The sequence below is a fragment of the Falco rusticolus genome, chromosome 13 (genome assembly GCF_015220075.1).
Source record: "Falco rusticolus isolate bFalRus1 chromosome 13, bFalRus1.pri, whole genome shotgun sequence".
Lineage (NCBI taxonomy): Eukaryota > Metazoa > Chordata > Aves > Falconiformes > Falconidae > Falco > Falco rusticolus.
In genome coordinates, this window is record NC_051199.1 from 8075379 (window position 1) to 8363736 (window position 288358).

At 37.0% G+C, this 288358-nt stretch overlaps 1 protein-coding gene across 1 annotated transcript; it reads left to right on the forward strand.

Annotated features, from left to right (window-relative positions):
* The first annotated feature begins 652 nt into the window (after positions 1-652).
* On the forward strand, positions 653-234156 carry CLSTN2 (calsyntenin 2). Its single transcript, XM_037407422.1, has 16 exons — positions 653-771; positions 134566-134761; positions 136503-136711; positions 143795-143944; positions 156479-156664; positions 162148-162396; positions 162993-163114; positions 197028-197190; positions 211429-211595; positions 215071-215219; positions 216630-216853; positions 219578-219748; positions 220391-220536; positions 221960-222083; positions 223636-223820; positions 224457-234156. The coding sequence occupies exons 2-16, from the start codon at positions 134601-134603 to the stop codon at positions 224667-224669; spliced, it is 2619 nt and encodes an 872-aa protein (XP_037263319.1). The 5' UTR covers positions 653-771; positions 134566-134600; the 3' UTR covers positions 224670-234156.
* The last annotated feature ends 54202 nt before the right edge of the window (positions 234157-288358 follow it).

Genomic DNA, 288358 nt, shown 5'->3' on the forward strand with positions numbered 1-288358 from the left:
TCAACACCAGACATCCTAATGTTCAACAGCTGTATTTGACGGACAGATTTTTCAGAAAATATTAAGATCCTATATAAGCATAACTAAAGCTGGTTAAATGGGAAAGAGGTGGTGGCTTTTATCAGAGTGATTAAAATGTAGAAGTTTATTTTTTGTCTACAATGTACAGAACACAAAAGTAATTTCAGGTATTTTTCAAAAAAAATAAAATGAGAAGTTGACTGAGAGTCCGATGTTCTCACCTGCTTTTCTGCTTGCCTTTGTATCTTGAAAAGAGTTGTTTCTCTGGAAGTCATTTCTCTTGCATCAGTTTTGCAGCTGAAAGCAATTCCTTCAAAAGTGTCTAATTATGTCTGACAGTTGGGAAGACATTAAAAATATTTTGAAAATCGGCTTTTTATTTTGGTGTCTTAATTGGACAGATGTCTTTAAGTGTTTGGTTTCTTATCAACGACTTGCAGTACAATACATATATCATTTTGGTTCAGTGTTTGACTGTTTATAAAGTACTTCAGGATCTTGTCAGTGGCTTTTGAGTAATAACATTAATGTTGGTTGTATGTCAAATAATTGCTTTTTAAAGATAAAATGAGCTAAATGGATGTAAACCACAAATCAAATTAATTAGGCATACTGTTTCTTTTCTAGTGAACAAACACAAGCCCTGGATTGAGACTTCGTACCATGGGATCATAACTGAAAACAATGACACTGTAATTTTGGATCCTCCCCTTGTTGCTTTGGATAAAGATGCACCTGTTCCCTTTGCAGGTAGGAACATGCGTTAACAGCAGCATTTGAGCTTATGGATTGCATTATGAAGTTACTAGCATTTGTAAGGCATGAATTTGCAGTGCAGAGATAACGTAATCTGAAGGACTGTTTAGTATCTGAGGACTTAGGACTTAGGACTTGACCGCTGGCCCGTAGACCTTGAAATGAGGTCTCTTTTGCAATGAATGTGCTGCTCATTTGCTGTGAAGCAGAAGTGATAATAGAGAGCATAATACAGCAGGCTTCCGCTATTAACATTTTTAATGAAAACACGAGAATTGGATAATTCAATTTTGATTTGCTTTTATAGAAATGAATCATTATAGTTGCCTAAAGTAAGAATACATAGTTAATTTTGTTTAAAAAATAACAGCCCTTCCTTTTTCTCTTCCTATTCTGTTCCCTGGCTATGGACAAAATATGTGACAAATATTTGAAGTTGCTCAAATCTTATGTTACTCTGTTAGTACTCTCTAACTGTCAAGACTTGGACAGAAAATATAGTGGAGGTGTTGAAGATTTTTGCTTAGATTGCTGTATGATAGATGTATGTCATATAGAAGTTTTTACTTGTATTAAGTCTATTTTTCCTGATACTTATTCTGTCATGAGTTCCGTAAGCAGAAAAGAGTACTTTTGCATGTGAAGCAAGTTTTCGCTTAAATTCCCTGTTCCATTAAAAATATTTTTTGAAGAAAAGGGATAATATTAAGGCTTGATAGCTGTTCTGAAGATCCTAAAAAGATGCAGTTGTTAAAAAAGATTATATTGCTTTATGTTACATTATTGTGGAATACAGTCATGTTCGGTAAGCAGTAAGTCAAAATATTTGGTCCAAATAGCAATTTACAGCATCGTATAAGAATTGTTATTAGCCTTTTTCACCAAACACATATACTGGCATAAACTCATGCCCTGCAAAACAGGGATTCACAAATGTTTTTTATGTATTGAGCACCATTTCAGTATCAAGATTGGCTTGTCACTCCTGGTGCCCCATGGTTCTTGGTTGCACAGAACAATTCTTTCTCAACCATATATGCACCAGAGATGTTCAGTGTGAGGGGGACTCAACTAAATTTAGTCAGAGGTAAAAGCCTCAAATAGCATATATGTATGGATACAGCAACCTCAGCATGAAACATTTCTGTCTGCTGATCAGTTCCTATGGCACTGACTTGCTTGTTAATAGAGGCATAATCAACGTCCATTCAGAGGTAAGTAGACAGCCTCTAACTGCGAGGTGCTAATTATAATCAGAGTAGGTTCATACTTCATACAAAGATGCTCAGCATAAGGTGTCCTTATCTCTGTTACTAGTTTTTGAAAGGAAAGCTTATTTCCAAATTATTTTTTTAATGCATTCATCAAGAGACAAATATATGTTAAAACAAAGAAAAAGTGCAGAATGAGAGTTTGAATGGTAAGCTGTTATTCATAATGTATTTTAGTACCCTTTTTTCTTATAATGGTAACTTTCACATAGGCATGCAATTCATTCTTTCAAAAGTTTGTACAAAACAGTAATGTAAACTTAGATGAAATCCTTGCTAAAGTAAACCTCTCTGTGAGATCTTCAGGTGCAGTTATTTAGGTACGAAGATTGATTCCTAGTGAAAAAAATGCCCTTTTCATTTTGGGGGGATTTTTCAGTTCCTATGAATGTTTCATCTCATATTTGCTTCTTTCACTTGCATTCCCTTGGGATGCTTGCTGGGATGTTAATCACATGTGCTGTTTCCACTGATAGTTTTACAAACACTTTACTGACTGGACATTTGCTAGCCTGATTATTTTCCTCAGTTTTTACGCTGGGACAATCAACATGTTTTCCATGAATTAGTAATTTGCTTGTGTAGAGAATCATCCTTTGAAATACTGAACTTGCACAGAGGCTTTGGCTTTTGTGATAAAGATTATATTAGATGGTAGTTTTAATTTAGTTTCTTCATTTATTGATTTGAATTATTTATATCTTAAGAAGTGTTATGGATTTTAGGAGGGGAAATACTTGGTGTGTATTCCCTGATATTAGTAGTTCATTTCCAGGTAATATTGTACATTTATCCTCATGGTCTGCAGTCCAGACGTGATATTATGATACTGATTGAACCCTTAATTCCCTTGAAGGGCCTGGGTTCCCTGCCTGTTTGGAAAAAAACCTATATTTTTTTTTAAGACTTGCCTTTTTAAATTGTTGGAGTAAGTTCTTATTTCTGTTTTAAATTTCTGCTTTAATATCATGTAGTTTTATTTCACTTCATAAATTCATTAATTTTATTATAGAGCTTTAGGGAAAATTCAATTTGTGTAATGCATTTAGTAGGAGAAAACTGAAAATAGATACAGCTAAAAATTAAAAATATTTAGTAGCTGTACATTTAATTGCATTGTGATGTGGATTTTCCTCTATGGCCGTATTTTGTTTTAGTGGGGAAAACTTATTCTACATTATAATATATCAGTCTTCAATTGTACCAGATAATCAGAGCTCCAACAGTTCCTTTCTCATCACCCTATTAATATTTTTGGTTATTTGTCCAACTATTGTTGAAAAAAATATTAAAACGTAGCCTTTCAAAACATTTTCCATTGTTTTGCTTTTTTTTTTTTTTTAAATGTACCTAGATTTAAGAATATATTGGGGCAGTTTCTGACATGTGCTTAGATATCTACTTATATCTCCTTGAATGAACTATATTAAGACTAAAGGTACATGGTTTCTTCCTGTGGAACTACAGCTGTTGCAACAGCTTACCAGCAGATTGTTGGCTGTTCCATCAGTATTTATGTTAGCTTATGTCTATTTTTTTTAATTCAAAAAAATGACATCAGTGTGTATTTGACTTTAAAGAAAACAAACCACAAAACCAAACAAAAGAACTCCTCAAACAAACCAAACCCAAACACAAAACCCCAGCCCAGCTGCTATATATCCTTTCAGTTTTCATACGGGTGTAAGTCCTGTAGAAACAAAACTGAACTAACGGCAAGAAAACTCTCAAGTTAACTACCAGGTTGATGTTCCTGGAGAATGCCTGTATAGCTGCGTAGCTAGATGTTATGTGGACAGTGTAATCTTCAAGCTTTTTAAAATTTCTTCCTTTTTCAGTGGTCGTCTTCCATCAGTGACAGGCTGAGAAAAATTTACAGGGTTTATCATTGAAAGGGGGGACAGGTTACAGTAGGTGAAATGCATCCCGATTTCATACAGATATTTACTAATTTATATCTATATATTCCATGTTTATATCTGTATCTTGCTATTGAGGGTCTAGTTCTTCTGGAAACATGCATAACTTCTGGAAGTAAGGGTAGGTATCCTTATATTCATGGCCAAGGCAAGGAGAGCTTCAGAAAGGAGGTGCATCAGTGTCAAGCTAGAACGTATGTCATGTCAAACCAAGCGTGCTGGGGCCATGCATTGGAGACTATAGACCTCGCTGAGGTTTTGCTTCCAAATTGTCTGTTATGCTTTATAAAACAAAGTTGGTGTTGAGGTCTGGGCTATCTGTAGATAGGCTGGCACTGCAGTCTCTAGGGTTATGATGACAAGACGTGCTCCGCTAATTGCAGATACCAGCGGTTAATGAGGTTGCACTGTTCTTTCTGTGCAGGGAGGCACAGCAGCACTGGCCTGAAGGAACCAGGAAGGGCTTTTGGTGCCACTCACTATAAAAGCTCCCAGTTCAGTACGAAGAGCCTGGAAGTGGGGCAGGTTTTCCCACTCAGAGCTGTGTATTATCAGGGATGCTTTGAGCAATGTATGCATCACCTTGCTTCTGTTAATTGCCATAGTGCACAGGTAGTTTATGCATTTTATATTTTTCACCTGAGCAAATAATCTTTCACCTAATAACTACTTCATTAGGAAGCACAAAGGCAGAACTAAGCTATTAAGGTGCATTTGGTATTCAATGGCTTTTATCTGCCCTCAGTACTTGGGTTTTTTTTCAATACCCATTCTCATGTTCTCATATTTTTTAGTTTAAATGTGAGTTGTAGCATAGATCTACTCCAAACTATAAGCAGTATTTTTGTTTTCTCTTCTGGAAACTTTAACATTGTTCCTAATACCTGTGCCTTTTTTCCTCTCCGTGGCTACTAAGGTAAGTCTTTTATTAACTGTCTTGTCAACCCCTTCTAGTAGTACACACATTATGGTGCATGTCAAACCCCTATTCCTGGAGCGGTCACCAGAGAAAATTACTATAATCTGCACTTTTCCCCCCTCACCTGTATCCAATGTCTAAACACAAGAGTGATGACAGGAGAAAAAAGAATCTGTGCAGTTATGCTCTCAACAGGTCTGCGTTTCCAGGAAGGACTAATGAGAGACTAACAAGACTAAATGTGCCTGTGAAAGTGCTGGCTGTCAAATGTGATCAGCCTATTTCATAACTGGAGCATGAAGACTTTCACAAGATTGTAATGAATGGTCTTTGCTATCTCTTTATCGTATGAGTTTACTGCGAATTGGTGCAATAATTGGAGAATATGTAAAATCATGGTTCTTAAAATTGCCATGGTATGAAGATAGTTCACTTTCTTTTTTTCATGCAAGTACATTATTCAGACCCATAGCTTTGACGGAAAGCTTGGAAATACCATTGCAAATGGTTAAGTGCAGGAAGTCATACAAATAGTTTTCCAATACTGTTGATCTTTAAAATAAAACTCACCATAGTAGTCTGGAGCAAACAAAAATCCCCCAAAAACATGAAGAAACTGCAAGGTTATGCCTTCCATCCTTCTCTCAAACAGTGTTGTGTAGGTGCAGTGTGGGCTTATTTATTATCTAATTTAGGGAAATCCATTGGAGAAATGTCTCTGTAAAAATAAATATAGTAAAATCCACCCAAAAGAAGGAATTTAACTTTAATTAGACTTGCACCAACCTGCAGGGTCTGCTGTACAAGTCGGCTCTCACATGCTTTTACAGACTGGAAGTTGCTTCAGTGCTTTGACTTTCAGGCTTAGGAGTGGCTTGGCTTAGAAACAAGGTGAGATCAACTGAATCAATTTGACAGTGTTCTGTTTCTGTGGTAGTAAGAAGCCCTCACAAAATGCTGTAGGAGTTTGGAAGGGTATTTGGAAGGGACATCTGTCTGCGTTTCAGTAACAGCAGCTCCGTTTCATCAGCAATGTTGTGCTACAATAGATCTGAAAGGAACTTTAGGATGTCTCCAGTCCATCCTCCTGCCTAAGGCAGGACCCATTATACCTGTGTCATTCCTGATAAATAGTTTTCTGTCCTAATCTTAAAGATCTGTAGTGACAGAGATGCAACAGCTTCCCTGGGCTATCTATTCTATGCTTCACCATACTCACTGTTTCTTACGATGCTTCACCTGAACTTTCTGTACCGCAATTTTAGCCCATTAGTTTTTGTTCTATCTACCGTGGCTAGGCAGAGCAGATGATTCCCATTCTTTTTTGCAGCAACAGCCTTTTATGTTACTCCCTAAAAGCACGGTGAGCATCTTAAACAGCACAGGGGTGGGGGGGCAGCGCGGCAGCTTCAGCTGTCCATTGCATTATTGATACAGACCTGGAGCAGAGAAACGGGAGGCAACGGTGAGAGGACATATGCCCTTTTCACCTTGAAAGTGAAAAGCCCAACTCTTCACCGTGTCACCAGTATTAGCCTGTTAAGCTTGCATTTGAGTGCAACGTGTGGCACCAAGGTTAAGCTGGATAATTTCACCACAGTGAGTTGGGCCCATTAAATCTTAAGTTGCTTTTATGCTCTTGATAGATTTACAGATAGCCTTTTTAAAAAAGGTCAGATGTGTGTCTTCCTGGCTCCACACAGACAGGTACTCTGTATCTCAGAAGCAGTTGCAACCTTTGTAAATGAAATCCCAGTCTGACTTCATTTTGGCTGTGCTAAAACCACTGTGAAGGATAAAGAGATAATAAAACCAGCCAAGAAGAATGTCTGAATATTCACTAAACTACAAGCTGCATCCACAAATTCTCCCAAATCATCTTTGTTATTTTAGTAGTTCAGAGGAGCGTGTACTCTCAGCCGTACAGCAGCAAATCCAGTAGTTGTCAGTCGACTTACACCCAGGGGCTGCACGCAAAATCCTATTTCACTGCTTCAAACTGTGAAGCTGTCTAGCCGTGTTTGTTTGTTGTTATTGATAAGCAGTGGCATTAATAACAGAAACAATCTTTTTGGTAGAACATTAAAAATATGGAAATTATTTTTCAACTTGTGACTCTGAATGTTAACCTTTTTAACTCACTGTCAGCCAGACTTAAAACACGCTGTCAGTTTGTGATGCCCAGCATTCATTGGTGTTAAATACTTCACTGTGAAAATGATGCAGAACCAAAAAATCTGAACTGTAAGTGAAGCCATGCAGTATTGCAGTTCTTTATAATAAATCACCTTCTGATTTTTTGAACTTCTGCTTTTGAAGTTTACATTCATTAATGTAGCTTAATTAATTAAGACTGTAGCCTCTAAAGGCAAAAGAAAGAATCTCTTAATTGTGATCATAACCTCAGGTAGAATAAAAGATTGGCAATAGCACAGTCAATCCCGGAGATGCTGGCTTTGACCTAAGCACTGCTGCTCGTCATCCAGCAAAATAGAGTTATAAATGCTCAGGCTTCAGATTAAGAATGGACCAAAAAAATCACTCTGACAGTGACCTCTGTTGGTTGATCCCTGAAGTTTAGGGATGAAGGGTTTGTGGGTTTTGTGTTGGTTTTTTTGTTTTGTTTTTTGTTCTTGAAGTTTTTGCCAATTAAGTTCAATTGCTTTTCTTAGTCATTTTGACAGTAGTGAAATAAAAGTAGGCAACGTTAATGTCTCGGAAGAAGACGAAAGGTTCAAGAATTCAGACTGTTCTAATAGAGCTTTTAGCAGCTGCAGAGTGGTCTGTCATTGCAGGAAGTGGTTAGGAAGAAAATTAGACTTTAATGCGTGGACAGTGAATGTAAGATGCTTCTGGCAGACAAAAGCAGTAATGAATGAGAATGCTGAGATAAACTTTATTGCACCTAAATATGCTAAATTACCCGAAGCCAGAAAAAAAGCAAGTAAAGTAACCAGCTAATTATGGTTTGATGATATTCACTTGGGCTTTTAGACTATTTATGGAAAATAGTGATGTGAAATAAATTGGAACAGTTTTGGATAGTTTTCTTTATAAATAAGGCTTGATCTTTGGAAAATTAGGGCAGAATATTACTGTGGATATGCAAACATACACATGCGGACAGGGACAGAATCTGGCATTTTATTGTGCTGAAGTAAATTACTACCTAATTAAAAAACTGTTTAATTAAAACAGTTTGTAACTGAAGTTGTCACGAAAATAGTCAGTTGTTAAAGTTTTGGAATGTTTGGAACACTATAGATAAACCTAAATGGGAAGTACTGGATTTGCTAACCTATAGGTCCCAAAACTGGTAGCTGCTAGTATGCTCTGACTATGGATGTAGATTTTGTGCCACATGCCTTTGAAACTAATGAAGGCTTGCCATATGAGTAGCATTACATTTAATTAAGAATACAAACTCTAACAACTTATTGATGTTGAGCTTTCAAAAAAAAAAAAAAAAAGAAAAGAAGAAGACGCTACCAATGCATAGAATTGTTCCATTCAAAGTAGCAAAGTTCTGTGCCAAATTCAGATTTATTGTAGGAATTATTGTTATTCAGCAGCCCTGTCCATGGCAGGGGAAACGGAGACGTGTGCTTTCTTAGACTTTCCTGCTAGTTTGTTAAAAACCTTCAGCTTCACCTTTAAGATCCTGATTGTTGTGACAGATAGAAATGCAATAGAGAGTCATTGACAATTCTGGAAGACAATTGTTTTATTTGAACTGAATCCAGAATCAAATAAAAAAACTCCAATAAACTAAAATTCAATATTGTAGGAATGATAAACTCTTCCTTAACCAGATCTATTTATATCAGACAAATTTTATAGGGAATTTAAAAAGAATAAAAGTCTATGCTTATCCATTTTATTCTTTGATATTATACTGTTAGTTATAAGAATATTTGTGGGTTTGACCCAAAAACTATTTTACTTTTTGCAAAAATTGGTCAGGCTTTTTTCTTCCACAATCATTGAAGGCGAATAATGAATTTTGCTTTTACTTGCAAAGCTAAATATTCACTCAATATTTTTTTCTAAACAATAAAAACAATAAATTTTTTTCTAAATGCTTCTGCTAATGCTTTATTAATGGGATTTCAAAGCTTGTTCTAAATATTACTTTATTTACAAAAAAATACTTATGTGACTGTTAGAAAGTGAAGTGAAAGCATCAATAGATGTTTTTGATTTATCGGCAATTCTTGGTTGATTAAAATATTGGCACTGTATCTCAACAGACTTGTGAAGGTGATACAGGCTACATAAAACGTTGCTAATAAACACCTTTTTAGAGACATTTCTAAGATATAGTAAATCTTGAATTGGTAGAACTAAACTCAGTGATACTGTAGTAATTTGTCCCATGTGCTGATGGTCCATCATGTAAGGATATAGCTGCATGGAGTGACACCAAGCAATGTGATTATCCGGTTGTATTTGTGTATTTTTTTATAGTGTGAACAACGTACCTGATTCTGCAATTATGATATAAAGTAATTTATTTCCATGACCTATGTCAGTTAATTTTCAATAAAACATTTTCAGAGCTGCAGGAACTAATTTATGTTGTTGAGGTAGTACTTAAATAATTCTTTTCTGCAATGGAATGTTTTGGAGTAAATCAAGACATTAACTTGATTTTGAGATGTAAGTTTTGCTATGTAGGTAAGGACAGATTCTACATACTTCAGCAGTTCTCTAAAATCAGTACTGTTTCCTCAGCTATGAGTTTTGAATTCTGACTTAGAGGAAGGACAGCGTCGTAGAAGTACACACTATTTTCCCTTCTGTGATGTTAAGTGACTTCAGGCACTTTAAAATGGGACTTCTGTGATCCAACTACACTCCCAAATTGACAGAACAGATTTGCCAGCTAACTTACAATTTTTATTTAAGGAATTACTATTATTATTAGAATTACAATTTGGTAGTTTCAGTCTGATGCTGATTTGCAGCACGTGTGTAGTTTAGGTAAAGAAAAGCGTTGCCTCTGAATCTTCTGTGATAAAAAGAACGAGGAGTAATTCTCTTATGATGCTGAGGAGTAATTCTCTTATGATGGTGTGAGTGGTATGTTGAGGGCTGCCCTAGGTTTAAACAGTCTCGTATCTTCTTAAAATCAGTGCTTGCCAAAGATGTGTAAGCAGGTGAAAAGTGTGACAAAACTCTGCTGTAGTTAGACCTCTTTGTCATTATGCTTGCAGTAATAATTGCTTAGGTTTTTACAATTTCAAGTACAAATAAATATTTTAAAACATCTATTGATATAAATATCATCTTTTGAAAAATGGTGACAGCAGGCATAACTCAACGGCATGAAGCTGGACAGTGAAGAAGTTGAAACAAGCAGGAATGATACCCGTGTTACAGTTTTTTTTCTTGTTGCATAGTTTGTTTCTCTTCATTATTTTTTATCCAAAAAGTAGAAAACTTGACCTGTCCATGTTTGCTTGCAAAGGGTATGTCAACCTGGGAATTCAAAATCTGTGGCCATCTTTATTTCTGGTACTACAATAGCATAAAGGACTCTCAGAGGGAGGCTGAAAGAAGTAGTGTGAAGATGCAGGGGAAAGAATAAACAATTATTCTGAGTCAAATAGTACAACTTCCACTCTAGTATCTCTCTTCACGCTTTCATTCCTTCCATGGTCTGTCCATTAATTCAATTACATCTACCTCCTTCACATAACTATTTCCTTCATTGTGTGTGTTCCTATGTTGTCATATTCTTAGGTGGATGATAGATTTTTTAAAAAAATCATTTGTGAAGGCATGAAGTGTTATTTATGCAGACCTAGAAAAATAATTTGTAATATTGTGAAGTGTTAATGACATAACAAGTGGACTTGGAATTTTCACCACTTAGAAGTTTACTGCAACAAAATGGGCACTGCAGAATTCCAGTTTTCTTTAAAAATAAAATTAATAGGCTAAACTGGTTGGGAAAATACCATGTTAAAATATATTCCTCAAAATGGAACTCTTTCAGTTAGTGTAAGGCAGCAGACTTTTGCAGTTTACTTGAAATGGTTTTTAAATATTAAAAAATATCAAAAGAACAGCCTAAATAGGTAATTATTTAATCTTTAGAGTTTCTTTTGCTTATTAGTCAGCAATTCTCTTATGGAAAGAACAGTTGAAAACCCCTACTTTATATCTGCTGCTTTCCTCTCACAGGTGAAAAAGTTATTTTTCTGGACTAGAATAAACTCTCTCAATAGCCTGTAAGTGCTGTTGCTCCCTTCGCTTGCTGGGGTAGCCTAAAAAAATGCATGTGATACTGCTTTTATGAAGCAAGATGGGGAAGGAGAATACAAAGAATTCAAACTCTGGAGAGGTGTTTTAGGATATTGATTTTCTACTCAATTCTCCTGCTTCTGGCTGTGTGAAGTGGATCGAACCAATTTTTTCTCTTGGCCTAGGGTTTCCTCCACTGTCCTTTTTTTTTCCTGTTTAGAATATTAAAAAAAAAAACCCCAAACCTAAGTGCTTTTATCTTAGTGACTGTGCAGCACTGAATAGTCTCCTTGTGCAACATCAAGCACAAGGAGGATTTGCTGGTCTCAGCTGTCCCTATTTTCTGTTCCATAATCTTTTATGGTATAGGTATGTAGTATGTTTATAGTAGGTGCAACAGCTGGATTAGTGTGGGTGTTGAACCTGAGCTAACAATCCTGCTAGAGCCATACATCAGTGTGGTTACAGAGCTCTGTCTCTATGGCTGTCACAGCAGCAGTTAAGGTGGATGCATTGCTGAGACAGACATTGTGGAGTTAGATATAAGACATGAAGGGAAAGTACTGGCAAATACTTTCTCCAGTTTGGAGTGGGGAAAAGAAGGGGAGAAAATGTGTTCTTCCAAAAAGGTTGAAGAGTGTCAATACAGGATGTGTCGAGTAGACATGTTGACAGTTGATATTTCTCAAAATTAAAAATAAATTTTTGACTGTTTAGTCTTGAGTTTCTGTTTTGTGAAGACGAAATTTACTAAAGAAAGTTGGAATAAGCTAGATGTGCTTGTCATTTAATAGATCTGTATTTGTTCTTGGCCATTATAGATTTTAATATCAAGAGAAAAAATATCTGATTATTTATGATGAAAACGTAACACATGATGTAAAGGACCAGGTATTTTCTTAATTGTGTTACATGCATGGAGAAGTGTCACTGAGATGTTGTGAACAGTACTGATCCCACTGAGGTACAGTGAGGCAGGAAGAAGTTGTGAGAAATATAGTTAAGAATTTGCAGGATTTTCTAAGGAGTCATATTGAGAACAACAGGGCTATGTAACATCTAGGATTTGCTGGGCTTTCGTTCTGCTGGAATTTTGTTATATTAGGTTTCAAGGGACTTAAAAAGATTAATTGCCTGCGTTTTCAGATATCTGCTAATCCAGAGAGGCTGGATGACTTTGATGTAGCTGCAACATGTGGAAATGCAAAACACGGTCAAGTACATCTGATGTGTTCAGTTGTCAGGATCCTTATGTCAGCTGTAACACAGTCAATTCAAGCACTGGGCACAAGAAGGAGCTTGGCACAAAGGAGGTGTAGGTTGCCTTTTTTTCCTAAGTGATAGGCCTCTACTATTTTTTGTGGTGTTGCATCTTGCATTTACTGCCTGTATAAAAGGTATGTCAGGTTGGTTTAATAAACTAAATTCTTCTCTCATTAGGTATTCTGCTACACAAAATACGTACCCATTTCATTCAGGTAATTGGCCTTTATGGGTAAAATATAGTAGATAACTAGACTCTTGAAGTGAGATTTTTTTTTTCTCTTTTACTATTTTTATATTTTGAAGCTTTGTTTATTTGTATGCTGTTCTGTTTATTCCACCTTTCCTGAATGAAATCAGTTCTTTAGCTGCACTGTGGAAATTTAGTACAACATGAAATTCCAGGGAGAGAGACAAAATGGAAGTCAACTCATGGCCATAGTGATCACAATTTATTTGTATTTGTAAAATTGAACCTAAATGTTAAACCACAGAAAGAAATGGGCCTGCTTTTAAATAAAAGTCATCCTAGTGAGACTGCTGAGGGGACTGGGGCACTTGCCCTTGAGGAGAAGCTGAGGGAATGGCTTTGTTCAGCCTGGATAACAGACAGTTTGTGGGGAATGAACAGTATAGCCCCCTGACACCTTTGAGGAGGGGACTGAGAAGATGGAGCCAGGCTCTTCATGGTGGGAGGAGGAGAGGCAACAGATAGGAATTGAAACAGGGGTTCAGACTGCACATAAGGCAGAACTTTTTCACCAGGACAGTCAAAGGTTGGATCAGGATGCTTAGACAGACTAAGCCACCTTAAGAGGTTTTCAGGACCCAACTGGGTAGAGCCCTGGGTAACCTGAGTTCATAGCTGCCCCTGCTTTGAGCAGGACATTGGCCCAGAGAACTGAAGTCCCCTCCACCCTGAACTGTCTATGAATCCTGTGATTTTTATGATGTTGGAACGTTTCTTTCAGAAATTAAATTGCAAAAGATGTGGTGGGTGGGAGGACACATGAGCTGCTTGTAATGCTATATCGGAAAGATGCTCCACTCGCTTTCTATGGGTTTGAAGTGGGTGACTGTGCTGACAATGACAAGGCCATTCGATAAGGGAAAGGAGACAGGACCTCTGGAGCAGTGACGTGGTTGAAGTCAGCTAGCAACGTTCTTTATCTGCGTATTTATTCCCAACAGAGTCAGAGGAGGAGAATGGGCTTCACTGTTTAGTGTAAGCCTTGTTTTTTGTATTGAAGCAATGCTTTTATTTCACAATAAATTACTTTTTAAAAGGATCCTTAGCTTTTTTTATATAAACTGTTCTTTTAACTACTATAGCTACGTAGAATACACACAAAAACTGAGGCCTACAAAATATTAGTTATAAATAAAGATTCCTGACACCAGTTGTTTAACTTTATATGGCTGCTGAGCCATAAATGTTCTTTATGTGTCTTGTGCATATAAAATTCAAAAAAAAAAAGTACACTGAAGACAGTTGACAGCAGACTGACTCTTACAGTTAACTCTTACGGCAAAATGACCAGATTGTATTGAGTGAACACCTCGGCAACGGTTCATGTCCAGACTGTATTATCTTTTGTAACAGTTGTGTTGACTATAAGCACATAATAGTCACGAAAGGCCACATGTTCCTTGTGATCCTTGACAGCATACATCATGTAAGTACTTTTTTATATGTCATTCTCTCAGATTTTTAGAGAGCGTATCAAAAATAAGCAGATACTAATATCAGACATCTCTTACTATTTTTCAAGATGACAGTTTATGATAAATGTAATTAGTAGTTAGACATACTAAAATACTTAAAATGCAGTCCTTAAATAGTTGAATATCACTTTAAGAAGAAGCTGTATTGTCTGCCCTTGATTCATTTGGGGACTTTGTCTCCCAGTGGGACTTAATTTTCTGGTTAATTGTTGTTGTGAATAAATTTTTGGAGAGACTGTGAAACAGACTGGTAGGGATTCAAACTTGTCGTGCTGTTGGACATCTGTCTTTGTTTCAGGTTAATTGCAATATATTAACTTAGTTTTAATTTTAAACAGCTTTTTAAAAGAAAGATTTTATTACCAGATATAATGGACTTTTTACTGCACGTACTGTCCCTTCTGGCTTTTTTATATGCCTTTGATATTGTCATGGTTTAACCCAGCAGGCTGGTCTAACTTCTGGTTAACCGTGTAGGTTTAACACTACACGGCTGGTCCTTCACTCCCCTCCCTGCCCTGCAGTGGGATGGGGGAGAGAATTGGGGAAAAAAATAAACTTTGTGAGCTGAGATAAAGGCAGTTTAATAGGACAAAAAAAAAAAAAGGTAAAACAATAATAATTATGAAAGAATATGCAAAACAAGTGATGCTCACCACTCACTGACCAATGCCCAGACGTTTCCCGAGCAGTGGTCCCTGGTGATGGCGAGCTTTCCTCCAGTTTATGTGTATATATATACATATGTATATATAATATATAGAGAGAGCATGACATCATATGGTATGGAATATCCCTTGGGCCAGTTTGGGTCAGCTGTGTCCCCTCCCAACTCCTTGTGTCCCCACCCCCCCCCCACCCCCCCCTGCTGGCAGGGCAGTCTAAGAAGCTGGAGTCCCTGACTTGGTGTAAACATGGCTTATCAAACCATCGGTGTGAAACATCAACGTTATTCTCATCGTAAATCCAAAACACAGCACTATGCCAGCTACTAGGAGGGAAATTAACTCTATCACAGCTGAAACCAGGGCAGATCTTCAGATATGACAGAAGATTCAGTGACAGAAGATAAGTTGTTCAAAAAACCAAAACCAAACTCAAGCCCCTAAAACACCCCCAAAACAAACAAAAAGCCTCCAAACAACCTTGATAATCTTACTGCTTGGAGTGTAACTTGATTTGTTACATTTTATCTTTTGCAGTTAAAAGCAGAAGGAAAAAAATCAAGCTTTTCACTTCAGTCAGAAAATTTTAGTTCCCCGAGTTGTTCAGACTCGCTTCATACCTGAATTTTCTTTAGGGAAGTGAGTCTTGAGTATGTGGGTTGAAGAAAACATTTTATTTGAATTAATTACCCTCAGCGTGTTATGCTGAAATATCCTCCTTACTAATTGACTTGTATAGCTTTTTTTATTTACTTTCATTTAAAGTTTAAGCCATAAACAAACTAAAGGTGTAGAACCTTCTAGTCCAAAATAACTTACTGGGTTTGAAAAACCACGTGAACAGTGTTGACTAATATAAAATGGCATTTTTCACAGAATGCATTATTTATTGTCCCCTACACATTTCTCAACTATTCATGGTAGGGAATTTTAAGTTAAATATCTTCAAAAGTTGCTGAAAATTTCCTTTAATTTTTCTTTGACCTACTATAAGCCTCTTTCATTATAAGACCAGTCCATATTTTTGTGGTATTTTTTTTGTATCACTGTGTTTACAAATACACGGATGTTTAAAGAAAAGAAGTTGCACAGATCTGGGTAGATTTTGCTGACTTGTTGTGAGTGATAGTCTTATACCAAGATGTCTCTACTACTCATTTTTTATTATGTGTTTAATCTGAAAAAATAGGGAGAGGAATGAATGAACTTCAATAATAATGCTGTGGTACTAATGGAGACACAGGCAGAAAAAAACCCTCATTAATTACTGCTGTGCAATTATTGTATAAAATGCATGACTTTAAATGCATAGGTTTATATGCATGGTGATGCACTACTCTGAAGAAAGATGAGATACTCCTTTGTTCTTGTTAAATAGTACAAACCTTTTTTTGAAGGGTGTCATACTTGTAGCAACACCCAAATGTCATCTAAGTGCCCATTGATCTGGGTTACTGGGTGAAAATGCCATCAAAAATTGTACAGGTAAAATGACACCATAACACTTAAGATACCTTCTGGAGTGAATTGTGTCAAAATTCCAAAAGGATATGAAAGTGGATGCTGGGTAGGAATATTAATTTAGTACCAAATATATTGTATCTTTAGCTGAAAAAGTCAATCCCAAACCAAAAGAATGGTACAATTAGGAATACCTAACCTTGGTCTGGGTATCTGGAGAATCCCTTAGTGTCTTCACTGATTGGGTTCTTTGCCAGTCACACTAGACTAGTACATAGGAATTTTGTTCAGTGATTTGGAAACAACTGCTCCATGTAAAAGTGAAGCCTGATGCGTCTGTATTAAATGGATCAAGTCTTTATATTATTTGAAATGTTCTCTGGTGTCAGGATGACTCTTGTTTCTCAGACTGAAAGGCAATGTAGAGAAGACTGTTCATGGGTTAGAACTTCACCAGTCTTCGGGCAGTGGGGTGTGGGAAACTGCTCCAGGGACTGGGTGGCAAAGGCAGGCTCTGGACAGCTTCTGTGATAAGCCACCTAAAACTGAATGTTCTGAATACTCACCGCTGTTTTCAGAAGCAAGTGTACTGGATTGAGGAAAGATATGCTTTGGTTATGGAGGCATTGGGGATTTTGTTTGAGTGAAGATTACATTTTCATGAACTAGCTATACCTATCTAACTACACAAAATTGGTAAGGTAATTTGCGTGGAGAAATAAGATTATTTTGGTAAAATTGTCTGAACTATTTGTAAAATTAGAAAAGTAATGTATTTAAAATTAAATTGCTTTCAGAATCCTTTAAGCTACAAGAGAAAAATTGTTCATTGTTCACAATTGACATTGATGTGGCAATTCTCTTGTACTTGACAGATTATTGCCATACTATCAAGTCGTTAAATGTTCCTGTGACTTTCTAAGTTCCTTGCTTAAATCTGTAGCTTTTAAGTACATTATTGCAAGAAGAATTTATTCTGTTTTATTCTATTTAAAGGTAGTTCCCTGCTGATCATAATCCTCAGCCTGCTTCTGTGTGGTTCTTGTTTGGTCTTCAAGGAAACTAGATGGAGATTTTTCTTTACAGTTTATTTTGTGCCAATAATTGGCTTATTGTAACATGCAAATATCTCTATTTGACCTGTAGTGGATAGAAATCTAGAACAAATCTGCTTATCTCGTTAGTCACCTGTGTGTTTTTGTATTGTGTATCTTTGTTGCTCTCCTGAGCAAGTAAAACACATAGAAAGAAATGAAGGACAGTAGGGTTAGAGCAAGCCTTCTTATGCTGTCAGAGATCTGTACTGCCAGGCTGTCCTTGGCAATGGATCAGATTATTCTGAGTAACAATATGTGGTTAGATGTAGCTCTTAAAAGTTGTTGTTTGTTGGCTTTTTTGCCTTGCAGTTCTATCTATATTTGATGTAGTTAATGTGCATGGAACATATAATTAGATTTTAACAAAAACTTATAAAAGTCAAACATGGTTTTAGAAGTGCCTTGGAAATGCTTAATTAAGCAGGGAAAGACACAAACTTCCAGCAGAAATATGTATTTTTTCAGCTTCGAGTCAGTAGCTATTTGCATTAAAAGTATTCTGTTGATTTACCTTAAAAGCTCTTCTGCAAGACAATTAGAGACAAAAATCTTTTGTGTAAAGACTGCAGAAGTTAGAAGGAAACATCTATGCAAGTTTTCTGTACATCACAATTCTTATTATGAAGTCATTTTATACTGTTAAGGATAATTATGCATTCAAAGTAAATATGGTAACCTTTCCTCTGCAGTGAGGATATGCATGAGCATAACCTAACCTAAAGCTTTGTTAAACCAGAAGGTTTTATTATAAACAGGTAAAATAAAGAAGTAGGAGGCTGACTGAGAACCGACACCCTGCACTCATGTCACAGACACCTTTCAGGTAGAAAATTGCTTACTGTCTACAAGCCAGGAGGCTTTTGTGAAGTGCTCGATGTTGTCCCAATACTGCTCCCAGTGGAGAGAGATTTTCTCTTTTGGGGGTTTTGTTGCCACCTCCATCACGAGGGGAGGGCCAAACAGAAACATAGGGGGCTTCAGAACTTTTTGCGAAAACTGGATAGGTAATTTGTGTTAGTCTTTCACAGTATTACATGCTCTACCACCTCACCAGCATGGCAGAGCCCTCATTATCATCTGCACCTGCTGTGATGTGGAACACGAGAGCTGCCCAGCTAATTGGCTCAGCAGTTTAATTTAGGAGGACATGGTAGTGTGTTTCAACGATGTGAAATCTCCAACCAATGCCATCTATGCAGCTTCAGTCATCTTTTTGATGCCATAATCCGTTTCTGTGGGTAGTGGCGCTCTTACTCTCTTTGGTTCTCACTGTCTCTCCACCCTCTCTAGTATTAGTTTCAGTCTAATAGGTTTTAAATTGGCTTGGTTTTTTATGCCCTTCCATGACACTGAACTTGTAACATTCTGTTCTTACTAGAAAACCATAAAGGCATCAATAGATAAAATATGGGTACGTATGTAAGAGACATTTATGATGCACATTATAAAACTTCTGTTGTGTAATAACATATTTTGGACAAAACTAACCTGTGTATGCATTTTGTATACAAACACACACTTGTATTACACTATTTTTGTTATAAAGTAATTCACATCATAGGTCAGTTTTCCTCAGTTTTAGCATTGTCTTGTATGTTAGGATTAGAAAGTAATATAAAGATTGACAGCAAAATAACTAGTTATGCAAAGTGATTGATTTTTAGTTATCTGATTAAATAGTATGGTGATAAAACTGCTGCAAACCAGACTTATATTGCCTTTGAAAATGTGAAGGAGTTGGATTTTAATTTTTTTTATTTCTCCTCGATTTAAAAATCGTGATGTACTATAATTTACTTGCCTTTTCATATTAGTTTTAAAACAGGAAAAATATTTTGGAATAATGAATGAGCACAATTACCAGCCTATTATAGAGATTTGCCTCCATAAGAAAAATACATTTCAATTAAAATTTAATTAATTTCTTTTAAAATTATTTAATTAATAATTTAATAAAAACAAGAATTTTAAATTAATGTATTCCTGTTACATTACAAAGACATTTAAGGGACTGTTATTCTGCACAGTAGATACAACTAGTAACCACAGTACTTCACTTCTAGTGTGTTGTGGTGGTGGTGGTGTTGTAAGGTCGGGTGGATCCCTTTTTAACCAGCTGCTAAAAATAACTTTTTTGAAAGGCATGTTGGTATTTGATTGATTTGTTAGTACATGTGACAAATTTAATGGATATTTCTGACATGACCAGTTCCTTACTGAGATGCTTGCCTTGGAGAGGTTCCAGGTGTGCTAATGAAAAAAATTACGAATGAAGACAGGAACAACTAATGTATTTGATATGGAATCCATAGAACAGGCATTAAATGAAAAATGTAACACTATAATTGATAAGCATGCTAGAACTGAAAGGGTGACAGTAATTTATCATCATATTCTTGATGCTTTTGGACTGGGACTCTTTATTTAGGACTGCAAAGCTCCTACATCTCCAGTGGCAACTTCACTGGAGCTGGGGGGCTGTGTTTCAATACAGCCTCTTCTCCCAACACTTCGCTCCTGCAGTGTTTCCCTAAAAGTGTGGGGAGGCCAAAGGGGAAAATTATGTAGCTGTGTTGACTTCCATGGATGTTTGCCCATTTATGCTAGCCTGGTGCTGTCCTTATTCATGGAAACTAGCTGGTGTATGGGAACTGCATACTAGGAGCAGCGTCATGAAAGGCAAAGGAAAAGAACTGTGCGATGGAAAGCCCCATAAACTTCATATAAATTTTTTGATTAAAAAGTGCCTCTCTGAATCAAATTTGGCCTAGCTGTTGCCATCTGTCAGCTTTTCAGTGCCCTTTACAAAATACATTTTTGATCTTGGTCCAGCCTCTCTAGGGGTGTGCTGCTGTAGGCTGTCACATATGGCAGAGTATCAGTGTCACTGGAGAAGCCACAGGTTGTTGGGTATGGGGCTGAACACAACACTCAATGAAACAGTCTTCTATATATGCTTCAATCTTCAAGATTTAAGTAGAAGATGCTGCCTGTTGTTCTACTGGAAAATGTGCTTTTATACTGTTTGTGAAAGCAGAGAACAAAAATCATAACTCTTCTAGAGTCTCTGTAATCTGTTTGCTTTTTTTGGTCTGACATACTGTGAGTTAGACTTGTCAGAACTTTTCTTGGCTATGACTGTGGCTTTGAGCAGAATTAGATATAGAAATAAATCCCCTCATGCTGATGTATTCTTAAGTTTTTATTTCAATATCATGGTATCTTCATTAGAAGAAAGGGAACAAACTGCCCAGGGGTGAGTGCTGCCATGTGTGTCTGCCCTAATGCTGTAACTGTGCAGGTGTAGAGGTGGCAGCCTGACTTCCTAAGAATTGAAAATTGAATTGAAAATTGAATTGAAAAATTAAAGAAGACTTGATTTCTCAAAACAGCAAGGTATTTTTTAGAGTAAGAAAACTAGTTAATACCTCTGAAAATATATTTAAAGATTGTGGAAAAAACTCTTAATAAACCAGAAAGCTATATACTATCTTAAAATATGGGTTTTTTTAATTCTTTTGATGTATTTTGGACTGACCAACCATATGAAGGTTTGCTAAGGTTTGAAATAACACTAGGTCGAAGGCACTAGATAACTAGGTGAAGCATTGGGAACCATAGGCTTTGTACATTTTGGCATTTTTCACAACCATCTTCTAGAAGGAAAACACTGACTGCCATTGTGAAGTAAAGGCTGTAGTAGTTAAACATTCTTTATAATTTAACTTAATCTGAACTATCTCTGATATTTTACCCACAGTGCAATTTCTGTATGAATTAGCCTGTGATCCAGAATAAGAGACTGAAGTACAGCCACTTTGTTAAAAATAACACTTCATAAGCCATTTTTTGAAATTGCTATACTGATGATTAAATTAGTTCTCATGCTCAGCTTTAAGAGGGACTCTTATTCATAGAGGTTACTAACTTCTCTTAAGATTACAAGTCTAAACCATAAATAAATATCAACAGCTTCTTATTAAATAATTTTTGGATACTTTTATTATGAAAATGTAAGTTTTTTGAACTCTTCCTATATAAAAGATGCAAAAATTCAAAGATCAGAAGAGAAGTGAAAGCAGATTTAAGAATGAAGATTCAGCTTTGAATAAAAAAAAGTGAAAACAGAGTCATTGTTATTCCCAAAACTAACGGGAAATAATTTAAGATGCTGAGAAAATCTGTACTGATCTTAGCTTATAATTAATTTTTGAGATTGGTAAGTCAGTAAGTAAATTCTGTGAAACAGGAGGCTGAACACACAACAGGAAATAGGTGCTGCATGTTTCAGGTAATTTAGTGAATGCTATAATCATAACATTTATTCAGAGTTTGTCTGTGAAATTTTCAGACTTAATACTCTTTTGCATTGAAAGAATGAACTGCTATCATTCAGTATAATTTATTGAAAACTTGGTTTCATCTGTGATATTGCACTGTGCTTTTCTGCTTTTTGAATGCACTGAAGCTGTTTTGTTGTGCTGGCTTTTAAGTTTACACTTGAGTAAAACCACGCTTTTTAAGAGGTTTGCACTGATCAGAATTGATCAATTTTTTATCAGGCAACCAAAATAAGTAACTTATCACACTTCAGGAGGGTGCACAGAGCAAAAACTAGGGCATAGAAATTAATATTTCAGTATTCTGCACTTAAGCCATTACATGGTGTTTTGCTGACGACAATGGAAACAACTTAGAAAAGGAGTGAAAGAGAGAAGCCTTCCCTCTCTTCCATTAGATGTCAAGAAAAACTTGAATTGACTAAGAAGGGCTGTGATCTGCTGGTGTGTATTTCCACCTCACACCTCAGCTGCCAGCCAGTTCTCTCTTACATTCATTTTTTCATGTTATCTAAGAATTGTAAATTCCTGTATTTTCCTCTTTTATCCAGGGTATGTATGTATAATTGTTCTTTAAAGGAAATAGATCCCACAGGACCTGGGAAATAAAAATTTAGTTCTTTCCTCTGACACAGATTTTGGGCAATCACTTAAGTGTCCAGTTTGATTACCATTCATTATTTGATGACCATCAATGGACACTTAAGAATCTATTGAAATTACTGTTATTAATATAATTACTGCCTTTCATGTTCCTTGTACAAACCTATTGACTTTTAGTATGAAGTCCTTCCCTTTTCATATTCCATCCTTCATTTGAAGTTTTTCTCTCTTGCATACTTCTTTTTGGTTTGCAATATGGCTTCTGTCATTTCCGAAAGTATGGTTGCTTCAGTTTCAGGATGCTATCTAAACTGCTCAAAGTACAAGCATACACATTGACTTCCTGTAAGTATGTATCCAAAGGACATGTGTCTGTGTATATTCATCTCCTTAAACATAAAGAAAAAACATTCTTAGCAATATAAAACCATCTGAATATTTAATTTTTTTTACTGGGGAAACTTAAGAGACAGATAATCCTAAAATGTAGCTGTTTACCTCTCATGTCTTATTGCAAATTTTTCAATTACCTCAATGTTATAAGCATTTCATTTTAGCGTTCTTATTTTATGTTAGTCTACACTGGAAACAGAGCTTACAGACACAATTTTAATGCTCTGTTGTCTATCAAATTATCCCAGATATAATCAGTCCATTAGTACGAGAAGGAATGACTTTTCCTAAGTGAGACAAGCCATTTCTGTTCTGCACTGTGTTGAGCAGCACAGGTTAGCAGAGCAAAGCTGGAAAATATAAGCTGCAGCACTCCATATAATTGGTGTATTTCCGAACATACAAATGCAAGAGGCTAACAACGAAACATCTACAGAATGGCAATTTTATGAGTGTGTATGTGGTGAGGGAAAATAACATTGCTGCCTATGGCTCTTAATACTGCTTCTTAAATGTCTTCCTATTGTGTTGGTTTTACCCCAGCCTTGTGCTTCTCTCAGAATTTGTGATTGAGACAGAGAAATTAAGTTACTTTCAATACTTTGATTACTGGTTTTCTTCACAAACAGTCCATAGCATCTGGTCAGCACTTACAGAAGTTTTTTTTTAAGTTTAGACAATACAGTAATTCTGACTTCAGTGTTATTAAATGATGACAGAAAGACCACTAGCTCAGAAAGGTGACTTGACTCTAAATTCACTTGCTATGCTTGCTTGATGCTCAAACTTTTCACTTAGATTTGAAAGTTTTAGAAGTCAGCAAGCATATAAAATATCCAGAACCTCGTGCTGTGTGTTACCCTACCCAGTTCCTGTTTCCCGCGCTTGGAAATGTGGTATACCATAATCCTGGAAAAACCTTGAAAGCCTGAACGTTACTTCTGTTGCTACAATAGAATAACATCTTGCTGGGTGCTGAGACCCTCATGCAAGGGGCAGAGTATTCTCAGCTAGTAATTTTCACTTCAACGTAAATGTGTAGGTTTAAGAGGTATATATACAAAGGCTTTTTACGTTTTTGCTTCTTTCTAGGTATAGTGGTCTTCATCATAGGTGATGGAAATTTTTCATTTAATTTAGTAGGCTGTTAAAATTAAATGAGGATTGCTTTTTCTGTTACACCACAAATATATGTGTGTGAGTGTTATTTATGGTCTGTTTTCCCATCTTTTTTGTCTTGTCACACAATACTGTAATAATCACAGAATTTCTGATCGAATAGTGATCTCATCAGTAACATTAGAACCTCATGGCAGTACAACCAGGACCTTTTGACTTGCACTGACATACAGCTAAAGAGGATTACTCATATCACTGTTGCAAGTATCGGCAGTTGCTGACACTGGAATACTTTGCTGTTTGCTTCAGGAATGTTTTTCAGAACAGAAAAATAAAATGCTTTTCACAAAGACAGACTGACATTCCTGTTCAGATAAAAGGAAACAACCTCTTTAGTCATTCTTGGCGTTCACTTTTGCATAATCTACAGGCCATTTGTGCACTTAATAGATTAACTCCAGTTTATTCAGAAAACGGACAAGATCCATTTGAAACTATAACAAGTCAGATTTTCATCTGGCATTGAGTTAATGCTGTGCTACTGAAAAAAGTGAGAACAATATGGACCTGGCCCAATAATTTTTTCTAGTTTATTCTCCCTTCTAATCAGGAAAATATCTTTGTTTCAAGAAGTCCCTTTTCAGGAATTTCTAAGTATCAGAAAACCAAAAATATTTAATGGTGTCATATTTACTATATAATTGACAAGAACAAAAAGGCACACACTATGACTTCAGTGAATCCTTTTCTTTCAGAAATAACAGTAGGACATGCGTATGGCTTTTTTGTTAATGGATCTAATTGTTTGAAAGAGTGGACAGCTACAAAAGCTCAGTTCTGTGGCTAATTTAAGTGATGTGTCTGTTCGTTTCCAAGGCGAAGTAATTGCTTCATTGGTAAATAAAGCAGCTTCAATGTTTTAGAGCACTAATGAGTAAAAAACCTACTACTAATAAAATATGTCAGTGTTCACTTTTGGTCTGTCTGAAGTGCGTGAAGAAAAAATAGTGCTGTCTGAGGAAAACTGACTATCCAAACTGCTCTTGAGAAATAAAAGCAACTAAAAATTTACTGAGCCAGAAATCCTAACCACCTTCCCTGCCTCCCCTCTTTTGCTGGAATAGCACTGCATCTTCTATTTTATGGTTGTGGCCATGTTATTGCAGCAAATAAATGATTGTTATAGCTGCAAATATCAAAAGTGTAATGGCTTTAAAATTATACATACAAAATTAAATATTAAAGAGCTGTTTAAACCCACTGCTCTGTTAATGATTACTCAAGCCCGGGATCCAGTTGTCATTTCTTCTAGTGAAATGCAGTCAGCAGTTCCTTGGCTTTTTTCCCAGTCTCGATAAAAATGGTATAGTTCTAGCATGCAACTTTCTTCCAATGCTCAGCAAATATATGGGGCTAACTTTCCTGATGGACCTTGTCTTCCAAATTGTAGTACTTAACTGAAAAATTGAATATCAAACAAAATCCAATTACCTATAAAGGAAAATTAATCAACTGCTGCAGCAAAACAGCTAATCTTTATCACTAATATGAGAATAATATCTCCGATGTGGCTGAGAATGAGCAACAGTAGTAGTAAAAGAGAAATAAACATGGTTTTGGCCAACTCTGCATTATTTTCATCTCTGTTAGCACCATGACTAATTCTTCTGAATGTGTAACTGTCTGTCGAAACCAGCAGTAATATCCAAGAAAATCTGGGTTGGGATTTGCATCAGCATGTGTGGCAACTACATGGCATAGAAATATTGGACACTATTAATTCAAGTAGGTATCCTGGATTTGCAGTTCATTGTTCACTGGGTACCAGCAGAGTTAAGTGTTTTACCTTAGCACACTCATCTGCAGGCTAGTTGGGGTGAGACAGTGACCCAGACCCAAAGACTCAATCTGTAGAAATAGTTTGCTTGGACATCAGAGACCTTACAAAATACCTAGGCCAGAAAGTGAAAGAAGAAAGGATAGATGTCTTTCCCTGCTGCTAAAAGACTTACCCTGTCTGTCGAGGAATGGCTTTGGGTAAAAGTTGAAGACTCCAGTACAAAACTGTCTAAGGAACTGAGAAAAAATATTTCTGCCATGTTATGAGGATTGGGGAGAAAGGGAAGAAGAAAGAGTACATTTATACGGTAAGTCTAATAGATGTGTCTTTTAATAAGCCCTTTTTATGTACTAGCATTGTGTTGCCATGCGGGCATTTTCACAGTGTTTTGAAGGGGTTGAGGTGTTGAAACTGCTTTTTTTGCAAACAGCTTCTGCTAGACCTGTTGAGCCGATCTAAACAGCAATTTATTATGTGGGGTTACTCATGAATCAAATAGTCCGTGATATATATCCTAGGATGTTCTGTGGTGGTTTGACTAATGTCACAGAATCAGAATAAATAACCATAAATTTAAGAAGGGCATTGTTATTACAGTTCTAAAGAAATATGCTGTGTTTTCACAGTGTGAATGGAATGCCAGTCTTGATTCTTTCTGCTGTTATTTTTCTTGGTGCAGACACTAACTGTTAACGTTTTTTGTTTGATTGCTTTGCTGTTGCTGTCTGTCCTTCTACAAATCCTGAGGGCAGTGGCTTTGGAAGTATTGTCCCTTATAGCTCTCGGACTGAGAATCCCCTCTCCCTTGGTGGCTATGAAAGAAAAAACAGTATTTTAGTAGAGACCAGCAATTTGTGAAAAAGGAGGCACTCTAAGAGGCAGTCATAAGCAATCTGAAACGAGAGATATAGTCATAAGGTAGTTCAGTGGAGAAGCAAAGTAGGAAAACGCAGCAAAATCTACTAATGGGTGGCTGCTGCTCTCAGCTCTTCCTCTGTTTAAAGGCTTAAAGGTGTTCATTCTTCCTTTTTATGATGAAAAGTTTCCCGAAGCGCTCATACCATATTTTTTAATTTCCTTGAACAGTCCTGTAAACGTGGATGTGAATTTGTAATGATGTCCAGGGTGCTGCCTATTTCTATCACTGATTCAAAGAACTGATTTCTATTAGCAATTGTATCGTTTCTGACTGAACATAAAAGCTATGATTTGGTTTGTAATGTTCTTCATCTCCCTTAGTTTTCATAAGCATAAAATATTTCCCTAAGTGTTATAAAAAGATTAAAATTCAATTTGAGTGCTGAATTATGCATGGCTTTCAGTTTGGTAATATTCTAAGAATTTTTTGTTTCCCGGCTTTTTCGTGTTAGGAGACAGTATCTACTATCAAATGTATTTTTAATAGATATATCCTTGCATTAGATGACAGTTAAAATCCGATCCATTCTACTAAGATGTCTAAATATTTAATCTTACAATTTATAGTTCCAAATCTTTTTGATAAGTGGGAACTTTCCATTTATGGTTAAGATCTGGGGGGAGTAAGTATATAAACAAAATTACTTCCAGAAGGGAGAAAAATCAGTTTAGCTAATTGTTTTCCTTGAATGTGCAAGCTAATATTTATCAAGCTGCCAAAATATGAAAATAAAAATCAGCAGAGTAAATCCTGAAAAGCATTAATCAAAGTTTAGTATGATTAAGCATTCTTAGTGTAAATAAGTAGTAGGATGTGAATATCCATAAGATATTCAACGCTGCTAGAAATAAATGAATAATGTATAAAAATAATGAAAGCCTTAAGGCAGAGCAGAAGCTTTAAACAGCCAGGGTTTTGCTCTAACATATTTTTTTTGTTTAGTATCTGAGTTGAAAAGTAGACATTTTGACTTTGTTGTAGGCTGATCTATTTTTTTTTTATATTGATATATATATATGTATGCATTAATGTTCAGATTAGAATCAGTTTGCTGGAATTAAAAAGTATCAAAGGCTAAGATGCCTATTTCTTCATTTTTCACTTATAACTCCCTACTTGAGACCTTTCATGGGTTTGCCAAGATGGCGTTACCTATTTCTTCCAATTGTACTGAAGAAAGGAGTCATTAAACATAGGCGGTGCAGTTTTTATGCATGCTTGTGTTTTAAGATTGTATATATTTATTTATTTTTAGATGGCATATTCACACAGACAACAAACTTTGTACATTTTTATAATCTTACCTTGACCTTCTGGGGCATGCAGAGAACTAAATAAAAGTTCCACTTATTTGAACTTTATTCTATAATTGCTCTCAGAATTAGCTCTTCATGTGTTTATTTGCTTAAAGTTTGCATAAATTATTAGTGTTTAAATATGTCTATTCATTCTAGTTATAAATTTGACATAGCAAATTTTATTGGTTTGTAATTTTAGATTACATTATTGAATATGCAAAGCGTTTCAGCTGGATTTACAAAAACATATTTATCCTCATGAATTATAGTTGAGGTCTTTAAGTCTTTAGAATATATTTCTGAACTTATAAATGCTTCCATTAAGTAATCAATATCATTAAGTATTTGTACAAGAAGCATATAGATGAGATATGTGAAAAAGTAACAAGCGTTATAAATCCATTTTGTCAGTACTCAGTACTAAGTGCCTCTTGGTATGAAATAAAGGCGTTTAACTGTCTATCCTTTTAAGAAATAATAGCTGTAATATTAATACACTCTAGACATATTTTAGTAATGCAAAAATATTTTTTTGGTTACTACATTTAGCTGCAAACCTGCAGGTTTTGACCTACAATTGATGACTTTATATTATATCTAATAAAAATATTTTGTCAAGGAACTTTTCTACACCAATACCAAAATAATTTTGCCCTTTCATTTTAGATAAAGGTTTAGCTTTTGTAATTGTTTCATTGTGCAAATATCTAGAACCTTTGAATTAAAATAAGTTTTAGGGTTGTAGTTCTATCAAAAATACTCTTGATTGTGCACAGCTGGGTACAAATGCATGGATTAAGAAAATAATGTTACATTAATCTGTAAAAAATGGTACATTGTTGTTATTAGAAAATAAAATCCAATTCCTTCACATTTTTATACAGTTGTTTCAGAGTAAATGCTGTTTCAACAGCTACATAAATTAAGAATTGGTCAGCTGCTTGAGTTATGGGCAAACAACAATACATAATATTCCTTCTTTAGATTTGTCTCTGAAATGAATTTATGGGAGTGGAGAAGTAGTGAAGACAAAAACAGGTGAGAGAATTGCCACCACTCTAGGGTGTTATTCTCATTGATGAATACATCTTTTTAAGTGTAACGAATCGTTCACAGAATAAAATGCTCCCTAGAAATGGCAAAGATTCTACATAGTCTTGCATCTCTTTCATAGCACTAGCTGGAAATACCAACACGTCTACAGAAAAAAAAAAAATATATCAGTGCCTTACCTGTAATCAGGGAAATCTCTTATGTTTTTAAAGAAGAAATTATATGGCCAACGAAGCATACTTGATTCTATCGATCTTTTTTAATTGCCAGTAGTCTCATTGAGAGGAGTGTACAGAACGTGATCTGAAAGTGCTAGCATTCTGTTGAAATTCACACTGGACTTGGATCATGGAGATAATATTGTGTGTTCTTGCCATTCAATTGTTGTCTAACTTATATATGATTGAAAATCAACTCTTAAATCATATATTATCAAATGCCTATACTGTCTGTCATGTAAGCCAGTGATTCCACTGGCTGAACTTTCCCTCCTCGCAGCCTTACCCATTATTAGATGATCTTAGGCTGTCCATTTGCTGCTGTTCAAAAGGTCTTTAAAAGCATTAAATGTGGTTTGGCTTGTAGGATCAAGTCTTCTCACTTTTGACTTTATTCAGATAATTTTCCCAAAGGAAATAAAAAACATAAAGACTGATTTTAATAGTTGAGTTTTGCAGCTATTATTCCTTACCTTATGTGTGTAAACACAAGGATTCCTGACTTGTTGATTTCTGTTTTTTATGAGCAGCTATTTATATATATGTATACACTATTATATACTATACCACATATAGTATGTATACTGTACGATATATATATATATACACACACACATGCTATATATACTATTACACTATTTGGTATTTTATCAAATATTAGGATATATTGTATGAATTTTAGCTACCTAAGGCTATGAAAAAACTATGTTAAAGCAGGAATACTTTGAGACATTAACCTGTATTTTTCAAGTCACATAGCAAAGATGTTTGAATTTATATTTAAAATAAAGGTGGTGGGGGTTTTGTGGTGTGTGTTTTTGTTTTTGTTTTTCTTGGGAATTTTTCATAGTCACATTTATCTAAATTAACTTCAAAACGTAGTTTGTTTTTTTGCTTTTTATTTTTTTTAGTAAACTTCCTTTACTCCTCATGGACTGGTTACTACAGGATGGAGAAGAGTACGTAAATGTGTAATAAAAGGACTTGGCTTTTGAGTGGTCTCTGTTAGAGGGATTAGGAGAAGAGAGCCTACTTAACCAGGCTCACAGAGAGGTTTTGTTTTGGTTTTTGGTTGTGGCTTTTTTTTTTATTATTTAATGAATATAAAGCTTCTGAAATAAAGATAAAGTATGATGGTAGCAAAAGAAGGAGCAAAAGTATGCTAAATATGTGCAAGTGAATTTATTTTGGATAATTTTCTTTTTCAGAGACAGATCCTAACTGTACACTGTCTGCCAACCTCCTCATATTTTACATAACCCCTATGATTTGCCTGCCTTCCCTAGGATTCAGATCCCACTGAAGCCAGCAACATCCCAAGCCACCGTGTTGTTCTTATTAGGAATTCAGACTTTAAATAGGTTTATGCTTCTTGTACTTGAGATCCCAAAAATATATCTAATCAGAAGCTATATGTGATCACTAACTAATCAGAAAATTAGATTTATAAGGCAAATGACACTCACAAAAACCAGCACACAGCCTTATAATTGCTGTCCAAATAACAAAACCAAAGGTTCCTTAATTAAAGTGAAGCAGTCTATTTAACCTGTCTGTTCCCTGCCACATTCTTCCCACAAAAAGTGTCAACGTAATCATTTAGCCCGTTAAACCACGTATGATTTCATAGGACGTGTGGATGGTTGTTAAGGTAGTGTAAATTCAAAATTTAATAAGATACTGCCAGTCGTTGTTACCACTAGGTGAGACGTAGTCCAGTGTTGGTAGCATTGGCAGTATCTCCATGGGGATAAGTGCGGTGACCTAGACTAGTGGATTCTGCTTCATCTTCAAGGCATTTTTTGGAGTGCCGTATCACAGAATGGTTTGTGTTGGAAGGGACCTTAAAGATCATCTAGTTCCAGCCCCCTGCCATGGGCAGGGACACCTTCCACTAGCACAGGTTGCTCAAGGTGCCATCCAACTTGGCCTTGAATACTGCCAGGGATGGGACATCCACAGCATTCCTTAAGTCTTTTTAATTTAGAGTGTATATTTTAGTATATTCAGTTAATTGGATTATTTCTAGAATAACTATACTTTCTATATTTTCAGTGACAGGTAATTCTTCCCTGTATCTAGTTGGGCTAAGGAATCGTGCTGACTAGTGTAATGACTGAGCTAAATCCCACAAGTCAAACTTCTAGAAGTTTGATTAGAAACTTCCATATTTAAAGAGGTATCTGTATCTTCTATTGTGTAAAGATACAGCTTTTAAAATATGTCCTTTGAAATCCCTCCTTTCCTTGGTTAGGAACAACAATATCCAGCAGAACAGTCATGCTGCTGGTGTTAGAGGTGACAATCCCATGGATCTTTTGAAAATTTTGCATGCTTGATTCAAATAAACAGTTCTTTTCTATAAAGGGTGTTGAGCTGTTATAAAAAGGTACGTTTCACTTACACCCCCACCCTCCTTTTTAACGCAACAGAAATCTTACAGCTTATTTCAGTGGAGGTAGAAAAACAGAAGGGTTTTGAAATGCCTTACTGTGCTTGTAGGCAGTTTTCATTCATACTGTATTTTGTTATGTGTCAGTGTTAAAAATGTTCTCTTCTTCCTTTTGAATGTACTGCCTGTTCTCCATCAGAGTAAAAGAGGCATTCAAAAATACTGCTAATTCTCTTAAGTGAGAAGCAGTTTAGCTGGAGCACTGATTCCGGTAAGAAACCTGAAGATACATTTGAATGCAATTATCACTGTGTCACCTTCTATAAACACTATTTGAGATTGTTCCATGGCAGTGTCAGCACAGTCCAAAACAATCAAAAATCAAAAAAGCCAATGAAATATGAAGAATTAATAGGAAAATAATAAAAATCAAGAAAAAGATATCAGCTTGCTACTGTCTAAATTCTTGCCAGTGTTAGTATGTTTGGCCCAGGAGGTCCCTAAGCAGCAGATTGCTGTAAGCCAGATCTACTACTATTTTCCCCTTTTCTGTTTATTCCCTGTTCTTATTTGCTTCCCCTAAGCAGCTCCCACTGTTTACTACTAGAAGAAGACACTGGGTCAGAAGGGCCTTTCCTCTGATTGAATTGCGACCATTCTTAGGGTACTCTTAGTAACAGTATGATAATTACACCTAGAGAGAAAAGAGTGAGTGTGTGCAATGAGTAGCTGTAATAATGCCAGCTGTGTATGACATCAAAACACTAAGGCAACTGTAAAGAAAGAAAACAAAAGTACAGGTTAAACCAATGTGGTGATTTCTGTTTGCAAATTGCAATGAAATAAATGTAGTGTAAAGTTTCTATTAAGTTTGAATGGAATTTTGAAATATTTAGTATGACCTTTATTACAGTCATTGTACAAAACACAGTGGTTTTAGGTTTCATCTTAAATGTCTAAAGTGAAGAATCCAGAGAACAAGAAGCATGGGCAGAGATCCCAAGAAATCTGATCTTGGAAAGAACGTGGGTTATTAAGTCTCTGGAAGAGAAGGCTGATGGAATAAAGGAATGGAAATGCTGGTAAGAGGAAGGTAGGGATACACTTCTCTGCTTACCAGGACTAGGACAAAGAGTAGTATTTTGAAAGTACAGCAAGGGAACTTCTGATCTATTGCTATTTTTATTTTATAAAATCTTCCGATGTTGTACTAGATGGGTTAGGGGATTGTGGCATTTCTGTTACTGGAAGTTTTTAAGTAGATATTGAAAAAGGTTTATGTTAGAAATTTATTTGCTTAGAGGTATGGCTGGAGTAAATAACCTCTTAAGACACCTTCCAGCCTGCTTCTGATTATTTTATGAAGGATTTGAAATTCATCATATTAAAGGGTTAAAAGCATATGGCAAGAGTCTCCTGTGTGGTGTTGAGCAATGCAATTTCCGTGACAAGAATAGAAATAGCAGTTTGAATTCTTGGTGTTTTAACAAGCAGGTTTCCATTGAAAACTGTTGTCAGCACATCACAAAAAATTAGAAAAACATTTTAATACTGCAGCCTTCCCTCAGTTTTAATACTGCAGCCTTCCCTCAGTTTTGTATCCACTTTCCCAGACACCACACAGCAAAAAATGTAAAGCATTAACTAAAAGGTGTTTGGATATTTCAGCACCTGATTGATTGTCCTTAAGATAGATACAATTCTTCTAAGTTTTCAAATGAGTTAGAAAGGTATTTTTACACCATTTAGTTTATAAAAGTATCTGTTTATAAAATGTCATGTATGTCTCCATCTGCACTGTTTTTCTTTGGTGTGATTTTTAGAGAATGACTTCTATAACTACATAATCTAGTTCTAATGTAACTGTGGTTTTTTTGTTGTGTTTGTCCAGTTGTGTCATTCTGTAAGATGAGCTTGGTTATCTGTCACTCTGAAGAGCCTATGTTCTGAAGGCAAACTGCTTGGAATACTTTAATCAAATAGAAATGTAAATAGGAAAAGAAAGCCATATCAGCCTTTTCTTGCAACTTAAAACTTAAAATCTCTTTTCTTAACCAGCATAATATTCAGTAACACAGTACATACCTTGAACATTAAGTCTTGTCTAGGTTTTGCAAAAGTAAATCTTGTACTTACAGGCATCTTACAATTAATTCCCTGATATCAGAGCTATGGCGGTTGTGTTCTCTGTGTTCTATATCCCAAAGTTCCTGTCTGTTGACTGAGGCACAGCTTTCTCTGGGAGCTTTGGGTCATTCTCAGGTACAGTCAGTTAAATCTAATGAGGACTATAAAGATGAGAAGGCTCTTGAATGTATCCGTATTCACAGAGGGACCTTGGTGGTACAAAGCATTGGTGTGGCATGCTCTCAGTGCCCTGTGTAAATGAGCACGTCAGCTTCACTGGGCTGATTTTTTAAGTGTCAGAATCTTTAAATGTCTTTATTTGTAGGCCTTCCAGTTGTGGGAACAGCTTGGTATCCTATTTGAAAGATGTTGTATTTGCTGCTGGTCCACTGGGTCTCCATGTGAATGGTAGAATACCAAGCCATTTTAAAAATAGAGCTAAGTGTAAGCCATGCAAATTAAGGACAGCAGCAAACACTCTTCCCTTGGTGCAGTAAAAAAGCCCTGTTAACCACTCTGTGGGGCAGAAATGTTCAGATTCAGAATCTATCCAGGATACTATGGCTGTTTTGTGACCTTTTTATCACCTGTAGCTAAATATCATGCTCTAAATCTTGGTTAGTGTAACTTTTATGTGTGCTTTATTCAGACATATAATTACCCCTTTACTGTAACTATCTAAAGTAATTTCTTATGAACAGACTTAAATAATACTGTTCTTTATATTTTACTTACTCTCCTTTTATGTTGTCTTATTCTTTAGTTGGTTTTTTTTTGCTATCCTTTACAATTTTTCTTGGTTCTTCCTGAAATTAATTGATACTAGTTGGGGAGCTGATTAGATTTTCCTTATGATCATGCAACTGTCTAATCTTTCTGACAGCTTCTAGCCAACCCAATTGCTTATAAATTATAATGCATTATAAACCCCTGGCTCAGAAACCTTGACATATCTTATACAGGAGGGAAAAAAAAATAAAGGAAAAGAAAAAGAAGACCATTTCTTTTGTATATAGTAAAATAGCAAGGGTAGTTTCCCCTGAGGGCTCCCACTTATATGATAGTGGTTCACTGAATATTCATATCTGATTTAGTAAATTGTTTGATGATAGCAATCAGGATGCTGACTGGTTGAGTAATGAGATTCTGATGACTGCTAGCTCCCTGATGATAAGTGCTTAAAAACCATTAAGTGCTGTAAGATTCGTAACATGTGAAGTATATAGAGAGCCCTTAGTATTTAAAAATTGTCATAATTGTTTTTTTATAGTTTTTTTTCCAATAAACTAAGTTTAGTTTGCCTTCCAGTTTGTAAACTCTTGAGAATAAGAATTGTCTCTTTATTTGTGTTTTTCTCATCACTGATTAACAAATAAATAATAGGGTTTCTGTATGAATGCTAGAGGGATCATGGCAAAACAGTGGTTAGCCTTGGCAAGCATGACAGTGGATGCACAAGCAACCCACACATCACAAAAGTGTCATAGCAGTTGCATGTATCCTCTCAGATTTTTGTTTCTCTTAATGGCTGTTCTGCAGAGACTGGATATATTAATACAAACATTTTCATATATACATATTTTAAAATGTTACCACAATTAAATATTTGATGCTATGAAGCCAGCCCTAGTGCTTGATTTAGTTGTTTTCTTTTTCATCAAAGCTGTTTAGTCAATGAAGACACAGTTTAAAAAAATCTTTTTTAAAGAATAAATGACAGAGACTGTGAATCTTATATATTGTTTGTCTATAATGCATTTTATCATCAGAATACCACATTGTGACAGCTAAGACCTAATTCCCTGTAATATATTTTTGGGGGTTTGCAATTGATTTTCTTAGTACTATCTTCATTTGTGCTAAGCCACACATTTTAATGTCACATCTCGTAAATGACAGGACCCTCCTTAATTTGCTAGGCAGACTGTAAGAATAGAAACAAACTACATAAGAAAACCCCCCAAACTGGTAGAGACAATGCTGGGATTATAGGTTTTGTTTAAATATTAACTTTTATCATTAAAATTATTTCATGCTTCTTAATTCAGTGGAATAGAGAGCTTAATGTGGTCTTATTAGGAACAGCTATTGTTTACAAGGATTGTCAGCTACTTTTATGAACCCTTGAAGCCTTGCTGATGTGGCAGCCAATGAGTTCAGTGGAGTTTAATTAATCTGAAAATAACAACTAAATTCCCTTTTATGAGATTACTAAATTAATATAAGTATTTAATTAATTTAAAATTCAAAAATTAATAAAAATACAAGTGAGAAGATTGATGGGTTCTGCCATATTCCTAGACTTTACGACTTTACATTAAGCTGGGTAGTGAGCACTGAATGTCAAAATAACAGTGCTTCGAATTAAAGCAGCAAAAAGGATGAACTGCTTTAGAAACATGAGACTTAACAGCCTTTCTTTAATGAGCAGAGACATTTTACAGTCTCAGAAATAAGTTGCGTCACTTATGTTTGTGGGTTATATGATATTCAACTTTGTTAATTTTCAACTAACTTTAAAATAATTAAGTCAGTTATCATATAACTACCCCTACCTCTTCTGTTTTCAGAGACCATTAATTACTAGTTAGTTCCTTTTTTGCTGAAAAAATATTGCATAGGGCTCATGCATGTTCCATTTTCATGAGTCTGTTTATGCCACGATTACAGAGATTGCAGCTGAAGTCTAGCCTTCTTATTGAACACACTTAACGTCTTGGCATGCAATCTGGGTCTAGACTGGAGTGAACCAACTCCAATAATTAAAGGAAGGGACTATTTCATACTCATTTTTGCCCCTAAAGGCAATAATGCCACAAGTTGGCTCTGCAAACTGAAGGCTGAACAGGAGTACAGCTATCAATGGCCTCTACTCCATTCTGTTGCCTGATTTTGTAGGCTGCCCCTTTAGATTGATGGCCCAGGACCAGTCTGGCTTTCATGGCTTCATGAAAAAAAAAATGATGTCACAGGTTCTGTTAGATTGTTTATGTTACACTCATATACCTATGTTGAGGATGATGGTATTAAATCAAACATTGCACCTCTGGAAGCTATCCTACTTGTGAGTCATGAAAAGAGATTGGAGTGCTAACAGCTTTTAGGGCTTCTGCATTGGCGGTGAGTGGTTTAGGTGAGAGATTTCTGTGTGACCTTAGCAAAATATCGTTCTGTGCTGTGGAGGGAGGAAGGTAAACACTTCCTCAGTTCTTTTCCAGCTGGATAAAACTCTGAATGTGTTGGTAGTCAGGTGTTAGAAAGATGAGCTAGACTTATTAACAGGGTGCTTTCAAGCCTGTAAGATGTTCCTCTACACAGTCTAATGTCTCTTTGATAGAACTGTTAGCTTGTGTTTCAGAGAACTGAAGAAGCAGAACATGGCACCTTTCATGTAGATGGCAATAACTGTACCTCGATGCCCTACTTCTCCTTCACGTGGAGACAGAATTATCATTATGAGGTAAAGCTATTGAAAAAACTCTCCAGCTGCTCACGTGTTCAGTGTTCATTTAGCTAGGTTTACAAAACAAATAATCCTTTATTAGGAATTACCAGAAAATCAAGGTACGAAGGTTAAACACTTGCAATATGATATTCAGGGATAAAAGTTTCCTGTTTCCCATTTCCCACTTAAAGTCCATTGTAGGAGACTTGGAAATACTGGCTGGTTCAGCTCTATTTGAAGTATTAGAAGTGTTCTTCCCTCTGGGGAAAATCTTTCAGAAAGCCTGCTGCTAGCAGTTCTCTGGTGTATAATTTGTGAGAGCAAGAGGCTTTACACAAATCTAACCTCTGTGTTTTTCCTGTTCTATTTTGCATTGAATACAAACGACAGAGCTTAAAAAAAAAAAAAAAAAAAAAAAAAAAAAAAGGAGCAATAATGAAAAACTTCAGCCTAAAAGATGGAAAAGGAGCAGCAGTATTTTTGGGAGACTCAGGCTACATAGTCCTTCTGGCTGATCAATCGTAACAGTTGTGTGTTACTGACTTGCAATTCACCAGCTAGGAGTGATTTGTGCTGTTTGTGTGTGAATCAATGGCTTGTTCATAGGCAATGACTATATAAAAAGTCTGTAGAAATTGAGGGAGGAGTATGGAGAGCATACATTCTTCGAGGTTAGGCTACCCCCGCTGAAAAGCACTTCTAGGATTCTAGGGAGAAATACCTGACCCCATTAGCTCATCCCAGCCTACCCTTTCCTTTTCCTCAAGCGTGCATTGGAGTGCCAGTAGGTCTCCACTTGCCCAGTTGCCATAATGCCAGATGCAGGACCCTTTGGTTTTTAGTGAAGCTTGCTGCATTGATTTCTGTCATGTTGACTCTGACAAAAAAATCTCAGATAGTTCAGGTTATTGTCTGTGTGAAGCCCATTTTTATGTTTTGTAACATTTAAGGATACTGTCATCATATTTCCAGTTAGCTTTATCACCATACTAATACTGTCAATTATCACCTGTCATATTTTTTTCTAATGTAACATTTGGAGCTCACTAAAACATTAACACAGAGATTGTGTCATACATTTTCTTACAGGTTTTGACTTGGCCTCTCAGCCTATAATCTTCATGATAAATCATCTGCCTGCTGTTGGCATTACACTCCTTTCCATTTTCTTATGATTTCTCATACTAGACCTGCTAGAAAAGAATAGAGCAAGGCAAAGAAATTATGCTTCTGGAAGGAAAGATTGTAAATTATATATGTAACAGAAAGATAAAACAGAAAATAAACTCAAAAAGGAGGAAAAATCAGGCAGAAAACAGATGCAATACAGTGGTGAAGTAAAAATTATAGAGGGGAGAAGATAAAACTTAATACATTCTAAGCAGAGTTCTGAAAATCACTATGTTCCATTTTTTTCTTTACTATCAAGTGAAGGATTTTTTTTCTTTTGTTGTCATTGAGATATTCTAAGTGTTACAATATTTTGCAAAAAAAGTAGGTGAGTAGAATAACAAGGAGATGGAATGATAAAGGGTTTTATAAAATCTCGTAAGACCAACTCTTTCCCTCTCCCCTTTTTTTAACATGTAAACAGTCTTCTAGCATAATATAATAAAGATACCTGGATTATAGAACTGTCCATGTGGTTCTACATCTCTCATTGCCAAAAGGCAATGTATTTTAAGAATAGTGGATTTACAGGACTTAAACATATTTCCTCCAGTTTTGGCCATACTGCCTGCCTTCTGTTCTAAGAACCACAAGAAGAAGTCATAGTTCCTAGGCTACATCACTGTTTCCCAGATAACACCACAGGAAATCACAGCATCAGTCACTAAGCCCTCCTTGGAGTTTGTGACAGTCAAATTGCCTTAACACCCAACCTTTTCAAAATAAAACATAATTGATGCAAAGGTACATACTAAGCAAAAACAATAGATAACAAAGCAAAATTTTACACACCCAGGCCTATATAAAGTGGATCTTTTGACTACAGTGCATTCAAACAGCATCTCCTGCTTGTTGTAGCATTGTCTTAGAACTAAAAAGACTCATTTCCAAGCATCTTTATCCCCTCATTCTGTACTTTTCTGTAGAGAGGGATCTCTAGCAATTTTGTATTTTATCAGGGTAAAAGCCTAGGAAGAGACCATTTTTCTGCCCAAATAGGCAAGCAAATTATGGTTAATCTGCCTGTATTTAAGGTACCACTTTGTCTCTTGTTATTGTTTTGGTTATTACATATATCTTCTAGTAGGCCTGTTTGAATTAATTGTGTGCTAACAGGCAGAACTGAAACATATTAGTGTCATAAAAAAATAGATATCTGCTCACATTTCCTGAAACTTTTAAGTAGAAATAATAATAATATGAAATATGTATTGCACTTAATAATAAAAAAGGTCAAATAACCTACTCAGTATAAATAGGAGTGCTGAAGGTTTTTAGTGTTTGTGCCATCTTAGGTTATGTTTCTTGGAAAATTTGTAAACAGACCACAGCAAAAATCAAGAAACTTAATGTCAGAAAAAATAAATTCCATCTTAGTCATACCTTAGGCTGAAAATCATGGAAGTTTTATGGGTTTAAATGAAATTTCAGTCATTTCAATGAGTAGTAAGATAGCCAGAGGTGTCTAAATGCATTACAAGTCCTGTTCGCTTCCAGAAAGATTTTTGATCCTGAGAGACAGCAGCTTTTCAAAAATTCAGTCCAGGTTCCAGTATAGCTTTGAAAATTTCAGTTATTGTCTTTATATTGATCTTTCTATGAACACTGTGTTGGAAAGGCACTGTACTGGAAAGCTTCTGAATCAAGTCATGAGTGAATCCCCATTTAGCAAATGGTATGAAAGGCTAACTGGACCTTTTGAAGTGACCTTGTAGCAGCTCTGCCATCTCTTTTAGAAACAGATTTGAAGTGTGTGTTTTCTTCTCTCTCTTTTTCAGTTAAAAGGTATGAGTTTGGTTGCTTACACTGGATTAAACTAATAACAATGTTTATTCTGAGTTGCGGGTGCAGGAAAAGACAGGAATCTTTAGCTAGATGTGGCAGAATCCTGTTTCACGTAGTACACCATGATACTTGTATTTTCTTTCCTTTACAAAACGTGGGAGATAAGCAAAGGGTTGTGAAAAATCCTAAATGAATGAAATGTATTTGTGTGGTCTGATCTGTACTGTGTGGCTTCCACAGTTCTTAGTACATTGCTTTAGACAGGTAGGACCTGGAAAGGCAGTTTGGGGCATGTGTTCAGCACAGCATTATTCCTTGCTAAATGAGTTGGAGCAAGGGTTAAAATAAAATCAATATTTTCTCCTGTCAGCTTTTCCACTTTCATTGGGAGAGTGTGTAAGCTCATATTTGTTAGACCAAGGTAGGGATACAAACCTGATTCAGTGTTGGACTGAGATTACCTGGTCACAAAAGTACGGTATTAGCAGCTGAAGATTGATTAATTTCTGTCAAGTCATATTGATGATTTCCTAAAGTGGAGGTTCCTGTCAGATCATAAACCCTGCCACAGCCACACTCTGGCTTATCCTTCAAATGCAAATGTGCTTCAGAGAATCAAAGCTCAAGGCCTTTTATGTGAAGGAGAGCACGGCATCTCATGATACTAAGCCTCTGTAATGCTGCCAAGATGCAAGAGAAATACAGAAAGGATAGGAGCAGCTATTTATACCAACTAAGGACTGGAGCCCTCAGTGTCTTCTAGAACACATGGAAATAATGACTGTCACAAAGGATTGTCTAAGTTTTTAATGTTAGATGTCAAGGTTAAAGTCCAACATTCAAGTTTTGCTTGAGCGCTCTTGTATTCAAAAGTGAGTTACTGGTGTGCCTGCAGCTGTTTGTATTCCTATTCCTATTAAGAACCAATCTCACTGACCTTTAGCCCTGGTGATTGGGCGTTTTGGAATTTATTGGGTTTTAGGGTTTTTTTGTGGATATAAACAGCTATGTCATTAAACATATCTAGGAGGAAAGCTTTTCATCTTGCCTGTAACTCTGAACACCTAACATCTCTAATCACTGATGTAATAAATTATTTTAAAAGAAATTGTGAACAGTTTTATCAGCTATTCCGTGTTTTAATTAAGACAGTTGCAAAAGCAAAAAGTGGACACTTGTCTAGTCTTTGCATAAGGAATTGTGAGGAAGGAATATCTGTAAATAAAGGATATTCTGGTGTTTTCAGGTGTCTTAGCATACATCCAAAAGGCATGTTTTTCCTCAGTAGAACCTTTCTGAGTATGGGATAAATAATTTGTGTGAAATTGGGTTAGCAATAAGCAAAAGGAAATTAAGCTTCATCAGAGACTGGAGCATGTCCCTTCATACATGCCAGAACTGTCTGCTCTCTAGGCAATTTGTTGAAAACAGCTGCCTTTCTATACTGCTTTACTTGTCATCTGAAGGACACAATGTATATTTTTAGTGTCCTTTTCTTCACTTTTTATTCAATCTAAATTCATTTAGCCACTGAACACTATGAATGCAAAGGTAAGAATTTATCCACCTTTAAAAAAAAAAAAATAAAATTAAAGGTAGAGCTGTGGTGAGAGGTAGACATTATATCTACATAAAACTGCTCTCTATAAAATCACTGGTTTGTATAATGAGAGTCAGTGTTTTTTAGGGATAGGGAAAAAAACTTTTTAAGAGGAATTGTCTTCCTTGATTTTCTCTTGGCTACATTCAGACTACCACAATAAGGAAGGGGTGTGCATTTGTGAATGAACCTTTAGGTATTGTTCTAACCACTAAAGATTCTTACCTACAAACACACCATTATTGCCTACAGATAAGTTTGCATACATATTTAAGAGCCCCTCCAGTCTGCTTATAGAGGTGGTTATAATTATATTGAAAAATTCAAGCTGCTGTGAGGAATTTGTGGAAGCACTGCAGAACGTGTTCTGTGCCAAAAGCACCATAACAAAATAGCACTTAGTGTGGGTGCAAAAAGGCAAGCACCTTCGAAGAATAAATGTAAAAAGAATTAAATTGACACCTTTATGATCATTTATAGAGTAGTAACACTGCCTTGGCCAGCCAGCCATCTAACCCCCCTTAAAGGGGCCCAATTACTCACCTGTTTCATTTGCATTTAGCAAAGTGTTGCTGTGATGATGTAAAATGCATTCCAGCTGTGATCACCTTGTGTTTTCTCTCTCATCCACAGATTTCACTGAGTGGATTAGAAGTTAAAAATATTCAAAACATGAAGACTATTCGGGCTTCTTTTCCAAGAATAATGAATAAAATTATTAGCATTTGCTCATTGCAGTTCTAAAAAAATAAAATAAAATCCCTGTGTATGTCCTTTTTGGAAGTAATGAAGTGTACTTGGCTGTTTTTGGAGTAATTTGAGGAGTAAGAAATTAATTTAGTCCTTCCAGGTAGCTGTTAAATACTTGTAGCGATCTATAAACTCTTTCTGACTTGAGAGTTGGAGAACCTCAACACTCACAAACTGTGTTGCCCTCTGTGTAGCAAAACAGCTTTTTTTCCAGAGGGTTGGACATACGTCTTTAGTTCTGATTTAATTCCCAAGCTAATGGGACTCTTGTTTCATCCAATCAGAAACACGTTGGTTGAAGAAACTTTGACTCGCCTTCCTGTCTCAGCACCTGTGGTCTTTCCACAAGCTGGTGTGCTGCAGGGTACCGCAGTGGGCTGGCTGCGGGGACTGGCCTTCAGCGCCGGGGTGAAGCCATCGGGGTGTGTGGTGCATCGCTGACACCATGCACTGCTTACGGCAGGCACCAGTCCCGGCCTCCCATTTCATGCTATCAAACATCGTGGATGTTGCAAAATGTGCTGAACTCACATTCTTGGGAGTTAATTGGGAAAAAGAAAAAACATTTAACCCCCTGCCCACTTGGAAATGACAAGGTTTATCACTGTTGCCTGAAGAACTATCCCTGGCAGCTTTAGTGTAGCAAATGAAGTGAACAGAGTATTTATGTTAATTATTTTGACTGTAAAGTAAAGCTTTCTTAATAATTCACCTCACCTGTGTTCTGAGGCTGGCTGCTATTAAGTGTTCTGGTATTCACACATGTTTTCAGTGGAAACACCTGTGCCACCAACGGTTTGTTCTGGAGAAGGTTCTGGCAGAGAAGCAGCAGGTGCAGGCCAGGCGGTGCCAGCTGGTTGGGGGTGGGTCGGCCCCTCCTGGAGCACCTGGGCCCTGAGGTGAGGGGTCAGGCCTGTGGGCTGCCCTGCGGCACCTCAGTGGCTCTGCCGGGCCCCACAGTGGTGTGGTCACCCTCAGCAGTGTTTGAACCTGGGTTTCGTTGCACCAGGTTGAGTGCAGGTGAGTCGTGGTGTGTTTTCTCAAATTTTCTTCTCAGTATATGGGGGGTAGCGTAGGAGGAGGGTGGGGAGGAGCAGTTCTGCTCCTCAGTACCCAGGGCTGTGCTGGCTCCATGTGCCGGTGGGAGGCAAGGCAGCCTCTCTGGGTGCTGGGACCCCTCACACCATTGCAGAGCCAAGTTCTTCATGCTTATGGTGGCAGGCACTCATCTTCGGCCAGGCTGTGAGTATCCTGAGGATGTCAGGCTGGGAGGTGAGAAACAGGTCAGCTGCCACGTGGCCCATGCCCCTCCATGGGGAGCCTTCAGCTGAAGACCCTGAGCTGTGTTAGCTTTGTGTGAAGCCAAAGCTCAGGTTGGGTGGTCATCAACAGCATCTCCCCTGGACTGTATTTTAATCTATTAACTAGATTGTTTCTCCACTAAAATGCAGGAGAAAATCAGATTTGCTATGTTATCTTAGCAGTGCTAAGAATGGATGAGAAAAACTGCCGTTGCATTTTAGGGATCTTTAATTAAACATAGTTATTACATGGTCATTTTAAGAAGAGAAAGCTGTTCTCTTAGAAGATGAGAAAGTAGTCAGTAGTAGTATGTTAAGTACGAAGGGAATCAAAGGGTAAATGTGAGGGTAAATGTTTTTGGTTGTTTTCTTTTTACTTGTTTTTTTCCCCCAGTAATTTCAGGTGTGTCCATTTTTTGGGTTTTATTGGGTTTTTTTTGTTAAATAATCCTTATTTTTATGTTTATTTACTTTGTTGAAAAGGGGAAGGGAGTGGTTTTTTGAAAACAGCGCAGCTGTATAATTGTAGTGATTTGTAGGTTATGGGAAAGTTTAAAAGTTTCACAGGGTTGTTGTTTCTTTTTTTTTACTTACTTTTGCTTCAGTTTCCTAAAGACGCTATTAAAATGGATGAAGTGCTATATCTGAACCTTTGAATTGCTTCAGAGGGAAATGTGTCATAATTTTGCAGTTTCTGCAAGCTTTTCTTCGTCTTGCCAGCCCTAGGTTATAGATGAAAATACTTTAAAGAGAAGAGCTGTGTGGTGGATTATAAATGCTTTCATCTTTAATTAGAGGATGAGGGAGAACTGTTTAAAGCAGTCATAAAATTTTTAATGTAATTTGCATCCCATTTAGTACATTGATTTAGGCAACAACAGAAGAACAGATTCAGCTGTGTAGGGTGCCAAGTGACTGGACCTTCCATACTGGCATGTTGAACCAGAACCCTGTTATGAATGCTAGAATATTTGGCTTTTATACCTACCTAGAGAAATTCTTTGTAGTTTCACATGACCTTAGTTTTAGTGCTCTTTTGATACAAATAACATGTAACAATATTAATGCTTAAATAATTACCTTGCACTAAATGAGAAGATACTCTGGAGTGATCTGTGGTAATTCTTGCACTTATAGTGAACATATGTGTTGGCTTGATGGGATGCTGCAATTGTTTGTGAAGAATTTGGTCAACAACATTGTTAGACTGTGACCTGGTTTGTGTTTTCCTTCACCAAGCAAATGCAAAGCTAACAAAAGTGTATGTGTAAAACAGTAAGGTTTAGAATTCTTTGATCAATACTTAATCAAAGTTCAGGCAAATAAATTTCACAGTCTGAACACTTGAATGTGTTCTGGTTGGTTTTGTTGGGGTTTTTTTCTTCAGTACCTATAACCACCTGCAGTGATAAGTGTGACTACCAGCATTTGATGTCTATTAAAATGAAGGTTGTAGACAGAAATTTAATATTTAAGTCTACAGCCCAAGATTTTATTGCTGTGGCATTTGTTGTTGTACTTGACCGCCTTACATCCCCAGACCTGTAGCTTGTGGTTCTTGCCTTACGTGACTACATCTGACATTTTCTCTTGTTTTTCTCATTGCTTTACTTCAGTAATTAAAACTGGTAGCTTCAGAAGAGCAATCTCTTGCTACTGTGCACTTTGACGTTCCTTTCGACTATTTATTTTAGTCTTGTTTTTACTGAGATATTTTTGCTGAAAAGTGATGGCCTGCTATTTGTATTGAGGCTCATGCAAGATAAATATAAAATACATGCTCTGCTATATACTCTGAGTAATGTGACCACTGCTTATAGGGTTTTCTTAACGCTAGGATTTTTGTAGTCCATGGTGCTGAACAGAAAATTTACATGGCAAATTGAGTGTACCTAATGCAGTGTTTCCCTTTAGCCTGCAGATGGGCAGTACCACAGTAGCTCATTGATTTTTCAAGATGTAGTGTGATTTAATTCAGAGCTGCCCTAGGATCCTTCAAAAATTTCACAAAATTAAATTTTGCAGCCTTCCTGATGAGGAGTGAGGTTCCTTCTTCCAAGGGAAGAGGAACTGAGTGTCAGGAACAGGAACATGGGGGAGTTGGGCTTGTTGGGCTACTGCAGAGGATGGGGTAGGTAGTGTCTATTCCCTCAGAGGTGCTGTATCCCCAAACACTCACTGTCCCCTTGAGCAGGCTTGCCACTTTTTACAAGTTAGTACCTGTCTGGCATAGGCTAAGCAAGCTCACGTAAGTAATGCTTCGGTTTGCTGACAGCAAAAGTTTTCTCTGGTTAAAATTAACAAAATGTGCTTTAGAAACTCTTGTCAGCATGAATGAACCTGGCAGAAGTCACACCTTGCCTTCATTCAGCTGTTACCTGGAAAAATCCCGTCCGTGCTGGAGCTTGTGAGACATGCTGGAGGGGGGACTCAGAAAATAACATAAATACCAAATGCAGGCTTCCTTCTCCCTCAATCATGGAAGCAATTAATGTTGGGGAAGGAAGATAGGAAGAAAATATTTGCATTTTGTCAGTTAGAAAATACAGAGTTTTAGCAAACTTTATCAGTACTTAGGGGGATATGTATTAAAAATGAAGCCTAAAGGCTTCCTCTAAGAAACCTTTGTATGACCAAGTAGCTCAACATCTGGCTTATCAAGTGAATAATAGCCAAAGAACGGGCAGATGCTTTGCTTTGGGTAGCAGGTGATCTGCTTTGCTTCTCTGTGATTAGCTGGGTGTCAGGGTGGACAAAATTTGGATGAGAGAAGAATGGGAGGAACTGTTCAGAAGCAGCAAAATCTATAGCAGATTTTCTGTATGGAAGTGACTGAGTGAAGTGTAAGGTAGAACTCGGTAAATAGATGTGAAAGGAAAACAGGTATTTTGAGCTTGGGAAGAATGAAAACTGGAATCTTCATGAAGAGGGAGAAAGAAGAAAAGCAACAAAATATAGCAAGTTGCAAAGTTTTTAAAACATACTGGCAATTTTTATAATTTGCAATATACTGTAATCATGATTTTAGTCTCTGGAATTGTGAAGGATTTGAGCACAACAGGTGTGACGGCAAATGCTTTTTTCACTTAGGTAATGGGTATCTTTATCTAAATCCTCTTCTGTAAGTTAACCCTGGTGCTACTTTAAGAAAATAAAACCTTTTTTTTTAAGAAAGAAAAGAAAATAACCTTTCCTCATCTTGAAAAATAGGAAGGTTAATTCATAATGGAGATTTAGGTTTAATTCTGCTATATGTAAGTGCATTCGAAGGAGTCCTAATGGAATACATAATGGAACAATTTGGATTATTTATTTTAATTACTTTATTTTTAACCTACCCTTTTTAATATACTTCTCTGCTAAAAGTACAGTGCTAATACCAGAAGGCAGTGTAAGAGGTATTATTTATCTACAAATTTTTAATCTTATTGATTTTAAAGCTTTATTATTAAACTTACAGACAGTAAATGTTGGACATAAAAATTAAGGTGCTGCTACAGTACTTCAGAAAATTCTTCATTAAAAAGAAAATACATAGGTATAGGCAAATTATGTATCCTAGTCAAACACTTTAGGTTGTGTTCCAAAGAATGGGTAACTGATGCTTAATTTTCTACTTTGAGAGCTCTAACAAATATAAAATATATAACAAGGCAATTAACAAGAACCTCAGAAATGTAATTTTGTCTTTTGTATGTTTATATTAGGTGCAAAAGCAGTTCCTTAATAGTAAAAATAGGTTCCCTGAGGGCTCTTTATGGGTTTAGTTATTATTCAAGCCTTATTGATTTGACCAGAATTATTGAACATTCTTCTTGAATGTTTTTCTTGAGCTATAGTACAAAATTAAGTAAAATTCACAGTACTGCTATGCAGTGTTTTAAAATTAGCAGGAAACATTTACAGATTATCTTTGAAACAATTTGCAACTAATAAAATTTTATATAAATACTTAACATGATGGTATGCCGTGGGTTGGGTGCTTGCAGCTTCCCAGTGATGCTGGGGAAAATGTGCTTACATATGCCACCCTTGGTGTTTATGCTTGATTTTTAGGGTAAGGGCTAAATGATATGGGGGATCATAAAGTACCTATTTCCAACCCTAGTATTTCTGCACATAATTCTACATTTATGTGTACCCTGTATGTGCTTCAAGTATCTGATAGACACATTTATAGATAGTTTTTCTTGTGACATTTTGTCCTAGGACTTCAAAACAAACCATGTTCCCTGTTATTATTGTCATCCTCTTATTGGGTATAACTGAATCTGAACATACTGACAGTGTTATGTAATCGGTGGGTTTCAAACCTTTCCAGTTTCAGAAATGTTTGTGTCTGAATGTTTTATGGTGAGACCACATGATGAAACCACAAGAGAACCTCATTACTTTGTTAGGTTTTGCTGTCATAGGAGTCTGTCATATGAACACAAATAAATTCAGGCTTCTGCTGCACTTAATCACTGCTGAATTTTGCAAGGAAGTGGACGGTAGGCCAATTAAGCTTGGTTTGCCTACCATGTCACTGCAGTTTTGGAAACTTCTTTTAACTACTTTGGAGAGTGTGTACTGTTAAATAGATGTTTGTTTTTATCCCAGAGGTGACTGCATTTCAGTGAAGTGTAGCATGATGCTGATATAGTCCTTGATGATCTCTTAGAAATACTTTGCTGCATGGTCTAACTTGTTTAAGATGGTGTGAAAGACACATAAGGTTAAAGCATCCTATCATCCCAAGCAGTATTTATTTATTGTGTCCTCCTGCATCTTAGTTTTACTGTTTCAAATTCTAAAACTTAGTTATAGGTCAGACTTAAAACTGGAAAAAAAATGGGAGTATATAAGCTTGAACTTTTGTATTCCTTTTAAAAATGTGTTATCCGTTTTTTGAAATATGCATTACTGCATCCACTTCATGCTACGAATTTACAGTAGTTGCGTCTGTATGTTGCCAAAATATCTAATAAAGTATATGCTGTTAATATATGGAGTAAAATAAGAAAAAATTATGGACATATCTGAATTCTACAGTAAAAGAGAACTGAATTTTATCATGGATGGAGAGACATCTGCAAGCATAACATACCAATGGGGATGTTATTAAAATTCATTACAGTATCTTTTTAGGTCTCTTCAAGTATAGTCTTGTGTGTCAACTATTGGTAGACAATGCTGAAATCAATATTACTACTTTAAGTGTTGAGTTTATGTATAAACCCAACGGAAATCTTAGGGAAAAAAGTCAATAGTTTATAACTGTGTTCTAAAAAGCTTATGAAAGGATCTTTATGCAGAAGAGCAGTTTTTTAAATGTTAGCATCTTTAACAATTTTCTAGTGGCATGGGTGCTGCATATTTCAGTCCATGGAGCAAAAGATGTGGCCTTTTCTGTCCAGTTTTCTTGTCCTGTAGCACTTGGAAAATTAGTTTGATGTTGGCATTTTATGCACCAGCAAATCTCTTTGCTTTTAGAATTATTATTTTTTTCCTTTTTGACAGCATCAAAACTTTGGGTGAAGTTTTCTTGGTTTTGCCAAGCTATAGTTTTTGAGGACTCCCCTCCCCCTGCCAAATGCAGAAAGAGAGACAGAAATATTTTCTTGTGTGCACATTCGGCATGTTCCACTGAAGAACTGGCATCCCTAGGAATAGTTCCAAGTCTTATACTAGCCTTAAAGCAGATTCTGTAGAACTGGAGATATTTCTACACATACATCAAATAGAATGCATGTGTTTAAAATGGGTTTAGGTCAGGTGGAAATCCTGGTATTTTCAATGGTAGCATGTTTCCTGGTTTTGTTCTGTTTTTTCCTGGTGTTTTTTTTCTCCCATCTTATGTGGATATGAAATTAATATTATTATTTTACTCTTAATTGTAAATTAGTTCCAGGTTGACTGTATTCCAAATTTATGAAATAAAATTATTTGAAATTAAATGATTGAAAGCATCTTGAAGCTGAAATTCCAGTTATGTACAAACTGCTTCTGAATGGTGGTTCAACCTTAATGATGATAATATCACTGGAGATGTAGTTCTATCATAGAATGCTTTAACAACCACGTTTTTCAGCTGCAGAAGCTTTAACCATAGAACCGACCAGAGGCCGTCAGAGAAGGTGGCTCAAAGAGGGTTTGAGAGGTTGTTTTCAGCTAAGTCTAAAAAGAGAAGTCACCTATTCTACAATTGCATTATACTTGACATGGAAAAGTAGATTTTGTAATGCACAAAGGAACAGGAAAAATGTTTTGAGGATCAAAATGTTAGGAGATTAAGATGTTATTCACCATATCCTGTCAGTATTTGATTTATTTATGCCTTTAAATAGATGTGGAGTTAAATCTTCATTTTACTAGTATCTTAGTTGTGATCCTAATTTGTTTACTACATTTGATTTCTTTGAGAATAAATCAATCTGTATCTCTTCTATAAGAAAAAAAAGGCAGTGCGCATTTAGATTGTTTGCTACTTAGATACATGTTGCCATCTCCTTTGTGTGACAAAAAACATTCACTTTTAACTATTTCTATTACCATTTGATAATACGCCTTATAATGGAATTGATTACTTCCTTAAAAGACATGTATCATTTCTTTTTTGCAGTATCTGGTGAAATAAAGGTTTTCTTTTTCCTTCAGTCTTACCAGTTTGACTTGGAGACTGTATAGACAGGGTTAGAAGAAAGTTTAGACCAAGCTCTCAGAATCCGAAAGTGACAGGTGTGAAAGGGAAGGTCAGTGGCCTTTTTTGCAGATGAAATAGGTGATGATATTGTACACTTTGAGCATTTTCAGTGTTCTGCGCTCAGCTGTATTTTGTATCAGAGGAAAGTATTTAGCTAAATGCTTGCTGCTACAAAAGACTTGTATACTTGCTCATATCTCTGCAGATGGGAGCACCGTTACGAGTTCACAAAATGTTTTTCCCAGTTGAAATAACTCCGCAGCATTAAAATAAATACCTGGGGGTTTATGTTCAGGAACTTAAGGTGCATACAGTGATCAGCCTTCAAAAAGCAAATTTACCAAATTATATTCAAGATATATGATAAAAAAAATGATGTTGGGCCTTAGTTGAATCAAACACTAAAAACTGCGTGACCTGTTTTTTCCTTGCACATTTGACACTGGATAAGGACAGAAGGCCACTTAATAGGAAAGCATTCATTTTCAAGGTAACGTGTTCTCTAAAAAGCTCTATTCTGTGAGTATCTTCTAGGATTTGTCCCAGTGTACTTGTGCCTATCTTGCAAGATGAAGCTTTTCATTTCAGCATGTTTTTTTTCCAAAACAGTGCAGAAAGCATAACTTTTTTTTCCTTTTTTCCTCATCTTGGAATCTTCCCATTTGCTATTTAGAAATCATGATGTTATGTCCATGGAAGCATATTTTAAGCTGTGGGAGTAATAATTCTGGAAATTAGAACAGGGATGTTGATAATAAAATTTGGATGATTTAAAAGAGAATGTCAGAACATACCATTACAATGGGATAATGTCCTCCCACTGCTAGATGAATGTCTTAGCATCCCCTTGATATTCATAGGAAATAAACGTTGAGGTGAAGCTGAAAGATTTATTTCCAAAATGGGAGTAATTTATCCTGCTAAAGCATTGTATTCCAGGGTCTCTATTTCCATTATACCAAACAGTTGATGATGGACGATGCTGTCACTTGATAGATACTGATATTGTGGAATGACACTTGATCTTCATATGATTTTTGTTCAAAATATGCTTATATAGGTAGAATAAGAGAAATGCTATTTCCTGATCATCTTGGATGACACATTTGCATTTTGTTTATAGCCATTCAGAATGACTTATCTATCATAATACAGTAAATTTCAAATTTCATGTATTTGCCACATTGATTGAAATATAGTTTGAATCATCAAAGTTTTGTCATTTAATGGCTAACAAAAATATTTAACTGTGGCATCTAATAGAGATGTCCTGTCATTTAATGCAGTAGTGGCTTTCAGTAGTTCACAAATAGCTTGAGCACTCGCAGCTGAGAAATTCAGCAAAGTCAGGGTTGCACTTCAGCCTGTGTGAGTTCTGAATCTGATTTCAGAGCTGGACAGGCCACATTCAGCTATATGATGCTAAATGATCTCCTGGTCTAAGTGCTTGTGTCACTAATGTCTGAAGGTAACTCAGCATAACTTCTGTCCCAAGGAGAATCATAGGTTGAGTTCTCTTGGTACATTTCTGGGCATTCATTTGGAACAGTCAGCATGGGTTTATCAAGAGTAAATCATTCCTCACCAACCTGATTATGTTCTAAGGTGAAATAGCTTGACTTGTGGACAAGGAGAGAACAGTGGATATCATTTACCGTGACTTTAGCAAGGTGTTCAGCACTGTTCCTCACAACACACTTGTATGCATGTTCCTGTGCTGCAATCTGGCTGGCTGGATAAATAGGTGGGTATGGCCAGGCTCAGAGAGTGGTGGCCAGTTCATCCTATTCTATCTGGTTAAAGTATCAAGTGGAGTGCTGCCAGTGTCTGGCCTGTCCTTTTTAACATCCATAGCAGTAATCTGGTGGAGGTTAATGAGTGCGCAAGCGGGGAGCATGTAGATAAAACCAAACTGGAGGAACCAGTCATTATGCTCAAAGGCAGGGGTGTCATTCAGAGGGGTCTAAATTTGCTATAGTTTCATACCATGGATAACTTTCAAAAAGGCACATTAATTCTACATTTTACAGAAGAGGGATATTATATGTAGAAGGTGGGCTACAGAACTTGTACAGTTAGTTTAGGTTTTTGTTTAAATAATACATTGTGAGATGGAAGGCCAGGCATGCAAGTACCACTCTGCTGTACCAGTCACTCAAGAAAACTAAGAAATGCAGTAGGATTCCTTTTCAGAAATATACTCTGGTTAAATATTGGACATGTGAAAAGTTGTATTCACGGTTTAAATGCTTACAATATTACGTAAGGTTGCTAATATACAAATTGCTTTAGAAAGGCTACTTTTCAACATTCAATGTCATATACTGAAGGCATGACAACTTAAAAAAATAAGTATTCACTGGAAGCATATGGTACTGCTTACCTTATAATGTTCTCCTAATTAATGTAACTGTAAAAAGATGACTATGAAATTTAGATGGTAACTCTGATTGTTAAAATCCTAATTATAGCAGTGCTAACAACTGCAGTGTGGGTAATACTCTTTTATTATTAGTTCCACATCTGAGAATCTGTTCATTCACTTTCAAGGCATTTACACACCACTTCCCATGTGCTTTTTTGGAAGTGAATGTGTGTAATGATTAATGAGCCAGCTATAGCATTTATGCAAGATGACTGTAGATATTAAGATAAAATGGAGTATCCATTTCCAGTTTGAGGCTGTGGAATTTAGCGAGTTTAGAAAAATAAACTAGGTAACCTGGGTTAAATGTGTAGATGTTGAAAATTAATTTATGCAGTGCTGCTTTAGAGAAACAGCATTGTTTTGAAGGGAGAAACACTGAATACAAACACTATTACAGGTTAAGAGAATCGCAGGTAGCCTGCTTTTGACACTAACCAGCTAAGCATGGTTTGCAGTTTCAAATATATGGCTTTAGGCCAGTTTAATCCTAAGGCTAGTACATGATTGCAAATATTTTAAATTAATTCTGAAGATACAGGGAAAGAAGGAATAACAGTTTGTAACAACAACCAACTTGATATATTTTGAGATGAAAAAAAACTTTTCGTTGTAGGGATTGTTGGGTGAGGGAGAGTTAACAGACACAGTTATTTTGTGAAGGACTAAAGTTATTATGGGAGTCAAGCCTACTTTTATGCAGGTAGGGAGAGAAGAAAACAACAATAAAAGAAAAAAATACATTGTCTGTCTTTTTTCCATTCAGACTTTTACTGTAGTACTACTGTTGGAAAAACGTGGGCACAGCTCACAGTCTTATCAGAAATTTTGTGACCTGACAGACTTGAATTAATGTCAGATTGTTTAGGTCAGTGCTCCTGACTGTGTCATTGGTCACAGGCTGAGAGCAGCGTTGTGAAAGATGGTCTTGTCTGGATAAACCTGACACTTGCTAAACAAAAGGCAAATAAAGGATAGAAGGAAAGAGAGTAGGCAGAGAAAGAAAAAGGACAAAGAAGGGAAGGTAAACCAAACTGATGTTTTCAGGTCTTTCTGACTTAAAGTTGAGATGAATATGTAATCTATTCACAAAAGCTCTCCTTTTGATGAGGACAATAAAAAATCAAGGGTGTTATGAAGAATCCAAGGAGACTGGGGGAATGGCAGCTATACTGATAAGGCTTTCCAAAGGATTCCAGAAAGAATTGATATGTAAATTGCTATACATCATCTTTGCAGATTGTGGTCCAATGTTGGACCTAAATCACAGATGCCAATTTTAGATTTCATGCTCTTCTGTTTAGCATTGCTTCTGTGGTTTTGTTTAAACAGTACCATCATTGCTTCCAGTTGATACGACAACTTAAATGAATTTTAATAATTTTGAATATGCTTCTGTGGTAATTCCTGTTATAAAAATGCCATAGGAAAAGGCACCAGAGGCAAACCAATCACTGAATTGGTTGAAACAAAAATACAATGTTTATTTTATTTTTTTTAATTTATAATTAAAATTTTGCTGAGGTACAGAGTGATGACAGTGAAGGACAGCTAACAGCAAAGGTTAATTTTATTTTGGAGGTTTTGGTCATAAATTCCTATTTTACTGAAGTATTGGTATCACTGGGCTAGCATTTTGCTATTCAGTGCATATATTTGGTAACACATGATTAACAAAGAGGATGAACCTGTTGTTAATATCTACAGTGCCCCTTCCCCAACACAAACTTTTCCTTTCTTTTCATCTTCTCAGTCTCAGTGATTGTCATTTTGTAAGACCCTTTATTCTGGGCTCCAGTGCCACTGAAGAGCAGACAGTATTTAATGACCTTCTGCATCAGCAGTTTCATCTCTTGAGAAATTAAAATTGATTTGTTTTGTCTTTGATATTGAAAATCTAAAGCAGATTTTTTCTTCCTAACTTGTGTAATAGTAGCGGCTGCAGTCAGGAAAGATTGGGGAAGAGGACAAAAGTTCACAGGTACATGGCAGAGTTAAGACTGCTTTAAAATAAGCTCTGTTAACTCAAACAGTAAAAAAAAAAAAAAAAAAAAAAAAAAAAAAAAAGCCCACCACTAGATATTTTAAAATATAAATATATCCCTGAAATAATGAACACTACTTGTCATCTCTGTAATAGTACAAAGATACTACATATTCTGCCTGTGTAAATGAAAAAAAAGTTTTCATATTACATTATTTTCCTGTATATTTCATAGAACCTAATTCCTGTTTATTCTTATCCATCCTATTTTGGAGAACTGCCAGGTTAACATATAGCTATAAGAAACTTATGCTTGTCCTTAAAGGATAAATTACTGTTTGACCTCAAACACCTTACTGTTTTCTCTGATAGACTGCAACTTTCAGTTTATTATTTTAACAGATCAATAGGTACATTAATTCTAAGAGGAAGCTGAGACTCTCTGCCTGAAGTTAAATTTGCCAGTTTTTTTAATTAGTTTTATTCTCCCTTAAGGTTGAAATTTCTTTAGGAGAATCAAAGTCGGGAAAGTAATTCACTTGAGAGAAAGCAAATGATGCAGAAAATGCCAATATCAATTTCCTAAATAAGTCATAACTAGAATGCCAAGAATCTTGTTTCCGGCACTAGCTCTAATAATATGAGTAATCTAAGGCACTGATCGGAAGGCACATTTTACAAACTCATGATTTAACTTAAAAAGATGACTGAGATAAAGTAAACCTTGCTAGGCTGTGTGAGATAATGTCTTGAACAAAAAAAAAAAAAAAAAAAAAAAAGCCTTTACCCTAGAGGAAGTAATGTTTGTTGTAGCATGATTTATATTTTAAAGTCATCAGCAAAAGGTGGATGGCCAAGTTCTGAAAATTTGTTTACGGATGTTTCCAGTGATATTTCTACACTGCATAGTATATTTGAGTTTGGATGGAATCTCAAAACAGGTCTTTAGATAAAGAAACTAGTTAACACAAGATTTAAATTCCTTTGTGTCTTCCACCTCAACCACACTAATACATTTTTCACTTCAGAGGCATAGTCCATTGCAATTTGTGGATCTAGCTGGAAACTGGGTTGCTGCAATAACTTGTGGCTCAGTGGTAGAAGAATGACTGTAAAAGTACTGAAGCTAATGTTGATTTCTTCAAAGGCAGATGGAAACTGTATATGAAGGCAAATTTTAAGATTTCAGGTTAGCCTAAACCAATTTTTTTGTCTGCTTGTTTTCCACAAACTTCACTTCTCTGTACCTTAAGAAACATGGGAAATTAAACTTTTGTTGCTGTGTAGGCTAGAACATTTTTCATGTGGAAAAGTGTATCTGCAGTCTTTAACCTGGGTTGGCTTCTCTTCAGAATGAGGAAGAGCCATTTTCTGAGGCTCAGTGGCAAGACTAGAACATGGACATAGTTACCTGAGCATTTTGGTGGTCCTAAAGGGAGTAAAATAGCTTTGAGGAAAATTAAGATACCTTTGAGAAATAGATTGCTGGTGTCATTTGTGGAGGCATTCCCCAATGACAAAAGCAGTGGGGGAGAAAAGTGATTTTCTTACTGTGTGCTGACGTTTTTGAGCTTTAGGGCATTATCAGACACAGTGCATCCAATAACACGACTCTTTGTGCCTGCCTTCCCCTCTCCACCCCCACCCCCAAACTGCTGCACTATTCAGTCCTACCTACATTTTTGTATGCTTTAGCTGAAATCCAGGAAATTGGAAACATTGGAAATCAGAAGTCTGTTTTCTGCTTTTAATTTCTTGATCACCACCTTCCACAAAGTAGAGTTTTATTCCTTGTGCTTGAACAATCTCTAAGGAAAGAACAGTTGTCTCTGAAAGTCGAATGGTTCTGATCCAGTAACCCATAATGGTATTAGGCGGTGTGGAAAAGACAGAGAGTTATCAACTGGATAAGACACAAATTCTAAGCATTTTTGGTTGCTAGAGTGCATTTTTCACTAGATGCAGGATCCTGGTCTGCTGCTTCAGTTTGAGCCATATTTTGGCCAGAGCAGCTGTCTTGCTCCCCTACAGTCCTTAGTCTAGAGCTGACTATTCCAGTGAAATACAAATTTTATTTCCCAAGACACAGGGACATTGTGTAATGCAAATATTTTATATTAGTAAAGCTTGTTGAGGTCCTAGGTTGAGATGTGCTGAAGAAAGGTAAGTAATATTTTTTTGTACTTCATGTTATGAGAGTACACAACAGTTGTATTAGTCTGCATATCTAATTCAGCCTTTCCTGGATTAGCCATCCAGAGTACTGTCTTTATTTGTCATTCAAATCTCCCCCTGCAGAACTGAGCAGACTTCATGTTTACATTTGTAGTATTTCAGATTTAAGGGGTTCTTTTGTGTTCCAGAAAATTAGACTTGCTACCAAAGACTTTCTGTTTAGGTAATATTGTTCAAGCTCTGCTTTTCTTAGCAGCTTTTATTGTTTTCAATTCCTTCTTGGTACTTTTTGTCCCTTCAGCAGAGGGCCATCATATTCTGTCACGCAGATGTCTAAATTCATCTGTTTGTAGAAGAACCTTTTTGTATTTGTGTGAAGAGGATCTTTGTCCTCTGATGAAGGTGAAGTCTTTTTTAGGTTACGTTAATAGTCCCTTGTGAGGCAGAGAAAAAATTCTTTGCTAAGAGAATCTTTTGCTGATTTATTTTCCAGTGCCATGTACTGTTACTTCTGATGTTATTTTCTTCCAGGTTTTAGAATATACGTATGTACATGGAGCTACCATAGATTCATAGAATATATCAAGTTTGAAGGGTCCCATAAGAATTGATTCCAACTGCCTGTTCCTTTCAGGATTACCTAAAACTGAGCCATATGACTTAGAGCAGGGGTCCTTAAACTATGGCCCGTGGGCCGGATATGGCCCCCCAGGGTCCTCAATCTGGCCCCCGTTATTTACAGAAACCCCCTGCCCCTGCCCCCCCGCCGGGGGTTGGGGGGGGGGGGGAAACCAAGCAGCCACAGATGACTGCCTGCCACTGCATCTGCATGCCGGCCCCCTGTTTAAAAAGTTTGAGGACCCCTGATTTAGACAGTCATCCAGGCACTCCTTGATCTCTGCCAGGCTTGGTGCCATGAGTGCTTCCCGGGGGAGCCTGTTCCAGTGACTGACCGCCCTCTCAGTGAAGGACCTTTTCCTAACATCCAGTCTGAACTCGCCCTCATGCAGCTTCATTCAGTTTCCTCATGTCCTCTTGCTGGTCGCCAGAGATCAGCACCTCCCCCTCTGCTGCCTGCCATGAGGAAATTGTAGACTACGATGAGGTCACGACTTAGCCTTCTCTTCTCCAAGCTGAACAAGCCAAGTAACACTGCTACTCCTCTTAAGTCTTGCCCTTGAGACCCTTCACCATCTTGGTCAATCTCCTCTGGACACACTCAAACAGTTTGAGGTCCTTCTTATAATGAGGCACCCAAAACTTCACACAGTACTTAAGGTGGGGCCACAGTAGTGTAGTGTGGAGTGGGACAGTCACGTCCCTGGACCAGCTAGCTATGCCATGCTTGGTACTCCAGGACATGGCTGGCCTTTTGGCTGCCAGGGCACACTGTTGGCTCATGTTCAACAGATCTCTTTCTGCAGGGTTGCTCTCCAGACTCTTGTCCCCATGTTTGTATGTATAACCAGGATTACTCCATCCAGGATGGGGAATCCTGCACTTGCCATTGTTAAATTTCATACAGGTGGTAATTGACCAGCTCTGTAGTCTATTCAGATCTCTGTCTCATCATCAATTTTCAAATTAATATTCTCCCATCTTTCATCTGCCACAATTCTAAAGGCACTAAATCAGTGCAATTATAGATGACAGTTACTGTGTGAAAGATACCCAGTATAGTCCCTGAAGTACCCAGCAGCCTCATAGTCCTTTTAGGCTTTTGTCATAACTTCGTGAGGCACTGGATGAATGCTAGTCATGGTTTACTGTTGGAGACCTGGGATACAGGGCTCACACCTAACTGCCACCCTGTGGACTTTCCTGGTTTTTTTCTGGAGTGTAGTCTCATGTTCTGCTCATTTTCATTTCAAATCTTTCACTTCTGTAGCATCTCACAATCTGTAACTTACTGGAGGGAAACTTAAGTTCATTATTGTCCTTTTTTTTTCTCCTACAAGTTTGTGAATGCTTCTGCTGTCCCATCCGAGATCAGTATACAAATATAATAGCAAAATCTGGACCCAATATCAGTTGTACCTGTTGTGCATCTCTGTCCTCTTCTTGATCGAATATGGATACTGCTACAATTTTATAACTACACAAATACCATATAAGTGTAAATTACTTGGAGTGTAGTTCAAATGTGCATGCTACAAGGCAATATTTAACATAGTATTGCAATGCAGCCCATCTGATGCAGTGATCTAAGAACAAAATAATGTCTTTTACAGTAGCCTAGAAAATGCTTCTGCAGTCTTTTCTCCTGTTTTTGTATATTTTTTCAGCTGCAAAACAGTGCTTTTGATATGCTTGCTATAAAATTTCCTTCTGTGAATCCTATCTTCTTCAATACTCACTATGTAAGATGATGTTCCCACCTCAGAAGGACCTATAACTAAAGCCAGCAAATGCTAGCTACATGCATAAAGCTTATATAATTTACTAGAAGGAAATAGGTCTGGTATTTTTATATTTACAGGTAAAGATATTTTAAAAATTATTTTTTATTTTTTTGTGTCACTACAAAATCTACTATGAGTGGAAAAAAGGATTTAAGAAATCTAAAAACAAAATGTGACTTGCCTTCATGTTTCCAGATGTTTACATTAAAAGAAGAGTGAAACTGCTTTTACTTCTGTTTGAACTGTTTTTGACTGTGGCTCAAAGTTTAATTATATTTCAGTTTTTAAATATATTGTGTTCACACATTGTTTTTGAAGAGGCTGTATGTTGGATCTTTACTTTGAAGAAGACATGTATATGCAGTTTCATTATTTTACCATCCAAGCAAAATGCCTTTAGAAATCCAAGTAACTTTTTTTTTTCTTTCTAATTATTGCAAATTAAGTTTTATTATGAAACAGTGTTCAAGATACTAATCACTTAGCATTATAAGGGCAACCAGCCTAGTGGAAATAGATTAGACATGATTTATAAAAGGAAAGCGTAAATAGGCTTTTGGAAGATAATCCTGGTTATATATGTGCAGCAACAAATAAAATTCAGGACTGTAAGTATTCATCCCACAGGAATAAATCAGGACAAAAGGCAGCTAATTGGAAGGATTTGTAAGGTGCGCTAGTGGAAAAGAATTTTCATAGCTTTATAGCTGAAATCCAGATATTGTTTACAGAAACTTCAGTTATTGACTTGCAGCTAATTAGCAGCTAGAAGACCAGACAATTAGCTGGAATAGAATGGAATTTGAGAAACAAAATAGAAAAGTTTGTAGCACAGGTTAAAAACAAGATGGTATGTTTCAGTTTCTAGAAATACACTAACTTAATTGTTAACCTGATGTGAGTGTTCCATGTGTTTAGTCTTAGGTCTTTTTCATTTGCATATATTGAAGCATGTATGTATTAGTAAACATATACCTATTTAAAGAGACTTTAAATGAGAGAGTCTTGAATTTTGGGGAAAGAATTTTGTGATTGCTTCCTGCCCCTCCTCCCTCTTTCTCCCAGTGACTACAGCTTCCATTGAAAATTAGACTCTTTAATCAGGTAATTTAAAAACCTATGGATTCAGAGCAATAGAGATTTTTCTCATTCCAACAGTCAGGGAGGTCTGATGGCAAGTAATATGTGCTAAGTATGGGAGGCTGCCCTGGAGATTAGAGAGACCCAGGATAGCTGGTGGATTGTCAAGGATGCCCTCCTGAAAGCATGAAAGTTGTGTGTTGTGCAGGAGGTCAAGGAAAGTGTAGATCTGGTTTTGCTGATGTAAATATAAGCTAGTGTGCTTGAATTACTTCTGCAAAAACTGTCCAGTACTAATTTGGAATTTCCTGTACTGAGCAAACTAGCCATGATTTTGATCCCACTGGTGCGGGATCACACAGGAGAACCACTAGGTCAACTAGTAGTAGGTCACAGAGGAGAACACCTGGACCAGATAGATGGGGTCAGGCCTGATCCAGCATGTGTTCAGAGGCCTCCTCTGTTTCAAAATATGCTTACTTGACTATAAACCTGTCCTTCCCAAGCGAAAACCTAATGAGGTTAGTATTCAGGGCCTGGCATGACTTCCAAACAGAGTAAGTGACCTCTGGACATTTGTTGGATGCAGACTGCATTCAGATGTGTAGGAGAATGGATTTAATTGGGGGCGTAAATAACAAGGTCCCACTCTACTGCAAGTAATACACAACTTAGCTTGTGTACATAAACTCCATGAAATGCAGTGCACAACTGACGGGAGTACACAGCCTTTAAAAGGTAATGAACTGAGTGTGAATCAGAATCTGGTAAAATCTATAGCAGCACTCCAATTACATGAAGTCCAATATTAAAGTGAATGCGATTAGCAATGACATTCATATCCCATATGGCACCAGAAAAACAAATGAACAAAAAATGTAAATAAATGTAAACTTTCTGATCTGTGCAATGAAGCTCTTTGTTAAAATATCTGTGGGAACAGCCAAAAAATACTAAGAAATACTTTCACTCTGTGAAAAAGAGAGTCCTTACTTGCATGTTGGGAAAACTGAAAGAAACCCAGAAACCAAAGACAATTCCAAGAAAACCCAGGAACAATTTAAAGTCTCGTGCCCAGTTTAGGTGGTCATACCTTTAATATCTCCTTCTGTGCAATTGCTTCATTTGCATGACCGGTTAGATTTTTTACATGCGTTTTCTCTGAAATATTGCTCAGTTAGGTTAATGATAGCTAAATTATGACCTTGGAAAAAGTAATATGTGTGATGTAAACCATCCTAATCTGTAAATATATAATTTTGCTAGAAAGCAACAGAAATAAATAGTAACTACTGATACATAGATATACGCATATGCACTCAGAAGATATTAGTTGTCTTTTCCCCCCTTTTTCGTGAGCAGTGGTAGGGTTTAGCTGTGGTTATCAACAATGACTTGTGCTATAAGTCCATGCCTGTGTCCCGTGGACCTTGTATTTCCTCATGTAAGTAATCTTTATTTATTTATTTTTAAGGATCAAATTGCTCAAAAAACATTCAGTAACTATATAAGCTTGGGAAGGGTGTAGACTGTGATGCATCTGGAGCTGAATAATGTGACATTTTCAATTAAGCTCAAAAAATGGAGAAATATGGTAGCGGAACTCTCTTCTAGGAACTAAATTTGTGGCTATTGAATACTTCTAGTATTCAGTGTGAAGTCACAGTGGAAGCTAAATGGTTCCTCAGTCTTATGGAAGTCTTAAGGAAAACAAGTTCTAATCTATAATAAATTTTTATTTATATTCCTGATGATGATACCACATTCTTAACATCTGCTATTGGGTTCCTAAAGCCTTAGTGGAGATCCCAGCTGGCAGCATAGTATGGCAGAGGCTAACGCCCATTTTAAAATTTCTGTTGTAGTAAGTGGGAAATTTTGACAGAATCAGAAAAGTTAAATAGTAGGCAAGCACAGACCCCCAAGAGCATAAAGAAAAAAGAAATTTCCTATAATCTTTATTCTTTTGAATCCCCTCTGAAAACAACAGCTTTTGGGGAGAAGAACAGACTCACCTTGTGATGCATATAACTTCATTGAAATACTTCCTCCCCCCCCCCCCCCCGCAAAAAAAAAAAAAAAACCAAAACAAAAAACCCCCAAACAAACAACCGAAACCAAAAAAGCAAACTAAGAATACACTGACATCAAGTAGTTCTGATGGTGTATCTGTAATTTGCAAGTACATTAAAATAGAGAGTAGAAGGAAACTACTGATTGTCCAACACAAAGATCATATGTAAACTGATGTGATCTATGTGCCTGCCTGGTCACTTGTTGAGAGCTGAAAGTCTGTTGGAATAGATACCAAAAAAATGACAGTAATAATACTGTCAATGTTCTTCTCACTGGCAATGTACAAAGCTCCAGGAATCTCTTCTTCCTGAAAGGCATGCTATGTGTGCATGACATCTACAGAAGTTAATTGAGAAGAATAAGAGGAACCATCCTTCTCATGGGGGAAAAAAAAACAAAAAAACAAACCTGATGGAAAAATAGTGTTTTACCCTGCAGGAAATTTTGTCACTTATTCTTGTCCCTCAGAGCAACAGAGATAGTGGTGGTTATATTTTTTTCGATGTGTTTACTTCAAGTTATTCCAAAATGAAATGGTCTGTATGGATTAATTAAGTCAATGTTCATCTCTATAAAAAGTTAGAACTTGTGTCATTGTCTCTCCTGCCTTTCAGTTCTCTGGACCACACTGTCTAGAAACATTAGTGGTGCAGCCACAGAGACAGGCCAGTGTTTCTTTTTGGAGATATCGTTCTGCTAGGGAGGTTATGGGGCCTCACCAAATAGGACTGTGAAGCTTTTCTCAGCTTTTGCTGTATCCAGATCAATTTTTTTAGGGTCAGCTGAATGGGAAGTTAGAGTTAAATGACTTAGTGCTTCACTGACTTGCACTTCATGTTGGCATTTTGGGAACTTTCTCCCCAGTCAGAATTCTGTATTAAATAGCGGTCATGTTTTCCATTTAATTTGGTCAGATGTGATTGTGTCAGAAAAGTTTGTTGTCGTGCCTAACTGCCTTGCAAACAAGACTAAGTACTTCATATCACACTGATTTTCTCACATCTGTGATGTCACCTAGCATGGTATTTGAGTGTATCTAAGGGAATGAGCTCCCTTTCTTTGTTTTTTCTCCTCTCTTATTCCACAATGCATCTTCCCTTTCCTCTTAAAGTTAGCAATAAAACTTGAAGTTGTGAACTAAGCATAGCCAAAGAAATCTTATTTCTTTTGATTCCTCGGACTTAGTTACTTTCAGGCCAGAGGCTGTGTATGATCACAGGAACTCTCATGTCATGATATTCTTCTGTCTTATGCTGGGTAGATCGCAAGTTGGATCTCCAATGGTAGTTGTTTGCCATTTGCTTAATTTCAAGGTACAATTTGATAACGCTTTGCCACACTGTGTCTAAAACTGTGGTGCAGCTAAAATTTACAGTGCTTGCAGCGCTAATTCTACACATGCAGCAAAAATGTTTGGAAGCATTTGAAAATTGGAAGTATTCTTTAGGTAGCAAGAATACAGGCAGTGTCATAAAGGATTGTCCTGGTTAGAACAAACTAGATTACTTTTTTTTTTTTTCTTCCTCATTATTTAAAAGCTATGTTTTTTCCAAGGAGGTGGTTGTTGTGTGTCCAGTGTGTATTGTGAAATGTTACAGATTATAAGAGGGCTTTTTTATCACATTGCTTAAGCATGGTTTACAGTAAATGTTATAAAATATTGTACTGTTCTATATATTGTAACAATCATGCTGTTGTCAAAGATCTCTTTCCAAGTTATGATAAAGTCTACAAGTTTGCCTACTTGCACTGAGAAACAATGTTTGTTTCCAATTTTGATATACTTTGATGTAAAATGTTGTTTTATTACATTTATAACTTCCTTGACTTAAAAAGCAAACATTTTAAAGACAACATTTCTCAGAGAGCTGCTCCCAGAACTGTGCATTAATAAGCATCTAAATTACATATCTTGCCATGTAGAACAAATTGGATTTCTTTTCATTAATATCAAGGAAGCAGAAAACAAGCTGAATCCCAAGTGAATTAAATGAGCATAATTATTTACCATTTCTTTTGCTACTATAAACCAGTCTTTATTCAATTAAACAACTCATAATCATGTACACACTATGTCAGTGGAGTTCAGAACAGCAGGTGTCCGAATCAGAGCAGTTTTTGTATACATTGTATACAGTAGTTTCAGTTGTCTGTTACTCTAATCATTGCAAGTGTTCTAGTATATATATTTTTTTTTAAAGCATAAACGACCAAACTGCTAGTGGTTCTGCAAAGTCTTTCTCCTCTGCAAGTTGTTTAAATGCTCTGGTACAATCTTAAAAACATGCGTGTTTCTTTCTATGTTTTGTTGAACTCTATTTCAATTCTAGATTATGCTATTTTATTTTATTTAAAATATTTGTCCTTGTAAGGAATGTGGAAAAGATGTGAAACAATGAAGTTGTGATTTCTTTTTTGTTGTTGTTTGAGAAGCTTGATGGGTACTAAAAATCTCATAATCCCCCTAGATCCTTAATTCCTAACTACTACTGTTTCATTCAGAGCTTTGATTTACTGCTGTGGTGTCTTTACTGATCTAATCAGTGTTGAAATGGTGAGATAATTTATAAAATACAGAACAGAAACACTAATATTTAATCCTCAGAGGTTTTGGGGTTTTTTTTCGTGCCTTCCAATGATATGTTTCTAAATGGTGCAAGTTCTATTTTGTGGGACACTAGAGAAAAACCTCTTAATTTCTGCTTCTTCAATTGATATGAATGGACTTGTTAATTTTTTTGAGAATGTTCTCCCAGAATTTCTCATTTTTGCCTTGTACCTTAATGCTTTTAGCTGGTAGTTAATTATTTTTCCTTGCAGTATCACTCTAGAGATCCTTGATGGATTAGAGCTTCAGTGCAAAACATTAACATAATAAGTCTCATAATGATACACAAAGAAGTGTCCCAAAATGATGAAAGCAGTTTTCCCTTAATATTGTTATATGCAGAGAAAAATTGTGTTAGAGCTTTTTGGAAACATATTCGACTACCCATACTACAGAATCACATTTAATTTAAAGAGAGCAGCTATAACATTAGGTGTATCTGCTAGGAGAGTGAATACTTTCACTGTAAGATGCAAAGGAGATGAAAAATCTCTCCATAACCTGCAGCCCTCCTGAACAGCTAAGATTGCATTACCAAAGCAATACAGCTCTGCCTTGGAAAACAGTGAGATTAAGAAATGCTGTGGTTCTCTACAGGGACAAGTGGAAGACTTCTCATTTTGGTTACTCAGAAGGGAAAGAGGAAAAGTGACTCACTCCTCCCAAATTGGACCAAATCCCTGCAAGTTACAGCATTTGGATGAAATATAATTCCCGTTTCTTGATAAGGATACACAGATAATTGCTGTAAAATATTATTGCAGTTGAGATGTTGTTCATTGCTTTTCCAACTGAGGTTACTGCCTCCACAGCTGAATTGATGGAAAAAATTGTTTGGATATTCTTGGACTCCTGCAGAGACCAGTTGTCTTATTTTTTACTTTTGAAACCTTTTTTCCTAAAGAGTAGCTGGTACCGAAGGGTATGGTTTAATGTATACCTCAGTGATGGTGACCTAGAGAGGATGCTTGGAACAATATGGAATATATCTGTACATATATCAGTTCACTAAAATCCAAGCTTGAACAAGTTTAGGTTCCATACTAAGCCAGAAATTTATCTGGACTTTATGTGAACTGAAAAGTTTATCTGCTTTGTTATCATCTCTTCTATCTCTTTCTTAAATTCTTAAAGTTACACTTTCTGAATTTGTTTTTCTATTCCTCTGACTTCCAGTTAGGTTCAGAAACAAAACATCCTGGGGCATGTGCCATCACTGGTTTTTACCATCTACTGTAAATTTACCTCTTTCTGAGATGTAGTATTGAATAATGCAATGAAGATTCTTTTGATGTATGAAAGGATGATTAACTCTTTTTGGTTGACTTAAGCTATTTTCTTACATGGGCAGAAAAGGAATACAAAAGCCATCACTGTAGACCAGTTTTCTACTTTTGAGTTCTGCATATGCCATAAGGAAAAGTTGCATTATTTTTTTAAGGTGAAAGATGAAATAACCTGAATCTGAGTGTGCAGCAATATATCATTTGATGTTTAGTTTAGGCAAGTGCTTCTGGGATACGCTTAAAAGTTTAAAAGTAAAGCACTTGAGGATTTCTTGTTATTGTTGTTTTGTCAATGCTACAAGCTCAGCTTGAGATGTCAGTCAAGCTGTATTCATGAACCACTGCCAATAAAATGTTTTTGGAACTGAAACTTAGCTGGCATCTCCTGGTTGTTTGGAGATGGAATCCAGCTCACATTTCCATAATGGTTCTGTTTCCTCAGAGCTATTGAAATAAATAGTAAAAATGCGTGTTTGCTGTTTGTGCAAACAGAGCTTGAAAGCACTGAGTTGGGACAATCACCCCCAAGAGTCCTCTCAAAGCCTGTGGAGGCTGTGTCCTCCCTCCCTGCTGCCAGCATTTTGCCCCAGGGTTGTTTGGAGGGCCCAGAATCACCATAGTCCCATCAGCTGGCTGTTGCAGTGTCAGGTAGCCTAGGGAAGTTGTTTTGTTGCTACATCATCTGAGAAAGAGGTTAAGCATGGAGGCTTTTGTGTGGCTGCTTTTGTTTTCTGATTTTTCACAAACTGCTGAGAATGCATAGTTGGAAATCATAGGAGCATGGTGGTTATGGTAGGGTATGTGGAGCAAACGGTACTGCCAACTGGGAAGTGTCTGGGTCTATGGCCACCACCAGTCAAGACATCAGCTTTGTGGTGTGTTACTTTGAAAGAGATTGCGTTAGCTAGCAGACTGCTCCGGGAGGAAGGAGCCTCTGAAAAATGTTTCAGTGTGGTCACTCTTGCTGGCACAATAAGGTGAGCAGTCCGGTATTACTACTTTGTGAGGGTCTGTACTTAGATTTACCCTCAAAAGTTATTTTAGTAATTTCCTTGTTTATGAAGGGTTTATGATAGGATGTTAGGGTTTCTTGTTAAGGCCTGTGGTTTAAAACCATTTTTATTGAACACTGAAAGAGGCCCTGAATTTTCAACAGTGGCTACAGTCACAGCAGTGGGGTTTTTTGTTGTTTTTTTGGTGTTTCTTTTTAAATAATAAAAGACCTAATATTTTTATAAAAGCATTTTATCAATAGCATATCAAGTATGTTTTTCATTAACAGAATATACTAGTTTCTCATTCCAATGCCTTTGCAAAGTCCTAAAGAAGACAGTGTGTAGGATCCTCAGCATTAAACAGCCTTTTGATTGCAGCTTTTTAGAATGTCATAACTGTATATTTTTTTGATAGTTCATAAATTGAACACTGTATTTTAAAATAAGTTTGTCAAGTACTTGCATAAAACTAAACCCAAGTTTCTTATAAGTTTGTATCTGTGCTGTGTGAATGGATATAGTACTGTAACAATTTTCCATGCCTGGTAATAATTTTCTTGTATTTAACTTCTCTCTGTTGGCACCCTAGAATTTTCTTTGTTGTATGAAATTAAAATGCCACTCAGCCATCCTCTCAGACTACCTTTTCATTGTGTAATGCTATAAATCAACATCATCAATGTTTTATAATATCAGGAAAACTGAACCATAGTTTTCTGTAGGCAGCTAATTATATGTAATCCATAGACATCAGATTTCAATACTCAGATTAAAACAGGATAAAGTTAACAGGGAGTAAGGGGGAGAGGGAAACTATTCTCCTCTCAAGTGGAGCTCAAAAAGAGCAATTGAAGCTTTGAGTAACACTGTTCAGCTTCCTGCAGGTTTGTCATGTACCCTCATCCTCAAAGAACATAGAAAGCAAAAAGACATTCCCTCGTATGGGGCAGTTCTCTTACATTCTCTACAAATAAGAATGAACTCTCTTAGCACTGAAGATAAAAAGTATTGGTGAAGTAGGACAAGATCTTTTGCAAAATAGTTGGATGTCAGCAGTATTTTGTCAGTTCACATGCTTACTTTAGTTAATAGGGGGGGCTAAAATATTTTGGGATATTTTAATGGATATTTATTTTTTTAATAGTACACAGTTACCAGCAGAAACACCAAATTACCCTGACTTGAACTTGTTGCAGTTGTGGAGTTTGATCCTACAAGCACACAAATAGTTGCAGTCACTTGACTTCCCTGAAGTCTACTCATTTGAAGTCCATGAAATATGTGAAGGGGATCACTGAAGTGACTGGAACTTTGCTGGGATGTTTGATTACCTGTTCTAAGCTGTACATTCTTCTGTTCATATGCCAGAAAAGCTGCTAAATGCCCTCTCCATCCAAACTGCAGCTGTATCCAAACCAGGTTCACTTGTGGTTGTGGAATTAAACTTCTAAATAATAGCCTGTCAAAAAAGGTTAATTTTCAGTTCTGATACTCATAACTAAAATGTATAGCATCAGCTTAAATGTCGAAACATATAAAACATTGCTCTAGAAATTGAAATTAGCATGTAAAGCAACAAAATGCTTACTGACGTCTGATTATGGTGCTTAATAGGGTCTTGTTCCACTGTACTAACACCTCTCTTCCTACTTTTTTCAAATGCCATTAATTTGGATAGATAAACTTTATTCTCTTTTGGATTCTCATTTGCTAAGATTATAATTCTGCTTCAAAATTCTTTTGGGGTTCATTAGCAATTTTTACTGAAAAGTTTTCTAATATGTTAAGAACATTATCCAGATTCTTCTTTATCTTCATATAGACATTGAAGCCCAAGAACAGTTTTCAAGAGAATCCTCTTTAACTGAAGTATCCTGTACTGTACTTGTTCAGCTGCCGCTTTATGTTAATGTGCTTTCATTAATAAGAGCCTTAGGGTGTCATCTTTTGGTTCTATTCTTTTTGTATTTCTGATTGATGGCATTTGTAGGAGTATTGATTTCATTTAGCAAGACATCTGTGGTGCTGCTGCACTGGTGGCATTGTGGGAGTTTCATTTTCACTTATCCTTTAAGCATCTGAGCCTTGGTGACAGAGGTTACATTTCTAGAAAAGCTGGAGCTACCTGAGTTCTACATGCAGTAAAAGCAGAGAAATACTATGGACTGCTTTAGATGAGAGAGGAAGAGTGCTGTGGAATAGATGGCGGTGTAAGGGACTGTACCAATGTAGTTGTCTGGTTTTTACCATGCTTGTCTATAAGGAACATTTTGTTAGATATAGGCAGGCTACCAGACATGTCAGAGTTCTGAGATGGCTTTTTTTCTTCTTGGTGGGGGCAGAGCAGGGTCACATCAGAGTGTGGAAAGACAAACAGTAGTGCTTCCACTGATGTCTTTAAGGACTTTTCTTAGTGACTTCCAAAGAACTAGAGTTTAATGCCTTATGGGATGTGTCATTTTGGGTGTGCAAAGGCTTTAAGATTGAATGAGCGTGACTAGAAAGACATGCAACACCATTCAGTTTGGGAAGAAAATCTCAGGGAAACAGTCTGGGCAGGAAGGTAGCCGATGGTTGCATTTCGGGAATTAAAAAATAAAATAAAAGCCCAATTGACATGAGAGATTAAATTGATGGTTCGAAAGTGACTGCAAAGGAGATAAACAGAGTTGGGTAGGGTTGTCCAACTGCAACAGATTGTATTGGACTTGGACTTAGAATGGTCCCGAGTTTTAGGTGTGACTTGCTCTGTGTTCAAAGACAAGTGAACTGCATGCATTTGTTAACTTCCTGTTTTAGAGCTGTAATGACTGTGATTACAAAAAGAAATGTGGTTTGGTGAAACATTTCAAAATCAGTATTTACCTTTACAGAAATTTACCTTTACTAATGACAACATTTACTTATAAAGTTCACAGATGTTATAATGTAGAATTAATGTTTACTGTGGTCCACTGTAGTGAATTTAATTTCCATGCTTTCTGTTGATCTTAAATTAAAAGTGGGCACTGCTGAGTTGTCATCATATAATCTGAAATCCTTGCAGTAAAAATATGCTATACCTAGGACAAAATAAGTTAGAAAATAGTGGAAAAAAATGACTCTACCAACATTTCAGACTATTCAGTTACTATAGAAGGAACTTCTTAGTTCATAGTATCCATGTTGATATAGGGCAATATTTTTACATGTGCCTCCTAAAGCTTATGAGCTAGCATAGTCTTAAATACCTGTATTAGACTTGTTTCCATTCTGTTTGGGTATTTCTAGACTTTATTTTATACTAGTCAGTCTGTAGCTGATACCTTATTATGTTAATTCAAATTTTTTAATGTATGTGGTAATTTCTAAGGAACTGCACTCAATTACTTCTGTAATAATTGATGACGGTTATTTGATAGTTCAAGTGAATCCTCTGCAGCCACTGTCTTCCAAATGGCTGTTTATGACTTTCATTTCTGTTGGGATATAATCTACCTAACCCCTGTGCAACACCACCAGCTGGAACATCCACACATGCTTCAGCATAATACTGTAGCCATCAGTACAGATTCCATGTACTGGATCTGTGAAATTACATTCATTGAACCACAAGTTGTATTTTGACCTCAGAGTCATTCTGTTGTTGTTTCTATTTTTGCTCAGTTTCTCCCAAGAAAATGTTATTAACAGCTCATCCTTTTTTGTAGTCTTGCTGTTTCCCAGGTTTGTATCTTAAATACAGATTAGCTGGCAATGTTTATGGTGTCTGAAGGTTGTAAATCTGAGATTTAGCATCTTATAGTAAGACTTCTGTTTATCTGTATAATTGGAAAGAAAAGGGAAAAAGAAAACTTGCTTCCCAGAAGCCCACTTGGAGTCTCAGAACACAGTTTGCTTTACGCTATTTTTAGTTGCTAACATTTGTACTCTTAACTCACTAGGAAAACTTTTATTTGTTTTCCTCCTGAGTTTGTAGACCACTGCTGATTTGATACAGAGAAAGGTCTGTCTTTCATTGGAAGATTGTATTACTAGATTTACCATGGTTTCCTTTGATGTTTTGTACAAAAAAGGTAATAAGGAAAGCCTAATGATAATAAAAATTTATTTTGTTAATACAGATTTTTCTTATCTTCCATAGAAAAATGAGTATATACACCAGACCATTAATTGAAAATGAAAATACATAGCCATATATTCTCTTATATAGCCATATATTCTCTTATTTTCTTGATTTAATAGATTTAGATATTTTTCTGTTTTATATGCTTGCAATTTTCCCTCAAATATGTTGCATTTACAAAGCAAGAGCAGCACTGTTGTGTTCTTGAAGTATATAAAAGAAGATTTAGAAATTGGCAAAATAAGTGAAAGGAAATCAAAAAGCAAAACAGAGTTGAATTGTTATCATCTTTTTCTACGAGTGCCTGGAAAGCAGGCAGAGTACAAGCAACTGTGTTTGCTATGGGAAGGTTCTGCTATACTTGTTGTAAATCTTCACTGTTTGGTCTTTTCCTATTCGGAACTGTTCACCAACAGAGCTGACTATTTTATTCTAATTTTTATTATGTATTTTTTTGTTCTCTTTGATTTGGGTAATTTATGTTCTAAGGCATTTTACCAGTTGTTTACTAAATGCTAGGTGTTAATGAAATTGACAGTATCCTCAATTTTTTAAAATACCCTGGTCTGCCTTTCCTTTAGAAACATTTTAAAGCAATCTTAAGTAGAGGGCTGGGTATTGTAATTCATTACTTATATATAAATTGAGAATAGATGGTGCATATCCTGTATTTACAATTTTTATGCAAGGGAGCAACAACAACAAAATCAGTATAAATAGGAAAATTTTTCAGTACCTGTGAGGGCAGAAGCATTCTGTACTTTGAATAAGAGGGGAAAAGTAGTCTTTACCTTTGATATCAGTGAGATTTAGTTTGATATACTTGAGATAGAATAAAATCAATATAGCTTATTGAAGTGTTCAGGGTTTTCCAGACTGTGGGATGAGTTCAGAGTCTAATACATCTGTAGCTAATTATTTAGTAGCTTTAGATTAGTTTTTCCATTGGAAAATACAGATTCATGCTATACAATTTAATGACAGTTTTCTATATCCAGTGGAAAAGTTCCTTCAACCTTGAGTTGTCCTTCCTAGTCGCAAGAGGGCAAAGAGAGTCTTAACATGAAGGACAGGGCAGGGATGAGTTTGCACTGCAGGTGGGCAGGAGGCATTTATGTCCCCAAATAATATGATGCTTCTTTTCTTCTTCCTTCACCAAGCATCTTTTTGGTCTCCATTTCATCCTTTTACAAGACAAAGGAAGGTTTGCAATGTCAGAAACTCCTTCTTTCTACAGCACTCTTACAGGTTACTTCTTATTTTAATAGGCAGGACACAGTAACACAATAGATAGTTCTAGGCATATACAGATTTTCCAGATGAAAAGTTAAAAGATAGCAAGTACTTTACAGCATCGGTTTACTGGAATTTATTTCATTGCACCTGCTGCATTACATTTATCTGTAAGTGATATTTGATGGGGTTTTGTGTCTTCATGGGACTTTTTAATTCCTGAGAACCTCAGCAGCTGGGAAACTGGAAACTGGAGTACAGTTAATATTGCTTGTCATTGGATACATTTGAAAGTTAAGATTTATGAGAAAGAAGGTATCCTGCTTTTTTTGTTCTTTGTTGCAGTCTGCTTCCTTAGAGGGGCTTGTTGATTGAAAAATGAAGTGGACATCTAGGAGTTGCTATTCTAATTTTATATTCTTAGTGTCCTGTAAATGTAGGATCAATCAATAGTTTCAATGGATGCATTTGAGAGATGATCTTGCCAGGTTCATGCAGCAAGTGAGAGCTCCTAGGTAACTTACATGACAGACACCTCAAGATTTTCTTAGGCTTCCAGGCAGATACAGGTGTGTGTGTATGATGGCATTGTTCAGGTCTCGTAATAATATGAGAATATACTTACTTCTGTAACAAATACAGCAGAGTTCCTGGGATCTTTATTCAGGTTTTTCATTTAGATTTGAAGAATAAAATAAAAGATGGTGAGAAGGAAAGTTAACGATTAAAAAGGTAGTTTCCTAGTGAACTACATTTTCACCTCTGTGTGAAAGTTAATAGGCTATTTCATAAATTTTATTTTTGCCTGATCGTTTTGGAAAAAGTTGAAAATTTCATTTTGAGTCTCTAAATCCTAGGGAGTGCTACTTTAATGGTAAAAGTGGTAATAAAGACCTGAAACTGTTAAACATTTGAACTGAGGTCTCATTGGTGAAACAAATATGATGATTTTTCAGGAACAAGGCTTATGCCAAACTTGAATGCACAGCCTCTAGAAATAACCATTTTTTCTATCCTCAAGGTATTCCTTAAAGAGATCATCCACAAGCAATTTACTGTAAGACTCTGTTCTCCATCTGTTACTAGTGAATGTAGCCACCTTTCTCTACTGCTATATCAAAGCTATGACATTAAATTGGAAGAGTCTTCTAGAACAATATTGCCAGGTTTTATTCTTGCAGTAGGCTTTCAATCAGTTGAGTAAAAAGGTGCAACGATTTTGTTGGAAATGAGTGCTTAGCTTAGCCAACTTTTTAACTAGATTTGATCACAAACTTCCCAGGAAATTAATAATTCCAATAATAAAGAGAATCATTATAATATTGGGGAAAGTTCTTGTGCTGCATAATAGTTTCTTTTATTAAGCCATCTGTTCTTTCTTTGATATGAGTGTATTTTGGATAGGGACACTTTACTACTCATTCCAGCATCCCTTGCTGTGGCTAGTCTATTATGCTAATTAAAGACCAGCTTTATAAAATAAAAATATCTAACATACAAATCTGGAGCTCATCTCTCCCTTTGGCATGAAGGACCAAATGGCAAGAAGTCTTTTCATGGATTTTAGTGCAGATTTTCCTTCCCACATCTTCTGTTTAATGTGAGGGTGATTTAAGGAAACAGCTCTAACAGCATAGTCTGCAATCTGTTCTCCAGTTCCTTAATCCAGTCTAGGGCACCCGCATTTCTCTGCAGTAATACCTTGTATAGCAATCTGTGCTTCTCAGTGGGTGAGCTGGAGAGCTGCAGGCACTTGGGACTGTTCCCTTCCTATCCAGGGAATCCTCTTCGGCACGCTGCAGCAGGGTTCTCTGCTGTCAGAGCTAAACCTTGAGACCTAACATATCATATGTACCACAGCAGGTCATAACACTGATTTAAAGACTTGAGTTTTAATCCAGTTTTGGAGATGTTTGGATTTTTGAACTTTTGGTGCAGTAACTACTTAGGCCTATGCCTTTGGGGAATTTGAGTTGCTACATAGGATCTACATTTAAGAAAGAAGGGGAGTCTTTTTCTTGGTGGAAGTGGGTAGGAATCATTCAGCACCACCTTTTCAAATCCAACAAAGCAGTTCCCCCTTTCTGCTTCAGGAGCTTCAAGCTGCTCACCCCTTGGGACTGTGCCATGTTGTTTTTTTCTGCCCTGGAACAGGGTGCACCAGGATGCTGAGTGGTGAATTCCCTTGAAGTGCCTTTGCTGTTCTGATCAGTGTTACTCCCCAACCAGGTCAATGCTTGGTACTGTTTCCTCTGGTGTAGTGGTATCACTTTCGTTCTGGCATGTTCTCCTCAAATCATATGGTGGCCTTAAACAGCATGGGAGAAGGACTACAGTAGACTGAAATGACCTGGTTGGAGTGGTTCAGAAAATATTTACTGAAGCAGGTGCCTGTCAGCAAATTCTATAAGGATAATCTCTTCACTAGAGTGTAGAAGTGACTTGATTCTGATAGTATTATTTTTTGGAATAAAGGAAGAACCTTCTTCAGGTTGATAGTTGAAAGGCTGAGCATCTCATAAGTCTGTGAAAGACAGCAATGCTGTGAAATCATAGGGCTTCTAAAACCATTACAAGTTTCAGCAATTTTTACATATAACAAGATTGCATGGCATAAATTCTTTTGCTGCTCCACCCTTACGCTGTGATTGAAGGATGTTTACATCACTGCAAAGATGGAACACCTGGTTCAGCCTAATATATATGCACTTGAAGAAACATACATGATTAAATGCTTTCCTAAATTGGAACCTTACTAAAATTTTTACAAATTTTTCCTTACTGAAGGATAAATTATTCCCTATTATCTTTTCTCCATCCCCTTCAAACCTTCCTGTAACTCTGTAACTTGCCATCTGCGTTGGGTTTTTTGCAGTATTACAGTCACATCATCATCATCTTTGATTTGCTCTTTGGGGCTAAACAAAGCAAAGTAGGGCAAATGGTATTGCTGTCTGTGCTTTAAATAAACCTTTCTTCACCTCCCCCAGCCCATGAGGGACTGTGGTGGCTGCAGATGGGCAGAGAAGGGACCATTTCCTGTGATGCAGATTTTGTGTTTGAAATATTATGGGCCATCACACACCATCCCTGGGATGTGCTATGTAGGATGAGACCTTCAGCACAGAACAGACTAAAAAATGCTAAGCATTCCTCATCAGACTTTAAGTTTTAGCATTAGAGGGTGAATGCTCTGACACTTAAATGAAAATCAGCGGGTTTTTTTGAAATAATGCAGTTTTAAAAGCCCTCATGTATTAGTAGTAGACCATTATTTGCAGTGATTTTATTTTTTCTCATTCCCCCTGGTCCTTCTTCATTAAAATAAATTAATAAATTAGAAAAAGTAGATTGTAATGAGAAAAAGAAATGTCTTGAAAATGAAGATAATTTTTCTTGAAATGACAGTTTAGTTTTGTATCCTTTGAGATTAGGCTAGTGAAAAATGGGTCACCTGAACTATTACTATTATGTATCTTTCTGGAATCAGAAATTGTTCTGGATGCCCTGCTGTGAATATTTGTCAGGCAGTGCTGAGTTTTGATTGCTGCAGTTCTTTTGCTGCCAGTAAAGGAAACAAACTAAAAGAATTAACGTGAGACAGAGGAAATGACAAAGTGATTTGGAGGGGTTCTAAATAGCACTATGTAACAAAACTGGGTTTGACACTGGTTTTGAAACCACTCTGTGAATGTGAACCAAGGCAGATAGGGCCATTAGGAAATACCCTTCTAAAGCAGGCTCCTGATCTGAACTGGCATGTTAATACGAAGCTAAAATAGCAAATCTTAGAAAACCCAACCAACCAAACGAAAAAATTAATTCCTGTAATGTAATAAATATTTTACTTTCTAAATTTTGCCAGGACATTTATTAAGGAATTTTGTTCTTGGCATTTTTGTCTCTCTTAGGGTACGTTTCCACCTAGTAAACTCCTCAGACAGAATAAACTTATTGGCACTGAATCTTGCAAAAAGCCAGGATTTATCCCCATTTCTTGTTAATTTCATGGGACATGAAAATAGGCAGGTAAGTAGCTAAAGAAGAAAAACACCATTTTTCTTCTAGGATTCTGTGAAAATTACATGTGATAAAACCAAGCTGGTTTATTGTCCTGGAGACTCTTTAAACAGAGTTTGTTATATATTTTTCTTCTGAACTTCCAGCAAAATGAATTAACTTCACTCAAAGGCTTTGCAGGAAAAAAAATAATAAAACAAAAATCCCATTTTGATACCAGCAAATTTATATGGAAGGAGAATTAAATATTGTAAAAATGCTAAGACCAGTGTTCATTGCATTGAAGAAAAGTGATAAAATACAGTGCGAGTCACATCCTTTAGCAGCTGTTATATTTTACTGGGTCAATGACTCTGAAGAATGTTTATTTCTTAAGTACCCTTTTGCTGCCCCTCTTCTTCCCTCCAATATTCTTCCACATTGCTGAGGGAAAGAAAACCCACAGAACTTTGAAATATTATCATTGTGTTGCAGCAAAGACAGTTTCATCTCAGTAATGAAATAAATTCCATTCCTTTTAATAAAATGGTGTTTAAAACATTTTACATACTAAACATTAGGTGTCACAGTTATACCTTTCAGGTGTGGCAAAACTTGACAGGGAACTGTCTTTAAAGGTCAGCTGAAATGGAAACAAGAAATTAAAGTTCTGAAACTCCACTTTTTAACTTTTCCAAATCTTCACTTCTCTTTGTGGAGATAGAACCTACTTTTGCACCGTGGGAAAAGTATGTGCTAGAATAAGGTGGGTATAAATTGTATTATGAGCTTTTGTGACATTGTGACCTTAAGCTATGCAATACAGGCGGTCTCCTGGGGCCCATTGTTAAATACAGCAAGTGTGCAATGTACCATATATAAAAATATATAAAGCCTTGTGCAGTAAAGTTTCAATAAGGTTGTACGGTTTCCATTGAATCTTCCCTGGCAAGATTTTGAAATACAATAGAGAGGTTTCAGATGTGAAATTCAAGCATATGAAGTATGTATGCTGCTTGGTATAGCTCGTTACTTATAAGACTTACTGCTGTGAGCAAAGAATTTGCTATGAGCAGAGGTATTTGCTAGGAGTGTTGTTCAGGTAGCCATATTCCATGTCCCCTTAGAAGCTAAGGCAAAGAACTATCTGAAGACTGTGGCACCAGGATGAACACCTGATGACAGAAACTTTTGTAGTACTTTGTCACTTCTCTAACTCGGACACATTAGAAGCAGACCAGTGATTACAAAGGGACTTTGTGTTCCCAACACCCTGCGCTGATTCTGTCCGGGAATGCAGAGTGGTGTGGACTAAAGGTAATCTTCCTTTTTCTGAATACCATAGAAATACTGAATTGTCCCCTTTTCTTCCTGGCCTATAAGTAGTGCACTTCTCCATGAAGATTTAGAATCTAGTGTTGTTTCAGTAAGTCTCTGAGGGTATGTCACTACAAATATAATATAGTGTGATATGAAGTTCTGAAATCGCGCCCTGTAGCTTGGTATGGTGGTGTGACAAATCGCAGTACTGGGCAGAAATCTGAAGCTCCCAGAGCAGTGCAGGTATGTAACTTCTCACTCCTGTCCAACAGAAACCTGTGGTTTATTCCTGTAGGCTTGGTAGAATCATTTTGCTGAAGAAAGAGATATGAAAATAATCAAATTGTGATTTAAAATTCTAAATTGTTTTTGCGAATGTTACCTATGTATAGGAAGCTTTTGTAAGGTCATGAACTTGTTTTAATATATGCTTAAAATGTATTTTTTAGTACATAGTATTTGTGGTGTAACTGTATAAATTGCTGGACTTTCAATATTGTGACCATGTTGGTTATACAAAGATGTTTTTTCACTGTTGATAGCATGATATTTACTTGCAAAATATTACAACAACTTGTCTATGATTTTTTTTTTAAAGTGTGTGTTTGTCTATATATATTAACCTCAGTACTTACGTACTTTTTTCTTTTTAAACTGTTGAATGAGATTTTATGGATAGTCTCTACATATTTAGGGGTAATACTTTGCAATGCACAAATAACCAAGCTTGCAATAAATGTGGTTTGGTCCTTTAGTTTTTATGGAAATGAGGTGATTGTAGTGACTCTAGTAATAAGTTGAAAGGGGAAATATTAAGATAATACTAATGACTTATGCAAGTGTACTGATTCCAAAGAGTCTACTCAGAAAGTAACTTTTACCTAAGATTTGTCTCTTGGTCCTTCTGATTTACAAATCGGTCTTCCAAAGTGAAATGTGTATGTGTCTATATATATGCGTAAGTTTCATGTGTATATTTAATCTATAATTTATGTATTTTATATTTACAAAACACATAATTTCTATATAAAAGTGAAGCTTTGTTCCAGGGATCTTTAATACAAGGGAGGGAGGGGAATGAAATGTCATACTGAAGAAGATAATACACAATCTGTATTCTTAAGCTGCCTACATCTAATCATATTTGTGAGAATTATTCATGGTCCTGGGGCTTGGATGTTAATCAAATGTTGCTAACTGGCTCCACAACTGATTGTTGTATTCAGTTGCTTCAGGTCTTTGGAAAAAAATGCATTTCTCAGATTTAAAATGAGGATATATGTTCCCTGTCATAGGCGTGACTTGTGGGAGGCTTAGTTCAATGCCAAAGTTAGTGCAGTATTTTGTGCCTATTGTGCTTCTTAGTACCTTTTTTCCATGAAAGTCAGCAGGACAGAATATGATCAGGACTTGGCTTTTTTATTCCATTTGTTGCTAATACTGTCACAGATGGAAGTAGAGAAGTTAAGAGAACTTTTATTGGACCCACCTCTTTGTGGGAGGTTGCAAGGCCTGCTTCTTCTTCTGGTCTTCTACAGAAGATGCAAGGAAGACTGTAGCAATGCTAACAGTAGTAATACGACAGTGCATCTGGATACAGCCCCATACAGCCTTCTGTGGAGTACTCTGTTTACATAAGTTTTGGTTGCAGTTATAGAGATTTGTTGCGTGTGTGTGTTACTGTGTTGGGGTTTGGGAGCAAGGGGTTGATGTGTGCTTGTTTGGTTTTTTTTATAGTTTTGTCTGTGTTGTGAAGTTGATCTTAATTTTATTCTTTCACGTGCACAGTATTTTGGAGGTGATAGGACAGAAGCGTGAAAACGGTCTAATGTCTGTATCTGTAATGCTTAGTTCTAAAGTTTTGCTACCTGGAGTATGAATAGAGCCGGTGGAAGTGGTAGCTTCTGTAATCATTAGTATTTGGAGTGGTCCAACCTCTCATTTCAGTTTTCATTAAATCAGTACACACTAAAAATAGTAAATTTAAAAACCTACTTTACAGCGATTTAGCAATGCAAGTCCTAGAAGTTGCCCCGTTGCTTTCCACTGTTACTTTCACCTCTCGTTATTTTCTGCTTTATTAGCTTCCGCTGTCTCCATAGCAATGACAATACGACCAAACTGTATCTTCTGTAAGCAGCTGTCGGTGGTTTATGAGGACTTTTTTTGAGTCAAAATATGCAGTTAGCCCATGTGTATCCTCTGAACTGCAGATCTTAGAACAGGAAAAGCAAATGTGTACTTTAGAAAAGTGCATATGTATATTTCCTTTTCAGAGAGTATTCTGTTGCTCTTACAAGTTTTTCAAAAATAAACTTTTCTGAATATATATACATTTGTATAGCTAAAACCCAATACGTTTCCACATATAATATGGTGCGATTCAAAGAGAGCTGAACTGTTGTTTGCTTAGCATGAGGTATCTGTTGTCTGTCACAGTTTATTGCACTGTGTAATATAATGGGGATTTCCTCATTTCCTTCCCTAGAAAGCAATTTTCTGTTGGTTTCCTTTGCCAGTTCTTGTGGGCCTTCTCCAGTGTTTTTCTGGGAAATCTTTGCCCTCTTACTTACTAGTGGCCATATTGAAAAAATCCTTGACGAGGAATGGGAGCTGCCATTTTAAATTGTTTTTTCCACTCTATGAACAAAGGACTTAATACCCTGTGCTTTGCACTGAATAACCTTTCAGCATCTCCACCAATAAATTGTAAATGATTTCAAGGTTTGTTTAGAAGTTTAAAATCAAATGTGGTTTTTTGGCCTTTTTAATGCTCTTTTCAAAACATAAAAGGTAGGAATTAAGTCTTATTACCATGAAGGAATCGTAGACATCCACAGTTCCAGACTGTAGCATTTATTTTTAACTTGGTGTATTTCGTGATAATTGGATATGAATTTTGTGATTAGTTAGATTTTAAATGCTTGGGTTCATGTTTAAGTTGACACTGAAGTTTAATTTCTGAGCCCTAATTTCTTTTTTGTCTTCTTTACTGTCTTTAAAGATGGACCATCTTGAGCTTGTGACAAAACATTGAGGTTGGCAGAGGCATATGTCTTCATGAACAGAAACTGTGTGAGAGGCAGCTTCCACATAAACTTTCATAATGTACTCCTTCATTCTTCCTTGGGTGTTTTTGACCTCTTTGGTTATGGGTATTTTGCAAATAAAAGCTGATTCTTAGAATAAAATAGCAGTGGGAAATTCCCTGTAAAAGCAGGCTGGTTTGTGATGACATCTGGGCAGGGGAAAAAAAAAGAGACAGCATCTGTGCATTTTTTATTAATTTGGACAGAAAATGGCTAGAAGTTAAAATGGCAAATAAATACTTACATATTTACATATGTTCATGGGCATATTGCCTTTGAATGGCACTTTGGAGTTTCCTGTCCTTGAATATAAATGTAGCATATAAGAGAGAAAAATATAGTATCTTTACAGCAATACACAAATAAGTGGTTAGAAAACTATGCTTCAAAGTCCAGTGCTGTTTTGGCTACTAGGATTATATTAATAACTACTTTTAAGTTGAAGCTGAACATTTGTAAATATAGCTTTTGGTAGATCTTCGTTAGATTCTAGAGGTTTTGCTAGATATAAGCTCCATGTTCCTGTACTATAATGATTCTAAAATGAAGACTGTCACAATTATGAAGTATTTCTCAGTAGTATTACTTAACAACATTATCCCCAGAACTAAATTTGTGGGTTTATGCTACTATTATGGTCTGTTGAATACAATTTAACATATCCCCTAAGGATCATCTTCTCTAGCCACGTGAACACTTCTTGCGTGTTGAAGAAAAATGCTTCTTCGGACACTTAAGTGTAGATTCCTGAAGTATCTTTTTCTTAGTTTTTCCTTTGATTTCTTCTTCTAGACATTTAATAGACATTTGAATTTTTTTAAAAATCTTTTGTGCAGTATGTAGAGTGGAGTGTAGTTTAGTAGCTTTATTTCATCAAAGCAAATTTTACTAAATTGGGAAAGAAACAACATACAAAGTCCTTTTAATTTGATATGTAAAGCATCCTGATGGGTCTATAAAGCAATCGGGGGGAGGGGGGGGGGGGGAGAAATATTTCTGACTGTTTCTGTAAAGTTACCTGGTCTAGGATGTGGTAGGTAGCATGTGGTGACAGAGCACTAATTCAGCAAGAGTTAAGGTAATTTTTAACACTTTTGAATAAATAATTGAATATTTGACTGCTGAGACGCAATGGTGGTTATGCATGCAGTTCTGTGATAACTGGGTTTGAGAGTGAAGAAGAAAGCCCTCAATGACATAACTTTCCAGATATCAGTAAGGTGTTGGATTATTTTTATCTCAGGAATGAGAATCTTCTCAGATTATGCAGAGATGGTCAGTTCTGGTCTCTTCCAGTCCTGTGGCTAATTAGAAACTGTGTATTCACAGAAACCTTTTAAACTGAGGCCCTGATGGTCTTGTAGAGAATAGTGATCAGTAGAATTAAGGCTTCTAAGCACATTTCAGATGGCCTTGTCAATTTTATTTTTTTTTACATTCTCCTATTCCTCATGGCTTTAAAATTTATAGTGATTTTAGTAAACTAATTTTTTATTTTGGTGTTAAGATGAAAAAAATTCTTTTTGGTGAGCAAATTATTTCCCCTAGAGTAGGTTGCTCTGGTTATTCAAGATCCCCAGTCAGAAGTCTATCAATGTAAAAAATAATCACAGGGAATTTCAGCTTCCTTTTTCTTCAGTGTTTTAGAGAAATATTTGGTGTTCCTTATCGCAGAAGTGTAGGCTTTTTGCCTAAATATTTCCCTAGAATCTTAAATTTTGCTACCAGACTGTATGTAAGCTATGATAAAATAGATCATGCACCAGGTCTGATGCTTTATACAAAAGAGAGAGAAGGGCTGGGAAAAGTAAGTCTTGTTTTTTAAACCGGTATCTAGGGTGATTATAGGTGTTGCCACAAAACAAGAACTGAAAATACTAATCTTAAATATTGTGTTTGTTCAGGTAAACTTGGTTTATTTTTTGTTTTGTTTTGCCTACATGTTAGCTTGTACTGTCCCTCTTTTTTTAAAGGCACTTCTGTTGACTAACTTGAAGTAATTTCTCTGAAGAACCACTGAGAAATAATTCTTAGAAACAGATTCTCAGGTTACACACCTCTTTATATTTCTTGATACTAAGCATCACAAAGTACTACTGTTTAGGGAGCCTTCAATTTACCAAGTCTTTGTTTCATAAACCTAGTTTCCTAAATGTCATCCTCCTCCATGCAAAGATCTGTTACAGTAAACATTTGAATTTCTTCAAAAAGTGTTAGTATGTGTTCAACTGCAAGTGCACAGTATTTTTATGCAAAATCTTCCTAGTGAATATTTCAACAGAAAGGTCATTTCTATTTAAAGTCCCTAATCTTTCAAAATCCTGAGAACGTAGAATTACCAGACTGGGGAGAAACACATAAATTTAAAGTATACAAGTACACTTTGTTTATTCCAAGTGTAAAGTAGTATAGTAGGAAAGCAAAACCAAATACAAACAACAACTTTTGATAGTCTGAGACATTGAGACTTCTTTATGATGATGAGTTACAGTTGGGGTCTCCATTGGAGAGCATGGGACTAAACAGTTCAAGCCTTTTTGGCTGTTTATATTTGCCTTTCAAGAGGTGAGCTACAGTGACCTGTGGTTATGGTAGCTAATTTTGAAAGGTCTCCCTACAGCTGTGGTTACATTGCTTGTCCCTGCTTTTTACACTACACATTTGAAAAACAAACAAAAAAAAACCCCAACAACAAACCACTTTGAGGGATGACTGTCAGTCCTTGGGAATTTCTCAGCTCTTCCATGGCAACCCAAAATGTGATTGCTTAAGTGACTGTAACTGCACTAGGAAAGCTGGTTGGATGGGTAATGTTTTTTTCTTGAGCTTCAAATTGTTTAATACCTAAGCCACAGAGGCAAACTGAATGCAAAGAAAAACTAGTTTCCTTACAATTATCTTGCTTCTGCTGAACTATAACCTAGATCCCAACTTCAGCTCTCTTGAGTGCAACCCTGAATCGATGATTGGTTCAAAAAAGTTGTGGGTTTTTTTCCTCCTGAATTGGAGCTGAACCTGACTTCTTACTCAAACGTGTTGTGGAACTCAAGCCAGTCACAGGTGATCCTGAAAGAGAACTTAAATGAAAGTATGCTTTTTTGAGTCCATGACTCAGCAAAACCTTTATCTCCATCAGGAGGGTTATTGTATGTTGTGGTTAAGAAGCATAGTTCAGTGATAGGCAGCTGTAACCTAAGGTGTCTTCATTTCCCAAGTGATTTTTAGGATGAATTTCTCTGTACATCTTATGCTGTCATCTAGCATCAGGTAATTTGTGTATGGGTTAATAAAGGAAAACATTTTGTCATCACAGAATGTGCTTAGCTGTACTTGCTATTTGAAAATCTAGAATAACTCCAGAATTAAAATAAATAATAATAATAAAAAAAAACCCACAAAAAAAACCTAACTCACAAAACCAACAAAAAACCCCCCACCACACCAAAAAAAATCAAACCAAAAAACATGGAAAGTAGCATTGATATTTTGGGCAGAATTCTGGATTGTCACAGTAGCAGGAAGAACTGGAGAGGTATAAATAATGGCAGCAACTTCAGGTAATTTCCACATTTTTAATGAAAGAAGAGGTCTGCACATTAAGAAAATTGAAAGGTTAAATGCAGTGCCTGGCTTGTTGGTTCTCTAGAAAATACACGAAAAGCCGATGGCACTGCTTGAGACTTCTCATTCAGTAAGTGCTTTACATTTTTAAGAAGGATGGACTCAGATATTGCAATGCACCCTTCCCAGTTCAGATGTCTGATTCCACATGCCCGTAAGCCTGAAAAGTTGCATAAAATTTGAACTGTTGAACACCACTAACTGACAATTACAGTTGAAGCATGTTCTGAGTTTTATGAGTTGGAAGACACAATAAGCAATCCAAATAGTGACATATTCTCATATATGTAGCATAGCAGTAGCATTTCTATTTAATTTTACGTAAGACTCAGTTCAGTATCTTTAATGCAAAACTGCACAACATTGTTCCTCAGTTCTCTTTTTCTGGTCTGGATTAAAAACTATGTTTTATTTTCTGAATCCTGATATTCTGATCAGGAAAGAAAAAACATTTGCCTAAATGCGCTACTGAATGGTGATGTTTTCTCTTGTATCCAATAAAAGAAAATATCTAACTTTTATTTTGAATACTGTGCTACAGACTGTCACCTACTGTATTTGATACAACTGCTGATTAATGGTGCAGCTGTATACTTGGAGTCCTCTGAATATCAGAGTTCATTCATATAATTTGGTGTATGTACTGTGCTACATTGCTTACACAGTACTACTACACTTTTATACTCAGATCTTAAAATATCCATTTTCTTTGGAGATACATCACTATGGAAAATGGTTTGGAAATAAGTCTTTATCAGCAATTGTTGAAGCCAGTTTCAAGCACAAGCATCACTGTTAACATCAGTTAATTCTAAACTTGTATTGCAAGGGGCAAGTCTTCAGACTGCACAAGTTGGGAAGTGTTGAAGCTATCTTTTTACAATTAAGACAGACAAAACTGAATGAGTGGAATAAAGTAGCATTTAGATAAACACCAGTAATTTGCTTGGTTCATGGTCTGTGCTCTGCTATGGGAAGACGATCTGTCTTGTCAGTGAACACAGTAGACTGATCTCCATCTACTATGACTGTGCCTTGGAACTGTAAGCAATCTTCATATTATAAGGCTGATAAATAGAACCCATTGTGAACATTTTAAATGTTTTTGAATGTCAAAATAATGAAAATACCTTTCTAAGCTTAACTCCATTGAGAATACAATTCATGTGAGCGCCCTAGTGTATTGCTCCATGGCAATTGAAGGCATTATGTGGGCACACTGAAAGCAGCAATATAAATTGTGCTGTAGTGGTGCAAGAGTATCAACTAATGCAAAACTTGACCATTAGCAGTCGTGGAAGGAAGCCAATAAAGAGGGCACAGTAGTTGGGTATTCAAAAGGTACAGCTCAGCTGTCATTGCACTAACTCAGAACCAGTTTAATTAATGAGGATAATACAAGAAACTCAAATGAAGAGGCAGAGCTAAGCAGAATACATAGCAGCTTCAAATCAATAGCAGTCAGGTTGCATTACAAAGGAATTGAGGTGCTGTTGTTCAAGGTCTGACAAAGTTTCTTTCATAAACTCCTGTTTTCAAGGATTTAAAACTAAGTGTAATATCAGCTTTGAAGCTTGAACATGGATGTCTAATGTACCATATTGGGAAAATATAGGGATAATCAGGGAAGCATGCATTTTTTGAGGTTTCATCTTATTTTGAGCTGTCTCATTACCTCTAGCCTTGATGTAGAAGTTAGTTGATTTACATTCCCTGTATCTGAAAAAACATATTTCATATATGAAGAAAGAACTAATTCTCAGTATTAGGTGTTGCAATTCAAGTGCATTATGGAACTTCATAAGAATTTAACATTGCCTAAATAGGAATATGTAATCTTGAGTTTAGTTAAGTGGCAAATAATTTTATATACTTTAGTACCAACTTTTAAATACCAAGTTTTATAAGACCCTATACGCATGAGGGCATGCACTCCATTTTCTAGAGCTGGATGACTGATATCATATCTTCTGTCTAAACTTTAAATCTTACAGAGAAACATAAGTAAAAGCCAAAAAGCTTTCAATTCTAATAAAATTAAGCATTTTCCCCAAGCATCTGTTTCTTATTCGGTCTTTGTGCCTAGGTGCTCCCCATCCCCTCCTAGGCTATGTTAATTGTCGGCAACACTTTCACTAGTGTGTGAGATCAAGTTCCTCAACTTCAATCATCATCTTTTTAACTGGAGCTTATATATGCAGCACCATACACCGCTGCTGTGGAAGTCAAGCCCACAGTGTGCTGCCTACACATTTTTCAGTCAAAGTTTCAGATTGGTCCTGAAGTACAGATCACCTCCGTGATTAAAGCATGCAAACTGTGATGAGTGTTGTCTGCTGAGTAATATTCCTCATGCTGTGAACAGTCTGTGCTGTACGTGTCTGCGTGCGGGTGTATCTGAATATGTTGCCAGTATATAGTACTAAAGGGCTTCAAAATACTCTTCTCCTTACGCAATTCTAATTTTTCATGAAGTGATAATACTTAGGTTGATTTGTAAATATTGAATGAATTTTTACTTATGACTTCTTGACCGGAAAGAGATGGCTTGGCTAAAATTATTTTGAAATAATGAAACAATTAAATAGCTTTTTTTTCAAAAGTAAAAAAAGAAACCTACCTGTTTTCAGTGGGTTTTTTTCTTTTTTAGAAGGAAAAAATGCATACTTTTTCAGTTCAACTGCTTATGTTGAGAATTGGGCTCTGAATCAAGAGACATACATTATTAGCCTTAGCATAAAAAATACAATAGCACTAGATTTTCAGTGATACCTGTATCACTTATATAAAATGATGGACTCATTAAGCCTATTTGAAAGTCTGCAATGTTTGGAACTGCTAATCTAATGAAATATGTAATGCTATTTCAATAGTAATGTAACAATTTTAGGGTCATTTTAACATTGGTAATTTAAATTTCTGTTGACCTCATTTGGAGTACAGGTGAAATGCTAATGTGTTCTGAATCCCCAACTTTTGCCTTCATGGTAAGAGAGAACTCCTAAAAGAAATTATGTACGGATATTAGAGTCTAGTTTAAAGAATAGATTCCTTTATGCTTGCTCTATCTGTTTTACTACAGTAAGTGCTGCTTGACTTAAATTACAGTAAATGCTGCTGTCTATTTATCAAGGTATTTATTTAATAACACTGTAAATAAAAAAATGGAAAAGGCTTATTTGTTTCTTCTATAAATGCTGATAGAACTTAAAAAATAATCTGCACTGTCAGAGTATGTTACTGAAAGCAGTGGCCACATTGCTACTTATATTAAATATTGGTGGACTTCATGAATAACAAACAGTCTTGCTTCAAATAGATCCTGTGGTGCAAAGCGTGAGAGTGCAGATCTGTGTATTTAATATGATATTCTTCTACACACAGTAAAGTGGGGTTTGTGATGTGTGTCATGGCTCAGTCTTTTGATTCACAGAGGAAATCAAAAGTTGATTCATGTTTTTTGATCATGGAGGAAGGTAGTTGGGATAGAGTATCTTCTCTCTCCTGCTTTATTTGAGAACCTTTCTCACTTCCTGGAAGCCAGTGTCATATGTTTCCCTTTGAAAAGGCACACTGGAACACAGTGACTTAACAAGCTGCTCCATAAAAGAATATGAAGTTCTGACCTCAGTAGGGATCTCTGATCACTTACCTTTTTTTTTTTGAGCAAGTTCATAATAAAATATGAAGAGGAACAAATTGTATTTATTTTCTGTTGATATATTAGGGTTGAGATGGGGAACAGCTACCTACTCTGCATTATGTCTGCCTACCCATAGTCTTCTGTCAGACTGCAATCTGAAACTGAAAGTCATGTATAAGTATTTCCATAGCCTCCTACTAGCCAGTAGATTAGGAAAAATAATTCAGAGGGATTTTTCAAGATTGCTGCTTCAGTGTACAGAGAAATGGTATTAATCTGTTTAAACATTTATGTTTTATATAATTGCTTATTTCACTACCACCACCACCACCCACCACCTCCACTTCTGAACTTGTCCCAGTAGAGGCCTGCATACCTCAGTCCCCTCTGATTTTTCTTTGTACAGAAACAAATGTCATCAGGACACTATTTGCATTTCCCTTTGGTGGCAAAGACAACTTCTGGGCATCAGAGTCATTTTCTTACACATGGATTAACATGACATTGTGTTCCTGATGCATTTGCAATAGTTTTTAATGTGTGGTGGTTCTCTGTGTTGAAATAGTAGTCTTTTCACATTTGTATGTCCAATTGTGACCTATGTGACAGCTTCTGGGTCTCTTGCTGTGATAAATACTGGATCACAGAATGGACACAGCTTCTAATTTCCTGCATTCAGGATATTACCCTTGAAATTTTCAACAGCTTTCAAGTAAACAATGAATTCATTATTACACTAATCTGGTTCTCTGGTCTCAAGTATAACACGTCCATTAGAATATTCCTATAAACTTGAAAGGGAGCCAGCAATTCTGTGTTCTGTCTCAGCTCATTAGTGACCTTGCTTGTTTGTAGTTACAATTTAATTCCCACATAACTCATTTATGGTGCAACCTACTGTTAGTGCCCATGCAGTTACTCAAGTCTGAAGTGTATGTGAGGTGTGGCATCTAAGATTTCACACAATGATGTACAAGTATATAAAATAGATTTCCTTTAGGCAAATGATTGAAAGTCTGCCCTTGCTACACTGACAATGACTGGAAAAAAGCTGATTGACTTCTATTAGAGAAAAATGAAACGTGGCAAAATAGTAAGCTGGCACTACAGACCTTTCAGTGTTTGAGGTCTATTAGAACAAGTGAGGATTACTGTTAAACACACTTGGACTTTTACAAATCTGCAGAACCTGGTTAAGGCATTCGCTTTTTAGTTTGGCTGAAATGTCTAAATTTTGCATTTCTGGCTCCAGATTTTAAATCTGTACCTCCTTGTTGATACAATACAGAAGAACAGATCAAACATTTTTAATGGACCGAATCCATAAGCTTCTTACTGCTACGTGCTACAGAAAAAAGTAAGCTGCAGGAAATTACTGCAAGATAATATAGCATGAAGAAAATCCAAGAATGTGTTATTCTTCCAGGCTGAGATATGCACTACTGAAGCAGCAATATGTTAGTTCGGTTACATGTTGTTAATCCACCTGTATGCAAAGGTGCCTGAGAGAAAACAGAGCTAACATTTACTAATGTCAAATTATATATTCTTGAATGATATAATTGACAGTCAAACTGATTTTGATGGATATGTTTAAGAGGGTTTATGATCTTTCAAAATAATCTTTTAATAATTATGATCTCTCAGAGTTTAATTCCTAGAAGTAAAACTATGTATTATAATGGTACTGCTCAAAGTAATTTAGTTAAGAAGCTTTTGAAATAAACATCATTGCATACATAAATTAAAGGTGAAAGTTCTTGCTAAGTTAGCTTTTATTACACAAGATCTATGGATTTTAATCTTCAGAACAATTTAAATGTGATGTAACAGGTTTCATTTTTAGGAAAAAAAACAACAATCAACCACCAACTGTCAGTTCATCCATTGTGCCATCTGCAACCCTGTCAGTTAACCACCACCTTTTCAGACCTGTGACTGAAAAACTGCAAATACAGGTCCCTGGGGCTGTGGGATAGGGAAATTCGCTTGTTGTGGTAACTATCCTTTTCCTTACCCAGGGTTCAAAACAGGTGAACAAAAGCTTTGTCCAGTATCTAACTGATCAGTATAAACACGTCAGGTTTACTTCCCAGGGGAGTTGATTAAGACAGCTTTATGTGTTGGTTTGGTGGCCAACTGGTGGTCACATACTGGGACTAGGTTTAAATTGTGTGGTAGATAGCTTCTTTTGGTGCACCATGGATGAGTTGTGTAAACACACACGAATACATGTAGGAAAGCCACAGGATTTGGTGAAGGGATGGAACTGGGGAGATGTGACTGGAACAAACATGAGAGTGTAGGAGAATAGAAATTGTTGGAACACAGACTCATAGACTCAGGACACCTCTCTGATTTGTCTTCATTCAGAAGCTTATAAGAGACATCAGTCTGAGGCAGGCAAACAGGAGATGAAATACGTTCTCTTACTGACCTGGGGGCAAAGCCAGGGCACAGAGCTACACATCTTCCCTTCTTTTTTGGTACACAGCTTCCTGTGTGACTCTAACTTGCTTTATTATGAATGCTTTTCAAAAAGGTGTGGTGTTGTCTATTTTTGTCTTTTTCCTGACAATTTTTTCTCTCCTGTTAGACAAGAGAAGGAAGTATTGTCTTACAGCCTGAGCCAAACCTCTAACCTTATTTTTCTTGTCTTGACTTATTAAATCTAAGAAATTACTGCAATTGCTTTCCTGGTCAGTCTTGCCTTGGTCAGTTCATACTCGAAAGCAGAATAAATAAAATGTATGCATTCCTATCAGGGTATTGAGTAGAACAAATAAATTCTACAGATTCCTATCATATGGCATCTTGGGCTCAATTTTCAGCAGACTACTTAAAAAACTGGTGAACGTGTTTTTTATTAGATTTGTAGCAGTTGTACATCCAGGTTTTCACAAATATGTAGGATCTAAAAGCCTGATGAAAAAGCAGTTTGTGTAATTTCATATTATCTACAGTATTATTACTGCCTACAAAAAGCCTAGGCATTTGGCTCTTGAAACTGATTTTTGCAGACAAAGGAAGAGCTGCAGTAGAAAAATATGATCTGGGATAGTCTGCACACTGAAACGTCATGCATTGTTCTGTCCTGATTTATTTGCATATAAGAAAAGCTGTGAAGTTCACTTGCAGGATGCTTTCAAAGATGCACAGGAGAGTGATACCAGATTTCCTTGCATGGGAGCTCGTAGTCTGCCCAACTCTGCACACCTAATCCCAATCTATTAAGTGCCTTTAGAACGTCCGCAGTTTGTAAGGTGTCTCTGAGGTTACTTTTTATGAAGAACCTTAAAAAGAAATAGCTGTAAGGAAAAAAAAAAATCATAAAATTAATTCACAGTCCTAACGAGCCAGTAAGCCTTCTCATTTTCTGATATCCACATATAAAAGATGGAGGGGGAGTTCAGTTCCAAGGATCCAAGAAGTTTATAGCCTGTATGTGCAATAAGCTGGAAGAGCGTTACTAGCATCATGGCATGTTGTGTTGAATGCTGTTATGGAGATTTTTTTAATAGGTTTTTTTGAAAAGGCTCTGCTCTGGTAAGTGACTTGTTGGAACAGTAAAGCTGGAAGTTTTCTCAAATTTGCTTTTCAGACTACATTTATGAATTTCTTCCCTACCCAAAACTTCCACATGTTTGGTAACTTCTGGCAGTGGGCACTAATTGCTGTGCGTTACTTTCTTAAAGGTTCTTAACTCCGACTGTGACCTGAAGCATTAAAAAAACCCAAAAAAACCCCCCAAAAAAACAAAAAAAAACCCCCAAAACCTATATGTCTGGGTTTTATCTTGTCTGCACCAAAAGGGAAAAAAATATCCTACCAAAAAAAAACCAACCCAGAGAGGTTTAGTGACTTAATGTGAAGCAACAATGTGAATCTCTTCCATGAATTTCCTTAAACTGAGGATTTCAATCTGAAGTATAATGTTATTAAAATTAGTTTTGTTTTTTTCTTTTGTCTTTTTCATTTCATGGACTTACTTTTTTGTTAACAGTGGCACTTTGGTGAATATGCATATATAGATTTTATAAAATACCTAAGTGTTTCACTGTGGGAATACAGCTAAAGGTCACCTCTTTGATAGTATAAATAATTGAAGAGTGTCAAGGTCTCTGTGAATTGGTCTGTAAAAATCCGTTGTCTTGTAAGAGTGGTTATAGCGAGGATGTGTAAAAACTATGAAGGCAGTAGAGATGGAAAAATACAGTTCAGTTTTGTCCTGTTCTGCACATATAAATAACTAATAAGAGAAGTATTTTGAGTGGTTTTATCAAATGATATACCAGTGTGCAATGAAAGAGCTACTGTATTTATATGTAGGATTATATTCAGAACGTCTAAACTTGCACGCATCCCTAGTTTTGCTGATGATCATTTTCTCTTTGTCCCTAGTTGTGCGTATCATGTTTAGCAATCTTTGCTGCCGTTCATCTACCATCCCAGAACACAAACAGCTATGTGGACAGTATGTGTAATTTATACATTTGTGTGTGTGTATGAAAAAGAGGTAATTGCTTACCTTTAACTTCTGTTCTCTGAAAATATACAGTAGCTATAGAGTTCTTGCTTAAAACCTCCCTCTTAAAAGCAAAACTTCCTTAATTTTTAAGTTCAGTGATGTTGGCAGTGGTATTTACTCTGTTGTGTATATGCAGAATGATCTTGTGGTCCAACAAACAGCCATCAGATAGGAATTAGATGCTATCAAATGGCGTACCCCACTGAGTGTGTTTGCATTCACCTCCCCACATACTGTGAATATATATATTTACCATAAGTTTATCTTCAGAAGTTAATATAATTTGTGCCTTCTATGAACCATTAGCTGTGTATCGTTTAGCACAAAGGCATCACAGCCATCGGGGTTAAACACCTAGGAACTGGCCTTTGCTTCTCAACTACTGCAACAGACATTTGGATGCTTCCTTTTTTTCTTTTTCTTTTTTTTTCTATTGGGGTGCAGGAGGGTGATCAAATAAACTGTCTAATTTTGGTTTATTTGGTCCTTTGACACTGATGAAAGAATATGGGTAACCGAATTACTGATGAACTGAAGTGTAAGATAAATGTAACAACACTCTGTTATGTTTCCATCTTCTTGGATATAATACCGTAACAAATATCCTGTTAGCATGGATATATCTTTTTGGAGTACCTCAGTCTATGGTTTGCTTAAACATTTCAGAGGAAGAAAGATTCAGAAGTTACTGTAGGATAATTCACTTAGAAAGGGACTTTCATTCTGTGTATGTGTGACTACTGAATCTTTGTTTTAAAATTTTGCTCATAGATTCAGTGATTATTACATAGTAATTATACAATTAGAAATTCACAGAATGTAAGTTAATATTTCAGCATTAATCAGAGCATGTAAATAAGAAAATACAGCTTCATTCACTAACAAAGTGCCCTAATCAAGTGTACTCATTTCCTGCTCTTCCGAGTCTTATACTTATTTCAGGGGAAATGAATCACTGATTTATGTGTCTGATGCGTTTCTCTTTAACTATATTTGACTCTTTTAGTTTGGAAACTTGCCTTATTTTCAGACTTATTTTTAGCATTGTACAATGTACAAGATCTAAGATTTCAAACCTTAATTTTTTGATGGGATTATCTATTGTACCAAAAGGATTAAAGGTTTAACTTTAAATGCCACATGAGAAATAGCTGGAAATCATATATGTATATATATTCTTGGAAATTTTCACAGTGTTACTCTGTGTAGAGAAGTAGAATGACATTTTCTTTCATTTAAAGTTTAAAAGATTATATTTTTAAGGAAAGAAAATGTAGTACTATTTGCATTCTTTTTGCGAATAAGTGGCAGATACATGACTACTTTACTTGTATGAACTAAAACTTGTGTAAAATGCTTTCCTTGACCTGGGCCTGAATAGGTAGCTTTTCGGTAAGAAGCTATACCCTGGCAGGATAAGTTTTACAACATAATAGGTACTAAGCCTTGTAAGTTTGTCGCCCAGAAGTTAGTATTCACAACAAAACCATTCTCCAGGTAATGCATTAATTTCAGGCTCCCTGGCCTTAAATATGGCTGGTACTGCCACTCCAATGTGAAGAATTACGTTCTAGCCTTAATTTGTCACCTGCAGAGTAACACTGAATACAGCTCGCATCCTCCGATTTAGAAATAAATGCTGTGCTGCAGTTGTATACAGGAGGTGTGATTTTTACTTGAGTGGAGTTTTCAAGGTCTTTCAAACTCTTGGAATACAAAAGAATGTTGGGGTTATTTTATTCTAATAGCTTTTGATGTGCTTTTTGTCTGTGTAATTTGTCTTGTTCAGACTGTATTTTGTGTGCGATGTCTGTCTTCTGAGTTTTAGCTTTTAAAGTACTAATCTAAATTTTTTCTACTCTGTTTTTAACCAAGAGCTGTAAATGCTGCCTCCCCCACTCAACTGATCATGTAATTTACTGCAAAGGTGTATTTGTCAGTCTGTCTGTTGCGTTCATCTACAAGAACTTAAGTTACGGTGGTTAAACACACCACACAGTGGTAAAGCATGAGTTTGTCATCGTTTCTCTCTTGCTTCCATTCTTTCCTCTTTTTTGGCCTCAAGTCACCCCCATTTACTTCACTGTCCCAACAGAACCATCCACTTTATGATGTCAGTGAAAGATATCCAGAATAAAATGACTGTGGAAAACCAGCATAGCTTGATATGTGTGCTGTTACCTCAGGGCTTAATCTTTGCTCAGGTTACACCTGTACCATCACTAACAAATAATGAGATCAAGGACCCATGCCCATTGAGGACAGTCTGCTGCATTTATAGGAAAATATTGTACAAAGGGGAAATATGTCTAAAATTGGGAAACATTATCCAAAGCCAGAGTGGATATGAAAGAAGCTGTGTTTACAAACAGTTCATTTTTTAGCTTATGTGCCACTGCTGTCACCAAAAAAAAAAAAAAAAAAAAAAATTTCTAAGACCATGTAGAGCACATTATTGATAGTTGGGCTGTTCAGAGAATAACCACATTATGTTGGTGGCACCACAGCTAGATTAATTTAATTTTCTCTTCAGAGTCTCCACTGTTTTGCTAACATAGTTTTTACTCAGTACCCTATTGAGATTATGGCACCTGAGCTCATATATCAGTACATAACTTGCCCCCATGCCCACCCACCCACCCCACCCCACACGCTGTTTCATTCACTCTTCTGTCCTGTACATCCTTCTGTCCTGCTGTGTGAGACTGTTATCTTCCCACTCTGGTTTTGAGTAGGATCTGTTCAAGAGTGTCCGGGCAAGATGCTGCTCTCTTATCAGTTGCTGCTCTCCACTATCTGCCCATTTAATGCTCCATTCAAAAGGATTGTTTATTTAGCACTTTTTTGGATATACTTTTGATTCTTATTTAAGAAAAAAAAAAAAAGTAAATCTGTTAACTCAAATAACTGACACATTTTACCATATTTAGTAAAGGGATGCAAAGGGATTTATTTGAGAACGACCATCTGTGGTAAGGTGGATCCAAGCATTTGAAGATGATGTTTGACTAAAAGAATAGATCAGTTCCTAGACCTATAAAATGCAAGATGTAACTCTTGGACATTGGTGAGAGAAAGTTATTACTTCTCCTTTAATATTGCATAAGTCTTTTGAAGCTAACAGTATTTTTCCTCCACACTGTTATGAGTTGGACGAGGAATTGGAATGTGACCACGTTAAACATGGAGAAGGGACTTAACTTGAAACTCTGTAGGAATCCCAGGAGCAAGAGATTACATCCTGCCTCAACTCATGCTTCAGGTACAGAATTTATAGTTCCCTGTGTTTTTTTAGTAAATTATATTAGGGAGTTGTTTGCTTTATTTACTCAATGGTAAGCTGGCTTACTCCCTTCTCAGTTTTTCATTGTTGTCATTTATTGTGGATGGTCCTCCAGTGCTAGATGAAGTGAAGGCATAATAAGTCTTCACAAAATCTAGTTTATTTTCTCCTGCATCTACCAAGCAAGATTGTCTAGAGCTGCTTTTGTTACTGATGTTTATGTTTTTTCTTTCTTCATTAAATAATTATTTATGTTCAAGTAGGCTTTTGTTTTTCTTTTGATATGGTGTAATTTCCTCTTTCTACATAGAGAGGCCATTAAAAAGGTAATTGAAATTAAATGATGGGTGAACATGCAGAATGCAGTGGATTGACTGCAGGTGATAGTGAGTAGAGATGTACTTGAAGATATTTATGTGCTTAAGCAGGATCCAAAATGCCATGTTCTCATGTAAGAATGTGTTGGAACATAAAGAGGGGGAGAGATCCAGAGTTATAGCTTGTAATGAGCAGTAATTTGTAAATTTAATCCTGTTGACTGGAGAACGTTTTTCTTTTGTAAGATTATTTACTACAGGATTGTCTTCTCTGCAGTGTTTGCTCAAGTTAACTCTTGTTGAATCAGCCTTGCTTGGTTGAAAACTGTCACATCTTCTAAAATGACAAATAACAGGATGGTAGGATATACAACACAAGATGTTTTGCTGACAGCAGATATTGGAAGACAAGTCTTCCTGACATTACTAAGTTTAGTCTGAGTAGCACTTGATCCACATTCCTGACAGGTCAGCTGACTGGTTTTTGAAGTGCTACTTAAAGCAAGCTAGTGACTTTTTTTGTGCACAAAATAGTTAGATACACCTTGTATTCACACTGCACTGAAAAGGAGGGGGGAGTAAGCAGGGCGTAGTTTGGCCCACCACGCTGCAGGGCTTTGAATCTGCAAAGCAGACCAGCGCTCATCAGAATGATTTACTTTTTTTCTGTAGTTGATTCTCCCTTCTCAAAAGCAGTAGTCTGGAGCAAAAAATTCTGGAAGAGACTGATGAATATTTAATCAGATATTCATGAGCGTGAGGGAAAGCTGCCTTTTTGCTGCTGCCTCGCTAGTTGCCAAAGTGTAATTTTTTGAAGTGGTTTAGGACTTTGCAGCTCTATGGCTCATAAGTATATAAAGAGAAGCACAACTTGGAGGGACCATCCCCATGTGTGGAGGTTTTATCTCGTGCAAGTTTCAATTTGCAGACTGTCAGCCAGAGCTGGGCTGCAGCCATCAAAAACAAGTCCTTCACCAGGAAAGAAGAAATGGGCAGATGGTAAGTGCAGTAGTGAAGGGACAAGCTGATGGCTCTGGCCAATTATACACAATGAAGCTTCATCTTTAGCACTGTGCTTCCCCAGAGTTCTCTACGTATAATAGAGACCAAGGCAATATGTGCATATATAGATCTGTTTCATTAAGCCATATCCTGCTTTGTGAAGATGTTGATGTATCTCACAAAAATGCAGTGTGTACTGATAGAAATAGCTTCCCACACAAACCGCCCAAGCAAAGAAGGATTTTTCACCGTTGTTTTTCATTACACTAGTCTTAGATAAGGAAAGTGTCTTTGCAGTATAGTTGTAACCAGGAAAACAAAATTAGGTTTTGAAATTGGGAGAAGTTTCTTCAGCATCTTAAGGCATAATGAGACAATTGCACCTTTAGTACCTTCATTTGTTGGGAGTTTTCAGCCTGGATTCAGCACCTGAAGGCCAACGCTGGTCCTCAACTGTGGTGAATAAATTTGGTTAACTGTGCTCTACCCTCAGACACTGATTGCAGTGTTCGTTATCAACGAAGTGGCGTAAGGTCTTGAGAGTGATTCTGAAATGAGTAGTTAAGTAAATGCTAGCACTGTTGTAAAGGAAGGATGTTGGCAATTGCTATAAGGTAAGCACAGAGGCTGGATCTGTTGCTCAGAGCATACCCAAGCAGTGATTCAGACAGTTTCTCCTTAGAGCCTTTGATCCCAGTCATTCATCTGTATAACTATTTGTCTATCCATCTGTACTTACCAGGAGTAAGCTTGTTCTTCCTCCTGAAGATAAGAAATTATATGATACTATTGTAATAAATAATTTCTGTCATAGCAGACAGAAAATCGAGCTGAGAAATTTACTGAGATTTCAGTGCAGGTGGAAACTGCATGTCTTGGAGATACGTTGATCATTTCCCATACAATAAAAACTGCTGGATCAAATTTGCCAAAGTTTTTAATACCCTGTGTATACTGATTGTCCATTATGAAACAGCAGTAAATCATCCAAGCTTACAGGCTTGAGTGTGGTCATGCCTAAGAGTAGACAGAAACAAGGAGCTTTCATTGAATATCATGGAAACAAATATCAGTGTTGCTCTGTAATTCAGACATGAAGCTATATGTGCTAATAGACTTCTACATGAGACAGTAACCTTGTTAGCTCAGTTCTGACACTTTATAAGGTCCATAACTCAATATTCTTTTTGGTTTGAGTTTTTAATATGTAGTATTGAAAATAGAGGTAATCTCATAGGTGGGATAGTGAAGGAATTTTTATAATCACCAAAGAGAAGCTATCAGAAAATCATTTATACTAACTCACCTCTTTGGTTGCTGAAAATATGAAGACCAGTACTCCATGTCCGAGCTTGGTAAATACATGAAAAGGTGAGTCCACGTGTACATGCTCATAGCGTATAAAGCAAAAGGTGCAGTATGTTGATGGCTCTGTGCCTTGTAGCATAGTTGAGGAAAAAATGCATCAGCATAATTGTTTTACTATAGACAGTACACAATAAAAGGACACAGAGGATAAACCTGAAAACTTCCAGCAGCTGGTTGATTTTTCATGTACCCTACAATATTTGTATACTGTAAAATAATATATAAAGTGATGTAACTAACAGGGTGAAGAAATTATTAAAATGTACATATTAGAGTAGAAACCTATGTAATATTTTTTACTGTAATTTGCATGGCATACGTTAATTATTTAGCAGAATGAGTTCCCTGAAAAGTGTCTAGCAGAAATACTTGAATAGAGAGATGCCAAAGACCAAGAAAAGAGGAACAAAGCCAGAGATTTTCAAGGAAGCAAAAGTATATTAAGATGTATATTAAAGTATACACTTTACATATTGGGAAGCAGTGGTATAGGTGAAGTAGCGTTACATTTCAACTCATTCCAAATCTAACAGTAGAGCATGTTTTTATTAATACTATAACTTTAACAGTTTAGGCTGTGTTTCTTTTAAATGTTATCCAGCAATCCTTCAAAATATACTCTTGCAAAATGTGTTTTAAGCATATTTTTGCTAGAAAAAAAGTGAAAGCAGGCCCCGTCTTTTTCCCAAAGCATCTTTGTAAAAGTATATAACTCACATTTTAGCCTTTCTGTAGAGATACAGGAGAGACAATTGTAAAATTGATATAGAGAATGTCTTGTTCCTTATACACAGTTGTTCACTATGACTAAACCAAGTGCTTTGAAAAATATTTTTATACTGGTGCTTGTGTTGTTTCTTAGTCTGATATCTTACTTGTTTTACACATGCTTTTTGATGTCATTCTGAATGACTTCTGACTCCCAAAAGCAGGATCTCTAATACCCCTCCTTCTAGTAAATGAATGTTCTACTTCCTCAGAGTACAGTAACAAAAAGACAATACATGCTTTCATCCACATTTTTGATAACTCAATTCTGTAGCACCTGGCTTCATTTTCTTTCATTATGGTATTCATCAGAGCTGTATGAAACTGGTCAAAATGTTTCTTTGAAGGTTTTTTTGCCCACAAAACTGTTTGCTATTTCATGCAATTTTTCCTTCCCTCAGATCCACTTTTCCATAAGATTTGACAAAAATGCCTTCTTATTTTCTGCATCAAAAATACAAAATGGCAAAATCAAATTCTTTATCTTCATTTGGAATGAACACGTGGTGGCCTAATTCTACTGGAATGGGGCCATTCTACTGATAACGTACCAATTTAAATATAAAAAAACATAACATTTTTTAATAACATGTAGTTCCTTTGTCTTCTCACATATCCTTTAAAATAGTAACTATGTTTTGCCTCTAGGGAAATGCTGTGATGTTTTAATACATGTTGAATCACTACATGGTGTGTCACTTTCTGCTTAGTTTCAGAATATCTAGGTCTACGTATTTTATATAGGATACTAAATTGTAATACAGTCTGGTCATATTTAAAGTCCAAGAAGACATGTGGCTTATTTCCTACTTAAATGCCTTTCTAAGAAATCATACTATTAAATAATGAACATGCACACATCACATTTTGCTTAGGAGCTCTGCAACGTTTATTTTCTTTGATTCCTTTGTTCACCTCTGTGTTGTTCTCACCCAGTTTGCTGTTAAGTATTTTCATTCTAGATAGTGAGTCCAGTCTTGTCAGCATACCTGAAAAATTGTTTCTTTTCTGGTTCTCACTGTCTGTACTGTCTTATTATTCCTCTTCTAAGCTTAGATATTTTCTGTCAGTGATGTAAAATGTTAGCCAAATGTGCATGTAGGATAAATCCCAAGTTTGAAGTGACCACTTTTAAGTATTTTATTTATCACATGCTGAAACCAATTTTGAACAGAAACAGATGGGAGATGGAATTAGGTCCAAGGGAATGGATTGATCAATTGAGCTATCTAACTTGATTATAAAGCTGAAAAAAATCAGATTTCAAACATTAAATCTAAGGTTATGAATAAACATTCATTGTGGAAGAGGGGCAGAGGCATCTGGAAATAGGCAGTCTTTGATCTGGCTCTCTCAGTCAGAACCGTACATTATCGGTAATCCTTACTAGGCACTTATCCTGTGATGATAATTTTGTAACACCGTGGTCTCAGTGTTATTTTTTATGTACTAAATTTTAGGAATATCCTTTTCTGTCAACTGTTTAATTAACACACTGCCAGATATCAGGATAAGTCTGTTTCCTTTCAAATTAGTGTATTATCAGATACAGTGTTAAGTAACATCTGGCATCAGAGATTTTAACTGAAATGTGGTTAATTCATGTGGTTTCAAAGTCTACCACAGATAAGTAGGATGTGTTTTGATTTTACTTACAGGGCTTTACTATGGAAAAGAGCAAAGAGGATGTGAGCTCTTTTAGCAGTAGAAGCTTCTGAAGAGACATTTGCTGCAGATATTTAATTAATTTACAAATTATTTTGAGTCAGATCTTCTACCAAGCTAGATGGATACAGTTCTTCTGCATCAACTAATCCATCAATCAGAAGCTGAAAGATGATCTGGTTTATTGCTCTTTTTTTATGTCCAAGGTTCCTAAGAATGTGTACTTTTGAAGGGGAACAGTTTCATAGGAATCATATGCATCTCTGTTCTGAAAATGTTAGGAGAGAAACAGTTCATGTAGAATATGAACTAGATTTGACATTTTTCTGTGCTTTAACCATATCAGAGTTTTCCAGCATCACCGTAAAGTTCTTGTTTCCCTTAAATTCCAAGATCTGCAGAGGGATCGTGAGCTGCTGGTGAGTCACAGAAGCTGGTCTAACAGTCAGCCTGCTTGTTACAGATTGAGTAATTTTGAGAGTTGTTTATCCATCCCTACTGTATGTTAACATAAATGACCTTCTTTTAAAAAAGGGGTTTGATAGGGAGCAGAGAATAAGGTTGCTTATTTGCTGGTTTTGTTTACTCTGCAGTAGGTCAAGTAGATCCTTTTGGGGATTAACTGAATATCTGCACCTGGAGTAGGTGTAGAGAGCACAGTAGGGCATGCAGTAAGAATGGAGACTGACATACTGCTTTGATAAGAACTGGAAGCAGACACACAAGTTAATGAGAATGAGAAAGGACACTTTAATGAAGGGGCTGGGAAAGGTTTGTTTGCCACGCAGACAGACAGTGGAAAGCTCCTAAATAAAGAGGAAGACTGGAAGAAAAGATCTCTACTCCGTTGTGACATTGAGAGAAAGAACCATTTTGTGTACAAGTCCTTTTAACTTTCTTTTGCTTTTACAATTTAAGCCAGAATAGAGCAGCCTGTTACAGCTGAGACTGTCAAAGGCCACCTCTTGCTTTATTCCTGCTGTTCTGCTATTCTGACTCTGTTTTGAAGCTTTCATGGAATCACAGGCTGGTTGAGGTTGGAAGGGACCCCGAAAAGTCATCTAGTCCAAACACCTGCTCAGAGCAGGATCAGCTCAAGCAGGTTGCCAGGGCCACATCCATTTTAGTTTTGAGTATCTGTCAGAATGGAGACTCCACAGCTGTTCTGGGCAAGCAGTTCCAGGGTTTGACCACCCTCACAGTGAAAAAGGGTGGGTGTGTGTTGAAATGAAGTTTCCTGTGTTTCAGTTTGTGCCTATTTTCTTTTGTCCTTCCGCTGGATATCCCTAAGAAGAGCCTGGCTCTGTCTTCTCCCCTGAACCTTCTCCAGGCTGAAAAATCCAGTTTCTCTGAACTTCACCTTGTGTGTCAGCTGTCTCATAACCATCTTTGTGGCCTTTTGCTGGGCTTACACCGTGTTTCTTTTGAACTGTGGAGCCAAGGATGACCACAGAGCTCCATATGTGTTTCACCAGGCTTGAGTAGAGGGGAAGGATCTTTTCTCTTGATCTGCTGGAAGTCCTAACGGAGTCCAGAATACCATCAGACTTCTTTGTTGCAAGGGTACATTTCTTGCTCATGTTCAGTTTAGTGTTCACCAGGAACCAGAGATCCTTTCTGCAAAACTATTTTTCAAACAGTCCGCCCTTGGTGTGTGTGCTGGTGCCTTGGGTTATTCCTTCTCAAGGGCAAGATTTTGCAGAATTTCATGAGGTTCTTGGTAGCCCATTTCTGTCTGTCAGGGTGCCTATGAGTGGCAGCACAACCCTCTGGTGTGTCAGCCACTACGCACAGTTTTGCATCATCAGCAAGCTTCCTGAGGGCACACTATGTCCTCTCATTCATGTCATTAATGAAGACATTGAACATCATTGGACCCAGTATCAACCTCTTGGGTACCCCACTAGTCATTGGCATCCAGGTGGACTTTAGGCTGCTTATCACAAACCTTTGAGCCCAGCAGTTCAGCCAGGTTTTAATATACCTCACTGTCTACTTATCTAGCCTGTACTTTATCCGTTGGTCAATGAGGATGTTATGGGAGAGAGTGTTAAAAACCCTCCTGAAGTCAAGAAGAACAATGGCTACTGCTCCCCCCTTGTCTGTGCTTAGGAAATAGGCTGTATGATAAAGGTTACATTGCAAAGAAACCTCAAGTGCCTTCTGTGACCTAGGAAGTAACTATTTCACATCTTGAGTATCAAATTGGAATTATTCATCAATCTTTCCTTTCTCCCATGAATTAATTTAATCTGGCTAATGAATGGTGTAGTTATGTTTGTTTGTTAAAATTGGTTCATTTTCCACATACAATCTAATATTTAAAAGCAAGGAGTGACACTTACATGTTACTTAAATATTTTTACAGGGGAACCACCTATGTACAATCTATATGCAAACTTGAGGCATTTTTAAGAAAAACTGAATAAAAGGGTTGAGAACTGCATGCAGTTCTTAATTTATTTAGAAATTCTACATGCTAAATAAAGTTGGAAGGCCAGATGAAAGTCAAATGGCTTTTTTCTATACTGTAAAAGCACACTTATGTACTCTACATGTGTCTGCACTTGTGTTAGCCTTTTTTTCCTATCTGTATGTTTTGTTCAGTTGCACATCAGTACAGTGTGATTGTAGCAGTATTTTTCTGTTTCATTTAACTGTAAGCACTTGCATAGTGCATGATTAGTAGAAAGAAGTTTTCTGCTTGATAGTTACTATATATCCTAGCCTTAATTTTTCTATCTTGCTGGGGTTACCATTACTGTTTTTTCTGGTGTACAAACTGCACATTTCTCTCTTGGAAAAGGATGCCTAAAACTAAGGCTGTGTTTTAAATACTGAACCTACACACCATCAGCAGCTTTCCTGCTGATACCATTGTGCCACTAGCAGTATCAGAGGTAGCAGTCATGAAAGCAGCAGGAGCAATGGCAGCAGCAGGTGTGTGATTAACACAGTGCTGCATCTTCACACAAAAGCAAGCGGTAAATATATAGACTTACGAAGTCTTATCTGTTTATAGGCTAAGAATTTAATTGTCTTGCTTTCTCCCAAAAAATTACTTATAAATTTATAAGTGCAATGGTAGTAACCAAAGGGGAAGAAATACAATGTAGAGGCACGAAGAATTTGCAGAAGGCATGAGAAGTCAGTTTGTGCCATGGAGCTGGAAGGCTGTCTAACCATGCAGTATAGATAACAAGCCCTTTTAATCAACAACCACTTTAGTTATATGACTGTCGAGTCCCTTCATAATTTTCATGGTACTTGCTGTGGAAAAGTAGTGTTTCATTTTCAGCTGAACCAGAAGGATGTTGCAGCCTTCAGACATGACATAAAAATGAAAAAAATATCAAATACATACTTTTTCATTAGAAACATAGAATCATTTAGGTTGGAAAAGATCTTTGAGATCATCAAGTGCACTGTTAACCCAGCACTGCCAAGTCCACCACCAAGCCATGTCCCTAAGCACCACATCTATGTGTTTTTTCAACACCTCCAGGGATGGTGACTCCACCACCTCCCTGGGCAGCCTGTTCCAATGCTTCACCACCCTTTCAGTGAAGAAATTTTTCCTAATATCCAGTCTAAACCTTCCCTGGTGCAACTCGAGGCTGTTTCCTCTTGTCCTGATGCTTGTTATCTGGGATAAGAGCCTGACCACCCCTGTCTGCAGCCCCTGTCAGGCAGCTGTAGGGAGAAAAATGAAACCCCCTGAGCCTCCTCTTCTCCAGGCTGAACACCCCCAGTTCCCTCAGCTGGTCCTCATAAGACTTGTTCTCCAGCCCCTTCCCCAGCTCCGTTGCTCGTCTCTGGACACACTCCAGCACCTCCACATCACTCTTGCAGCGCAGGGCCCAGAAGTGAACCCAGGATTTGAGGTGTGGCCTCACCAGTGCCAAGTACAGGGGGACAATCACTGCTCTTGTCCTGCTGGCCATGCTATTTCTAATATAAGCCAGGCCGCTGCTGGCCGCCTTGGCCACCTGGGCACACGGGGGGCTCCGGCCCAGCCAGCCCCCCCAGGCCCTGTCCCGCCGGGCCCTTCCCAGCCCCCTGCCCCAGCCTGTAGCGCTGCTGGGGGTTGTTCTGCCCTGGTGCAGGACCCAGCACTGAACCTTGTTGAACCTCATACAGCTGTCCTCAGCCCATGGGTCCATCTTGTCCAGAGCCCTCTGCAGAGCCTCCTGCCCTCCAACAGATCAGTGCTCCCACCCAGCTGGGTATCATCTGCAGCTACCTGGGGGTGCACTCGATCCCCTTGTCCAGATGGCTGATAAAGATATTAGACGGGACTGGCCCCAATACTGAGCCCTGGCGAGCACCATTTGTGATCTATTAGGGAAAATATGTTTCCCAGGAAAGTAACAAAATCTGAAAAGAATGTTTATGAGGAGTTTTGCAAATATTTTCTCTCTTAATCATATCCCGGGCCCTGTTGCACCAAACCTAAGTCTCCTTCAGTTGAAAATTGGGCTTCTTATGTTTTACCTTTAGTCTCATAGAGCAATCAGCATGGTATTGAGATATATACCTTAAACTGTGCTGAGACCAAAAAGCATATATTTGGTTTGTATTTAGCATTTAGGTGTACAAATATAGAATTAATGTGTTCGGCACTCATTGCATTGTGCAAAATATAGTTGAGATTATTGATGTCTATTTTAATGTTTCTTAATGTATTATTAAAAGAAAAAGTTTAAATAACATTTTAGATCATATTTAGTATTGCTTAATGCAAGGTCAGATACTTGTCTGAAGTTTACTTACAGGTTTAATTTGGTTATATGTTTCACAAGCCAAAATGTTATACTATGTTTCTCAATTTTTTATTTTCAATGCATTCTTTTAAGCTAAAAAGTAAAGCAATTTAAAATTAAATCTTGCATATTTAAGCAGTATTGAGGCAGTAAAAAATGCACATCAAAGTGAGTGTGGTTTTCTTGAACTTGTAGAACATCAGTAGGTATTAAGAAGCCATGGTACACTTAGATATATATAAGTAAAATATGCTGGTAATGTTTATCCGAGTATTATTAAACTTCTGATTTAACATTTTATCTGAACATTTTTATTGATAAATACACTTGTAACTTGCATTTTGGCAGATACGTGCAGTTATCTTTGGTTGGTGTTCCTGAGGAAGAAAGGTTTTTGTAATCAGTCTGTATCTGCCTGTCAGCCTAAGAGTAGGTTTTTGACCAGTTGTAAATAAAGTTAGTAAGGGAGTAATATCTCAAAGACAGGAAACCTCATAAGTTTATGAAACTCGAATGTATGTTGTAGTGTAGATTCTGGAGAGCTTAAAGAATCTCAAATGTTCTTTGCATGAGAACTTGCAGGCAAACCCCTTAGGTGTTTTGAATGGGCACTGATGCACTGTCTTCAGCTGATCTCAGTAAATGCTGAGAGTGGGTGGGGTGGAGTGGAATTTTTAGAAGACTTTCAGCTTTAAAAAACAGCACATTGAATCATCAGGGCTGCCAAGTAGCTAGGGAAATTATGGATAGGGAAGTGGTGAAAAGGATGGGGATTGTTTTTGTTTGATTTTTGTACGAGGCAAGGAAAAGTAATATCCCCTTATGCTGTAAGAGAAAAGATGGAGACTTATCAGGCTGGGCAAGAAATTTGTGTTAAAGGACGTAAGGGGATGTCTTACTGAGGCTGATAAAAGGAGTAGATAAGAAGCTTGTCATTGCTTTGTGATCTGTGATCAAAGAGGACAAGGACAGAAGAATAATAGGGTAAAAAGCCTGTGAGATTCTCCTGATAATATATGAGATGGAAGGGAAAATGGTGTTAGGTATTATGATGGTGTCAAAGGTGATTAATAGAGTTAGGACAGTTGGCACAGAATTAAACTGGTGTGAAAAATTAGAATAGCACGATACACTTTTTGAAATAGATGTCCATTCTGCTTGTTGAGTTGAGATCTACCGTTGAGTCCTCTGTCACATGTTAGACAACAAATATGTTAATATCGGGTTTAAGAATTTATGATTAGAAAACCAATACAACCCCAAATAATTCTAATATGACTTCTATTAGGAAGGCACATTAGGAAGAAAAAAAGTCTTTTTATAAAGAGCATAATGCCTCTACTTCAGAATACTGTTGAAATTTTTCACTAATAAAATATTGCATGACTTAACTTTTAAAATCAAAACTGTGTTAAGCTTTTAGACTATGCTTGCCTTTAGGGCCCTTGTTACTTATTTAATCCCCAAATTACCCATGGTTGACACCTACTTGGCATGCTGTAGTTCTGTAGTTCAAATTACAGATGCTGGAAATAGGGCTATTTACACAAAGGAAGTGAATTGCCCATAATTTTGCAATTTCCTGCATGGTTATTCTGAGTTTTATCACAGATTGTGTCCCATATCTGGGCCTTGGCAGGTAGGAGTGAGAGGTTGGAATAACTCTGGTTGCTAGGAGCTACTGTTATAGAAGTGGATGAAAGGACTTTTTATGCCATCACAACACAATTAAGCTTTTTAATGCTTTACTTTTAAAGAAATCATCTTTAGTTTCATTGTAAATCAAATAAATCTTTGGCCCTTAGGCAAGTTCTGATTTTGATTGCAGAATTGCTATGATTTAAGCATTGTTTTTACCTGTGAGAAGCAGACACACATGCACACATACATACTTTTTGCATCTACTTGCCATAGCTTTTCTGTGGAGTCCATTGCTCCTTCAAATACTCTCTGTCTCTATGAACACAAAAACCCCCCAAGAAATGGAAAAGGAAAATAATGGAAAGAGTGTTTTGGGTTTACTTGGAGTTTGCAGAGCTGGGGGGAAGTACTTGAGCACCTCATAGCTGACGCAGGTACCTAACAGTAAATTACACGGACCTCCCAAGCCAAACAGCTAATGAGCAAGCACCTATAGGACTCAAATACTAATCCTCTTTAGCAATGTACACAAGTTGCCTTGTAGCATTATTCTCTTCCTGTTTGCCCACCCTCCAATTGTTGTTGCCCCTGATGAAATGGTTCTTGAATTAGAATTTGTGGATGCTTTAAATCTAAGGGCAGTTAGAAAACAGCAACAAACAACTCAAAGTGCTAAAGCCTGGCCAGGCTCGTACTGTTTCATGCTTTGTTTAATTTTTAATGATTCTGTATTTCTTCAAGTGTTATTAATGTCCTGCACGTGAACAACAGAACAAGTTCTTGCCTAGCAGCACAAATTCTGTCGTTTCGATAGAAGTTGCATTAAGGAGGATCCATTCCTAAGTGCTTTTTTAATTTTGTAAAAGTTTTATGAACATTCTATTTTGTGCTTGAAAAGACTCATAAGGCCTGTGACTGCGTTGCATTTGTATTCTTACCATGCCTGTGCCACCTTCTTACATGCTTGCCACCTTTTTCTGTACTACCTGAATACCTGACTTTCTATTTCAACTATTGCAAAGCAACCCTGTTAAAAGCTTGTAGAAGGTTTAGTTGAGTGAATTTCTGTTTTGTTTCCACGATTGTTATTTTATTCAATGCCATTGGCATTAATTTATGGGGATTTTTCTTCATAGTTAGTGTTTTGTTACACCATGTTGCACTCAAAGCTTTCTGAGCAATTTGAACTTCTGGTTTTGGGTTGGTTTTTTTATTTATTAAAAAGCTAAAAAAAATGAATGAGGCTTGAGAACAGCAATATTTTCTGAGTTACATTTCATCTGCTAATCTAATTTCATCTGGGTGTATCCACATAATCTTGAACTATACTAGCTACCTGCTGTAACTAGTACTTTTCCTTCTTTGTGGATTATATTTCAGCATAGCCTTTCCCACTGTAATTGACTGCACAGCTTCTTGCTGTTCTCACCTGACTCCATTCCCTAAAGAAGAAAGGCTGCATGTCTGTAAAATATTCCCCCTTTTTCTTTGGATCACAGATAGGAACAGTGAAGAAACCTCATCACTCCTGCAACACAAAGGAGAAAGGAAGAAGTTACATTTTCAGGCTCCTAAAATTATTCAACCCTTCAGCTTAAGTAGACAGCTTTTCTCTTAAGGGAAACAGCACTTAAGCATGATTTCCTCTGCAAAAGGACCCATGCTCCATGAGCAAACTATGCCTTCCAAATCAAAAACTGTAGAAAATCCAGACACTTTTCTTTGTAAACCTGGGAACTGAAAGTCAATCTAGGTTAGCTCCTGAGACATTCCACTAATCATTTGCTGCCTTTAGTTATACTTAGGTGTAATCTCAGAGCCTTCAGTGAGATTACAAACCTAAATTACATTTTTTTGTCTGTGAAATTGAAGCATAGATGAGCATAAGAATTAAAGGAAAAACCCAACTAGTATTTGTTTTTTGCATGGATGGGTTTGTAACAAGCGTGAAAACAGCATTAAAAAGGCTTTTCTAAGCCCTTGAGTGTTATGTCAGAATATGAATACTTGGGGTGGTTGTTTTTTTTAAGTTATTTTTAACCTGGCTCAGTTCGCAATCTGTTTCAGAACACATTCCCATGAGTATTTCTCTGTGAAAAACTGAGGAAGAGGCACGTTGTAGCATGGGGTGTGAGAATGAGTGGTGAGAATCGGGGCCGTGGCTGTGTGTTGGTGTCACTTGGCAAACTTAGTGAGTAGGCGTGGTCTAAGAAGGGCTTTTCTACCTCACTAGGTCACTTGGGAGAGAAATTGTGGGTCTTAGAAGTTTATTTGCTGCAAATAAGACGGTGAAATGAGAAGACTGGCTTTACTGACTTCACTGGGCTATCAAATGTAGTCCCACAGGCTGGAGCAACAAATAAAATCACATTAAAGAAATGCCACTATAATTGCATGTTGATTTAAATGTGGGAAAATGAAAGGAAATCTGTACAGAAAAAAATCCCAAACAAATAAAGGTAATTCAATCAGGTAATCCTGTATACAGGAGACCTATTTTATAGGTAAATAAATAATTTAATTGATAACCTCATATTTATTTGTGGGTTTTCTTCACATAGTAAACTGCTGTTTTGTGAGATTGTTTTACAGGTGTTTTATATTGGTTCAAAAACACTCTTTTAGTTAAGTAAAAGAAAGTCTATTTTGGTTCTCTGCTGTAGAAAATCGGAAAACCTTTAAGGGCAAGGGAACATTACTATTAATGCAGATTTTTGCTTACAGATTGAACTGTGTAATGAAAGAAGAGAATGCTTATCCCTTCTTGTGAAAAAGGTCTTATCTGTCCCTTTTTGTCAATCAGAAATTACGTACTAAATTATGAACTCCATCTCAGAATATTTTTCATGATCTTCTTGTAAGTAATCAAAAGCATAATATTACTATGCTAATAATTTGCAAATTGCCTGTGTACTGTATGTTTTTGAGTAGTAAACAAATATTTCAAGAGGCTTTTGCAAATTCCATAAATCACAAATTTCAAAGAATTATTTCAGGTTCTGTTTCTGCCTTTTTAAAAGGCATTTGCAGGCAAGCAGTGCTGGGCCAAAATGATCAACTTACTGGCATTAAATAATTTTTCCCATTTACTTGTTGTGTTCAATTTCAGCTGGCAATACAAAAGCCTATTAAAGTATTCATGGCTTATTTCTGCAGACTTTAAGTAACTGCAGAGAGATGTAAATTATTACACTAGTAGTATACTTCAGGAACTAATGAATTCTGGACAAAAAATATTTCCCCATTACGTGGGGTTGTATCTTGACCTTTCTTTTTCAACAATCCCACTGTTTTTATTTCTGGGCATTGGATACTCCATTTTTGTTTATTGATTTTAAGAGATCCCAGCAGTATGTCAGATTTGTCATGGTTTGAAAAGAAGTTATATTTCAATATGATTAGTTATGTAGACCTGCTGAAAAGAAAAGAGTTTTATCATTACTAGCAGGTGGTAGATATTTTCTGTCATTATGTAGGGACCTGCCATTCTCCCAGTAAGGTTAGCATATGCATGTATTCTTTTATTGGGTGAAAAATACAGGGCTGAACTGTAAGCTCAGTTCCCACTGCCATCAGTGACTGATTTGTTTTTAATGGCAATTAAAAAAAGATGGCAACGTGGGTCCTACATATTTCCACACCTGGGGAGTTTTGGTAAAATGTTTGTGGACCTACCTATGTCTTAGTCAAACAGTTGTTTGTGATTTTGGCCTAGAATCACGCTAGTGAACTAAAGAAGTCCAGTCATGCAAAAGCTCATTTGCGTTTCCTTTCACCAGGACCAGAGAATAAAATCTCATTTCCAAGTCTTTTGCCCTTCTTTTAGGCTTGCTTTATTTCCAAAATCACAACTCGGAGCCAGGACAAGTTGATTTAAACTCTTGAGCGACAACCTCTAGACGCTTTTCTCAATTTACTCCTGTAAGAGGAGAGAAAATGTGCCTGTCCTACCTTCCCTCTCCAACAATTCTTTCATTCTGTATCTCAGACAAAAGCTTTCCAGTGACAGAGGCTGCATAGATTTTTCTAGTGAAGTGTAGTTTGGTGCTGACTATTCCTGTGTGTTTCTGTTGTACTCCCCTTTCGCCATATTCTTTTTGTACAGTTGTTTATAAAAGGAGAAATGTTGATGCTGGGTAATTGTAAGTAATTTGGCTAAAATAATAAATGATGAATCATCATAGAATCATAGGGTGGTTTGGGTTGGAAGGGACCTTAAATATCATCTAGTTCCAACTGCTCTGCCATGGGCAGGGATGTAACTTTCTTCCTAAAGCATTATTTCCTTGAGATCGTGTCCCACTTAAATATAGCTCAAGTTTTTTTAGCAGAATTAAGGAATTAATGAATGATGTCAGCTAAATTTCTGTGTGGATGAGGTCTTGCTACCATCTCAGTATGGGCTGTTTCTTCAAACTACTTTTGTGTTTCAGTGAACTGCCCACTAGAGCCAAATGCAGCACACAGCATTGCTTATGGATCACATAAGCTTTCTGCTCGGGCCCTGGTTGAAGGTCATGCGGGAATTTTTAACCTGTGCATAAGCATGTTAAATCACTGCAGTAGAAAAATCTATGAAACAAGCCACTAGGCTAGTTGGCTTTGGGTTTTTTTCTGGTCTGCAAGAGTCTGAGTCAGGGTATTCTAACACATTTTGGGAGACAGCAGTGATTTAATCTGAGTTTCTAAAAGATGAAGAGTGAAACCCAGATCCTGATAGCATGTAATGAAAATTCATGGAAGATTTCTATACTTTCAATGTAATTTTGCAGCAGTACAACTGCTAGAAATGGATTATTTTCATAAATGAATGTTCATTTATGAACATTTAAATCATAAATTATATAACTTGGTTTCTAACATTTGAGGTTTATTTTCTCATGATGAAAAGAAGCTGCAATTTTAAACATATGGCTTCATCTAATTAAATGTGTCCATATTATGTTTTCTTCCTCCATGGAAACAAAAGCATTGACATAGTGGCTGGGGAAGTTGCATCATGTTGGGTTTTCCATTCTGATGTGTCTTTTCACATGTTTTCAACTGGACCCTCTAGTAAATTACTGTAGGAAATTGTGACTGTTTGTCATCCTTGTCCCTGGCCAGGGCTCAAAGGTCTAGGACGGACTGCAGTATTTTGTGGATGTTCACAGATTCTTTGTGAACTGAACAGTTTTATATGAGTCCCAGTTTCCAGAGCTGTCATTCCAGGTTTCTGGTTGGTGAGTTGAAGAAATCTAATGGAATGAAATCTATAAATTTGTTTTTGCATTTCCTATTTCATAGGTAGGAGTTGGCCAGAGCAAAAAATCTGGTGTTTACACACAGAAACTTGGTTTGAACCAGAGACTTACTGGAAAGTGAGAAAACAGTGCAAGGAGTCCTTTTCAACTGAACACAGTTGTACTTTAAGTACTGCATGAACTACTAAAAAGTTAGAGATGCTAAATGATACTTTCCTTCTACTAATCCTCCAGGGTTTGTGGAGCAAACCTCGTGAAGAGGACATTGCATTTACAGTCCTCTAACGGCTAAATCTAAGAAGGCAGCAAGAATTTAAACTTCATGCTGCCCAGAGTGAGTTAGTTTTAAATTCAGTGGGTTGTTGGGCAATGTTCTGTAGTATCTTATACAAACACTGTATTGAAAAGGTTTTGCAATATGTTAGTACAACAGAGGATGTGCAGAAAGCAATTTTAACTGTGATTCAGTGCCATTTAACTGATTTTCCATCCATTCATCTTCCATGTGAATACTCCTTTGATTATTTTTTTTTAATCTGTATTAAACTCTATCAAGTTTTCAAGAAGATTCCATTCTTCCATCTGCGAAATGCAGTGGATTGATCCCAAGTGCAATCCACCAAGACACAATTGTGATAGAACTGTGGAGCAGAGTATTTAACAAACCAGGAGTTGGCAAATATTGACTGACTTTCTGCAACATAATTTAGTTTTAAATATCCATATACATCCACTGCTTAACCTTTTCCTGCCTAATGGAAAACATGTACCAAAATCAGTCTCCATATACTAAAGAACAGCCTGTCATGTAAATGAATAAATTAATAGTAATTAAAGCAGGGCCTGTCAATTACTAGGAACATTAATTATTCCATTAATAATGACTTAGTTTAAACCTTGTTTTAAAGGCATATTGGACATTGCAATTCATTAATTTCATTTGAGCTTTCATCCATGTGTGCTAATTGAATTATATCTATTTTGGCATAGCAGAATTTCCACTATGTTTCCATTCTCATCTCTCTTTCCTGAAAAACTGAAACCCTGCCATTAAGGACACTCCTTTGAAGCTAAATGGTGAGGCGTATTAAAATATGTATTACTTTGCAGACTGAACTGCATAGAGATGAAAAAAAAATCTAATTTTTCCACACTGTAATCTTGAAACTGTGCATAGTTTTCCCCTAATGCACTGCATATTTCATCTTTTTTTTTTTTTTTTCATTATGGAGGAACTAATTAAATGAAAAATTAAAATCCATGGTTATTTTAAAATGTGTTTCATTTCCCACTTTCTCTTTTCCCTTTTTCTCATCATACTTTTCATTTTTGTAACTTTCTCTTTGGAAATTTTGCTTCCTTTTTTGAGTAACTTCTTTTAAATAGAACCCTTAAGCGTGTAATGTATAGTTCATATATATAAAAATGTGTCACTAACATATTACAGAAATATTGTTTTAGTCAGGTAAAATACTCCAAGTTAATGAACTGGACAATTGAGAAAAGAACTTTAGAATGTGTTTTAAGTTTCAATAAGTGAAAACAATTTCTAATAATGAAAAAAAAGTCTTGGAATATTTGACAAGGAAATCTTTACTATCTTTACTATCCCTATTTCCCATTTTATGTAAATACAACTTAAACAACTGGAAGTTTTTAAAAGTTAACCCCCTATGCAGTTATGTGTTCAGGGAAATACAGCTGTCTCTGGGAGAACAACAGAAATGCTTAATTCAACTCGATATATTTACCAGAGTGCCTTCAAGTATGTCCTTAGATTGAACAAATTACAATTAAGACCACTTGATCAAATCAAGGAGATGCCCTGCTCTCAAGTGCAGACTGGTCAGTGAGACATGATCCTGTTCCAGTTTAAGCTTTGATTTTTTAATTTTGAGAGTGAAAAGTGTCACTTTGCCTCAAGCCCAACTCTGGAGGCTGGGCCAAATCTTCCTTTTTTTTACAAAAATTCCCTTTTTTGGGTTCCCTTTCCTACTCAGCTGTCTATTAGACCAAGTCTCAGAAGTAAAAGATCCATATTAATGGGCTGCAGATTTTTGGGTCAAGCATCTCTTTGTCATAAACATATTATTCCTGTCTTTCCAATCAACATCACATAAGGGGTCTAAGGAGGCCTGGTGATTAGGAAAGGTTTTCTCTTCATTAGAAGCTTTCTGTGACCAGAGATTTTCACAGCACAGCAGGTGAGACCAAGATAAGAGAAAAAATCATCTGTTCTGAAATGGCAAATTAGCAACAGTTTTAAAATGCAGTTGTGATGGCAGTGATTTGGGTAGAATTCACTGCTTCCCTAGTGGCTTCATTTAATTTGAAGTCATTGATGCTGTATTTCACTTCCTATTCTGCAAAATATTTCTTACACTCTTTTATGGGGAATTGGTGTGGATAAAAGGATTCAAAACTGTAAACTGTTCACTAGGAAAGCTTATGGAGAACCAGCAAATAAATACTACTATAAGCAGAAATCTATTCTGAAGAATGAATCCAGAAAAGCTGGACTGATAAGATGTGTTTACTGCTGGTTTAACTATATCTAGAGAAAAGTATTGATTCATTTTTTGAAGATCATTCTCTTCTATCTGAAGAAAAACTCTCATTATATTTCAGTCTTCCTTGGGCATTTTGGGTATCATTGAAGAGGACATTAAATCCACACTAGTTGGAAGCTGAAAATTGGTTAGAAAGAAATCTTAAGAGGGATGTTCTTCTCTAGGGATGTGATTTTTTTTTTTTCCCCCGCCTTGGAAGTTTTACACCTACATATAGTCAAGACTCAGCTGGCTGTGTATTACACAGAAAACTAGCTTTTTAATGACATTCCTACTTTAAGACCTATTTGGTGGCTGTTTTGAGATAGAAAGCTATGCAATTTTCTTGCATCATTAAAACGAATCCTAGGAATAATAATTTGAAAATCTAAGAGGAAACTTTTCTCTGGTCTACCAATCTATAATGCCCCAAGTTGGCTCAAAGCAGATCTGGTCATGTCCATCCATCCTGTGAATTCAGTAGTGGGCAATTGGACATGAACAGTTGTATTTCTTTTCATAGCAAATTCATAGCAAATATTTGAAAAAAAAAAAAAAAAAAAAAAAAGAGGGCGAGGGGGAAAGACCAAAAGTACTGTCTGAAAGAAAGTGTCATATCATTTATAGTGACGGGCAACTTCTTATCTCCATAGTACATTTTGGCTATGAATGTTATGCACACTTTATATTTCTTTTCCTTCTACATTCATATTTCCTTTCCTGGTTATTTAGAAGATAAAAAACACCCTTTTTCATTTTCAGAGCCATAATGTGCTTGAGTTCTTATTCTGAGCAGGATAGACTTGTTGAAGGAGAAAATGAGTAATCTGAGTCTTTGAGCTGTGACTGCTTTATATCCCATGTGTTTTTTCACCCATTTTTGCTTCTTTATTAGCACTTTTCACTTTTGTCAGCTAGAACAGATTGAAAACTAATGGTGAGGTCCAGCTGCTAAGTTAATGCTGACAGGGAACAAAATCATTTTGGAGCAAGCAAGTATATTCCTCTGTAATCTGAATCAGTAGTTTTGGTATGAGAGACATTGTTTCTTTTCAATTCAGGCAGAACTCTGTGGTTTGAATATGAAATACCGTAAGAAGTCATGCTCTTTGAAGAGTCATCTAAATCCTCAATTAAATGACATCATCCAGTTATTTGTATTTACTGATTTTAAATCAGCTACCACAAAAGCTGTTGTGGAAAGAAAGCTTCACAAGATTTTAAACAGAAGAGGGACTTCAATAATTTAAGCAAGCTGCATGAAATAATTGGATGCCATGCACCGTGTATGATCAGCCACTCCAGTTCTTTTCCTTGTTATCAGTCTTTTGATCCTTTCCCTGACATCAGACAAAGGAGTGGCAGATACAGAAAGCTAGGTAGCGGGAGCAGGGAGGAATGAGATGACAAATCAAACATATATCAAAAGGACTTCCAAAACCCAACAAAATAGAGGTATGATTTCTTAGTCTATCATACAAAGGGAGTATCTGAGACTGAGTAAGTCTAGTGGAAATGGTTAATTTTCCTCTCCCCCTCTATTTTTAAACTATTTTTCTGATCCTTTTTCTCACTGTAAGAACTTTGGTTTGTTTTGTTTTTACGAAAGAACGGATGTTCCTTATTAGAACTTCATGTGGTAAAAGGGAGTGAGGTTGCCAGGTCATTGTGAGTGTCCTCTCACCCCGAAGAGACAATATTAGGTCTGCATGATTAGTATCTTTCTTATGCACTGCAGGACTGTAAGAAAGAGCGATCTTTTATGTGCTCTCACACTTCCCATAGAACAACATATGCTTTTATAAGAGCCCTAAAAATGGTAGCACTGTGTAAAGACTTGGGGATTAGTACTGGCTTCTTACTTTTAGATCTTAGCGAATGCTCTGACTACGACCAGTGCACAATAAAATGACATAAAGTACTGTGTTCTGCAATAAATGTGAGAGTGAATATGTCCAGCAGAAAGCATTAGTTTATATAGTTTCATAGTTCTCTCCTTTATGGAAGATGATTAAAATTTTAAACATGGCAGAAAATGTCATGCAGGGAAGCACTGAGAACCTGTATTCCAGTTCTCAGATCTAGTATGACCCTAAGGAATTCTTCAGATTAGGATAAGAGATTTAATGGAACATCCTGCTCAGCCAATACATGCTCTCTGCACCTGGGACTGCGTGTATCTGCCATGTTTCTTGAACATGTCCAATACTCATTTCCTCAGAAGATGAAATTTTGATCAAATTTGGTTATCATAGTCCACCGTCCCTTTTTAAAACCTCTATTGAAAATAAACAGAACACTGAAAAAAAGTGGGATGGGGATGCAGAACTGCTGTTAACAGAGCTTGTGTGTGTGTCTGACTTTGAATCAGTTGTGATGATATATTTGAAGAAGAGAGCACATTAGAAATCATGTCAGGGAAACTGAGATCAGAATATAAAGTTATGAACAAAAGAAATATGAGGGTCTAGGAACCCTCTTTATAAATAGGAACTTTATATAATAGGAACTTTTGTCTGACTTAAACCATGAGCAGCATAATCCATTTCACCTTTAGTCATTCTGTTGTCACTGCAAGTTTAAATGTTAAACAAAATTACTGTTTAAGAAATACAATGGCTATAATACATAGATTTTTATGATCAACCTAGGTACTTCTTTAAAAGTATTTTAAAGGAGAGTCATTGCATGAATAACGGCATTGTAAAACTGGAGATGTAGCTCCAGTGTTTATTGTGCCTCAGCAATTTCCATTTTAAATGTCTTTAACATACAAAAAAAGTTTCCTTTTCTGAAGTAAAACTTTCAAAATTTGCATCTCTAATCTGTGGACAGAGTTGCAGACCAGATGCTGATGTCTGTAATACTTGCACAGTAGTTTTGCCTTTAATATTTTTTGCAGAGTGTCCTGAGCATCTCATAGCATGAGGTTCTTGGTGGTACCCAGTAGGGAAGAGGGCACAGATTCGTGGAGTTCTGGGTAGGGTGGGCTCCTGAGCCTGAACAGGCCCGGCAGCATACTGTATCTCAGGTAATCCCTTGATGAGAGTGGTCACAAATGGCCACATTGTATTCATAATGAACAAGATTTTTAGATCTTGCTCACGTACCCTGGGAGCTGATAAAATCGGGGGGTGGGGGCAGGACTTCTAGTTCCAAAAATATGTGTGTTTGTGTCTAAATTCAGGAAATCGTGACAGCACATGTCACGTGTTGATAGCACAGTCTGTCAAAGATCTCTCCAAAGCCTCTATCAAAGTAGGGCTGTGGTTGTGTTTTAATAGTCTTTTCCATGACCGTATTTTACTTCTGTTTTTAGGTTAGAAAAATAAAAGTCAGGGGGATACACTGTGGACACTGTGTAAAAATACCTGTATATGCCTGTGTCATGGCCAACAAAATCGCTTTTTGGGTGTGGTTGTATTCATGTATCTTTAATTTACAGCTCAACGTGCCAGTGACCGTGTAATGGTAAAAATAACTCTTAAGTTATCCTTTTGCAGTCTCTGGTATTTACACAAGACTCTTGCACGGCTTTTTACATGTACAGTGTGTATGCACTATTAAAACAATAAATGTTGGTGTGTTGCTTACATTAAAAAAAGGCATTGATGCTCTGAAATTTCCACTCCAAATGCCACATTTGCAGCTGTTACTAGGGATTATTGTGCTTATTTTGTTCCCTTACAGCTGTAAAAATAAAGTTTTCTGATGTCAGTGGAACAACCCTGTGAATAAACGGATGTGAGAGATCTAGTTCATCATTAAGAACAAAAAAATTCATTATCAGTTCTGTTACCAGATCGCCATGTACCCAGAATGTACAGCTGAGAAACAGAATGTTATGTTACGGTTTTAATAAAATATTTGATTCTTCTTTCCCCCTCACCATCTGCTGCCCCCTCCCGCACAAAGGAAAAAGGGGGAGGAGGGGAAACTGAAATTATGGACTAGAGCAGAGGGCAGTCATGTAAGCAGCTTGTCTGTAAATGCCTGCATGTTTATACATTTGTTCCACTATAGAAAGCAAACCGTAAGAAACCATTCCGCAAGACCTACTAAGCCTGGCACATATTTAATTAAAGTTTTAGTTATTCCTCAGTGTCACTGATTTACCTGATGTTGATGAGCAGATACTAAGGTTTCATCTGCTTTTGAGCTACAGTTCTTTTATATATTTGGTTTTTAGTTGCCAGTATTTTTCCACTTGCTCTCTGCAGTGCACATGTGTGCATACACACACTCTTCTGAGAATTCCCAGAATTCCAATGAAGAGGAGAAGGAGCTGCTACATCACCTGAAACGTGTCAAACCAGTTGGTTTCAGATATCATTGCTTAAACTTGTATAGTGCCACAGCTGGGAAGCTTTTTTACCCTATTTACTGATCGTGGTTTGTAGATGCAAAGTTGTGATTCAAAAATCACAACTTGTGAAAAATCAGTGCTTTAGTAACTTTTTTATTTCATTATAATCTCATTTATCAGACCTATAATATTCAAAATTCTTCAAGGGTTACTTGGCTACATATCTCTGTACAATTATAGCTGTTTAAGTAGTAAAAATCTGCTAAGTGAGCTATCATAATATCTGGACAAGTAACTTTGACAGTCGTAATATACTAGTTACATAACAATACAGGGAGGATGATGATTGTTACTGGGGTTTTTTTGCCAGTTGAGGCTGACTATTTTTCATTAACCGTGAAACAGATGTTAATGCATTTTGGACTATTTGAAGAGCTTTACTCAGGTGAGATTAACTACTTGAGAGCACCATGTTTCTCTGGGTTCCTTCTGGTCCACGGGACAGCGCTGTGCCCAGTGCCTCATGAAGCAGCCAGAAAAACAAGTGGGTATGTGGGTGGGCAATTTTTGGTCCTGACTCCAAGTTGTTCCCAGGTGTTTGCTAGGCTTTGTGCAGGGGGCCCCCATCACCTTATTGTGTGCAACTCTGCCCTACAGACAGAAGCCTTGGCACAAGCATGGCTGTTTCCCCTGTATTATTTCATTTCTAGGTGTTGTTTTTCTTTGCTGTGAGGTATCAGACACTGTTGTAATGTTTTTTTCAACCTGATCTCTCTATCTGCTCATGGTGGTAGAAGGACCTTGGAAAGGCTCCTGAGGGCCAGAGGTCACTGGGTGTGTGAGAGCAGGCACGGATTTCCCACAAGAAGAGCAGTTTAACCTGTGAGGAACTGGTTAAAATGCATATTTTGCAAAAAATGCCTAAGATGCAAACAGAGCTATGTACTATGTTTTTAAAGTGCATTGTTGTCTCTCTTTGTGTTTCATTATTTTCCTATGCATTCAGTTTGCAAACAAATAAACTTTTTCCTGTTACATCTATAAATTCAGCTCAGTCTTACAAAGTGAAAAAAAATTATTTAAAGATTTACTGGAAATAAAGATTCCTTGGGCTCTCACTGACAATCATTCAATCCCTTTGTCTTCAAACTATGCCCTTAAAAATACTTGTGCAGTCATGTTATTTTGCTCAAATACGATGACAGCTGGCCTGGTCTTCAGGCTTTGTAACCACCTGCAGTTTTCAGAGAAGTCCAGAGGATCAGCATTTACTCAATCTATCTGGAAATGAGGCTTTCTGTAAACAAGTCTGTTAATTATGTGCAAGAAGAAGCATGATCCAGTTTGCTCAGTTTTAGTTATGTGCTGTAGGGCTAGTAGGAGAAGCAACTGTAAACAGTTATTTGTCTCAGGAGAGTGAGCAGGTATGACTTTTGAGTAAAGAAAACAAAGTAGTCCAGATAACACTGCCATTATCAGTCATTTTTAGAAGACAACTTCTCACTGTGTTCATGGAACGAAAATACTGGGCTTTAGATGAAATTAGAATGTTCCAAAATATATAAGCCTTTTCATGGCATAGCTAACAGAGAAGCTCTTTTCAGCAAATGCCCTGACAAGCAGTTAGTCAGTTCCTCCTTCCAGAAGACCATTTGCCACCCAAAATTCAAGTCTGTAAATGTCTATTCTAAAAACTGTGCCAACACAGGATTTACTTCTCAGGGCTAGAGCCAGGGATTCACAAAGTAGTACTGGCGCAGCCAGTCAGATTCTCTTTGTCCAGTCATGATGGTGTAAATGCAAATACCACTGAATAATCTCTAGTGTTAACCACAGATATGGCTTTGAATTAACTTTACATCTTGATAAAATACTTTGTTTGTGTTTCCTACCAGATATATTCAAGTTAATATTATAATTTACTTCAGAAACTGCAAATATAATTTGTTTCTTTACATTGTTGAAGAGCAGTTAAATAGAAACTATATAGATATTTATTTGCACTTTCTAAATTGCTGAAATGATTTATTATTGTGCAATTTTCATGGCGTTACATTTTTATTGCTTTATATTGCACATGTTGGGTTTTAATAGTTGCATCCTTCATTCCATTAATTTCAAATTAAACATTAAATTGCAATGAAAGTTCAGTCATAGCTCCTAAAGCATAAAAAATAAGCTTTGCTCTTCACTTTCTAGAATGAAAGTGGGGATGGAATACAGACTAAGTAGAAAAATAATTTGTTCTCTCAGCAAGATCTGCAACGTTATACATAACAGCATCTGGTAACTGTGAGATCTGTGTTCATTTCTGTACTACAAGGTTTAGTTTTGTTGTGCTTCAGTTAATCAAGGATAATTTAGCCTTTAGCTGTTATGGATTTTAGCAGTATTCAGCAAGGTATTGCCTTTTGCCATTGAAACCAATGTAAATTTTGTACCTACTCAATAAGACCCTGGCTGTATTTTTTACTTCAACTCTATTTTCAGGTAGTTTTTTTTTTTTTTTTTTTTTTTTTTTTTTTTTTTTTTTTAATGTGGTATCTCATTTGCTCAAAAAACAGATACAGAAATGTTCTTGGGAGTTTACATTATAAAACATTTAAAGGGGCAGAGACTTATGTCTGTAATTAAAGGCATACTTCTCAAACCTCTGACATAAATCTTAACTCTTAGAGATGCAAAATATGCCAAAAGAGACAAAGACTTCAGGTAATTTAAAATAATAGATAAACCCAGGAATATTTTGATGTGGAGATGAAACTGAAACATGTGTCCGCAGCGTGGGTTGCTCCATGTTGAGATCAATTAGAAGCTATCGATTGAATTCCGTCCAGTTTTAGTCATTCCTGTGTGCATGGGCCTCAGGACTTTGGTGAGCAAGTGACTTATTCAGACACCGATTTGAGGCGGGAGGTGAGGGACCCACCCCTGTTACATCACAAGATATTGAAATATTGAAGGATCTTGTATGTTTTGAGCACAAGAAATTTAGTGATTAGAAATTCTTAGAAATTTGGAATTAAATCCAAGGATGAAATTCCAGACCTGTTATAATCTATGACAAGTGCTACATGTATGCAGAAGGGCTAGCATTCCCAGTGTCTTACATGTATAAAGAAGCAAAGAAGCATAATTTTTCTAAAATATTTAAAAAGAAAAAAAGGGGGCACAAAATGCAGCTGGGTATGGTGTCATCAACAGCTCTCAGACTAATAGAGCCAGAAACAGGCAGCAGAGAGGGAGCAGAAATCAAAGAGAAAGAGCAAAGTCATTAAATGTTTATAATGGAGTTGGTAAAAATATGATTTATCAAAAATACCGTTTTACTAAAGTAGAAGTATTTTCTGGGTGTTTTGATAGCTCTGCCATTTCTGCAGTGCTGATGGGGTTTCTGAGAGGACTGAATTGAAAAATCTGACCTTTCTCTGAAAACAGCTATTTTGATTCAGCTCAGTTTCATCAAAAGTTTTAAATTGTTTTTAATTTCACGTTGGGAAAAAAGCTAACGTGATCTTCAAAGCTGCTGAACAACACAATTTATGCCCTGTGTATAGCTCCTGCTCAGGAGAAAAGGTGAGGGCAGCAAACAGGATAACATCTAAGAGATACAGCAAGTAAGCAGGGTTTTTCAAGTATGTTAGATGGTAAAGAAACCCAAAACCCAGTGTTGAGCTCATTGTGGCTTTGAATTTACTGTTTAAAAATGAAGCTTTTTTGCATTACTGAATAATTAATATGCATAAGATATCCCATTGTAATATGTTAAAAGCAACAGAGACCCTATTTTTTTTTATGGAGTTCTTCATGATTGCCCTGTATCTACAGGCTTTATGCAGATGCAGTTTGTATATCCAGTATAGTTCCAAGTTTCTATATGGGAAAATATACTTTATACTACTAATAATCATACCATTATATGAAAGTAACGTTTCAAATCAACCTGAGATTTACTGGTTCACCATACCACCTACCATTATAAATACTATGTCAAGGGTCTCTGCATCTGAAATTGTTTTGGTGGCTGGAGTTCCAACTGAATCACTGAATATATCAGGACCTGTTGTGGTGGATACCCGTGCATTAAAAAGCAAGAATCTTACTAAATTCTGAGTAGGTGTAAGTTATTGTCTCAGAGAAACCTGAGATTTTGTGCTGTTTAAGTATTTGTGCTGTTATTAGCAGATCAGTTGCTCGAAGGCAGCTCTGGAAACAGTGAGGTGGGCAGCTCACACACCTGAGGTTCTCACATCTCTAATGTGTGAAATATTAAGCATGAACAAGCTAAGGCAGTCCTAGACAAAGCTGTGGTGTGGAGTCTCTCTTGGATTTCTGTGCTTAAACCCCAGGCTTTCTCATGAGCTACCTGTGAGCGACAATTCACTACGAACCTTGTCTGCATCAAACCGCAGCCATTTGCTGACTGAGCTGTGGTCAGTGGCTGGACCATTTGATAACTTACTGGTGATGGTGGGGGGAGCAACCGTATGCACAGTATAAAATGACACCGATACTTATCTTTATAAAACCATGGCAGGAAATAAACTATACAGGGGGAAAAAAAAAAAAAAAAAAAAAAGAGGAGGTTTTAAGGCTGAGGCGAGTAAGTTAAACTGAATGTATCTTTTTAGATCTATAGATAACAATTCTAAGTTAGAGTGCAAATGATGTTCTGGTGAGAGATCTGCATTTACCTTTGCATTTGATGAATTTGTTATCTTCACTATGTTATTTCCATTCTGATAAAAGGACAGATGCTATATTTTTGATGATGTTATTTTTCATTTGTGATGATACTTTGTAATAGAAGCATATGTGTTCAAAGTAACTTACCATGTCTAGAGATGCAGTTCAACTTACGACTTTATACTTGGAGCTGAGTATTTCAGATTAGTTAAAGACAGGCAAGTGGAAGTAAAAACAAATGAAAAAAAGCTGTGATCAGGGGAAACCATATGGTACTTTTGTAACAATTAAACTCAGTGCTCTACTGCACGTCTGCAAGATGCACAGATTAAACCCTTGTGCCCAGGCTCCATGCCAAGATTAAATTAATATTCCTAAGCTTTTTATTTAATCTGCTTTTGTAAGAAGAGGCCATAGCAGAGTAAATCCCTGAGTGAAATCTTGGGGATGTGTAAGCACTTTACCCCTTTCATAACCTCTCACTCACCGTATTCTCTCACAAGTGTTTTTATGGGCATAAGGTTGAAACAGTCCTGAGATACCTAATGTGCCTCTGACATATTTTACTGTGCATGTTAACAAGAGTTTAGAAGCCTGTGAAAAGATCCAATCTTCATAATTTCCTTTTTATCTCACGTCATATGTTGCCAATGCTGTGAAAATTCCATGATTATCCAAAGGTATTTCGCGTTGCACCTCTCCAATGCTTATTTTTGCAAACTTGATTTGTCTGCATACAGACTTTGGGGAAAATTCTGATAAAATTTCACTTTATCCTCATTTTAAAAAAATGTCCTTCATTTAAAAAAAAAAAGGCAAAAATAATTGCAGGAGGAACTTGCAGTCCTTTCTTTGTCTTATGTGCCCATCCAGAGTGCTCTCACTGCAGGCTTTCTAGCTATGAGACAGCCAGGAATCAGCACCTGTTCGTTCAAGCACAGCACCTTTCTAATGTGAGTTCTTGATTTCTGGCTTAGAGCTGGTGGCATCCAACTGGCTGCAGACTGCCATTTGCACGTAGCCTCAAATGATCACCCGTTGCTCTCGGGTGATTTTTTAATGGCATTCTTTTATCATTGACAAATTACAAATCTGAGGAAAAAAAAGAAGGTGAATGGTGCCCTCAAAATATTACCATGCTGGAAGAAGGACACAGGTCTATTGATAACCAGTAGCAACCCTTTATTTCTGCCTCATTTTTCTGTAGAACCTAATACTAATTTCTGTTTTGGTCTACGTGTTTGGAATTATTTTATGGTTATTATTTTTGCAAGACATCCCTAGCTCCTAGTACTTGCTTCTCCTTTGATTTGTGCAGTGAAGTCCATTGCTTATATTATGTCCTAACCAGTCCAAAGTTCCTGATATAGTTCTCAGGTTAAAGCTGACTGATACCTTTGAGTAAAAAAAAGCAGAAAAGCGAGTTGATCATTCACTGTGTGCTTTGAGTTAGCCAACTATACTCCAAAACAACACATTTTAAATTATTCAGGGGAATAATTTTAATAAATGCAACATTTTCTAAGCTTCTTTATTTCAGAAATTCTCTGCCTTGATATAGGGCCCCAGGGAAAGTGGTTTAATTAAAAAGTAAGTTTTTCTGTCAGTCTTCTGAGTCCTCAATAGACTAAACAGCTGCTGATTTCCTAATCTGAGTGTGACATGATGCTGTTCATTTTCTTATTTATCTCTGTATATCTCACAAGGGAGCCAAATCTAGCAGGTCGTGTTGGTGCACCTGTCCTGCTGCAGAAAATATTTGTGTTGGATTTGCCTCCCAGACTGCAGGAATTCTGTAAGCAGTACATATTTGCTAGACAACATTCCTAATCCTAGGTCTTCATTGAATTTGAAATTCTGGTCACATTATACATAATTACGTACTTTTATGTATGTTATTAGCATTTGTCCTTTAACAGCTGAGCAATACTTAGTAGCTAGAAATTATTGCAAGTGTTGTAATAACCATTTTAATCTGACATGCTGAGGCCTCTAAGTCTCTCTTATAAAAATAGGATCACCCTTTTCAAAGGATACGCACAGTAAAATGGGTCAGTGCTTCACTAGACAAGTTATCTCTTATTTTTTTCAGTGTAGACCTCACTAATCTAAATGTGAAACAGCTTCCCAATCCATCTTTCAGACACAGATGTGGAATTAGGGCAGTGGTAGCATGTGGGCTTCTGTGTTTACTGCAAGATGATGTCTGAAGCAATGCAATGTTTCATCTGCTACAGCAGCAGGAAATCTGCAATCGCTGGTTGCAAATGTTGCAGCCTCAAGTGAACACTAATCAAATAAGGCAGGTAGTGTGTTTGTTATTGATACCTGTGAAAAAGTAGGTCCGAAAATAACCCAATTGGGAACAGAGTAATAATGCTCCACTTAGCTTCTGGATGTGAATAAAGTTCCTTTTATTAGTGTGCTTTTTTGCAGGTTTAACTGCGTAGTTGCAGGATTATTTTTCAAATAGTTCATTATAATATGGTATTCTAAAAAATGGCAAGGCAGATGTTTCTCAGCAATGATCATGTAACTGTTAAAAGTGACTGTGCTCTGCCTTGCAGCATTTTTACTAAATTGGGCAGCTGTTTCTATATGTTGAATGTGTGTTTGTGTGATACTCAGATGCATTGCTGAATGCACAGGATACTTTTAAATGTGAAACACGAGGTTAGCAAAAGCCTCCCATTGCTGCAGGTGGGCGTGGATCTCCATATATTAATTATAATAGTATACTTTCTTGGTACTGTCCTTAAATTCATTCCTTTTTGCTTTCTTTCTCTCTTGAATCTTGAAGATTTCAAAAAGAAGAAAAGATTAGGAAGTATTTGAGGTTATTTGCAGTAGAATGTTAAATTTGATATGCATTTGGTTGATGGGAGGAATGATTGGCAATATTTTATATTTATATGCTTTTAGAATAGGTGTTTGATAACTGTATAGCCTCTAGTTAATTAAGCACATCTTTATGTGCAGAAACCTTTACCTCCTTGTTATATGTTTTTTTGATCCACCTCAATATTTATTGCAGTCTTCAAACAAACATGTACCTGTTCTCCATCATTTAAGCTGTAGTGCAAGGATCTCTTGTGCAGATCCAAGTGTACAATATGACCTGTTCTGCATCTAAGCAGTGGTGGTCCCATTTCCAACAAGAGCAACATGGTCATATATCTCTCTGTAATCACAGCACATCCATAAAAATTGCACTTTTTAAACAAGCTTTTTTTTTAAAAAAAAAAGAGTAGAGTAGGTTTTTCAGGTGCTTGGTTGTTGAGTGCCTTCATGACCTCAGTGATTTCCCTGGGAAACTTATTGTGGAGCCAGGAATAAACACAGATACGACTGCTGCTTATATGCTACCCACAGAACTATCATTTTAGCCTAAGCAATTGGTCCCTGCTTCAGCAGAAGAATGAAGTCTGGTTCGTTTGGTGTGAGCTTATGGCAACAATGAATCACTTGAAGTGCGGGTGCAGTTTTCTCCACTTTCCAATTTCAAATCCATAGAATAGGAAGGGTAGCAGTGGATTTATGCTCTTGCTTTGCAGAGCTTGTTGCCCATAAAATTAGATACGAGGAAATAATAATTTTTGTATTTTATTAAGATATGAATACATTCCTCTGTTTATGATTTCAGTATTGCTTTCCTGGATTTTAGTATTTCAGTATGAGTTTAATAGCTTTGACTTCAATGATTTGGAAAAGCACATACACTACTTACTGCCTTACTTCCCCCCAATCCTTAAAGATATTTTACATCTCTAATTATTATTTTGCCTCCTTTTCCTAAATGACTACCCTTTCCTCCCTCAAAATGTAACCTATGTTATCTAATTACTTAAACAGTAGCTACAGCTTATGATAGAAAAACTTGTCGAAGTAGTAAACCTTCCCAGTTGTATGGAGACAATAAAAGTCAGCAGCTCTGCACTGCAGGAATTGTTTGCAGGATTCCGGCAGAGAAGCCTGTGTACAGTTGTTATCTTGGAAGGCTGGATTAAAAATAAAGAGAAATGGCAAACCCTATACAAATTTATTGAAAAACCCAACATTGACTGCATACAGTGGATCCATGCTGCATGTCTGAGAAAATGGGTATCTAGTTGAATAGTAGTCCGAACTGCATTGCTTATTTGCAGATTTCCTTCCAATTGCCAACAGAGATCTTTGGTGATTGATATTCAAAGAACAGTGTGTGTGTGTTTGGATGTCCATCTGTATGTGGAGAGAGCATGTGTAAAAGGTTAAAGATTCAAATTTGATTCAGACTAAAAGTATTTTGATTTTGTTGACAAGAGTGGTTTTAAAACCTGTAGTCATAGCAAGGGGTAAGTCTTATCCACAAGCGAATTCATATGGTTTATAAAATTTTTGGAAGCCTAATTCTGCCATGTAGTATATGAAGAATATTAATTGCTCATGGTTGTCAAATACCTCTGTTATGACATGATGGATCTATGTAACTGAATCACACAAAGGGTGAAGGACACACAAAAGGGAAAAAACCCCAGTGTTGTTATCATTCATATGCAAGTCTTAAGAGGTCATTGTGATGTTTTGGTCGTGGTGTTCCTGTCTCTTTTCTTGAATTGAAACTCAAGGTGCATCAATCCTGAACGAAGTATTTGTCTGTTCTAAAGTGTGAGTGGATTTGTTTGTGATCACACGACTTTGATTCTTAGGCACTTTGGGATCTTTCAGGGACATTGTGCTTGCTTCAGGAAGTATAAAACCACAACCTTTATTCTAAATAAATGATCAGCTATGTTGATTTGTGCATCTGAGGAAAACACACATAAAAGTATAATAAAAGGTTAGAGAGAATAAAATCAGAACAGGATATGAATATAAATGAGTAATTTTGTCAGCAGTGAACTAATGAAACCTGGTTTCCTACGGGTCTGAGTTTCATATTTGAGTTACTGGTACCAAAAAGGTGCAAGATAGAATTGAAACTTTTGTTGTTGAGCTTTTGCAAGGTCTCTGTCACCCCTGCACTATTACTGTAGCTTCTCTGTATTGTGTGGCTATGTAATTTCATAGCACTTGTGGGAAACAACTCATCTTTTTAAAATGTAGCTGAAATTAGTAAATGCTGTGGGAATTAATGGCAGGAACAAATTCATGTGTGTATGTTCACACATGTAGATGTGTCCTGAACACAGCTGTGTAAACTCTATTCCATAAGCAATCATAAGGCCAATGCAGAAGACAGAACATGCAGGGAACTCTGCTTGGAGTTAATCATAGAACCATGGAGTCATTTAGGTTGGAAACAAGCTTTAAGATCCTTGAGTCCATCAGTAAACCCAGCACTGCCAAGCCCACCACTAAACCCTGTCCCTAAGTGCCATATCAACCCGTCTTTTAAATGGCTCCAGGGCTGGTGACTCAGTCACCTCCCTGGGCGGCCTGTTCCAGTGCTTTACCACCCTTTCAGTGTATCCAATGTAAACCTCCACCATGCAGCCTGAGGCCCTTTCCTCTTGTCCTATCACTTGCTATTTGGGAAAAGAGACCAACCCCCACCTGATGGCAGCCTCCTGTTGGGCAGCTGTAGGGAGAAGTAAGGTCTGCCTTGAGTCTCCTGTTTTTTCCAGGCTAAACAATCCCGGTTCCCTTGTGAACTTCATTGTCTTTTCTTGGACATGCACCGGCACCTTGATGTCTTTCTTGGACTGAAGGGCCCAAAATTGAAAACAGTGTTCAAGGTGCGGCCTCACCAGGGCTAAGGGGGACAATCACTGCCCTTGTCCTGCTGGCCACACTATTTCAGGTACAAGCCAGGTTGCTGTTGGCCTTGGCCACCTGGGCACACTGCTGGCCCATGTTCACCTGGCTGTCAACCAGCCCCCCAAGTCCTTTTCTGCCAGGTGCCTTTCCAGCCACTCTGCCCCCAGCCTGTAGAGCTGCCTGGGGTTGTTGTGACCCAGGTGAAGGACCAGGCACTGAGCCTGGTTGAATCTCATAGAATTTGAAACATTTGGTGATTCCTGAGTCATGTAGAACTTTTGGCTTTTATTAACTATTGATGAAAATGATCAAATGGCAGAGATCCCAGCTTTTCACTTGAAGTCTTCAGTAGTCTTGGTGTAATGAAAGCTGAAGAAAAAGCAAAGGTAGCTGTGAAAGGCCAAATTAGCATGAAATTTTTTAAATAACTTACAAAATTGAGTTCAAGTAAATAAATCTGTGTAGTTGTTGAAGGAGTAACATTGGGGATTTTTGTTTCTACTGAAGTGTGAGTTTTGCTTTTCATATAAAAGGCAGTAATTGTAATAAAATTTTGTTGATTAAGGCTTATAATCACTAAATCTTGCATGTAGATGTTGCTGAATATGAAACATTGTCTTTAGCAATTTGTAAACATTGGATAGATTTGTTGGTTATCTTTCAGAAATTATAAACTGTCAATAGCTTTTTCAGGGAATTATAATTTTTACAGAGGAAATACAAATAGTATCCTGGTGATTGTAATATAGCGAGTAACTAGTGCTCTCAGCTTCAAATAATGTAGACTTCAAAGTTTGTGGGTGCTTTGGGCTAATGCTAATCTGAATGATTTGAAGAGAAAACATAATGTCCAGAATCTAATTAACACACAAATTGAAATGAATCAACTCTTGGTAAAGTTCAACCATGTAACCAGAAAATTTTATAGGAAGCAACTGGAATTCCTCAAGTTGTACATCCTGACCCTAGAAGAAGAGATATTTTCCCTCTACCCTGAGCACAATGGCTATAGGTTTTCATGGCTGTGCTTCTACCTTGATGTGGTATCACCAAGTTATCCCTATTTTATCAGCTCCCTCTCTCCACCGTTTTTATGATCACTAAATCCTATATCCACATGTTCCCAAACCCATTCAAATGAAAGTAAGAACTAGGGTTAATATTTTGCTGTGTTGTCTGTTGTAGAGAAAATAGTGTGCCAATTTGCACTCAAATTATTTCAGCCTTACAAAGGAGAAGGAAGGTGGGTGGTTCCAAGATCTGAATGTGGTGGTTTTGGAACTGGAATGGTGAGCTGGAATAAGAGAGAGAGCCTGTCTCCTTTTCCTCAAATGAATTATGTAAAAATACATAGCTAGGAACCGAGATTTACTGTAATAGAAGTTTAGCAGAATTCCTATTGATATCATGTAGGTCTGGGTTCAGCTCAGCTGGATTTAAAATAAAGCCCTGTAGCTCCATTTAATAATGAAAAATAATATATTTAAAAAACACTACTTTTCATGCCTAGTAACAGTAGTTCTATATATCTGTAAATGTATGATGTGTGTCTCAGTGCAAATTAGACCTTATTTAATTTTCTGCTTTGTTACAGCTGTTACAACTCTGTTACCATTTCAATTTCCAATATAGTTATTAAGGCACCTTTTTAGAATAATTTTTTACTATACATTTTCATTTTTCAACTGTGTTAACTCATGTCATTGGAAACAGTAGTAGAATCTTGCTTCTGAAAAAAATTACCTAGTTTTTAAAACATACACAGTTTTTTTCATGTAAGTAGGTTGTTGTAGTCAGAATCTGGAAGAGTGTGTGCGTTTTTTACAGTGTGTTTGCAAATATCTCCCCATACCCATGCAGCTGTCACTATCTTTGTCAAATGGGAATATAAAAGTCAAAATTAGAGTTATATATAAAGCTGAAGTATCTAGCATAGGAGCAGGACTTAGAGAGACTTAAAATATTTGCTGAGAACTAATTAGAACGTGTGCTGCTTCTATGATTACTTTGCATCAGGCCTCTGCATTTGGAGAGGAAAAAATGATGAACATTTACATTAAGGCTGAGAGAACTTATTTTCTGCCCTGAGCTACTTCTATTTTCTTGAGAACAGTAGGCTTGGAGGTCTGCAAATGCTGTATTGTTTACAGTCAAACAGAGGATCAATAAAATAATAAACATAAACCACTGAAGTTATGATTTCTGTTGAAGGACTGTGCATCTGAGCAAAACTTTGTCATTGAGGAGCTATGAAGGCCACTGTTATAGAATACAACAAATAGTATTTTTCCATTAGACTCCCCACATTTACACTGTTATTTTTATATTCAATTAAAACTGAAATCTACAATATCATTTTACAAGAATGTTTCATTTTGAAGTTGCAGGAAAATTAGGATACTTTTTTTTCAAAGGTATCTATAACAAAGTGATCGATACCCACAATCAAAGCTGAACAAACTGCTTCACTTCAGCCTTCTCTTAATCTTATGCTTTGTTTCCTATGCAACAGTTCACAAACATTTTGGAGTCTGCTTTTATGGATATGCAAAGTATTAGTCTTTTTCAGAGTCTGATTCTGAGAGTAAAATCCATTCCTTCTTCTACAGCCCACGTATTTGGCCTCATTGAGGGTGAAGGTAAAAGAGCTTTGGGAAGAGCAGCTTTCGTCTGCCTCGGAAAACCACCGCACCCCTTCATGCCACTTGAGTGAGTGGATGGAGCAAGCTAATGTCCAAGCAAATACTTAATGTATCTTCCAAGTGCCTCTTAATTACCTAAACAACTGTGCACTGGTCCTGTAAAGACATGCATAGGACAGATTACAATTGTTAGGTGTGGAATTCATCTGTCTAAATGTCAGTCTATGTAGCTGAGCTTAGCTTCAGCTCCCATCATAATAAAGGGAAACCTTTGTGGTGGTGGTTGAGGGAATATCCTAAAATGCCTGTATTTATATTCTGACTGTACCTAATCCCACTCTCCCCACACACATACCCTTCCCATTTTTATTTTCTCACACATAATAGGAACTATGAACTCCAGCACTTTTATAAAGTCACTGTCTACTCTCTTCTCTAAAAATACACAGTGTATTCTAATAGAAAGAGAGAGAGAGGAGCCAGGCTTGAATTAGAGGTCACAGATTCAGAGTTAATTTAGAATTTGGCAGTTGACTCAGATATGATTGGCAAGGAGATTTCTAAAAGTCTGCAACTGTAAATTGGAAATAAATGGAAAAGGATTACGTGAGTGGGGGACAGCTTTGAATCCGTAATGTATGTCCCAAGACTAACTTGCTCATAAAGGAACATGTGTTTAATGTGTCATAAAAATATTTAAGCCACATTGGTCTTTGTATAAATATTTCATTTTTAAAGTTGGATTCTGGAGTGGCTAAAAATGAATTCAGTGTGCATATCCTTGCCACCAGTATGAAGGATGAAAAAAAAGGATCACCAGAAACAGGGGTTTTTTTCCATCTTCTAGACTCATTTTCTCACAAGTTTTTTATGTTGTCTCCTGTGTCCAAATAATTTTTTTTAGTCGTTCCTATATCATCTACTTTGTTATATATTCCTCTGAGAGAAGCTATGGATCTATTATATTAGGAGACAGTTTGGAGGCAGAGTGAGTTGCTGCCAAGAAGGCATTCATGTGTGAGTGTGTGAATGTGGGTGGGTAACTGAGGCGTACAAAAGGGATACTTGTCTCTGTTCTTTCAACTGATTTGTTCCAAAGATGATATATGTCTATAAATAAAGCAAGATGTATTTTGAATGTGCCCATGTTCTGCATCATTAATTTTTTCACTGTTGGGAAACTATAAACTGCAAGAATCTGAACATCTGCTACCACCTGGCAGCTCAAATGGCTCAAGGAAGGAGTGACAGCAGCTAGAGAAGACCACATCTAAAATATTATCTATTTTTCTTTCTGTTATTTTCTTTATCTAAATACAGTCATCTTAATTTAGCTCAACACTGATGTTAGTACCATAGGAAACTAGACTAGGGAATAGTCTCTAGGGCTTTTAGGAACCATTTAGTAATGACAGAGGAAGAGGGAAGTACGTGCCCAGGGCTGTGCTCCCCAGATCAGGCTGTATGAGCACATGGCTAATGGCCCTGCTGGATTGGGGTATAAACTGATGCCTGAGTCTGTAATAACCCCATCTATAACAGCATGTGAAATACAAGTGAGTGCTAACTTCTCCAGTGTCGCTCTAGTGGATAAGGCTTAGACCTCCCTGGTTATGATTGTTTTATATTATTTCCCACAGGTGAAATTTGTGCTTTTAAAATCCATGGACAAGAAATGCCCTTTGAAGCTGTTGTGCTAAACAAGACATCTGGAGAAGGTCGTCTTCAAGCAAAAAGTCCTGTTGACTGTGAATTGCAGAAGGAATACACATTCATCATCCAGGCCTATGATTGTGGATCGGGACCAGGTGGAACAAACTGGAAAAAATCTCACAAGTGGGTAAAACTTAAAAGATTTATTTTTATTTTTTTTACTTTGGTGTACATTTACTTTACAGTACAGATAAATGTTGAAGGACTCCTTTTTCTATTGTAGTCAGGTATAAAGCAAATAAAACTAAGATGAGCCATTGTTGCAATAGTTCATCCACTTTTTATTCCTTTTTTCTTTTAGAAAGTATTTTTCTTTTTTTGCCTCCTGCAGTTTGACCCATTCTGCAATGGTTCCAGTTAAAGCTTTTAACAGGATTGTTGTTCAAGTGGAAAATGCATCTCAGTTTTGGTTTGTTTTTCCATTCTTGGTTTCACATTAAAAACAGATCATCCAGGACATGGAAAGATAGCTTTTAATTGATGCTTAAAAATTCTAAATAGGTTTCCTCTCCATTTATCTCATTAATGGTAAGAAAAGATACATCACCTTTTTTTTTTCCCCGTATGCTCATGTATATAACCTGCAGCAGTGTTGCCCTTGCACAGTGTGTTGCTGACCTCAGCTTTTGGACAGCAAGTCTAAGAAGAATTAAAAAACTCTTGGAAGAGGAGGGTACGGGAGGTTAGTAGGTGGTGTTTTTTACTGTGGAGCCAGTTTACTGCATAAGTTTCAGTAGCGCAGTGCCTTTTTTCCCCTTCAATTCATGAAACCAAGCTCCAGACCATTTGTCATTAAAGATTAATTTAACTCGCATGTAGATGTGTAACTGCTGTACAAATTGTTCGTTTTGCTGAAAGCCATTTAAATAAATGATTAATAGTAATCATTCTTCCTTTTGCTCGTTCAGGATACATGACAATTAAAAATGTAATTAGCTTTATAATGCATGCTGAACTTTTTTCAGGATATTTAAAAAGGATACACATTTAGAAGGAAGCCTGTAGTACGAAATAACCATCAAATCACAGAAACAGTTTTTGCTTCATATTATTAAAATTTATAATGTTTTTTCCTTGCATGTCAGTAAGAAGCTAGTATGTTCTGTTTGTGGAAAATTTTGGTCAAATCCTGACCAAATTAAACCTGGCCCATTGGGACCAGACTTTGTTATGCTTTCTTGTAATGGTTTGTATACTAAACCACATGGTAAGCTAGGCTGGCTGGGGCCCCAACCTTCAGTACTGGCTCTGGCATTGAACTAGAAAGTCCTTTCACTGCTCTGTGCCTCTGTTACCTTGCCTATCAGAACAGATATCAAATTCTTTCAAAGGCAGGCCTTTAGAGTTTGCTTTTTAAATACTAAAGGCCTGATATTTTTGACCCTCAATGGTGTACATGTACAATGGTGTAAGTAATTAAAGGATGAGATAATCAGCAGAAGGAGAGAGCCTTATTTAATATCGAAGAATGTTCATTAACTGACCATTTTTAGGTAATGAATATGTAAGACTACTGTAATTCTCTTCCTCTTTTTTTTTTTGCGGGGGGGGGGTTGTTAACTGATTTTATACTGCAACGATATCATTGACTTCTGCTGGGGTCCATTTTAAGAGGCAGAGTGATTTTAATAGGGAGCACCATGAAGCCCTCTCTCTATGTGCTGTGGCAATAGTTTTTTTCCTAATGCTACATTAAGATACTAAGCTGGGCAAATTGAACATAGGTGTTCAATAATATATCATTTAGCAGATGTTCACACAGTTTTCTAGATATATTAGTTTTTTTCAACTTTTTTGAAAGCAGACAGTGAGTTATGTGTCATAATAAATTAATTTTTCTCTTTGATATGTTTACCTATTTTAGGGCAGTGGTCCATATCCAGGTAAAGGACGTCAATGAGTTTTCACCAACTTTCAAGGAGAGTGTATATAAGGCCACCGTGACAGAGGGAAAGATCTATGACAGCATACTGCAGGTAGAAGCCATAGACGAGGACTGTTCCCCACAGTATAGCCAGATCTGCAATTATGAAATTGTCACAACTGACGTTCCTTTTGCCATTGACAGAAATGGTGAGTATGGAGGAGGAGCTCTGCAACAGCGGTAATTTCTGTAAGTGATGTAATTACCTATTGATACTAGCTGATAACCTGGCTTGAGTTTTAACTCAAGAGAGTAATCCTTTCCTCATCTCAGAGAACGAAGGATCTGTCACACTGGGAAATTCCATCCTTTTTATGTGAGACTTGGTCAGAAAGTAGTAATGTACTGTGGAAATTAAACCCCCAATTTTAGATGAGCAGTATGTTTCTCTGTTACTCAGTCCATTATCTTAATTGTCTCAGATGTGGTTTTCCATCCAAGTGATGGCATTTCCTAATGCAGCATGTAGCCCTACCTAACGGGGTTTATTCACTGGTTTATAGCTGGTGCCATTTTTCTGAACTTTCTGGAGCAGAGTCTAAATGTAGAATTTACAACATTCTGGATATGTTTATTGTTTATTAGAACTTGCAGGCTGTGGGTCCATTTGTGGTGCTTCCCAAAGCAGATCTGTTATTCTGCGGTATGGAAGAAAATATGCTTTGGACAAGAAGTATCATTTTTTTAATGGTTACATATTTTAGGTATTTTTCTGATTTATATAGTATTATAAAAAAATAATAAACCATATAAGTTTTCCATATGCAACAATTTTTTACTTTGGTGGCCCTGTCTGCCAGCTTCCCACTTTTCCCAGTCAAACTCTCACCAGGGAAAAGCACAGAACTTGACACTGAGTTCAGGAGAGGTAGCTGGGCTGCATTAAAAATGTGTTGAAGATCCTCCCTCCCATTCTCTGCTCGATTCAGACAATACAAAATAGTAGCTCTGTCTTTCACATACTTCAGCAGTCCCATATTGGCATCACTTTATAGATGAGTCCTTGTTATAGATATTCACTTGTGCAGAAGTTCAAATAGAAATTCCCGTGCTCACAGAACTTGTTTCCCTGGATTAAGCACCCTGTGTGCACGCCCAGCAATGCTCTGATTTATCCTTCCTAACAGAAGTATTTAATCCATGTTGTATGTAGGAAGGGAATACTTTTTGGAAATTGATTTTTGGCCAAATTGGAAATCGAAAGTATGCATGGAGCTACTGTTTTCTCTAAGCAGTCATTTTCACATTGGAATGTTTCATAAAAATCTTTCCCCTATTAAAAAATTAGTCATGTTTATTTGTGCAGTTCTTGCACAATGCACTGCTGAGCATCAAAAGATAACAACCTGTTGGCATCGATAAACTGTAAATGGTGTTGAGGAAAAAAGCTACCTTGTTATATTTCTCCACTGGGAGGCAAGTATACTATACAGGAGGTATAATCTTAACAAGTATGCTTGTGTTTAAGTAAATGAGGTCAGCTGGCACAGTAATTTTTTGCCAGAGCAATAGCACAAAGGATGTTTTACTGGAAATGGGTATTTGGAAATAGATAATTGTGTGCAAGTCTCTAGAAGCTTTTCCTCTCTATGGGTTTGTTATTTTTTTTTTCTATTTGTGAGATTTACCATCCTGTCATAAAAGGAAATTCTCCATTTTTCTATTTGAAGCCATTATTTTTCCTGAGCTCCATGAGACTTGCCAGTATGGGGCTGGTTACTTACACAAGTCGCAGGTGGTTTCATAATTTCTTACCAGGTTTTTCAGAGATATCGTGGATAAATAATACACTGAGATTAGCATGACACAGAGCAGGCATTTCTAGTGCTTATGCCTTTTCAGCTCCTATCACGCAGTGCAGCTGGCTCATGAGTGATCATGAGTTTCTTACAGTTGGAGGGATGATCAAAAGCATGTGAAGCATCAGGAATCCTTGGTTACGTCTTTGTCCTCGTGTACCTGGGACCTGCTTTTCAGCAAAGGCAATGAGAAAATCACGACTTTAAAGCCTGCAGTAAATAATTGGTTTAAGTTGTAATGGTTGCCGTTCCTTGGTTGTGAATTCAATTAATATTTTTTGATCTATTTGTTCATTAAAAGAACAGTGTTGCCACAATCAACAGTAATTGCAGTCTAATTTGCGATTTTTTTTAGATAATGGTAATTGCTTAAAGCCACTGGGATTAGAGACAGAGTTAGAATAGATGGTTGCACTTTTATTTTGCGACAGAAATATGTTGCTTAGTTCCAACACATTTCACTGCTTAGAATGTCTATGCCAGCTGATATAAACTTTCTCTGGTGCAAATTCTTTGGCATTGTGCCTGTTTCTGTTACATATAGGATGCTTAAAATAGATGTATGAGATGCCTGGGACTGTCTGTTAATACTGTACTAATTAGGATTTTGTTTATAGTTCTTCTGCCCATTGTGAAAACAAATTAGGTTCTTGTGTCTTCTGCAAGTTATGATTTTTTTCCGATTTTTAGTAACATAAGTGTGGAATATCATTGCCCAGAAAGAGTATTTAACTGGATGCTCTAGAATTAAGTCTAAATATTGCAGAGGGCTGCAAAAGCAGGGAGTGCGTGAGGAAAACATGCCATTGTCAGTCCCTGATGAGACTGATCACCAGCAGCCTGTGAAACTAACCACAAATGGAGGCCTTTAGAAAGATGAACATGCTATTCTATCAACTTTTTTGTTTTGGCAGACCATTGTCTTTTTAGGCAAAACTTATTTCTTGTGTCTACAACAACCCGGGGAGCATTTTATTGTCTTGAAAAATTGTATTACACGTTGGGGAACATTTGTAGAAAGGAAGAGAGAATCTTCCAGAGCGTAGCAGTGCACATCACCAAACTGTGTGAAGCAGAAGTGCGTAAGCACCCAGCACTGGCACGGGAAGCAGCATTCAGCTCAGGTGTAGTTCTTGTAGACCTTTGTAAGTTAGGCACCTAAAGGTAGGTATGATAAAGCTTCCCATTTACACCTGGCAGCTTTGACCCCTGGTATGTAATTTCTTTGTGAATAAAATTATGTTGTGTTATGAAACCATAACACCGAGAATTAACTCTTGTATACGATGAGCATAACTTGGAAGGTAATGAACTGTTGGTTATAAAATACAGTCATGTAACGGCAAAGGACAAATTTGTGCTTTGCTATGCAAAGAACTGGGACTAAAGGTATAAAATACATGTTTTAAGAGACTTTTGCATGCAGCTTAGTTTAGTTGTCAGCAGAGAATCTCAATCAAGTCAGTTATCATATCAATATTGTGTAGGCTTTTTTTCAGGTAACAGAAGAATTAAACTACAATGCACAGATCTGTTGTAATGCCAGCAGAACATTTTTATGCATTTTCTGCCTTCATTTGTCAGGTATCACAGTCAGATAATCACAGAATTCAGATAGAGATACAAATTCAGCCACGGATCTGACCTACTTTCTTCTCTAAAATGGGAGTAACTGTATTTGCCACCCACCACTGGGAAGCACTTCACAAATACATGCTCAGATTGTTCAATAGAAAGATGAGTTACTGACTTTCCTGTCCAGTCAGCACAGGTTCTATTAAGTTACCTATCTTAGATGTCGACAGAATCTCACAAGGTCATCCTTTACAGCACTGAAATCTGTTAGGAGCTATAAAACTTCATATTGTCAAAAAAATGATGAGACTTTATAGTTAAGCATTTGCATGCAATATTTATTTGTTTATTACACCACAGTTTCTTTCTGTTGTCACTGAAAAGTGCACTTTTTTGACAACAAGCAATTCTAATCTTTCAGTTGAGTTATGGTCAAATACAGCTTCTGGTGGCTCTTGGCAGCTGGGAATGTTGGGCTGCTGCTCCTGGGAGCAGACTGTAGTCAGAGGCCACTCACGAAGCAGTGCTAGCCCTCATCACTTTTAAGGGTTAAGAGATTCAGTTTTATACTACTTAGACACACAGGGAGTAAGTATGGAATTTGAGAGGGAATTGCCACAGTAAATTAGTCAAGTCTTTCCCCATTCTTGTGACTGCTCTAAAATAAGATGAAAGACAGCCATAAAAGAGGAATGTCTGTGTCAAACTATCCCCAAAACTGACCTCGAGGAAACAAAGGTTTGAATGTGTGTATCCTCAAGCAGGAATTTTTATACTCCTGTTGTCACTTATCTGGGTTTTGTTTTTTTTAAATCTATTATAGCTCTAGGTATTTCCAGGAAAAGGCAGAGATTTAGAAAGACTGGAAAAAAAAAAAAAGAAAAAATTATGGCCTAATTTTGAACTGTGCGGAAAAGTACTTCTCCATTAAAACTTTCTGGTTTTAATGTATTGATTGCAATTTTGTCTGTGAGTGAGATGTAAATATAAATTACCACTATCATTTCTAAACTTTAATTATTCTGTATTTATAGTGCTTCCTTTCTGTCTCTACTTTTTAATCATACTGCTTAAATTGTAAAATAAAAAAGGAGCATAAAGCTTCTGAGGTAACAGCAAAATAGAATAATTAAGAAATCAAGAAACTATGGTAACATCTGAAAGATCTCCAAATGACCTTCCAGAGTAACGTGTTATAGTCAGAATCTTTGTAGTTCAAATCTTCAAAGACCATAGGGAAATACAAATCTTGGAAGATAGATTTAGTGATATGCGAATGTGTTGTTATGATTTATGAATCTTAAATGGCAGTTAATGCACCACACAAATTCTAGCAGTCTGATAGTGTAGATTCTGAAAATTTTGGTTTCTTGAGAATATCACTGCTGATCATGGACTGAAATAATACCAAGGGGAACCAGAGAGGGAAGTATAAACATTCATTTAAGATATAACACAGAAAGGAAAGAACAACCAAACAGATATTAAATGAATAGTTCAGTATACGGTGGCAGTGTTTGATTAAATCCTCTTAGGCAGGTACTAATCAAGCACCTCAGGACAGTAAAATGGATAGGTTAATTTGTTTTGCCAATTACTAACTCAAAAATAATGAAGTACTTGATATCGTTATTGCAGTTGCTTTTATGATGGGAAGAGCTATCTGCATGGCAGACTTGAAAAATGCCTGGTAAGGTGAGGTGCCTGAGAGAGAGCCAACGTAGCTGTTGGACAAAGTACTGTTTTCTTATTAGCCTTCACGAGGTCATTCTGCTTCTCCATTTGAGACATAAAACCACTGATAGCATTTGTCCTCCTCTGTGCCCTGCTCAGAAAGGGAGGGGTTAAGACTCAAAGTCAACAGAAAATGGGGTATTCAGCCTGATTTATAGCTGCAGATGTAAAGGTCTATTTAAAGTACAAATTTTGAACCAGAAGATGGCGATAATTGCAAAAGCAGCCTTTCTTCAAGCCTCGAACCTCATCTGAACAGTTTTGCATGGGTTTCAGTTGAACTACTAGCGTTGGTTTTAAGGCAGTAGTAGTAGTCGAAAAGCGTTGGGCCCTGACAAGGTAAGGAGTGTGCATCAGAAAGAGACACCTGCTGAAAGTCTTTGGAAACTGACGGAGGTTTACCAAGACTTTTTTAAGAAGCTACATGTGTCTGCTTTTGCCTGTCTCATTCATTTGAACAGTAAAAAAAGCCCCACACCCAAAATGCCAAACAGTGCCAGCATGCCTAGTGACAGACACTTTCACCAGCCCCTGTGGGAATCACATCACTGTATTTGACTACGTTCCAGGATTTGGGTTCTCCCCATGCCAAATTTAGCTGAAACGACTTGATTTTGCAGATCCATGCTTGAAAGCAGTTGTTATGCATAGCATTGATCGAGTCAATTTGTTTCTTGAATCCCAGAACAAACATTCTCTTTGAAAGCAAGGGGATAAAAGAGCAAAAGTGTGAAATGTATTAAACAGTCTCAAGTTACAACTTGAGCAAGAAGTGCAGTCCAGTGGAACTGGGCAGAATTAAAATGGTGAACTCATTCATTACAAAAACACACATTCTGCATGATAATCTTCCAGTCCTGCAGGAAGTACTCTGAGAAAGATCTTTCCATTTCCTTCTGAAAGATGTAATGCCTTTGTTCCCAAAGGTAACGTGTCACCTTTATATATGTGGCAGCTTCAGCAGATAATCTCTGTTGTTGTTGAGTGTTATTTTCCATGTGATAACTCTGTGCTGTCATACCAAATACTGGTGAGAGCTCTAATGTAGAAGGTGATTCTGGGGCTTTTATGATTTTTAAAACCCAGGGAAAGATGTTAAAGGGCTAAACATCTCTCTCACCTAAAGGATAATAGCTTTAGGGGAAAAGAGGTAGATACTTAGGCTGGGGAGATGTTCAGCAGTGGATCTCAGGAATGTGGTTGTCATGTTAAAGCAGTGTATCCTGGAAAGATGTGGAAAATTAGGTTGCACCTACTAATACTTTTACATTTCCAGATTTAACAGCTAGTCTTACAGTACTTAGAAAATTTTGTTGAGCAGATGTTTCCTTATATAGAATTATAGAATCATTTAGGTTGGAAAAGACCTTTGAGATCATCAAGTCCCACCGTTAACCCAGGACTGCCAAATCTATCACTAAGCCATGTTGCTAAGTGCCACATCTATGTGTTTTTTCAACACCTCCAGGGATGGTGATTCCACCACCTCCCTGGGCAGCCTGTTCCAAAGCTTCACCACCCTTTCAGTGAAGAATTTTTTCTAATATCCAATCTAATATCCAATCCAAAAACCTCCCCTGGTGCAACCTGAGGCTGTTTCCTCTTGCCCGATTACTTGTTATCTGGGAGAAGAGCCCGACCCCCACCCCCTGCCTGCAGCCCCCTGTCAGGCAGCTGAAGGGAGTGATAAGAGCCCCCTGAGCCCCCTCTTCTCCAGGCTAAACCCCAGTTCCCTCAGCCACTACTCATAAGACTTGTTCTCTAGACCCTTCACCAGCTCCGTTGCTCGTCTCTGGACACACTCCAGTACCTCCACGTCCCTCTTGAAGTGAGGAGCCCAAGACTGAACACAGTATTTGAGGTGTGACCTCACCAGTGCTGACTATAGACATGCCCATGTTATAATCCTAGCATCTTATATTTGCCTAAGAACTTCTTTATTTCTCATTGGTTTGAAAGAAAATGCTTCCCATTTCTCATAACTCTCCTGCCTGCAGATGTCCCATGTATTTCAAAGAGATTTCTGGTCACAAAGGACTTGATTAACCAGGACTGAAATGTTATTGCCTGTATATGCTTAGCCAAGAATGAATTTCTGAATGTTGTCTTGTATTGAATCTATAGGTAACATCAGAAACACTGAGAAACTGAACTATGATAAACAGCAGCAGTATGAGATAATGGTAACAGCTTTTGACTGTGGTCAAAAACATGCAACGGAAGATGTCTTAGTACGAGTTAATGTCAAACCAGTGTGCAAACCAGGCTGGCAAGGTAAGATTTAATAGCTTATATATTTAAAATTTTTGTTTATATCTCCGTTTTTGATGTTTGTCCTTCATCTCACAGTAAGGAAACTAGGGTCCTTACTGCAGTGGTATAGAAAACTGTTGCTGTGTCTTCTGCTTGCTTTATTCCAAGCCTGTCAAAAGAGTGGGTAATAATCCCAAGGCGGTTTTCATTTGCCATGTTTTTCTCTAGTCAGAACAAAAAACAGACTAGAAAAAAAGAAAAAAGATAAGTATCTATTTTAATAAGAAATCTTCTAATTCACTCTGAATATACTGAAGGTTAAGAAAATGCTTGCTATTTGCTTTTCTCCTACTATTCCTTTAAATAAAAGTTTTGAAGCCACCATGACAAGATACTTTTCCCACGTGTGCCAGAGTTGTTGAGATTATCTTGTTCCAGGTACAGAATTGGCTTTCATGTGCGTGCATGCGTGAGTCAAAGCACACTCAACCAGCAGTGGGAGTGAAAGGCATTTTTTTACCCTGATTACTGTCTTCATATTGAGACATTTCAGTAGGAATTGATTTTCTAAAAAGCTTGTAAGGATCTACAGTCTATCCTGTCTAAAATGGAGAAAAACCCAGCTGGCAATGTACTAGGAAGATATGCCACAAATTCTAAGGAATTAAGATGAAAATGAGGGCTGGATTAGGGACAAACCAGCTGGATGTAACCACATTATGCAAATGCCATTCAGAACTAACCTGACCATCGTAACTGTAATTTTTAAAGAGAATGATTAAGAAGGGAAAATTCAGTTTGGCTGTTGTATTTAAAGGTAATTTTGGAGACTGATATTTAGGAAGAAAAAAGGTTTTCTTTGTTAAATTAGAAGCCCTGGTCTAGAGCGACTTGTAATGAAATGTTTGCAATATCATGATTCCATTTTCACAGTTATCACTTAGAGCAGAACCACATCTTAATTTTTTCAGGGATGTGCTATTCCCCACCCACCCACGTATTTTGAAGAGCATTTTTATTTAAAATAATAATAATAATAGAACATCTATGAACTATCTCCGCATTTTTCTAGCTGATGTTATTGTTCAAACCCCCATGATTTATTCTATAAAACCAATATAGTCTCTTTACACTGTCGAAATGTTCTGTTTCCATGTTATAGAGTCATCTCAAATTAAATACTCCCAAGTTAGCTTGGAATTTGTAATAATATTGATGCAATTGTTGATTATTTTTTTAAATTTCCAGATTATTTCCATTTAGATATTTGATTGAGCGAGTAATTTTTGCAAAGATACCTTACTAATGGTGTGTTGAAATTTCTCAATATTGTCATCCTTATTTCATAGTTCAAGCATCAGTTATAGGGCACATGTCATTGCTGGTCCTATCAGTTGGGTATAGACACCAGGTAGCCAATAAAAGTAATAGAAAGAGCCTCAAGAAAGGTTTGGTTTGGTTTGGGTTTTTTTAAAATGTTTTGTTTATCTTTGATTGTGACCTGTTTACAAGGTATTTGAGCTTTTAATGAAAAGCTGGGATTCAGCTACTGTTATTTTATGCATGTAAAATTTGTTTTCTTCTAGAAGTCAAAGCTGTATGTGGCTGATGGTTTTGGTAATGTTAGGTATTTCATATGAGAGGCTGCCAGCTTGTTATTTTTAGTGTGATGGTGAGAAAATAGAGAAAACAGCACACACACACACACATATGCATAGATATAGATAGATATATATGAAAAAATGCAATACATGAGAAAAGTTTAAAGCAGCTTGTCTAAACCATTTTAGCTAGGAAAGGGTATGCTTTGATAGCATTCATTATGCTTGAATTTGGGTTTTTTATCTCTGTGGCAATTTGGCACAAATATTCTTTCTCCCTTCTGATCTAATAAAGTTTTATGATGGGTCTTTATCGTAGGCAAGGTAAAAATATGGAATAGCTCAATATGTTCTGCTCTAGCATATTTCGTGCCATCCATGTGGAATCGTACCTTCCCACCTGTCAAGCAGCTGCTTCACGTCGCTGACATGTCACCAGGTCAAATGGCACAAAGTGCAAGTGGATAGTTTTTTGCCTACTCAGAGTAAAAGGTCTTTAGGTAAACAATTGGGTAGATATGACTTAAGTTCTTAATTACTAAGTCATTAATTACAATTTGAAAATGAGCTGCAACGTAATACTTCCAGAAGTTTCTATGTTACTCTTAACGAGATTTTTTTAGACCTACTTATTTTTAAAGGTGAAGATAATCACACAGATGATATTATTTCCACTTTGAGACAGTATCTGTAAATAATAACTGGTTTAAGGAAAAAACCCACACCAAATAAGCAAAAGTTCCTAATAGTATTTCCAGTACTGAAGAGGAAATCTGGAGCCTGGGAATGGAGGATATTTGTAGTGTTCTCTCTTCCCTGTGTCTGTTAGTCTGTGAGCTCCCCCTAAAAAAGGCAGCCAGCAGGTATGCTCTATCTTCTTTGAAATAATGATATATTTGAAAAGATTGGATGACTAAGGGAGGTACAATAATGTTTTACTTGACAGAAAAGATGAATATTCTGAGCCTTTGGTTATAATACAGAAGTTGCCCAAATAGGATATATGACTTTTCTCTTGTTTTCCAGTATTAGGTTGAACAAATAAATACTTGGAATTTCAATTTATAGTATTGGTATTTAGTTCTTAAAAGTTACTGGCTTTAGTAATTTGAAACATTGTGCAATTCTTTCTGTGACTATAGTGACTATAGATTGTAGTCTAATGCAAATTCAGTGTTAAACATTTCAGTGCAATAAATTTCAGTGCAGGTACCCTTTGGATAACCTTTATTGCACAGGGGTGGGACAGGGAAGAATAGGTTTACATAAAACAGTGTACATTATTCCTGTTTCTAGAGCCTGACTCCATATGGCTGACGTATAGCAGAGCAAATTAGACTCAACAAGCCAAGGTACTATCCTTTGAACAAGATTCCCTTGGGCTAATAGCATTTAAGTTTTCATTAAATCTAGGCGCTACTTCCCTACTGTCTGAGATGTACATTAATATACAATCAGCAAGCATTGCCACACAGGTATTTTCAGCAAACTACAATCCTCTACGCTATTAGAAGCTACTTTAAAAAGTATGTCATCAAACCATTCTGGGCCGTGTGCTCTGAAATGTTATTAGTATCCGAAGCAAGCTAAAAATGTAAATCAATGAACTAATTCCTAATCAGTTACTTTAATTAGAAATTCTCATTAGTGAGTTTTGTCAACTGACTTTTATAGCTATGCTACAAATTCTCTTCATGCTATCTCTGTATTTATTTTATATATTATAATAAATTTTATATTACAATTATATCATAATATTATATGCTTTCCATGATTTTCAAACAGTGGAGTGATCGCCTACTGCCAGGTAAGTAAAGAGACTACATTATAAAGAAAACTACACGATAGTGTTTCTGACACCATAATGGGTAGATTTACAGTTGAATATATTTCTGTTTTCTGATTAAATATTTTTTAAACACTGTTAGTGAGTTTCCATACTAAGAACAACCCTATTATCTTCAGCACATTCCCTTTTGGGTTCTGTTGATTCCTCCAGGGCTCTGCCTTTGTTTCAATTCTATGGACACAGAGCAGACACTACACTTTTTCCTGTAGATTCGTTTCCAGTATTGTTCTTGTCACTACAGTAGTTTTAATGTCACAATTATATATATATATATATATATATAAAATTATTAAAAAATACTGATTTCTGTAGTTACTTCAGCCTTATACAAAGCAAGGTAGGCAGACTTACAGCAACACAGTACTGAATAGTCATATAGTATTTTCATTGAAAAACATGAGGTGAAATAAGAAACAGTCAAACCCCTGTAATCTAGACCCTGTTTCCCTTAGCTCATTTATGGTACCATAATATCATCTTTTCTTATTTCTGCTGCTTTTAGGAACAGTCTTCATAAAACTGAAGAAGTTACCGTGCCCCCTAGTAGAATAACAACTGGAAATAAAACATAAAACAATGTGCTGAAAGATGCAAGATAGAAAGTTGAAAACAGTTATTCCTGTACCAAACTGTCTTGTGGTCAATGTGGAAATAGCGGAGTTTAGCCTCAAAAAATGAAGGGTAGAATCATGTCCCCAAACACTTAAAATATATTTTGAGACTGGTTTGCTCAACTATTGACAATTAAACCAAAACTCGGGTTGTTACCTAAAACGCAAACGATTTCTGACGGGAGGTAGTTATTAAGGCACAGAACCAAAAAGCTTCTCTAAACCCATCAGCTGAACACCCCAGTGAAGTGTCAGAGGGTTCTGCCTTTCCTGAACCAAACAAGGGAAGGTTGAATCTGTTCCTTGGGAAGATAAGTGTGTAGCAAAGACAACAGTCTAAAAAGTTAAAAGTCAAATTGTCTTCTCTGACTAAACAGGACTTAATTATTTTCTTGCCAAATTTAATATGGCCCTTGCATAAGCAATGCTCATAACCTCCTGTTTAAGACAAAATTAGGACTTTGATTAGAAAACAGGATTTCACAGCATCCATCCCGATGTGTTTTACCAATTTGAAAAGCTTTTCTACACTTCCCTGCACATCTTCAAGTCCTGTGAAACCCAAATGCATGCTTTACCTCAGTAACAATATAAAGTAGAAATTGCTTAAAAATTGATCTTAAAAAAACAGATGTTCCTTAAAAACTCAGTGATTTTCCACTTAATGTTTGCTTAAAAATAGTTTTGAAACCAAATAGTCTCCTTTCTTATTGACCCTGTAGATTATAAATACATTTAATAAGAGTAGTTAATGTATCGAGGATATTGCATGTTACATCTTAAAATTTTAAGACATGTAGGGCTCACTAAGGTGACCCAGGGCTTTGCTACCATCTAAAGGCACGTTCTTACCACCTTTTTAGTGTTCAGTAGTCATTCATAGGCCATGTACAGGATAGATCAGCTCATTTTTTTCTGCTGAAATATAATCTTTTTGTTCGGAGAAGGGCAGGACCTTCTCTCTTAGTAGAAGAATGATCTTAGATCACTTCTGAGTCAAAGATGCTATTTGCAGTAGGTGCTGAGTTATTTTAGAATGGTATTCATGTGGGCTTTCTAGTAAAATTCAATTACAGAGGAAAACCAAAACTGTATTGGCTTTTGAGCTGACGGTGCTTTTAACAAGGAGCAATATGATTACCAAAGCAATTGGTTGTTTGGCAGAGAGTGGTCAAGTACAGAAACATTGCTTATGAGAATAATAGTCCTAGTCTGCAGGAACAGTTTTAAAGGCCCAAATATTTTCTCCAATAAATATAAATCAGTTTCTATTTTTCTTGTGCACATACCTAGCAGTTTAAAATGCAATACTTGTGCTGTCTTAGCTATAAGTTATTTGCACATATTTTTAAAAATGAATTTTATTGCAAAGCAGGGAGCCTTTATGCCAGTCTAGTCTTGGAACTGTTGGGCATGCATTAGCCATACATCCCTAAAACAAGGTAATCATAACATAATGCTTACATTCATCTATTCACTTGAATGGCACCATTTTAGTGGAATACCCACTGTTTACATACCAATTTCAGACATCTGAAAATTAATTGAACTTCTGAGTACTTTTGATTTGTGAGCTTAAATTTTACGTATGTTCATATTTATATACTTGTATCACCATTAATTTTCCTTTTGTTTGACTACCAGTAATAGAGAAAGCAGTCAAACCTGTTTCAGTCCAATTTTCAGATACTCTTTCTTTTCCTCAGCAAAATTCTGTGTATGTGTTACAGCTAAATACATCTTTTCTGAACACTCTGGGTGTTTTCACATGTCTCTTTTTACCATAGCTGCTTACTGGAAACACAGTGCTTTATATATTCCAAAACTGTCTTTGTTTTGCCTGGCTGTATCAGACTAGTGGATTGTGCACATGCTGTTATTGACTTAATGGAATCATCTTTTTCCATGTGTCATTTTTCAGTGATACCTACCAGTTTCTGTATTTCCTGAGCATGAACTGGCACTTTGTATTGTTACTATGAAGGATATTTTTATAACACCAGCTCTCAAGGTCATCTTATTCTGTGCTTGGGATATTCTCTTTCTATATTGACTTCCAATGTAGAATTGCCTTCTGGTTTTGTCACTAGCAGAATTAACTAACACAGTCCTGGTTTTGTGCCAAGACTATTAATGGAAATATCAAATAACAATCCCAAGGCAGATTCACAGTGATCTTTACTAGTTACTTCTCTGTGTAGCATGAACTTTACATTTTCCAAGTAACACGCGATTGCCCTCCTTTTAGGCAGTTCTGTATATAGGTTACAATTGAAATACTACAACCTGTCTTTTCCATCTTAACATATGCAAGAAACCATTCATTTTAGACCTATTTAACTAAATTCTTCCATGTACCTTTGTGGAAGTTAACTCCTTTGTTCACCTTTCTGCATTTGCAACTAAAAAAAATAGTCTTTCCTTGTTTTAATTTTCACTGCAAGATGTCTGTGAATTTCACTGGGGCTGTTATTTCACTGAGAAATTTCTAATCTCTGAGATGTAACTGACAGCTGGTCATTCTATTAACGTTTCCTCTGCTCAGGAGTTAAAGCCCTACAGGATATCCAGTTATGAAGATTTTCCCTATCATTTCTTTTTTCCTCTGCATGTAGAAACTTCCACCTATTCTCACACCATGGGCTTCAAAAACTGCAGACATAACACACAAGTTTTCACATCCTTCTAGCTGATACTTAAGTCTTTTTTTTTTTTTTTTTTTTTTTTTTTTTTAATAATTTCTACCAAACTTCCCTAGCACAATACATTATCCTAGCAGTGGTAGGAGTTGTGACAACCATTGTAAAGCTCCATACTTGCTTCCCAAAAGAAAAAGCATTTTTTTTGCGTCAATGGTGACTACTTGGCCCTTTAAAACTTGGCAAATTGGTTTTAGAAAATTATATTCTGGGCAGCATGCAGTGACATTGATGGATCCTGGAAGTAGCATTCTGCTGATGCTTACTAGCCAGTTTGTGGCCAGTTAACTAGGGGGCATCCTACGAAATTCACTCCTTTGTAAAATGAACAATTTCACGAATGGGAAACTGCTTAGACAACCTGAACAGACCTGGTTATTTTAAGTAATTCAGGATCTTCTCAGAAACAGAGGTATTTAAGAAAGGGCCAGGCCTGCATGCACTACTAGTCTTTTTTTCTAACTTTCCTTCTGAGATGACAAGGCATAGCAGATGATCCATTTTAACATTAATGATATACTTTAATATTAAAATGATAATAATAATGTTAGCTCAGTTTTGTTCACCTGTAATCTGCATCAAGAAACAACACTCAGTTTCTCGAAAGGTCTGTTGGAAGGCTGAGATTTCCTTTTGTGTGTGTAAGATTATCCTTTTTTCAGAAGTTTTGAGGAGGGTTAATCAGGAAATGGGGGGGCAGAACAGATAAGGTAATTCCTCTGTGTGTCTTGGGGTTTGGGTTTTTTGCGAAATGGGAAATTAAAACCCTTTGAAATGTTGGTGTGGGTTTTCTTTTTAGATTGATACAATTTATAAGTCCATAAACATAGAGAGAATGCTGTCCAAGAGGATATATGATAGAACTGTTACCCTGTGTCTGTTTTTCTAAAACATGTTTTACCTTTAGCTCAAAGTAGAAATTTAAGTACTGAAGTGTGTACATTTTGGAAATGTCTTATGGCCATTGATCTTTCACACGTGGAGAATGCCTAACAGCAGGTAGTTATTGAGGTGGCTGCAGTATATGATATTCTGGCAATGTGTGCACTTTCCAGTAAATTCATGGCGTTGAAAAAAAAAATTAGTTTTGTGAGGACAGTGCACTGCTCTTCCAAATACATTGTACAGCATCTAGAGCTGCCTGGCTGCTGCTCTTAACATATAAGGAGTTTCATAAATCATGAAAATAAATGTAATTTTTGGCAAAACTAGAGAGATATTTCTGATCTTGTTTGAAATGCTTTGTGTAAACTTGATATTTTTATTTATTCTAGAATCTTTCAGATTTTCAAATTAATAGGAAAATGTTTCATAAAAAAAAAACCAACCTTCAGCAAAGCTGTGAAATGTGTAAGTTGCGGTTTTTTTTAAAGAAAACAACCACAAACAAAAGAAGCACAGTAACCTTCAGCCAAGTATCCAGCCTACGTAGATAGCACAGATGCAAATATGCTGTAGGGGAAACAGAAGACCTACCAATTACATTGCTCTGGGAACCGTATGTTCCAGCTATTATGTAGCGATGCTGCAGAGACTCACTAACAGCACTGCGTAGATATTATCTTATGTTTAGCTGCCAGGATACACATCTTCAGTGCAGCATGAGAGTAGTGCTACATTTCACTGGCATATTAGGGGTTCTGTTGCAATTGTCTTTAATTGCTATAATTTTCAATGTCACAAAGTGGAATCAAATTTCATGGCCACACACATGTAGGAGACATGAAAAAGGTCATACCTCCTCTTCACATGTGGGTACCATATTCCTTCAAGGAAAAATCAGATTAAATCATTCTTAGTGTCATTAAGCATTAGAAACTAATTAAAATGTAATACATGGATCAAAAGGAGAGAGTGTGATGTATAAAACTGCTAAGTGTAGAGATCAAGGAACATTTTTACATCATCCCGCTGTTATAAGGAAAATTCACTTATTGCATTGGGTTTTACTTCTAAAGTCTCAAAGTCTCCCTGAAGTTTGATTGATTTCAGTCTTGGAATAGTTTGAGTATCTCAGAGATTGAGATCCAAGTATATATACATAGGTTTTTTTATAATTTATGAAATCTGAACCACAAACTTGACACTGTAATATTTACACACTAATGTTGTGATGTTGTAGATATGTTGTCTGGAAGAGCTCTATACCACAAGTGGCAAGCAATAGCCTGTTGAATTAAAGAATCCAAACAAAAGCTGATTTCTGCAGGACTAAACAGGGCTAGTTTTATTCAAACTATTCCCATGGGATTAGTCTTCCCCGGCTGCTAGGGAGACAGTGCTCACCTTTCGAATTTGCACTGTAACGTGGTGGTGTTGCATGACAGCTCACGTCAAAGGTGGAACCATGTTGGTTGAGTTTGGCTAATCAAGTGCAACCTACCATTTCAGATGGGATTATATATCTTTTGACTGCATAACCCTAGACACGAGTAACATTTTAAGATACAGTTTTTAAATAACAGAAATTCAGAGGCTTTTTTAGAATCAGGTTATATGAATCTCTTCCTCTGAGTCAGTACTAGAGGAATCGGAAAAAGTGCCACCACATTCCGGAGGGAAAGGTACTGATCTTTTGAATGTGTCCAGTACAGGGTATTATTCTGAGAGAAAGAAAAATCTTCACGACATTCAAGGTTAAATGAAAGACTTGGGGTTTTCTTGCAATAAGCTCTTTGCACTGTCCCCACTTCATGTTGCCTGTTCTAACTCTATGCACTTCCCAACGTTACTGATGGTGAGGTACAGAGGGTTCTGGCCTCAGCTTCAGCTCTGGGGTGCTGAAATGCTATGGAGGAAGATACTGTATAAATAAGCCAGTTGATTTGTGTCAGAACTATTGCTACCTTTAAGACTGTCCTGCTGTCACAGGATTGTATCATACTCTGGTATTGCCTTTTGCCTGCCTGGGAATGCCTTCTGTGCAGAGTGGGACGCGTTGGTGGACTTTCTAAACCTGCACTAAGTTGGTGAAAGAAGTGGTAGTGGGATTTAGGGTGACAATTGGTCTATGAGACTGCAGGGGACCAAGGTACAAATACAGTAGTTCAAGTCTAGTTGGTGTTATACAATTTAGAGCTGAGATAAATTCGAGTGATTTAGAACGTTCAAGGTTTGATATCTCTGGGTACAAATTACCATTTATGCCAAGATGAAAGGTAATACTGTGAAAACAAACACCTCTTCCAATTCATGTGACAGAAACAGAGGTCTTCCATTATTCTTCCTTGTGTGAGTAGTGGCATTTTATATAGCATGTTTTTTATAAGACACTCTTCATATAACTGGAGCTGAGTGTGCAGTTGCTGATATGTTACAGTTAATAATTCAGTCACATCTCACATACGCTAATGGATATTTTGCATGAGTGCTGTTAATTTGATATAGCTGGAAAATGAAAACGTGGCTGAAAAGTGAAATTTGCTGAGATAGAAATGTTTCAGGTATATATGAGACACTTTTTCCTTTTCAATAGAGGAATATAATGTTTTAACTGGTGAATAAGAGTCTATAAATAGTTTATAATATAAATAGTCTATAAATATAAAAATAAAAGTCTATGAGAGTCCTATATTATTGGCTTGTATATAAAACAGAAAATTGTTTTATTTTGACCTTAACTATCTGAAAGAATTTGCTGCTTTTCAATCAGAAAAAAAGTTAACCCCAAGTTTCTGGAATGGATAAGGAGCAGAAATCTGTTATTATAATGATGTACCTTATATGTTACTTTAAATTCCAAGGGAACTGTTTAAGTTGACAATTGCAGACAAATTATGCAATACTGCAGATCAAATATAACTTAATATGGAGTGAATGGGCTCAGTACTATTACCTGAAAATTACTACTGAAATAGCAACTCAGCTGATGTGTGCACAGGCAGTAAAGTAGTTATAGTTGTCTTTTAGTCAGTGATGTACAAGTCCTAAAGATTTTAGTAAAAAACATACCTTCAGAATGTTCCGTGAAGTCTCAGCTTCTTGAAAACAAAATGCTATGTGATTACCATTGGGATTAAAAGTCACGAAGAAAATCTGAGAATTTTGGGGTTCAGACCAGTGACTGTCAGCATCTTATCTCCTTTGTCTGGACTAATGTGATTACATTTCAAAATGGTTGCATGAACTTTCAGATCTTCTTGTAAATTTTTAATCCAGTTTAAGGTGGTGGGAGAGAGCACCTTTTTTCAAGCTTTCTGAACATGAGGTCTGTTACAAAAAAAACCTTTCACCTACTAAATGTGTATATCTATTTTATTACTTTTCCTTCCACTGCTATTTAGAAAGAATGTCTCTGTCCATTTGCTTTAAGAGAGTTCATTGACTGCCAGGACCTAGAATTTTTCCACTTATGTAGTCCTTTTATACCTATGTCTAAAAAAAGTCAGAGAAACTTCTGCTGTGTATGCAAGAGTACTTTTCACAGATTCTACAGATGTACACATTGAGTAGCAGAGTTGAATGGTTTTGTGACATCAAGGTAATTAAATTTTTGCATCTCTGTATTAATGTGGCATGGTAACTTGGCCAGAGTTGGCTAAAATGTATGAGAAAGGTATGAGCCTGTTAGAGCATTGAGGAGGAGGACGGCCATGAAAATGGCCAAAGGGCTGGAACATCTCTCCTGTGAATCCAGGCTGGGAGAGTTGGGGTTGTTCAGCCTGGAGAAGAGAAGGCTCTGGGGAGACCTTACTGTGACCTTTCGATACTTAAGGTGAGCTTTAGAAAGACAGAGAATTTTTTTTACTTGTATTGACAGGACAAGAGGTAACAGTTTTAAACTGAGAGAGGGTAGGTTTAGATTAGGTATTGGAAAGAAATTCTTCACTGTGATGATGGTGAGACACTGGCACAGGTTGCCCAGAGAAGCTGTGGATGGCCCATCCCTAGCAGTGTTCAAGGTCAGATCAGATGATGGAGCAACCTGGTCTAGTGAAAGATATCCCTGCCTATGGCAAGGGACTAAGTGATCTTTGGAGGTCCCCTCCAACCCAAACCATTCTATGATTCTATGAAAATATGAACTGTAAAGATAGCCGAAATACACATTTTAAATTAACGCTGCTTGTTTGGCTTTCCTCTGAAGCAGGCTGCAAACACCATAATTAATCTGATTTAAAAATTTCAGTGCTTCAGTTGAGAAGCATGGTGGTATGTATGGCATGTCCAGGTGGCTGCCTAAGGCAGGTGATTGTTTAAATGTTGTGGGCTGTGAAACAAACCCACAGATTAGGGAAATCTGGCTGGAAGCATAAGTAGTCCTTTCAGCTGTAACTTTGTCGTTAATATTTCACAAAATTAGTAAGATATTTGAAGACGAGAAGTGGCAGTACAGATGTGTTATATTAGCTTTTGGTCATGGTCCAGTGAGATTGATGTATATAGCCTGGTCCTTGGAGGTATTTGTTCTGTAGCATAAAACTGTGAAATCTGGCCAAATTCAGAGCAGCAGACAGCCTCATCCCTGTAGAGCTAGCCATTAGTCTGTCACAGGGGCATGGACATCGGAGATACAGACTGACACCAATTAGTACTTCTTGTCAGGATATGTGCCCCATGCTTGTGTGACTCTAGCAGCAGTAGTATTACTTAATTAAGCCTGACACTCTTTTATAAAGTGGCACAAACCCCGTTTTTTTTTAGGACAGCAACTTATTGATGTCAAGTTCAAAAACTTTTATATTTGTCTGAGACAGTGACCTTTGAGAGCAATATGTCATTTACAATTATATAACTCCTTTCCCAATTTTAATCACTCTTGGATGTTTTTGTTGGTTTGTGTTTTTGTTTTCCAGACTGGAACAAACGGATTGAATACAAGCCAGGTTCTGGCAGCACACCTTTGTTTCCCAGCATTCATCTAGAAACGTGTGATGGACCAGTTTCCTCAATACATACCACCATTGAATTACAGACCAATTACATTGGAAAGGGCTGTGATCGTGAAACATACTCAGAAAAATCTCTACAGAAATTATGTGGTATGGATGTGGCTTTCAGTTCATTTAATAATAGTATTTTTCCAGTTAAAGCACCAGTTGCTTGTGACATGTATTTAGTTCAGCTGGTTTTGGATTGTAGCAATGAAAATGATAATGAAGGGAGTGGTAATATTTGACCGGTGCTCCATGCTTTTCCATTTGTTTTCACTCTTTTTCATACCTTCTCCTTGCTCTTTTTTTTTCTTCTGCTCCTCTTCCCTTCTCTATTTTTTCTCTTTCTTCATTTCACTTCTTTCTCACTTTTTCTTCCCTTTTTTATGAATACTAGTCTGACAGTATAGTGAGATTTCAGGTGTAGATTTGCCATCGTAGGAAGGCTATAGGATTTGATGACTATTGAATCTCCATCTTGTGTTTCAGTCTTCTTGACTCAGCTTTCTGTTCTGCTGCTAAATACTGTGCCAGAGTAAAAACAAACAAACAAACAAAAAACCCCGAAAAGTAAAGGAACATCTGGGGCAATCATTTAAGTGAAAATATTTAAGAAGCATGAATTTCAGAAAAGAGGTATCCTGGTGAAGAAAGGTTTCCTAATTATTTTCTTCCTTTTCCTGCTTTTTGATAACATGATCTATAAGATAAATCTTGAAAGGTAGATTAAACACAGAGATACTGATGTATTTTTGTGACTATAAGATTATGTGCATGGCAAAGCAATGGGCACACATTAAGCCATTTATCTTTTGCTATTTGTGATCTGCTGTCTCTCCTACTCCTCTAAAATTTTGTCATCTTAGAGCCCTCATCTGAAGCCCTGGTGGTGTGGAACATTGATTCTCATCGTCTTGAAAATGCCTTTTTTACCTGGCTGCTGCCAGAGCTACAGTAGTAAATGTACATTTTTTTTCCACTTAAATACATGGATTTTAGTCTGGGTTGCTCTGCTGTATGGCTTACATTTGCTTGGATAACCACACAACACTGTTGCAGATATGTTAAGATCAATACACTAACCTTTAAGAAATTTGTAAATGAAAATTTTCAGTCAGTGTTACTGAATTGTCAAAAATGGAGAGCCAGTTCCCAGGGGAATGTAGTTTGCAGTTACAATTGCCAGTTACTTGTGGAAATTGGAAAAGTGAGGTAATGGTGAGTGGTAGCTTTCTCATAAAATCTGAATATTTTCAACCTGAAAATTGCTTAGTTAAGATTACAGAACCAATCATCATTTTAATTCTGTTTCTTTATCCAGCTGGCTGGAATCCTAGAAAAGCAGGAGAAAACCCATCTGCCAACTATATGCATCTTCATCATGTTAATGACACTAAAACTGACAGATTGAGCAAGGCTATGTGACCTATTAAGAACTTGATTTCATAAAATAGCATTTTAATAAAAATAAAGATGTTATAGCTAAACTAAAGTACTTTTGCCTTGTCTAAGAACCTGTATTGACAGCAAAAAGAACATTGCTTTGTGCCTGTTACAGACCTGAACTGCAAATGGCACAATCATTCAAGGAGATCACTATGTACAAGATCTAAACCACCAAATGATTACATTGACATAAAACACAGATAGCAACTATATCTGACAATATTATAATTTGAAGTGTAGGGCCAAAAGTAGGTACTTTCTGCTGATTTAAAATTCCTTCGTTGAGGAAGGTTGTGCAGTCTGAGGGGTTTGGTTTGCCGAGTGTGGTTTGACTGCCTTACCCGCTGGCATTGAAGCAGTAGAAAAGAGAGTGTAAAGTCTTTCTCTTTTTTTCTTGAATAAACGAAATGTTTCCCAATACTAGTCCAATCTTAATTCATTGTCTGCAGCATATGTAGGCCTAAACTGTGAAAAGCAGAATGATCAAGAACATTTCCCCAGGTCTGTCAATGCCCTTGTAGTTGCAGGCAGCCTTTGGGCAGGTGGGCAGATACACTGCCTAATGTTACTGCTGAACTTCCAGTTTGTACTTGGCACATCCATGAAGGAACAGAATATGAAGCACTTAAGAAAACAGACGGAATGTAAAACATATCTATAAATGGAGGAAAAAAAAATCTCACTGCTGAAGGAATTTTTTTTCTCAAGGTTTCCATATTTTCATGGAGAGGAACAGGTAGGATAGAAACTTGTAATAAGACTTTGATAAAAAAGTTTGTAAACGACAATGAACTTTACATCAGAATTGCATTTAGACTGGCTTGCACTTTGGTTTTTAGTATTTATTACCATCCTTAATGTAGAAAGAAGTCTTACGAAAGCAGTTTAAATTATTTGTGGAAATCAGTTTTCTCTCAGAAATGACCTTATTTGTATCTAATGGTTGGATGAATAAATTCTTTGAAAAGGAAGAAGGCCCTGAATTTTTTTCTACCAGTAAAGCACTGTGTGATTGCAGAGGGTGTAGGACTGAGTGATCACACGTAAATACTCATCTGTGACATATAAAATGCAAGATTGTCTGTCTGTAATTAAGGACCCAGTTTATAAATTCATTTATCTGTGAGAAATCTGGACAATTCAGATGCTAAAGTCAGTGCATTAAAATTCATTTTTTATATGATTGGTGATTTAAGTCTGCTTTTCAATAACCCAGTGTTTTGTACTCACTTTGACAGTCAAGGTGGGCAGTTTAAATGATTAAATTACGCCTCAGTCATTTTCAAGTCAAGGAGTTACTAGTATTGTGCTTCAAACAGTTTAGTAAGCATTTTTTCACCTTGTCATTTGACAATAGGAAATAAAGAATGTATAAATGACAAAATTTGGACTGCAAAAACATATCCAGAAAAAATCCCACTTAATAAAAAAAAAATCAGTTGAAAAAAATCAGTTGAGGAACCTAGAATATGGTGGAAAGATGGCTATGGTACTGTCTTCTGTCCCTCTAAATGTAGGTAGAATACAAAATAATGGGATTGCTAATTCTTATGTATGGCAGAGGGTAAACTGAGTATCAGATTCCAGGCCATGCTCCAGCTAGGAGGGTAGATCCTGCCCCCTCTCTTTTATCCTGGGTTCTGTAGCTTTGCAGGAGGCTCAGAGAAAGTTGTTGATCTGATTGAAAAGTAGTAATTTGGACTCGGTTTTATTTAGGTGGTCAGCTTCCAGGGAAGCTGACAGTCTGGTCCAATTCAGCAGGCAGCGTCAGTATGTGCTTCTCCTGGCATGAAGTCTGCAGCACAAACACGCGGGGCTGGGGCGAGGAGGTGGGGCCAACTGTAAGCTGCTTGGAAAAACAAGCACTTTAATATGCAAGGGGTACCTCAGGGGTCCAAACCTGTGCTTAATGCAGTGGCCTCTGCATTTTTCTGGAAGCATTTTAGAAGAAAAGGAGATCAGCTGCTACATTTTAGAAGGGCGTTGATCCAGTAGCATGGTAAGACTCTTCTGGGAATGCCTCCAGATAACATCCTGTTTGTATCGCTCCAGGTCTGTGCACGTACATGGCAGAACAGCTTGGGATGCTGGTTGGATTTATTGTGATTGAAACAGTATGAATTCTTCCAGCTAAATCTCCCAAGCACATAATCCAATAGTTGTTCTCAGGGCAGAATTAACACACACTGACAGGATGAGGTTCCAAAGGAACCCATAAATCTCCATAAAAATACAGGCAGATAAAGTAGAACCTGTTGAGCTTGCTGGTGATCACCCAAATTCTCTTACACAAGCCTGACTTTAACTGGGGAAAATAAGGTAGTTTACTTGAGCGTCTTGCCAAATCAGAGTTTAAAAAGCAATATGAGAGACTTCCATTTAGGAGTTTTCCCACAGACTCTTTCTAGTGGAAGAAATAGATCTTTCCACATTATAATGGCCAGAGTAGATAGAGTGATGGATGAAGCTTCTTCTTTGAGGCCATAATTTACTTAATGTAAGCATTTAAAAACATATTTCCTTTGATATACACTGTGGTGTAATCAATTTTGTTCCTTCTCTTGAGTTTAAAAAAAAAATACCATAAAAATTAATGCAAAAGGAAATTGATTGAGAAAATTATGGTTTCACTTGTATCCTATGCAAATAATTTTATTTTTAGTGGCTTGATTTAGGAAAAAAAAAAAAAAGAAAATTTATCACAGATTGTGCCATCTGGATAAATTGAGTTTGATGTATTCCTGTTGATAACATCCCTGTATTAACCGTTGCAGTGTGGTGTATTATCCAGAATTACAATTTATAAAATAAATACACTTTGTCTCTGTGCTCAGATTCTAAACAGATAGGTGCTAGGTTTGATATTACTTCAAAATAATGTTTTTACACTAATATATTTTGAAGATCTGTCCAAGAAGTTTAGTTACTGAATGATCTGAATGCTTTCATATCCTTACTATAATAGTTTTTAAAAAATCCATAGGATATAATTCCACACATTCTTGGCTTAAAATTCTACTCTGCTCCTGCAGAGTGCTGGGATCTTTTTTCACTCCGTGGATGCTGAAGGAGGGTGGGTTGTCTTACTAGTGTGGTGTGTTTTATGCAGTTACAGTTTGTTCACCCTATTCTCGCTTGACAAAGCATCGACAAGAATATAAAGATTGTTCGTGCTTTTTACTCTGGGCAGCATACTTTGTGCTAAATGCTATCTTTCAGCAGCTAAGTAAAGGCTCTGGGTAGCTCATTACATGTTTTTTACAACTGTCTGACAATTGTTAATCTGTAAGAAAACACAGAGCTGAAAAGAACTGTGCTAGTTTGTCAGATCTTGGCACCACAGTGTTTTCCACTCCTGGTTGGTGTGTTGGGTTTTTTTTGGGGGGGTTATTTTTGTTTGTTTGTTTGTTTGTTTTTTGTTTATTTGGCTTTATTCAGTTAATTCTAACAAACAAATACTGTATCTGGGGACTACTTTGTTAATGATTTACTTTTGGGTTGGGGGAGGGGCATTAATCTGAATTGTGAGTACTGCTTAAAAGTCTTAGATCTACCATTAGGGAAGAACACATGGAGTTACAACCATTGTGTATCTGCCAGAAGCCATCATTACAGTGATGTCTGTTTTAAGGTGAATACTCTGTATATATTGACATTCACACCAACAGTATTGTGAATATTCATGGCTGTCTGCTGGACATTAGATGGCTTGTCCTACATCTGTCCCCATGTACTGTATTCTGCAACACATCATCCCCACGTACCATATATGTCTGTGCTGTCAGGGAGGGAAGTTGTAAAGCTTCCCAGCTGGATGTAGAGAATTTGATTTTAATCTCAGGGGTTCTTGAAATAACTGAAGAAATTTCATTAATGAATTCTAGAAAATAATGAAACTTTCAAAACAGATAACTTCAAAATATTTTTATAGTTTTCTATGCAATATATTTAATCTAAAGAACTCTTATTGGCCTACTATAGTGAGTATTTTATGTGTATGTGATTTGACAGTGAACCTATTAGGACAATTTGGGTTGTAAAAATAATTTAAAGAGTATGAATCAGAACCCTGGCCTATATTAAATTAATCTTCATGTCTTTTTGATTAGTTTCTCATCATGTTGTTAATTATATATCATTTGCAGGAGCTTCCTCAGGTGCCATTGACCTGTTACCATCTCCCAGTGCAACAACTAACTGGACAGCTGGGCTTCTCATGGATAACAATGACATGATTTTTAAATTTGATGGAAAGCAAGGAGCCAAAATCCCAGATGGAATAGTCCCAAAGAATTTAACTGATCAATTCACCATCACTCTGTGGATGAAACATGGACCTAGTCCAGGATTAAGAGCTGAGAAAGAGACTATTCTGTGCAATTCTGACAAGACAGGTGAGTCTGTGTACTGAAAAAACGTTAGGCAAAGGGCATAACAAATTTAGCGGAGTGTTACCATCTCACCTGATGTAATTTGGTCTGAAAGAATAGTTAGTAGGTTCAGATGGCACCACTCTGAGCATTGCTGACTTGATAGCTTATTGAGGGGAGTGATGTCTACCTAAGTTTCATCTTAAAACGTTACCTAAGTTTCAAGCACTGGTTTTCTTCTTGGATAATCTCTTTGAACACATCTGTAGATTTTATGGGAATTAGTTGATAAAATAATTAAATGAGGTTTCATTTTTTTTTATGATTTATGTTGGGAAAATGGTTTTAAATCTTCATTGAAACTAGTTAGAATAAATACTGATTTGTATTTTATTTATTAGTTTGGATATAACATGAGCACAACTAATAGTGCATAATTCAGGAAGATGCTTACCATATGTGGCTTCCCCAAGAACCATGATGATCTATGATATTGAGAAAAGTCAGCTCTTTGGGGGTTTTTATTCAGTTGGGGTTTGTATTTTAGGTGTATGCTGATTTCAAACACAGTCACCTAAACAAAAGTGTTGATGATAGTTCATATTGATCCCTGCTTTCAGAGATGAACCGACATCACTATGCTCTGTACGTGCACAACTGCCGATTAGTATTTCTGTTGCGCAAAGACTTTGATCAGGCGGACACCTTTCGTCCTGCGGAGTTCCACTGGAAACTGGATCAGGTACCTGTGTTTTTTTCTTATCTGTAACCCATCCTTCTCTTCGTCTCCTTTAGAAATCATAGAGAACAAGCCAAATCACAGCATAATTGCTTTGGGAAATCAGAAGTCTATTGCAATTATGTTGCAACTTGTAACTGTTATGACTCTTAATTGGGATCCACATAAAAAGAGACAAATGAGTTAACTTGGTTGAGTCATTTTATACAGTAGCTCTTTAATTGAGTCATTTTAAACACTTAAGTAGAGGTTTATATCCTTCAGCAATGGATAAAGACATGACATTGCATATAGTTCCCTAAAAGTTTTCCCATTTATCATTAAACAACAACAACAAAAAATTTCTACATTATCAGCACAATGGAAGTGATGGAAACCTTTTCAATAAAGAGTATGCTGACACACAGAAAGCCATTTGTAATATACTGTAAATCTAATCTGCAGACTTTTACTTTCATCTGCTGTGCTGTATGTAATTTCTCCTTATTATGAAGAGTATTTTGCAAGGAAATTATTATTAAACAGATAAGAGTTACCTTTCATAGATTTATTAATTCTGAGCAGGATAAGGATCATTTGGATTGAAGCTAGACAGACCAGCAAAGTAGTATTTTCTCTAAACCGGTTTCTTCATGTCTTTCAGTCCGAACTATGATATTGAAGATGTAGATACAGGAATGGTTACTTTCCTAATTCACCTTCAAAAGGCATATAAAAAGATGATATTTGTCATGATTATCAGATGAATGTAGTAAGACACCTTGTGATGGTCATAGCACTTGCTTTCTTTTCCATTAACCTCTTTGGAATCAGTATCTGCTGTGCTTGATAGACATCTTACAGTGTTTATAAAGGGGTAAATTTACATTAAATCATATTGAAGATTACAAGTTGAGTAACTGATATCACCTTGGATCATGCTGTTCTGAGTGCTGAAGATGGATTTGTATTTCTAAACTATATACTAAGCATCTAAATTAATGATAATACAAAGTTTAGGTTAAGTATTTTGACTTTGAAAGTTAAATGCAATCAACTTCTCTGCTATACATTTACAAAGAGAAAGGACCAATGTCCTCTCAATAAATGAAATGTGTGTGTAACTCTTGTAACTTAGCCATGACAAAATACTGGAAAAGTTACTGTCAAAGATAGTTTTCCATCCACAGGAGATGTATTTGATTATGTGAAAGAACTTTTTCATCTTTATTGCTCTGTACAGTTACTTTATTCTTACTCTACTTTCTCCACATCATTTCCATACTTTTAAAAAAATAGACAGGAAAAATGACATAAACTAGAAAGTACAAGACTGCATTATTTTTTTCTTTTACAAAAAGTAAGTGTATACTGGACTATTGTTTTTTCACATCAGGCAAATTTTTGTGTGTGATTAGCATGGGAACTTGATTAGCATCCATGTTATTGATGAGCAACATATAGTCTTTATATTTCTCTTTTGACAGTATTATTTCCTTACAGGAAGCACTGCTTACCTCGGAGATCTACTTCTGGATAGTCTGTTGATTTTGGGAAAGGTGTATGAATTTGGGAGTGCATTGTTTCAACCAACATGCTAATAGTGTGTGTATCTAACTAGTTAAGTACAAGTGCTACTTTTTCTCTAATAAGGGATAAAGAATACCTTGGGCAAGTCTACAGATTCTGTCTGAAGTTAATAAACCTAGGAAAGCTGCACTAGCAAACAACTTCTCACGTCTTCAGCTGACACTTAAGTAGAATCCCAAATATCCATTGACAGGAACTCATTGCTTGTGATGTAAATCCTAGAGGAACCTAAATATTTCAACTAGGGACGACTGAATAAGTCCTTGGAGGTGTTTTGAGATTCTGTCAATTGTACTCTGAGTTGTTCGTGGAGAGAAGATATTTTGTTGAAGCCATCTCAGCAAGAGCATATACTAAAGGCAGTCCAAAGTAGTGCTTAATATGTTAACTCTTTTCATTTCTACTGTTTGGTTTTAAACTGTATATTTGTCTGCCAGTAATCGTTTGTGTAAACTAAAATATGCTCCCAGATTGTAGCACTGCAAAAAAATTGAGCTGCATTTGGGCACTGAGGGGAGAACCTTCCCAGATACTAGTGAAAACTCCTACATGGTGGCAACTAGAGATAGAAAAGGGATTTTAAGTCACATCATTAATTTCCTTTCATTCAGCTACTGTCAGTTGATTTCGACAGTATATTTTCAACTGCTCTTTCTAGCTGAAAAAGAACGTAATTTTAAAGTATATATGAAGTTTGTTATGGATTGTGTGACCAGACTTCCATTATGATTAATTTATATTGTCATGGTGATACTGTTCTAAGTTTGTCATGAAGGGACCTGGTAAAGGTTTCTTCTTTACCTCTTCTTCAGTGCTCCATCTGGCCTGTATGGTAGAGTAAATTAAAAGAAACTGAAAATAAAACATATGTGAATAATGGGCTGGTAAGGAATTTGCATGATTTTGAAGACAAGACCGTCAGAAATTTTCACTTCAAAGTAGTAAAATTATGCCAGCTTCTAACTGTTTACCTAGAGTGGTCTAACTTACAAAGCGCTGGGTATTTTAAAACCAAATCAAAATCAATTTAGCATTGCACTACAAACTCCTCTGGTTCTCAATATGAAGAGAAGTTAGGGCTAGATTTCCAAAAGTAAATTGATTTCTCTAAACATTTCTGGAAATCCTACAGGTTGTTTATTTGTAAGTTTAGATACTGCAATACCTCTGGAAATCTAACCTTCAAAACTGTTCATTCTGTAGCAGCATATCCTCAAATTTCTTGGTTTTTGAAGAAAAGCAAGGGAATTAAGCCGTACCTAACTGTTGTACAGTTTCTCACCATCTGCACCCCACTGTGATATGGGATGCTTAGATCATATTGCATATATGACTCTGAAAGACAGTTCAGGGTCGGTACCAAGCACAGCCCTTGTAAAATGTGGTAGAGTACTTTGTTGCTGAGCTTGCTTATGATTGCAACAACAATCCATAGCTTGTTTTTCTTGAGAGGAATCCGGTGACCTCGGAATAGGGTGAAACATAAACTGGTAAAACCATTTATCATTCTTAGTGCCGAGTAGTAAAATTTATTAAACCAGCTCCTTTGGGCTTTACCTGGCCCACAAGAGTACTCATTCTTTCAAGGCACTGACCAAGAATGTGAGCTTATTGTCATTCCAAACTTAATTTCATTCTCTAGATCTCGTTTCTGCGACTGGTAGGTGTGGCACACATCTTAGTTGTGGGCTCCAATCTTGACTGACTACAAGGAGACCTGTAACATTTATATAGCTACACCCGAGCCATTCATGTGCAGCAAGTGTCTGAAACCTCCACGTAGTAGTGGCTGCCAAGTTAGCTCTGGGAAGATTGTGTCTTTAAGTTCATAGACCTAAGGATTTATTTTCAGTGTGGCTTTCAATGTCTTTAACCCTACTTGTTACATTAACCTTAGTGGAATTTGTTAGGCTAAATTTTACTTATTGTGCTGACATGACCCACGAGTGCTGGAACCCTGAGCATATGTGCCTTTAACTGCCAACATGAGTACTTCTGCAAAAGTGCTACTAATCAGAGGTAGCAGACTTTAAAGTGAAGGTATCCTTGTTACTTATAAGAAACACAGGAAGAAATTTATATGGTTTCATTTTTTCCTCCACTTTGATCCTTTTGGAAATTGACTATCTTACTTGTGAGAGAATCCATTAGTAATCTGGAAGAAAAGGTATGGAAAGAGCCATGTTAAAGAAAACCAGTGTCAAGTCTCTAATGCATAATGGGCAATAAAACTGCATGATTTTCCCAAACAACTGCAAAGATTCCAGGCTAGAGGTGGTTCCTTCCATTTACTTATTCCCATTTCCATGGAAGTGCAGGTGTTTCCTTTGATTCGGAATCATGACCTTTTTTTCCGAGTTTCCCATGCAAAGGTTTAAATTGAGTATCATGATGTGTTTGTCAACTTTTTTGTAATTTCTTTTCTCATACTTAACTATAAGACACTCTTTAAACCTCAGGATCTACTACAAAATGCTTTGTCACCAGTCAGTAAAAGACACCTAAATCATCGTCTAATTGTCTCAAATGGGTAGAAACATAGGTGTGATTCTAAGTGAATGATTTAAGCAGCCAAATATAAATTTTGGCCATCTAAGAATAGCATGAAATATAAAAATTGTTTCTTTATTTTTCTTAGAAAGCTGTTGATTTATTTTAGGATTCACTTCTGTTGGGATGCTCATATGCCTATGCTCATTTTATGGATGTGTGACTGGTTTTAAGAAAATGATCAAATTGTACAGCCTCCTCTTGCACACAGGAAATAACTGCTTGTGGGATAGGCCTGGTAGGGGCTGGAGCTTTCTGAGCTCCACACAGCACAAAAGCACCCTTGGAGGCTTGGGAGTTGGTGAACTTCTTAACTCTGATCACATTCTCTTTCAGCCACTGGTGCCCTGTCCAGCCTTGTCAAATTCCTTGATGCAAGTATACCAGGACTGCAAAAGAGATCTCTTTATAATGAGGTCATGTGTATTAGAAATGGAGTTTTGTTGATATCAATGGGAAAATGTTCATTGATTTTAACAAGGGCAGAATTTCACCCTAGAGGTGTTTAAAAAAAAAAAAAAATCAAATCTTCTGACTTCTTTTTCTTTCAGCGTTAAAGATATTTTCAAAAGCACTTCAGGGACCTCTCAGCAACTCTGTCATAAAGGTTCGAAGTAGTGCCCCTTTCTGTCATTTTCATCTGCAGGAAAAACCTCTTTTGATCTTCAGAATTCCTGCTGTACAAAGTGACAATTCTTGTGTGTTACCGATTTCTGGTTAATACACTGAGAAGTGTCTTCCACAATTTCTATCCGTTGTAACTGTTGTTTTCTGAGTTCACACAAAACCAAATCAAAATAATAGTTTGAATAATGAACCAAGGAATTCAAGCCTTTGGTGACTGTAGAAAACATAACATTAAATAGGACAATGCACAGTGTACTGTGCACTCTATTCATCATATAGATCACATTTATCATACTAATGTTGAGGATAGTCAAGCCAAGAGGTATTTTTCCTTCCTCTAAATCAACAGAATAGGAACATTTTTTTGAGTAGGAGAAGGGATCTTAGCCAGGGATGAACTTTTTTCCGCATACTTGCTTTTATTCACAATGGGAAATTATTTTCTTTTTTATACTTATGTTACTGTCCTGAAAATAGTATTCCAGCCCACAGGCAAAATTGGTATTGATCGTGTTAAAAAACAGGGAATGCACTGCATAATCTAGAGTCAGTCAGCAAAAAATAGATAAACATGCAGAAAGTTATTGTTTCTTTTCTAAGATGGAATAAATTGCTTTGAATAATATAAAATAAGCCTGCAGTGCTTTTCACTGTGGAAAAGCCCCAAACAATTACTTTCATAATAGGAGCTAGAGAAAGCGGTTTAAGTAAATCTGATGATGCGTTCTGTCTTTGTATGTGCATGTAGGTGCTGAAGGATCAAGGCAAGGCCTCCATTTGCATTTAACCACTTCACCAACCACACACAATAGGGTCTTCTACCTGCAGAAAGCAGTCTGGTCCAGTCAAGCCCTTCATTCCCATTTCCTTTTTAAAATAAGCTACTGTCCAAGAACGTGATAGAGCAGGAACTGGCTTTTGAAGAAATGTATGTTGTGTGATCAAAGGGCAAAATGAAGGGGATTTGGTGTCTGGAGCTTTTCTTAGTTAAATTAGTTATTTCCACTAAATTACGATGTTTATGAGTGAAAGTTGTTCTCATATGTTCTTATATGTGGGACTTCTAGAAAATTATTAGTTGTGTGCATCTAGTTTTGAGAAGACAGTCATTCACATTATAAAAGCTCTAAGTGGCCGCCTCCTTGAGAGACTCAGAGAAAGAAAATGAGTGAATGTTTATGAAAAGTACATAGTTTTCTCAGTCCTAGAGGGTTAAGGGTGCACAGAGGAGACAGGATGATGCAAACTTCCATCATCTCTGTGCACTGAATTTCACCTAGTTAAAAGACCTTCAGGCTTCTCAGTCCCATACTTTATAACATGATGCGCTATTGAAAATTAACTTTTATTTTTATGATGGGGTTTAGTTGTTCATTTTCACTTGAAGCACAAAATCATTTCTTATGCTCTTAATCACTTATTTTACAAATTGGTATGCAGACCTGCACTGCTCTATGCATGCATCTTTAATAACATTACAGAAAGAAGTAAGATGGGTGTTTTCCCACAAAGCCAGTAGGAGACAAATGATAAACGAGTCATGCTAATCCTGCAACAGAGATGAAATAATTCCAGGACTTAAAAAGTCTTTGCAGCATCCCTAGCACCCCACGTCTTGCATTATAGCCCTGTCTATTCTGGCACAGTTTATTTAACAGTTTCCATCTTTAAATGTTTATCTGATAAATTTTTACTCAGCATCTTGCTTCAAAAGAGCTTTTGGTAGCACAAGGATAAGTCAACAGTGCTGATAAACGCTGAAAATATGCTTTGAGATTCCATTTGAAGAAAGCTTGTTTAATATATATTTTTAATGCAACTGCAATATCACTGCTAATAACAAAATCCTGACAAGCAAATCACAGTGGCTGGCAAGAAATTGCTTTATGACATACAAAAATTCCTTTGGGCCAGCTCTGAAGTGCTCCCTATAAACTGGCCTGGGTTTGTGCATTTCTGAATTCTGCAGTCTAGTCCAGTGTTAAATGCAGTGACTGCTCTGTGCTTCTGTAAAACTGCTATGGCTGTTAAGAAGCAACCAAGCTGCCTGCAGAAAATATTTTGTAATTTATCTATTTGCATTTACTTGAAATTATTTGGACGTGTTTCTGTGTATTTGTATTCTGCATTTTGCAGTTTTCTCTTTTTTCTGACTGATAGTTTTATTACAATGGTATAAGATTTTCAGACCTGTTTGTGCTGGCCTATGAAAGTTCCCAGACTTTAGATGAACCAGGGCAACTCTTCTGAAAATGATACCTGCTATGTGTTGTCTTTCAACTCTGACATGAGAAACTGTTGTTAACATACATAGTTATGCTCCTTACCTAGGGAAGCTAGAAGTTAAACTGTTGCAACCAACAGGCCCCTTCAGACACTAAACCACCTATTTTTTGATCAAATTGAAGAGGAAGGAAAAAAAAAAACCACACAAGAAAGAAATTCTATATAGAATGAAAAAGAATTTAAAACTTGCCGTAGTGCCATGAAATAATGAGTTTACGCTCTTAAAGCATACTGTGGGAAGGCCCCCAAATCAATTTAAATTCTTATGTAGAGAATATCTTGATACAGAATTATTAATATGCCTAAATAAGATGGATTAAAGTGTCTATTAACTTGTCTTGTTTATACAGTACTCTGGGAACTCTAGAAATATAAAGCCTAGAACAGAAATTCCCAATCAAGCTATGCATGTGAAGGTGAATAGTCACATTTGTACTGCTATTTGTCAGCTACTTCTAATATTATATTTCACATTGTCTCGGATTTATCACTTATGCTACCAGAGTTTTTACAAAACATGCACAAACAATTTTGAAAATTTTGCTGAAGAGCAAGAGCTGTTACTTGAGCCATTCCTAGGGCCCTTATGTTGTTTATTTTTCAAGAAGAGCAGGTTGGCTTTGGGATCATTCAGGCAGTGTCTGAAGCATTTCACTGATGTAGGACTGACATCTTTATCCTTTCCAGATGCAGTTTAGGAGATAAATAGTGTGTGTTATCAATAAATATAAATTAATTTATCTATGTGCATGCACTGTTTATTCCAACCTTGGTGTCGCAGTTTCTGGATGTCTGCAGTTCAGGAAGGAAAGTATGGTGGCGTTTTCCCATTGATTTACTTTCCGCATCTGGATAGTCTTTTGGCAACAGCAAAGCCTAGAAATGCATATGTTTAAACATGTGATGAACGCTTATGTAAAAATGCAAAACTGAGCAGCTTTCTAGTTATACAGTTAAAAAATAAGCACAGGGTACTACCTAACTGTAGTCATCAAGTGTTACTGAACTGACATGTTTGCTTGATGCAATTTAGCAACAAGAAAGGTGGATTATAATAGAATTATTTCATCATGAATGAACTATGGATCTAATTTACTAAGACACATTGAAGTTACAGTATGACAGCACAAAGACATGCTGCAGCTACAGTACATAATCAGGGCTTTCAGGTGCTTTATCTGTCAGTATGATTAAGTAATTTCATTATTTAAAGCTGTAATTAAGCCATCCATATTTTTGAAACCTATTGTGAAAATAACTATTACACATTACGAGTTTCAAGGCTACAAAAGCAGCTCACAGCTTGCATGCAAATTAGTTCACAAACTCTTCACTGCAGTATTGTCACAATGCAACAGTGGATATACATTGTAAAGAAAGGTTCTTATTTGAAAGCCAAATACCTTATTTTCTAATGCAGTTATTTTCTTGCACCCAATCAGACAAGAAAAAAAGTCCTTATTTTAGGATTTCTTTCATTGTGCTATGGGAATGCTAGATATGACGTATAGGAGTTACACGAAGCTCAAAAATGATTACTAAAGTCCATTAGGCCACAGGGCATGTGGCTGGTTGTATGCCAGGCTGGCCACTATGTACGAAAGATTCCTCAGGGCATGCATTTCTCTGAGGTTAATAGAGTTTCTTCTTATTGAATAGAGGTTGGCAGACAGTAGGAAATAGGATGGTCTTATAGGGAAAACTTTTCTGGCCAATATCCAAAGCAGAATTAATGGCAAGAGGGAGTCGTTTGCACAGCTCAAGAACAGGTGCTGGTTTGAGAAGAGCGTAACATTAATAACTGGAAATTCTGGCAAATGAAATAAAATGGTAGATCACATTATGGTCAGATTCCAGTGAATTCAGTCTACTGTGCTTAGCAAACTGAATGGATATCTTCCTACTGTGTTGTTGTCTTTAAATCCAGTTTGTTATTAGATTTGGAACTGAAGCTTACAGAAATCAAATTATTTGCTACTGAAATGTGACTTAAAATGAAAGTAGAACTTATCTACTAATCTTCCTTTTTTATATTTTACCCATTAAATTTTATTTTCTTATAGTTATTATTCAGATTGTAGTGGATGTACTTGGTGCAGCCTTGGCAGAGAGAGATGAACTTTATGTGTCTTCTTAAAATGCCTTCCAGTCTTGTTATGTGTGACTCTCTAATTAATGCCTAATATTTAAAAAAAAAAATATTGTGGTTGCTAATGGTTTAATAAAAGTGATATCAGTAATTTGTCCTGTGAAAGTGACCATATAAAAAACCTCCACACCTAAGACTGTAGGAGACGTTTAGCTATACTATAGATTTGTCAGTTCCCACTATACCACCTCCCTAGGTCATCAAATCCGATTTTTTTTTTATTTACAGAACTCTTGAGATATATTAAGAATGACTGTAGTGGGTAAACCAAATATTTGTTTTATATGATTTTGAAGCAAGATCAATTTCGCTTTTAACAAAGAGCTCTGCTTTTTTGAGATATTGTCTATCTTAAGAGATAGAGTTAAAAAACACTTTCTGTAATCATCAGACTTTCATGACAATTGATATCTGTTAGCCATATTGAAATATTACAATATCAGTGGGCTTATATGCTGCAGAAAGTAAAAAAATTACTGAGGGCTACTTTAAGGATTGGCAAAGTTTATAAGCCAGCGTGTCTGCTGATGGAAATCTAATCTGCCCTCTTCGTCTCAATGCAACTGCTACTGCACTGGCTGAGAATATAAACCTTCATTTTCTTACCTTAGAAACATATGCTCTGTAACAGTAAAAAGAACATAATCAGCTTTTAAATAAGGTCAGGATAACTGTGCAGGTTGGTTTTGGGTTTTTTTTTTTCTTTTTTAATTCAGTGCCACCCATTAGAAATGAAGTCTTTAAGCTTTTCTTGGATTCATGAGCTTTGCCAGAGCATGACAGAGCCAGGATTACTTCAAAACTTAACATTAACCAGCATCTTGGCCCTGACTATGTTACAAATAATTATGAATCCATTTATATTTTAGTAGTATTATTAGTGCTGGCTGAAATTGGAAATCCTTATGAATAATTATGTGTCTTAAAAGCATTTCTTACTTTAGAATTCCATGTTCTTTGTAAGCAGGAAATGAACCCTACAGAAGCTTCATAGGCAGGTGAAAGCAGGATCCTTACTTGAATTTTTTCATTAGCAGAAATCGTTTTCCAATGAAACTGTAAGATTCTAAGTGCAACTTTAATGTTAAAAATTGTAACTTTATGGAATCATGATTTCAGGAAAATTGTGACATGCTTTAGTATTGTTATTGATAACTGTAATATTTTTATTAGGTTTTACTACTTTTTTTTGTAGTATTTGCATATTGAGGTCATAAGAATCCTATGTCAGCAACTAAATTAAAAGAAAACCAACCATCACTATCACATATCTATTACAAAAAGGTCTACTGTCATATTATAGCATACTTTCCAAGTTTTAAAGTAACCTCACAGCAGCCAGTTAAGTTCCTGTTCCTAATTTACTCATGCCTGCTCAAAAATGGACAAAAAACTGCAGGCTTGTAGCGTACAGATCTTCCAAGCCCTACACTAGTGCTCTTTCAAATGGACAGTTAATGGTGTTCGAGACACTGAAGAATTTTACTGCATTTTTTCAAGTAGTTAGTCAGAGTTCAGGGTCTTGCTAAGTTATTTTCCAATTTTACAATGATTGTTTTATTACAAATTCAGCCTTCTCCGATTCAATTTGTTTACTTCAATTAACCTGTGGACTCAAACTTGTTCAGAGCAATTTACTGTTGTTGTGTAACTGGATACACAGCCTGCGTGGCAACTTTTGTTCTTTGCATAAGTGGCCTCAAGGTCTGTCTCACCAAGGCATCTCTGCTGACATCGTTGGATTTGGATGCACTCCTGAGTAAGGGTTTGCTGTAGTGCTCCACGGTCAGCTCAGACACCCTGATCTCAAACTCAGTCTTCATTGTCTGTGTTCTGAATATTTAACTGGATGTGGTTTATTTAATGAAAGTCTTACAGTAACTTATCACCCAGTGCTCAGCTAAAGTAAATAGAAGAAGAATTGGGATCCCACTTAAGTGTACTACAATTAAAACAGAAAATTATTTTATTAATCTAACTCCGGTGTATATGCAATAGAAGACCACAGTAGTTTTTATGCAAAGGTAACAGGAGATGTCCAGTTTCCTTCAGATAACTGCTGTAAGAGACCTTTCTGAAGGTCATCCTTGGATTCCTTGCAGTACTGTTCTTCCCTTCCTTGACTGTCACTTTCTCGTTCAATTGGACAATTTACCTGTGGGCTTATCTTTTAAGTATTTAAGCAGTTACAGTGGATTTCATTAAACTATCCATGTGCTTACATAGAAAAGCTGTTCTGATTTGGTGTTTCAGTTGCAATTTTCATACACGTTCAGCAGGTTTGGTTTGGTTTGACTTGGAATTTAGACATGAAGAATCAGCCCAAAAATAAATCTACATTAATCACCGGTTAAGTAAAACACAACAATGCCTTCCCACCCACCTTGCAGTTCCGTTACACATAGCAACGGCTTGGACTTAGGAAACACATTTGAGCTGGTAGAATCTTACAAAACAGGGATTTATGCAAAGCCTTTAATTGCTTCCTTGGAAGTTTTCAGGAAAAGAATAAAGCCAGTTTAATTGTTCACTGCACAGCTTTTCATAAAAGCTCAGAAAGTCAAGTAATCCTCTGATTTCTTACATGCTCTTCAACTTTTTTGTCAGAAATGTTGAAAAACTTTTAAGTAGGTGCCCCTTTCCTCATGACCTGATGTTAGGTGACTAGCCATCTTTTCAGCATTTGAAAGCCTTCTGCAAGCCAGTGAATCCTTTCTCGATTTTATACATGGACCAAGGTATCTCAGAATCATCCACCAAAAACGTCTTTATCCTTTAAAATTATGTAGACTCCAGTACCTTATTCTTGGTTTAGTTCCTAAATTCTGTTGCTTTACAGGAAGTAATATTTGCTTGAAAATTTGAAAGAAAAGGTCAACAATTCAATATTTCCTGAAATTTGCACACTAACTATATTTAGGTTCTACTAGAAATGTCCAAGTTCCAGGTTGTGGAAGTGCTATGTTTAACCTTTGATATGAAAAATTGTGTGTGTCTCTGACTGCTATTCATAGAACTTCTATGAAAAGTATCTCCCTGAATTTTCATGCCTTCAAAAATCCTGTCTTATCAGTTTCCTATTTCATGATACCTCTGCTAGCAGCAAAATTACTCAGGTACTTATAGTTTAAGGGTATCTCACAATAATTGTTTTAAACTGAGATAGTAGTTTAGTAGGACAGATGTGTGCTGCGTAGTCAGTTGCACTGACTGTATCTGAGCTGAAGGCACACGAGATATTTTTCAGTTATATTTTGCAATAGAATAGGTTTTCAAATTTTTTTAATTGAATTTATTATTGTAATTTCCAGATTTCAGTACAAATGGTTATTTTAAATATCAGTACACTAAATGAAAGCTTTACTACAATGAATTATCCACACAGTCTATTGATGTATTGTATATATTTTTATTCACTAGGAACAAAGTTTAGGTCTAGAGTGATAGAATATGAAACCTGCATGATTTTGCATTAATGATGTCTTAACCTCATACTCGTAATTTGAAAATCAGAATACAAACAAGTATTTTTTGGTAGCCAAAAGACATGCAAATGTTGCTTTTCTGTAGTTTTTTTTCAATATGTCGTACTCTAAATGTAAAGTACATAATTAATTTGTACAGTCAGTGATGCTTTTCTTCTAATCTAATCAGCCACGGGAATGCTACATAAAAATTAACAATTCCTGCGCACCGAGGGATGGGTGAGTGTATGCTTGCTGTGCACTTGAGGGGAACACACAGCCCCACACTGTCTGATGCTCTCATAGATTTGCTTTGATAGTTGGCTGCCCCAGAGAATTTCCGTTTCTCTGGGAAGTAGCTATTATAAATTAGCTATGCTTTCAGTTGTGATTTTGGTATGACAGATATAGTGTAAATGTGATTTCTCCCACTAAGTCTTTACCTCCTTCAGACATGTTTAGTCATCATCATGAAACGTTTGATATACAGGCCCTTTCAGGCTCTTGAGAATCTTTTCTTGTGGAGCTAAAATGTTAGAGGAATAAAAAGTGTTAAATGAAAAAAATTATATTTAAAGCTTACGATTCAGAAGCTTCTTTGTCATACTTTAAGAATAAGAGTAAATATTAGAGAAAAAAGAAATCTGAAAAGGAGATACAGATCTCTACAAACATCCAGGTACAGATGGACAAGAAATGCAGGGATGCATATCAAAATATGTATTTCTCATGTATTCTTGGGATTATTTTTTTTTCATAAAAAGGAAACCTGATAATTTTTTTTTTTCTAGAAAACCAAAGTCTTATTTTATAGTAATGATTTTGGTGGCCACCCATTGATATCTCTTAAATCTGCTACTTATCTGAGTAAAAGGGAGAGGGAGGCATTTTATATGTGAACTTTATTTCCAGAAAGCTTTCTATACAAAATTATCCAAAACCTCAGCCTTCTCACATAATTTTCGTTCAGAGCATAGAAGTTGGGTTTCAGATAGAACATGACTCCGTGTATTTCCTCTGCAATGGTATAAAGTAATTCAGGCATGGTGGTGCTGTAGTGGATATTAATAACAAACCAAGCAGAGCAATCTCTAGCCTTGAGCAAATAGAGTAAGTTCTGAGATAGTACTGTAAGTGGGTATAATCCATTAATATCCGAAATATTATTCGGTTGCTGAGTGTAATCTACCTATGTGTCATGCTGTACCTACATAAACCCAACTGATCTCCTTTTCATTGTTTAGGAGGAAGATAAAAGGTCATACAACTTAAAACATCTCATACATGCAACATTCCCAGTTTTAATAGCTGTAGCATATAAGGAATAACAAAAGTTCTGTTTGGACCTTGTGTGTTTCCACTTACCTTTTGGAGTCATCCACAATTCTAATGATTTATGGGATTTATCGTCTTCATAGCAATGGATAGGCTAAACTGGAATTCTTTTGGGTGTTTCGGTCTAAAAGATATTCACTTTATGGTATGCAGGAAAATTATTGGCCAGAGTTACTTTTGCTATTGATTTGCCTTACCTCTGTTTGATCATAATTACTTTTTAATATGTAATCTGAAGAATGCTTATTGGTGCGTGATCGCTTCATAGCCTTTTTTTTTTTTTTTCCCTTACCTATATGCACTTAATGTCTTTTATAAACTAATTTTTGGGTTTAGCACGCTACATTTGAATAGGGCACAAGTGATTTCTAGTCCCTCAGTGGAATGTAGCAGCAAATGCTAAAATGATGTCAATTATGAATTGTTGAGTGCTTTACAAAAGAAAAAATGCAAATTCAATTGAATCCACCCCATGAGGAGTAGTAACTCAAAAAGTAACTTCAAAAAGCGTAAAGCTGGCTCCTGGGTCTGGCTGAGAGTGCTGGGAGTAGCAGTGAAGCAACAGCATATGTTGAATATGAGGATCTCTGAATCATACAAGAAATATAGATACAGCTTTAGTTCTTGCTATGAAAACATAAAAATGACAAAAAACTACTGGATGGTGGATGATGCAGGCGGATGAGGTGAAGAGGCAAGAGAGGAAAAGGATGACCACAGATATGGAGAAACAGAAAATGAGTACAGAAAGTAGAGAGAGAGGTTGATGCTGCCATATAAACAGTCTGTGCTTTGTTTCCAAAGAATATTTTTTTACTGAAGAATTACGATATAATTTTGAGGAAAGCAAAATGTACTGCTGATATACCCGAGGGAAACTGAATCACTTGGCATCTGCCATTGCTGCTCTTAATTGTGAACTTGCCATCCGCAGAATCACAGCAAAATGACAAGGAACAAAACTGCAGATATATAATCCCTTATTTCTGTTTTGGTACTGAAGAAATCAAAAAGTACTACTGGATGGGTAGTTTCATTTTGAAAAGTAGTTTCAGTTCTGCTGTGAAGGACAGAGGTTTCATCCCAAATTACCTCCTGACCCTGCCAAAGGCTATAGGGAAGTTAAGAGGAAATATCTGCTCTTGTGAGTTCCATATGAACTGGTTTGGGTCTACTATAATGTATTTTAGGGAAGCATATTAGACTTCTTGGACTTCTTGTCTTCAGTATTCAGATTTTCTTTTCCCCTTTTTTCTTTAAGAAAGGGATATACAATTTTGAAAACACCTAAACCATTTGTGCCACATTTTGGCAAACACAAAAAGGCATATCTTTTAGTGCTTTTTTTTTTTTTTTTTTTTTTTTTTTTTATGAAGAAGCAGTTGTCCCATTTCTAGCAATAGTAATTTTATTTTAGGGCAATGTCTGTAATCCAGCAGACTTTTTCTAATCAGCAAAACAGTGCTGCACAAGGAAAATTTCAGCCAGCTCAACTGTGAATAAATGTTTGAGCTTTTAGATAATTTCTTTAATGATATCCATAAAACTTCAAGGTTTTGTGCAACACTGATATTGAAAATTTCTTCCCACAGTCTATTTCTTTCATGTCTCTAACATCAACCCAAAACTATTCTGGGATGCAGGCCCTCAATGCTGACTTGTTTCCTTCCATAAAAGCACTAAGAACATAATTGTGATTAGTACTGAAAAAGAGCTATATACTGATTAATAACAACATTCTCTGGCAAAGTCACAAATATAGCTGATAACTAATTACCTCTGCATGGTATATAACATATAATCAGCCTGTCTGCAAAATGCCAGCTATGTAATTAAAGGCCCAGCACTTACCATTTCAGTAAAGAGACTATGCATAATGTTTGGGTTGTATAATTTCCTGACTTATCTTTGAGTGTAAATACAGAAGCATGAATATACAACCATTCTTCACTTTACTGAAATTATTGAGCTAGGCAAATATGACTCATCACACCTTTTTCTGCAACAAAAACAAAACAGCATTTGCTTTTCTCTGCATTATGTCCTGATAGTGCTGGATTGTGCCCAGAGACAGGCAACGGAGCTGATGAAGGGTCTAGAGAACAAGTCTTATGAGCAGTGGCTGAGGGGACTGGGGTTTAGCCTGGAGACAATGACACTCGGAACTGTACTGCTCTCTACAACTACCTGAAAGGAGGTTGCAGACAGGTGCGGGTCGGGCTCTTCTCCCAGATAACAAGCAACAGGACAAGAGGAAGCATCCTCAAGTAATGCTAGGGGAGGTTTAGGTTGGATATTAGGAAAAATTTCTTCACTGAAAGGGTGGTGAAGCATTGGAACAGGCTGCCCAGGGAGGTGGTGGAGTCACCATCCCGGGAGGTGTTGAAAAAACACATAGATGTGGTGCTTAGGGACATGGCTCGGTGGTGGACTTGGCAGTGCTGGGTTAACAGTGGACTTGATGATCTCAGAGATCTTTTCCAACCTAAATGATTCTATGATTCTAATTACCTGCTGGAACTGAAGTGAATACAACACTAATCTGCATGGGGAAGGAGTGTCTATTTCTTATGTGTCTTTCTGCAGTTATAGCTAACTCCATCTTAGACTACAGCAATATTCAAAATTATTATAACAGTGGGCTTCCATACAAATAACACTAAGTGATTCTGTGGCGGTATCGTCTCAGTTTAATGTGAGATTTGTGTAAGAGCAGGAATTCTTTGATCTCTGATTTGCAGTGCACACCTTCAACACAGCAAATATCTCTCAAGTAAATCACCTTTCCCAAAATATGGGAATTGTAAAAGGGTGTTTAATGCCTATGTCAGCTCGATCTTCCTTTGCTGAGTACATTTAAAGCAATCCTCACAAGCCTGCAAGCAGTGTCAACACTTCCTTCAGGGATAGCAAACCTTTGAAGAGGGATTTGCCAGGTGATGGAAAGCATTCAGAGGCAGCAGTCCCATTTTCAGCAATAGAGAGGTCATTAGCACAGTGGAATATTCTGGTAGGCTTTTATCTCTGTGCAGACTACCCAACCCAGGAATCCTGGTATTTTCCAGGTGGTAGGTGAGAACTGAGGTATCAAGACTGGGTATTTATTTCATGAATGAAAAATAGCACATAGCACTTCCTGTGGGATTTGAATAGATAAGGAGAGTCTAGTGCTTCGGTCTAATGAAGTGAGTGATGCACGTAGGTGGGTATGTGTGAGGAGGAGGAGAGAGGAAATCTCTTCAAAATCCAGTTTCCAGAGCTGAGCCTAACTGTTTCCCCTCAAAAGCAAACAAGCCACAATTAGCCTGTTTGCTTTGTCTCTGGAGCCTAGTTTGCATTAATCACACGCTCTGCACTGAGATGAGCATTGTATTTGTTACAAACACCAACAGCAAGGGAAGGATATATCATCCTCTTTTGAACAGTGACAAACTCCCTTTTCTTAGTGCAACCTCCTTATGCTCAGAGAGAAAACAATACCAAGTTATTGAATACCCTTCAGGTTCAGGCGTATGGCCGGACTTAGCTGCCTGAAAACTCAGTCCTTGGAGCAGCAGGCAGTCAAGGCGCCTGACTATAATGTTACCTTTAACATTTGAGTATTGGTATTTCAGTCAGGTTTTTAAGAAGCAAACTGAAAAAAACCCCAGTTTATTAGTATTTGAAAGTAATTGCAAAGAATAGGAGGGCGTGTTTTGTATTAACACTCAGACTTTTTTTTCCAATTAAGTATTATTAGCATACTGAAAAGCGTGACCTTGTTTTTCTAGCAAATAATACATGTTTCAGGAGGCTAGTTAAACATGTAATCTCTTAATAGAAGTATCTAACAGACAGAATCCCCGCATCTATCACCTGAGCAGAAGACAGATCCTGGAGATCAGAGAAAGTGGTTTAAATTCCAGATAAGATTCAAAGATGAATGATAAAGCCTCAGGAGTGACAAAGGAGAGTTTCATGTATGCTGTCTTGAGGTGGGAATAAATTCACAGTCCAAAAGCTCATTTCAACTGCCTTCAAATATAGTTTGCTCAAAACCCACACTTCTTTTCAGTGTTGGTTATACCTCAGTTTTAGGAAGGACGTTAATATAATGCAGGTAAGACTAACACAATTTGGACGTCCATGAAAATGTTATCCCTAACCTATTTGGTCACTTCACATTGATGTGTTCATGATCATAATGTGCACTTTTTGGAAAGAAAAGTGTTTCTTGCTTTGTAAAAGCCTTATTAGTCAAAAGTCTAAAATTTAATTGAAAACTTCAAAAAAATAATGGCAATCCATTTTCAAGTTTCAGGCTATCAAACAAATGAGGTATTTGGGCTATTTCAGTTAGGTAGGAGGTCAAAGGATCTGGGGGGGTTAGGGTTTTTTTTCCGTGATGTTATTCTTACTTGTTAAGTGGTAATTATGTGTTCAGTTTGTGAGTAATTCTCTAAGATGCTGTCTCCCTAAATCTTTCCATTTTTTAATCTCTGATCATATATAGAGACACTATAACTTTTATAATATGTATCACATTTATAGTACTTTCTGTAATTTAAAGAGATCTTTAACAGAAAATTTATATTGACAAATCATAGTGTAGGTATCTGGCATATAAATAAAGCAGCCCTTCAAAGTTGAAGGCAGAAAATGAAGCTTGTAATGTTTATTCTGGTTAAGATTTTGATTGTTCTTTGTATTTCTCAGATTCAGATAGATAAGGGTTGATTCAACTTGATTTTAAAAAAAACATTACCATGTTTCATTATTAGGTAGAAAGTACATTTATCTGAGAATATTGATCATTCTTTCCATTTAGAAACAAGCAGTTTCCCACCCTGATAGGAGCAATGAAATATTTTATTGAGCCTGACAAGCTGCAGCATTTCATGGTGGGAGGTATAATGCTTCTTTCTTCCCTTTCTTTTCCTGCTCTGCGCAGCAGTAGATTTTAAAGGGCAAATCTGTGCTGGCAGTGGCCGTGCAGCATTTCCAAAGCAAAGTTCTTTGCATTATCTTTAATAGTTTTATTTATTCTTTTATATGTGCAAGTAACTCATTTGTGGAATGTTGGTATGGTCTGCAATTAAGTAGCAGTAACCATCATATTCACTGCTCGATCTCAGAGCACCTTACAAAGGCCATCAGCATAACCATCCCCTTTAAAATAGAAAACATTAGGGAAGCAGTGAGTGTCCAATGGAATGCTGCCTTTAGCTGAAAGGGTACCAATGGGTAGGATGATCTTTTGAATAAAATTGATAAAGAGCATAATTCAAGTTCCCACATAAATAAAACTGGGATATTATAAATATTTTAATCCATAAATATTATATGTACAGGAACTGAGCAAATGTTAACCCTTGTTTAAAAAAAAACACACATAGACTGCTTTTCTAGATCATCTTCTGGCTTTGGTAATAGGAAAAGCTTCCTCTGGCCAAATGTTTTGTAAAGAGTAAGTTGTTCTTGTGACAATACTGATTTTTCAAGTCTACTCCATTTTAACTGCCTAATTTTGACACTGAATGAGCTTTTGAAAATTTTACGTTGATGAAACCTGAGGAGACTAGAGGTGTCTCTGAAAGTCTTCAAAGTAATGCACTTTTTTCTATAGACTCTACAGGGAATTTAACTACTTGTTTTATAAAGAGGAGACACTTAAAAGGCCCATCTAACTTTAACAACTAAATTAATGAAATCATTGCCCCTTCCTCTAGCCCCAGGTGGCTTGTGGCATGTTTATTTGTTTTTATAATCCATAAAGATGAGAGAAGGAGCTCTAAAATATATTAGTAAAAGATAGAATCACTCATTCAAAGAGATCAGAGCTCATAATTATTGGTCATCATTGGTTATGGTTAGTTGAGTGTGACAAGCTAAGCAGAAATTGTCTACTTTAGGTGTGGACAATATAGAGTTATTTCTGATAAACACTGCTATTTTTTTTCCTTCCTCACCTTTTAGTTTCCTGCTACTCTGTTGATGAATGATTGTGCAAGTTAAAAATTTTAATCTGAGTATTCTTAAATAAAAACATTTTGATTTAGTAAGGACATGGGATTTTAAGAGATTCATTGAGTTGATGATCTGTCTACAAATTTTGAGTAGGTCTTTTGAGATTTACAGTTCTGTTACATCAGGAACATCAGGCATAAAACTTCAACTGGGTGCTGTATAAGTCTCAAATGGATGCTGCTCAACATTCAGAAAGCTAGTTTGAAGGAAAAGCCAGCATGCATAATTACGCTACAAAATTGAGTGTGAACTCACAGCTTGTTGTGACACTGATGTTCAGGGTGAGTCCTGAGTATTTTCTGTGGTTTCTTTTGTTTTAATTTTCTACCACGTTATACGTTGTTTTGGGAACAACTTCTTTGTAGAATGCACATGAAAATGAATGAATTATGGAACGGTTGTATTTTTTCTAATGGAGATTGTGAAGGTTTTAGTCATTGCTAAAGGAATATTTTATAAAATTCTAAGAAGAAAGTCTGATGACTGTGAGGGGTTTTTTTTTTGTAGAACAAACATTTTCTGATACCTGCTAGACCCTTTCTCCTTAAGAAGGCTGAAAACAAAACAGCTAATACTCTTTTGAGATCACCAGTTCTGACAGTTGGACTGTTAAATGCTGTTTGAACTTAATCAGGGTACTTTTCTGCCTTTTGTTAGTTCATGATCAAGTGGTGTAATTAATAGGAAAAAAAGTGAAAGAAATGAAAGGATCAAAGTAAAACAACACTATCAGTATGAGTTACTGTTCAGTAAAGCTTTCTGTTAAAGGTAATGAATATTATAAAAACAAAGCACGCCTGAAATGAAAACCTTTTTTTAAATTCTTATTATTTAAACAGCAGTAGAGAAAGTTGCTAAATGCTTATTTAACTGGTCCACTCATGTCCTGACTTTCTAGCTTCTGCTGAAATCAGTGCTGCCTCCATTGGGCATCAGTTCCTGACAGCCCTATAAAAAGGGGATATGGCTTCTGAAACAGGGTGCCACATCAGTGGCACCCATTATATACTCTCATTTAAAGACCATCCCTCAGCCTAGAGAGCCTGGAAAGAGTGCTGGCCCAGTTCTGACCATCATCTTCCAATAGCATTCACTGGGCTTATTTACTCGAGGGAGAGAGAAGGGTTAATGACTAGGGAAAATTTCCTTACTGATGAAGAATATTCAACATATTCTGTCCTAATCCCATTAATATTTCTTTATGACATCATTATAACAGTTTATACAAATTATTTTACCTTATATTACCCACCGTGACTGTTTTTATTATTAGGTAGCTGAAGGAATAGCAGTAATAGTTTTATTGAATAGTATAGTTAATAGTTATCAGTTTTCTGTTAGCCATGTTTCACTTCAATAGTTTAGTTTCAATTTCAGCCCAACTCAGTTATTTAATATTTAGTCTCTGAAAACTTTTAATATATCTTTGGATGCTCTGATAATTGTGGGGGTTTTAGCAGGTTTTAAACTCATTTGTTCTGATACAAGCTGTGAAAGTACCCTGAAGTCTTTACAACTAGAATAAGAGACTCACAACTGGTAGAATACTAAAAACTGGTCTAAGAAAATACTCACATTGATATGAGCTGTTTGGGGTTTATTCATTTAGTGATCATACCATGTTAACATTTTGAAAACAATGTTCCCTATTTATTTTAAATCATAGGAAATCTATAACTGTTCTGCAAATGTTTTTTCGAATTCATTTCATTCTAGGTTGCAATAACAAAAAAACACACCAAATTTTGTGCATTTAGGTATGTATATGTGTACTTCTATATATCATACATTCATAGATATATATGTACAACAGAAAGCTAGAAAGTATAGAACTATTGAGTTGTTTTTAATACATCCTTCCCCACCCAATCAACTCTCTTAATCTTACAGTAACGTAAAAGTCTTTAGGTACAGTACAGAGTAATCTAGTCTCTTCTAAGAGTAAGAGAGGAGAAGAATCTGTCCAGAATCTATCCAGGTATATTTCAAAATAGAATGGTTTCTGTTGGAAAAGGGCCAACAGTAATATTATGCAAGATCTTTTCAGGGGACTGCAAAATGAGAAGCTAAGAGATAGACGTCTTTGATTATTCTTTTCCCCCCTCCTTTCTTTTTTTACAGTTAATGGATAGAGGCTTACTGTTAGGTTTTTTTTAATTCCTTCCAGTTTTTGAACTCTGAAGGTTGGTTTGCAGGTGACTCAAATGTCTTATGTGGTTGGAATAAAGTTGGCTTCATTAAATGATGGGATAATAGGATGGATATTGTGACTACAAAAGAGGGCACAGAATACTGCAATGAAAGACAGTGATCTACTCTGCATGGCAGGATGCCAACAGCACAAGGGAGACTAAAAGAATCCACCTAGAAGAAGAGTTCAATGCTACAATTAAAATACTCTCTTTAGCATATGGGGCAGGTAATTTAGAAACAAACCAAATAAGTCTTGGAAAACTCAGAATCAGATCTATATACTTAGCTCTTTTAAGCTGAGGATGACTTGTGGTGGACTTGGCAGTGCTGGGTTAACGGTTGGACTTGATGATTTTAAAGGTCTTCTCCAATCTAAGGGATTCTATGGTTCTATGATACACAAATGAGATTAAAACTAACTCACAGTAATAAAACATTTGCCCCAGCTGCCACAGAGTGACTGCAGTGTATTTGTTCACCCTCTTCTTTGACATGAAAGACATGTGCTGTGTCAGTCAACCTCAGAATAAAATACACTACAGAGTTCTGCGAGATTCAGGTTTTTATCTTGGGAAAGTCAAAGAGCAAAACACGTCTTACCTCTGTAAGTCAGGTACTAAATGCAGACTCACCTCTTTTAGGTGCTTGCTCTTCCTTCTGCGTTCATTTGAACGTACATGGAGGGGGAAGGGCTGAGGAGGGAGAAAAAGGATTGCTTTTATTTGTCACTACAAGTTAAATAGGCATTTCTGATAAAATGCAACAAGGTGTTTCCTGTGAGAACATCAGTAGCTATAAAGAAGTATACTTGGCAAGCATGCTATATAAATGTATTTTCAGGAATTACTTTTAGATTAATTGGTATTCTTGGGGTATTTCTCAAGAGAAAAAAAATTGTTAAAAGACGATACTTCCCTCACCAAATCTTCTTGATTTAATGGACATCCACACTGCTGTTTGACATGTTAAATAAACCATTCTGCATAATAACTGTCAGAATTCAAGATATACTAATAATGTATTCTACCCATTTTTTCTCTTAAGAATACCAAACAAATCTTTCGGCTGTTTCCTGAAGTCTTTGAAAATTTATTTTCTTAAGTGAAAGTAAATGTCTATATTGTATAAATATTAAGCAGAAGAAAAAGCATGGACTAGACAGTGAGTAAACAGTTGAAAATATCAGTTTGGAAGGACTGTGATTAGATATGTACTTATTTGCATATAGCATTTGCTTGAGCAAGGCACATGAGAAAATCCATTCGGTTTGTACTCAGATATGTTGCACTGAATAATATATATTGAAATATTTGTTTTGTAAGGCAAACAAAATATAATTTTAAAACAATCAGCATTAAACTGCATTCTCTTTTCAATTAGTGAGGTTATAAGGGCAAAGATGTGCCTGCCAATCCTCCATCTCCAGTTTCTCTGTTTCAAAATATACTGTCATGGAAAATATTTTCTGCTTTGCTTACCGTCCTAAATAAGGTGTCAATATAGTGACATCCGAAGAGAGTTTTAGGGCTGTTGTTGCCAGGGTTTCATATTGTTTGTCTATGGGCGTGTAACTGGTACCTCATTTAGGAGCTCGGACTTGCTCCACTGTCAGTAAAGCCCTGAGAATGAGATTTGTCTTGAGAATGAGATTCCTGTGGCTTTCCCCTACCTTAGTAGAAACCAAGAGGTTTCTCTTCCTTTTATGCATGCAACTAGACGTAGGAAATATAAGCTGTGTATCTAGTTTCCTCACCAAAGGCCCTGTGAGGAAGCAATAACTTGCTTAAGAGTCGCACAGGTAGCAAGGAAGTTTCTCTTCTGTTTCCTTCTCTGGTTAACGTTCTTCTGATACTTAGTTGAGGTTCCAGAAAGAAGGGGTTAATTTGCACAGTGTTCAATCTCCTTTGTTCTAGGACTGTTCATACACATTCTTTTACAACTACATGGCAATGACAAGATAGCTGCTTTAAGGCCTTTGAAAGCTAATTTAGAAAGAAAGAGATGTAAAACAGCAGTGTAGAGGAATGTTTATTTAATTTTCCAATCTCCCTCCCCACACATGAAGCTAACACAACATCAGCATATGTACTAGAGACATCCAAGTTCCAATACAGATAGTAGCTATGGAACAGCTTCCTCACAAAGGAGTACAAATTACTCCATCTAACAACCACTACTGCTAACAACTAGAAGAGTGGTGATGCTCTAGGCTCAGAGGCATAAAAGCACTGGGCCAGAGCAAGGCAATTTGGTGGGTTGTTTTGATATTTTTCCTTCACTGCCTGCCACCAGCTGTCAGAAATCAGGAACTTCCTCAGAGAGAGTTGGTGATCAAATTCGAGCAGGGCTATGCAAGCTAAAGTTCAAACTACAGGTTTTACGTGGAGGTTAAGTGTGCAATGGTATTCTTATGGAAAAAAACACTGAACTTGTAAATTGTGATGATGCTATTCAATGTACCGTCCATTGATTTAACTGATGGCAGTATATAGAGTCCTTCTTTTCCCATATACAGTACATTTTTCTTCCAGCATGCCTTAATTACTACATAGATGCTGTATCTATTGTCACTTCAGAGGCAGGGCATATTGATTTTACAGACAGGAAAAAAAGTGTGTCATGTGATGGAGCTGCTCAAGGATAAAAGTAGAAAGGGAAACCCAAAGAGATTATCTTTAAAAAAACAAAACAAAACAAAAAAAACCAAACCCAAAAACCCCAACAGTATATAATATTAATATTTTAGAGCTCTAAAGTCTCCTGAAGAGGTTGTGGAGATACTGGGGACATATTTGCAATTTGCCCAGCTCCACTTAGCGGTCAAGAATATACTGCCCCTTTGCCACAAATGTTTTAATCCTTTCCAGCTTCAGCAATGCTTAAAGCCAACACTTGTGGCAAGTATCTGTCCTAATGCACCGAGCTCATTACTGAAATGGAACGTATGATGCCACAAGACATAATAATTTATGTTCCTGAATAAATTTCGTTAATCTGTGTTTGCACTATGCTTTTGTTTATTTTCAATAGCTGTTCCCCAAAATGAATATGCTGGCAGATAATCCTGTAGCACAAAGACAATTTCAAGTGCATATCTGTTGATTCTCAAAAAAGCAATTTTTTACTGTAAAGCCTGCATATTCACAGAAGAGATATATTTTTGTTCATTAATTTAGAAAACAGAAATGCACTAGGCGACCCAGCAAATCCAATGAAGTAAGCATATCTGAATAATGTGTATCTGCATACTGAATTACATACTTGGAGTCTACACTGGGACATTTTTAGCAGTATATCTTTTGTTCTTATTGTGCAATTTTATTTTAATTATTCCATCAACAAAGAAATTATAAGGTGTTTGTAGACAAAGAGAAAAAGTGATAAAATGTGAACTGTGTGACTTATTTCCCTATATCACTTAATCAGCTTTTGCAGGCAGCTCAGCTACTGAAATTTAAGGCAAGGATCTATTAGAAGTCAGAGGAAAGCAGAAGAGTTATAGTAAAAACAATGCCCTAAGGTATATTATTTTCTTATTTTAAACTAAAATGCCTTAATTGTAGAAGTCTGTGCATGAGAACTGACAATACGAAAACAGTTAAGACACTAGATGGGTTTCTAAAGCAACAGATAAAAGCTCATTCGTCTTTAAAGTCCCCATTCATCAGAGACAATGGTTACAAAGCCCAGAGTGGGAGAGGAGAAAACCTGTTCCATTGGCAGCCTTTATGCAAAACTCATCAATCTCCTGCATAATGACTAGACTGCCTAAAACACTGAAGAAATTTTGGGGTTTTTTTGCATATGTAAATATACATCTTTCTTTTAAAAATTGCAACTATGTGTAACTTTTTCACTTTTACTTGAAATTCACTGCCAAATGTTTCCAAATTAATATCTTTCTAAGGCTTGCTTTCTTACAGTGGCACTATTCCTTAGGTCCCTACTAAAGGTGCTATAAAATTGTCTCTCAGAGCCTTGAAATCTGTTGCCTTTGAGGTCCTTGTTTGTATGCAATACAGTGTTTTCTGTCACTGTTATAAAACTATATCAAAAAATACATAGTAAAATATTTTATATGTGAAAAAATATAAAAAAGTTCTATCAAAAGATATTGGAACCATTGAAGTATCTAGTGTCACCAACAGAAAAGAGCAATGCCAAAATTTGTGAATTTTTACAAAGCTCTTTCAGAAAGGACTATTTTGGAGATGGAAAGAAAAATAAGTAGTATTTTTCAAACTGGAAATAATGTCCCTATCCCCATCCAAATATCATCTTTGTTCTATACTCTGCACAAGGGTAGTGGGTGCCATGCTTTGAAGCAGATTTACAAAGCATGTGGCTGCTTTCAGAACAGGGCAGAGGGTTTGCTCTAGGTGCTATAACTGAGTGGGTAATGCTAATGCATTGAGGCATAATATCAAAGGGAGATTCCCTGTATTTGTTGTCTTCTTTAGTGAAGTGAGATAAAAATGCAGAGCCTGAGTTGCCTCTGCATGTTTACAGTTTTTACAATGATGACCTCCATCAGCTCTGTCGAGACATGCTTGCAAATAAGGAAACTATTCCATTGTTGGGGGTTTTGTGTAAGCACCGTACATATTCTGTACAGGAGCATACAAAGGATTTGAGGTAAATGTGTTGCTTGCTGAAGGACTTGTAGATTTACAAATATAGTATAATGGACATCCAAAGGGAAAGTGCTGATGTTAATAAAAGCATAACAATGATTAATAATAATAACTATTAATTAATAAGTGTGATAATAATTCAACCTCTTAATGAAGATACAATGCCCTGCAACACTCTATTAAGTGGAAACAGTGCCTTCTTTACCTTCTGTAGACTTTGCATTATTCTGGGCATACACAGGCATTGGAGAAGATATTTTTTTACAGAAACAGTAAGACACTAAGCATGACTAATTTTCTATTATGCTACTTTACAAAAATACGCGATTTATAATCCCAAGTGTAGTCCTGACCTCCTTGCAAGCAAGCAGAGGTAAGCATTAGTATTCCTGCTGCTTGGATATTATAATCCCTATGTGAATGTGTTTCTTCCTTCATTAATGATCCTGGTTTGCTATAAATGAATGTAACAGCCTTCTCCAGTGCAGCCTTGATTATAAAGTGGCTTAAATGTTTTTTCCTTACTGAAATACTACTAAACAGCCGAAAATAGAAGTATTGAGAGGACACAGAATTCAACTGCCATGAAGAAAAACTGCTACTGAAGTGTTCCATGGTCTTATAAACAGTTACAGTTCTGTAAAGGCCAGCACATCCTGCAGTGACATTCCAGCAGATGTGCATCAGTTCAGGCAGGGTGATTCATATTCTGTAAACTTAGGTTGAACAAACAGAAGTGCAGATTCTTTTTTTTTTTTTTTTTTTCTATTTAAGTCACATCTGTTGATAAGAATCCAATTGTAGAAGTGAAATAATTCATGCAATTTTAATGTTTAATGGAAATCAGGAAATCATACTTAGAATTTTTACATAAAAAGGAAAAGATAGGATATTTGAACACCCTTGTGATTTCTGTCTTTTATTCTTTTATTCACTGTCAAAAAGTTAAGCTCTGTGTTTGCAGATTTAAAACACCTCTAGTACGTGACAGAAATGAAGGTTTTGGTCAGGCTGGCCTCATCAGCCCAGCTATTCACAGTAACTACTGCGCTCTTAATAAACCATTGTATCTTCAAGTTTTTAGCGCATAACTCGCTGTCTGTAACCGGTCTTTTATTCAGCCCAAGTACAGAGAGAGCGTCCATTTGAGGAGATCCCCATTTCTTTTGGTATTTGACCTTTGAGCATGAGCACCACCACAACACAGCTGCCTTCTGACCTGGTTTGGGATTATGTATTTTTCAGAAGATACTAGATACATTTCTTCTCATGTGCAACTATGTAAATTTGGATCCGTTAATAAGATTGGAATTTAGCCTAATTTACATTAGAGTTAGTGAAAAAATGTGACCCAGTCAGCTGACCAGTTTGTTAGCAACATATTTTAACAAAAACAAAACAGAAGGGGAGGGGAGGGGGAATAACAGAAATTTAAAAAAGCTCTGATGGTATTGAATTTCTTGTTTTGATGTCAGTTAATATTTAGGGTGCTATAATAGATTAAATGCAGTAGGTTAAAAGATAAAATGCTAAAACTCATAGCAAGAGGAAAGAGTAATAGAGATGCTTGGGAAAAATATCTTAAAGGTAGATGGGAGGGCTATGTATCAGAGGGTATTGCTGGCTGCAAATATTTGAAATGGAAGGTTCTTTCAAAAACACAAAGCTTAGCCTAACTCAAAGTGTTTACCACTCTGCTGATACTAGCCAAATCACAATAAAAGAAAAGATGGAAAAGAGCACTCCAGTTAGGTTGAAAGCATTTTAGCATTTTCAGATGAAATTGTTAGTTTGTACCTTCACCTTTTTTTTTTTTTCAATTTTATTTTTTATGTCTGAAGTATGTTTACAATGAAATATTGTGACTGTTGAAAAACAATTATTTGGGATTATTTTTTTCCACAACGTATCTAAGATTTGATGTGGTTTATTTCTAACAGGGAATTTTAAAAAGTATAAAAGCAGTTCTATTCTATTCTTGTGAGCCTCCCAGTTCACATTAGTATTCAGCAATTAAGAGAAGTGTTGTGAAACTGGCACCAGGTAAGCAAGAGTGGAACAGAGGGAGCGCCAGTGTCTGTGGGGTAGGGCACAGCAATTTTAAATAGAGGCCTTGCTTAGCCAGAGTTTGTCTGCCTCCAACTTTTCCCTTTTGGAAAAGTTTGTAGCTTTTTCAAAGCATGAAGCTCATTTGGCAGAGGACCTGCATTCATGTTTTGTAGTTACAAACTTCTCCATGCTAGATCATGTGCAGTCCATTGGAGTAGCCAATAGCCGTGTTCTGAAATGAATGCACAGATTTTATTCTCTAGACCATCTAGACTTTTACTTCACAACAAAGCTGGTATAAATATATAACATCTTCTAATCCTAATCCTTATGTGGAAGGAGTGCAAAGTTAAAGCCTTATATATCAGTCATCCTTTAAAGAGGATCTGATTCATAAACATCCATGTTGTGAGCATCAATTACAAATGACATCCAGTTTTTCAAAATATGGTGGACTGTGCATGTAGAAATAATGTCCACATAACCTCCCGCAGGTATGTCATGGTAGGAGTTGTCTATGTATCCTGCTTTCCACTATATAAGAAAGTCGTCACACATCAGAGCGTGGAGACATCTTACGCACCCTGCAAGAACTTAGGAGGGGTTGGTCTTTCTTTTTCAAACTGTGGCCAGAGCAAGACAGTGCCAGTGTTGCTGCTGTACCTCATAACCTTGTGGTAACAGCAGTCACCTTTAAGATAGCAAACCTGAACTGTAATTGCTGTGGCTAAGAGGATTTTAACATCTCCCATCTTTAAGAAGAATGCCACATTAGAGTGATGCTGTTTCCCTTCTATCACCTTCACTACAACAGTGTTTACGGAATCAGAATTGTAATTTAGCTGGGAAGACACCTCAGGAGGTCTCTGGGCCAACCTCCTCCTCAAAGCAGTGGCAGCTATGAGCTTGGGCCACGTTGCTCAGGCCTTTATTCCAGACAGGTCTTGAAAAATCTCCAAGGATGGACGCACAGCCTCTCTGGGCTGCCTGCTCTACTGCTTGACTCTCTACGCGGTGAAATGAAGGCTTGCTTTATTACCAGTCTGAACCTGTTCCAAATTATGTCCATTGTCGCTTCGCCACGACATGTACCACTTGGAAAAGCCTATCTCTGTCTTGTGGGAACTTCTCCCCAGGCTTTGGCAGGCTGCTGTTACCGTCCCCCTTAACACTGCCCCACGCCAGGCTAAATAAGCTGTTTCCTCAGCCTCACCTCACATGGCAAGAGCTGGCCATTTTCTTGGCCCTCCACCGAATTCACTCCAGCTTATCAAAGTATTTCTTGTGTTCAGGGGTCCAAACCTAGACAAGGTATTTTAGATGTGGTCTAATGAATGCTGAGTAAGGGGTCGGAGGGGTGCTAAGAAGTTCAGAGCATGTTAAGACACTACAAAAGGCATCAAGGTGTGAATAGGGTGGCATGCTCTGGTTTTTAGAGCTGGGTTAAGGTGCTTTCTTTAACCTGTAGAACGTAACAGTTCAGACCACTCGGGCAGAAAGGAGTTGGTGTCTCATACCTGCGCTTAGCTGTTCATAGTGAGTAGAGAGCTTTCCTTGCTGCCTTGTCTTTGTTCTTACTGCCTTTTTTTTTTTTTTTGGTAGATGTTTGAGTGTATTCTGAGAACACTTCCTCAGCAAAGTAACACAAACCAGAAAGATGGGAGTAATATCTGCTTTCTCAGCTCTAAAGGGACAGGCTCAAAGTACACAATGAGTAGCACTGATGGGATATGCAGAGCGGTTTGTGTGGTCAGAGTGATCTTCTGAACTTTACTTAAGGGACTTTCAGGAAGCTAGTTAGAGGGCTGTGAATATGCGTGGCTCTTCAGTACTGAGCTGAGGCACTGGCATGCTTCTCAAAGTACAAGTTCTCTCTGTGTATCTTGCATGAGTATGCCCCAGCTGACCTAAGTGAGGCTAAAAATGCTGTTAACTGTGAAGTGCATGTTCTTATGTGTGCATGCCTAGCTCTGAGGTACAAAGCCATAAAAAGAGACATTTTGCAGACAATGTCTAGATTGCTAGAAACAAGTCTGTTTCTAGGCAGCATGTGCCTCTTGGACCAAAGTACTCTGGTTTCAGTCTGTTCCTAAGCATTCCAATATAAAACAGAAAAATCTCTGACATTCTTCATTTAGAAGATGTGAAGAGCTTTAATGCCTTGGGAAACTTACTTCATAACATTTATATTGAGTCTGTTTTCATCTATTTCATAAAAGCATATTCCAATGTAATGGCCTGTAATCAGCGCTAACGCTTCAAGCCAGTTAATTCACTGTGATTTGATTAATACATTTTAGAGGCAGACTGACACGATGGAGTGATTAGATGAACCTAGCCATCCAGCAATGTTTGAAAGCCAAGCTTACTCATCTGTAATTTTATCTCATTAGGATAGCTTTATAAATTAGATTTTTTTAAATGAAGTCATTACTTGATGTAAGTAAAATTTCTTTATTTGCCAAACTAGTATATTTTATAATTTTATTTTCATGGCTTCACTGCAATTGTATTACACTCCATTGCCACTGAGGAATGCTTGCAGGGAAAAAAAATGGCTTTCTATGTTAAGAAGGTGCAGAAGGTGTCTGAAATGGCAGCATAACAAATGACATATCACAATTATTCATTTCATTATTTTGTTGCCTGTGAAATGGCCAGGCATGAAACACTACCTGTCGCTGAGTGACGAGGATGTATTCCAGAGATTTTAACTAATTTTATTGCTTCCTTGTAGCATATTTGTTTTCACACTGGGACCCAATACAAAAATTGAAAGGTCTTTTGGTGAAATATACGTGTGTCTGTGTACCTAGGCTGTATTGAAATTGCATGACAATTAAGCACCTGACCAGCTTGGGTGCTTTTGAAATCTCAGGAAGCAACAAGCTGAGACTTTAACTACCTAAATTCCCTTTAAAATAAAACTTGATGTATTTATGTGTTGAAATTTAAGGAAATAATGCAAATGATGGTTTGAGGACTTCACCAAGCTGCCTATGCTTCTGCTATCTTATGTTACAGAATGTATACAAGAAATAAAGGTTAGCAAGTACTTTGTCTTGTGTGGACATCTGCAGTTGGACACGTGCATTTTGCTTGGAAGCTCTGAAGCCCAGTTGCTGGGGTCTTTGATTGTGATTTTGTGAAATTTTGTGTCTCCAGAAAGCATTTCTTTGAGAAATCTAACTGCCCTACTGGTCGGTCAATAGAGTAATCAGACTAGCTGCACATTGTCATGCTCTTTGTGTGTGTGATGTCCCAAAATGTCTGGGTTTGCTATACAGTGCTCTTGGTTGAATGTGAAGAGGGTTGTGTATTCATTTAATAGCACTTGGGGCATCCCAAGTTAGGCAGTTTAGGGCTGCAAACCAGAAGTACTCTGGAACAGTTCTCTGAAAAGTGTCAAGTATTACTGCCTATAGTTTTTGTCGTGCAATGTCTCTCAAGCTCAGGCACATCATTCATTTTGTTTTATATAAAATGTCTGACACAAGCGGTTGTGATGCACCACATTCTAATGATCAGGTCAGGAAACTTGGCAGGCTGTTTTTCCTTGAAAGGGAAGACTGTATAATACTATTTGTGATTGCTGTTCGTTCAATAAAGTTTTCAGTCTTCCAATTTATTTACTTTCAATTTTGGTTTCAGTTCATTTAACCTTCAGAAAACATTTGTGCTGTCTACTCCTTTACAAAAGGAAGGCTCTAGCAGCCCCTTGCTGCATTTATCTCTTGCTGTGGACCTATGATGTCTGCAGTAATAAATGTATCCGTTTGAATCAGAAGTGATTAAGTGCTTGTTGAAATGTCTTCTGGAACAAAACATTAGCTTTTGCTTTCAAAGGGCAGATATTGCAGCAGATAGCACTTAACCCGGCTAAGGACAAAATGTTATGTTTAAACATCACTTTTCTGCTTGCCTCTATGAAAGTGCGTATCTGCATTCAAGCACTTCCATTTCTTAATATATCAAAATAAGTATCTCTACAGAATTGAAAGTAGCATGATTGTAACTATTGCTTTATTTTTTAAAACAGCCCACCCATCCACAATTTGCTGTGATTTATTCCTTTGAACTTGTACATCTGAAGACAAAACAAAGGAAAAAAGCTTTAGGCAGGCATTGGTATTTAACTGCAATACTTCTGTCTTCAGAGGCACTGATTCATCTGGCTGTACATTTCTGAACTAAAACTGAATTTGGCCATCTTGCAGTAATGCCCATTTGTGCAGCTCAAAAATTCATATGAGATTTGACACTAATAGCGTCATCTTGAACGTACGTTCTAACTGTGGCCATTGCTTTTCAAAGCTGAGATATATATGAGTGAAACCATATAGATCCTCATTTTGCTGACTGTTGGGAAAAATCTCAAGGCCCAAAGATGTAACATGGAGAAGATTTGAGTTTCCTGCCCAAATCAGGTAGACAGACTACTTGTCCATCTGTGTGTATACAGCGCACAACAGAGATCCTTCTAGCGCAGTGGAGGTCCTGATGCATTGCATGGGACTTTCTGAGTGCTAATGCAAAAAGTTAAGAATGGCAATTGAATCAAATCATTGTTAATAACTCATCAATGTAGTGGTGAAGTGCTATGTATTTCCTTAATTTGAAACTAATAGGGATCCCCAGTAACTATGCAAATACATCCCAAGAATGCATGTCTGACATACAGTTTTGTATTCTCTAAAGTCAATATAGATATTAAGAAACTAATAATATGTATTAACAAATGTGAAAATACAGAGCAAACACAAAATACTCTGATCTTTCTATTTTATCTATATCTCATTTTCAAAGAGTGTGTTTTAAGATGCCTCTACTTACCAAAAATATTCTGCAAGTGTATGAGTATTTATCAATATTGTGTTAATTTTCATTAATTTTAGTAATGTATGAATTGCAAACGTGTTATTTTTTTTCTATGAGTGGAATTTGGAAACAATGGGAAACAATTTGGAAACAGAAAAAAAAAAAATGGACTATAAAAATCAGTCACCTGACAGTAAGTGTTAATTAAAATTTTTCTCTTGCATTCTGTCTTTCAGATTTGTGACAAGGAATGGCATTACTATGTTGTCAATGTTGAGTTTCCTGTTGTTACATTATACATGGATGGAACAACATACGAGCCTTACCTTGTGACCAATGACTGGCCTATCCACCCTTCACACATAGCCATGCAGCTGACAGTCGGTGCTTGTTGGCAAGGTAAGATGACAGCCAATAGTAGACTGTAGAATTATGAATTCAGACTAAAAAGAATCTTATTCGTGTCACTGATTGCATAGTAAATCAGTTACTAACAGGTTTATGGTATAAAATCAGAAGTAAATCCAGAGCTCATAATGAATCAATTCCAAGGATAAAATGGATGGGACATCAACAGTCTTTGCATTTCCACCATCTAAAGGATATATATTATTCTTTATATATATATATATATAAAGAATATTATACTGTGTTTAATACAGCTTGTGTATTCAACATGAAAGATTGCCTTCTTTATCCTTTGTCTTCACTTTTAATGGTTTCCCTTGTTCTCCAGCTTTAAGCAAACTCTCAAAATATTGTTCTAAAGAACTCCAGCTATCTCCTTTTAGTGTCTGCCTCAATTTTCTTTCATAACTCATGGCCTGATTCTGCATTCTTCACATGGGGGTATATATCACCAGTAATTCCACTAATTTTATCAATTTACTGTGTTATAGACCAGATGTTAAAGCAAGAGTAAAATAAAATCAAGTCACAACCCCAGAGCTCTACTTGTATGGGCATTTGCTTAAATATTAGTTTCTCCTGTTTTCTAACCTTTATAATCCTGTTGTTCTCTTTCTTTTTTCTGGTCCTTCTGCCACTCCTCCTTTTTCTGTTCTCTGCCTTAACCCTGAAGCAGTCCTCTTTTTCGGCTCATCTGCTCTTCTAAAGTTGTCTCCATTACTCTTCCATGTTGATTTTCTATTTATGCATTGAGTCTTGTTTTCACTTAAGACGAAGTATGAAGTGAAGCCAACTGTATAATTAAGAAAAAATACTTTGACCCAGATCATATTTCTTCCCCAATCTTTAATGCTGGCTCACTTTCGCTGTTATTACCTTCTTGCAAGTTTAATCTCTGCTCAATTACAACACATTATCTGCAAAATTTGGACATCTTATGCATGGCAGAGCTCTTCAGTGTAAATAGTATTGGAAGCCAATACAGCTGTTAGATCATGGGCACCCTGGGGTAAAGATCCAATCTTTACTTTGATGACAACATGCAGAATAAAGCCACACTAATTCTAAAAACAAGATTTGATAAGTTTTGAGTATTGATCACTGAGATAAGCATTATGATAGCCAGCTAACCAGCATGACACTAATCCCATGTCTTTGTAAAATTATAGACCTATTATTCTCTAACTGATAATTTACATGTGTAGGCTTCTGTCTCTGTAGGATGATCTTCAGTTCTATTGGAATTTTTCACTGCTGTTAAATATATAGCAGAACAAATTTAACTTTAAGGTGTTAATATTCTAAGGGAATGTTACTCATTTTTTAGCTAAAAATACCTATCAAAATCTTTAGAAACTGGAACTTTGGTTTAGCCAGTAGTTTACTGGGATGAACAGTTGACAGATACCAATTTGCTTTACATGAATTTTCTCTTTGTTTGATCTGTTGGGGTTTTTTTTTCTTGTGTAGTTTTGGTGCATATTTTAAAATCAGAATTCCAGAGTTAACAAATGCAGATGCCGTTCTTGAATGGAGTAAAATCAGTTCTTTCCAGACATGAGCAAATTCCATAGGGACTGTGAATAATCCTTGAGTGTTGCCTTCTGAAAAATCAGCATTTCTTAGTGGCCATACTAAAGAAATTTTATTTTAATCCCTTATTTCATGTTTATTTTTAGGTTCTTCTGTGTAGGTTTACATAAGTATCTTGGTGCATTATTTGTATTATTTCTGCCCCTTCTTTCTTTCATACATTGTGTTTTATCACTCTCTAATAGCAACCTTGGGGGGGGGGGGGGGTATGCACGCTCCTAAAAGTCTCAGTACTGGTGGGAATCCACTCCCCTCAGCCCTCACCTGAATCTCATGTTAATCATTGTGCAGATGCCAAGTTTTGAGAACCGTGGAGTAGTAGCTTTATCTATGGAACACGCACTCTGTAAGCAAGAGCTATGCCAGTTGTGCCACAGCGCTGCATCTGTGCATTTCATCTATCTCCAAGACAGCTGAATACAATAAGAATAGTCTTGTTTCCTTTGCATCTTTGTCTCTTTAACTCAAATTGTTAAGAGAAAGAATTATATAAGTTTTCAATAAATTTAGACAACAGACTAAATTTAGTATTTAGGATGCTAAACAAATACAAAGTTGCAGTTGTCGACAGTTTTAGCTTTGCCTTGAATAATTTGATGGCTCAATGAATATCATACAGGGTAAGCTTCTTTTTTGGTGAAACATCTGATTTAAACTACTGAAATTTTACCTACTGCTGCTGTCAGTATTTGCCACAAGATTATGTTTTAGCTATTTTAATTGTGTGAGAATTGGAGCTCATCAAAAAAAGAAAGCAATTTTCCATCTCATGAAAATGTCAAGGTTTAGCTAAGATGCCGTGCTAAAGAGTCTGATAAACTATCACTTGTTAGGAATAAGATGAACTTCTAATGCTTATATGAAATAAGATTTCAAGATACTGCTTTTGGCAAAGCTTATCTTTTGATAGCTTTGTTTTGATCATGTCGTACTATTTTAAATGAATGGTATGGAAAGTCACTTTGTTAATAAGATTCAGCACTCCAATCTGTTGAACTGTAATTATTAAACATATAAACCCAATCTATTCCATTCAAAATGTTAATTTTCAAAATTCCTATATTTCAAGAAAAAGTGGACTTATCAAACAAACAATTGGACTATAAATAGTTTCAGTAAAGCTGCTAACTGGGTCTACTTAGGGTAATACATTTTGGCCAGTAAGAATAGTCTAAACCTTTCATTTTCAAAACATTAGAAAACTGCTTTACAACCATGAATGATTTATTTTGTGAAAAATATGCAGTGATTTTGGTGTCGTAAGCCATTCAGGAGAGTCCTTGTTAAGAGAACATGAGGAGTTTATAGCTCTGGTTTGCTTAGACTATTTCCTCCCCTTTTTATCAAAACACTGGCAGAATAGGAACACAAATTCTAACCTCTTCCTTCAGACAGGACAAGACTTTTTTTTCTGTCTTTACTAAACCATTTTATAGTTCTGAGTCCACAGTATCCATTTATCAAAGTCAAGTTATTTGAAAAACAATCTCAACTCAGACAACTAAATGAACCAGAAGAAATAACATTCCTTTTTCTTACCACAGCAATTTGGATTTCCTCAGCAGAAAGTAAGTAATCATGACTGTGGGGCAGCTTAAAAACTGATGGGGAGCAGGAAGAGTGTATTTAGAGGGCAAAGCAAAAAATCGAGAACAAGAATAATTGTAAAGTACTCTGTTAGCACTTAATAGGAAAATCTGCTACTGCTCTAAAGGATTTACCCTTTCATATATGACAATTTTCAGTCTGATCTGGAAAGTGGGAATCGTTCTGCTGTTTCTCGAGGAATCTGAGAATCCTCCAGGTTATGAGACAAGTGACTCTTGCAGCTCTGGTCTTTTCGTCACTTACACTGGTACTTAGGTTAGGTAACAAATATTATGCTTGCAGCTCCTTGTCTTTCTCAGAGGTATGTCATGAAAGAGTCTCGGGCACAGAAAGAGGATTCTTTTCTTTGAAATTAATATTTTCTGTTATTAATATTTCAATTCCAGAGTAACTCTTTCCTGACTTTTATAGCCTTCTTTATAGCACCCATTATGAAAAGTTAGGTTAGTTTTTATTTCTACCTTCAGCTGCTCAAGTGAAATATAAAAGCAGTTTAAGTTTGGTGCTGTTCTCCTGAATCTAACATGAAAACAAACCAAATGTGTAATCTCTCAGGTTTACACAATAAATTTAAACTTTAGCTTATGATATGCTTGCTGTCCCATTTGCATCAAACCAGTTACTTTTTTTTAAATGACATCAGCATTCCAGTTGTGATGGGCAAGTCTCTCCTACATCTTTACCTTTTCCTTGGCAGTGTAAAAAGCATGCCTAATTTGTTTGTTTTATGCAATATTTCTTTAAATAATGTGAGTGAAGTGCTAGGACCCCTAAAAGGAGGAAAAAATAGCCTTTTCCTTAAGAGCAGTGTCTTGTCTAGGGGGCAAGAAGGTGCTGGAGGCAGAAGTTAGGGTCCCCATTTGTAGATGGCAGCCTGGAGACAAGCAGAGTGCAGATGGCTGAAAGCACAGAGCCAGGCTTTAAGGGTGGTGGGAGCGAAGGTTCCTAGGGTCTGTCAGGCACTGGGTGAAGTTTACTGCAACCCAGGATGTGACTCCGTTACCTAAACCCAAGCCTGGGGGAGTTTCCAGCTTTAATGACACATCGGGCATGAGGAAAGTTGTATTAAAAAACCTCCTTTTTATGTTTTGTTCTGGCATAATCAATATTTATTTTCTCTCCTTAAAATTATGTATTCTGCATGTTACTCTCCTATAATCTTCCTTTTTTAATTTAAAAATCTTGCTTGTTTCTTCAGGGAGCTCATTGATTTAGTGTCCTATCACAATGGTTAGCATATAGTTAAATGTATTTTAATTTGTATAGTTCATGCTTAACACTGCTATACTTGGAGGGGTGGGGGTAGTTTATTTGAGGGTGGAAGATAAAGAATTGTCTTTAGATTAAACTGTTTGTGTTGACTCAGTTACATGTGACCCCAGAGCAGTGACAGCTGGAGAGGGGAGCTTCCTAATCTGTTGCAGCCTATCTCTAGCAAAGTGCCAGGCTTAGGGCATGGCAAAGCCTAACTCACTTTTTAGCTATGATTCAGTGATGCTAGGCCTGCCAAAAGGTGATACCGACTGCAGAACTAGGCGAGCTGGACTCCTAGTGAACTGAGGGTGGGAATGAACAGTTCAGGGTACTGGTACAGCTGTTCCTGAAATAAGACCTCTATGTACCCTGGTTAAAGTTTGACAGCTTTCTCTGCAGGTACATAGGGGTTAAGGATATAACTTAATTTTATCTTCTTTAAAAGGTTTTTTTTTTGTTCACATCAGTGGTCTCACACATGATTGTCAAGGGTGGGATCTTGATGTGGTTGTGGCTATTTAGGTCAAAAGCTCTTCTGTCTCTAATGGTGAAAGAAGTTTTGACAAAAAAAATTACTCTTTCTCAAGGGTGTCTAAAGGAAACAAATTACTTGCTTGTATGTGTACTTCCCAGCACAAAAGAGACCCCAAAGAAAACATGTGGGAGGTGTCACCCTGGCACTGTCTGTTAACCCCTCCCTCCCTGAATGGGTGTTAGAAGCAGGCACGGTCCATTGGGACAGCAGAGAGCTTCTGAAGGCTCAACTCCGGCTCTCATTTCAATCTCTTCTCTAGCAATAAGAATACTCTAACTTTGCCCTTCCCGCTCAAGATTCTCAAGAGCATTCCAGACAATAAAGAGGTAACACAGTTCCGCAGCAAGGAAGCAGAATTAACCTTACTCTCTGAGGGTAAAGTGCAGTATCGAGAGTAGGTGATTTTTCCTCTGGTCACTTAAAAAAAAATACATCACAGCAAGAATAGAATCAAACTTCCTGATGAAGAACAAAATTGTTCTTATTCTGCCTTTTAGCTTTTGCAGTCCTGTTCATTCTCCTAAGCAATACAAACAAATTAAGGTTACCTTATCCTGGAGCTGCACTTTCTGGGAGCTTACCTTCGTAAGCACTCCTCTGAGTTCATTATTTTTGATTCAGTTTATCCGAGGACATAGCAAATAGACCCTTTTACAGAGTGAGAAATCTCTTCCATTAAACCAAGGTTTATAGGTTCCCACTCTCATCCCTTTATTGCTGAATATTCCGTGGTGAGGGGAGCTACAAAATTTGGTAGCCTAATCATTGTTTGTACCACAGACTGCAAACAGATTTCCTCCAAGTTTGTCTGAAAAGATAAGGTCTTTAGTTCATACTCTTTCCCTCCTAAAATGGCTTCTTTATGTATCATTCCTAAAATCCTGTCAGGAAAGTAGTGACACAAGTTAATGACTTGTCACAAGGTTATATTGTATCTTACCATGACTGTAAGTCATTATTTCTAATGATGCCACCCATTCTGGAGTGCTGGAGCTTCACAGTGTAATTACGCTGGCCTCATTGTACAGAGGAAGGTCTTCAGGAGAAGCCTGTCAAGAGGCAAACTTCTTTGTCATGAATATAGCAGAAGGCTATTGTAGTTCCTGTTTTCTAAGGAATTTCTGATTTCTATTTTTCTTTTGTATTCTGTCATTTTCCTCTTTCCTTAACCTAGGCTGGAGACCAATTTTTTTTTGTAGAGTACCTCTGTGAAATAACCTTATTGACCTTACATGTCAGCACTCTGGTGGCATATCAATCACAAATTACAGTCAGAGAACCAACTTAGTAGTCAAGGCAAGAAGAACAGTAAGAGTTAAAAGTTGGAGAGGGATCAGATCACTGAGAGACAAATACACTGTGGGCAGTGGTAGTAGTGCCAGGCTGTATCACTCAAGCTTGGACTTCCCCCAGAAATAAAGATATTCAACAGCTAAAGATTAACCCCTGCTGTACGTTCTAACATCAGTGGATCGTGCCTTGGTGGCTGACGTAGCTTGCACCACCCTGAGGCCTCAGTGGAGTGACAGAACCAAACAAATAAATGCAAGACTACCTGGGTAGATTTCAATATGTTGTGATGCTGAATATCTCTATACTAATGCTTCTCTTAGTGCAGCAGTGTTCTCTGTCTCTTGCCCTTCTTATCAAAAACAAGATGGAGCAGATTTCAATGCACTTCACAGATCTTTCCTGGGATTTTCATGGAAGGTTAGTTTAGGAGGGAGGGCGTTTTCTTGGAGAGCTGCATTTGCATTCAGATCCGTCACTAATTCAGCATAGGTACATGTCCCTTCTTTAATTGAATTCCTGCACTGGGGACTATGCACCAGCACAAATGTTATTTGGAGAATAGGAATATAGTTTTTTTGGGCAACATTAACATCACTTGGACTGCAATTTACTCTAAGATATAGAAGATTGTAACATTTTTCTGTGATTGTCATAATTTCCCACAGTTCCCCTAGTAATAACAAAAATGTATGGGTTTAATTGTGAGAGATTATATAGAGCGTTTTTCTTATTTTGAGAAAAATTATCTTATGTAGTGTAAGTTATATCATGCTTTTGATCTATGGATCTATTGCACAGAGATAGATTAGTATACGTAGCCCTTACTGTTCTGTGTATTTGTCTTATTTAAAATAATGCTTTAAAGCCTAAAGTTGTCTGTCTGAGGTCACCAGGTTATGGTATCGACCAAGAGCAGGGGCAAACTTACATAGTGCCATGTTTGATGAGTGATTTTCTGAGTAATTTTTGTCTGAAAAAAAAATACTACATTTTTTTTGTGCTGAGAAGGTCTGGGAGTATAAAAGCTGGAGCCACTAATTGGGACTACTCCTGAAATGTATGTTAGGCTGTTTAACAGCCAATCTGCTTGTCAGGGTATTAAACTTAGCTCCCTAAACTGCCATAATAAAAAGATCAGATAAATTTAGGGGCTTGGACCTGAGGACTTCAGAGCCGGAATGTCTTGCAGCTGCTTCCAGATTCACTTCAATCTTTATGTTGGGACCCTGAATAATCGATCACTCCTTAATTATCTGGCTCAGTATAACCAGAGTCTATAATGTCTCAAAAGAATCACATCTCAGTTGGAAATTCTCTTGATTAATCATTTTCAGTGAAAAGCTCGTTCTGCTTAGACTGCCCTGATAATTACTGGCTCGTTATTAGGGTACAGCAAAAGGTCTAAAAGAAGATCTGTGAACTCAATAAAGTCACTTGTTTTGACAAAAAGGCATGATTGTTCTCTGAAGATTGGTAAGCAGCACTTTACATCTCTGAATTCAAAACAATACAAATGTAAAATTCAGTGGTAATCAAATTCTGCCATATTTTATATCAACCCAACATGAAATTAAAAAAAAAAAAAAAAAAAAGCCATGAACCAAAACCAAACTCAAAATGGTGTCGTGGAAATAGGCTCTGCTTCATTAATGGATACGCCTTAACCCTATGAATTCTGAAGCCTGAGAATCTTCAGTTTCCTCTGGACCCTACAACACTATATCTAACAGAACCTCCTCATGGCTGGGATCAGGTGGTGTTTGCTAGATGACAGTCCTTAACCCCCCTAAATTACCATTCATCTGAGAGATTCTAGCTGTTTACAGGAGGTGATGTGTGTACTAGAAGCATTTGTTGTCCATGTGTACAGGGGAGTCACCCTGACTGATCTGCCCACAAATAGGACAGGCATCTGCCACATGCTCATCTAAAATTCAGTAGGTTAATTCTACATTTGACCTGTTGTGTTTGAGATTTCAGGCACCAGCGGTAACTGTGCGTGTGACTATTTAGGAATATGCCAAACACTGGTATAGTAAGGTCTTGCTTTCTTTGGCAGCTTGATCGCTCCCTCCAAGGCGAGGGCTGCTGTGGGGTGCAGCGTACTGTCTCCTCGTGTGTGGGCCCTCCACTGACTTGTGCTCCCTGCTCCAGGGTGCTGTGGTGCTGGGCTTGGTGTGGTCACCAGCTGCGAAGAGCGCAGGAGGAAGGTGACTCTCAGCAGTCAGAGGCTTCCTGCTTAGGCGAGGGAACACCCTGACCCTGGCTAGGAGGTGCCCCTGCCTAGCCCTACCCCTCAGCTGCAACTCAGATCATTGGACATTAGGAGACCCTGATAATTCTAGTTATCTAGATTATTCCACTAGCAGCATGCGCTTTATTTTTGCAGCCTGTTCAAAGCCCTGTGCCTATTTTATATCTCAGCTGCCTCTTTCTCAGAACTGTGTCTGCTAAATCTCAGATCCCCTATCTCAGAACCCAAGTATCTGCTAAAATAGTTTTACCTGGTGGGAAGCCCAGCAGGCCAGACCCAGACCCTTCCTCTGTACGTTTCGGTGTCAGTGCGTGCGCTGCACTTGTTCATCTGCGCTAGCATTTGTGCTTAGCAGAAAAAAGAAAGTAACTCAGACTTTATCAAGGTGACCGTGGGTAAAGTTCTGGTGGGAGGGACCCCACCTCCCCTAGTGCCCAGGCTGCCCCACTTGCTCTGCATTGATAGAGTTCCAGGCAGAAGAAGTCAGAACTGGCATAGAAGAATCCCAGTCTAGAAAATCGTTATTATTTTAGCAGGTGAAAACTGTGGTGCATAGTACTTTGAAAATGACTAAGAAGTGAACAGCATTATAGTGAATAATTATGTATACCAACAGTTCCTCTGGATGCCTCCCGCAGTCTGTTGACACCATCTTCCCGTTATGAGGATAGGATTAACGCCAAAAAAGCAACATCCATCCTCCTGTATCTGCCAGACTTTGAGTGTGGATGCGCATGCTGGGTTGAGCGGAAAAGGCAACACACAATTTTATCATCAAGGTGTGAATAACATTGTGGCCTGTGTTGCCTCACAACTGTGATGGTGACCACAACATTTACATTTAAGGAAGGGAAAGAAAACAGTAACTTCAAAAATTTGCCATGCAAGGGTCTGTAATGAAAGTAAGTAACGTTGTTCTCTAGTGTTGTTTCCATCTTTTTTGTGTTACAGACTCAACCTAATTCCCTGACAGTAGGGAAGGTTCTGTTTTCTTTTGATGGTCACATCATTCAGCGAAGTCTTAACTAACTGACTATCTCCCAAGAGTTGGCACTCACAGTGTATTAATCCACAGTAATCAGTAAAGGTAGAGCTGAGTTACACAACACGTAACACAGCTGAGAAGTAAGTTTTCATGTTCTCTTTGGTCTTGATGCTACAACATTGTGGAGTTGAGCTGTATCGCACTTGTAAGAAAGGGCAAAAAGACCCTGACAGCAAAAAATCTCATGAAACTTGCGGAAGCAATCTAGGTTAGCTGGGTGGCCTGACCTCTGGATAGAAACTGGCCGATGCTGTGTTACAGAACACTTTCTCCCTGCACCATGACATTGGAAAGTAGAAGAAATTTTATGACACTTGGATTACCTCAAGATCATCACCGGTGAAGCTCCACTTTGTTCTCTGAATTGTTGATCCAGAGGCTTATGTAATTGATTTAGGTCTTCTTCTTTATCTTAACAATATTGTTGCTTAGGCTCGGTTTGGCAGAACCAAAAGTTAAGTTCAAATTGTTTTAAAGGAGAAAGAGCTGTTGGGAGTACTTACGCATTTTCCTCAGTTGTTTCCTAGCCTGTGGTAATTTCGGTGGTGAGTCACATTCAGACAGTGGAGCTAAGCATTCCTCCTGCCCAGTGAAGCCAGTGGCTCTGAGCTGCCTATAGCTGCGTGTGGCGCTCACAGGCATGGTATGTATCATGCTCGGGGTCAAAGGATCTCTATTTGAAAAGATCTGTATTTAGAAGAATTTGGATAATATTCTGTAAAAAAAAGTTACTATCAGCATTAGTTGTAATTGCACACTGTGCCTTAACATGATCCAGAAATACCATTTCTGGATTACATATATTTATACTCATCTCATTTTGGGAGCTAAGAATTTTAGAGTGACGAGGACTTGGAGATTAGCCATCCTTGGCTATATTTGCACCCACTGAGAAGCTGAGGTCAAATACTTTAAGAATATTAGATTGCAGAAGCAAAAGGAGAGACAGCATTCAAACATACTAATATAGTAGAACGAAGCATGAACAAAATATTGATGCAGGCAGGAGTAAAACAGCCAATTGCTGAGGATTCTCAATTTATTCTGACAATATTTTCTTCTTACATTTTTGAGGATTTATTCCCAGTAATCCTTTTTATCGAAAGTTAGAATACAGGATTGTAGCAGATTGGCTTTAGGCGATTCCTTCCATTTTAGTGAAAGTTTTGGTTTTCGCTTCCCAATTTTATTGCATTGGATTTTTTCCATTTGCAATCTAATAATTACTGGCAATTGAAACACACCAGCAAGCTAACATACCCCACTGAGCTGAGAAGATTCCGAAATGCTGAGGTATAAGAATATCAAAATGTCAACATGCTGCAAACGCAAGCTGTGATAAGAGTCAGATATAATGACTTCTGCTCACCTTTGAGGATAAAATTGGCAGGTATATAATTTTGTCTTTAACTCTGGTAAAAGGTGCTTATGGAAGGCTTATTTAGCAGTCCTTTTTCTAATGAAGGGCGAGCTAGTATTCTCTCTTTAAGTTCTCATGTTTTTCCACGTGGAAAAAGCTAGTATTCTCACTGCCCTGGATTACCAAGCATGTCCTATGTAAAACACTTATAATATTGAGAGTAACTCTAGGTTATGGTGAGTGCTTCAGATAATAGCAGGAGTTCCAGGAAAAGCAACAGGAATTATTATAGTCTGCAGTGTTAGTTAAAAGATGTAAAGAAAAGGCCTTGTTCAGCCTGGCGAAGGAAAAGGGAAGACATAGCCATATTTTGACAGCTCATATTCACCGTTAGAAATAAACTTCCAACTCTGAGGATCAGCGGTCATTAGAGTGTATTCCTTGGGGAGCTTCTGTCTTCAGAAGAGTTTAGGACAGCTCAGGCAGTTCTCAAGAATGGATGAAGTACGGCGGTTCTTGCCTTGGGGGTAGGGGACAGACTGTATCATCCCTCAATGCCCCTTCAGACTCTGCTATCAGTTGTTCTAGTGCAGTTGGCCCAAACCCGGATCACCCTGCCGTAACCATGGGCATAGCTTTGCAGATTCTCTCTACTGACATAATACGAGACTAGCTAGCCCCAGCTATTTTTCACTCACGTTTTGTAGAAATACTTGCTTTTTTTACATAGCAGTTGATAGCTTCTCCAGAACAAAGATTACATCACCTCATTTACAGTCCGAATTGATCTATACATCTGCAGAAAACCCAACCTTAGTCCTGTGAACAAGTAGATAAGCCTGTTCTTCATTACTGCTTTTATAGTGCCTGTATTTGCAGTTGTAAAAGCTTATTCCTGGAAACAGTCATATTCTCTTCCGTGCTTTTGTTAGTAGTTGGGTAGATGACTTACGAGACAGATGACTTTAAACAAGAATCATCCATCTCTACGGTGGTGGCAACTTCTTGTACACCAGCATTTTTTTGAAGTGGGGCTTGGGTACAGTGAATAGTCTGTATATTCAGTACGGTTTACGCGCAATTACTGTGTCATTGTAAATGACCTAGCAAAGTAACTGTGAGTGCTTTGTCAATGACACCAGAGAAGAACTAGTCCAAAGTGAAAGAACAACCAACACCAACAACAAAAAAATCCAAACCTGAAATTCCTGTTCATAGATATAAGCACTAGTCATGTTGCTTTGTAGCTTGCTTCAGTGAGTTTACCATGCTTGTTTGTCAGGCATAGCCACAGTGCTCGGTTTATTCTAGCTTCTTGTCTAGTCCTTTATACATTTTAATGACCTAGTTTCCCATTTAAATACATTAGCTTATCGGAGGCTGCTGCTTATTTTGCATCTCCTTAGAGCTCAAGATCTACTGGCAGATTTACTGTAGGTTTCTAAGTTTCAAAGCTCCAGGATTCGTGTTGGTGTTTGAGCCTTGGAACTTGGTGTCTTCAGAATTCTGTTAGGGCTATAAGAATTTGAAGCATCACAGCACAATTTATTTCTATTATTCTTCTGTAAGTTCTTATCTGGTTTTCTCTCTTTGTCTCCTTTATTTTGGGACAGGTATGGTTTACATTTTATTAATTTGGCTTACCTTTTTCTGTCCAGATATATTGCTGCTGTATTAGTAGCAACAAGCACTTTCAAAGACAATGTAAACAGATAAATATAACATCATTTTTTTTCTGAAAAGTCAATCTCTCCGTAATGCACTATTTATTTACCAATTAATTGTCTTGGTAAGTATCAGAAAGGCCAAAATTACAACATAAACTAATCCTGCACCTTAGCAGTTGCATATGTGAAATTCTCTATGAAGCCTCACAATAATTCTACCCAGAGGAAATTTACTGTAGAATGGACAAAAGAATGAAAGAGTGGAAAAGAATAATCTCTCTTTGGGGTGAAAAGAGAGGCAGTTTGTGCTGCCATCTTAACAAAAAAGAACAAAACCTGTCTACTATGAAGAAACAGCCTGCTTAGACAGGCTTTTCTCTCAGTACACCAGTGTTATTTTCTTCACTATAAAAAATAACTTGAGTCTTCTTCATAGTGCTCATACTGCACAGACTAGAAGTGATGTTTTTCAGGCTTTTAGGTAGCAACAGCAGCCTAAAGAAAATTTACCACTTCATCCCTATCCTAACCCCAGTTCTCACACACATCTTCAAGTTAAAGTTCAAGCTTGAGCTAGCCTGTCTGGCAGAAATAGGTTCTTTGACACTAAGGCTGCAAACACAGTAGAGATGAGTCATCTACCAATTACAACAGCTTATCAACTGCTAATCCAATTAGTCTGCTTGGCCTCACTGTTGCCTGGCTCTCCTAAATTCTCTCAGGCTCAAGGTAGGCAGTAATTCACATGCACTGATATAGCTAACACTTGCAGGAAAGACAAGCTCTAAAAATCCTCCTAGAGGAGGATGAGTAAATCACTAAATATCTCAGGAGTAATTTAGATGCTATGATCACTGGTGCAAGCAGTATGTAATCACATTTTATTGACAGCTCCTAAAGATCAGTCTTCCTTTGAAGCTGCCTGGAGTGAAACTGAATAGAGCGTAGCTAGAGGGCCTAATGACCTGATGTCACACCAAATGAGCTGCTTTGGGCTAAAAGGGAAGTGCTAAAAGCCCTTTAGCATAGTGCTGTGCCTGGGTCTGCATTCACTGCTGTGAATTTACACCATATCCTTAGAGCCAGCCCTTTGTAGGGAGCGTGGCACTTCGCTTACGCAGAGCCATGTTTCTTAGCACATCTAAGAGCTTCATGTGGTATGAGGTTTTTTGGAGGAGAAAGACAAAAGCTGTGTAAGCAATCTTGTAATGGTAAAGCTTGCAAATCATTTCTGTATAAATAGACATTGGACTTTAAACTTTTTTTTTAAATTTGTGTTTGAGCACTTCAATAATCTCATCAACTCATTTTTAAAAATGCTGTGTTTCCTTGGGCAAAGGTTTCGGAACCAATGTTTCATTCACAGTATGTTATCACAGCTTTATAAACACCTGAATACAATGCTGGTAAAACACTGACAAGAATCTTAAAGACAGGCTGCTACTGGTGCCACCCAGCAACCCACAAAGCGATTCTATTTATCACAATAAATGGTATCTCAACTAGACTTGGCTAAAATGGATATAAATACTTTTAAATGTGTTAAAACATCAAGTGAGTTATTAGATGTGTGGGTTTTGTATTGGTATCAATAATCATTTTCTATTCTCTTTCCTGCAGGAGGTGAAGTCACCAAGCCCAGATTTGCACAGTATTTCCATGGCAGCCTGGCCAGTCTTACTATCCGGCCAGGCAAAATTGAGAGTCAGAAAGTGATTTCCTGTTTGCAGGCCTGCAAGGAAGGTCTGGATATTAATTCTCTCGAGAGTCTTGGCCAAGGAATAAAGGTGAGCGATGAACTGACATCATCTTTGATAAAAATTTAGAGCTGATTTATGAAGTGGAGAGCCCAAGGTAGAGTACACACAGTACAAATGTACTCCCAGAAGCAATGTAATTTCCCATAAAGTCATGCAAAGGAAAAGCAGAACAGTAGAAAGGCTGTGACACTGCAAAGAAAAATGTTTCCATTATTGCAAAACTAGATGCTCAGAAAGTAAAGCACTGCTGGTATTTCAGAATCCTTAAGAATTGCCAGGTTGTGTTCTCATGCTTATTTTGGCAGTTTTACAGAAATAGAGATGATTCCAAAGAATTACTGAATTTTGATCTCAAGTAGCTTTAAAGCAATGGAAAGCATAAGTGCAGTATCTTTCATCTAGAGGTAATGCCAAAAGTTCCAGTGCAATACTATTGAAAAATTCAAAGTTTATTCCAAGAGGAAAACATTATGGGATGTGAAAATTGGACAATAAGAAACCCCACTAAATTAAAGAAATTAAATTTTACATTTGCATATAAATCATTATCCATCTTCTTTATGCATATGACTATCTTTACTGATATTGTAACACTTTTTCTAAGACTGAAGAACAGCAGACAGAGGGAAATCCAGTTTCAATTGGCATAGTGACCAGACTGCTTTGCATTCATTAAGACAAATTCTGTTCTTTTGGATACATGTGTAGGATCATGACTATAAATTCTATGATGCTTACATGAGATCTGTTGTCAGTTTCCCTTTACTGATACTGTTACTAGATAACTGGTGTTTGTCTGCCTAATGCGTAAGCACAACTGTTAAGCTGTTTCCCAGCACAGAAATTGCAATACCATCTTCCAGAGGAGCTGAGCTTCAAATTCAGGCTGGGAGATACTTTGGCTGCAGACTATGCACCCTGTGAAACTGCACAGGTGCTTCTTTAGCGTGTAGGTTTTCAGCGTGGTGGAGGATGGTGCTGCAACACTTACCTGGAGTATGCAGTGGAAATGCCATGTACTACATTTTATTAGCTAAATCTTCTCATTGTAAAGATAGAAAACTGACCTGAAATACACTCAAATGTCTGGCTAGGTGATAAGTTGCAGTGGTGTAGTATAACCAATATGTTTTCTGGAAACAAGGGTAAAAATGAAAATTAGAAGTGCAAAGGTAAGGAGGAATTTTGCTAGCTCTAGCTTTTACCTATGAGCAAAACACCCCAAAGAAATGTTTTTTCTTCATTCTGCCAAGGATATCGTTAAGAATTTCACATTGTTGCTTCTCCCAGCAAAATGACACACACAAGAGTAAAAGCTATTTTTAAAATACTATGCATACAAAGAGCAGGCAGGGTTTTCTGGAACGCAAGTGTATGTCTACCAGTAAGTTCTTTGCTGGGATTTTACATGAATTAGAGCAGTGTACACTTGGTCCATGGTACTTAAAAGCACAGTAATTCCACCCCTATTGTCACACTCTGAAACTTGACAATATTGAAGAAGTCTTGTTTCACAGCCTTGGAAAAATCCATTATACCACCCGCTGCTGCTCCAGTGTGGGTGATTGTCTTCCTTACTGTACTGGCAATTCAGTGGGGAAAATTAAGATGAGGGAATGTTTTCTGCCTTTTCTTTCTTTCACCAAACTTCAGAACATTTTCGTTTTCCGAAATACAGATGAGGCGTAAAGTTTTTTTAAAGTTGCTGTTTTCATTTTTACTTCCTCAGCAAGCTCAACAGTCAGTGCAACAGCAGGAGGCAAAAATGAAAGGAGCAGTAGGAGAGAGGTTGTGGTAGAGTTCCCTACTGGGGCTGACAGAAAGAAGCTCAGGTGAAAGCGGAACAGTTGGCACCTGACTTTGAACAGGAGATTAACAAGGAGAAAAGGTTTCAGGTGTCAAAAATAAACATACCTGATCTCAGACAAGCATGCGTGACAGCTGCACAGATGAATAGGTTCTGTGTGGCTATTTACACGGCACTTCACAGATTCAGTGTTGGCAAACTGATGTTGGAAGGTGTTTCTGCTGGGTGCTTTGGACTCATGAAGCTTCATCCTTTAGTCACCTAAAAGAGCAATGCAGCTGTAATAGCGTCTGTCACAGTAGTGTTGGACTTTTTTTTGTCTTCAGCCTAATTTTCAGATATCTGTAACAGCTCTCAGAAACACTGTCTAAATCGTCACTATTTTTAGCTCTTTTTTTAATGAGAAAGACAAAAATGGCTCAGACTAAGGCTTTCTCCAGTCCCTTTGGCAGCATTCCAGCTGTTCTGGCAGCTGAGCTATTAACTGGCCAACTAGAGTCTCTGTTTGCTAATTTTATCCTCTACTACTGCTAGCTTACAGAAAGGAAAAAGAAGTGTATGCAGGCTATGACTCACGTTAGTCCTCCTCTTTCTCTGTTAAAAAATACCTTTTGGTGTGTTATGACCTTCCTGCACAAGCTTCAAACCCAGTCCTCCGTGTTCTGTTCAACAGAGGACCCTGTGCTTCATTTTGTTCTTCACAGCCTGTTTGCTCTTTTGCTTTTTAACCCTTCTCTTTATAAAAAAAGTATAGACAACCATTGTCTGTATATAATAGAACACGTTTGTATAATCAGTGTCCAACTTTGGGAAGGGATTGCATGTGAGAGAAGGGTGCGTTTCTTTGTGGTTTGTGCTGACAACAGTAAGTACAAAATCAAGGGGGTTAATCTGGTTTTCTCTGCAATGCAGATGGTTTGCTGAACAAAATAACTGACAAAAAAATGGAAACAGGATGAATTATGATGAAGATAAAATCAATCATTTGTTATGTGAATATAGTAGCAAAGTTCCATGGTCAGCAAGACTTACGTGTTCAATGCAATGGACTAGAGAAGGATCAGGGCTACAAGAATAGCCATTGACTTTGAAAGGTTTGTTGGCTCAAATGGGCAGCTGGCTTTGTACAAGTAGCAGCTCCATCTTAAATCATGACACCCTTATTGATCATGAGGCAGAGCAAGGCGAATCCCCTTTATTGTGTCTGATGTTAATGAAGACATAGGAGGCAAATGTTGTAATTGTTTTGTTCATTCATGTTGAAATATATCTCAGAAAGACAGCCCAGGGTAAAAAACAACCAGAAAGTCTGGTTTAAGCCAGTATTTTTATATGGAGGATGTGTTTAACCTAAAAAAATTACATAGTAACAGTAATGATGACTAAGTTAAGGTTTGTTAAGTCCACAGCTGCAGAAATAGTATCAGCAAAGTTGGTAAGGCTAGGCAAATCGGAATTAGTTTACTATAAAATTAATTATAACAGTAGTTATTCAGAATATGAAATAGGTGACTGATACAAGTATATGTTTTAGAAAACATCATGTGGGTTTAGCAAAAAGAAACTGCTAAGAATTTTTTTTTTTTCTTAAATGATTAGAATTTAAATTTAGGTCTGTGCAACATTCCTTAAAAATATCTTATTTTTTACTCCGTACCTGCTACCTGAAATACTAACTATATGCATTTCCTCTAGTATCACTTCAACCCTTCCCAGTCAGTCCTTGTCATGGAAGGAGATGACATTGAGAATATAAATCAAGCTCTCCGAAAGGTCTCATACATCAACTCTAGACAGTTTCCTACTGCAGGTGTACGACGTCTCACAGTCTCATCTAAAGTCCAGTAAGTTATACTTCAGCTGAACTGATTAGATTAGGAATATCTTTAATGAATATTTTTTTCTTTGGGCGTGTAAAAAGAAGAATTTTGGCTAAATTATACCACTAAATCATACTGTTATATAATTGAGCATAAAGGATGAATTTAATTTACTTTTATGCTGATTTACATTGTGGTTTTCTTTTGATGTTGTCCTTTTAAGAAACTTTTCTTGCTAATGTAATTTACTTGCTTTCTGTTTCTAGTTTGAAGTATACAGTCTGGACTGAACAGCACTTGGATTTATTGCATTCTTATTTTACTGTTAATTTTAAAAAGTTTTAGTTTCTTCTGGGATAGCTAAAGCCATGACTTTTTATAGTAGGCCTGTTACATCTAACAGATGCCATATCTGCAAGAACAGTATTTGTAGCTATGCTTGAAATAGTCTTTGACTGTATCCTTATATGGCTGCCACCACTGCAGTACTGGTGTTGGGTGTTAAACAGAAATCCGGGTCCTTCCATTTTCATGCAACGATAGAGAACCTGCAGAATAATGTTTACAGTTCTGCATAGTCAAAGAGCCGTCTGCCACTCCTGAGCTCCCCTAGGGTATGTTACACAGTGCAGCGAAAGCAGATCTTTAGGGTGAAAATAGCATCAGTTCTACAAACATTCGTCTACTGCACCTACCGTTCTTACTCAGTACTAGGCTTAGGCTAGTGCTGTGGGCTCACACGCTGTGTCGGGAGAGCAGCTTCCGATGTAGTTTCACTGGAAGCAGTCCAGTCTGCACACTCCCGGGCTGACCCAAGCCTTGTGCCAAGTTGAGGTAAGGTAGAGTTTGTCAGGAAATTAATTTCCAAAGCACAGTGATGATTCAGATGAAAATGCTAATATAGGCCCCTTTTGTCCCCAGTAAATACTGGGAGGGGTGCCAGAATGACTTTGTGATGGCTCCAATTGAAATGGGTATTTAAACCCTGTTGTTCCCACATAACATATTATATTTGTTAAGTACCATTTTGAGAATTTAATGTCAGGTTTACAAAAGCCAGTTGTTACCATTTAATTAATTTTAGGTTTTTTAACCATTCACCACTTTGTTAAATGTCAATTAAACATCCAAATATTAATCTCATAGTGACCTTCCTAAAGACTGAGCTTGTCACAAATCTGTTTGCTAAGCCGTCCCTACATAATTTCAGTAGTTGTGAATGTGGGAGGGGGTGGCAGGAACACAGCTAATACTGTCACTGCTGGCCTACGTACATAGTGCTGCAGATGCATGTCCTTACGTGTGGCAGTGTCACAGTATGGAATAGACAATACAAAAGACGAGACCCATCAGGTGGGCTTTGGGCAGTGCAAGTGTCATGCACCTCTGATGTGTAATGTGTTACATGCAGTTAATGAATAATATATTTTTCAGATGTTTTGGTGAAGATGTCTGCATTAGTATCCCAGATATAGATGCGTATGTAATGGTGTTTCAGGCCAATGAGCCCAAGATTACAATAAGTGGGATGGACCACTTTGCTAGACCAGCTGCACAGTTTGAAAGTGAAAGAGGTGTTGTTTTGTTACCCGACATCAGGATTGTCAGCACAGTCACTAAAAGGGAGCATCCGGTGGACTTAAAAGAACATGACAGAGGTTTGTGCATTTCTTTTAAATATTATTACTTACTCTGTAACATGACCTTTCACATTTTTTTGAAGGATAGTGCAAACAAGTTACACAAAGAAGTCGCTTCACCCAGGTTAATTTAGGCAATGTCAGACAGCAGTAATACTGTAGTGAAGACATTCAGTTAAACACATTGAAAAAACATGTTGAATAGTGGTAGATCAGTATGTGCTCCCAAAAAAGTGCCATTTCCATTTAGTGTCTTTCCTACCTCAGAATAATTCCTTTGCACTCTTTAAATATTCTGTTGAATAACGTATTTTCATTAGAATCTCTCTATTTGTAACAGTATTTTGTTAATTGTACTAATACTGTGGAAAGTAGCAATTGACTAATGGTTGGAGGTTTAGGCTGTTCTTATGTTTCCAGCTCTGCTACTGATTTGTGGGTGATACTTTAGAAAGTAATCTTGTGCCTCGGTTTCCCATATATATAATGTAAATGTAATAATTTGCAAAGATTCTTTTCAATTATGGTGACAGTTTAATGCTGAACAGTGTCTGTATCAGTATTTGACACTAGATGAATGTTCAGAAACATAAATACAGTTTAAAAGAATTTGCTATAAAGGAATCTTTCTTTTTGGATGTTTGCGTGCAAGTTAAATAAAAAGCCTAGTAACCTGGGGAATCATTCTAAACAATATTTGTTGGGCTAGAATAAGCAGCAACTAGATGCACATCTCTTGGAAAGATAAAATCACTAATGATGTGCATGTGTAGGGGCATGGACTCCCTGAAGCCACACTCTGTAATAATCCTGGTCATCACTTGCCTGAAACGGCATCTGTCCTCTGAAGGCTGGAAGGTGTATTATATCATAATATCAGCTGCATACAATTGCAGTATGAAAAAAAAAAAATCTTGCATAGAAAAGAGTGATCATTATCCATGACACGATGCATGTGTGATACTCCATGTCCCTAGATGTTATGACATCTTCAAAACCACACAGTGAATTAGGAACTACTGCCATACAGTTTAGTTCATAAATTTAAACTATCCCATTTTTTCCCAATACAATTATTGACATAATTACTGTTGTAACATCTTATAGCCTAAAGAGCCAGAGTCTCTCCTTGAAAACAGCAGCAATCCTTACACTACTGTTTAATTCCTTGAAAGTCAGGCATCTCCTAATGTGCCATCTCTTATTTATTTCCACTAGGAGTGGTTAAATGGATAGATAGTAATTGGCTTTGGGAATAATTGTGTTTTGCACAAAGTCATTGAATTCTAAGTCTCAATTCCTTCATTACAAGCTTGAATCATCATTTCTGTCAGCCCAGATAATATCTAAGCAAAGACAGCTTAAATCTTGACCTATATCTACCAATAGCCATTTTTCCACTTACTTGGAATTTACCATCATGTCTGTAGCAGAGATGCACGTGGCAAGGCTGAGGGCTGGTTTAGTCACTGTGTGTTGTCCAGTCACAGGACGGGTTAGGTCTGTCTCTCATCAAAAGCAGATCAGGCAGTTGCTACCAGCATGACTACGGCTCTGAGGCCTTATTTACCATGCAGAGGGCACCTGGAATGCCGACATGTCGCTGCCGGCCCTGCCTCAGCAGAGAAATCAGTGGGATCCTGCCAACAGCTAAAATTGCTGCTGCTGCCTCCCCTGTTTGCCCAACACTGAGAGACAGAGCAGCAAAGCTGACCAGGTCAGGCTTTTCCAGGCTCTGCAGGCGAGCTCTCGCTGGTCTCTCGTGGCTTCCCATGAAAGAGTCCAACTCATCGGTCTTAGCTGGTGAGCGAAGTGTTCAGATTTGCCTATCCTGCAAATCTGAGTTGGGTCTGCATGTTTTGGTAAATCAGAGCTATACCTAGAGTTTAGATACCCAAATTCACTGGACCAGGAGTTGGGAATCTAGGTCATGAGACTTTTCTCTTTGTGCCTGCCTTCCCCATACGCCCTCTAAAATGAAATTCAAAGAGTGAGCACTAAGTTGCAGGATCGGAGTCTCTGTGTCTATGGTACTCTCAGGGAGCTGGTTAAGCAGTCTTGCCAGACACTCTATGCTAAGTTGACCAGAGAATTAAAACATTAAATTAACGTGCTCTCTTTTCCCAGTGACAGAATTATTGGGTTTTTAAATGTACATATTGAAGGGTAGTCAGTTAACAACTCAGTTTCTCCCAGTCACACAACACAGGATCTTGCCATTTATGTAATACCAGGTTCTTCAGTAGATGGCCATGATCTTGGTAATGCAAATCCTTTATGGGCCATAGAGTAACTGAGACAATCGTCCAAGCATAGGTATGTTTGACATGTATTTTTCCAGTCTGTTTTTTCTTGAGAAAAGAAAGAACGTGTGATACCAACCTGGTATCAATACAGCATTGAAAACCAGATTTTTTTATATGAATTTATTTCCAGGATAAAATTTAAATTCTCGACTTCCAGTACTGTTCTTGAATGCTTTTTATTACAAAGCAATATATTTTCTATCTATCTCACTAGGTATTTGTAGGTCTTCATCATCATAACAACTGAACAGGCAAGATTCTTCTCTTTTGATTTGCTTGAAGTATGCTGTATTTAATATCAGCAAAAAACAACTCAGCCATCTTTGCAAAAATTGAAAGCCCTGATGCAAAGCACATAAAATCACTGAGCTGTTCTACAGTCATTTATCTTAGTTCCTTTCTTCTTTTTTTCATGGTGTATGCCATGTGTTCACAGCCAATAAGCCAGTGGTATTAGAGGAAACGCTCCACACCTTGGATTTCTGTGATATTTTGGTCATTGGAGCAGAACTAGATCCTGAACAAGAGTGTTTAGAACTAGATCATGTGGAGCTTCAAGGAAAACATCTAGATGCCACAAATTCCACAGCAGGATATTCAATCTATGGTATGTTCATGGACTTTGCTTTCCTTTATTTCCTCCCACCAACAATTACGTTATGGGAATGAAAGGACTAATTTGAAAGAAATTAGGCAGAAATCTGTGATGTACTAGTTTTAAAATATTCTAGAGGAGACTGAGTCTCAAAAGGCATAGTCACTTCTTATCTCTGGGTGTGCTGTGTTTATCCGTTGGAATACAGCACAGCTTTGTCCTGATCTCAGCAGCCCTCCTGCTGCTCCTCAAATAAGGAAAATAGGAACACTGCTTTTTATTTTTCTTTAAATGCGGGGGTTCTTGTGGACCATCACAGTGGAATGTGGGAATGAGGGGATTCCTCAGTGTTCCTGCACAGTGCTGGTAACTCACTGGCCGATTTTTGATTACTAAACAATTTATTCTAAATCTTTGCTGTTGTATTTGGTACTTTCCATTAAGGACCTACACTAATTTCCAAAAAATATTTTCACATAATGTAGCGTCAGCCAGAGGCTTGACAGAGAATAGGGAATATTTGATGCACTGCCATTTTCAGACCATTCTGCCAAATTTTCTATTTTCTGTGAACATGTGATTTCTCCTGTACTGCATGGAGCATTTGCTGCGTAACATGTCCTTGAGATTATTACTGCTCTACCACCATTTCAGGTGTGGACAGCATGTACAACTACGAACAGGTACTTCGGCAGATTCGATATCGTAACTGGTACACTTCTGCCACCTTTGACAGAAAGTTCAGAGTCAAGTGCTCAGAGCTCAATGGACGTTACACTAGCAATGAATTTAACTTGGAGGTAAGCAATCATTTAGTCAAGTTGTCTTTTCCAATGATGAGGCTAAGCACTAGCCTTACATTCAGCAACACTGAGTTTTCTTTAAAACATGTAAAATGATTGACACACTCCGGTAACTAACCAAATAGAGGAAAAATTCTAAGTTACATTTGAATAGGAAGTTGAGTTCTCCTGTGGGTATTTCTCAATGTGGGTGTCTCTATTCTGCTGTGTATATAATGAGATGACCCTTCTCTTGAACTTTGCTAACACAGAGAATTACTGCTGTTCAAACAGGGTGGGGGCTAAGGTTATCATCATTGTTTTTCCATGATGTAAAATCTCCTACGTGTCTTTATGAAGATTTATACACCAGCTAGAAAGTAAATCCTTACAGCCTCGTTATTTTCCTTAGATTAGTTATTTTTCACTTAGCCTGACATACTTTTCTTTCCTGCAGCAGTAACCTTTTCAGCTTTTCCAAGCACTAATCCCTTACAGTAAGTTTTATAATTTGTTCTTCATCAGATGGAGATCATTCCTGGTAATTTACATGGTTTCACATTTCTTTGAGGAGGAAAATCAGCATATGGGTAACAGCCACATTGGTTCCGCTCCCCAGCCATGGTCAGTTCCCCCAGGAGTGTTCAGACAGCTCTCTGGAGCTTATTCTGTGTGCTGGTACTGACTCCAGTGCAGCACAATGACCCAGTGACTGAGCATTACTGCTGATGCACCTCAGCAGGAATCATGGGCCTCTTCTGAAGAACCAACTTATCCAGCCTAGAACCTAGGTACCAAATAACTACAGGAAAGGGAAGGAGCTTGTTAGCAATAGGCTCAAACCTTAATAATTGGCTCTGAAAATTTTTACATGTCTACATCGTATTGAAAATCCTTTTCCCCTTAGCATTCTGCAGTCCTGGTGATGACTTCAGAGTTTTTGCTTATAACTATTGGTAGGACAGAGAACTGATACGATATTCCTCAAAAAAAGTCACTCTGAAAGGAGGGACACAGGAAAAACTGAAATTTATTTTAATTCTGTCTTCCTGTTTTAGTATAAACTCAATGAGTTTGATACATGCTCTGTCAGTGTTCAGAGTGACAAATCTTTTACTGACTTTCAGGGAACACCTAAAAGTTGATTGGTATAGAGAAAAAAAAGTCACTACTTATCCAGACAAGTAAATCAAAAAAACTGTTTTCTGTTCCACTTCATAGTTTACAGCTAGAAATGTTAAAATGCATTTTTAGTGCTAGAAATGAGAAATATATTAACCTATGTATTTTTCACTGGCATAAAAATTTGGCCTTTAAGATCTATATAATAATGTTCCTATCTGCTGATGAACTTCGTAGTTCAACATAATGTATGGAGCCAACAGGTTTGGAATATCGAGTGTTCTTTACTATCTGAGCTCTTATTTTTCTCTTGTGCCAGGTTAATATTCTACACAGCTCCAACTCCAACTTCATGGACCATGTAAATCATATAATAGTACAACCACAATTTCTCCAGTCTGTCCAGCACCCAGAGGGAAGCATAAGTGCTGTTCACAACTCAGGTATGTGACAACTTTACCGAGACTAATCATAATGATTCTGGTATGTCAGTATTGCCCTTGTGACTCAGCCTGGTCAACAAATAGAGCACTGAAGTTCACAGTTCCAGCTTCTGAAACCTTGCAGAGATCATGCACAGATAGGAAAGAAGGTGACATTGAAATCTCTTCTTTCTCTCCAAAGAGATACTTTAAAGGAGTCCTCTTTAAAGGTTATGATCCACATAGTTAAGAAAATGTCTTGTTTCTAGTACTGAATGGTGTGAAGTATAATATTTATGCTCATTTTGTCTTTGTACGTCTGTATTTCCATGGTATATTGATTTCTGCCCACCCATTTCTAAGCAAAAGGAAGAAATGTTTGTATTAGTTTTAAAATTTCTTAGCTGCTTTCCAAGCCTCAGTCTGGAGCTCTCTGGGGAGAAGATAGGTCCACCTAACCATATGCGAGGGTGTTAGTATACATTAAACAGAGAATTTAAATTGCAATTTTTGACTATATGAATTAAAATATATATCCAAATCTGAAGCCTTTTCAATGAAGTTAAACCCAGAGCAAAGAATCTGTTTAAATGCTGGTTTCTGAAATCCTTTTAGCTGAATGATACATACGAAAAGAAGCAAAACTGATGAAAAGTGTAGGTAATTATAAGTAGTTATATACAGTTACGCTTACTGTATTTTTCTGTACACTTGTACAGACCATTTTTACTAATATTATACTGAATTTATGCATAATGAACTATTGCAAGCTGGTTCTTTCTTCGTTACTTTAATATTGTTTTGATTTCAGAGTTCCATTCTTACAGACAGGGCAAGGTGATAAAATGGGCTACAGAAGTACTGTAGCTCCCGGAATTGCTGTATCTAGGTAACAAAGGTACATGGAATGGCAGCACTTCGCCTCTGACCTAATTATGGAGCTGGGAGTGTAAGATTTCTTCCTGTGACTAGCTGCAGACGGAGGCTTCTCAGAGTGCAACAGAACAGTGAGGAAAAATGTCTTGAATCCTTGAGAGCCTCCCAGGAAGATTGTAACACAAGCAAATAGAGCTGCAATGTGTTATTTTATTTCTTGGAGATTGAGATTTAAATCACAGTACTAGTGTTTGAAAACTTTAGAAATACAAGCTTTGGGACATACTTTATCTCACTAGTGAGTTTAATACCTCAGCTGTAATCAGAAGGGGACAACATGCAAGACAACTGAACCTTATTGCAAAAACACTTGTTCTGAAACTAATTGATTCTGCACTGATTGACTACTTGTCGTCTGTAATAAATTGGCTTCAAGAACAATTGGGAGGCATAGTCACTTTTTGGTTATGATTTATAATATTCATTATAAGATACTGTAAACACCATTTGTGTATGCTCTGCCTTAGTCAGTGGGCGCTTGGAAACACTTTCTGTAGTCCCAGGCACAGGGCAGATGGCTGATTCTCAATCCAAAGGAAGAGGTGCTGAGAGGAAAAACTAGATGATGTATTTAGTGTTTTGTAGGGAATATCTTCCACAAACATAAGCCCATTCCCTTTTCCACCTTTTGTTCCAGTTGTTCCAAGTGTGGCTACTGTCGTTATCATAATCTGTGTGAGCATACTTGTTTTCATCATAACCTTGGGGGTCTATCGAATTCGGACAGCTCATCAGCACAGCTCTGCAGACAGCGAAGGAAGTAAAGAAAACGAAATGGATTGGGATGATTCTGCTCTGACTATTACCGTCAACCCCATGGAGGTACATAACTGAAGCATAGTTTTATGTCGTGATACTACTAGGAGTTAGTGTCTGGGCTGGTAGCTTGCTCAGCAGTGAGTTTTAAGCCCCTTTCAGAGTAAACTTGTTTAGGTTTCACAGAACAGTTGAATGTACGTACATTCAGGACTCCATCTCAGTTTTCAGCTCCTTACACCATGATAATACATAATTGAGTACTTAATATTTGTTGTCATATATAATTACTAAATAAGATAGTGAAGAAATTATTTGGTATAGCACTGTATTTGGATCCTAGGTACCCAAGATGATACGAGTTACTTTGGTTTTAACTTTTTAATGTAAGCACTAATACGCTCAAATTAGGGGAAATGATCAGCAGTTTAAAGAAACTGGCATTGAAAGGTTAAATTCTGGCAGCTGGACTAACAAAGCTATTGCTTATTGACATTCCATTCTTGTTACAGTATTTTTTAAATATTTGCTGCTGAATTATGTCGTATTTGATGCTTAACAGTTACATGATGGAAAGCAGATTTTCCCAGCATGTTAGCTTTTCTAAATGTGGAATAAATGCTCACATTCTCACAGCCACTGTCTAGCAAGGCGGCACTTTTCTTCTACTGGCTCTCTTTCATTTCTTTAAATGTACTGTAGAAATATGAAAAGCCTCACCAGACAGAAGAGGAGAGCGAGGAAGAAGACATAGAAGACGAAGAGGAAGACACAACCAGTGCTGAATCAGATGAAAGTGAAGAGGAGGAGGAGGAAGAAGAGGAGGAGGAAGAAGTCATTGTCCAGAATGGAAACAAACAGAATGCCACCAGGCAAGAGCAGTTGGAATGGGATGATTCAACACTCCCATACTAACAGCCCTCCAGCCACATTGCTCTTTTGTAACAACCAATACAATGCTTTTTCAGAGTCTATGTATTTATTGACAGGATTTGAACCTCTGCTTGCCTGTAACTGTTTTGCCTAAAATGATCTTGTTGCAGTAATCGGTAATGATAGAACTGACCTTTTTCTTACAAATCCTGGAGAAAACATGGTACAAACATACTGGCATCACCAGTAATAAAGTAGGGTAGAACTTGATTGGTTAGCAAGCGTAGTTCTCTATTTCCTGTCTCTAGACCGCAGATATGTGACAAAAGTCCTGTCACTCAATCCAGAGAGGTTTTTGCCTTTGCTATTTTTTCATACAGGAGAGATTTCAGCTTATTATGAAGAATTACCTGTGGGTCCAAATAACAGTTGCCATTTGACTGACTTACGCTCTTACAGGTGTAAAACATAATCCACCTTCAAAGCGGGGCAGAGTTTTAGTGCTACAGGTGACAGAGACTGAATTCCATTTGTCAGCTTGTCCTGCCTTCTCGGATGTTAACCGTCTTCTTCAAGGGAATATCTAGGACTTGACACAATGCATGTGTGCCTGTGTAGAAGTGGACAGTGTGTTTTTCAGGCGTGCTGTCAGAACCTTCAAGGCAGGGATTTTATCTAACCCACCCATAGAAATTTAAGAGATTTTAAAAAACCCAGCAGAGCAATGGGCTGCTGAAGGTTACTAAAAAAAAAAAAATAATAATCATTGTGTCCACAGATAGAGTAACACAATCTTATGCAAACTGTAAATTCTAATGAGATTGATTTACAGAAAACCTTTAGAGCTGCTCATTAGTTATGGATTGAGGAATTTGCAGCAACTTGAAGCTGTAAACCGTCTGTCTTGTAAAATCATTAGCTTACTGCAGTATCTTACTGGAGTAGTGGGAAAAAAATGACCCCATTACTCCATAGCGATGTATGGTTGAAACTTAAGTAGTGATTCTACATGAGGAAAATGCTCCCTTTTGCTGAACACCAGCTGGAATTCCTCTCTGACTGTATTCTATAAAACATTATGCCCTATTTCTTCTGTACCCTTATCCACCTATGAGTGGCACAAGAGAAAGTGACAACATACACAACTGTCAGCTCTTTTGTGCTCATGATTCTCCCTTACTACTTCTTCCTGAAGCCATTAATGTTGAGAAAAGGTTTTATAAAGAACAAGAACAAATAAAACCTACCTGGAACCAAAAGAAGTGAAAACAAAACCTAAACTCTTAAAAGGTTGAGAGAGTATTTTAGTTTGTTATGGTAACACAGCATATTTTTCTTAAACACAGTATAAAAATGAAAAAAGGAAAAAAAAAATCAAAAAGCAAAGCTACATACAATGTGTAGATAAGTCTGTGTGGTGTGGTTTTTGTCCCCTTTCCTTAATTATCTTTGCATCTTCAAATGCTCTGCATACCAAATGATGCAGCACTTGCTAGGATAACTGTTCTAATGCATAAAAACAAAATGGCATGGAAGTGAATGCTGCCTAGTGGTTTGTCTGGTGGTTTGTTGTTTTTTTTTCTAAGTACATCCTTTTCTTTACAATTCCATCATTGACTTTTGCTTTTGTAATTTGCTGTTCAAAATGAGCCGCTTCCTCTGCTCTCTCCCAGAGAAACAAGCAGTCTTGCCAGGAGAGGACCTTGCTGAGTACCCATGAATGGTAGTTGATATTGCAGAGTAACTTGAGCGATCTCGAGGGTATCCACCTCCCTCAATACTATATTATTAGCAGCTCTGGAATGTAGAGAGTGTATTGTGGGTCTGCGGGTTCTTTTAATTGCAGTTTCTGCATTTGATAGTTGCAGGGACAGATTGACAGCAACTAGACTTTAGAGTTTAATAACTAGAAAGTAAATGAAAAGAACTCTTAGTAATTAGTTTTAAAATTAGAGACCCTCATGCTCTTTTTATTGTGCCAACAATCAGGTTGGCTTATGATTGTTTAGGCTGGCAACATAGAGGTTTTCTTATGTGAGCAGTCCTGTTTTATTTTTATTCTCGTCTCTCACATATATTAAACTTACAAGAATATTTGCAGAATTAAGCCCACATAAATACAGTCTATCTGCAGGAATAAAGATTGTAAAATTGGCCAAATTTTCTGTTAAATAAAATAATTAGTTTTAAAATATCTGAATCTCTTGAACAGAAATTCTATGCTTGATCATTTTCCAATATTTAACTCATTTCCTAGTGCTGATTTTTGTTAGTGACATGAAACATGTGCTGATAACAAACATTATACAGAGCCTATTAGCAAAGCTTTCTGCTCAGGAAAAACAGGTAATTAAAAGGAGATATTTAAAAGTCAATTTCAGAACTGGACTTAATAATAATAATCTGGAATAACAAAAACTTAAAAAATAATTTATCATCACAGAAAACATTAGGGCAACTTGAAAACAGCAATTTACAACCTTATTGACGGCCTTTAATTCTTTTATATGTTCATGTCTTCATCAGTGTGTTTCTCCATAGATTTTTATCTTTTTGTTACTGGAAGCAAATCTTTTCAGGTCATGCTGGTATATTACACAAGAGGCAAACAAAGTATTTTCTCTACTGTAAATAAACCTACATTTTTAAACCTAAGTAATACAGGCACGTGTGTTATCACTAAAATTTGGATTGCAACACGATATTCAGCAAATTAAAATGTATCACTGTACTTATTTTAGATTTACTTATTGGAGTGCATTATGCAGCATTTTTCATTCAAATAAACAGAAAAGTCCTTTTCACAAAATGTTAGTGAGAATGAGATACTTCTTCACAAAATGAACTTTAGAATATTTGTATAGCAGTTGATAGCATTGGCATCATTGAGCAAAAGCCTACTAGTAGAATAACAGAGAAATCCCACTTTTTCAAAAAAAAATAAAATATTTTCTCCCCTTCAGGAATTATTTTTTGCTGTAAACTACTTGCTTGCTTAAAACCAAACCAGAACATATATGTGCATACATACACAGACATGCTTTTTTTTTTCCCCCTAATCAAAAGCCAGAAACGTCCTCTCTGAATAAAGCGTTTAGAATCATAGAACCATAGAATTGTTTAGGTTGAAAAAGACCTGGAAAAGTTTCCCAGATCCTCCTTCAGGCCCTTCTTGTAGATGGGTGTCACATTTGCCAACTTCCAGTCAACAGGGACCTCCCTGCTTAGCCAGGGCTGCTGGTAAAGAGTTTGGTGAGCACTTCTGCCAGCACCCTTGGTACCCTCGGGTGGATCCTGTCCAGCCCCGTAGACCTGTGTGTGTCTAAGTGGTGCAGCAGGTCGCTGACCATGTCCCCTGGATTATGGGAGCTTCATTCTGCTCCCCGTCCCTGTCTTCCAGCTCAGTGGGCTGGGTGCCTGGTCTGACTATTAAAGACTGAGGTAAAGAAAACATTAAGTACCTCAGCCTTTGTCCCACATCCAGTAAAGGATGGAGATTCTCCTTACCCCTCCTTTTGCTGCTAATGTATTTATGGAAACATTTTTAATTGTCTTTTACAGCAGTAGCCAGACTAAGTTCTAGTTGGGTTGTGGCCCTCCTAATTTTCTGCCATGACATTCTTACAGTCCTCCTGAGCTTCCGGCCCCCTCTTCCAAAGATCATAAACTCTCCTTTTTTTTTCCTGAGTTTCAGCCAAAGCTCTCTGTTCAGCCAGGCTAGTTGTCTTCCCACCAGCTCATCTTTTGGCACATGGGGACAGCCTGTTCCTGTGACTTTAAGATTTGCTTCTTGAAGAATGCCCAGCCTTCCTGAGCTCCTGTGCCCTTCAGGGCTGCCTACCAAGGGACTCTGTCAGCCAGGCTTCTAAACAGGCCAAAGTCTGCCCTCGAAAAGCCCAGGGTGGCAGTTCTGCTGACCCCCAACTTCTCTGAGAATCAAAAACTATCATGTCATGATTGCTGTGCCCAAGACGGCCTCCAACCATCGCACCACCCACAAAGCCCTTCTCTGTTCACAAACAACAGGACCCGCGGGGCGCCTTCCCAAGTCGCTCACTCACCGGCTGTGCCATGAAGTGATCTTCCACAGCCTTCAGAAAGTTCATCCTGCAACTCTGAAATGGCAGCTGCAGTCTTTGGCTCTTCGAGATGTTTATCATTAGCCCAGATGCAAGGTTGAGCTATGAAAACACACAGAGGTGGCTTTTTTACAGTAGCAATAAACAAGTGCATCCAAAAAATCCCCATCTCTGAAGACATACCCATAACACATGACATCAGGAATCTGTAATGCCAGAGGTCTAAAATGACATCACATCAATAAATACCTTTGAATTTTTTAAGTTGTAGTGTAAGGCTGGGAGAAGCTGCAAAACCTACAAATGTAAATTCAAGATGGCGATACACTGTTATCTGAATTAATATAACCACATAAGTTGCTTTTTGTCATCAATAGCGCACATTTCTTTTTCACTTCTACCCCCTCCACAGGTATTTTATCTTTGCAAGTAAACCTTAAAATCCACAGTTGTTAAGATTAATCTCAATATTTACTGCACTGGCTGGCAGCAGTTTTAATTAGAAATAAATATGTAGTGTTCATGATATCTTTAATAATAACTAAAATATGTTATTTTTTTCATTCAAACAGGCAATAGTATCCTGCAGTGGTGGCTTGACTGCTTTTTAAGTGGCGATCTTCCTTGCCAGGGACTAATGAGAAGGTGCAGTTTATTTCCCTTTCTGGTATGTTGCAGTGCTAGGCTTGCAGCGAGCACATACCATTCTCACTTCATTCAGGAAGAAAATAAGACTCAGGGCCAGAGGGTTATAAAGTTCCTCTAGTGGGATGAAATCCACTGTCCCCATTGCAGGAGCTGTGCTGGCCTGACCCTAATCTGAAAATAATGCCATGGGACGTTAGTAGCCCCAGGTTAAGCACTGAGGATCAAAGGAGTAATTCAGTAGCTGCCCTTACTTTATTTTGGCAACCCCTTTTGAGCCCTGCACTTAATTTGTGTCTCAGCTGTCTCTCCCTCAGCTGTAACCTGTGAGGCAGCTCTAATGCTTTTACCTGGTGAGGATCCCGGCACGTTGGGACACAGCACTTCCTCTTCTGGAAGTTTTGGTGCCCGCACATGCACATCACCACCACCGTCCATGCTTAGCAGAAGATAAGAATGAAAGACCTTTCTGAGGTGACAGCAGGTAAAGGTCTGGCGGGCTGGACCCATGGAGCTGCTCCTGGTATCCTGGAATATATATTGTAATACCAAAATCAAGGGTGTTTGCAAAAGCATATAGATACTTAGAGAGGAAGAGGAAATTAAACTGTGAGGACATCTCCAGGGCTTCAAAAAAGTCTTCTCTTCCCTTAATTCACACATGCTGACTAGATTAAGTATCTCAACAACAGTATATCCTGATCAGTTTTTCTATGCTTATGGAAAATGGCAATAAAACCTCATAGCAAAATACAATTTCCATATAAACAATTTTCAGGAATCTAGCAGTAGGCAAAGGAGCCAAGCACTCACCATCTTGGTGTCTGACATCATGACAAATGTCCTAAATTTTTTTTCTTTTTTTTTTCAAATTTGCTTCACTTTTGTGGAGTATAGCTGTTTTCTGAATGTATGCTGTATACTGTTTCTGCACTACTCTTAAAAAGCACCACTATGTTAACAGCAAGAGAACAGCTTGCTTGGCAGAATAATAAAGGTGTCATAGCTTGTAAAAAGGTGTTTAAAATATATTTACAAATCTGTTTCTTGATGAAATCCTGGTGTTGAAAAAAAATAATTTAATGAAATAAAATTTTGGACAAACATTGACAGTTGGCAGACTGAGAAATAACAGCGATATGAGCAGAATTTTGAAAATGTATACACAAACTGATACATTATACTGCATATACACAATAGCTTGTATAAATACAAATTTTAAGTAATATTGTATGTATGAGTGTATATATACATTTAAAAATACGTGTTATCTAGATTGGAAATCCACCTCTTGTTTTATCCAGTATTTTCTATGAAGCTGCATAGATTCAGGCAGCTCAGCTAGAGTTGCTCTGAGATTGTCTGAAAATGCTGGAATCAAAGTATATCGCATCTGTGCCCTTAAAATGGGCCAATCTATGGCTTTTTAGTATCCCAGTCAGATGCTAGTCAGCTTGCTGTCTCACTGGTAATTGCAGACAAGTGGCCAATGAGCTCTGGTTCTGCCCTGATAAAATTACTGAACAAAAGAAGGTGAAATATTTGGGGGAACCTAGATAGGCAGTAGCCTCATCTTGATGTTTCACTTACTTTTGGCTGTAAACCTTGGGATTAATGCACCTCTGGATGATCCCTGTAGCTGCTGACCGTTACTTAATATCTGCTGAAGGCAATTCTGATACACCAGTTGGGCAAATCTAAGGAAGAGATAGAAATAAATAATAATTAAAAAAGACTGTCATAGATGGCAAAAGTAAAAGCACCTTCAAAATTACTAAAAATATTACTGTTAATTGTACATAATGCTGTGCTTCACAAATATGATTTTCCTTATGTTTCAGCCAGAATCATCAACCATATAATAGCATTAGGTTCTGTCTCCTCAGACTAAGCTGAGAAAGATGACAAGCTGCTTTGTTCGTGCCACATCCGCATTGCTCACAGTTTGCAATCCTCATAGTGTAAAAGTGCCACTCCAAAGAGCCATAATGGCAGCCACTCTTGTCCCTCAAATACTTAGGTGTTGCCAAAAAATCAACACTCCCACGGTCACGTCTAACCCATGGAACACTTTGCAATATAATACAAATACTTTCTACAACACCCAGAAGCAAACAGTGATCTGTACAAATCTTTGTACATTTGGGTCAAATGTTTGGGGTTTTGGTTTTTGTTTGTTTTGGTTTTGGTTTTGTTTTTGGTTTTTTTTTAAATAAAATCATAGTAAGCAGTGTGGGGAGTATTTTAAGCTGAAACATATCAAGCCCCCTAATGCTGCATGGTTCAGACTTCCAGCAAAGGAGATGACAGTCTCAGATGAACCAATAAAACGAAGTGTATCCAGTGATCAGACTGTTTACTTGAGCATTAACATGTTTTGTTGGTTGGGGTGGTTTTTGGTTACTCTCTTGGAATCCAGATTCTTTTTTATTAGCATGGAGAATAAAGACAGCTTTGAATGATGACTGCTCAAGCTAGAGTAGACTAACACATACTCCATTAACATGCACAATCTCAAGAAATATTTCTGCTAAATCTATCAGGAAAATTACTCCATTGATATTTCAGAAGGTAATTATACTTCATTACCTTTGTACAAGTAACAAGGTACAAGCCTGGTATGGGGTTTTTGTTTGTTGGTTCTTTTTTTCTTTAAGAAGACACAATCATAAAATAAAAATTTACAAAACTCAAACTGAGCAAAAATGAAAGGGAAGCAAGGGCTTTCATTTCATTTGCCTAACAAAGCATTTTAAAACAATAAAAAATTCTAACCCACATTATTGAAGCTTAACTCAAGAAAATGAACCCATGAGGTTTTGTATGTTCACCACTTCATTCCTGGTGATGAAGAGGCAGTTACCAGGTGGGCTACCCTTTTCCCCAGAGGCGTTTTGCTGCCTTTTGAGTAGGTATTGACAGTGCTTCACGAATTACATTTCTCTATTTGTAAATAGGAATAAAGATAAATGACATCCTTCACAAAGTACTGTGAGCCCTGTTGATGAAAAGCACTGTCAAAGAGCTTGGTGGTGTTGCGATTCAATAATTGTGTTGCAGCTGCACTTACAGCTCTCCGTTGTGGAGCACCCTATACATACACAAAATCAATGACAGGATGGTTACAGTCAAGAACTTTGGGTTCTTTTTTCATTAGTTACTGCCTATGTAGAAACACTCACCATAGTTTGAAACATTACAAACATTTAAAACAAAGTTTAGAAAAAGTTCTCATTCCTATTCGCAACTCGTGGAAATTGTGCATTCAGCAGCTCTTGAAGCTACAGGGCTGTGTCTTGTCAGTATTTATGTCTGTACTGAGAACAAAGCAGAATTTTTTTCCCCAGTTAAGTACATTGCCTAATAAAAGGGTGCAGCTTTCACTAGGCAAGGAAGAATAAAAAAAAAACCCTGCCAAATGCAAAGAGAAGCTGTCCTCAAATGGGGGACAAAGCTATCCTCATAATTTAGAAACTCAGAAAATTTAATGGGAGTAAAAGACGTTTCTGCTGGCCTACCTATTCTTCTTTATAAATCTGAATACAAATTTGGGTTTTCAGAGGCATTTAACTTCCTAACCGGATAAAAGTTCTTTCAGATTCCTTTAAGCATATTATCCTATAACATAAGTTTTGGCTGAAGTTTTCAGGATATCCTAAGGGAAAAAAAAACAAAACAAACCAAAACACCACACACACAAAAAACCCAAACACATTGTTAAAAATACAATGTCTTTTTTTCTTTCTATTGCTGTCACCTCTAAAATATATAAATGGATACAAAAGATTTGATTAGGTAACCCTGACCAAGTCTGTGACTACAATGACATTTCAAACCAGTACTGAAATTGGCAACAAATTCTTGTCTACACTCTACTTAACGTGCACACATATAGATGAGAAGGTGGATAATTGTTTTAACTGGGCATGCTCTTTGGAATGTGGAATGGATCAACTGCAGTCAGTTCCTTTAGAAAGATTATTATTATTTAGGGAAGAGTGAACAGGGAGGTAGAAGAGAATAATGCATGAATAACAGACAGAAAGAGTTAAGGTTTCCAGTTGATGTGGAAAAGCTGGAATTTAATCTTCTAGAAACAAAGGACGTTATAAGCTTGAGTGTCAAACAGTAAGAAAATGGAAACATACTGTTTTCATGTCAGAACTGACAGCTGTTAGAATAAACAAGAAGAAAATGAACATAATGTTGAAGGACTGTAAGATGACCATATGTGTGTGTATACATATATATTTTTATGTATGTATAAAAAGAAAAAAATAATCACCTAATCATTCCCAGCATGGAGGTGGTGGTTGTGGTAATGAACCTTAAGGGGAATTACTTTAAGGTAAATAACCTTATTTAGCATGGTTTCTGCTGTCCATAGCTGCTTCATTAGTTACAGTTACGCTACCTCCAGCAGAGCTGGGAAGGGAGCAAGATCATGACAAACGTTGCTACACCATGCCTACATTAAGTAGGAAATGCTTTACGGCCAAGGCAGGCCCATGGTGATTTGGGCCAAAACACTGATGTCTATAGTGACTCAAATTTAATGGTACAGTTACCACACATTTTAATTTGAGTAAGAAACAGAATTTTTGCACACAGACAACCATGCTGATCAGTTTTAGAGATTTTCTATAACCAACATACTACATAGGTTGGATGAGGAACTGGGAACACCCAAGGAAAACTGTACTCCATGTTGCAAAGGCCCTTAAGTAAACTTTGTAACGATCCACTTTCCTAAGGTACCACATAGTTAGGAATCTTGATTTTTGAAAATACACAAAAGAAAAAAATTTTCAAGGATAACAATCATCCCTGGACAATTTGGAGAGCTGAAGCTATTACCTCCATTCTCAGAATCAACTATTGGCATGTTTATTGTTAGATCCTTAACAACCTTATCCAAAAAATGTGAGGTACATCTGAAACGATGTTTTCTTTATATATTCCATTGTAAATACTGCACCACCAGAATCTTGAGTAAATACTAGATTGTGATTAACAGGCAGTTCCATTCAAAGGGTCATCACAACAGGGATGGAAAAATATACCAGCGTGGGTTATTGCTTTGCAGATTAATAAACACTGTGGTTAGGATTCCTAATAACTGTTTCATCTAAATTTCAGTGTGTTTAGAAGTTGCTGTGAGACTCGTTAAATCCTAGAAATAAAGATTAGTAGACAGAAAAAGTAGTACAGCTAGAGTATTATGCTAACAATGCAGAATTGTTCCCTAGAATATATTTTCTAGTGTTAGAGGCGGGGGTGGGGGGGTGGGGGGTGTTTCAACCTACTTAAGTGTTTCTAAGCCTTAGGCTTCAACTGCTTCCCCTGAGAGATTATCCTAGAATCTATTAGAATTCACCATTAGAAAGCTTTTCTTGGTAATGAATTTAAATAATCCTTTTGTAATTTTATCTCATTAGTCCCAGTTATACCCTCCTGCACCACCCTAAATAATTCCTCTGACTGTGATTTGTATCCTTTTAATATTTTTAGATAGTTATCAAGCTCGTTGCCTTTTGTCATTTATTAGAGAATCTACAAATCCCTCCTGCTCCCAATTCATTCCTTCAGCCTCACATTTCCTACCTTTTCATGAGATGTCATTTATACACAAACTAAAAACCCTGGTATCTCCTTAAATTAGTCCGTGAGTTCATTCTGGTAAAGTGCTCTGTCTTGGTGTGTGTCACTGCATAGGTTGTCAAAGGTTAAACAATAAATTTATATTGAAACCTTATTTTTAAAAAAGTCTTTGCTGTAATCTATGGGTAAGTTCTCATTTAATATGAACTTGGCAATGTCTTTTATGTTGGTATGAATTAACAAAGCCAACCAATAAACATTGGAGCCAATCAAACATAATACAAGTAGTAATTCTTTAAATTTAGATTGTCATCATTAAAAACAGACATTGTCATTCATGTGCCCATGCTTTTAAGTGTCCCTACACTAAGCAGTAAGTATTACCAATGCATTCCTTTAAAACAGGTTAAGTATATGTGTTCTCCTCAAATCTCACTGATACAATGTACCTACTTTCTAGCCATATGTTAACTGCTGCAAAAAAACAGAATTGTGCCAACTTTTCCAGGTACTGCCATGCCTAACATTATACTGCAAATTTGCAATGCATTTGTGGTCTCTGACTAGCACAATGATTATATGGTTGGTTTTCAAGCATGCCTCAAGCAAACCTCTGCTCTCTGGCTCAGAAGCCTCATTACACAGGCAAATAGGAAGGATGTGCAAAGTCAGCTTGGGTCTTTTAATTGATGTATTTCTTCTTCTGCCCCTACCTTCTGTACCTGAAAGCCAAAATGCCAAAACAGAACTGAAATCCTTGTGTTCAGAAGCCCACTGAGACCAGAGCAAAATAAAACTTATCTTCCTCATTTGCTCTGTCTGGTAGGATTGGTGCTAAAGGGAGAGCAGGCACACTAAGCCTTCCAGTGTTGACTTCAAAGGTACTACACACTTCCCTCAGCACATCTCTGTCCCTAAGAGGTGTCAGTTAGAATTGTACAAATAATACTGTAGGGAATGGTGAATTGCCGTCAGTGGGTTTAGCTGTCCAAAGAAAGATGACTGCCTTGACATTGGCTAACACAATGGGTGAAAAAAACTAGCGGAAATACCTTTCAGTTTTCTAAAAAACTCTGTCATCATAGCTTTCTGTCACTTCTCTGCCTACCTTTCCAAAACCAGCCATTGCATGAAGAGCAACAGTCTAACAATCTAGGTGGGGAGATGGTTAGACCTTGCAAGGTGAGGTTGCAATGCAAAAGGAGAGAAAAACTAAGAGGAATTCCTGGGCAAGGAACTATAGAACATGACTTCAGTTGTGATGAACAGCAGAGCAGAAATAAGACATTCATCCTGAATACCATTGGAGTTTGGTGGAAGGGGTTGTCTCTAGTTAGAATTAACCATATAGTTATGAAATATATGTTACTGAAAGTGTGGGAATTTGAAGAGCTGAGAAATAGTATCATCATGAAATTAGAGCTCTGAGCTCTAATTGGCTGGGACAATTCTATTTCATCATAGCTTGACAGTAAAAGAAATACTTCATCTGCCTGCAAAATTGTAGAACTTTTCACACACAGGTCATCATTTCCTAGATCTGCTTCCATGTTGGTGCATTAGTCCTTGTTGAGGAGCAGTAAATGCAGTTGATAGCATGTATTTTGTGGCTTGGGATTCTTTCCTAGCAGTCCAATCTGTGTAGTTGTGGCCACTTGTATTCATAATAAAAAAATACCAGATGCAACTCAAATAAATATATCCTGTATGGTTGTGACCCCTTAAGTGCGTCTCAAAACAACAGGCTCTTCAGTCTAGAAGATATGCTCATTATATAAAACATCTTAATGTATGTGTCAAAGAATCATAAACCACATCTTGAAATGTCTTGTTGCAGATGCTAAATGTATTTATGAATTTTTTTAATCTATACAATTTATGCAGAGTGCTAAATTAAATTACTATATGCAATTAAAAAGGTGAAGTTGAAATTAAAATTATTTTTGAACCCATAAAAATCTACTGGATTTAAAAAAGAACCCACAACCACCAACCTTTTCTTTATGAAAATGTACAGTAAAATTTGACACACGGTAAAGTCCATAAAACCTAACTTTACATGTAGTGGAAATGTTGTACAAAACCCTTTCCATGGCATAGTGGTATATTTCATAAAAGCCATGTTGATTTGCACAGTCATTTATGAATTCAAGATTGTTAATATCCCTATGTTTTCCACATGATTGATTAAATGCATAATGGAAATAGATATGTTATTTTAAAATTTGACCTGTACATCTGTACATGTATAAAATCAGATTCATTTCTGTGGTCACTATGGCACTTTCTGTGAATTGGCCAATAAATACAGTTTTAGAATTTCACATAAAAGATAATGTTCTGTAATCTTTATTTCACCAATTATCAGGATGTTCTCATTTCCTGAACAATAATCCTTAAACACTAACACCTCTAGTGGAAAAGGTTAAATATCTGGGCAGTATCTGTCAGCTCTTTTGCTAATTCCTAGGGAGGAATGGGCCATCTGCCAAAAGTCTCAGTACGGTTTTAAAGCATCTATGTAACTTTTCATCTTTCTGCTGAGATTACAAAAAGGGAAGCATGGGAAAGGGAACCTTTTGAAGAGTTGTTGGTATTTACATTTAATACCCATCTATTTTCACCCTGCATTTTGGTCTGATAAAAGATTAAAGAGAAAGATGATTATACCATATATTACGCACATAAACTGTGAAATAGTACAAAGGAAAAAATCATAATTTTGCATCACTGGCCAATGAATTATATTTGCACAGATGACACGTGATCTCATCATGTGTAGCAATACGCCACACTGCTTTGTGCCTTCTGCTGTGACTAGAGCTCCCTTCCTTGTTAACTCCTTAGACTTGATCTAGTTCTTTAATGAGATGTCACGCTGATTACATAAGGTATGATGTAGAAGTCACAATAAAATTTCATCATATATATCTCATTAGCTACACTCAGTTAAATACCTAACATCAGCTGTCTAAGATGCAATTAAGCTATTCTGAATTTTTGGAAGGGTCTACTTCCCACTTCAGAAGTCTCAGTGAAAGGCAAAAGCCTACCATGAAAACCTTGATCACTTTCTCCAAACTTTGCTGGGTTGTACTGAAAAGAACAAGTGCTGAAAGCAGCGTTAGACTTTGTAATCCTGATTTCAGTGGCTTAGCATCCCATGGCTGGCTGGAGTTTTGGAAAGTCTCTCAGGGAAAATGTTGCCTGTATCCTAGATGCAAGGGACAACGATGCTGTTTTGTTATGGTTACAGGGTGGCATTACAAGCTTACAGATTTCAGGCCGAAGTCCCCATTCCCTGCATCTCCCATCCAGTGCAGCCTTAGCAATCTATTCCAGTTTGTTAGCCAGCTTTGGTGTACCAGAGCAGTGATACTGGGAGAGCGAACAACATACAATTTAGATACACAGAACTGGAAGGGACCTTATGAAGCATCTCCTGTTCTGGCTACTTACTAAAAGATTAACCCCACTCGTCACACTCCTGGCAGATGGCTTTCACACCAATTCTAGAAGATCTAGATTAGAAATTACGATTTTTGTTAACAAATTCAAACAGGAAGAGTTTTACATTCTTCTGCAAGACGAAAATTACATGAGCTGAACAAGAAATGACAAAGACAAATATTCCTGTTACAGATAAACTGTAAGGCCCCTAACAGGCTGTTAAAATAGCATAAAATAACCCCAAACTGCCCCCAACACCAAGAACAGATAAATATTTTTCTATAAATGCTATTTAAATATATTATATAGAGCAGATAGAGTATATACTTTGAAAATACCTTTGCTATACAATTAAGATATAAATCAAAAATGTCTGCATATATGAAGGTCAAGTATATGTAAAATATTATAAAAGTTAGCATACCTATCTATAAACATGTGCAATAGCCTAAAGGGCCTCTTACTAAACATGACCTTTTTCCAAGTCCAAATATGTGATTTGCTCATTCAGAGCAAATTAAATATGTATAAACAGATCACAGATATTAATTTTTAGCATCTTATTGACCTGTTGTTATTTAGTCTGAATAAAAAAAAAATTACATAAAAGGAGAAATATATATGAGTGTTTTTTCCAGTTTTGAAGATAGGCCTTAATTAGCCTATAAAATAACCTACACTTTGTCTTGTAATTGAGTACAATTTTTGAGTTTCCAAAAAGAATATAGCTATATTATTACAAAATTTAAACTGAATGCAGTCACTGTATTAGCCTAAGGGGGTTTTCTGGACAGTTTTTTCTGGCTTAGAGAAACCAAAAATCTAACCTGTATACCTCATTTATATTCCAGCCAGTCTGAAACATCTGTTATCAATCTGCTTTTGCTGACTAGCTGGAATCTTGCCCTACACCTGGGCTAGAATAACCCCCTGCAACGGTGCAGGCTATGGGCTCAAGGGGTAGAAAGCAGCTTTGTGGAAGAAGAGTTAGAGGGGGGAAGGTCAGGTGGACAAGGTGTACATGAGTCAGCTGGGTATCCTTTTGTTGGTGGACACTTAACCTCATACTGGATGCATCAGGAAGAGCACACTATTATTATTATAAGTGAAGAAAAGTGATTATTCCTTGTATCTGGCATTAGTATGGCTGTGTCCAAAATTTTGCATCCCATTTTTGGTTCCCCAGTATACAGACACTAACAAACTGGATAATGCAACAGAGGGCCACCAGGACTGTAAGACATCTGGAGTACAAAACAAATGGGGAGAAGCTGAGAGCTGAATTTGCTCAGCCTGGAGGAAACCAAGGAAGGATCTAATTGCTGTTCTCAGGTACCTAATGGCCAGGCTTTTCTTGGAGACACAACCAAAAGGACAAGAGGCCACAGAAGAAAGTCACGGCCAAGGAAATCACAGTTAGATGGAAATTCACAATGGGGATGGTCAAACACCGGAACAGAGTGGTTGGGGAACCTCCATCCATGGAGACCATCAACACTTAACAAGCTGAGGCCCTGACCTGGCTTTACAGTTGGGTCTAATTTTGAAGCGGGGTCTGGTTTGAGGTGGGGGTGGTGGGGTTGGACCAGATGACCACTAAAGGTGAGTCCCAACCTAACTGACTCTGATTCTGTGCTTGTGTTTACAAGGGTCACTGTGGTTACATTACTAATTGCCTCATTCTTTTACTTTAAGCAGTATTGCCCCAGAGTTTTGGAGCTCTCCTGGTCCACGATTTCATTTTCAGTGCCAACAGCCCACAGGAGTGAGTTTTACAGTAGCCAGGGCTTCAGAAATCCCTCATACTCTAATTCACATAAACTTGACTTTGGTATAAAGTTGTACTTACTCTTTACTTAAGGAGAGCCAAGAAGTTGCATTTAAATAAACATTTTTACACTCCTGAAGGGTTATTCCCTTTAGCATAACATGAGTAAATATGGTCATTTTTGCTTTTTAGCCATAAAACTTCCTGAGGATCTGATATATTACTTAGGAGTAGCTGTGCTGACTCGACCACCCAAGCAATGCTGAGCCCATCATCAGTTTGCATAGCTCCAAGGCCTGTTTTCTTAATAGAAAAAAAAAAAAAAAAAAAGTTCTTAAATCTAATTATCCTTCCCTCCTTAGAGAGTAATTTCTGCCCATCTTTCCTCCTCTCATCGTTCAGTGCAAGCTGGATTTATACTTTTGTGTGTGTCACTAGTTAAAAGTAAAAAATAAAAGAGGAAAGAAAGAAAATTGTATCACACATCAGTCCCAACCAGAGTAACAATTAACTCCTGGCACTCTCTCTTAATAAAAAATATAGTTCTACTATGCAACGACCTGAAAAGACATGGAAGTCACTGCACGTTTTGACCATGCATTTCGTTTCCAGCAATTCAAAGGGCTGTAACACTTACCAATAATTCAGGATGAGCTTTCAGAAGTCCTGAGACTAGACCTAATGTATCACAATGAAGTTGCAGTGATTCAAAGAAACAAAAAAAACCCCAATGAATTATAGGTAATTTAGAAAGAGCTAAAAATTTTCCACCCTATAATTTTCCTCCCTTTGTAAATAAATACAAGAAAACACTGTATGCAAGTAACCAAGGCATAACCTTCTCACACGTCATTTAAAGATTTCTTGAAAAACTTCTGAAAAATCAGTAGAAGCATGAGCTAGTGCATCTTTATAGTTTTTATAACTCTGAAAAAAAATATTCCTTATTATAGAACAGACAAAAAAATGTTACATATTATTTTATGAGGAGAAATAATTTCTATTCATTAGTTCATTGTAATCGTAATTCCAAGCCTTTGTTGCCCTTGCAGGTTCTCCAACAACCTCCATGATCTTCCTTCCCGGTTTTAGAAAACTGTCAACAAATCTTAGGGGTTTAGTCTGTCTAAAAAGGTAACTTAACCTAAGACTATGCTAAATATTGCCTAGTTTAGGAAGCTGAAATTCTCCAGATTTCAGACGCACAACACTTAACCAATTTTTTTTTGGTTCCACACACAAAATAGGATGAAAATTTGGAAATTAAAAGTTAACTGATATAAATGGTCTTTTCGTTTATTTGCAAGTCATTGCTTGTACTATGGCAATGTTTAAACATCAGTCCTCTACCACACTGAAAACATGAAACTAGAAACTGGTGCCAGTTCCAAGATCAAGTGCAAGGTAAGGTAGCAGCAGGTATTATAGAAAGCAACAGAAACTAGCATTTAGCTCTTACGTGGCTTATATTGACGGATTGCATACAAACAGTTCATAGATTTCAATGTTTTTTAAATGTTGTAGTTGGTCAAATGACATACTGTTTCACATATAAGATGCAAAAAATGTAAGCAGGGACAGATTTAGGACCAACAGATTTATATCTGCCTTCCCGTCGTGATGCAGATTATTCTGCAGAGTACAGTGGCCAACAAAAGGCTTAGCGGTCTAGAGGCTGTGATTTACAGCCGTTCCAGTTGGAGTACAACAAATTCATGGAATGCAGACTAGCAGCAAAATCTAGAGTCTTTGAGGTTTGCTGCCTTCTACGCATGCACTCCCTGTGGCAGCCTTACTGAAACAATGGCCAAATATTTCCTCCCAGCTTCAGCAGTGCTACCTGACCAGATCAGCAGTACTCGGTCTGCCTGCCTCTTCTGTCACTCTCCCCAAGCAAGAAGTTACAGTCTGATGTTTTTCCTCAAAAGTAAGACCATGGACAGTTTTTAAATTTCCCTGGCTGCTTCTGCATGAAATGGGTTAGGGGAGAGCTCACCAAGAGAATCAAAGAGTGACTTCTAGCAGGGAAAACCTAGAGACAGAAAATTTTTCAGTGGGATTTGAGCAAATCCCACTGACTCCTCAATCAGAACTATCTACTAAAAAATAATAAAAGAAAAGCAACAACAAAAAGGGATTTATAAACATATACAAATGAGAAAAAATGACTGCAGAAGTTCAGAGAGAAAAAGCAATTGTGTAACAGATTTTGGTAAAACAAAATTAACATTCAGCTGACTCCAAATTTCCCAAGACCTCGCAAAATGCCATGTGCAGTAAAGTTAGCGGTGTTACAAAGATATGTTGACAGAGATGTGTACTAGACACAAAAATCACTAGAGACCTTGGAGTGAGGAAAACCAAGTATGTTTTGTGTTTTTAAATTACAGGGGTTTAAATATCTTCCTATTCTGACCTTTCAAAAAAAAAAAAAAAAAAGGTATTATTTTATAACTTCCTGGAATGCAATTGTGGATAAAAAGGATAAAAAGGAGAAAAAATATTTGGGCTCATTATTGCAAATTTCATCCTTAAAACAGAAATATATCATAAAATGCAGAAATATAAGTAAAATGCTTAGCATTTTAGCATTTAGCAAAAGAGTTCAACATTCTGAGATAACTAAAAAGTTGTAAGCAGAGCTTTATTTTTAACCTTTTCTAGCTGTACTAACTGCTTATTTCAAAGGCCTGGGTGCAGGCTGTAGCAATTCAGATGTAAAGGAAGGATTTTGGTTTTGTTGTCTTTCAATGTGGTGGTCACTGAAAAAAGCAAGCACTGCAGATCTTGTTTGTGAGGTTTATGTCTTCACACAAGATAGGCGGGAATGAGATGCTGAGAGTTTCAGACAGTTTTAGGTGATGACTCAAACTCAGTTAAATGTCTCAAACAAGCAAAGTATTGTTCTGTTGAAGAGATAGTTGACTTAGTTTATGGAGAGGATTGATAGTACTGCTTATTTTACATACCTTCTTGTATCTTTTCCCTTACCTTAGTACCTGAGAGCTTTCTACGTTTCTTAACTGCAGTATTATTATGTCTCATTCCTTCAAGCAGATATTCATGACAAATCACCATCTCAGCTAGCTATACTATTAGCAACTCCAGCAAGAACCAAATACTCCATAAATCTGTAGATGAAATGTTTGGAAGAGCCTTCAGTAGTGAAATCCATAGTCTGCCTTTCTGCAGGTAAAAGAACCCCTCTGTTTTCTGAATTTTTCATCTGTTGTCACCCCTAAGTGCAATAACCATTCTGTAGGGAATAAAAGTTTCAAAAATGTAATCCAAGAAAACATTTAGATCTGCATGCATGTCGCAAAATCACCTCTATACCTTCAATTTTGATTTAAAATGCCATTTTAAATGATGGCTGCTATCTTGCCATACCTGTGCATCTGCTTCACAGAGCCCTCCATGAAAAGGCACAGCACTACGTGACCATGTGGTGTGCTCACAATTTGCTTCCCACTTCACATTGGAGGTGGTGAGGTCTTTCCTTGATCATATATGATCATTGAGGTGGGGAGGAAGAAATGGGATGTTTTCAGGCTTCTAGGAAATATTAAGTACACTAAAAACATTTTTCATAAATATCAAGTAACGACAAGTGACCTAGATTTTGAAGTGTCTTCCTCTGCAATACCATCCCCTACATATGTTTTCAACAAATGTTTCTGTTAATCTACAGTCCTAAAAGTCTGTGCCACCCTGCAGATGACTGCTGCCCTGACTGTTCCAGGATGCAGATAGTTGTTTCAGAGTGCGTGTTCTCCTTTACTGAAACAGTCTGTCCACTGTTTCATGCAATTTGCATAAGGTTAGTTAGACAATTGCTGCTGTAGGGTGGCTCCTTATCAGGCTGCTCAGCTTTGCCTCATTGCTTTCCGTTGTCTGCCTGATGTTTAGCTGCCTGTTAAGGCCTGTTTAATAGGATATTATTAGGATATTTAATAGGATAATAATTAGGTTTTGAGGGTAGTCTTTTCTACTGCATGTTTTATAGACTACAGCATGGAGAACCCTTGGATCTAATCATATGAATGATACTACATGGAATGGATAACAATAATAGTTACAAATGCTACCTGGAACATAGCATGGCAAAGCAGAGAGAGATGAGCCTCAAATATGCCAACCTAGACTCTATTTTCCTACCCTTTTTGCCTCACATCTTCATAAGAATCTTCATCCTCCTTTGCACTTTCCCCACCTATGAAAAGGAACTAAAAAAACTTTTCTAGTTAGCTTTTCTAATGTATGGTATGCTCACCCTAAGTCCTACATAAAAGCAAGTTGACTATCCTCATACAACTACTGCAGATCATAAATACTGTGTTGTAAGCAAATCTTCTTCTCCCACTGTTCCTTTGCAGACTGAATCTTTGACATCCAGCTGCTTAGAAGTGAAAGGCTATGTCCAGGGAAAGCAGATAATGGCACTGGTGACAATCAAGTCCTAATGAAATTCATTATTTATACTGAAAATATTTTTTTCCTTAAATTCATGACAAATACATAAAAATATGGCAATCCCTATATAGGAGAAGTTTAATATAAAAAAATATTGATTATTTAAGGCTACAGAAATTTCTGATTTTATAAACATTAGGACCAGATCTACAGTCGTCTAGGACACCTGTAGAAATTCATTAAATTGCTCTACTCTTTCTGAATATTAACCTGAGTATTAATAAAGAATTTCAGTCAATGAAATATATTTTTCATATAAAGAAGTACAGCAAGCCGCCTAAAAATATTAACGAACTAGAAATACTTTCTATCATATTATTTATGTAATTAACCTTATGGTCCTAAATTCCACAATATATGCTGGAGGTCTCAGTTTTACACAAGCAAGAATAGAAAAGAATATAATTCTGGTGGGAGATGTCTTCTGATGTAACAAGTAGTGAGGTGCATGAAGAACAGCAAGAGGAGTTCCAAAATGCACAATTCCCATAACTACTTCTTCTAGCACATTATGTTTTAAAAAGCAAAATTTATATGCTGATGACTGCTTTTACTCTGACAAGGTGATCCTCCTGCCAGACGAGGCCTTGTTCCAGTGAACAGTAGAATGTGAGAATTTTTTTTTTTTTTAATTAGACCTATGATACTCCCAGAGACAGTTAAAACATAAGAACAAGAGCTTCTATCTAAGATTAAAAGAATATCTAAGAATAAAACTGTCAGCCATCAGCATTGCATTCCCATTGTACATAGATTTAGAAAACAACAATAACCATATAGCTACTGAGAGACTTGAATGTGGGAAAGTAGTGTAGAGATTTGTGATATTAGCATGAGCAGAAGTTTGAGTTCAAAGGCTGTATCCCATTTGTTTCTCCAGTTTAATGGCAACATTGTTGGTTTTATGTTTCTTTTCACAATAAATAAATGCCATTTGTCCCAAATAGCCACTTTCAGTCCCATTTAGAATAATAACTAAGACAGTTACTTCAGAGAATAGAGTATTGTTGCAGAATATTAGTCCTCTGCTGCTTAAGTAACTGCCAAGGCAAAGCTGAGGCATTTAGCCAAAGTAAATGTTGAGGCAAAGCCTATTAAAGCAGGAAGCATCAATTTTATTTATGCTGTATCAAAAGTCTAGAGTGCACACAAGTTATTTTACTTGATTTTCAGTGAAGACACAGATATTTATTGTACTATTGTTGTAAATACCTCCATTCTAAGTAGAATAATTATCACAGGGAAAATTAATCCTAACTACTATCTTCATTTAAGAGTGACAGAGCAAGAAATTAGCTAGGATTTTGAAATGTCTACTTATTCTGGAAGTGGTTGCATTTTGGGGCACTTCAACGTGGGCTGGCTTTCACTATACATTAATCACTCTCTGAAAATCATTTTCACTGTCATTTGAGTGTCTCATCTAGAAGCATCAGCTTTATTCTCCAGCTGCTTCGGAAACCCTGTGTGATGCAAACCAATACCCACTAGACCCACCCAGGCACATACACTGACAGGCAACCTGTTCTTTCTTGGAAAGCCTACTAATATTCAAGGGGAAAAATAAGAATAAACAGTAAGACAGCCTCAACATTGCCATCCCTCAGCTTGCAGCACTATGAGTAGTGGAGGAAGGTGCAGGACCAATGACCAGATTTTACAGATCCTCCAACCAGACCATCAGAGACAACAGTGGTGAATATGTGACTGAAATGTGGAGGTGGATGAGGGACCGTTAAAGGAAGAAACAATACCTAAGTCGGTCAGAGTCTCGAGGGAGAAGAAGGAATAACTCACTGGAGTGCTGAGGAATAAGAATTGACTTTGTTTGGGACACTGGACATGACTATTAGTACAGGTTTAAAAACAATAATAGGTTAAAAAGAAGCTTTGCTAGTTGGCCTCTGTATTGAGAAACTCTCCAGTTTCTCAGGCCCTTGTGGAACCACAGAAGAAAATCAGTTTTAAATACAGGGGTTACTGTCTTCTTTCTTAACTATATTTGCGGAGATGAGGTTACATTAACTAATAATTTTCTAACATTTAAAATACAGTTATTCAGCATTCAGTCACAGTCCTCAGGTGTAACGTTCAAGCCAACAGGTTTTGCTCACGTGCATAGTCAAAGAAAGCAATTGTGTGTTCAAATATACTGGGAGTATTTGCACTTGCACTGCAAATCTATACGTGGAGCAAGAGACGTGGCTGGTACATGTTAGCACAGCAACACTAACAAGGCATATATGACAACTAAGACCGCTTTGCATTTGTGACATTTAGAAACAGAAAAGCATTATGTTCATTACAGATTTATTTTTTTTTACCCCACTGATATTTTTCTTTTAAAAAAGTAATTATCAGTTTCCTTTAAAAAAACAGATTTTGACATTTCTAAAAGGTGATATTTTAACTGCAGTAACATTAATAGAGTTGTGGTACGGGCATCAGTGGAGATGGTCACTGTTGCAAAATAATTTACAATCCAAGGAAGCATAAAATTTCTGATCAGACTACACCAGGAGATTCATGGCATAGCTAGAAATTTATATGAGATTTATAGATTCCTCAAGACTCCAAAACAATTGCGCCTACTTCCTCTGTTAAAACACTACAGTTTAAAAGCTAAACCATTTTACTGTTGACCTGGTACTGTGTAGGTAACAGAGGTGTTAATGATACCTCACAGAACCGTTGACTCTGGAAGGGGCCACTGGAGGTCACTTTGACCAACCTGCCTTCCCAAGCAAGGTCACGTCCACCTAGGGCAGGCTTCCCAGGACCATGTTCAGATGGCTTTTGAGTATCTCCAAGGACATGGAACTCCACAACCTCTCTGGGCAGCAATGACCTTCACAGTAAAAAAGTGTTCCCTGATGTTCAGAGGGAACCTCCTGCGTTTCGGTTTCTGCTCATTGCCTCTTGTCCAATCACTAGGCACCAATGCAAAGAGCCAGGCTCCCTCTTCTTTATACCCTGCCTTCAGACACATTATACATTTGTACACATTAATGAGATCCCTCAAGAACCTCTGTGAATGACAGATCTGCTGTTTCCCAAGTATCTAGATTACACCTTAATAGGTGCTCCTGTTTTCTTTATAGCTTGGATAAGCAAGATACTGGACTTCTGGACTTTAAAAACCTGAAGAATCCAAACTAGGCACTGTATCAGCTGGGGTTATCAGATTCTGCTTACTGACATCAGTAGAATTTTTGTTTATTTATATACTGTTCTTCCCTTCTCCCGTAGTTCTCAGGGAATATCTAGCCTTAAACGAAGGTTCTCATTCAGTCAACAAGGAAAGATCAATAACTATATGTAACAATACATGTGCTGCTGGTGTAATGTGCTTTATATATTGGTTATGCGGTTAACTGTAAAGTATTTTGAGTTTTCTGATACAGAGGATGATCTTGGAACATAAGCCACTCATTAGCCTCTCTGACTTGACAAGTACAATCAACTCAGATTACCTATTAGCAGTTTATTTGTGAATAAACAGCGCCATAGGTGAAGCAGCTCCCAAGATAGCTTGATGCAAAGGCAGCTGAATTGGAAAGGGCTTAGCACCTCAGGTGCACTGCCAAATAAATGAGGGTGCACTAACTACCTGGTCTGCCAGGAAGCAGAGCAGATGTGTTCGCAGAGCACAGAATTCAGGCTAGTCAAGGCTGCTGGGCATGAGCTGGTTTAAGTATAAATCCAGGCTGGGTATCTCTGTACAATGATCCACACATTCATCTTGTGTTTTGCACAGCTTATTAGCTCAGACTCAGTGCTACCTGTAGTAAATGAGGATCAGCTCCACTCAGTCCTTGAGGTGTTTTTCATTACCCTCTCTGGGTTTGCGTTGCTCTCCCAACCAATACTAAAAGCCACTGGAGTGGAGTATCTAAGATAGCAAAGCCCCTCCGATTATCCTCAAAAACGGAGAACTAGCTACTAAAAACATTCTCCTAGCTTTTCAAAGCTGGCAGGCTGGCCTCGTAACACTCACTGGAACTTTTTCTTCCATATTCTGTAGTGTGCTTCTCTGAAAGTATTTGTGCATTGTGCCTCACTGATACTGTTGTTGAAACATCCTTTGGCTTTAGTAATGGAATTTTCTTATCCAGAAACAGGCTTCTGCTTACGTGGGCAGTGATTCATGGGCAGCGTCATGAGGAACTGAATTGAAATCTCTGGAGTGCATCACAACTGGGCTTTGCCAGTCTTTGCTACTTGAGCCATTGTCAGACTGTGTGTCGAGCTGAAATTTCTATTATGCTATCTAGATTTAATAGCTGCTATTAATACAACTTAGGCTTCATTAAGCATGAATTCGAAGTGAACCAGGCTCTGAAACCCTGGTTCAATAAACTGCTGAAGGACAAACGGAACAGCTATTTTTATTCCTAGAAGTGTCAGCAAGATGAAGAAGAACATTTGTTTCCACTGTACATCCACCTCAGAACCAGGTGGGTTTTAGAATGACAATTCCTTCACAGATTAAAGATTTTTATTTTTTTTTCCTTTAAATAAAACTTATCTTGTTCCAGGTTTACACAAAAGGACAGTGAATACTGTAGTGAAATACACACTTATTCTCAAAATCCAACTTTTTTACAAGCCTGTATTATAAAACATGCTAGTTAAAAGAGAAGGTCCTTCTAACTTGCCTTGCACTTCCAGGTGCAACTGAATGGGCCTGCTTTAATCATCTGCCCATTGCCAAATATGCCATCCCCTCCTGCAATCATATTAAGATGCCTGTTGTCAGGCAGACATCCCAAAAAAGATTTGTGCTGCATACTGCACAACAGGCACACACCTGTAAGCAGCTGTGCTGCATCACTCTCCGGCCACGTGGATACACAGCCGTGACCCACTGAGCAGATCGTACATTGGGCTGTTCTTTCATAGACAGTACAGATTTCTCACGTATTTTCTAATGCATATTCTCATAGCAAAGGCTACAAATTGACACAGAATCACGTTACAGATGGAGAGGCAGCCCTGGATCATCAGGTCCTCAATAGTGATTAGTATTCTACAACAGAGAGGAAGTTTTGCTGTAACTGAAAGCAGCAGTGTGCGCTCACCTCAGGGATAACGTTCATAGAAGACCCAGTGAAAAGCGTGGGCCTTGGTTTTGGCTTCATGTATCTGCCCTTGCTCCAAAGCATGTCCAGACTGGGGTCAGGTTTATGCCTCTAAGAGTATGAGCACTACACTAACAAGCTGCCACTCTGGAATTTATCACGGAATAGCTAGTTACCTTGAAGTAATTTATATCTGAGCTCATGTGTGCGGTGGAATAAGCGGAACACTCCCCCTCAGTCTCACCATGGTTAGGCAAGGTTAGGCAGAGCATACAAAGGAAAAGGTATTAGTGTGAAAAAGTGGCAGTTTACAGAAAGAGAGACGTCCTAGTGTCAATGAGGCAGGATACTAAGGGAGTGGAGGGAGAGAGAGAAACTGGTTAAAAGAAGGATATGAAGGTAGGGTCTGTGAGGTAAGTGACATATGGTTTGGGTGCATAAGTATGGTAATTAGTGCTGTGCAGTGCCAGGCTCTGATTGATGTTGCCTGTTAGGGTTGGCAGGCACCAGACACTTAAAACATTCATTTTGTCCAACTCTAGTTTACAGTGGTTGTGATTGACTTTTAAGGATTTACATGAAGAGGGTATTCAAATGCCAGTTCTGCTTCCAGTTACTCAGTTTTCACAAATGTGAGAAAAACAGTGAGTGTTCTTTGAGTTACATCTAACTTTCTCTTTTTGCAACCCAGGGAAAGGTTTATGTTCTACTTTAATGGAATACTTAACTCAAAGCATTCCTACCTTTTTGTTTTTGTAGAGGAATTGCTGACCCTGAGTGACTCAAAGATCGGTATCTCCTGACATACTCTGTAGGTATATAGCTTCCAAACAGCTTCATTATTGCGTACCACATTCTAGCACCTCAGACTAATTTTGTCTTCCTTCTATGATACATTTGTTATCATCATGCCTGCTTGAATTCTTCATTTCTCATTAGACAAATGTCACCTGTCTCTCCAGTCATGCTCCTTGGCTACATAAATACTTTAAGAAGACATAGCCTATTTTGCTCATTGTACAGCAGTGAGGCAGGTGGCCCAGGAATATTTCAAGTCTCAATTGTCTGAATCTTGTAACGGTAGTATGTTACTTTTTCCAGAAGTCCCTCATTCTACTAAGTCTTCCATTCAGCTTGTCCTTTGTAAGGCCTCCAATGTTAACTCCACAGTTCCCTAAGCTTTCCAGATAAGTGATATGAAGCAGAATGTGATTATCTAGGGTGCCTAAGGTCCCAGTTACTCTGTGGAAAAGCTTGACAGAAGTCCCCTAATAGTGTATTTTATCCACATCAGGCTGTATCAATTACAGGTTTTACAAGAAACATGGAAATCATCCTTAACATTCAGCAAAGAGAAGTAATAAGCTGCAAATATTAAAAGTTCTATACAATGGAAAGGAATATAACTAGTTGGGAAAAATGTGCAGAAATGATGGTAGAAAAGAAAGTGACCCTTCTGGATAGACTGCTTCAGGAAAGCCCCCTTTCTCCTCCCCAAGGAGCTACTGCTACTTGAATATCTCCTTCCAGCTATTGAATTTCCAGACAAGGACTATTAACCATCTAATCCTTTTACCCTAGAAAACTTTTGTATCATGAAATGCACAGAATGTGAAATGGCTAGACATAGCACAGGGACGTCTTTCTGTGTAGTTTAAAACCAAAATATTCTTTAAAACATAGCTATTCGTCTTACTGGGTCTGGGCTCCACTCTACCCACTGAAACTATTTTAGAACAAGTTGCTGCCATTAACTATCATTCAGGTTCTTGTGTGCCAGCCCAAACAGTTTTGCTGCATGATGTAGTCCATGGAAGTAATCCTGGACTCAGCTCTCTGGCTGTTACATGGCACAACACGGCGCTGTGGTGAGCTACTTGAACTAGCCTGACCAAGTCAAGTTGCCTACACAGAACTTTGTCACAGGGTTAATTGCAGATGTCTGTTACATGTGCACAGATTTGCAAAATTCTGAGAACAGGCAGAGGGCACAAGAGTTATATCAGACACCTAAGTGGGATGACTACGAACAATTTTTGGGATATAGTAGAAGTTCTTAGCAATTTAAGAAAAACTGTAGCTCATTGCCATCTTAGCTATGGCCCAGGCAATTTTTTCTGTACAGAATAGTAGAGAGGATTTTTCAAGTATAGACACATAGGGGATTTTTGAAGGAACGAAGATTTTGAATGTATATGGCTCTTTTCTATCAAGCTTTGGTTAGCTCATGTGAAAATACTCAATTCTCAAATGTACCACAAAAGAAATGAGTAACTGTCCTAAAGAATATGGTCGTATTGAACAAACCTGCAGAAATTAATTCCTCTGGGAAATTTTTTACAGATTTTAAAACCAGCCACTGAGATTTGCTAGCAGAGATATAATTATTCATGATCTTCTGAAGGATGATTAAAATAAAAATCTACAAAAAAAAGAGCAATTGCTCTTTATTATATACAGTGGCTTTTTGGAACAAATTCAATAGAATCCTCTTGGTTTTATTTTTAATTGCTTCCATAGGATGCTGCCATAAGGGAAACTTTTGAGCAAAATTCCACTGAGATGTTTTCATCATGTTTGTGTAAGTCTGATCGTGCATCATTACTGAAAGCCTGTTATATTTCTAGCCCTAAGTCTAACATAAGGCACTTTTACTTTGACATTTCTTATGTTAAGCCTCAGATTCAGAAAAGACCACAAGCAGCTCATAGGCACATTATGTATGGTATTTCATAAGCTACTTGTGCTTGAAGTAAGAGAATATGTGACAAACATCCTGTGATTTATAAGTGAAAGAATGAAATCATGAGAGAAACAAATTTACAAGCAAAGAGTATCCTTATTAAATCAACAGTGCTCTCATCACTTCCATAGCTCACACTCATATTTATTATGCATTGCTTGGAACCACTTATTTTGAGAGGAAAAATGGCACCTTGCAGACACCTCCACTTTATTACTAAGTGCCAAGATAACTATTTTTCCTTCCTACTTACACCTGGTCTGAAAGTTAAATAATTATCTTTTTTTCCCCATTTTCACCTGATAACCAAACATTAAGATTGGTCAGTAGTTACCTGAAGAAACTGCAGCTAATCCAAACTGTTTAATTCACATGGGAGACACTCTCACAGTAAGCAGATCCCTAACACTTGGCACAGGTCTATAAAAGGACAGGACTTGCCTAAAAGGATTCCAAAATTCTGGATCTACACAAAATATCCAGGAATCCCAGCTGCCAGCTACATTATTTCCTTGTAAGTTCTGGTACAGAGTTTCTGCCATTTCTGCCAAGAAAGAAATGGAGGTATGAAGCTACATTTCATAGGTCAACAATACAGTTTGTTGATGAAGATCTAGACAAATCTGCAAATACTCATTCCCAAGGTACCCAATTCCTTCTGCTTTCTTTAGGGTTCTAAAGCCTTCATAAAATTGGTGATTAATATTCTGCAGTAGAAGTCCTTTCTTGGGGTTAAGCCGTATCATCCAAAGTGACAGAACAACCAGCAAGTTGCCACTCATCTTCAGAGTAAAATAATCAGAATGCTTAGTGCTAATAACATGCACATGGACATGTTAATATGCCTTAGCTGACAGATGATAATTTTTAACCCATGGTAATTGAATTGCCTGTTCAGACCCTAATGCTGATATAAATATGTGTTTCAGATTGTGAGGAGAAGGAGCAAACAAACGCACACCATGAACACCCCCAAACAGATGTTCTCATTGACAAACTGGCTTGATCAGGAATAGTCTTTCAATTCCAACGGCACAACTTAACATGATGATGTCATTAGCAGAGTAAAGAAACTTAAACAACATACACTGAAGCAAAATAAACAGGAGGTTAATATGGGTTTGAGCATGTTTACCTGAAGGACACCAGCAATGTGAGAACATCACTCTTTAGCTGCCAATACAAAATTGGTTCAAAAGGACAGAGAATCAGGACCAGTATATCCAAACCATACCTGAATGTGATCACTGCCCACACAGACCACTAAAACTGCATGTTACGTTTACATGGCCCTACCAATAAAAGACACAGAATAGCATATTTGACTCTCCCCTTCCCACCACCTCAAAAATAAAGCACTGTTGGTAATCCAGGAGGAAAAGCATAAGAAAAAAATGCCTTGCAAGTCTTGTCATTTTGTTTACTGCATGACTAAAATAAAATAAAATAAAATTAAAAAAACAGAAAAAAAGGAAGAATTACCGTATCACAGTATCACACTATAAAGTTTCAATAAAACAGTGCAGAGGAGGATATGAGCATCTTTATTCTGTATTTGAACTTGATTTTTCTAATCTCTAAGGCTCTACTAAAAGATTTTCTAATAGGAAAAGTTTTGTTCTCTTGGGTAGGAATTTTCAATTGCTATGATTTTTCTCTCACTACCCTCAAGGATAATTATCTTCTCTAGCTACTGATACAATGTCTGCTTTGAATCTTCCACTGCTTTGACCAAGGAGTTTAATTTAATAGAAAAAGATTAATCTTCCCTTCCAGGGAGTTCCAATAATGTTTTAATTTCATTTGTCTAGGAGCTGATTAAGTCCAGCACTTCTATAGAATATCTCTTTCCAGTAGCTGTCACAAAGATCAGCCTGTTGGAAATTATACCCTGACCTGTTTTTGTAGTGTGGGATAGAGGGCTGTGCAGACTGCAACTGATAGAAACCTGCAGGCAGGAGAAAATTGTGGCAAGCATAGTGTTGCTATGAGGTCATAAAACACGAATACCCTATGTGAAGCCGATGTTGTAGACCCTTTCTATTTTCCCTGGTCAATCCTGTGATGGCTGTAGCATGATGTTTCTTTTTGCTTTCACAGAGGAAAAGCTAGTGCCAGTGGTGATTCCATGGATGAGATTTCCAAAGACATGGGAAAGCTCAAAAACTAATTGAACAAATCATAAATGCAAAAACAACCATCAAGATCCACTAAGTAGAAAGATACTGTCTCCAGTTCAGGAATTCTTAGGTTTGCATATTTCTGCAGTCTGGAAGAGTATTCAGATGAAATCATACATTTGCATTGTTCTTATATTCTTACCTAGGCCTATGGAGTTGGCTAACGTCTGAGACAGAATACACACCTAACTGGACCATGCATTCACAGCACGTGACAAATCTTGATGATCATACGTGAACATTTATTTGAATACTCATTTCTCACTTGCTTTGACAATGGCATTAAGAATTTAGCTCAGGAAGGAGAGAAGTCTGCTGGAATCATCACCCCAACCATGGAGCTCAAAGAGAATCCACCCTTCCTTTGTTCCCCATCCCCTGCTTTGCCCACAAGTTTCTACTGCAGACTGAACCCTGTCTGGCAACCCAGAGCAGGTGCTGGATTTCTATGGATCAGGTTAATTTTAAACCAGTTGTTCACTACCATAGTTAAGCAAATTTGAATGATTTTAGAAATGAAATTATTTTGATTTTCTGAAGAGTCTCGGTATATAACATCCAATTAAACACCACAGTTGAACTCCTGAGCCAGGACACCCTGGGGATTTGGAACATCAAGGATGTTTGCATGACTGTTACGGAGTTTTCTTTTCTCCTTTTCACTATAACTGTATTTTCCTAATGCCTAAATTACATATATCTGTGCTTTATTCAAATAATCCAAACTTTTTTTCACCATAGGCTGGATTAGACCTGATCACAGACCTAATGAAAATGATTAAGTGGTGACTTTTAAAACCGCTTAGGGATGTAGATTAGCACCTAGTGAGACTTTCAATAGCATCTTGGAGGCTAATTCCAAAAAGGATCCATCTGTTAAAACAACTTTACAAATTTGGCCCATAAAAGTTGTCCATTGACTTTAATGAACCGAGACTGGTATCTTTAAAAGGATGAAGGAAGAAAATTCACTGTATAGCAAGACAGCTAATAAAATATTACAATTATAGCTACATATTAGTATCTGAACTGCTTGAAAATCCATGTTCCTTTTCTACTCATTAATTTATTCTGAGCTCCATTCTTTTTATTTTGCTTCAGTCTCCCTAACTGGTTTTGAAAACTTCCAGCCTAAAGCAGGCAGGCATTCTCTGCAGGGACTCCTTTTACAAGAAGCCTTGATCATCTCTTGATGACATGTAGTGTAATTAGCAAATCAGGTAAGGGTGGGCAAGGCAGCAGGGGCAAAACCCATTAAAAGCAACCAGTACTTGATTAATTTTCTTGGGAAAAGAAAATTTCACTTTAATATTGGGTTTTGTTTTTTTCTTTTCCACAAAGAGTCTGCTTTATCAGAAATCTGGTGCCCTGAACCATTAATTAATTAAACTTATGGCTTCAACCAGCTCTCAAAGTAACATGCTTAATTGCATCCTGGCTGAAGGAAAACTCCCTAGCAATTTTGTACCTCCTTGACTTTCAGCTATTTAACTGTCTTAAAATCAGGAAATTTGGAATCTGATTGTGTAATACCAGAATTGTTAGGATTATTGTTACTACCAATATTAATGCTTTATGCACTACAGGCTATTTATTTGATGTTATTTTAGAAATTAATTTAGGATTTAAGCTGTTTGTACTGAAAATCTTTTCCACTGCGCCCCTTTGTTCTAGTCTATAGGTACTAGCAGGACTGTTCTGTAGTGCTGTCACTGCAACTATTCTTGACAAAACCATTTTACCCCTGCAGTCTCTAAAGTGAATGCAGTCAAATGGTCATAATACCATCTCCTTTGCTTCATTTCTGTCCTGTAGAACAGCCTTTCAGGCGGCCAGTTTTAGAAAGCACATGGGAGTTTCTTTTGGCCCAAAGGATTCAAGGGTGTTACTGAACTCCTCCAGAGAACCCTCACTAGGAGAACGGCTCAATAGAGACAGCAGGAGCATCTAAGGCTTCAAACTACTTCACAAGGACTAGAAAAGTGGAAGATGGAGGAGAATATAAAGAGAAAATGCAGCTATTTTTATCTTCCTTTTAAGGTACTGCAGCAGTGGAAAAAGTCCAAATTCAAAGATTTGCCCATAGTTAGTTTCCTGGAATCTTTCTATTCCAATTTTCTCTGGTGCCAGAAAAAGAATAGGAACAGGTAGACCGGTACAACTGTAAATTCATAACTGGCAAGCGGAACTCAGTATTTAAAATGTATTTATTAGAAACAGAATTGCCAGTTATCCTTTTATCAATGCAAAAATGTAAAATCCTACTACCTAAAGCTGGTGCTGTACAATTGCAAGTGCGTAAGGACTTTGCTGCAAATATTCATCTCAGCTTTTAAATGAGCTCTCTTCTGGTCCTTTTGCAGCCTGCTTTTGTATTCAAAATAGGGTTTCCCTGAAGTCGAACAGATTGAAATGTCACTGGTATCAATGATCCTAAGTTTAAACTTGTACATGCATAAATTTGCCCTAGAAATCCTAGAAATGCATTCATCCAATCAAGTAAAAGTGCCATATATGTTCTCAAGAAAAAACAACAACAAAAAAAACCCTAAACCAAAAAAACCCCCAACCCAAACACCCACAACCAAAAAAACAACCAAAAACAACAGGAGAAGAAAACAGCTTCAGTGTAGAGATTGCTTATAAGCAGTCCAGGTAAAGGAGAAGGGCAGAACTCTAAACCCTTCAGACTAAAAGTGCTTAACAAAATCATGAAACAAGCAGAATTAGGGGAACTGAGGTTACTGAAAGGTATCTTTTATGCATAGTAGAAGAGGCTATGTATACTTTGAAGATTACTTTCACACATTACTCCCTAAAGCTTATTCACAATATGCTTATGTGTTTTCTTGTGTGGCTGCTTTGGATGACCAATGATCTCTCAGGAAGATTTTAACAAGGGTTGACACCAGTGGTTAATTAATTACTCCTGACATTTTGCACCATGCTGTCAGCTGTCATGCATGAAGACAAACCTACTTTTTTTTTTTTTTCCTACTAGACAATGACAAACCCCTGTACAATTAGTTCTACATAACTGTATTTAAAAGAGCTGTCAAAGCAAGCCAGCTCACTAGCAATTCCATCTCCAGGAGTCATGTTTTTATTCTTTGTATACAATGAAGAACAAAACCTCAACAATATAAAATAACACAAATTAAGTATAATCAGTATTTCTCATGCAACAAATTACTGCACGAACACAAAGTAGTTTAGCAAAAACATCCATTTGCAATGGATGGATGAATAAGATCCATCTTAAAAAAAACAGGAAATGCTGATATCGCCTATATCCAAGAGCAGAAAACTATAAACCTTGTGTAGAACAAGACCACACTCTGCAGCATGTGTGGACCAGATAAGAACAGAAATAGAAAAGCCTTCATCTACAGAGCAGCAGTTTAACTCACACTTCTGTCTGCTTGTGCACTGGGAAAGAGACGTGCTCCAGCCAGGGACACTGTTCTATTCCGAAGCTAATAGAATTGTTAGCTGTTAGTCTCATTAATCAGGCTCCTGAGTAAGCATGAGGGATGCCTGTTAACTTACATGTTCCTTTGAGCAGGGACCTGGCTCACATCCTTCTCTCTTGGAGCACAGAGCTATAGAAGATAGTCTCATGCATCTGACTAAGAGCACAGGCAGAGCTAGATCGTCTCATGTGTCCAACTACACAGACATGCCTCGTCAGAGTGCTGAAGAGATCCAGGTTATAGCCTTTAATGCCAGCGGTTTTGATCATTGTGATCTGAAGAAAGAGCATGGGAATTTACATAGACAGAAAGTCTGTAGCATCAACAGTGCAGCAGCTGTCAGGTGAAACATAAGGAGATAGGAAATGGGGCAAAGCTGAAATGATCATGGATCAAAGGGAATTTCAGGTGTTCTGTGTCCGACAGGGTAAGCTGCAGCCATTTTCAGCTGGCTTAACTGCTCCTGTGTCCTTGGAACAAGAAAGTTGATGCTCCTTACTGGAAGGGAACAGGGCTTCTGGAACAAGCTGCGTGCTGTCTGCTCTCTGAACATTTCATCCTCTTTTTTCACTGTGAGGGAACAGACATGGAGGGGGCTCCTCTATACTGCAATGCTGTTTTGTATATGTTCCATGCCAGAAAACTGAAGGAACAGCAGGCCAACAGAGATCTTTAAAGAAACAGAAAAGAAGAAGATGGAAGAAAGAGATTTGGCGGGCTAAGCCAGCAGAAACAAAACTACATTTCCTTTTTTCTCCCAGACTCGAGCTGCTAAAAGGCAAAGGCAATGTTTCACTGATTTCTTATTTCCCCAGAGATGGGGAGCTGAAATTGTCAAAGAAAAAAGCAAATAAAAATTATGTCTGCACATGACAACTATTGCTAAAAAAGAAATAATAAAAAAAAGAATGGGTTTTGTATATATTTGTTCATTTCTATTAGAACACAAGATGTTTGTTTGTTATAAAGTTACATTCTGCTCCATGTAACAGATGCATAAAGCTAGAATAACCCTGTTTGCATCAGACCAAAACCAATAATAATGTCCTATAAAATTAATTTCAAGCTTCTTAGGAAAACAAGTCACTTTTTAATAAGTATGTCACGGCATTAGTAATTTGTTATCATTTTAATAAAAAATTAGTTTTGAAAATCATGTGTATATTTGAAGAAAGAGAATGGGCTCATTTTTTGAATGTCATTTGCAAGAATAACTTCATGCAGCTCTTTATAGGATATGCTTTTCAGTTACTATGCATATTTTTTACCTTTTACTGCTATAACAACATAGTATTACTTTTAACTACAGCAGCAACTGATATTTTCCAGTCAATTTGCTCTGACTTACTACATGTAGATTTGATTTGCTTTTCCTCTGAAGGAAAAAAAATAATTAAAAGCAGCTTGGAATATACTAGAGTAATAGTGTGAACAAAATAGTAACAGAAAAGAAGTATTTTGGTGAAGCTGTAACGTGCCTTATTTATGGAAATGAAAACCTTATCTGCCCAAACAAATAGCATTTCTCCTGCCAACAAGCCATAAAAATAGCAAACAAACCCAAAAGATAATGAAACATGGTAGAGAGTGCCTTCCGCATGCTGAAGTGAAAAGAAACTTGGACATTTTAAAGACATATTTGCATTGTATGTATTATTGTTACGCGTTACAACTAACCAAGTGGCATCTCAATATTTTCACTAGCACCAGAACCCTATTAAAGACAGTCCCTGCCATAAAGACTAAATACAAAACCTAGGTTTAAAAAAATGTTGTGATTAACCCTGTTTTATAGGACTAAAGTGCAAAAGGCTTGTAGGGCCAAACTTTGAGGAGTTCTGCACTCACAAAGCAGCTCTAAATTCAGGGGTCCTAAATTTTTGGTCGGAAGCATGCCTACACAGCAAACTGAAGGAGGATTATCACATGCCTGCTTATGCTGTACTTGTCTGTATGCACGACATTAACGATGAAGATGTAGCAACAGAAAATTAGAATGTATTGGCAATCACAGACCGTATAGTACAGGGCTTTCAACATAATTGCTAACATACATTAGAATAATTCATGTCCTTACGTCTACAGAGATATTGCTACCCATTCTGGCTAAGTTTCATTATCCAATCATACCTTCATTTCAATTTGTAGTCCTATTTTCTGCAAGCTCCTGGTTTTTAGAAGCCCATGGAAACATCACGTGTACCTTCCTTTCTCAGTTGCAAAACCAGATACATCAAAATGAAACTGTTAAACCATAGAGGAACAGTTCATCTCTACTTCTGCAGTAGAATACTTAGAATTATTGCATATATAATACGACTCAGTAAAGTTTAAGGAGTTCCTGAAAAAGTAATCTTGCTTTGTTATCTCAAATTGATAGGCTAGAGAAATGTGTAAGCGATTTAATAACTGCACATGGCTTCACTAACATTTTTATGGACAGCTCAACGAGAAAAGAAGACAAAACTTACTTCTAAGATCCATTTTAATCTGCTACTTCTGGCTTTAAGGCATGCAGGCAAAGAGCGTACATGTAAGCTTAATAAGAGATGGACAGAGGATAGTTGGCACCATTTTCTTCACTGCCAAAGAGAAAACAGACTGAAACATTACCTCCACGACTATAATTGAATTTTGGATTCTGGATGAGAAATTGTTGAGTCCACTTCCGTGTTACCAAAATTGCTGCTGCTAACCCCAACGACTATACATAGACATATCTCAGAAGTTCTCCCCTCATTATTTTTCCTATCCCTTCTTGCAGAACAAATTCTTGCTGAAAGACCTCGGTAATTCAGATTATTAAACTTTGTGTAGCATGTGTGGCTTCTCACAACCCAAACCAATAACAGAACATCACGGTGCAGACACAAAATTGTTTATCTAAGTAACACAATAAAATATTGATTACTCATGAATAAGCCGGCACTGAAGGACAAACACTGTATTACACCAGTACTGAAATTAACTTTGAGGGGTTTGAGCCGGAGCATCTGTTGTATGTTCTATTTTAACTGGTGCTACATAAAATCCGGCAGTTTTGATTCCCAAGGGCATGAGCAAGTATTTTCTTTGGTTTAGATTCAGGCAGTTTCTCATACAATGCAGCATTTGCTGCAAGTTCTTTTAACAACAAAAAGCTGACATAAGGTTATATTGCAAAGATATCTGCAGGTGTCCTCTCTAATTCACAATTCATAATACTTGTCACAGTTAATGAGATTGGTACCTGTATTGGTTTTGTTTCAATAAGAGTCCACCCTTCTGATAGCTGCAGAAAAATGGTAAAAAAAAAGTCTCCTTCATATCTTTGAGGGTTGTGTTCTATTTCAAAGTGAAATTAAGACCAGAGATTGTAGATGGCAACCAAGTCAAACTTTCAGGGCTTTTTTAGGAAATTTTTGACTACGTGTCAAGATGAAACTCCATGAAACCATTTTCATTTTACAGACTGAAAATTTGGGGCACATAAGTTGACAACAGGACATCAGAGAGGGGATAAGAATACAGACTTCCCTTCTCCTAAACAAGAGGAATATAGGATTGTAGCTAGCACACCCCGTACATCTCCTTACATGTATATATATCCCCACAGGAGTAAGCAGAAAAGACATGTATATGTATGAGACATGCACAAAGATCTGAATACAGCATCAGGGGTGGAAAAGAACTTCTGACCTATATTTATCCCGTTATCTAGTTATCCATCTATTCAATTACAGCACCACAGCATTCACATGTCTTCACCTTAGAATTCCTGAGACAAAGAATGTTCTGAATGCGAGTTGTTTTCCAAGTCATTCACAGAGACACCTCTGAAAGCAGCTTATGATCAGTCCTTTTCATGCAAACAGCATATTTCCTATGTTCATTCAGGCAAGAAAAATACATAGCACTCCTCAAAGTAGCCACTGCAGACCATTTCTGGCTTCAGATCTTCCAGCTAATTTAGAGACTAAAGTAAAAAAGCTCCCATTGAGGGCTGTATGTATAGACCTGTGACTCTTTTGGAGTCACCATGTAGACAGACCAACAAATGAATTGTATTCCTTCAACTGCATAGCTTTTATTCATTTCTGTCTGAATCAAAATTCTGACAGTAATAGTCTAAACAGAGAAGCAGGCTTAACAATTCGTTGGTGGACTGTAGAATAATATAAGCAAGTAACTAAAGTGAAGTATAGTTTCCTCCTTTTCTCTTTTCCAGCACAGTTTGCAGAAGAACATGTTCTAACAGTAATTGCTTGTACAAAACACAAGAAATTTTTGAAATAATTTGCGCTTCATGACACTTGCCTTATGAAGTGAGACACATGTAATATTCTGGGTGCTATTTTTTAATTAAAACCAAAGAGCAATCTTGATAGATTTTTTATTTTGATAATGTATACGTCACCCCCTGCAACAAAGTGCTATGAACTAATTAGGTCTTGGGCAACAAGCAACTGCAAACCATGAATATGATATGCACTTCTTCACTGCAAAACATGAATAGGATGTGATTGATGGAAAGACATTGTAAGACAAATTATATCTAATCTCACTAGAACTAACTAAGTCTTTTATTTAATTCCCTTTTGTTTTCTTCCTTGTCTTTGAAGTTAAGCTGATGAAAGTCTGCTATGTCAAGCAAATATTATTTAGGGGATCCTAAACTACCTGTACTATGCACAGAATGAAAACTCCGTGAGGAATGCTCTGCTTAGCTTATTAGACATTACCTTTATGATTGTCTTGTATGAAAAGGACAAGAAAATCTGTTCTGATTCATTAGAATAAATCACTCTACAGAAGTAAAAGACCCAATTACTTCAACCTATGTTTCTACATCTAGCATGGCTTTGAAGTACAGAATTTTCCCAACAGCATGGATAGGAACACAACCGTAAGCACATCAGCAAAAAAATTTTGCCATAATAAAAGGTGGAACACTTTTAACAACTTTGCTGGTTTTAAAACTGCTATATAACATTTAGTTTAAGTGTCAACTTCTTTCTTTCATTTCAACTTCCATACCCCATTCAGGCTGTGAATTGGAACGCACATGGATATGAAGCAAAAATAAGTCAATGGCATTTCTCTTCTACATGGAGCTACTCCAGTACTTTGAACGTGTATGCATTTTACTGAATCAGGACAACAACGAAGTCTGCATAAAGGCATAGAAAACAAATGTAATGGGAAGAGAATTTATGAGTAAAATAATCATAAGGTAGATTTGCATTAGGAACTGTGTACATAGCGAGCTAAGTCTCAGGTTTTTTCTAAGCTTTCCATTCCAGAACTTCCCCTCAGCTGAGAGGTATTCTGTTCAGAAACTGCACACAAAACAGCAATAGGCACAGAGGCAGGATTGCGTAATTGTGTATTGGTTTCAAGTCAATACCTTATCCTTGAAGCCAAAGTCAACGTACCTATGCTGCTTTGCATGGGCTGAAACCTTTCTCTCCTTGACTTGCAATCTAGAATAGCCCTCCAAAGAATGATACCTCGTGTGATGTCAAAGTAGCTAAGTTGGGAATATGCCTTGTTTGATCGCATGGCCAAGAAATACCCAAGAGATATGCTGATGAGCCAAGAGTACAGTCTGCTGGAATTTGATAATGAAAACGGAGCTGTCAGACACTGATAAACAGACAGTGAAATGAAAGGCAGAATCAGTCATTTTACAGAAACTCTTTCATACTCAGGGAAAGGGATCATCAATAGCTTTGATCCTTTTCTTTTAAGATTTACTTTAATAATTGGTGTATTTAGGACCTATGCTTCTGCCTGCATTTTTATTTCCAGCAGTAACAGGCAGCAACTTCTTGAATGTGCACCACTGTGCAAGGACAAAGAGACAGACACAGCTCTTGCAACTTGGAAAAAGTATGTCCTTTTTTGATTCTTCTACAATTCATAATTGATAACTGTGTCTTACAGCACTGGAGGACTTTACACAAACAGAATTGAGGTCAAGTTTCAGTTCTGTATCTTTCAAATGCTCTATTTGGGAATCATATATTCCAGTGCTCATCTACTACTGTTCAGAATTTAAGCTAGTTGCTGTTATTTAGCAAGCTAGTAAGAATTATGCTTCAACTGTACATCAGTTGTGCTATAAGTAAGCCAGCCAGCCAATCAGTGATGCTGATGCTGTTGATATAAGAGGGTGGGAACAGAACCAGCAGCTAAGATTCGTACATTTCACTACCACTAACTTTCTCTAGGATGCAAAGACTGACAGTTCATCCTGCTGGATTGTGGTGTCATTTGTTTGTATTTTGTCATCCGCATGGTAATGAGCCATGTATCATTTTTAATACATGTATGCACAGTAGCTTGCACAGTGAAAACCCAAGTCACCTAGGAGGTTTCAACACATCCTACTGTAACAGGAAATGGCCTAAGACATCACCCCCTACTATAAGTCAAATCAGTGAATTTCTCACTTACTTTTAACAGACAAATTTCCCACAAGTGCTTAACAATAAATGTATTTTAAAGGACTAAACAGTCTGACACAAACATAAATTCCAATAGCTACCTTCTTTGCAATAGGGAGACCTTTGTGTATGTAATCATTCATTAAACTCCTCTTTTGATTCTCAGTTCAGTTCAGTGTTCGTGCTCTCAAGTCACAGATTCCAGCCATAGAAGCAGACAGAAGTAAGGAATTTATCCTGATTGAAATCTCTCACAGGCAGTATACAAAGCTGGTAAAAAATAAGACATGCTTCAGAAGTTATTCTCACCTTAGCTACAAGGAATATACACCAGGAATATATTTCTGTTGTAACAGGACTTCTGGACTCTTCATAGCAATTTGGCAAATTACAAACCCATGAATGTTCCTAACTTAGTCATAGCAAATTTTTATTTTGTATGTATGTCGTATATCATCACAGGTTTCCTATATATCTAGGTGAAACATAAGTTGCTTTCACCCCTGCGAGTAAAAAGAGGGATTTATGACAGAGGAATGTTTGAACGCTTCTTCTTATCAGCAACTTCTTTAAAGGCTGCAAAGCCAGATAGTCTAACAGAGTCTTCTACCACACTGATGACTTTTCATCAGTTTCTTTGGGCAGACATCATACAGACAGTGCTCCACTATCACCAGTGTTAGACTTGCAAATCACCTTTCCTTCTAAGCTCCTGCTTCTTTAGGACTTTTTCACCAAATTTATTCTTCAACAAGTAGAAGCTCTATTGCCTTTAGAGCTTTGCCCAGTTTTGATGGCATTCTTCAGGACCAGGTCATGACCCAGACCCTTTCACAACATTACTCATGTAGGCCTAAAAAACCAGATGCATGGCCCCGGGACAGAAACATTTCCCAAGCTTTACTGTGTTTCAGAGTAGCCAGGACACCAACAACACGTCAAGGATGTGTTTACCTTCACCAGAGAGCAGTTTTCTAGGAATTAAGGTATCCCACCTGCAAGCTCCATGCCCACATGCTCCTCCCCTCACTGGAGTAGATGGCACCCTGATTATGTTCTACAAGCATTTTTCTATGATACCTCACAAACCTTCTAATTTGTCTTGGAATATGCATACCAACTATTTTTTTTTCATGTTACATTTTTAATCTTCCTGTTATTTATATAGCTCCTATAACAGACTTTGATTTGAAACAGTAAATTTTTTTCTTAGTTTTATGAATTATCACACCTTGCTTTATCTCAAAACACGCTGTGTAGAATAAGAATTATCTACAGATTTTTGGGTGCTTCCAGCATTGAACAGCAGCTAAGAGAAGACATAAAATGTTGGGTTACTTTACTGCATCTAACTGTCACCATTCAGTACATGATTTTTTTTTCACCTTGCTCTCTAGCCTGTCCTGCTGACAGAAGCCAACAAAAGGTGACAACAATTCTTACAACTAGAACTGTAACTTTTTATGTCTTTTTATGTCTAACTTCCCCTGAATTTGCTGCCCTGGGGATTTTAGAACTGTACATGGCCCTCTGAATACCAGAGTAGAAAATAAAACCTGCATGTAAATTCAGTTATAAAAAGCTTATCTGATTTTTATGCTGAAAGGTTATTTTTTGACCATCATGCTAGAAGAAAGCATTTGGAACAGTTTTTGTCCAGGTACTTGAATTATTTTAAAAAAAAAAACAACAGAAGAACAGAGGGAAAAAAAGAAGAGAACAAAGGAAAAAAATCATTGCTTCTGTAAGTGAACAACTAGAACTTGGGTCTCGTACTTTCTGAAATCAAAGCAGTTGTGTTTTACTTATACATCAGAAAAAAATGGTTGGAAAGTTTAGCATAAATGTGATGGTGTACATGGAATAACTGGAGCAACATTGCAGACACATTTTCCTTTAAAAGTTTCATTAAAATCTGGACTCAAGCTAAAGAAGATGGAGGAAGCAGTGGAGACTCACATATAATGTGTCTGCTTGGCTGTAACACAGGATAATCTTGTGTTTGCCTAATTAAAAAAAAATGTGCACAGATTTTGGGTAATTTGGGCACAGATGGTAACTTATATGTGTATGGTAACTGGAGCATGTTTTTTATCTTTTGCATAGTTATGTTAACTGCAGCTACAAATTACCCACAAATGCACAGGCATATTTGCATTTTTAATCATTTGCGCACAATATTGAAAACCTGGATCCATAAATGCCTATCCTTTTTAAGATTATTCAAAAGAGGATTTTCCTTCACCTTGTTAAAATTTCAGAACACTGAGTTGCATCTTAGAGAGTGAAAACATCAAAAGAATAAGTAATGACACATCACTTCAGAAGAATATTGACCAGAGAGAATTCTATTTAATATCTGTTTCAATTTGGGTTTTAATTTCATTTTCATTTTGAACTTTAAAAATTCAATATGGACAGTATTTGAGTTTGCTGCGATAAAAAAAGGTAAAGAGGGAAAAAGACTAAAAAATATTCTCCAGTGTTTAATTTCTTAATTTCTCTAATTTCTCAATATGAAATACATGAGGTAGATGGGGAAAAAAGAAAGATAACATACTACAATCACTGGAAAAGTACTTGATTCTTACAGGCTAACTGGGTTACTGTACTCCTGAGAGATCAGACCTTTACTGGATACTTAAGTAGGACATTTGAAATCAACAAATTTGAAAATTTGAGATTGTATGTTTATTCTAGAAAATCCTGTTTTCTTCTGATATCAAGTCCCGTATGATATCTGATGCAGAAAAAGAAAATCCCCAAATCCTCTATGCTATAAATTACATAATAATAGACCAGAGCTTATTACAATCACAGGGAAACTTCGGATATATAATGGATAAATATTGCAACAGTAATTCATAATTAATTAGATCCCAAACAAGACTATTACTTTTCCACATTATGAGCAACACACATTTGTAGAAATTCTAATAATTTGATAATATGGGAAACCTGTTTGAATTAAATTGCATTTGTAAACAAGGAAAGAATTAAAAGATTACTTTAGAAGGAAAAGATTTTTAGATGTGTTATTATTTGACAGTATGTCAAGTAATAGACAATTACTGGCAAAAGCGAATTAGAGATCATCATAGAATCATTTAAGTTGGAAAAGACCTTTGAGATCATCAAGTCCAACCATTAACCCAGGACTGCCAAGTACATCACTAAACCATGTCATACAAGAAAAGAATATAAATCCTCTGTTCCAAATTTTCAGGAATTTTATGGGTCATCAACAAAGAGACATCATTAATGTCCATATCCTCAAGAACATTTACAGATAAGTGATGAGTTTGAGCTTTGTTACTCTTCAGTAATATGTATCCAGGAAATAGAATAATCTATCACATCACAAAGAGAAAAAAAAATGAAAATTTAATACTTTGCCTCTGGCATCAAGCCAGTAAAAATGTGTTTAGGGAAGAAAAAAAAAAAAAGGCTTCTGATAAACACTGAGATAGATAAATAAAAATAATAAAAGCTCTAGTCTGGTTGCTTAACTCTCTGCTTGAGGTACTCTTTCTCTTCTGAAGCCGGAACGTAGGCTTGAATCTGATTCTTAGGCTGATATCACCTACTCTGACAGCACACTGGGAGTGAATTCACACAGCCTCCTTTTTGGAAAAATGGCTAGTAAATCGGGAGTGTTAGCATAATAATCTGTGTGCCAAAAAGAGCCCAAACTGCCTGAGAGATCATTTTCCCCAAAACTGTAACACTAAGAAAGACAATCATCAGCCACATTAAACTGTAACAGAGACACTTTTGAAAAAAATTAGAAGTCAGCTTGAAAGGACTGTAAAAGAAGCAAGAAAAATATTTAACAGAGATGGGAGAGAAAAGGAAAGACAGCAGCATCAAAACAGCCTGAAAACAACCAGCAGTTGCTCCACTGGTATTTCCACTTCTGTAAATTGCTTAGATTAGTTATAGAAGGGTGTTGAGAAATCTGTGTTTATTAACATTCTGTAAGCATCTAGCCTTATGGTTTATTATGCTGTATTGCTGATACTGATCCTGAATGTATGCTGTATTGATTGCTTTTTAATTATTGTCATTAATAAATCAATTAACTACTTTGATCCTGATTTGATTAAAACTATGTGAATTAAGAAGTTTTCCTCTATGGTCTGCTCTGGTAAATTGTAGTGCAGCTTCCAATCTGATTACTTTTCTTCCCACTCTGCATGGCTCCTCAAAACAGTACGTCTGCAGAGAAGCATTGGTAAAACACACCAGCTTTCCAGCTCTACTCCTGTGTAAGACTTGTAAGGAAAACATTATACCCAGCTTTACGTGAGGAGCTGATTGCGCTTTGCTGGGACATACGGCTGACACCGCGAAGATCACTGTAACGAGCGTGTATAAGACTTGATAAGCTAGGGTTGCAAGTCCTTGGTGGAAACGGTTTTGCATCTTTCTAAAAATACTGTAACAAACCAGCTTAATTTTCAGGAAGTGGAACAAATAACTCTTCACATGTAATTTGATTTATTGACCCAGGGCAATTTGTTGATTCTTCAGCATTGTGCAGATTTGTATGTTGTTTAGAATGTGCTTTCTATAAACCCAAATGATCAGATTCCTCTCAATTTGTGTTCACTAAGCAGTGGACTAAGGACTGTAACATAAAAAGAAAATAAAAATAAATCTTTCCCTGCTCATTTAACTCTTTATAAAACAAGCTTTTTGAACCATTGTAAAATCACATTATCTCAGTGATATTCTGTAGTGTACTAGAAAAAAAAAACCCAGCTTTTTTTCCCCTCTTCATTATTACTAGTGTCACCATATTAATTTGTTCTTTCCATCCACTCTGATAAAGGCTGATTATTTGCCTTCAATAAATCATTGCCCATTGACACGGCTGGCAACTTCATGCTGATTGCTACCTGTGATCCAGCAGTTCATGATTACAAAACTATTTTCTTCTAAACTCTTTCTCTCTGAAATGTACTCATGAAATTATACCGCAAGTCAAAAATGAAACAAAAGGCTAAAAGGCCTCTGATATTATTTTCTCTAATAAATAAATAAATTATATTTTCTATTGCCAAGTTAAGATAGATCTGAGTTAGAGAGGACTGAAACCACAACTAGATTTGTTATCCTGAGTTTAATATAAACCACATCCCCATAAGATTTAACATAAGGGGTTTTGCATAGTAATGAGATTTGCTTACAGATAACAGCAGTTTTTTAGAAAAGCAGTTATCCTGCTTTCAAAGAATAATAAAAGCTTGCTTCATACAGAAATATAATTTGGGTGTTTGTTCAATGTGTCTGCATATTTTCTAAAGAAACAGAGATCATTTCTCTTCCTACAACAGCAGCATTATCATTTCACTGAAATCTGGAGATCTTCATTGAGTCATGTTTTTGACCTTGTTATAAATGCCTCTGCTGAGCATTTGAATGAGCTGAATTGTTTGTAAGAAAACAATGATTAAATTTTACTGTGCTAAGGGGCAGATACATACTTTAGAATATAAATACTTAAAAGAAAGAGAGGAAGAAAGAACTAGAAAAGCTATAATGATAGAAAAACTAATCAAGGACTGTAACAAGTTACTCTGCTAGATGAATAAAAAGTCACTCACTGGTGCAAAATTGTTGAATAAAGACTGCACAGTTATCTTTGTCGTATCACAGAGTTTACATTTCAAGTACTAGCTACATTTAAGAACTCCCACGGTACAGAAAACATTTACATTTAGGTAAAACTGCAGGCTGATTTGTCAGTTGGAATAAGTTAGTATGGCCTGACTGACAAAATTAGACACAATCTAATTTGCTGAAAGGTTTAGTGCAAGTCATGGGAAAAATATGAATTGTGCTGTTTTACAGAAGCATAAGACCAGCACAAGCAAAGAATAACTGCTTCAGTACTGTAACTCCCATCTAGGAACCTACATCCTCCATCAGACATGTCATATGTATTACTTTGGTCGGATACTGATGGCTGAAGTCATCAGGTGTGGAGAGAGGAAGAAATGGCTATACGGAGCACAGCAGGAACAAATGGGAGTGCTGGAAGATAGGTGCCTCAGTATTATATTTTATCTGCTTGTTCTACATACATGCGTTAAGGATACAAGTGCTGAGATCTATCCAGATGGCAGTAGAGATACTGCTTGCACCAGGAAACTTATGTTTGCCTTCTTCTAACACTCTTTTCAACAGCCTGACATGAATTCCTTAAAAGACCTTTGACTCTGGTTGCCACACAGGTATGCAACAGAAGTCGCAGGAGGCAATTTGCCCAAGTATAAGGTTCAGCCAAACTCAACCTTACAGACATTGCAGCATAGTATCCACTGGTTCACTCGTGTCTCTCTCAGTCTACAAGTTGTACTGAAATCCCTTCAGAGCCTGGAAAGGGCATTCAACTTACACAGGTTGTAAAAATCTAACACTCTAGAGGAATGCTCTTAAGTATGTTTGGAGCTTTGCCAGTGGCACAACACAACCTTGTGCAGACGTTTTCAAGAGCTAGAAATATTTTCAAAACTGAAATCTGGAGTTCATGCTTCACCTGATAATAACAAAATAGTGCAAAAAATGCCTTAAACATACATTTTGGGTTCTTTTTACAGTGAAGAGAAAATAAAATAGTTTAATTTGTCACAGTTGTTAGTTAAGCACTTAATCACATGGGCGAGAGTAATATCAGTAAAATGGGATACAATGGAATGTTAGCTCAGATGATATGAAGTATCAATTATCAAAACAAAAATACAGAGATAATGGGAATAAATCTCTGAACTAGATGACAAAGTGAAAACAAAAAGCTTTCCCTGCTCCTCAACCAAAAAAATTGCAGTGGACCTGTGAAGTCAAGGATGAAGCTATACAAACAGAAGCAACAAGAAGGGAGTATTTTAATCTGAATGAGTTGAGTGAAATGAAATCTAGGAGGCAGAGTGGAGATTTTGAAATAATTCCCTAAGTAACAGCTATTAGCTTTTCTCAGGTGCACAGCACATGCATGTATCTCCAGGGCTGTGCACGGACCTTTATTTCATGTGCCAGTTGACAGAGTCGTGCTACTTAAAATTGAATCACATACCAGCATATCTAGATGGTAGAAGAATGGCAGTAAGGAAACAGGGCAGGGAGAAACGGAGAAGATTCAAATCCTCCGGCATCACTTTGTTAAACAGCATATATCCTTCTGCCTTTTTTTTATTTAAAGGGGAAACATGAGGCATCTTCTCAGGAATTCAGTCTAAGGCATTGTGAAAGGGGACTACACTTTGTAGCACAGAAGGTTAATATGAACCTGTCTAAAAATGAAATGTGGCAGGTGTAATCAGTCAGCATCCAGACACGGCTATGCAGTAACTCGGATAGGATTTTCTCCAGCAGCCCACACGCACCCAGCACACTGCACATGATGAATACAAAAATCAGTGTAGCTGAAGATGAAATGCTTGTCCCATCTTATGCCACCATGTGGCTGAGCACAGCTGCGTGCAACATTATGCAGTTGAATGTGTATTAGACTGCCAATGCTCTTAACTGAATTACTGAATTCAGCGACACACTGAAGTGCCATTCCCTGATCTATAATAGTCTCTCTTTCTTATAGTCTAAGATGGCTTTGACTTCGTGGTTGCAAAATGCAAGTCTATTCTTTAGGAATGTGAAATGTTCACAGAGGAGAGAAAGAACAAATCCTCTTCTGCCTGTGCTTAGGAATTGTGGGCATGAATGCACATAGAATGATATGATCACACTTCTGTTTTCAAACAGGACTGCCTATATCTGCAATTCCGTCACTGAGTACACCATTACACCTGCAATGATTTCAGCCTGTGGGTGGACTGGAGATGAAAGACCTTGCACCCACAATGTGAAGGACCAGCTTAACCCTTCTGACTGACAAGTTTGTCAGATTTCTTAGAAACAATTGGCAGAAATGGGTTTTGCCTTAATATTTTTCCTGTGTGCCCAACTATAATGGAAATTATGATTTTGCCTGAAGTGACACGTGGATTTCCTTTGTAGTATATTATATCCCCAGTCCAAACAGGGACTGGCTGGAGATCACAGTTCCCTAATGACAGATCCCTGGGGCAACTAGGACGAGACCAAGAGATGACATTTGCATGTGGCAGAACCAGCCCCAAAGTACTGTTCTCAAAGGGGATTAGGTCTTCCCGTTTAATTGTACCTGACACCACCAACTGTTAGTTCCAAGATGAGGTCCCAGACACAATATAAATTATGATGTAATATCCATGCCTTCAGTGTAGGGCCGTGACTCACTTTTGAGTAGGATGCTTTGTAAAACATTCTTGAAAACTAGGTTTGCCTATTCTGCCTCTCTCTCCCTAGATTTTAGCAATCTTTCTTCTCTGTATCTTTCTAATCTGGTTTTCTCACCTTCACCTGAAAGGTGACTGCTTTGGAGGGATGAATGATGAGATCTCTGTGGTGTCTGAAGACAATTCTGGATGAAAGATGTTGCAGGAATGCAAGTCACTGCCAGTACTACATTTCTCTGTTTTATGGTTGTTTAGTCCCATTATATTCACTGCTTTTTTCTTCACCAGCTATTTGCACATGTGATCTCTTCTTTCAGTCACATCCTTCTTCTCTACTTCTGTTTATCCTACCATCTTTTCAATCAATCAGTGCCTTCAGTACTCATTTCCTACTTAAAAATCCACTGTATTTTGAGGTGATTTAAACTGACAGTAACGAGGACAACTCGTAACAAGGACTCTAACAATGGACTGCAAGAAAACAACCTTTTGGTATTTACCAACATGTAAAATACAGAGACTTGTTACAGCAAAAAAAGAATAAAATATGCAGCATAATATGCGTGAAACTAGGGCACCACTTACAAATGGAGTCACCACCCAGGGAGTTGCATCACATTAAAGAATTGGCTTTTATTTAATATTTTCAAGATGACTGAAGATCACCATCACTGCTGGAGCTCCAGTTCAATACAATACAAAAAGCTTGCTCCAGATGTAATGGACAAGATACAGAGCAGAAGTAGTTTGCAACCTAAATTCTAAGAATCCCCATTTGAAAAGAAGGAGTCTTGGTTAGTTCTCACCATGAGAGCTAGAACTATTTCCATATCTTAATCCAATGATGGATATGAGTTAGAACCAGAACCAACATGCTCACTATTAGTAAATTCAATTCACTATTACTGTTCAATTTGAAACAAAACTGCAAAGACCCTATTCCTTTCCAGAGGGATTTATTGACCACTTTTATTCCTGCTTTCCACATCCACCAGTTTTATGAGACTTTTGCTCTGGAAAATGAGCTATTTGTTCCCATTTTGTCATTTTTGCTCAATGGAGATACTTTCTATCAATGGTTTGCTTAGTATCCTAAAAACTTGGAAATCTGATAGTAAGGTTTCAGAGCAGAGGGAATAAAAAAAAAAATCTATACAAGAAATATGTTTTAAAGTATTTTGTATTCATCAGCTTCCAATACATAGTAGAGCACTGTTGATGGAAAACTTGTGACTTTGCTGTCTGCATCGCAATGTGTTTAGTATCTATGGCTACATACAGCCCCTAGATTTGGGCAAATAATCAAGCATTCCTGGGGACATTCCCCTTTGGAAACATAGCTGAAGCAGAATCTACCTTTAAAGAATGCTGAAGCACACACACATTTACTATGAAATGTCTGTTGGAAGATAGTGTAGGCTAGAAGGCAGGATGTAGATGCAACGGTACATATATTTTCTTGTTATGATAAACAAGAAAAATAATTTCTTCCTACACTGCAATAGATGCACGTTTCAATGCAGGTGGACACTTTTCCCCCCCTTACATTCTTATTTAAGCAGTTTCTTTAGGTTTTGATGACATATCATGAATTTTCAAAAGGGAAAATTTAAAATGCCATCACAAACAGATAATGGCTTTTGGGCTTTGCTTCAATCCATTTTGTCGGGTTAAAACCAAAACAAAATCAGGAATAAAAAAATACATTTTCCTCAATATCAGTGTTTCTCACTCTGGCCTCCTTACAGGTTTCTCTCACTGCCTTGTGAAGCATTTGATGTCAGTCACTGCTGGCAAGGGTGTGCTGCAGTAGACAAATGACTGGTTTGATGCAATATGGCAGTTCCTATGCTCCCAAGTGATATAGTCAAGAAAGGAGCAGGAGCTCTTGCACTCACAAATAAGATTTTACACAAATAAAAAATTCATTCTAATCCTACTGCCAATTCTCACTGCTAAAAAATCCTTCCTCCCCTCAGCCTGTCCCAAAAACTTACACATTTATGAAGATTGTAATAATTCTTTACATATCACAAAGCTCCAATCTTACCAGGTGATTTTAAACAGAGCTGTGTTCCTCTCCTTAAATTAAGAAATAATACTGTTTGAGAAGAGGGATGAACATATAGGTAAACCTAGTCACACTTTAGGCTCAGCGTAGATTAAAATTTTCCTGCATGCAGGTGAGCTCACTCGGTACTACTGCTGCAACGTTGTAGCTGCTGCTCTCAGCAGGACACAAATCACTGCCTCGCATCTTAGTCCCCACACTCGCTTACTCCCCTGTAGATTGCCACAGGCCCAGCTTCACTCATGCATGGCAATGCTGCGTCCAGCTCTAGAAATACATCCCTGCTTTCCATGGGAAGAAAAGAGAACAGTGATGAGGGTAAGCCAGAAGAGAGCACAAGGGAAGACTGAGCAGCAGCTGAGGTCTAGACGCAAGATAGCTTAGCTTGAAAAGCAAAGGAGAAATGCACAATATTCCACTGTACTATGCTGCTGTCACCTGTAACCAACATATGCTTCTCTGCCAAATGACTGCTATAAGATGATAATTTTATCCCAGTGTTCACTGCAATTGTGCCAAAGCATCCTTGACATAGGAGAGTGTCTGGTTTCTAAAACACTGTGACTGGGACCTGCTTTTAACTGTTCAAGCCAATATAGAGCTTACCAAAACAACTGCAAACATCTTTCCTGAAAGGTTTCATCCTAATAGCTAGAATTGGAGCTGTTGCTTAACAAGGGATGATTTTGGCAGAGCTCTGCTTTTCTGCACTCTGGGCAAGAAAGCAATTAGAGGTTTTATTTCCTTTTTTAAGAATAAAAATTGAAAGAATTAGTCATCTCCGTTTTAGTCAACACTATCATTTTGAAAGACATTTGTGGCACAGATAAAACATTGCAATCAGACTCAGAAGGCCCTGAGACATAAGGAATAAAACCACCACCACAACTGTCGTCTTTCAGGATACTGGATAAACCATGTATCCCCTGAACATAAAAGTCTCAAAAGCTACAGAAGCTCTTAAATATAGCTTTTCCACTTATTTTAGTTCAGTAACAAACATTCCTCCCATTCATTTCTTGCTTAGATTATTAACTGCTCAGGGCTGGCCCGGGTTGCAAATTCGTGCAGTGCTTAGTCTATGTGGACCGACTGTGCTCATGGTTTTGGGAGCAGTAACCATGTATAGCAGGGCAATTCTAAAGACTAAATACTCATGCATCTGACTTCCATTAAATGGAATTTTTTGAATCGTTGCTTGTGGCTCCTTTTGAATACAGTAGTTGCAGAAACTGTGATTGTTGACTTTGAGAATGAAAAGGGAAATGCTCAGGCAGCTGGACTATACAATTGTGTAGGTTCCTTCCAAGTAAATTGTTCTATTCTGTCTATTAGAATAACAAAGTGGAATAAAATGTAGATGGGGTCTAATTGCAGGAATCTTCTAATTTCTTATGAGCAGGCAGGGTACCTGAATACTGAAACATTTGTATTGGACAAAATAATGTATTGATCTGTTGTTTCAGACAGATAATGGAAACGAAGGCACATATGAAAAAATAAAGATCTCCAAAGATGTTAGTTTTGTATTACAGGGGTTTTTTTTCCAATAGAGAAAGAGATGGAAATGTATTAAGCTATATAAGACTATAAAGTATGTATTAAACACGCACACATATAGGAGAATATGTTAAATTTTGATACGTGATATAATGATAATGCATATGCTGACTACATACACCGATAAAGGATAACTTTCTTCTGCTTCGACTGTTGCAGCATCACATTTTGCTAAAAATGAAATACCCTTCTACTTTCACCTTTACATCATTGATCAAATAAATGAAGATGCATATTGATCCTTTTGAAGAATAGGGATAGCGACCACAATAATATTTCCAGAGGCTTTGGGCAAAAGTGGACAGATAGAGGGCTTTGAAACACATTCCCTTAGTGTGCCTGAGAGCCCCAATTGCCTTGAGGAATGATACACACACATTTTTAACATGTGATTTAGTATCCACAAACAAATGAAAGATACAAAAAGAATGGTGGGGTTTTTTTTCTGGAAATACAGTTCTTACAATTGACTTCCAATTCTCATCTACTGCTAATTTTTGTAATCCTTTAGTTCATATTTTTTACCACATAAATAAAAAAAAATCTAATTTAATGGCATTTTCCTTCTTCAGTATCCTACACCACGTCATCCAAAGACCCTATTTTCCAAATCAGTTTCATCTTCTCTGCCTCCCCATGTATTCTTCTTAGTTCAAAATGCCAACTATTAGCCCTAGCTATTTTTGTCTATAGCTATCTTTGTTCTTTTCTGTTCTCACTAAGAATTCTCTTTATCTTGTTCTCTTATTGCTGCTAGATGCCTATAGGTCTCCACCATCCCAGCTTCCATGACACCTGGGCATTTAAACCACAGGGTCTCAGTGCACCTCCCAACTCAAGTGCTTGTGAGCTGTCCTCCTTCAAATGCAACACAGGAAGTGTTGAGGGAAATATTCCATTGGAACAGTTTGCCAGAGAAAACAAACATCAAACTGATTCAGTACTGTGAGAAATTCAAGACTGAAAAATAGTCAATCTCGTGGTAAAAGTGCAATGACCTGTTAATGTAGCAGTGATACAAAATGATCTCCACAAATCAAACAAATCCAGATCTAAGTTGGGAACTACAGGGAACTTCACTGTCTCCCCACCAGAAGATTGCATGCTAGTCTTTAGCCAGCATGAGTTCACCTGCTGTACGCTAGAGAAGAAGAAAGTAAAGGACAGTAAAAAGCAACAACAACAAAAACCACCAAAAAAACCCCCCAGTAGCAGTTTACGCTGTAGCTTAGCTGGGTCATCTGTGGTACCGTAGCAGTACAAAATGACTAGATACATACCCCCTTCTAAACAGCTGCTAGCTACATTTGCTTCCCTTCAAGAAAATTACTGAACTGGATGCAAAGCTGTAAAGAGAGAATAAAAAAGTTTTGCACATTTTACTTTACTTTTTGTTCTAGTGAGCTATAACACCTGTTTCTAATCCATCTTTTCTCTTACCCAGAAGATTATTCCCTATACAGATACAGACACACTCATGTAATCAGAGTAATTATATTCAAAACCTAAATATATGTCCTTGAAATGGAGAGCTTTCATCTTTGTATATTGAACTAGGACTTCAGATAAGCAACTTCACATACCTTCTAATTTTCTTTAGGCAAACCTTATTCCTTTGCAAGGTTTTTCTTTAGACAGCAAAGCTGTGAGGAAGCAGGCAAAGAACTGTGTGTGACATTTTTCTGAGCTTTGTATGAATTTGAAAAGCCTCAGAGGCATTGCTGGGAAGGAAGGAAACAGCAAACAACAACAATAAAAAATTATAATGTCATTAAGGACATCTGAAATGACACTATCAATGTTAAGGAAATGTCTCAAAAGTGTGTTTTTAAAGTCTCATCGTTTAAGAATGCCACTGATAAATTCTCACAACTAAATGGTACTGCAGATACAGCACTTTCCAGCTAGTCTGGGCACAAATTTGCACCAATTGAAATTTGGTTTTAGTACAATATATTTGATTAGGCAGACAGAAACTATTGTGTACCCATGAATAAATCTTTGTAGTAGTGACTTTACATTGATCTTTTTTACACAGGCAAGAAATCAAGTTATGCTACATTGGTATAAATCATATTATAGTGCAAGCCTTGGAGAATTCATCAATGGGTGTAATCGATTTTTTAAAAAGTACATCTCTGAGGTGCAAGTTTGTGCATATTAGTTCAAACTAGTCATCAAAGAACATGTTAGAAAGAATTCTGATTTCTGTCTTTGCTTTTTGCTCTCCACACTCTCCTCCCCAAAACATTATGGAATTTATGGAACTTCTACATCAAGAATGCTACGATATTAGTGCTGAATTAAAAACATTTTGCATTTTCTATTCCAGTGTACTTGATAGTATCTGACTGCATGTATTTTTTGTTATCTTGTGTTTTATGTCACCTCCATTTTGCGTTGCTTTTGCAAAACCTATATTTAAATCTCACAGCCACTCACCTTACAAGGAAAGAAAACAGATTACCAGATCTATTGTGCCCTTGAATTCATAAAACTCTGTAGATGTACATTATTGTTAATAAAATCTTTGTTGTGCTGACACTGTAGGAAACAAGTAAGGGCACAAGATAGCAGAAAGGGGCATAAGGGTTAGAAATAGATGGCAAAAGCTAAAGTGATACAATTTTCTTAAGAAAATAAAATGTGCATCTCTGTGATCTACCAGTTCCTCCTGCCATCACCACAAGCTGACCTCTGTCTTTTCTTTTCACTGTGCATATGCCCCAGCCAGGTCGATGTTATACTTCTTTCTGCCTGCAGGTCTCCCACTGACAGATTAGCTACCAAAGGCAACTCAAAACAGCAGGAATATATTCTAAAACAACGGAGACAAAATCTGGTTTCGGTAGCAGACAACCCAGTTCCCACCTCAAGGTTTGTCTGCAGCTAGATGTAGATTACAGATGGTTGAAAAATGTTAGTAGGTTTTTTTTTCATTCCTTTCATTGTTAAAAGTTTTTTGTTACTATTTATTAATTTTAAGGTAAGGGGAAAAAAAACAAAATCACACTTTTCATTATTGTGCTATACAAATGTCATAGGGAATTTGCTGCTGAGGGAAGGCAGGCATAGGCTAGGCAGAAGACATGGGCAGCCATAGCCTGCACAATTTACATCTAAAAGAATCAATACTTCCACTTTTCAATCTTATTCTTGCTATTCTTCATAGGAGGGGGGGGGAAATGCTTATTTCCTCAAATAAACATTAAACATTTAAACACTTTTTTTTTCTTTAGCTACAAACTCCACAGAGTCTTCAAGTAATATCTCAGACCCTGTATTGGAACTCTAGGTAATCTATTTGCCTTTACTTCTGGTTATACACTCTGCCTTTGCCTGTTATCATCACCATGGTATTTTTTTTTAATAATGGGGAAAATTATTGACTGAAACTGACCTAAATGAATGAGGAAACTGACCTTTCAGAAACAACTGAAGACTGATTCAGTTATGGGAATACAGAAGTAAGAAAGAGTTCTTGATCCTACCTCCTGAAACCAGAAGTGCTGATAACCACATTGTGTTGTGCCAAAAAAAAAAAAAAAAAAAAAGTTAGAAAAAACATCTGATGTCTCAATAAAAATTGCTCCATGTCACTAAGAACCTGAAAAAAATCCCCAAATAAAGAAAATCCTGGAAAATCCCTAGATGGAATGTAAATAGGGGCTTTGAAAGATACCAACTTGGAGAAGAAAAGAACTCAAGAAACACCTCGAGGAACACAGGATAACAACTTTGGCTCACACTTTTCTCCCATTGGCCATGGCGAGTATAAGATGGAAATTGGCTTTTCCTCCCCTATGTCTAAGGATGCTTAGCACAGTTACTTCCTTAAGGACTGAGAAATTAGTATTACTCATGAAAATTCAAGTGCTTAAAAGAATAATTACTTGCATTTATGTATTTTTATTATTGTCAAAAAAAGTATAAATAAACTGGAAAAAATAGATTTTGATAGTTGGATCACTAGAAACGAAACCTTGGTCGTGGATTTCTCTCTCGAGGAGAAAAATTACATAAGGTAGCTTGACAGTGAGACAGAAGGACTTCAGTGTTCTTGTTAAGCCTGAAAGAGAGAACTTGGCAAGTCCATTGGTTTAATGGAGCATGTCTTTGCAACCATCTATTCCTACTTGTCTGGCACTTGCTGGTATTGTTCAGCATAAAAGCAGTATTTATTCTGTGCCAGAACAAAATTAAGTGGTACACTCTGATCTCACCCATGGTGAGGGATTTATGGTACAAGGCATTGTGCAAAAAACAGACTAAATGTCAGGACTGGAAACCTTACAAAGCAAAGAGACAAGATGAGCTAAGAAGCAAGGGAAGAGAAAGAATGTGTCGGAAAAGATTCAGGGTTCTACTATAGGATATTGAAACTTAACTGCTAATGCCTTAACTGTATTTCAAATTTTGCTGTCTTTGACATTACCAAAACTGTCATTTTTCTATACCTTATCCATTCCCCTAAAGGGAATTATGATTTTTTTAGCTATTAGGATAAGACACTTGACTGAGAAACTAAGTCTTTTAAACTTATCACTTCACACTTCTCTCAGCATTGGCTTATTCGAAACAAAAAATAATCTTCAGGTTAGGCTGTTTACTCTCCCTTAAGAAAATGAAGGTATTAAAATGTTTGGTTTTCTTTTTTAGCAAAAGCTGACAAGCTTTTATTGTCTTCATTTTCTTTGGTCTTGTGAAGTAAAAAATGGTCAACTTTACTGGAAAAAAAACCCCAAACAAACCACCAAAAATCAGCTGTCTGCAAGGGTTTGAGCTCGAGGGCCAGGGTGGGGTAGCAACTGATGGATTCAGACAGGTATAAAGATCCAGTGAAGTAAGTTTGTTGAACACTGACATTCATACCCTTCTTTCAGGGGAATGTGTGATGTTCTAAAGAGACTTAATGGACAAATATTGTGGTTATAAAAAGAAAAGATCTTTCAGCAGCCACACAAGAGAAAAACTTGACTGTTAGAAGGGAAGTGACTGAAGAGTAACAAAAAATGTTATATTATTATAGGCAAAGAAGGTATGCCAAAAAGCATAGACACTAATCTCTGTGAAGTATTAACATGCTCTAATTTATACTGAAAGCTGAAAGAGGAAGTGTTTATTATTATACTAAGCGCTTCAGAAATCTCAGCTAGATGTGGAATAGATACCTGTTTCTATCATCCAAAAAATGCAATTAATGTACCGGTTAGTCTGAGAAAACACAGCAACGGGAATAACTTGGTCATGTCTGTGAAAGGGTAGCAGACAAGTGTCCTAAGATTATACCAGACGGACCTTGCAAACATCTAAACTCAAATGAGCTTGGCATACTGAAACCCAAACCAGAGCAACCAGCATTGTCCAGGAGTAATTCCATCAAACAGGTAAAAGGCAGTCCTTTCAGAAAATCTGCTTGTTACAGCAATGGCATGGAAGTAAACAAATGTGGAGAGTATTTCAAATTATTATTATGCTCTAACATCTCTAACTTATATTGTGACATAGTTTCTTCGTGCACTGTATGCTGTATTAACTTTGTTGTCACAGAGATAAGTGATAATCCAGAGAAGGAAATGTTTACAGACTGCTGTCACCTTCTAGATTACTCTACATTGTGAGATCTAATGGCTTCAGAGGTGTGTCAGATATTATGGACAAGGATAGGATAATGTGAACATTTCATACGTTGAGTTTAAAATTAACCGGTTTTAAAATAGTATTTATTTCATAACTTACTGACAAGTATAATATGTAAGATAAAAAAAGTCTGACATTATCTTCATTCAAGATACTATTGAAGCCTTACACTTTTCTTACAGACACGATGTTTTCTTTTGTGTACAAAACAATGTAAAGGATTGTTTTGTGTAAATATAAAATGTCTGTATTACAGACAGCAATTGCAATAAAAATGCCATCTTCCGTAAAAAGTTACAACACTTTTACTACCTGAAATACTGCAGTTACAATTTCCACAGCCACTGAATTCCATAAATACTTTATAAGTTTTGTTATGTATTTCTAAGATATTTGGTATTTATGGAGTTTGTCAAAGATATTTGGTATTTATGGAGTTTGTCACACTAATAAATCTGCAGACTAGAATCTTCTATCCACGTCCTCTTTTTCTTCTCCCCCACCCCATAATGTAACAAAATGTTTGGAACAAAGTAGTTTTAAAAATGTGTTTTCATTATACAGATGCATATATTTGTATGCATATGTGCACATACAAACACAAATAATTAATTTTAAGTCAATAAACAGTATTTCACTGGTTTTTGTTGTTTGTTTGTTTTTTTTTTAAAGTAATTCAGAAGCTCCCCATCTTAATAGTTGCAGTAAAAAATAATATGATACAGTATTTCATTGCCTTTGACTCCAATTTCCTACAAATCTTTCAGGTGACTCTTTGGTCAGCTGAAGAAGGTAGAAAGAGGTTGACATATGGTTTCTTCCTTCCAGTCTTTTGAGATATTTCATTGCCAGGTAACTATTTCTGAATAAAATGGTTCTGATTTTGTTGTATTTTGATGGCTAGCATTCATTGTGGGTATATAGATTGCGTATTCACTACAAACCACAGTAGAGTTTGTACAACAGATATTAAAGATAACAAAAGAGTAAGTCTGGAAATTAACAGTTTTACTGCCAGAACAAGAGAGAAGTGTGTATAACTTGGAATGGCAGAATGACGCCTAGCTACAGGAAAAGAGATTCTTCATTTATTTTGCTGAGTAACATCATGTTGGCATGACCAGTGAGATGATCCTGCCCAGACTCACTGTTCAATGCTGGAAGTGATTTGAGACAGAATAAAAGAGGGATGAGGAAAGTGCCGATACGTGATCTGGTTCAGTAAGAGACAGCTCTACCCTCTGGTGGTTGGGTAGCAGCTGTTCGAGCCAGGAAATAAAACTAATTACAATATTGTGACCAGATGAGGAGTTCAGTGTATACTTATTGATGTTCATAAAAATAAAGGTACGTTAAACATAACACAGAAACAAGAATTCATTAGAAAAAGTGTGTTCATAAAGGAGGAACTTTCCAATGAAAGGTGGTGATAAAGCTAATACTGCAGTCACAAGTAGACCTGACAGTGTCACTGCTCGCAGAGCAGTTAAATCCATGTTCATAGCAAAGTTTGCAGTTATTATGTAGACCTTAAACCTGAATGTAAAACCTTTACTTATGTAGTTGTTTCTTTACAAGAAATTTCAAGCCAGACTTTGGATAACACTGAGGCACACAGGCTTCACCACACCAGTCACTGCCCCTCTTCCCCACCACCCCAAACATGCACTTCTGTGTACAGTTCCCCCACATTTTACTAGACAAATACAGCTACACCCAGTATGTAAGGACAGGAGTTCAATATCCTGAAATTTGTAAGTACTCCAAGATCCAGTCTCCATCTTTACATGAAAAGTCATTTTTTGATTTGCCACCCGTTATGACTGACAATGTTATTCTCCCAGATGTTCAGGCCTCATTCTTTTCTCTAAAACTTCTAGAACAGTCTGTAAAGGATGAGGCCCAAGTGACTGTACTCTTAGCCCAGATAACACCCTGAGAGAATGTTCCAGAGGTAGCAACAGGCAGTAATGGTGAGGGGCCTGATGTCACTTCCCTTGACTGACTGGTGTCCCTACCACTCCTGGAACTGGGGCCAGAGAGGTCCAGTGACTGGGGCCAATAAGTAGGGGCATACAAGCCTCTGGGGCTCTCTATACCAAACACCACACTGGCAGGTCCAACACTGGATCCAGGACTGATGATCTCCCCCTCTCTCCCCAGCCAACCTCTTCTCTTGCAGCTGCTAAGTAACACAAAGCCTACCATGATTTTAAAGCCGCATAGCTTGTTTGGATATAAATGTGAAAGGGTCGGTGTTTAGTGAGTGTTTGTTCCGTTAGAGTTGATGTTTACGTATGGGCCTTAAGTGTTATCTCACCTTGGTCCATACCGAGGGGATCTGCAGGAGATCATACCTTCCTGCAGGCGGGATGTGGCACAGGCTTCAGCCTGCACAGACAAGTAAGTGTCTAATGACTGTCTTGAAATGACTTCATCTTGAAAGCAGTCAAGATGAAGAGTCCGGTTTAGATACCACAGAACCTGGGTCTACACTTGTAGTACATAAACTGTTACAAAATGCACTTCACTTCCCCTACCTTTTTAGATCATATTCAGGAGCCAAGGAATCAGAAGTTGAGAGATATGAAGTTCTTTCATCACTGAAGCAAAGATATGACTTTCTCAAGGTCCACTGTATTTGCCTACTGCCTGTAGTGTTTATCTGGTTATATTTAGATTATAAATTCTTTAAGAAAAGAACTAATTTCCTATTAGTAGCAAAACTGGCAAAATTGGTCTAGCATAGAGTCATATAAAGAGACTGCTAAGTTTGCTTATTGACAAGAAATGCCTTCACAATAATTTTATCTGTATATTCCTAAGCAAAACTGAGCAAAATAAGATTCAGCCCAAATAAAAAGTCAAAATATTCCTGAAAACAAAGTAAGCTTTCCTTCTAATCTCATTTTGTTGTGTTGTAATGTTAAAAGTGTGCGGATAGTATTTTGAAGGAAGACACTTTTTGGTTTTATGCCAGCAAAGATTTATCAGACAATTATCTACCCCTGAACTTTACTAATTTAGCAGAACTTTTGAATGAAAAGAGGTTGCAGTGATTCACAAATGCAAAATATGACACTGGATATGTTAAAGTCCATTACCACCCATTCTATTTGCTAGATCCTCAGAACTTTGTTAATTCATTATCAACCCAAATTCACTTACTTTCACCGGTGAATTATCTTCAGGTTCATACAATGTCCTAGCCTATGCCTGGGCTCCCTCGACTCTCTTGTAGTACAAACAATTACTCAAACAGCTACTTATGCAGAACAAATTGCTATGTGCTTCACAGTTGCTTACACTGCCTTAGAGGATACATCCTACTGTAAACTGGGACTAAGTGCTAAGCTGCCTGACACAAGCAGGATTTGGTGTCTTTAGAAGAAAGGTCACCTGCTTGCTCTTACTTGGAATAAAGTAATATCAGTTTTTGTAATAATACATCAAATGGAAATATTGCAACACAAAAGAGGAGTTCAGAAGAGGGAAACCAAACTATAGACAGAAGCTGAGAGAGCAGGAGGGACCTGCAACTTATATTAAACAATGATTCATTGTTATAAACTTACAAAATGAGAGAGCATGTAGATGTAAGGATACTGTATGTGGAAACTGAGGATTCAGACAAATACTTACTCCTTTATGGAACTAGAAATAATGACAGATTTTAAAACATTCCCTAAGAGTAGCCATCAACGTCCTCGTGAGGTTGTCTGATAACAGTTCAGGAAATTAGTATGGTCTGTTGATTTCATTCTATTGAGAATTGGATGAATTCTCAATTTGCGTTTAATTTCCCCTTTGTCTGTTCAGTTTTGAGCTATGCTCCAAACATTTGCATTTGTACATATACTTCAGGTCAATAAAGTGACAATACTTGGCTAGCAGACAGTTCCAGAGGCTACCTTCTGTATAGAAACCATGTTAAAGTTTCTGGCCCAAGAGAGTTTACATAAGGCTATGTAAACTAAAAGGCAGACAAACTAAGATTTAAGAAGAAAGTTTTAAATACGATGGAGAACAACATCTCAGTCAGGCCTTGGAGTCCAGTTTTGAAGGCAGCTATTTTCCCAGAGTGGAGGCAAATAGCCAAGGCCCGACTTGCAATCACACACTACCTTAACAGAAGCCTGGTAATGTGAGCACACTGGAGCACTTGTGCTGATTCAGCAGGAGTCTTCAACCACATGCTCCAAACTGAAGAGTCCATGCAGAAGCCAGTGGAGAACTTAAATATTTTTAAATTGATTTGCTAAATCAAACAACATGCATTTAGATTCTTGCTCTAGGTGCTGACAAGGCTGGCCCATAATCCAACATTTGCTGTATTAGCATCTACTATAGTCATGAAAGATTAGAATACTGATACAACACATTAAATGTGGTAGGAAAATGTTATCCTCTTGTTTCTTTCTTTTTCCATATGTTAATAGTTTTTGTCAGCCCTGTACCAAGAAGAACAAACAACTGTGATCCAGTCTGAAGATAACATAATTACAGGGATAAATACAATTTCTACAAAATCAATTTCTTTGGTTTCCAATTGCCTGTGAAAATAAGAAAACACTAACAGGAAAATGGTTTTCCTTTGTTTTCTTTTAAAGGGAACACATTTAAACGTCTCAACTGCTCCAACTACTAAGCTGAACGCTTCTGTCAACGATTTGAGATACAAAGTCCTGTAAAGATCACATTTTTATTCTGAGCTGAGGCCTGATCATGTGAACTTTTTTTTGTGCAAATTAGCTCCTGTAGAACAGATTCACTTTCATCAAATCACAATTCACTGATGTTTCTGGTGTGTAGCTTTTATGCACACCAGTATTCTCATATGAAATAAAAAGTAAACCATATGTTTTGATTCTCCTTCAGATCTCTCTTCCATATGATCATGTATTCTAGTGACAAAATGCTTTTAACGGAAGAAAAGTGTTGAAATTATTTGCAAAAATGGGTCAAAAGTTAAATACTAAGCCCAGTTTAAGTCTAAAGATCTGTATTAATACAAACATTACAGTTCTATATGAATTAAGATAATTTGCTTTTTTCCATAACATGGGTTTCCATAAAGATACTTCAGGCTCTAAGAATTAATTTTGCTTCATTGTTCTGCAAGCCTGAACACAGATCAAATGAAGGAAACACATCTTGAGGATGTTAGGAATTTATTTTGAATGTTGCTTTGCCAATAGGTTAAGGACAACTACTTTTTAGGGGGCCTAAAGTCTTTTTTTTCAATTAACCAATATTAGCTTTTCAATATGCTAACAATTTTTTTGCAAGTAGCAGATGAGCCCGCTCCCTAATTTCACTACTCTTTTTTTTCCTCAAACAGAAAGATGAAAAATAAGCATTAGACTTAATCACAGACTTGTCATGGATTAGTGACACATACACCTTTCTGAAGTAGAACATAAAGTGAGTCTATAGTCTTAAACTGTAACTCCACAGAAATCAGCAGCATATCTATATACTGTATTGAGAAGGAAAACAATTCAGTCTGCCTTTCCTGAGTAGTATATACTACATTTCTTTAAGAGACTTACAGTTAAATCTCTGGCTATTCTCTGTTTAAAAAAAATAAGATAGCAGAAGGACTGGTTTATGTTTTTCATATTACAGCAATACAATGGAAAATGAGTTTGCTAGTGGCTGCCCAGCTATCTTGATGGGTTTTAGCCTATGCCATTCAATGCTGAACTTTCTAGCCTCAGAATCTGGAAAGAATTTTGCTGTTATATCCATTTTAAACACTGCTATATGGGTTTGGTTGGGGGCTTTTTGGCTTGGTTTTTTTTAGTCTTTTTAAATGGAATTACACAGTGAGAGGAACAATATATGATTTCCATATATAATTTCAGGCTTTAAAATTACTGTTTCTGACTGCTTCTCTACAGACTCTGCAACACGATTTCCGACCCACTGTACAATCAAACATTTTACAAAAATAAGTGGTGGATTGAAGAATGTACTCCAAACTCTTGCAGTTTGAGCAGCTCAGTCATTGTGATACCTCGCTTTACAGTGACAGTTGTATTTCAGAGTAGACAGTAGGCTGGAAATCATATGCAGCACAGCAGCTGTACCTTTTCAGCTCGGGTCCATCTGAACTTGCAGCTTACTTCAGTGGGAATGCAGAGACCAGAGCCTTCCGCTCCCCCAACAGAAATGTGACAGAGGAGCACAGCTGTTTGTTTAGGATGTAGTATTTCCTTCTCCCATTTTTACATCTACTTGTGGAGCACAAGAAGCTT

What these genes read in the sequence shown, in the direction of transcription:
- CLSTN2 (XM_037407422.1), top strand. Translation starts at nt 134,601, where the DNA reads ATGCCCTTTGAAGCTGTTGTGCTAAACAAGACATCTGGAGAAGGTCGT. An exon ending in ATCTCTACAGAAATTATGTG is followed by an intron (nt 156,665 to 162,147) that starts GTATGGATGTGG and finishes TATCATTTGCAG; the next exon opens with GAGCTTCCTCAGGTGCCATT. An exon ending in GTCTTGGCCAAGGAATAAAG is followed by an intron (nt 211,596 to 215,070) that starts GTGAGCGATGAA and finishes CATTTCCTCTAG; the next exon opens with TATCACTTCAACCCTTCCCA.